We start from the raw sequence: 288,358 nt of genomic DNA, 5'->3' as shown, positions 1-288,358 counted from the left end.
TGCTTTCGTTTTTCAGTAGCTTCGCTACGCATAGCGCTGCACTGCTTTTGCTGACTCGCGAAACTCGCACAAACTTCAAGTAGCAGAAAATTACACTTCGATGTGATGTCACGGGGTTGCCCAAACAGTCTACGCCACTTGACCAATAAGCAGCTGCAGCAGCAAACGCGTCGCTCTGTCTTGCCTTGGTGCCGCCGTCTGTTGGGCGCCGTTTTACTCACCGACGGCACCAAAGGGTGGCGATAGCATATGCAACGTCACCACTCCCCCGGTTGGGTGGTGGTAGATTTGAATTTCAAAAAAAAGTATTCAGACACTCCAGTTACAATTTTGTCGTAAACTAAGTCTTTTCTTGGCCCGAAACAAGCGTTGCGAGGTTTCTGGAATGGTATTTAAACAGTGCACATTGACTTACTACTTGCCTTTAATGTCCCTTTAACATGCACCTAAATAAGTACATGAGCATTTTTGCATTTTGCTGGCCTATATTTGGCACAAGCTCACACAATGAGTATAACCTGTATATTTGGAAGCTAAAGTGGCCAAGACATTTCCTTTGGTTAAAAACAGTGTGACCTTTTCTTTTTCTTAGCCTCTGTTAACTCTTCTGAAAAGTCATGCTATCTTATAACACTGCACATAGCTACGTTTATTAAAATGTCAAGCACAGTGAAACTTCCCTAACATGTACAATTAACAAGCGATTTTCTGGACGCTCAATTTTTTGGACAAGCCCGATAATTTGAATGGCTTTGCGGCACCAACACAGACTCATAGAGTCAATGTATTTCACGTAATAGTTCTGCAGCAACCCGCAAAGTGGAGAGAAGTAATTAATAAAGGGAAAATGAGACATCCACCCAAACGTAGCTGAGTGCTACAAAGGAAATCCATACAGGTTCCTCGAAAGAAAAGCTTCGCAGTTTAAGAAAAATTCATCCTGGTCTGGTACTCGAACCCGGGACCACCGCCTTTCCGAGGCAGTCGCTCTACCAAACATAGCACTTAGCTACATTTGGGTGGATGTCTCATTTTTCTTTTATTAATTACTTCTCTCCACCCTGCAGGTTTCCATAGAACTCTTACATCAAACTTTTGCCTTTGCATCTGATTTGTTGATAAATTCAACTTTGCCTGCCATCTGCTAGCCACCTGGTTAGCTCAGATACTAGAGCAGCTGCCCCGGAAATGCGGTGGTCCCAGGTTTGAGCCCCGCACTAGGACGAATTTTTCTTGAAGTGCAAAGCTTTTTTTTCGAGGAACCCATATGGGTTTCCTTCATAGCACTTAGCTATGTTTGGGTAGATCCACCTTGCGTGCAAGAGGACCATGGTTCAAACCTCGGTGCTGCGAAATTTTCCACCAGATTAAAAAAAAAACCCTGTTGATAAAATTCCATAAACAGGCCTGGAGTGCAGCCTGCCCCCGGTGACCAGAACTGGTAAACACACTCCCTCACCAGAGCAGGATTGGCCACCCTGGTGCAGTACTTGCCCACAACCTCCTATATGATTACAAAAATCAAACCCCGGCCCTGAATCCCCAGCAGCATTACTGACCACGGTGGCATCCGATCAGAAGCAACCGACCACGGCGGCGGTCAGACCTGTGACATAGAAGAGGGTGCTAAGAATCTCTGAATCCGGACAGGCCGCCATTGGAAATTGCCCTGCAGTGGGCGTAGCCAGGCTGATGATAATGATGATGATGTATAAGAACGTCTGAAATTTCGGAGACAAGAATTCTTTACCGTCCAACTTTCCATGCTTTTGGCCATGATTGCAGGTCCAAAACGGCATTCATCAAAGCCCCCACTGCCGCCACCTTGATTGCCTCGCCGCCTCGAACCGGCGCTCTTGCACGCAGATCCGCTGCCAGCCGTAGCCATCACAGCAGCAACACTAGGCCTAGCTGCTTCAACGTTCGCTATTAAGCTTCTTGCCATTGGGTGCCGTGTTTTTCATCAAAAGAATCCACCATCATCAGCAATGGCATCAACTCCGCCTTTGTAATTTTCGCCATTGGCTTTGAATTTCTGAAGGCACGACGCGTTGCATAATGACGGTTCCTGAAAGTCAGCTTCGCCACAATATATCAGTGTTACGCGGTGAAACATACAGTATTGCGGTGAAGCATACCAAAAGTGGGAAGGACAATTGTCACTGGACACGGTATGTATTCCTTAATTATACACACGTGTACCCGCAGTCTCCTGTCACAGTATGAGCACCAATATGCCTAATAAGTGTACTGGGAGGCAGTCAGAGCTTTTTCGCATGTGCCTGTGGCGATATGAGCCCTTAGCGGCAGTAAAAGGCATGCATTGTGGGGTTCTCACCCGTGCTCTTGGGACAAGGAACGACAACACAGTAGTGCAAACAATTACAAGGGCATTTATTGCACCTTTCATAGACTAATGCCTTGCTATCTGAGTTGCTATCCACAAGACATGCTGACTGGCGCGCGACAAATCGCGGAAGTGCGACTCACCGTCCCCGGATAACAAGTGAATATGTTCGCCCCATGCTGGACACCAACGCCTGGTCGTTCGCGCGTACGGTCACGCAAACGGTGGCGCGTTCGAACGATCGTGTTCGTCCATTCCAGAGTAGGCCTCGCGAGATGGTCTCGCAGAAGCATGAATCGGCGCATGCGCAGAACGTTCGCGCAGCTTGCCGATCCCGAGCCAAAGAGGAAGAGCCTTCTCCTTTTCGTGCCCAAGTAACCCCGCCGTTAGGTGGCGTTAGCAGAGCAACACTCGCGCCATCTCTACTGCTACCATGCAAGCGTACCGACCACCACAGTAAAGCCACGCGGCGAAGCCGGATTACAGGAGACAGGAACTATGGAGAAAACATATCAGGAGGCACGATGCATGTTCCGACATGGCCGAAGTTCGGTGGGGAAGCACCTCCTTGAGACCTGTGCTCGGCACCCAGAGGAGGTGCCTCGCCACCGAACTTGGAACATCTGATAAAGGTTGATCCTTCCCCACCAACCTTTACCAGATGCAGGCCACAGCACATCCATAACAAAGTGAAGATGTTTATGGCAACAGGGTTGGCGACGATAGCTCAGTGGACATTGATCACTATGTTTTTTACTGCAGCTAGCACCACGCCTTTGTGCATTTTCTATGCGTAAAGGCATCACTACACCTGTAGCAAAGCTACAATCATTGGTAGATCGATCTCTGCACTTTCTGAAGTGGAAGGTTTTAGCGTCATAGCGTGACATTGGCCACACCGCAAGTCAAGATGGTGCAGTTAGCTTCTATACATGATGAAAAGTGATCATAGTATACACTAACCTACAGGCCAGGGTGTCTACCAAGTCGACATTTCCCAATTCCCTGAGTTTTCCAGGTTTCCCCTGAGTGCCATTGCATAATTCCCTGAGTGACGCAAAACTATGTTTTATGTCAAGACGGGCTGACACCATGTCGCCCGGTGCTGTCACTCTGTAGCAAGCATATGAAAAAGAATTTTAACCGCATCATAAACTACCACCCCCCCCCTCGAGAATGCCAGCACTCTAGTGCTCACAGTGCTAAGCACGGAGCACTTTTTTTTTCACATTCAAAAACAACTTGAAATGCAGAAAAATGTTGATGAGCTTTACATTAAAGGGCATAAATTTCATAACACTGCAAAGAACATTCTTTTAGAAATGTTCGTGGAACACCCGTTATCAACAGAATGCTCCAATTTCAAACAGCATTTTCTAAATCAAGATAACCATCCATGAATTCTTATACAATAAGCAGGATGTCTACCAAGTTGACATTTCCAAATTCCCTGAGCTTTCCAGGTTTTTCCCAAGTGTCTTTACAAAATTCCTTGGGTGACGCACAACTATGTTTTATGTCAAGACGGGCTGAAACCCTGTCACTCGATGTTGTCACTCTCTAGTAAGCATATGAAAAAAAAAATAAAGAAGGATGACTTAGTCCAGTTTGAACACTAAGAAGTAGTGTTTATGTTATTCAAAAAGAGAATAGAAGGGAGGGGTTAGTAAAATGCACAGCAAATAAGATATCTTAGAAAAAAATTGCAAAAGGAGTCGGACATTCTCAAATACGAATAAAAAGGAGATGCATACAGAAGCAAATATTCTCGAATGTGAGCTATTTCTATCAACTGACAGCAAACTCAGTGGTACGAGGCCCGAACTTTGTCACAATTGAGATTTTCTCTTAACAGCTCGTAAGTCAACCTCAACTGTCCTGACATACTGTCAGCCCACACACGATGCCTCAGTGTTTTGTTTCACTGCTTCAAAGAGTTGATTTCGGTTTGGATGAGGGACACCTGCATCTCGGCATCAGACAATACTCTGTTTTTTGAGCTCAAGCTTTTTCAATACGGCGGCAGCACGCTTCCTTTTTCGTTCATTCCTCAATGCGACGGTCATTTCTGTTCTCGTCCTCCTTCCGCCCCTCGTTCGCTCCACGGACCATTAGAAGCATCTTCTTGGTCAGTTGCATAGTCCACGTCCGATTTTTCAAACTCCCTAGGGGCCGCGAAAACGTCCGAAAAATCAGCCAGTTGGAAAAACTAGATGCATGTCATTTCTGCTCTTAAAGGCTCAAACCGCCAAAGGCACATTCGAAAACGCTCAGAAGGCCTGTCGGTACACGTATTAGGCACATCGGTGCTCGTACTGCGACAGGAAATAACAGGCACACGTGTGTATAGTTAAGGAATACATACTGTGTCCTGAGGCAATAGCCTGTTCCCACGCTTGTTATGCTTCACTGCAATATTTTTGCGTATGCTTCACTAAATAACAATTCTGTAAAGAGGTGAAGCTGACTTTCCGAAACAGGCATTATGCAACGCACCATGCTTTCCAAGCTTCTAAGCTAATCGCGAGGCCCACAAAGGCAGAGTCGGTGCCGTTGCTGACAGCAGCGAATTCTTTCAATGAAAAACACTGCACCCAATGGCAAGAAGCTTAACAGCGCATGTCGACGCAGCTAGGTCTAGCATTGCCGCAGTGGTGGCTACGGTTGCCAGCGGATCTGCGTGCGAGAGCGCTGGTTCGAGGCGGCGAGGTAATCAAAACGACAGGGGTGGTGTCTTTGATTAATGCCGTTTTGGACCTGCAGTCACGGCAAGAAGTTCGGACGGCGAAGGGTTCTTGTGCCCGAAATTTCAGACGTTCCGATACATTTACTCTATGGGGTACATGGTGGTGCCGCGAAGCTGTCCAAATTTTTGGGCATCTGGAAAGTCAGTCGTTGACTGTTCACTGGCAACTCCTCCGCCGACGACAGGGTGTCAAAGACAATTCATTACGATTCCTGTCTGTTACTCAAGCCAGTGTTACCGCAACTTTTGACACTTTAAATAAAATTACAACTAATTTTCCCTGATAGAGGCATAAATTCTCTGAGTTTTCTCTGATTTTTTCCAGACTAGTCAAAATCCCTGAGAATTCCCGGTTTTCCCGGTTGGTAGACACCCTGCAGGCATACAACTAGCCACTACAGCTCCTAACTTGTGGCACTTCACTTGCAAAATGGGTGAGCCCGTCACAGCACACTGCCTGCTGTGGATGTGTCTTAGCCAATGCACACTGTGAAGCATATGTCTTGCAGGGCTACAGAGCTCAGTTGTTATAAAAAATTACTGGATTTTTCGAATAGGGACTCCTGCCCATCAGAAAGCCACATATGACAGCTTGCTGTAGTACTCCTTGAAGAGCAAAACAAGACGTAATTTAAGTATCACCAATGGAAGCCCCATAGGGCTTGCCTTTTATTTACCGATTTTCTTCTTTTTTCATACTTTATCTTTGCTCTGCCAAAGACAAGCGTCAATGTTTTGGTGCTGGCTACGGAGCCAACTTGTGAGCAAATGTCCATGGAGGTCACACACACTGCCACAGGAAACCTGTATGTCACATGAGACAGCTTCGTCCTAGTACAGCAACACTTTTAACTCTTTTGCTACAGTGCCAATCCAATATCAATCAATCTGATCGATACATTCCAATTCGAATTTTTGAGCACCTGCATGGTTTGAAGCATGCAGCGCCACCTATGCGGTAGTTTCAGAAACACAAAACCAGGATCAGTTTTGGGTTGCTCTTTCTGCGCAGCTTCGATTTATCAGTTCAGCGCAAAGCTCAGAGTCGATAAGTGCTCACATTTAATGTGGCGTCATCATCGCACGCTAACATTCCTAAAAGGCGTCACACTTCTCACATGTCGGGCACATCTAGAGTGGATTTTTCGGAAGGAAGCAGCAGTAATGAGCTTGAAGATATCGCAAATTTATCGCATTTCAGCAACGATGATGAGGACACATCCAATCAAGCCAGCACGTCCAACAGGTAAGCTTCGGGAGTATGCACTGCACACATTTTTGGCTTTTGTAGGTGGCTATGAAGGAAGGAGTGTGTACTCACAGTTATAATTACATGGACCCGCTGTCTTGCCAGCAGCTGTAAAATGCCTGCAGTTTTTTCCAAGGCAAGAGGGAACCGGGGGCTGACCTCAATGTGGCACTGTACAGTAGCGCAAAACGCTTTGAGCAGGATTTGGATTTCTTCCAGCTCTTCTTTACTGCAGAGCTCATCAACATGATTTGTGAGAATACCAACAAATATGCTTGGGTCCACATCTTGGGAGAAGCAAACATACGCTGAAAAGGATGGCTCATGGAAAAATAGCAGTCTCCATGAAATGATGCAGTGCGCAGTTATTCTCATCGACATGGGCAATGTGCATTTGCCTCACCTGCCTCTCTAATGGAATACATTAGAGCTATTTTCTGGGCTCGTTTCATCTAAGAGTATGCCCAGAAGCAGGTTCTTTGCATTCCTGGCTTTTGTGAGCGTCATGGGCCATGAGAAGACTGCCCCACCAGTGATGGCAAGCTGCTCAGAATTGCATTTCTACTTCAACACATCAACCACGTGCATTTGCAGCTTTTCCAGCCATACCGTCAGTGGTTTATTGATGAAAGAATGATAAATTCCACAGGCTGACCTGTAATTTGTCAATATTTGCATGATAAGGTGGTCAAATGGGTTTATAAGCTCTAGGCCCTTACAGACTCGAGTACCGGCAACACTGTTCAATTCAATGTTTACACCTAACAACATGAAAGGCCAAGTTCAAATGGACTTATTTTTGATGTTGTGACCTGTCTTTGTGAAGCATATTTGGATCAAGGATACATCATATTTCTAGACAACCTTTACATGTCTGACTCTCTCTCACATCTTCTTGAGCGAAAAACCCTTTCGTGTGAAACAACACGAAAAGATTGTTGTGGGTTCCCTTCCTAATTCAAATACTTCAATAGAGGGAAAAAAGCAAGATGAGGAGACATTCGCTGGCTGCTATGCCAAGATGTTATTACATGCAATGGAAAGACAGGCGAGTGGTCAATATGATGGGCACTACCCCTACTGCTGATAGTTATGTGCCTGCAACGTGCAAAGAGAAGGGAGGAAACTAATGGGCAGAGGTCCCCATGAGTAGGCCACTTTTGATTGAAAAGTATAAATCAGGCATGCTTAGCATGGACACGTCTGACCAGCTGATTGTGTCATACAACGTACTGATGAAGTGTGTTAGATGGCGGAAGACTTTGTTCTTCGACTGCACTGATATTGCAGTTGTCAAACATTTTATTTTTTTTCTAGGCACACAAGGAACAGCACCCTGAGATAGAGGAGCTGTCAAAAAAGTCCATCTGTGGCAAGCTGGCCTTCAAAACTGTCAGCCAGATGCTTGGAATGGGCGACACCCTCCTCTCCTCCCGCTCAGGAGACAGAGGACAAGTCTTAAGTGCAAACTCTGCTATGAGAGACAGGATGTGGAGCAGAAGATGGAAGTCACTTACGAACTTTGTGGTGTATACTAGTGTTTCATTTCAACAAAGGACCGCTTCAGGGAATGACATGCCAAGCTCTGAGGCTAACTTTTTTTTGTTGAGGAAGAAACTGTATTTTACAAAGCTTCCTACAATGTGTAGTACCTTCTTGTAGCACAATAGGCTACAAAACGCATATTCTGACATGTTTTACTGTCATTACTTATTTTTTAAGTATCACTCATACCCATGCCACACGGGTACAAAAAATGGCATTCAGTAGTTAAGGCCTTAAGTTTCTGAATGACATTTTTTTCGGCAAAGCTGCCACATGTCCAAATTTAATGAAGTCGATGACAGCGTCTTCTGAAGTGAGCAATGTTAGGGTATGAATTAAAAAATAAATATGCATTTACAAGTTTGAATTGTCGTAATAAACAGTGAAATAAAGGACTAAGCGTACTATGGCACGGTAGCTTGAGTTTCTTGCTGTATTTTAGAATCAACCATAGCAACTGTGGCCAATGTATGTCAAATCCAAAGCCCAGAAACAAAATGGCGCCAGCCGCAGCGAGACTGTCGCAACGCCAACCTGAAGAAGTTAGTCTTATCACGCAGAGTCCGTAAACACAAAGACTGCATGTGAACGGCCTGCACGCGATGAAAGGCTAACATGCAACAAATGCAACCCATCCCCACGCAACTGTCGTCTGCTTCACAGGTTGCCAACCTTTTGCGCAGCTTTGCTAGCTGCAACAATCCTTGTGTTCTCACAGATTGTTTACTATCAATCAGAAGGTTTCTTCTTGTAGAAGTGCTAATTGCACTTCAAAGTTATGTATAAATGTTTTCTTACAGGTTTAAACGTTTCAAATACTTTACTTACACTGAGAAAGGCGAACTCTTGACGCCATGGCTTGCGAAGCTGAAAAATGCGCAGTGCATTTTTCAGTCGAATGAGTTCTGGTGAACGCATTAAATAATAAATGGCATTAAGGCGAATGCCATTTGATTTGCTCGTGTGGCACCATGCAAATGGCATTAAATAATAAAGCATTAGAAAGTTAATGCCATTTTCTGTGCCCAGGTAGCACGGGTATCAGTTTTCGATAATGAAGTTGTGCTTGCTACACAAAGTCCAACGCTCTAAAATTCTTTTGTTGCAACATGTAATAAATATGTGCATGGTACTTAAGCTATTCAAAAGACAATTTTCTTAGCTACATTTTCATATCCTGCAACACAACGAGGGCCTTTATATTCGCCCCCCAAATAATTTTCTTGCACCCTGTAAAAACAGCCACTTTTTCCCATGGTAATGAAAGTTCATCCTTTGGACCCCCATGTTTTCTCTTCTGAAGTGCAAGCAATTCAATTTCTGACAAAGTAACAAATTACCAGGCTTTAAATTCAAATGCTATTTAGTGGTTATTTGTCTCAGAACATTTTACAATTAAGTCTGAAAATGTAAAAACAATAAAGACATGCTAATTAAGGATTTTATATAGGATAACTAGTGTTCCTCAGGCGACATGGCCTCTTGCGTGCTGTTGTCATTTACTGAGGACACTTCGTAATCAACACTGAAGCTCTCTGAAGAACTACTTGACATTCTGCAATGTTCTACGTTTTTGAATTTCTTGCATCATTAAAAAAACACGCAGGCTTTCGGCACTGGTTCGCCATGTCAGAAAACGGCAGACAGAGAGGAGAGATAATTTATTTGAAAGAAGGCAGAGAGGTCGAACTGAGCTAACGCTCTCTAGCCTGCTCAACACTCAAGTAACTCCAACAGCCCATAAGCTTTGTCATGCCATCTGATGTACAAAAATTCACACAGAATCTCCTCTGGGAGTTGTCTAAGTATGCATAAGCATTGTGCCACTTGCTCGTTTCCACACAGCACAGTGTCATTATCAATATTATGAAACGTGACCCGATCAGCATAAATGATAGCGCTGCAACGACACATGCGGTGGCCGGTGGCACAACTGAATTGATGACGTAAGCAGACTACTGCAGGTGACAGCGCCAAGTGTGCTGATGACGTTCCCACCATTATAAGCTGTTATCACTATCTAGCAGCTTATTCATCCACATCAAACCATTATCAACTGTGATCAACCATACTCTGGTGGTAGCTGCGCATGGGGCGGCCACACGGGGCAGTATTCTCACCACTTAGTTCGCGTTGAAGTGAGAGGCAGCACAAAGGTGAATTCACTCGCTGCTGAGGGCCCTATCTAGAAAGTGACGTGTCATGTGACAGATGGATGGGTTTCCTCGTTGGGTAAGCATAGAAATGCTACGCATTTAAAAAGAAAACATTGGCGGCCAGACAAAATGTATACTTGGGCATGGCACTTGAAGCAGCCAGATTAATACGCACCCTTCAGGAAGAAGGTGTCGTGGGCATCTCTTGCTGGATGCTGCTGTGGCTGGAAGAGGGCATCAAAGTTCCAGAAGGCATTCTCCACATAGCGTGCTGTCGACATCTCTGTAAAACCCATCTCCAAGAAGACCTGACGCACCTCGGAGCGCACCTGCACAATACACATGGGCTGCATTTTAAGCTCCCACAACAGCTCTGCTAGAAGAAGCTGTTTGCAGTGTGGCTGCGTGGCAAAACAACTTGCACCATCTCTGCATGCTAGACTAATGCAATATTGCACCTCTGCTGAATTTCTGCAACTCTTATTTTGCTGTAGCACAAGCTGAACAACAAGGACAACATAAAGGCACATTTGACACACACAGCACTGTGTGTGTCAAATGTTCGTTTCTGTTGTCCTTGTCGTTCCAGCTTGCACTACAAATAAATAAGATATGCCGTACCAACAAACCCCTATAGCTATCCTTCTGCAACTCCTTCACCGACCACAGTAACTTGGTAGTTATGGGATCCTACTGCAGAACACAAGGCCTTGAGTTCTCAGTCACTGTAGCTGCATACAAATGACCAAGGAATGCAAAAGCATCTGTGTACTTATTTTGATGCACATTAACCACTTATGTGCTTTGGACAAGCCCAGCTTGTCAACGGCATGCTAGTAAGCTCCATGGCAATATTTCAACTTTCAAAATAATTTTGACAGAGAGCATCACTTGGGTTTTTTTTTCTACTGTATAGGTGGCAGCATTTTTTCATCACTCAAAGGATGCATTTATTCAGTCATTTTTTAGGCAGCAGTTGTGGCAACTAGAGCCTGTGCTGATTGCTTCCTATTTGCTCTGCAGTTGTCTGGATGCACCTGCCCTCAAGGCACATGTGCGATGCAGCAACTGTCAAGTCCGACAGCCATAGCAGTGGGTACGACTGTGACGTCAGCATCCGGAAGAGGGTGCTTGCTAGCTTGACGTCACCAACGAGGATTGAAAAGGCCGCTGCCCTGAGACCTGCATCATTTTTGAGGCACCAGTTGCGGCAACTACAACCTGTGCTGATTGCTTCCTACTTGCTCTGCAGTTATCTGGATGCAGCTGCTGTCCTAAAGGCATGTATGCGGGACAGCAACTGTCAAGTCCAACAGCCATAGCAGTGGCTACAACTGTGACGTCAGCATCCGGAAGAGGGCGCTTGCTAGCTTGACGTCACCAACGAGGATTGAAAAGGACGCTGCCCTGAGACCTGCATCATTTTTGAGGCACCGGTTGCGGCAACTAGAGCCTGTGCTGATTGCTTCCTACTTGTTCTGCAGGTTGGCGTCTTTGTTTTCTACACGCGACTGTACATTCCTTCTTACCACAACTGATGCCTCATAGTATGTGTTCCTCTTTTTTGTGTGTATTTGCTATCTTTGCTGACCATGCTGTCCAATGCAGAGCTGGTGAAAAAAATTGAATTTCTAGGGTCATTGCTTCGCTGTAGTCTTGACACTCTCGCTAATGATTTAACAGTTAAATTAAGGAGATGATAGCTTGGGAAGCCCTCAGGGAACATACGTCCATAGGCGAGAGTGTGCGACTTCTGTGCAACAGTTTTGACTCTATCAAAGTGAAAAAGGATGAATTGACACTATCTAACAAGGAACTGGTTCCACTGTTTATGCAAAACGAAGCACTAACCATAAGAGCTGCAGAACTTGAGCAGCATTCGTGGCTAAACAATGTTGAAATTAAGGGCATACCAGTCAGTCAGGGAGAGGACTGTGCGGCCAATGTCAAGCGGATGGGTGAAGCAATTCGATGTCCTGACACACCCAGCGACTTTAATGCAATTTGTCATGTCTGAACTAAATCAGATGAAAAGAACATTGTCGTGAGGTTTTGTTGCCGGGACAAGAAAAACTACTTTGTCCGTAAAGCATATAAGGCCCATCTGAACACTTCTGATGTTGCCTTCTCTGGTAGCTGTGATAGGGAAATTTTTGTGAATGATCACCTGTCTCCCGAGAACAAAAGATTGTTTGCCGAGGCCCTTACACCGAAAAAGCACACAAATGGCAATTTCTGTGGACAGACAATTGAAAAATCGAGATCTGCAAATCTAGTGATTGCAGGGTATATCCTACTGTCAAAGAAAGTGATCTAAGCATCTTTACTTAGCCACTTCGTTCTTCGTTCATTTTTGTTCTGAACACTTTTTAACTTCTATCCTTTTATCATGGCCCTGCTATCTCCTGAAGAGGTGAAGCACATGCTAGCTGAAACTAACTGTTCCCTTGCTCATTTTAACGCACGAAGGCTACACAAAAATTCAGACGATCGTTTGCGTCTCTGAAACCTGGTTCTGCACATATAGCAAGAACCTTTTCGGCCTGCCATCATACGAAGCTCAGTTACTGTCACTATTCGTCAGGTAGTTATGGTGGCTCAGCAATTGTTTCAGATCTACCCTACACCCGCTGACAAGATCTTTCTTCAGACATCATACATTGTTAATCTGCATGAATTGAATTAGATCATTCTTTTTTAATGACAATAACAACATTGTTCTGGGCTGAATTTACCGCTCTCCTCCCTTGAATGTTACGGATTTCATTTTAGGCTTTGACACCATTTTGCATAAGATATCATCTGAAAGCAAGTGTGTTCTCTTAGTTGGGGACATGAACATTAACTTGCTTAATATTCAAAATACCATGTACAGTCGAACCCGGCTATATCGAACTCACAAAAAAACGCCTATCAGTTCGATATAGAGCATAATTCGATATAAGCCTGCTAAATAATTGGATGTCATAAAGGCACATACCATTTATAAAATCACTTTATTGGTGAAACTAGCTTAGTTTCGCGCGAAGAAGTTCTGCATTTTCTTCTGCTTGGGCAATTTCGCTGCCTGCGACGCACGCACTTTTCCACATTGTCTAAAGCGTCGGAGCAGCTGAGGCCGCAACCTTCCGCATTCGCGCAGAAGCACAGACTAGTGCAAACGCACCAATCACTTCGGAGGATGTGGGCCAAGGACCGTCGTTGCTTTCCTCATTGTGCCCATTTTCACTTGTGCTCAGTAGGATCTCGGCAATGTAGTATTCGTTTTCGGGCTCTCCTGTGGTCGCGACACCATCATTTGCGCTCATAAACTCATCCACCGTTGATTCGTCAACAGCTTCCGGAAATTCGGACAGCTCGCTCCGAACTTCGGCAACATCGGCAACGGCTTCGTCGCATTCATCAGAATTTAGTCATTGCCAAGCACGCGAAAGTCAGCACGGCTGAAGCAATTTCAGATGAACCACTTGCACACGGCCGTGCGTAAGCGTCGGGCGCCACAGGCACCAGGTCGCGAGTTTGGCCGCTTTAGCCGTAATCTCCCCCTTCAAGATCGTTCTGAGAGTGCTCCTCGGAATCTTGTACGCTGCGGGGACATCCGACCTCCCACCGCGTTCGATCCTGTTTATGATTTCCAGCTTCACGATGAAAGGCGAATTCTGCCGCTTCATCACGGCAACACTGCGGTAGAAGGCCTACGAGGCGCACACACAATGAACCAGAAAAGCAGCAAGACAACTCGCACTTCCGCCATCTTGCACGACGAGGGCACAAGAGCCTCTGATTGGCTGTCTGAGCAAGCGCTGCGGGCGGGCCAGGATCATTTTTTGCAGGGGGGTGTCGATGGCTCGTCCGAGGAAGGGCGGTCACGGTAGGGAGAGCGGTTGGATGGAGCAGTGCCGGCGGGTTTTCCCACCACCGCGAGGGAAAGCCAACTTCCAGGGGCACTTTCTGCCGCTTGACGTTCAATATATCGGGAGTCACTGCTTTTTTTGTTCGATGTAAGTGTATTTTTTGCTATATATACTCATTGTAACTATACCGTGTCCAGAAATTGTTCGATATATAGAATAATTCGATGTAAACGGGTTCGATATAGTCGGGTTCGACTGTACACTGTCGTGGTTTCAGTGGCTAGGGTATTGAATATCTAATCTCCCACTAGATATCCTCTTCCTGGTGGTGCTTCATTGCTTGATCATGCGCTTTGTAATTTCTTGCCTTCTCCCTATGCCGGAGTAATTGATGTGAACATTGCTGATCATTATCCCATATTTCTAGTATTCAACATGGTGAAGCCTGTGCTCTTGAGACAAGGGAACGACAACACAATAGTGCAAACAATCACAAGGGCATTTATTGCTCCTTTCATACACTAATGCCTGCTAGCCAAATTGCTATATACAGAACATGCCGACGGGCACATGACAAATCTAGAAAGTGCAACTCACCGCGATCGGATAGCGAGTGAATATGTTCACCCCATGCTGGACACCAACACTTGGTCATTTGAGTGTCGAACGGTGGCGCGTTCTAACAATCATGTTCGTGCATTCCGGTGTCCCGCTTCTAGGCCTCGTGAGACGGTCTCGCAGAAGCATTGATCGGCACATCCGCAGAATGTACGCACCACTTGCGGACCCCGTGCCTAAGAGGAACCATCCTCTCTCTTTTGTGCCCAAGTAACCCCACCGTTAAGTGGCGTTAGAAGTGCAATACTAGCGCCATCTATCGTACTAGGCTGCAGCCACACCGACCGCCGCCGTAAAGCCATGTGGCAAAGCTGGATTACAGGAGCCATGCGAGGACAACATTAGGGGACGCGTGAGAGTGGCGCATCCCCACAAGCCCTTTATTTATTTATTTAAACATACTGCAGGCCCTTTTTGGGCCCATGCAGGAGTGTTTATAAGGATTATCGTGTTTAAAACAAAAATACAGAAAATAAAGTCAGTTTTCTCACATTAAAAATAAGCAGATGACTAAACAAAAAAGCCCACGTTCTGAATGAAATTAACAAACGAATCTACGGACATACACGCTACCGCACCTTCTGGCAATTTATTCCACAAGGAAATGGTACTTAGAAACAGGGAGTACTTGCGGATATCTACACGGGTGACTGGTTGTTGAAATATTTTACTGTGGTTAGTTCTTGATGAATATTTGAAGGCAAGATGTAAGTATCATGAATTTCTGATTTTGAAATGACTGTGAAACAGTAAGTACAAAAACTTTAACCTTGATATGGTTCGGTGTTGTGACAGCGTTTGTAAATTAGCTCAGCTGATTAGGTTAGTAGCATTAGTTTTATGTGAATAATCTGGGAAAACAAACCTTACAGCTAATTGAGTGTGGCAATCATGTATGTAAAATTTAGAGGATGATTCTTATTGGTGAATGTGATGCTTTGCGTCTTGCTTGTATTTAACTGCATTCCCCAAGTCATACACCAAGCATAAATTGAAACTAGGGAGTTATTAAGGAGAATTTGGTGTTGAAGTTTTTTTTACTTTCTTGTACATGACACAATCGTCTGCAAAGAGACATATTTCCATAGATGAAGGGACACAGTAATGAATATCATTTATGTAAATGAGAAACAAAAGAGGTGCAAGAACTGAACTTTGGGGGTCCAGGTTTTGTGAAACGTATTCACCTATTTTAACACATTGTTTCCTGTCCTTTAGATAGCAGGAAATCCGTGACACTATGTTAGAATCAATGCCAAATGCTAATAATTTTGTTATAAGGCCATGTGAGAAACAACATCAAATGCCTTAGAAAGGGCTAAAAATATTGCATCTATCTGATTGCCCTCATTAATTGTGTTAACAATGTCATGAGTAATTTCAGCAAGCTGCGTGACAGTCGAAAGTCCTGTTTTGAAACAGTGTTATTTTTCATAAAGGAGGTTATTATTTCTAAGTGTGAGATGATGGCTTTAAAGATAATGTGTTCCATCACTTTGCAGCTTATGCAAGTTAACGATATTGGTTGATAGTTCTTTAGTTCAGTTTTAGAACCAGATTTATGTATTGGAATTATTTTTGCACAGCGCCAGTCATCCGGAATTACTAGTGCTTGTAAGGACCTTGTGTAGATTATATACAGGTATCTAGACACCCAGTCAGCGTATCGGGTTAAAGATGTATTTGAGATAGAATCTGGACAAAGTAATGGACACTTAATCATGTTACTTCCCTATTTGACCAGTGTAGCGAAGAGAGACGCTAGTGGGTTCAGCGCTACTGGCTCTAAACGCTAGTGGGTCGAGCGCTCCTGCTCAGCAACGGCTCTCGTGCTTGGAAGCTGTGACTGTCCTGCCCGTCGATGCTGTGCTGCTCCGAGCTCTGCCAAATAAACACCTCTAGAATTGGTGGAGTGTGCGGGGTACCCTCAGACGATCATCGTGAAACTACGGTCCCGTACCCTACCATCTACCATGCCCCAAGACGCCTCCTAGCAAACGCCTCCTCTTGCACCCACTGCGTGTCCCGCGGTGCCTCGTCATCGCGACCCTCCTATCTACACTGGAGCAGACGCCACTGACGTGGACGAATGGCTCACGGCGTACGACAGGGTAGGCGACCATAACAAGTGGGACGAAGTGGCCAAACTGAGCCATGTTCTCTTCTACCTCGCTGGTGTGGCCAGCCTGTGGTATAACAACCATCAAGCGGAGTTCCAGACATGGTCGGAATTTAAGACTTCCCTCGCCGATGTATTTGGCCGCTTTGCTGTTCGCAAGCTGCGTGCCGAGCAACGTTTGCGAGAACGAGCTCAACAGCCAGGCGAAACGTTCCCCAGTTATATCAAAGATGTCCTGGACCTATGCAGGAAAGTCGATTCGACCATGGCGGAGTCTGATCGAATCCGAAACATCCTGAAGGGCATAGAAGACAATGCCTTTAACATGTTGCTGGCCAAAACTCCACGCTCTGTGGCTGAAATTGTCACACTGTGCCAGAGCTATGAAGAACTCCGCAGGCAGCGGTCACTGACCCGTCGATCTCTACCACGTGACAAACACCTAGCTGGTTTGGCTACCATGTCCAACCATGGTTGGCAGCATTGCTCGCAGAAATGAAGGCGTTCATCCGCGAGGAAGTTGCCCGGCAACTCTCGTTGATGGATTTTGCACAGCCGCAGTCGGTACACGCGCCTACGCCAAGTTTTGCGCCTCCGCTTCGCCGCGTCATAGCGCAAGAACTGCACGAGGTTTTGCCTGAGCACCACCAGTGTGTTCCTGCGGCTGCGCCTCACAGCTACGCCGAAGACATGGCCAGGCCCCAACAGATCCCGACGGCTGTGCCACTCAGCTGCGCGGAAGTCGTCACCCAGCCTCAACAACTCCCTCAACGGGGACCTCTCACGTACGCCGAAGTCCTCGCTATGCCCCGACAACAGCCTGCTATGCAATCACTTCACCAGCCGCCACGTCCAATGCACCTTTTCACATGGATGGGACCTGCCGCAACAACTCGGTGGCGTACAGCGGACAATAGAACGATATGTTTTGCGTGCGGCTATGCAGGCCACGTCGCACGCCACTGTAGTCGCGTGCAGTCGCCTAGCGCTACACCACCAAACGGGCAGATGTCTGAATGACAGATTACATGAGCATAGATATAAGATGGAAAACCAGCTCTCCGGTCATATAAGTGCGCATTGTAAGGCTCACAAGTGCATCCCAGATTTCGATAGAACCAGTGTTTTGTACAGAGCTGATCATCAACTGACAAGGGAGATATTGGAAGCGCTTGAGATCAAAAAGCGTGGTGTTGATTGTATCAGTGAAGCCTCAGTTTCTCTTTCGACAAAGGAACTGGCGTATCTTGAGAGCGACACTTAAAAGTTATTCTGTATCTTGGCTTCCTTGTGCGATGCAGATGACTGCCCTGTTTATTCTTGTTGGTTTGATCCTTGACAGCAGCTATATATTACTATGTCAAGAAATAAAACATCAGTTGTTAGTGCGCCTACGTGCTGTCTGGTGTCCCTTTTTCGTGTGTTGTTTTATTCGGCGCCGTCTTTATCATGCTTAACCAACTAGCCCACCAACACATGCTCAGTTCCTGAATATGTTGTGGCATATGCAAGCCGTATGCTTACTAAAGCCGAGACCAATTGCACTGTCACAGAAAAAGAATGCCTGGCGATCATCTGGGCGCTTACCAAGTTCCGGCGCTATTTGTATGGTCTCCAAGTTGATGTCGTCATGGACCACCATGCACTATGTTGGCTGTCATTGAAGGATCCCCCAGGCCGTCTCGCCCACTGGGCGCTTCGCTTACAGGATTACGATATCTGCGTACTGTACCGCAACGGACGCCAGCACGCTGATGCTGACGCCCTCTCACGTTCTCCCTTGCCAGACGACAATGCCTGCTGCGCAATATCCCAGCTTGACGTTTCTCCCGTCGACATTGGAACCATCACTTCTGAGCAGCACAAGGACCCCTGGATTGCCTCCATCATAGACTGCCTTGCTGATCCGTCATCGCACCAACCACTCGTGCATTGCACCGTCAAGCTCGCCATTTCACCATTCGCGATGACCTGCTTCACCGACGCAATTACACCTATGACGGCCGCCAGCGGTTATTAGTTGTACCTCGAAGCCTGCGTTCTGAAATCTGCGCATCGTTCCACTCTGATCCACAGTAGGCTCACTCGGGGACTTTTCAAAACCTACCAGCGCCTCCGACGGCGCTACTACTGGCGAGGAATGTACAACTACATTCAAAAGCTCATTCACTCATGCCCCGACTGCCAGCGCTGAAAATCTTCACACCACCTCTCGCCAGCTGGTCTGCAGCCTCTACCCTGCCCTACCCGGCCGTTCAGGCACGTTGGCATCGATTTGCATGGGCCACTTCCCTTGACGTCGGCTGGTAACCGCTGGGCCATTGTGGCAGTAGATCACCTTACACGATACGCTGAAACCGCCGCTCTCCCAGCAGCTACAGCGCGCGATGTTGCATCATTCCTGCTTCGCAGATTCATCCTACGGCAAGAACTGCTCAGTGATCATGGACGCGTCTTCCTGTCGGAAGTAGTTGAAGCGATTCTCAAGGAGTGCCACGTTGTTCATCGTACGACTATGGCGTACCACCCTCAAACGAATGGCCTCACAGAACGCTTCAACCGTACGCTCGGCGACCTGCTTTCAATGTACGTTGCCTCCGACCACATGAACTGGGATGCCATTCGGCCATTCGTCACCTACGCTTACCTAATACCGCTACGCAGAGCACCATTGGATTTTCGCACTATTTCTTGCTGTATGGTCGACACCCTTCGCATACCATCGACACCATTCTTTCGTACCGGCCGGATGCATCCGAGTGCGTGCCTATTTCTGCCACGGTCAGACATGCAGAAGAGTGCCGCGACCTCGCACGGGCCTTTACTTCCGATGATCAAGAGCACGAGAGGAGCACTCGCGGTGACGCCACTGCCACGGTCACCTTCGATCCGGGAGCGCTCGTGTGGCTCTCAGTCCCTCTAACTGCCCCTGGCCTCTCATCAATAATGGTCCTTAAGTATGAAGGCCCTTATCGTGTTCTCGAACACTCATCTCCTGTGAACTATGTCATAAAACCAGTTGAGCCATCTTCAGACATGCGCCGCCGTGGATGAGACATTGTCCATGTCGACCGTTTAAAGCGTTACTCAGGGTGTCTACCAAGTTGACATTTCCAAATTCCCTGAGTTTTCCAGGTTTTCCCTGAGTGCCTTCGCAAAATTCCCTGAGTGATGCAGAACTATGTTTTATGTCAAGACGGGCTGAAACCAGTATTGCCTGATGCTGTCACTCTCTAGTAAGCATATAAAAAAATTTAAAAAAAGAATGACTTAATCTAATTTGAATACTAAGGAGTAGTGTTTACGTTAGTCAAACATAGAATAAAGGCAGGGGTTAGTAAAATGCACAGCAAATAAAATGTTTTAAAAAATGCAAATCGAGTCGGACATTCTCAAGTACGAATAAAAAGGAGATAGATATAGAAGCAAATATTTTCAAATATGAGCTATTTCTATCAACTGATAGCAAGCTCGTTGGTATGAAGCCCGAACTTTGTCAGAAGTGAGATTCTCTCTGAATCGCTAGTGTGTCGACCTCAACTGTCCTGACATACTCTCAACCCGCGCACAACACCTCAGTGTTTTGTTTCATTGTTTTAAAGAATATGTTTTGGTTTGGATTAGGGACACCTGCATCTCGGCATCAGCCAACACAGTTTTTTGAGCTTAAGCTCCTTCAAAACGGCGGCAGCATGCTTCCTTTCCCATTCATTCCTCAATACGTAGGTACTTTATGTTCTTGTCTTCCTTCCGCCACTCGTTCGTCCCACGGACCATTTGAAGCATCTTCTTCGTCAGTTGCACAGTTCACGTTCGATTTTTTTAACTCCCTAGGGTCCACGAAAACATCCGAAAAATTGGCCAGTTGGAAAAAATAAATGGTTTTCACTTACTGCCCTTAAGGGCTCAAACCGCCACAGGCACATTCGAAAACGCTCTGAAGGCCTGTCGGTACACGTATTAGGCATATCGGTGCTTGTACTGTGACAGGAAATACCGGGTGCATGCGTGTATAATTAAGGAATACATACTGTGTCCCGTGGCAATAGCCCCTTTCCACGATTGTTATGCTTCACTGCAATACTTCTGCGTATCCTTCACCACGTAACATTTCTGTAGGAAGGCGAAGCTGACTTTCGAGAACCGGCATTATGCAATGCACCGTGCTTTCCAAGCCTATAAGCCAATCGCGAGGACCAAAACGGCGGAATCCGTACAATTGCTGATAGTAGCGAATTCTTTCAATAAAAAGCACGACACCCAACGGCAAGAAGTTTCATAGCAAACGCCGAAGCAGCTAGGCCTAGCGTTGCCGTAGTGGTGGCTACGGCTGCCAGCGGATCTGCGTGCGAGAGCGCCGGTTCGAGGCGGCGAGGTAATCAAAATGGCAGTGGTGGTGGCTTTGATTAATGCCGTTTCGCACCTGCGGTCACAGCAAAACGTCCAGAAAATCGGATGGCAAAGAGTTCTTGCGTCCAAAATTTTAGACGTTTTGATGCATTGACTCTAAGGGGTGCGTGGTGGTGCCGCGTAGCCGTCCAAATTATCGGGAATCCGGAAAGTCGGTCGTTGACAGCACACTGTCAACTCCTCCAGCCGACGACAGGACGTCAAAGACGATTCATTACGATTCCTGTCTGTTACTCACGCGTGCATTACCGTGACTTTGGACCCTTCAATAAAATTACAGCTAGTTTTCCCTGATAGAGGCACAAATTCCCCGAGTTTTCCATGAGTTTTTCCCAGACTACTCAAAATCCCTGAGAATTCCCGGTTTTCCCGGTTGGTAGACACCCTGGTTACTACGACCCGCTCATCGTGACGAGTTGTTAGGTCACCGGACGGCCCCCTTCTCGCTCCCGGGAGTGATTGTAGCGAAGAGAGACGCTAGTGGGTTCAGCACTACTGGCTCTAAACGCTAGTGGGTCGAGCACTCCTGCTCGGCAATGGCTCTCGTGCTTGGAAGCTGTGACTATACCCTGCCCGTCGACGTTGCTCTGCTACGAGCTCTGCAATATAAACACCTTTAGACCAGGAATAATTCTTTAATTCCATAACTACAGCTGATTGGTCTAGTGTTACATCGTTATGTGATGCAGATCAGGCCTTCAACAAGTTTTCTTCACTTTTTTTAAAGCCATGGACCAGTGCACAACAATAAAATGTAAAAAGAGATACAAATATCCCCAGAATCTGTGGTTACCGCGAGGACTACTAAAAAGTATGATGAAGAAAGATAACCTGTACAGAAAAGCTTAAAAGTAATCATTTATTGCTGCTTTAGCTTCACGCTATAAGAAATATTCTACCACTCTTTCATGTCTGCTAAAAAATGGTAAGAAAAAATATTACAAAAATTAATTATCTAATGACTAAAGACACTTCTAAGAAACAATGGCTGCTCTTGAATGGTTTGTTAAATCGATCGCCACAAAGTTCATCTTTGCAGAAAGTTATATATAATGGCATTACACGTGATAGTCCTGACAATGTTACTGATGCCTTTAGTGACTACTTTTTCAAAATTTTCAGACAAAGACATAGCAGTTCACATTGTGACCTAAATTGTTTTAACCATTCCTTTATCTTCTTCCTGTGATCTCTGTTGATGTGCATACAGAAATCAAAAATCTGAAAGAGGCCAGCCCCGGCACAGGTAAAATTTCATTATGGTGCTTAAAGTTTGTAGTCAATGTCAATTGTGAACCACTTTCTGTAACTATAAATCTCGCACTTAAGGATAGCATTTTCCCGAATTCTCTAAAACTAGCTAAGGTTCTTCCAATACATAAAAAGAATGATAGACTATCAGTTTCCAACTACTGTCCCATCTGTATTCTTTCTTCCCTTAGTAAAGTTATCATCAAAATTTCGTCAATACAAATACCCGCAAAAATTTAATTTACTGAAACCATGCCAATTTGGTTTGTAAGTGGGAAATTCCACTAACCTTGCTCTGCTTTCCCTAAATGACTATATCAAACACTCTACTGATCCAGGATGCGTAGTTTCTTTCTTGGACTTCACAAAAGCATTTGACACCATTAATCATCTCATCTCGTCTCCCAAACTCAAAGCATACAGTATTTCAGGTCCAGCCCGCAAGTTCTTAAAAAGTTACCTGCTGAACAGAAAGCACACAGCATACATTTCAGGCTCATTCTCTGCTACTAATACAATTAACCAAGGAGTGCCTCGAGGCTCATTATTTGGTCCATTAAATTTTTTTACTTTATATAAATGATCTTCCTGACAGCATACACATAGCTCACTATGTTATATATGCCAACGATATGACTATTTCCTTTACTAATACGTGTACTGACACTGTTAGAACCAAATTAAATGCTGTTCTTTGTAGCATGTCCAAGTGGTGCCACGAAAATTATTTGCTTATTAATACAAACAAATCTAAATTATGGTTTTTAAATCACTTCAATGTAACTTAACCTCATTACCGGACATCACAATTGACTCGCATTTCATTAGCGTGAGTGATAGTGTATCATTCTTTGGCGTTCACCTCGATACTAACCTTAAGTTCGTTAACCATACTGCTCGCATTAGAAAGATGGCAGCATTTGGCATTCATGCATTGCTTAAAGCACGCTCTTACTTTTCTCATCATACCTTCTTTGTCTTCACTTCGCTTTCATTCATACTGATATTAGTTATGGCAAAATACTTATCTATCATCTCTCATTCCTTCAGAATTTACAAAATCAAGATATTCCGATTATTTTTCACTGTCCTCGCGACGGCAGCACCTCTGCTCTTCTTCACTGCAACAACATCTTGACCATTAATAACTTGTATTAATAACTTGTAACTGTAATAACTTGGCGGCGGCGGCGGCGGCGGCGGCAGCAGCAGCAGCAGCCTGGTTACGCCCACTGCAGGGCAAAGGCCTCTCCCATACTTCTCCAACTACCCCGGTCATGTACTAATTGTGGCCATGTGGTCCCTGCAAACTTCTTAATCTCATCCGCCCACCTAACTTTCTGCCGCCCCCTGCTACGCTTCCCTTCCTTTGGAATCCAGTCCGTAACCCTTAATGACCATCGGTTATCTTCCCTCCTCATTACATGTCCTGCCCATGCCCATTTCTTTTGCTTGATTTCAACAAAGATGTCACTAACTTGCGTTTGTTCCCTCACCGAATCTGCTCTTTTCTTATCCCTTAACGTTACACCCATCATTCTTCTTTCCATAGCTCGTTGCGTCGTCCTCAATTTAAGTAGAACCCTTTTCATAAGCCTCCAGGTTTCTACCCCGTACATGAGTACTGGTAAGACACAACTATTATACACTTTTCTCTTGAGGGATAATGGCAACCTGCTGTTCATGATCTGAGAATGTCTGCCAAATGCACCCCAGCCCATTCTTAATTTTCTGATTATTTCAGCCTCATGATCCGGATGTCACTACCTGTCCTAATTAGATTTACTCCCTTACCACTTCCAGTGCCTCGCTACCTATCGTAAACTGCTGTTCTCTTCCAAGACTGTTAAACCTTACTTTAGTTTATTGCAGCTTAATTTTCAGACCCACCCTTCTGCTTTGCCTCTCCAGGTCAGTGAGCATGCATTGCAATTGGTCTCCTGAGTTACTAAGCAATAATAATATAATATTTGGGGTTTTACGTGCCAAAACCACTTTCTGATTATGAGGCACGCCGTAGTGGAGGACTCCGGAAATTTTGACCACCTGGGGTTCTTTAACGTGCACCTAAATCTAAGCACACGGGTGTTTTCGCATTTCGCCCCCATCGAAATGCAGCCGCCGTGGCCGGGATTCGATCCCGCGACCTCGTGCTCAGCAGCCCAACACCATAGCCACTGAGCAACCACGGCGGGTGAGTTACTAAGCAAGGCAATATCATCAGTGAATCTCAAGTTGCTAAGGTATTCTCCATCAACTTTTATCCCTAATTCTTCCCACTCCAGGTCTCTGAATACCTCCTGTAAACACGCTGTGAATAGCATTAGAGAGATCGTATCTCCTTGCCTGACACCTTTCTGTATAGGGATTTTGTTGCTTTCTTTAGGGAAGACTACGGCGGCTGTGGAGCCGCTTAGATATCTTTCAGTATTTTTACATACGGCTCGTCTATGCCCTGATTCCGTAATGCCTCCATGACTGCTGAAGTTTCGACTGAATCAAATGCTTTCTTGTAACCAATGAAAGCTATATATAAGGGTTGGTTATATTCTGCACATTTCTCTATCACCTGATTGATAGTGTGAATATGGCCTATTGTTGAGTATCCTTTACGGAATCCTGCCTGGTCCTTTCGTTGACAGAAGTCTAAGGTGTTCCTGATTCTATTTGCGATTACCTTAGTAAATACTTTGTAGGCAACGGACAGTAAGCTGATCGGTCCATAATTTTTCAAGCCTTTCGCGTCTCCTTTCTTATGGATTAGTATTATGTTAGCGTTCTTCCAAGATTACGGTACGCTCGAATTCATGAGGCATTGCGTATACAGGGTGGCCTGTTGTTCTAAAACAGTCTGCCCACCATCCTTCAACAAATCTGCTGTTACCTGATCCTCCCCAGCTGCCTTCCCCCTTTGCATAGCTCCCAAGGCTTTCTTTACTTCTTCCGACGTTACCTGTGGGATTTCCAATTCCTCTAGACTATTCTCTCTTCCTTTATCGTCATGGGTGCCACTGCTACTGTGTAAATCTCTATAGAACTCCTCAGCCACTTGAACTATCTCATCCATATTAGTAATGATATTGCCGGCTTTGTTTCTTAACGCACACAGGTGATTCCTACCTATTCCTACTTTCTTTTTCACTGCTTTTAGGCTTGCTCCATTCCTGAGAGCATGTTCAATTCTATCCATATTATACTTCCTTATGTCAGCTGTCTTACGCTTGCTGATTAACTTGGAAAGTTCTGCCAGATCTATTCTAGCTATAGGGTTAGAGGCTTTCATACACTGGCGTTTCTTGATCAAATTTTTCGTCTCCTGTGATAGCTTACTGGCATCCTGTCTAATGGAGTTACCACCGACTTCTATTGCACACTCCTTAATTATGCCTATAAGATAGTCGTTCATATCTTCAACACTAAGGTCCTCTTCCTAAGTTAAAGCCAAGTACCTGTTCTGTAGCTTCATTCAGAATTCCTCAATTTTCCCTCTTACCGCTAACTAATTGATCGGCTTCTTATGTACCAGTTTCATTAATTTCATTATAGAACTCATTAAAAGATTATTTATTAAATTTTTCATGTTCATGCTTGTTTATTTGTACTAGATATGTGTCTTTATATACAGTATTTATTTTTCAATGTTCTCATTTTTTGCTTTCATGTGTTTTTATGTTTTCTATTCCATTATGCCTACTGTTATATCTTGTAATATCCTTGTATTATTCATAAGAGTTATAATATCCTTGTATTATTCATAAAAGATGTGAAGCTAGGATTTCGTGCTAATGTCGTCAGTGCAGCTTCACCTCCAGAAGCTGCACTGTCTAGTTTTCCGGTCGGGGGTGCAGTGAGTAGGCCAGAGAAGGAGCACGGCGAGACGGGGGCGAACAAGATTGACGACGGGAGGGAGAAGGCGAGCGGGAGTAGCGGGGTCATGTCGAAGGTGTCGCAGGGTCAGATGATGGAGCGGGCATAGAAGGGGCGAAGGAAAAGGATGCGCTAGAGGGGCAAGGGTGGTAATTAGGAGAATAGCGTGTCGGAGAAGTCCAGCGGCTGTGGCAGTGGAGCAAGTGGAGCTCCGTCAAGGTAAAAAAGAAAGTCCACAAGCATAATAGTCAGATTCCACCTGTGACTGGTGCTGACACGTTCGTATAAGCGGAGCCAGTCTTCAACATCAGGACTGCCGACTCTGTTGAAAACACCAGGATTCCGAAGGGGGGAAACGGCGACGTAGGTCGGGGCTGCAGGTGGAGACGGTTGTGTAGATGAAGTGCCGCCGGCAGGAGCCGAAGTTGCACTGCCGCCGTTACGACCGCTGCGAAGCTCCATGACAGGTACGGGGAACGTCCACCTCCACCAAATTAATGTTACGTTAAGCTGAAGCCCAATGCTATATACACTTTATTAACAGGGACGCTAACGGAAGGCCAAAATGGCGACGCTATATCAAGTGGGCCCACGTCGTCTTCCTCCTCCTCAGTGCAGCCACACTGTGGCGGCTGTTCTGTAGCAATATAATAAGGTTCCCAATGATTTTTCACAATGAAGAACATGTTTATTGACATTGAATAATGCATTTTTGAAAAGCTTAGACTTTCGTCTATTTTTCGACATAATCGTCGTTGTGATCAATGCATTTTTGCATGCGGTGTACCATCGTCTTTATGCCTGAATTGTAGAAATTGTAGGTTTTGGCTTTGTATGCTGTGCTGCACAATTGATCGGGAACTAAATTTAAAGAGGCTCTCCTTAGTTCCAACCTCCATTTTATTCAAATAAATTTCAAGTCCCCTTGGAGTTCGAAGTAATGAGATTCCACTGTACATAAATTTAAAAGCTTAAAGGGGTCCCGAGCCACTTCTTGGGCTCTGTGAAAAAACACAGTCCATGGATAGCACACGCTGCTGTGAACGTCTCAGCCAAATTTTGCAGCTGTGTGCAGCACATGGAGCTCACAGGCAGAGTGCAAAGTCACCTTTTTCTCAAACACTCTCTTTTCAAACGAGGTCTTCACCTCACTCGTTTCGATGCTGCCGGTGGCTTGCATGTGTCGTCATATGCAAGATTCCCATAGGCGGCTGCTATTGGCTGATAGCTGATATCAATCAAGAAGGGTGTTTTGATCAATGCGCTTCTTCCTACAGTTGCTGTCTATGTTTATTGACACAGTTTATTTAACAGGCTGAATTAAGCCTAAAATCTGCTTTTTGAATGTCAAAAGAATTATGTACTTCCAGAAGAAGCAGATTATTGTCTGCTCACACTTGGCCACAGCCACCCACATAGGAATTACACTTTGGCCACACTGCCTATGTGTGTCATAGCTGCTGAGTCTCGCTAATTTTGATTAGTTTTGAACACTCAACTAGCCTTGAACCACGCAAAACTTAAGGTAAGATCACACGTACACTTGCACACGTGCACTTACTCCTGGCTTCTCCTGGCTAGATGCCTTGATGGACATCATTTCCAATTGAGCCATTGACATCACTTCAACATACTCAAGTTCGATATGGCTAATATGCATCGGTCAAGCTGGTGCAGGACAAAGCCAGTTCGCACCATGTGGCATGGCCAAACTGTAGCACATGAGTGCAGGCGTGCATTCTGGCCTTGTTGTGTACATAGCAAATGCCGCACATATGCACTACAGTTGCATGTAACTGCATCTGCTACATAGCATAAATACTGCGGCCGCTGCGGGGCAACGTGACAAGCCTGCTCACTGAGCTCACTGCAGCCTGCTCAGGATACCGCGTTCAGCATTTAACACATCATAGGTACCAAAATCGGAAATAGTAACCTCTACGTAAACATCCAAAATCAAATTTGAACTGCGTGCGACAGTGATGTTCAGTATGCGGAGCGTAGTGGGCACCAAGCCCACTCCACCGTAGCCTTTGTAGTGCAAGGCATTGAAGAAGGAGTGGGAGCACCACAAAGGGGATCGAGGGCATCGTTTGATTGCCAATGACTCCGCTTCTGCTCAACCCACTGAAGTACTTTTTGCTGCAAAGTATTTCTGAAATAGTATATTTTAAATTCAAATGTACTGCTCGACTTCCAGAAAAAGTGCTTCAGGGTCACTTTAATGGATCCATTCTCTCGAAGTTTGTGTGTCGTTTGCAATGTGTGTCCTGTTTTTCAATTCGATCATGCTGTCTGTTAAGCATCGACATGTTTAGAATGTGCTGCAGTTTTGCCTCTAAGTGTGTTGACTAACTTTATCCTAAGTTTGTCAAGAAGCATTACAGGGATCCTTCTGCAAACTAGGGTGAATCAAAGAAAAATAAAGAAAAGCTTTTTCTGCTGAAATCAGTATGGTGACAGGTCATGTGTTTCTGCAGAATACTGCAGTAAGGCAGGACCACCTGAAGATGCCAACCTGAAGCAGTGGGTGCAGGTGTCCACCGTCAGTTGGCTGCCCCAGGGCGGCAAAGTTGTACGCCTTGAAGGGTCGTTGCCGCCACTCACCACTGGCCAGCAGCTCAGCTGTCAGGTCTGTCTCTGGCTTGCTCAGTTGGGTGGTGAAGTGCTCGCCCCGCTGCAGCTGGTAGCTCTTGACCACCCTGCATACAGCACAGCCCACCCCAACAATCCCTGCTATGCTTATATTCAGTGCCCTCTACAGGCTCGTCAAATGTGGGTCTGTGCTACTTCTATTGTGGAAACATGGCATCACAAAGCACCTAATCGGTGGGTATTAGCCCCCCCCTTCCATTCACTGATCTGTAGTAAAGGCCAAGTGCATGGCCAAAAGTGCACTTGTTATCAGTAGGTAAACTGGCAGTAGCCCTCGTCTGCCTTCCACAGCTGCAGCAGATACTCTCAAACAAAGCCATCTGCTGCTGGAAAAGGGGTGCCCATAGACCATGCAAAAAGATGCCATGCGCAGTGCCTATAAGGGCGCCACTAAAAGCCGCATAGTGGCAGCCGTCGGAACTGCAGGCGGGCCTCATGCCGGAGATTCCTGCATTCACTGCAAGCATGGCTGAAGTACATGTGTGCGATTTGCCGTTTGTGTGCGTCCCAGATAGTTACTTCTGTCGTGATAGTGTGCGCAAGGGAATCGCACTGTACGATAATGGACATGTGTCCGAAGTCACGTCTGTCTGGGACAGCATTGTCGCCACGCGTCAAGCGTTTTCCGCAGACGAGCATCAACAAGCTTGCCTACGATGTGGAGCTCATCGTAAGCAAGCTGATTTCATTATGACGCCCAAGCTGCTAATGGCTTTATTTGTTGACTCGTGAACCAACATTCTTTATGCACACACTTATTTCGTTTACATGCCGTGTATATTTATAGTAGGTTGAGGGAGTGCCGTCGCGCCTGCGGATGGTTCATACAGGTGCAGCCACGTGAAAAGCCAATGATAGTAAAGCTTGCAAACCAGCATGATGAGCTTAAGAAAAATAGCACATGTAGCAATAATTCAGCAATAATTAAGGGTGGATCATTTCATGCTTGCGTCTTACGACTGTTTACACAGCATGGATTTCACCGTGCTCATTATACAAGCAGGGCGCTTCAATGATTTCATGGGAGCAGGCGAGTGAGATATCAGAAGAGGCCACAGCTGAAAAATTTACCTCCCTGGTTAGCCAAGAGCATACTGCGTTTATATTATGTTACGTTTATTATCATCGTCATTTTTACTAGTATCACCGTCACACCAAAACGCAGAATAAAAGTGCATGTTGTATCGCCTGTTGTAGTGCCCCTGAGTCTGAATAGCAAATGCAGTGCCGTTTTGTAATTATTTTCGTATTCCTTGGCAGCTTGCTAGAACACTGGCTCTAGTCTCCAAATTAATTGCATGGCAAATTTACAAAATGTAAAATTTGCAAAAATGTTTATTCATTGTGATGGAGGCTAACGAACCAAAGTTGACGACACAAGCTTGCTAAAATGCAACTTAACAAGTCCCATTTTATGGGCTTTTTTCCACAGGTCCCCAATTTCTTGCTAGAAGATGGAAAATATACTTGCAAAGTAGGATAGGGTGGATGCTGCAAACACATTGCTATTGTGGTGCGTATGTCAACACAAAAGTACGCATTTCACGGACAAATGACCTGAGGAAGTAGGCCAAGCAATCTGTAAAAAGACTCAGGATTTATCAAAAGAGAGCGTGCCTGGAGAGCTTCTACGGTAAGCAAGTAGAAGAGGTGGTTGCACAGTCACCTGCAGCCCCTCCTGTCCAAGATGCGAACGCAGCAGCCACTCTAAAATGTTTAAAAAACAGCTCTAAAAACGTACACCCAACAACAGAATAGAGGATGGGAAACACACGGAGCTGACTTACAACTGCATTTTCTTGGAAAAAACTTGATGGCTTTTTAAAGCCATACATCAAGCGTGCACGCATGCTCGATGCGAAATTTAGCGCTGTTTTTTAAACCTTATGGAAAACCACCAACTTGCCCAATCGGCCATTCTTCTTCGTAGCCACTCTGCGTGATGGCCTTTTGGGAGAAGACTGCTCACTTCTCACTGCAACTGGCAAATAGCTTTCCCCCCAAGTTTTAGCAGAAGTAAAAGATAAAGCAGCCCTGCACACAGCACCAGTTGTAGAAGGAAACATACTCACCTCAGCACTTCACTGATGAATTGACCCTTGGACGAACACAGACCTTGAAATGGAGTTTTACATGTCAAAGAGTGGGGCCACTCTAGACGAGATACTTCATATTGAAGCAAAGACAAGGGGGGCAGGAAGGAATTTGAATTAATGGAGAAGCATGCGGACCATTCACATATCTGCCGGCAGCCGGCCGCACACTGTACCAAAATCCAGATGGGATCCCGCCACGGTGGCCGAAAGGTTTTTGAAGGTCAATAAATTCTAGTCCCCTGCCACAGCCTATCAAAACTGAAGCAGTGAAGTCACTCGAAAAGGAGATGTGCACTGAAGTCCGTACTTGTGAGCTGGTAGTGATGCTCGAGCAGCCATGGTTGTGCTGTACACCTGATGGCATTGTATGTCAGGAATCAGAGTTGGCACTACTTGAAGTCAAATGCCCTTACACATGCAAGGGCAAAAATACTGTTGAGCTCAGTGAAGGCACCAATAACATATTTTACTTAATACTTAAGGACTCCAGTCTGGAAGTAAAGAGGACTCACATGTACTATACACAAATCCAAATTTCCCTGTATGTTCTTGGCAAAGAAGAAGTCTTTATGTTTACTCTAAGAAACAACCAGTTCTCGTTGAAGTTCCTGTGAATGAGTACTTTGTTGCCACATCTGTTGTTCCCCGGCTGGAAGCATTTTACTTCAGGCATTTCCTCGCAGAAATACCAAAAGCCTCACACTAAAGTGAGCAATAAGAAGTAAGAAGCATTCAGTTTTATTTCTCAGGGTCAAATAAACAATTCAGAAATAAACATGTTTAAAAGAACATGTTCGTGCAAGCACAGTCTCTCACTTGCAACAGAAATGTTACAAAGCACAACTAAAAAAATGATATTCTTTAATGCTGAATGATTTTTAAGCAGCTACAGAGGTGATGAAATCAAAGTGCATTTAGCCTCAGGGATGGTCCTTTGCTTTGATATAACTGGCTTCTGTAGATATGCAAACACCCCACTCATGTCTATTATTTTTCCTACATGAGGAACTAAGTCTGAGGACAGTTCTTCAGAAAAAATCTTATAAATTTTCGTCCAGTGGATGGACCTTTCCACATGTGTTCTGGTACTTGCTACTTTATATGTAGTGTTGACTTCTTGAGTAAACAGCTTGCTATTCACTGCAAAAGGCGTGACCAACTAATATGTTAGGCAATTCTTCTCCATGACAACAGCAGATCCCACACTGCAGCTGTCACATGTGCAAAATTAAGGTTTAGCACCACTCGAACACCCTACCTATAGTGCTGACTTGTTGTCCTGGGACTTTTACCTCTTTTCGACACTCAAGGAAGTTCTGGGAGGCCAACGATTAGATGACGATGCAGTGGAGGACTAAGTGTTCCACTGGCTGCCGACACAGCCCACTTCTTTTTACCATAACGGCATTAAAAAAAGTAAAGGTCTAGAGGGAAAGATTCATTTCTAGTTCAGAAGATTATGTAAAAAAGATAATGCATACCTGGTTTATTTCTTACTGCAAATTAAAAAAAAAAGTTAAAATAAAATATATTGTCAAGGTGTTTATTGACAAGGTACGCAAGGAGCGAGAGGTCGAACTTGGTGCAGCAGTCAGAACCACCACTGTGTGTAAAGTGCTCGCAATGTGCCTGACGGACCATCACTTTTTCTTTGTTGTATATATAGCATGCTTGAGATGCGCCTGGCTAACTGGCAGCACTTCATTACATATGTCCGCCGAAGAAAAAGACACCATCCTGCTGATCTAAGCATATGGTAACATAGAGGGCTCGTAGAAGGGCTTGAACCAATCTACGTGAACAGTTTCACAGCAGTGGTGGTGTTGGTCAGAATACAGCGACACAGGCTCTACGACATAGTTCACAGGAGAAGTTTGTGCGAACACACGGTAAAGGCCATGATATCTTGGGAGCAACTTAGAGAAAAGACCGGGGAGCTAAAGGTAGGACCCACAGACAAACCAAAGAATTGGAAGGGAAGCTTGCGGGCTCAGAGCCACCACAACGATGCTTCTGGTGTGTTTGGTCAGCAGTGGTAAGGCAACGGGCGAATTCTCTGCATTCTTCAGCATGCTGTGCAGCTTGAGATACAGGAACACATACCAATGAACCAGGCTGGTAGGGTGGAATCGCATAGATGGTGCAGGAAGGATCACGGCTGTACAGTAAGAAAAACGGAGAAAAGCCAGTGGTGGCTTGAGTGGCAGTATTATAGGCGAATGTGACGAACGGAAGCACAGCGTCCCAGTTGGAATGGTCGGACGCGATGTACATGGCGAGCATGTCACCGAAAGTACGGTTGAAACGCTCCGTCAACCCGTTCGTTTGTGAATGGTAAGCGCTAGTGGTCCTGTGGATGATGTGACACTCCTTCAGAAGCGACTTCATGACTTCAGATAGAAACGCACAGCCTCGATCACTAAGAAGTTTCCGAAGGGCTCCGAGAAAGAATAACAAAATTCCACCATATGAATGATGCAACGTCTTGGGCAGTTGCAGACGGGAGTGCAGCAGTATAAGGAAGCGGACCGTAAAGGTGCAGCAGTCAAATTAGGCACCGACTTTTGACAATGACAGTTGAGGCAGCAGTGGATGTACTTGCAAAATAAATTTGTACATGCCAGGCCAGTAATACCGAAGCCGAAGGCAGGTGTAGGTCTTTAACACACCACCGTGTGCACATTGGGGATCAGTGTGAAACGATGTGATTATATCAGCACGAAGATGGCGCAGTATTACTACTAGGAGCCACTGCTGACCTTCAGGGATATAGTTGCAACTGTAGAGGGGTTGGTCTTAAATAACAAAGTGATGCGCCAGCCGCTGCAGAGTCCTAGATGCTGGAACAGTTGCAGAATCAACGAGAAATTCCAAAGTGAAGAAATCCATGAGTCTTTGCTCTGCTCAGAGTTAATGTCATCGAATGCAAGTTCTGACAGGGCAAAGTTGAGTGGGCAAAAACTGTGTACGTCAGATGAAATTGGCGAGAGGGAGAGAGCGTCGGAATTGGTGTGCTTGTGTCCAGAGTGGTGCACAACCAGGATGTCATAATCTTGCAAATGAAGCGCCTAGCGTGCAACACAACCAGAGGGGTCTATCAATGAAGAGAGCCAGCACAGCATGTGGCGGTCCATCACTACACCAAATGGGCAGCCACATATATAAGGTCGAAGTTCCATAAGGGCCCAGAGTATGGCTAAACACTCTTTTTTGTAACAGAGTAGTTTAGCTCCGACTATGTGAGCGTATGGCTAGCGTAAGCAATGACGTTGTTACCAAATGCCATGTTTGCGCTTGGTAACAACCACCCTAAGGCCGACTCCAACTGGAACAGTGGGGTCAAAATGTCACAGAATAGGAGCAGAGGTGAGCAGACATCATAGGGTCGTGAACGCGTCATTCTATGCTTTCGACCAGGCGGATAGGGTGTTGTCTGTAGCCAGCAGTTGAGTCAAAGGAGCAATGATCACAGCAAAGTTTTTCACAATGCGGCGAAAATAGGAGCAGAGGCCAACGAAACTGCGTATGTCTTAAGATGATAAGTGGCCTAAGATGGTATGCTTGCGAGTAGCAAAGATGCATTTTTTTATGTTAAGCTGGAGACCAGCCTTAGTAACACGGCTTAATACCTCTCTTAGTCGTTGGAAGTTGGGAAATCAGGTGAGAAGACGACGACATCATCTACGTAGCACAAACATGTGTGCCACTTGATACTGTCCATCATACGCTCGAAAGCAGCGGGCATAACATAGACTGAATGGGATAGCATTAAATTCGTATAATCCGTCTGGTGTGACGAAGGCGGTCTTTGAGCGGTCAGCTTCTTCCATGGGGTGTTGCCAATATCTGAACCTCAAGTTAAAAAATAAGAAGAACTCAGCCCCTTGCAAACAGTCAAGAGCATTGTCTATGCGTGGTAGGGGATATACAGTTATTCCTCATTATAATGAAGTCAGCGGGACAGCGAAAAAATTTGTTGTAAGCGGTAATTCAATATAAGCGACCACTCGAGAAAGCTAAAGCAGGCAAACTTTAATTGCGCAACAGTATGTATTTAATTGCACTACAGTAGTAATGTATTCAGTGAAGCAAAACTTCATTCAGGTGCAAAAAAGGCAGTGACCTTTGGCTGTTTCAAGTTCTTACCAGGTGTGAGCAACCACTGCTTTTATTTGACCAAGCATTGCAAGAGGCCGTGGTCACCACGCATGTATTTGTAGTGCCCCTTGCCTCAGGCCTGAGCCGCATGCCACAATTCGGCCCATGTGCAGCACCCATCAAGGAAGAGGAAGTTAGCTCATGGTAAAGAAAACACAGCTCCGACCGGCCGGCATGGATCCTGCCGGCTCTACTGCTCTTCCTGCCGGTGATGACGCCCAGGAGGTCGCCTGACCTGGTGGTGCTACGGTGGCTGCGTTCCAACACATCAAGCTGCCCCCATTTCGGCCCGACAGCCCCAGCATCTGGCTCCTGAAATTCAACCTTATTTTGCAGCAGGCGTAGGTACTAGCGCATCTGCACCACAGTTGGCACTTTACATGGCTCTTCGTCCTCATCAGGGTCATCAAGTGTCAACTATCTCCGCATCTGTCGCTGGGGTGACTATAGGAACAGCAGCGTCAGCCAACGCAAATGTCTCGAAGTCACCTTCTACCTCTTGGCCAGTAATTTTATGAACAGTGTCGTACATATCGCTGCAAGTACAGTCATCGTCACTGCCTTTTTCCAATTTCTTTTATCAGCAGAACTTTCTGCTTGAAAGTCATACACTTTCGCACGGAGACTGCCAGAGCCATTTATCCCTGTAGACTACAAAAGCACACGCAAAGCACTCCGAATAACACACAATCACATGGCCTGCAGCACAGATCCAAATGCATGCACCATCGACGCCAAAGTGACTGAACACGGCGGGCAACGCAGACGGCAGAAGCTTCAAAATGTCATCAGGGCATCTCGCCTTTCTCGTCAGTGCATGCTGGTGATGGCAATGGTTGCAATGGCGGGCTTGGCCTCGGCTTACCATGTAGCAGAAGAAAGGCGATCGGAGCTGTGGAGACCAAGAAGCAGGAACTGCGGAAGGGCACCCGTTGGTAGAAGATTGTGCACAGGGGGGCGGGCTGGAAGAGGGCAGCTTTGGAGGAGCAGAAACGTCGAAACTGGCAGTGAGGACGTGAGGAGTTGACATGAAGGTGAGTGAGAGGAGTGACTGGCATCCAAACGGCTTGGTGACTGGAGAGCGAATGAGGAAGGGGAGGCAGTAGCCGCTTTTATAGGGGGGTGCGAAGGTCATGGAAGACTACGAAAGGATCGCACTGGAAAGCAGTGCAAATGTTGTGGCTCGAGTCTGAGGTTGCGTTTGGTGTGCTCAAAAAATTATTAGCCGCTCATTGTGGGTACACAACGCGATCATGCAAACTGAATGCTTTTAAAGTAGGAGCTCTGCCTGATCACTGGGCAATTTTTTCCCGAGATGTGCAGCCGTGAAGTTTGCAAAACGAGAGCTTTTCAGCGCCCGTTGTCGATGACACTGTGCTAGTTCTACGGTTCAAGTGTCGGTGTTTGCGCACCATCGCATCCGTGCCATTGACAAATGTCTAGCAACAAAATTCAATGATCCTACTACGCATTTAGACTGTTTGTCTACAGTCAGATGGTGCGAATGGAGCACAAAGCTTGAGAACATCGCCATTTTCGGCAAGTTGTCAGTCGACGTGCCCCGTCAAAGTGCAACGAAGCTAGGGGTGGTGTTTTATTGCGATGCAGGCCGATTATGGCAAGCAGTGAGCAAATTTCTAGACTGACTTACCCAAAGTCGTCTTCCCGATTTTTTAACGTAGCTCCTTGCATCGAACATGGCACGTATAATCGCTTATAGTTATAATTGCTTATGTAGTTACAATCGCTTACAGCTTTTAATCGCTTAAGCACTTAGAATTACATGACACATTTCAGCGCCAGAAGTACTCTTTAGAGCAGTAAGACTTTGCTCATCGAGCGAGCCTCATGGAATGCTATGGCGCAAGTCTGCCCGCTGTTTTTTGGCCACTTTTTGGCATCCAAGAGATCGTGGTTTTCTGGCATCCCAAAGTGTCAGGAAAACTTTATTTTTGTGTGGATTCTATCATGGGGGATACCAGCAATGCGACTGCAATAGAGATAAACGGTTTGGGCGCGCTGCACCATGGAATTTGACAGCTTTCGTTCGCTCCGCAGTGAACAGCTGGGAGCACTCGGCACTCACTTGGTACCCGTTACTAGACAGTCATCAGTCATGGGTTTGGTACTTTTGTGGCCTGTTCTGTGCCTGCATGAGACTAATTCGTCAGCGGTATTATTATGACACTGCATGCGTAAAAGGATCGCTGTTACTCGGCGGCAGCAATGCCTCCGCTCGTCACTTCGCTCTAAGCAGGTAAAGCTTTTCGTGCACTTCGAGTAATGCAGCTTAAAATGCATGCATTTGGGTGGGGACCGGAAGAAATTTTGAATAAAGCAATATTTCAAGTAAAGCGATTTCGTTATGAGAGATACTGTACGTCTTCACGCGAAATTTTGTTACGATGTCTGTAATCAGTGCAGAAGCAAACAGAACCATGTTTTTTCTCTACAAGGATGATTGGCAATGCCCATGGGCATTGCGACAGCTAAATCACGCCACGCCGAAACATATAGCTCACTTGTTCATTGATGACACGGCATTCGGAAGCTGAGACACAGTAAGGTCTCTGCCGCAGTTGGTCTTGCAAACCGGTGTCAATGCTGTGCAACACAGTGGTGGTGTGACCAAGAGAATGTTGATAGCAGTCAAAAGAGGCGGTTAATTCGTGTAGCAGGCGGACAAGCTGAATTCGTTGTGTGGTTGTAACATCACTGGAAATTGACAGATGGAAGCACTCCAACGGCAGTCAAGTTGCACTGTTGAACGCAGCAAGGGACATCAAATCTGCGTTGTCGCAAGCATTGAAGAGCACTAAGCATCCACTGCTTGAGCGTAACCATGATGCAAAGTAATAATAATAATAATATTTGGGGTTTTACGTGCCAAAACCACTTTCTGATTATGAGGCATGCCGTAGTGGAGGACTCCGGAAATTTTGACCACCTGGGGTTCTTTAACGTGCACCTAAATCTAAGCACACGGGTGTTTTCGCATTTCGCCCCCATCGAAATGCGGCCGCCGTGGCCGGGATTCGATCCCGCGACCTCGTGCTCAGCAGCCCAACACCATAGCCACTGAGCAACCACGGCGGGTATGATGCAAAGTAATCAGGCGGAAAGACATATTGCATACACACGCGACACCACGGCCAGCACTGAGGGCGATGATAGCAAAGGGCAACAAAATGGAACAGCGACAAGCGAAGAAGCCACATGGCATGAATAACGTGGTTGCATCACGTGCTGAGGCACAGGATACGGAGATGACGGCGGCTGATTCAGGAGGGATATCAGTAACTTCTGCAACATGATTTTTTGTAGTTATCACAGGATCTTCGTCCATGAATGCATCGGAAAGAAAAGACAACTCCACCTGGGCGCGGGCACAGTCAATGATGGCATTGTTCGACAAATGAAAATCCTAGCCTAGGATGACATCGTGGGAGCAGGATGGCAGTACAATGAATTCAATGACATGAAGAGACTCCTCTATGACAACACGTGCAATGCAGGCTCCCAAAGATTCAACAGGCTGTGCGCTTACAGTACTCAAATACAGTCCAGAAAGCGATGTCGTTACTTTTCCTATCCGTTGGCAGAGTCCTGCGCTTAACACCAACACCGTGATTGCCGCACCTGTTTCGACCAGTACAAATGTTGGAAACCCTTCAATGTATACCTCAATGACGTTTCAGGGGGTTATGTATTTCAAGGCCTTTGGTAAATCAAAGGGGACGTAGTTCTTGCCTCGGGAAGTGCAAGATTTTGTTTCCCTGAGGTAGAGGGCTTGGCCGGCGTATCATTGGTGAGGTGGAGCGGCGACTTGGGGATAGGGAATGACGAGTGGTGTTAAGAACAGAGGCTGCAACTTGCGGCATAGGAGACTGGAGCCGTATAGGGGTGCAAGTGCTCATGCGTCGACAGCAATTAGAAATAGACGGCGTACGACGTCTACAAAAGTGGGCAACATGTCCCGGAATGCTACAATTGTAACATATTGGGTGGTTGTCCACTGTGCGCCAAGGACTTGGCTGGCGTGGCAGCTGTGGTGCAGGCAGTGAGAAGGGCACCAGGGGAGGTGGCGCAACAGCTTGGAGGGGTGGACGTGGAGCGAAGTGCGGCCTTGCGTCAACATCAGCGTACGTCAAGGGCACCGCGACGGTAGGCTGTTCAATAGCAGCTGGCAGGCACTCAGCGACTTGCTCCTCGATGATGGTCTGTAACCCCGGAGTCAATGGGTAGTATGGCTGCGTGTTCGTAAAGGGCACCAGGGAAAGCTGCCCACTAACTTCTCACACAAACTCCTTTATCTGGTTAGAGGCGACTCATCAACACCTAGCATCAGACCTGAGATAGAGGCAAATTCTGAGGGTGGATGTTGTGTGACTACCAGCTGCCTTCGAAGTTCGTCGTAACTCTGGCACAGCGCGATGACGAGAGACACTATGACCAACATCATTTCGGGCTACCAGCATCTGGAAGGCGTCGTCCTCAATTCCCTTGAGGATATGCCTGATCTTGTCAGCTTCTGGCACCATTGCATCAACTCTGTTGCACAGATTAACGACATCATTGATGTAGCTGGTGAAATTCTCACCTGGTTACTGGGCACATCTGCGCAGGCACTGTTCAGCCTGAAGTTCACGGACAGCAGGAGGACCAAAGACTTCCGTGAAGTTGATCTTGAGCAGCGACCATGTCCGGATGTCGAATTCGTGGTTACGATACCACAGATGTGCAATGTTCCTCAAGTAGAAAATTACAATGTTGAACTTTGTTGTATCGTCCCAGTGGTTGTGTGTGCTGACTCTTTCATACGTGGCAAGCCAGTCCTCAACGTAGTGATCTCCGGTACCCGCGAAAATCTTAGGATCCTGCTGACACTATATGCCAGGACAAATGATAGCTGGCGCCGTGGCTGCAACTTGTAGGGCTGGATCAGGCATGGTTCGAGAAGGCTGGGCATGAGCCGAGATGGTTGAAGGGTTTGGCTTCGAAGTTTCAGCATTGATGGAGTCATACCCCACACCTCTACCAATTATCAAGGTGTTTATTGACAAGGTACACAAGGAACGAGGTCGAACTCAGCACAGCAGTCAGAACCCTACAAGCAGTCAAAATCGGCCCTTTGCATAATGCACTGGTGATGCGCCTGACTGACCGGCACTTCTTCTTTGTTGTGCATAACATGCTCGAGATGCACCTTGCTAACCGGCAGTTCTTCGTTACAATACACTTGACCCACCCTCGTGATTATGCTCCACATAAAGAGGTCAAAATAGTAGAATAACTACCTGTTCTATCACACCAAGCAAATAAGGTCTCAAAACTTAAAAGCATTGGCCATGGGCAGTAGTACAGTAGCATTGCTTGACCATGTCTCGAGGTTCAGGCTGTACTGCATGTAAACAAGCGACGTGACATGCGCAATGGCACATACACTAGGCACATCTCATTTTACACACTCAAGATTTGGTGTTGCGAGTGCATTGCAGCAGACACAGCACCAATGAAATCCAAAGAGCAAGTGACATGTGAGAGGCAGTGATAGAGGCAGTGATAGAGGCAGTGACGTGACGTGTGTAATAATGCATGCACTAGGTACAACTTTAGTCAACCATAACCGTGGAGCCACCGTGGCGTCGGGGAAGCGTGCTCGTCTTACACCCCAGAGTCCCGGGTTCGAATCACACCCAGATCGCAGTGTACCAAAATGTCTTTTCAATTCTATTCATTGAATTTGTTTACAAAAACCTGCCTGATAAACCTGACATCAATAGAAGCATTTTTGACGTGTTTTCTTACTCGCTGCACTGGTGGCCATTTTTGGTACCATCTTTCAGTCACACCGACGACGAAAACAATGGATTTTTGCGTAATGGGGGACATAATGCATTAGCATTAAGAGCAATATTCCCTAGCACATCTCCATGGTTGCAAACCGTTCATTACGAAACAAGCTTTAGAGCATGTTCCATGTGGGAACATTCACATCAACCAGACAGAATGCTGTGTGAATGAAGCTCTACAAGCTAGGAAGAAGGACGACAAGTACGTATGCACATTTGGTATACCGTATGTCGAAGTGTCAAGGTGAGGCATGGTTTCACGAGACCAGGTTCTTGGGCAGGTATGCAAGTAACATGGCTGGGTTAGCTGTGGAAGCTTTCTTCATTAGCAAGCATTACAATATCTGTATAAGCCAGGTATGTTAGAACCGAGCTTGACTTTTTGAAGGATTGTGTTTGAGACACACGAGAGTTCTTGCTGAGATGCCCTTGCACTTTCATATGAAGACGTGACGTGACACATGCGATAGAACGAGCTTATAAATCGGTGGTATGTTTATAAATATAAACAGCTAGTATTAGTGCTCGTCGTCATCTGTTGCTTGTGTCTCTGTCTAAATTATTCTTGCTTAGTTTCCCAGTCAATATTTTTGACCAACTAGCCAAACAGTCAGTTCTCTTACATTACAAAATCACCATTTGTGAAAGGACCACTAACTTCAAGTTTACTTTCAACATAGACCTTCAGATTGAGAATCACGATAGCTAAGGCTAGGTGTTGTGAATACCATCCCTTATATGCCATTAGCAGACTTGATAGTGCCATCTGGACAAGGCCCAGAGCACTATGCCTAGTGCCATTCTGGCTATTTGTACTATCTGCTGCTGTTCAAAATAATGTGGGCGAGAGCAGAAAGGTTGCCTTTTGCCATTTTGTTCTGCCTTGGGCCAGGAATGTCTCATTCCGCCTTTTTTCTTTAGAACCATGTCTTCTGATGTCAGAATCACAATGCATCAGTTTATGTTTGTCATGCGCTGGTGGTGGCTGTGTTGTCAGGATAAGAAATTTGACCTTGTCAAGCAGGCATGTGATCACACAGAGAAACCAAAAGTGAATTTGGATGTAACGGAAAGCCTGGCCCTTATAAAGATGTAAAACAACTGGAAAGGACCTTGATGGGACTGAACAATTCACGGCTACAGAGCTCAGAGGCACAGGACTTCAAAGTTATCAGTGAGCTTACAGCTGGCGCAGCAGCTTTCGGCGTTTGAGTTCTTGCCGCTGGGCATCATCCAACAGGTGGGCCTGGCCATCACGAACCTGGCAGAGGCTGGCCTGCACTACGTCTGGTGGTGGCTGAGGACAGGATGGGTGCACCATGCCTCGCTCCTTGTCCAGATGCACCCAGCCCAGGGCTAAGGCCTTGCTCAGGCCAAGCTGGCTGCCCTGCCCTAGGGATGCCCGTGGCACGCCCTCAGGCGCTAGCTGGCGCACCAGGCGACCCTCGGGGCTTCCCTGCTGGCACACGTCAGTTCCCTCTGCGGTCAGCTCCCAGTGCTCGCCACTTTGCTGCTCCACCTGCAGAACCTGGACACCAAAGTTGCAACACAGCTATGTTAGTGTTTGTAAAGTGGGCACTGCACCTGGCAGAACCTACTTGTTCATATGACACAGTAGACATGGGGGGTTTTGTGCATTCAGTGACCCATCACTGGTATATGAGCCTGAGAGAAATACTGAAGCAGTTAAGCAGATTTGAGTGTTGTAGAGCCTTCATTCCCTGTCAGCAATACTTTAATGGTCAACCCTTACTGCACCAAAAGGCATCTGTTGGCAAATCAGGAACTTTGCAAAACAACAAGTGGAAGCAAGCCTGCCATCAATCAACACCAATCAGCAATCAACACCAGGTATGCAGAAAGTGACATCTCATAGAGAATGATCAAGCAAAAATAAACCCCCGCGCCACACGCATCGACAGGGTGAGGTTTGCAACTGTCACACTGATCCAATATTATAAATTTTATAATAAGCGAAGCAACACAAGCACAAACCACCACATTATTTAATCATATCATAAGAAGCCAACAAACAATGACACCAAGGACAACATAGGGGAAATTACTTGTGCTTAATAAATGAAATAAAGAAATGATAAATTAATGGAAATTAAAGTGGATGAAAAAACAACTTGCCGCAGGTGGGATTTGATGTTTCATATATTTAATGTCTCATATGTGTGTGGTACTGCTCTTTGGCTGCTTTCCAATCTGCAGTCTTTTTGCTTCGGTCATACAATCATTTCTTTCATATTCAATACCGTTCAGGTTTTCACTATATATCTGCTTTGTTAGGTTTAAACCACATTTTCCTAATAAATGTTCAGTCATGATTACACCAATCGTTTTGTTTCTTCTTCCATGTTTCTGACACTATAGTTCATTGCAGCAATCTCTAACCAACTTCTCCTTATAAAGTGCATAAGCTGACAACTAGTCTCAGCAATCACAAAGCTAAGCTGTGGCACTGTCTTGACACCTTCACATACTAAGCTGCCTTGCCGGATGGCACATGGAAAACAGAAACGCAACAGGATGGCACTACACGGTCACATGAAAGTACACAAAGACTGACTGCAGCCCATAAGGCACTTGTGAATTTCCAGAGTAGTATTTTCTTGCCAACATAATAAACTGAATAAAATGAATGACTGTTAAAGCAGGTAGGGTGTGTGCATATTTGTGACTTGCCTTACATGCCATAGAGAGCACAGCATGTCTTCCATGCCCTAAAGCGAGACAAGCTTACATTTCCACTTGCAAAACCAGTGCCAACTGCTCCCCCAGTGGATGGATTCAAACACCAAGAGTCACATGCAATGATGCATCCATTTGCATTGGTGCATGAGCTGCTAGTGGTTGTGTTTTCACAATTGTAAACTTGACCTCATCGTTCCTCAAGCCTTGTACATAGCACTGTTGTGTCATCCTCATCCAGTTGGTTGGTTGGTTGAGGTTTAATGGCGCAAAGGCTACAGAGGCCATGCTGCACCAGTCACAAGTCCGCGACGCAGCACAACGTTAAAGCAGGTAAACCTGCCTTGCATTGTAGTTGATATTGACACGTGTACTTATCTTTATCGGGCGACCACGTTTCGCCGCTTAACAAATGTAATCGCACAGCGAGGGACGCGCCTGCATGTATCCGACGTTTCTGGAAAGTTATCGATGCTTCTACCCGGCTGTCTGTTGTCGCCGAACCTTGTGTTATCTGATTCCATCGCGTAACGCGAATGGCGTAGAACATTGTGGAAGGCACGCGGGTCCGAACGATTAGTGTGGAACATTCGACGACTGCTCTATAAAAGCCGACGCGCTTGACCCGCTGATCAGATTTCCGACGATCGCCGACCGTGTTCGCCGCTATCGTTGTGCTATAAGTGTAGCCTGTTTCGTGGGCACAGGTTCGCCCAATAAAAGCTAGTTTTGTATTCCACCGTACTGCTTCTTTCTTCACCGTCACTACCACGTGACAATATGAATAAGCAGTAGTCTCTAAAAAGTCAAACAAGCTAGTAAATAGCACTAGCGGGTCATCTGCCAGGAATAGGGCAGGGTGTGAAGGTATATGTAATTTATATAGGTTGTGTAAAAGCTTCAGTCTCTGTGTTTCAAAGCGTGGACATGTTATAAGGATATGTATTACTGTAAGAGGTTCATTACATTTTTCACAAGTGGGTGGCATTTATTTTTGGAGGAGAAAATTGTGTGTTAGATGTGCGTGTCCAATCCGAAGTCGACACAGGATCACCTCATAGAACCGTTGCTGGTGAGTGCACGACTTCCACTCGCCAATTACGGGTTTAGTAAGATGTAGCTTGTTGCTTATACAATGGTCCCATTCTTGTTGTCATTTTGACATCAAGGCCTTTCTAATTGCAGTGATGCTATCCTTATATGGAAGTGCTGTGTTTGTTATGTATTTGTGCACTGCCATTGATGCACATCTGTCCGTTGCTTCGTTACCCGGTATACCAACATGGCTTGGTACCCAGCAATACCTAATTGATCTTCCGTATTTGTTTGATGTTACCATGTTTAAAATATCGCTTATCAGGGGTTCATATGCAGATTTCATGTGAAGTGCATTCAGTGTGCTTAATGAATCAGTGTATATGATTGTGTTTTCGTGTTTTTCAGCAACAATGTTTTTAACCACAGTCCATATTGCGTAGACTTCAGCTGTGTAGACAGAGGCATGTTGTGGAAATCGAATACTTCTTTCCCAGTTTTCTGTCACGGCCCCTGCGCCCACGCATACTTTTGTTTTAGAGCCATCAGTATAATATTCCATGTAATAGATATTTGTCTTGAAGAGCGTGGAAGAGCGCATTTGGCAGCAGCAGTTGCGGCGGCATGTCCTCCTTATAAGAAAATTCTTCTTGCCAACAGGTTGATCAGTGGCCTGTGTTCCTGCTCGTCCTTGGTTCCTGCGTCGTCTGTGGCCACCGTGGTTTCATTTCCACGTGCGCTTGCACTCGCTGCGAGTGCTTTCAAGCATCGGAGCCCTGTTCTGCCTGCTGCGTCTGTGCGGACTGCACGTGACTTCAACGAGGACCATATAAGGACGCACACAACGGCACTGATTCAATTTGGCGGCAGCAGTTGCGGCGGCATGTCCTCCTTCTAAGAAAATTCTTCTTGCCAACAGGTTGGTTTATTACTTCTGTACACTATCTAAAAATTAATTCTGCTGCAACTGCTGCCCAAACTTCTTGTTTCACTGTTCGTAGTTGTAAATACTTCACTATGCCTACCACAGCGGAACTGGCGAAAAAAATTGCATCTCTTGAAGCACTGCTGAACGAGAAGTTGGATACACTGATCGATGATTTAGTGTCACGAATTAACATCAAGCTACAGAATGTGGGACTAGGTGAGCACACTTCCCTCTGTGAAAGTGTTCAGTTCATGAAGAAGGAACTAGACTCGATAAAACTAAAACAGGAAGAACTCTTAACCTCAAACAAGGCGCTCTTGTCGCATAACGAAGCACTCGAAAGAAAAGTGGCTGATTTAGAGCAATATTCGAGAATGAATAATGTGGAAATTAAGGGAATCCCTACATCGCAGGGTGAAGACTGCGGAGTCATTCTGAAGCGAATTGGCGATGCTATCGAGTACCCTCTCTTACCCACTGATATCGACATGGCTCACCGTGTGGCCTCTAAGTCAAATGAGAAGAGCATCATTGCTCGTTTCTGCTCAAGCGATAAGAAAAACGAGTTCATCAGGAAGGCAAGAAGAGCTAGGCTTCGCACTGACAACATTGGTTTCACAGGTGGCACTAGCACGCCTGTCTATGTAAATGACCACTTGACCATTGATAACACGAAGATGTTCTCGAAGGCGCTGGCACTCAAAAAAGAAAATAAGTGGAAATACTTATGGACAGAAAACTGCCAGATAAAAGCCCGCAAAACTGATGATAGCAGGGTCTATCGCATTTTCATTGAGTCCGACCTTCGAATTTTCACGTGATTCACTGTAAATATTTTTTTCCCTTTTTTCCATGGCCTTGCTCTACCCCGTTGACGTAAAATCTTGTCTTACCGCAAATAAACGATCACTCATTCACTTCAATGCTCGTAGCCTTCGTAAGAACATAGATGAAATTAATAACTTCATTGCCTCACTTCACCATGTCTTCACTTTTATCTGCATATCGGAGACTTGGCTCTCTGATTCCGACAACAACATGAGCGGTTTTCCATCTTATCAACCGGAGTATTGTCATCGTCCAACTAACAATCATGGTGGCACCGCCATTTTTGTTTCACAAGCTGTCACCTACGCTCGCAGATTTGATCTGGCAGTTAACGTGCATCATTGTGGGTCAGTGTGGATAGAAGTCGACCGGTCATTCCTTAATAACAATAAGAACTTGATCCTTGGTTGCATTTATCGCTCACCGTCATCTTCCCTTAACGATTTCTTGCTCTCTCTTGATGCAGTATTGTCCAAGCTAGCTTTTGAAAATAAGAGTGTGGTGATTGTAGGTGATATTAATATTAACTTACTTGACACTGAAGCTACCTCGTACACAACTTACACAGATTGTTTTGCTGGATTCGGTTTTGAATCACTCATTGACTGCCCAACTAGGGTAGCCTCTCGTGGGAGCAGTACGCTTTTGATCACGTGTTATCTAACATATCACCATCGCCTTGCTCCGGGGTTATTAATACTGACATAACCGATCATTTTCCTGTTTTTCTTACATTTAACAATGAAATACATGAGAACGATAATAGCTACTTTACTTCCGTATTTAGTGCAGATAGCTTTATTGAAGCAATCAGTGAAACTGATTGGTCGCCAATTAATTCTATGTCTGATCCCGAAGAAGCACTAAACAAATTCTGCACTTTATTTTTATTGGCCGTTTCGACTAACACACGCACTGTTAAATGTGGGAAAAAGTATAAATATCCGTGCAACCCAAGGATGATGGACGGTCTTCTAGAAAGTTTAAGAAAGAAGGAAAACATGTACAAGAAAACTAAACGTCAGTCCTTTAATACTAGACTAGCTAGACGCTATAGTAGGTACTGTAAATTACTGAATGTTTTACTTAAACAGGCAGAAAAAAAGTACTACGAAAATAAAGTTGATCAGAATGAGGACAACCCCAAAAAGCAATGGCAGTTATTAAACTCTTTTCTTAACAAATCGTCTGTTGATGCCTCTATAACCAAAATAAATTACAGTGGTCTCACTCTTTCTGAGCCCAACGAAATTGCTAATGCTTTTTCGGACTACTTTTCTTCTGTTTACACTAATAACAACATACATGCGCAGTTGCATAATACTTTGAGCCGTACGACACAATCATTCTTCTTGTTACCAGCTACACCAAATGAAGTATGCTCCACGATTGCTAACCTTAAGAATACAGGGCCTGGCTTATACAATATTTGTGTCAGACATTTAAAACTGGTTGCGCATTTAGTTTGCGACACGCTCTGTAATATTATCAACCTTATGTTCAAAGAAGGTGCATTCCCTTTATTTTTAAAAAATGCCAAGATTATTCCTGTTTTTAAAAAAGGCGACAAACACACAATTAATAATTACCGACCAATTGCAATTCTTTCCTGTCTTAGTAAACTCATTGAGAAATTATTTGTTAAACGTCTTAATAACTACTTAACAAAGTTTAAATTGCTAAAGAACAATCAATTTGGTTTCCGCCTAGGAAGTTCCACGAATTTAGCTGTTCTATCTCTAACTGACTACATAAAAAATGTATTGACTGGAAACTTAGTCTGATCTGTATTTTTAGACTTCAGTAAAGCTTATGACACGGTTAACCATCAAGTCCTGTTTAATAAACTTGACTCTTATGGTAGAACCGGTCCTGCGCTAACATTCTTAAAAAATTATTTACTTGACTGGCCATAGACAGTACATGCAGCAAATACTTTCTCAGTAACTAAATGTATTAACCAAGGTGTACCACAGGGATCAGTTCTGGGCCCTTTGCTTTTCCTTTTATATATTAATGACCTTCCGGATTCTCTTAACTCCACCAACTGCGTTCATTGCATTTTATACGAAGATGACACAACCATATCTTCATATGACAAATCTGTTACTACTCTTACTTCTAAGTTAAATATTGCATTAGGTAACATTATAAAATGGTGTAGCAACAATTACTTAGTTCTTAATCCTTTAAAAACTAAATTTATGTTATTCAAAAGTGCTCAAAGGGCCTTAACTTCTATTCCTGAAGTAAAGCTTGGAATTCATTCAATTCCCGTTAGCACCGACGTCACTTTTCTTGGCATACATCTTGACCCTAACCTTACATTTCGCTCTCACTTCCAACATCTCAAGCACAAGACTGCGTTTGGTATACGTGCATTAATTAAAGCTCGCCCTTTTTTTTCTCGTGAGGCTCTGCTAGCGTTGTATTATGCGTTCATTCATAGTCACATTAATTACGGCATTGTTTCATGGGGCAACACGTACGCTTGTCACTTATCATCAATTCAACATATCCAAAATCGGTCAATACACATTATCACTTCTAGCTCCATGCAATCCAATGCCTCTTTATTACTTCGCGCATATAATATCTTGCCTATTAATAATTTGTTCCAGTTTAACATACTCGTCTTACTTCACAAGTTGCTTCATAATAACCTTACATTTCCGTTCATTGCGACTGACCTTTTGCAGAATAAAAATATGACCAGATTTGCGGCTAACAACAATTTCTTGTTACCCATGGTTCATACCAATTACGGCAAAAAAACATCTTCCTTCGCAGTAATTTCTCTTTAGAATGAATTACCATCAACCATAAAATCCTGTACTTCTCTTGCAATTTTTAAATATCACCTTAAGCATCATTTCCTACGATAACTTAACTACGATCAGGCGGTGTACCTTTGACTTTTATCTCACATGTCATTTCTTGTATTTCATCCATGCTTTTTTCCGACTTTCTTTTATAACGTGCTTTTTCGTGTTTCATTGTAAGTGACGTGTCTAATGATGTATTTTATCTGTAGATGTTGTTTATAATACGCTAATTTGCTGACTATTGATATCACCATCAATGTTGTTATTATTAACCGAGGGTCCCACTACAGTTCTTTCACTTTGGGACCCTCGTCTGTATATTTGTCATGTAATTACTTCGTTTTTTTTGGAACCAATAAATCTGAATCTGAATCTGAATCTTGTATGATGTGTTCGTGCGGGGTGTAATTTTTCTTTAGAGGTACCAATGCTCAATCACATAAATGCATGAATTTGCCCCACGGGGGTAGTCGTTGTGGCCGTTTAGCAACCTGAAGGAGTTCATCAGGAATCTCGTAATCACGACAGTATTCCTCATATCATAGAAGAGGTCTAATCATGTTCGGTTTATTTGTGTAGTGTAATCGTGAGTTGCACTGTGTGACGATGTTGTAGCATATGTGTTGTGGTGAGGAATGGATTCTGAGTATGCAGGAAAAATTTAGTAGCGCTCTAGGATGCTGTAAAGGAGGCTCATTACACTCAACTTGTAAGCTCTGTACAAGCAATGTTCTGTAAGCACCACTTGCCAGTCGTAGTTCTAGGTTATGAACTGGATCAAGTCGTCAGACTTAAGACTGTCTGGCTGAATCATATATGATATTACCATAGTCTAATATGCTGCGCACCAAAGTGCGGTAGATGTGCAGCAGGCATTTACGGTCAGAGCCCCAGCGGTTCCCGGGACAGGACTTTGAGGATGTTAAATGCGTTGTTCGCTTTAATTTTAAAGCTATTTATGTGCGCGAGAAAGTTCAACTTTTTATCAAACAGAACACCCAGAAACTTGCGTTTTTGTTTTACCAGTAGTGTGGTTTCCTGTAGCTTAAAGATGGGATCTGGTTGTAAGCCTCTTTTTTTTTGTGAAAAGACAACACTAATAGTTTTTTCTGTTGAGAAGTGAAAACCATTTTCAGATGCCCATTGCACGAGTTTCTTTAAAGTAATTTGAATTTGCCATTTGCAGGTTGCCAAGTTCGATGCACGACACGCGATTTTTAGAGCATCAACATATAATGAGTGCATTACAAAGGATGGAATTACATTTCTGACTGAATTCATTTTCCCCACAAACAGTTTTGTGCTTAACACACATCCCTGTGGCGGCACACCATTTTCCTGGATGAATACGTGTGACAGCATCATTCCTAAGCAAACTTGAAATGTCGGTCAGACATGAAATCGGCAAAACGTTTGAGCATTCTACCATGGATCCCTAAATCCCCTAAGTCCCTTAGAATAACAAACCTCTATGTTGTGTGGTACGCCTTTTCTAAGTCAAAGAAAACAGTGAGACAGTATTGGTTGTGCATAAAGGCTGCACATTTCTTGTGTTCTAGCCAGACTAGGTGATCTGTTGTGGAGCAACCTTTCTTGTACCCACACTGATGGTTATCTAGCAGGTTCTCGGTTTCGAAGACGTATGTCAATCTTATGTTTATGATGGCTTCACAAGGCTTTGCAAGACAATTTGCGAGTGCTATAGGTCTGTAGCTGGTTGCTGTTGTGGGAGGTTTTCCAGTTTTCAAGAAAGGAATTATGATAGCTTTCTTCCACTCATTGGGCATTTTTCCCATTTCCCAGATTATGTACAAGAAATGAAGCAAGGTCTCAACTGCTTTAGGGGATAGGTGAGCTAGCATTGTGTAATGTACCCTGTCCAGACCGGCTGCTGTTTTTTTGCCAGTAGCGTGTGCTCTGTTGATTTCTGGAAGGGTTAAGGAGGCATTATACGATCTCTCTGAACTTCCTGTGGTCGGAAGCTTTAGTTTTTCTGCTGATTGCTTATGTTTTAAAAATGTAGCAGAATAACTTACTGAGCTTGATATACCATGGAAATGCTGCCCTATATGTCTGCTTGTTTTTCTAAATTTGTTTGCGTGTCTGGGTGTGAGAGTATGGGGATAGTGTAAGAACCGTAGTTGCCTGTAAACTTACGAAGCTGGTCCCACATTTTTTGGGGTTGTCGAGCTATTTATGGACGAGACAATTTTTCCAGGGCTGTTTTTCGGCTTGTCTGCATGTGTACCTGGCTTTTGCTTTTTTGAAAGGGAGTAGATTAGCTTGTGGCGATACCAAGATACACCACAATTTGTTTTGTAGTTTTTTTGTTTATGTACATTCCTTCGTCCACCAGGGTTCTAGGTTTTTTTAGGAAGCCAGAGGATTGTGGGATTGTCTGTTCTGCTGCAGCAAGTATAGAGGCGGTTATTTTATCATTAATTTTGTCTATGGTTAACTTATCTGACATGTTATCCAGAATGGCCTTTTCAGTAAAGAGAGGCCAGTCTGCTAGATGGAGTTTCCAATGCGGTGATCTTAATGGTATGGTAGGAAAAGGTGATGTTTATTTAATCACAGCAGGCATATGGCCACTACCATAGGGGTTGCCAATAACACTCCATTGAAAATCGCCAAAGAGCCATGGAGAGCACAGTGCCAAATCTAGGTAACTCATAGCTCCTGTGCATGGGGAGCAGTAGGTTGCCGCACCGGTGTTTAAAAGGGATATGTCATTTGTCAGGATAAAATCTTCCAAGTGTTTGACCCATGGTGTCAGTTGTTTTACTACCCCATAACGTGTTATGCGCGTTAAAATCACCCTCTATTAAAGAAGGTTCAGGTAGCTGGTTTAAAATTAACTCGATCTCTTACAGTAAAATGTGAGTGCAGTGGAATGTATATTGAACAAATGGTGATGGTTTTGTGAGCTAAAATGGTGACAGTGAAGGCTTCTATGTGAGTGTTAATGGGGACTTCTCTAGCTGCAATACCACCCTGCAGAACAATGGCTACACCACCCGAAAGCCGGTTCACCTGAGTACGGTAGTGCCGTACAACCGCGAAACCTTTTAAAATGTTTTTGCGTTTTTCACTATGGTTTGTTTTTGTAAGCACAGGGCCACAAGAGAGAAGTTAATTAACATGTCTTTGATGTCACCCAAGTTGTGTAAGAGACCTCTACAATTCCAGTGGATAATAAAAGCCATTATGAAACTGAAAGGTAAAAAATGGCATTACGAAAAAATATTAGATAGGATGTTAGGTGACAGATTTAAATAAGGCTAATACAAAGGAGCGATAACCTTTAGGTTATTGCTTTCTTATTTAGGGTAGTTATTGGGACTTTGTCCCTCTTTCCACGCTCGAGAGAGTGCTTGTCTTTCGGCGTCGATGACACCGGGGATTTTGGGTCAGCCTTCTTGGGCCTTGGGGTTCATTTGATTTTACGGTCCTGTGGAACTGGTGTATGCAGGCCCTTCGAACAGGATGGAGCAAAACTGGCTGCTTCCACCCCGGGGCAGGAGGGGTCACTGCGGCACCAGTATGTGTGGGATCGGAGGATACACGAGACCTCTGTGATGCTGCCCCCACTTTCCTCACATTGGCATAACTTCTTCATGGTAGGTACAACAGTTGCTTTCTGGCTTTAAAGAACGTGATTTTTTCTTTCACAGTTAGTGCAATTACTTCTTTTTCCTTCTTCCAGCAAGGGCAAGACCGCGAGTAAGCTGGACGGTCTCCTTTGCACTTAATGCAATGTGGGGAAGAAGTGCAGTTGTCAGATTGATGATTATTGCAGCTGCATTTAGCATTGCCTCGGCATGCATGTGAAGCATGTCCAAACCCTTAGCACTTGAAACACCGCCTTGGGTTCGGGATATATGGTCTGACGTTTACTTTTACGTACCCTGCATCCAGCGAGGTAGGCATTACGCGTGTTCCAAAGGCAGGTATGACATGTTTTGTCGGGATTTCTTGGTCATTTCTGTGGATGACAATTCTTTGTACTTTTGTCATGTTTTGTTCCTGGAAACCCTCAAGGAGTTCCTCATTGCTCAGGCTGATAAAGTGTTCCTCTGATATCACACGCTGGCTTGTATTTAGTGTTCTGTGTAGTGAAATTGTCACTGTCGCAATGCCAATACTGGTAAGTTCCGAGAGCTTTTGCGCTTGATCTTTGTCATTTAGTTCAAGGAGAAGGTCCCCGCTAGACATTTTTGAGGGTTTGTACGTCGGTCCGATTTTGCCTTTCAGACACTTGGCCACAAGGAATGGAGAGAGCTTTCTTACTGGTATGTTGTTTTCACTGTGGACTACATAGTACTTGGGAAATAATGGGGCGTTGCACTGAAAGGAGAACTGGAACGGTGCTTCGGTGCGGCATGTTTTCAGACGTCGATCATAGACAACAGAAGTTTGCGCTGTCATAAGAAAATGTGTTTGTTTGGCAATAGCGCCGGCCACCCACCACGGAGCCCAATGAGGGGATGCGGCAGAGGTTGTGTACAAGTCTGCACAATGCCAGTCGTACGCCGTCACTATAACCAAATATGGTATACCCAAGGTAGGATAGCCACACAAGGTTAACCCTTGCTGCCAAGGAGAGAGGAAGTAAATGGGAGAGAGAAGAAGACAGGAAAGGCCAGAAAGTGAGAGAGAAAGATGAAGATTTGAGGAGAGATAGACAGGAAAAGGCGACTACCAATTTCCCCCAGGTGGGCCAGTCCGAGGGTGCCGTCTACATGAAGCAGAGACCAAAGAGGTGTGTTGCCTTCGCTGGGGGGCCTTAAAAGTCTGAACCCCCATCACTGGCTCAACCCCCAGGTTCCCCCTTTCCCCAGACACGGCTAAGCCACGCACGGCTACACGCAGGAGGGTCCAACCCTCGTGTGCTCGGGTACATGGTGCCGCAACACACCAAATGCCTGCTGACGCATCCTCATCCAGTGCCACAGTACTTTCAATAAAAGCAAATGCTGAAAGCCATGCCTGAAATTCTACAGATTTCTGGGCATTCGCCAGAAGAGACAAGTGCGCAGCTGCCTGCAGGTCAAAGTTTCATAATTTCCTTCTTGCAAGCCTTGCTTTCACATGTGTCACACAATTCTGAACCCTTTCTGAATGAGAAGCTGAAAGTTGAAGTGGAAAAACTTGTCATCCACCAAACAGTAGCCGTGAATCTAGGAAGAAAACTTGTATAGTTTTCTCAGAAACAAACTCCATAGTTGAAGGAAAATTCATCCTGGTCCAACACCTTGCCAGGGAAGCCACTTTATCATGAAAGCTAACCATGAGGCTAGCCGATCACAGAGCGCGGTAGAATTATACCCGTGTCACACGGGCAACTCGGATCTCCTTCAAACTTCCTTCCCTTAAAGGACCGCAAGGGAGTTCCACCTCAAAGGAGTTAGCTCCGTGTCACACGGCCTATAAGCGAGCTTTTGAAAGCTGCCGCTGGGGGCCCATTAGGCGCTGCTCACGCCCGATTCGAGAGTCGACTGTAGCTGCTCAACTCAAATACTATATTATATGCAATAAAAACAGTTATAATTGCTGGTAAAAGTGAAATTAATAATTATGAGGGTGATTTTTTGACTCAAAATTCAAGCACGCTGGGAACAAGAGTACTGCCTTCAGTCTGCAAGAGAGATCTTCCATCTCATTTCGCTAGGAACTTCCTTAAACTTCCTTTGCTAAAGGACTGCCGTGTGACACGGCGCGCATCTCCCTCGAGATAAAGACGTCCTTGGTTGAAGGGAGTTAAAAGGACTTTAGCCGCGTCCGTGTGACAGGGGTATTAATCCACCACTCAAAGAGAAAAAACACTAAATAAGGCAAAGCAGTTCTGCTGTAGTTGCAAAGGTGGAGGAAGTAATGTGGTCTTTTCTAATTGCTTTAAGTGCGATGGGGATCACTGGCACCAGTGGAAAGGGCAAGCATCACGGGTATTTTCCATTATTTGCATCCGTTGTCTCCAAGTCAGTGAGGCAGCAGCGAGTTAGAAGAACAGCCGTAGCATTGCACATATGATTGGCAACAGGACACAGTTTGGAAGAAGTTTCTCACTTTCAGTGTGACGTGTTTGTCGCCATACATCTTAAATCATAACTGAATGGTACAACATGTTTTTGAATATTTTCATAGGACAGATCATAAGTTTTAAGAACTGAGTTTCTAATCTCTGACAGTTTACAGTCGTCAGCAATCTTTCTTCACCCTTTTCCGATGTCATCTCCAGCATACCACAAGGTAGCATTCTAGGGCCGCTACTATTTTTAATATATATTAATGATCTTCCCACTAACTTATCACCCCAAGTGAGAATTTTCGCAGATGATTGCATTATTTACTGCCCTATAACCAGCCCATATTAATACTTCCATCTTCAACACAACCTTCAGCTTATTTTGGATTTGTGTGGCACTTGGTTAATGACTCTAAATTCATTTAAATGCGAAATAATGTCTTTCACTCATCAACACTCGATGTATAAGTTCTGTTAACGTATAATTATAACCTGGTGTCTCTAGCTACTTCATACATGTACTTAGGCATTAATCTTGTATCCAAACCTTTCCTGGACCCATCACATGACCTAACAAATGTGCCAATTCTTCAATACCACTGGGGTACTTATGCCAAAGCCTACATAATTTAGCCGCTAACGTCCGCAAGCTAGCTTTTCGGATGTTTTCTTTCACCTTAAGCTCAAATTTTGCTCTCCAGTTTGGTCACCCTTATCATAACAAGCTAATTAGCTTATTAGAATCAGTTCAAAATATGGCCACTAGGTTTATCTCACATAATTATAACTACAATTCAAGCATCTTGCGAGTAAAGCTTGATATTTCACTTCCACCCTCAAGTACTTGTTGATGATGTGTGGTGTTTTATGGCGCAAGGGCCAAGTTTGGCCAAAGAGTGCCATGAAAAGTGGTAGTGTTGACGATGTATTGCGGATGACGTCCACAATGAACTCATCATGGTAGATGTGATATGGCTGTAAAAGGGCCTAGAAACTTCCGCTGTAAGTGGCGCAGAATATATAGGTGCTAAAATAATGACGGTGACTAGGATGTCATGTGGGCTATGGCAATGGGCTTTCGTTAAAACATGATGCAATAAAACATAACACTGAGGCCAGCGTTTCAAGAGAGCCCTTTTATGCAGGGTTGTTAGTCGTGTGCTAAAAGTTGCCTGGCCAAATGATTTTCAGGGAGTCCGTTTCGGCTAAAAACTCTAAAACTGTTTTCTGATTAAAAAGTGGTTCATCGCTAAGAAAAAATTTAGGGTGAAGGGGCATATTCTCACGATATGCAGCAGGGAAATACTTTTTCCTCTCTGTTTCTATTGCAGGGCACTGAATAAGAACATGGAGGACCGTGAGACTATTGCCGCACTTAACACAAGTTGGAGGATCGCCCCCAGTCAAGAGAAAAGAGTGGGTACCGTATGTGTGGCCTATCCTTAATCGGCAAAGAATTACTTTCTTGTACCTTGCTATTTTTCCATTTATCCAGTTCCTGAGTTTTGGTTTTATTATGTGAAGCTTATTCATTGCTTGCGTATCCCACTCGCCTTGCCAATGGTTCCTCAATTTACTGCGTAGAAAAGGCTTTAGGTCTGTGGCAGGGATGGGGATATTTGAATCTGCATCGCTAAAAGTTACTGACCTAGCGCTTTGGTCAGCAGCTTCGTTGCCTTTTATACCTTTGTGACCAGGCACCCAGCATATGACAATCACTTGATTGCACATATATAGGGAGCACAACAGACTGAACAGCTCACTAAAAACTGAGTTCTTATATTTTCTTGGACTAAGTAGGGCTCGGACTACACTTAGTGAATCTGTAAATACAATAGCCCTAGCGTGTTTTGTGAGCCTTATGTTTTGAATAGCCGATAGTATAGCGTAGGCTTCCGCTGTAAATATACTTGTGTGTGGATTTAGTGCCCCGGATAATGAAAATGAAGGTCCCAGAGCTGCGTAGGAAACTCCTTTAGAGGACTTGGAAGCGTCTGTATAGTATTCTGTACAGGAGTACTTCTCCTGAAGTTCACGAAAGTGGAATTGTATATGTTCTTCTGTCGCCCTCTTAGATATTTCTACGAAAGAGACGTCGCATTCAATGGTGTGCCATTCCCATGGTGGGAGCAGGCGAGTGGGTGCCATTAGGACATTCTCTGGGATTAAGACACCTGTTACTTCTGCCAGTGTTATCAAACGAAGGTTCAACGGAGCTCTAATAGTTGGGCGGTTACGAAATAACCTGGCTGTAGACACTTCAGGAATAGATGAGTGACATGGATGCTGCACGTCTGATTTAACCTTGAGAGCATAGGAAAAAGTTAAATATGTCCTTTGGAGATGTAATGACCATTCATCACACTCCACATACAGGCTTTCTACGGGACTTGTCCTAAAAGTGCCTGTAGCCAGGCATATACCCAAGTGGTGAATGGGATCTAGCATCTTTAAAGCACTAGGCGCAGCAGAGCTATGTACTATTGCTCCATAGTCGAGGCGGGACCGTATAAGGCTTTTGTAGAGGCTCAAAAGGCATCTCGTGTCACTTCCCTAAGATGTGCGGGACAAGAGCTTTAGTAAATTTATTGTCTTCAGACATCTCGGTCTCAGATACCTAAGGTGAGAGACCAATGTTAGTTTCGAGTCTAAAATTATTCCTAAAAATTTATGTTCATTCCTAACAGATAACAGCTGTCCATTAAGATGGACAACAGGGTCAGGTAATATACCTCTCTTTTTAGAGAATAGAATGCACATGCTTTTTTGGGGGTTTAACTTAAATCCATTCTCATCAGCCCACTTAGATATATTGTTTAGGCCAGGCTGTACATGTCGCTCACAGGTAGAAATATTGCATGATTTAAATCCTATCTGTACGTCATCCACATACACTGAATAAAACGTTGTTCGTGGTATGACCCTATAGAGGGAATTCATTTTTACGATGAATAGCGTGCAGGTCAGCACACCACCTTGTGGCACACCTGTTTCCTGCGTAAACTGACGAGACAGCACTTTACCAACCCTCACACGGAACGTGCGATTAGAGAGGTAGCTTTGGATCAGGTTCAACAGATTGCCTCTGACACCCATACCAGCCAGATCACGAAGAATTCCAAAACGCCAGGTTGTGTCGTATGCCTTTTCCATATCTAAAAATACTGCTAATAAAAACTGCTTGTGCATGAAGGCATCTCGGATATTCGCCTCCATGCGGACAAGGTGTTCTGCCATACATCTACCCTCCCTAAAACCACACTGCAAGGGGTCTAGTATTGTGTTGCTTTCAAGATAATGAATTAGGCGTCTATTTACCATTTTCTCAAAGAGTTTGCATAGGCAGCTTGTCAGGGCTATAGGCCAGTAGCTGCTGACCGAAGTTGCATCCTTGCCCTCTTTGAGAATAGGAATTACGACTGCTTGCTTCCAGGCAGATGGAATATAACTGGCAGAGAATATGGAATTAAAAAGTGATAGTAGGGTTTTGTGTGTTTCAGCGTGTAGGTATTCGATCATTTCATAAACTATTCGATCGCCCCCAGGAGCTGATTTATTGCAACAGTTCAGTGCAGCCTGAAATTCCACCATGTTAAATGGCCGGTTGTAAGGTTGATTTTTGTTTCCTTTCTGATTCTGAGGCTGCCGTTCCGCTTGTCGCTGATATCTTAGAAATGTATCTGAGTAATGAGATGAACTCGAGATGTACTGAAAATGTGCTCCTAGTGAATCAGCCTGGTCCTCAATAGTGTCTCCTTGTGTGTTTACCAAAGGTAGAGGATGAGTTTCGCGGCCTTTTATTCTGTTGACCCTATCCCAGGCTTTCCGTTCGTCTGTATATGAATTGATGCTACTAATGTATTTTTGCCAACTTTCCCGTTTGGCCCGGCAGCGTGTTCTTCTGCCTAGTGACTTTATTTTCTTGAAATTGATCAGATTCTCGGCAGTTGGAGATTTGCGAAGGTGACTCCACGCCTTATTTTGATTCTTACGAGCTTCTTTGCACTCAGCATTCCACCAGGGAACACGTCGTTTGAAGGGTGATCTATTTGATTCAGGGATACATAGTGACGCCGCATCAACAATAAATGCTGTCAGATATGCCACGGCGTCATCAATAGAATGTGCAGAGATGTCGTCTCAAGTCATGCGGGTGAGTTCTTTATAACATTTCCAGTCGGCTGACTCGACTTTCCAGTGGGGGACGCATGGAGAGCATTCATCAAGTTTTGTTGATTTTATGACAATTGGAAAATGGTTGCTGCCATACGGATTTTTAAGCACGTTCCACTCTAGATACGGTACGAGTGTACCAGATGCAATACTTAAATCGATCGATGAAAATGTTTTGTTTGCCACGCTATAGAATGTAGGCTCTTTATTATTTAGTAAGCATGCACCTGTAGTGAAGAGGAAGCTTTCTACTAAGCGTCCCCTGGCATCACAACGACAACCTCCCCAAAGAGTGGTGTGTGCATTAAAATCTCTGACGACAATATAAGGTTCGGGTAGTTCATTCATAAGGCTTTGGAATTCTGTTTTTAAAAGATGGTAGTTCGGGGGGATGTATAGTGAGGAAATTGTTACCAGTTTATCAAACAGTATCGCACGGACTGCAACTGCCTCTAGGTGTGTTTTAAGCGGTAATCGGTGGCAAGCAACACCCTTATCTACAATTATTGCCACACTGCCAGACGAGGCAAGGGCGTCATCGCGGTCTTTTCGGTAAATGGCATACTGTCGGAGAAAGTTAGTGTGTGAAGGATTAAGATTTGTTTCTTGGACACACAGCACCCTTGGATTGTACTTATTTAAGAGTTCCTTGATGTCGTCTAGGTTGTGAAGCAAACCCCTGACGTTCCATTGTATTATCTGTGTATCCATAATGTATGTGTCTTGTGCTGTGTGTCTAAGATTATATAAGCTCACGAGACCTTTTCAGGCCCCTTGATACGAGCTCTCTCTTTCTTCCCGGCGCGCTCGAGGGAGCTGCGCAGTTCCTTGGGCGTCTGAGATGCCGGATTTGTGCTTGTATCCATCACCTCGTCTGAGGCGGTGGATACTGCCCGCGGAGCAGGCACTTTCGCGGGAGTGGTGGGCCGATCTGCACGGGCAGTGGCCCTGGGTACAACAGGCCCGGAGGTCTGCTGGCCCTCATTTGCGGGCGATGGAACAGCGCTGGCTGTCACAGTCAGGGAAGCAGATGGCGTGACCGCCGTCACTCTCCGTGTGACTTGGGCGGCCGCCGAATGATGTGGCGCTGCCCCTCGGCGCGCCACATCGGTGTAGGAAGGACTGTTCTGATTGTTGGAAAAGAAGCGCTTACGTGCCTCTGGGAAAGTCAGATTTAGTTTCACTTTGAGTTCTATTATTTGTTTTTCTTTTTCCCATGAAGGGCAGGATCTCGAGTAAGCACGGTGGTCTCCTTCACAGTTGGCACAGTGGGTTGCTGAACTGCAAACGTCAGAAGGGTGTTCGATGGAGCTACACTTGGCACAAGTCGCACGCCCTCTGCAGGTTTGTGACCCATGCCCAAAACGCTGACACTTAAAACATCGACGCGGGTTTGGAATATATGGTCTGACACGTAGCTTGCAGTAACCGGTCTCGATTGATTCAGGAAGAATGCTGGTTCCAAAAGTTATGATAATGTGCCTAGTTGGTATTTATTTGTCATCTCGTCTTATTTTAATCCTTTGCACATTGACAATGTTCTGCTCTTGCCATCCTTCTAGTAATTCACTTTCACTAAGTTTGAGAAGGTCATCTTCTGAGATGACCCCGCGCACTGTATTCATCGTCCTGTGTGGGCCTACTGAGACGGGAATGTCCCCGAACGCTACAAGTTTCGAGAGTCTGTTGTACTGTGGCTTGTCGCGAACTTCGAGAAGATCACCGCTTCCCATCTTTGTTACTTTATACCCTGGGCCTATTGCTTCAGTGAGGGATTTGGCTACAAGAAAAGGTGATATCATTCGGACTGTCTTAGTTTCGTGTTGACTGTGAACAATGTGGTATTTGGGAAAGGACTCCTTAGGTTGCATAAAAAAGCTGAATGGATCATCGGTGCGCCCCCTCTTCAGGGAGCGATCAGGCATTGGGGGAAAAGCGTTTGCCATACAAAGTTCGGAAATTCGGCGGCGATGGTTGCCACCCACCACCGAGTCCAATAAGGGGACGCTACAAGCTCGGGAGAGTACCTGCAGACGCCAGCCATGCGTCGCCGCTATAACCTAATATAAAATACCCAAGTTTGGATAATTACACCAGGTTAACCCTTGCCGCCAAGAACACGGAAGCGAGAAGAAGTGGTAAGGAGACAGGAAAGAAGAAACAGCGAGAGAGAAAGCAAAGGATTGAAGCGGGGGACAGGAAAAGGCGACTGCCGATTTCCTCTAGGTGGGTCAGTCTGGAGGTGCCGTCTATGTAAAGCAGAGGCCGAAGAGGTGTGTTGCCTCCGCCGGGGGGGCCTTAAAGGTCCAAACACCTAGCATCGACTCAACCTCCAGGATCCCCCTTTCCCCAGACACGGCTAAGCCGCGCACGGCTACACACGGGAGGGGCCGACCCTCGTGTGCTCGGGTACGTGGTGTCGCAACACACCAAACGCCTACTCATGCAGACGCCCCTGCGGGGCCCTCAAGTACTTGTGATTTTGCACTCTTGTCATAACTTCACAAGTACAGCTTGAAGTTGCATCTTTGTGTATGTATATAGTATGCACACACACAAACACACACACACTCTAAGCTCTCCAATCCCCTGTCTACCTCTACCATGTGACCGGCTTCCCACACTTCACAAACACACTTTTTTTTCCATTTTGACACTCCTAATGATAGCGATTAAAAAAATGAGGAATGCCTTTCTTTTATTTTTCTATGTTTGCCTCTCTCGAAAAGGAAAATTGCCATCCACACAAATAGCTGCCCAAAGCTACGAAGGAAACCCATAGGGGTTTCCTTCGTAGAAAGGAAGCTACGTAGTTGAATAATTCATCTTGGCCCTTTGTAGCTTTGTGCTACATTCGGGTGGATGATAGTTTTTCCTTTCAAGGCACTTCCTTTACCTTGAAGGATTCTGCATAGCTGATTTGCAATATTTGCTTCCTTGCATACTTCTGTATATATGGCTGAAATATTTTATAAGCCAAATGCTTGCTACAAATTTATGAATATGAATTTAACAACACAGATAGAGAAAGCGTATACCTACATCACAGGCAAGTTTAATTGTCTTGACTCAAATATTTCATTTCATTTATTTACCCTAAGGGCCGAGAATTGGGCATTACATAGGGGGATAACAACAACAAGACTTCAAAGGGAGGTTATAAGCATCAAGATCGAAACACAATATAAAGAACAGAACTGTTTTCAGCATTAACAAGATGCACTGCATCTAGCAGACGCATGACATAATTTTTATACAATGCAATAACACAAGATCAAACTACAACACTTTTAGAATAATGCAACAAATACATGACAGTGACCAAATGTAGTAAGGTCCTCAAGCAGGATAACATGATTGTTTAGAAAAGATCAGCTGGTATTAATTATTTGATTAATATTTATTTATTTATTTAGCATACTTCCAAGGCCCGAGGGCATTACAGGAAGGAATGGTAAATACAAAATTTGCACAGTAAAAGAGAGAAAAGAATACAGTTATAGCAAGCAAAGACACATTAGCAAAAGGTTTTATGAATGGCAGTCTTGAAGCTGTTGATGTCGGTGATGGCGGCGATGGAAGTGGAAGGTGGTTTCATTCGTTGCTAGTCCTTCGAATGAAAGATTTTCTGTAGGTATTAGTCCAACAAGATGGCACACCAACTTTATAGTTATGATCTGAAGGTGATGACACGTAGACGGGAGTGGAAAAATTATCTTTTAAAATTTGATTATAATGATCTATTCTGTGGAACAATGAAAGGCGTGAGCATTTACGACACAAAGATAGTTCAGGTAAGGAAAGTGTTGCTTTCACTCATGATACACTGGCATGCCGAGAGCAATTTGATATAATGAAACGTGCTACGCAATTCTGGTCGGATTCAATAATTCCTAGAAGTGTAGTGTTTTTGGGGTCACAGATAGCGCATGCGTAATCTAATTTAGCGCAAACAAGAGTTTTATATAGATGTAGTTTCACTGATGAAGGTGCTTGGGAAAAATTGTGTCGTAAGTATCCCAGCATGCAGTTTGCATTGTTAGTGACATAGTTAACATGTACGTGCCAAGAAAGATCAGAACTAATGTGTATGCCGAGGTACTTGTATGAAGTCACAGGATCTATCTAGTAGGATGCCGTCAAGAAAATACGCGCTGCCAACAGTGTGGCCCCATTGAGACATTCGCATACGTTTACACTTCTTGATGTTAAGCTGCATCATCCATTTATTGAACCATGAGGAAGTCTTCTTGAAGTTCATGCTGATCAGAGGGTTGGGCAAGTTTTTTTTATAGGGAGCGCAATCGTCGGCAAATGTTTCATTGATGAAAACATGATGCAGTCAGGGAGGCCATTAATGTAACTGAGAAAGAGTAAGGGCCCCAACACTGATACTTGTGAGATGCCGAATGACACAGGCAAAAAGGTAGATGAACAGTTTTTAGCAGTCACAAATTGGGTGTGGTCAGAAAGAAAATCTTCAATACAGTGGAATACTTTGGTTTCTAAATTATGCTTGCTTAATTTAAGAAGTAAGTCATGCATCACCCTATCAAAAACTTTAGTGAAATCCAAGAATATGCAATCAGTGTCAAAGCTGATGTCGTTATTTATAAGGAGATCATTAGTGAAAGATAATAGCTGCGTTTCACAGGAAAACATTTTCCTGAAACCATGCTGGGAGTTAGCGAAGAAAGAATTTTTCTCTAGAAATTTGATTAAATGAGAATAAATAATGTGCTCAAGAAGCTTACATGGGATGCTTGTAAGCAATATGGGTGTGTAATTATCGGGAAGATGTACATTATCTGACTTATGGACAGGAACCACCTTCCCTACCTTCCAATCACCAAGAATTGTGGAGCACTCTAAAGATTGAACAAAAATGTTGGACAAGATAACAGAGGAGTACACGTCAGTCATTTTCAATATTTTTGATGTAGTTGAATCACAGCCGGACAAAGATGAAATTTTAAGATTACTAATGAGTTTACTAATGCCTACAGAATCAATGATTATGGGACCCATAGGAGGAAAGTTATGGTCGCAAAAACATGGAAAAGAAACAGGCGCAGTTTTACAGAAAAAAGAAACAAATGCATCGTTAAACACTGAGTAGTACTGTGGAGGAGGGACTAAAGTATTACCATCGCGTGCAAGTTGGATGTGACGATTCTCCGATCCACTGACAATGTTCAAGAACTTGCGCGGGTTAGTTTGCAACATTTCCGGTAAAGTAGTGTTGAAAAACAAATCCTTGGCATGCTCTATGCTCATATTGTACTGCATGTTTACTTGGAAACAGGCAACCCAATGATCGGGGTTATTGGTTCGCTTAGCACAACAAAAAAGACATTTATTTTTGTTTAAAAGCCGTTTTAGAGCAGTAGTAAACCAGGACGACCGTGGGTTAGAAATTATCTTTCGCTGTGGTAGAAATCTTTTAGCAATAATTACATAAATCGGTAAGATTTGTAAAGTAGACAAAACTGGTGCTTTGAGATGGCGACTTCCACTTTTTTTTTACAACAAAGATATAATTTTACAAACGAAGCATAAATTTGATTTTGTACAATAATAATGAGCAACATACACTTTCTTCAGGGAAAATTTTAAATATCATTGAAGCATGCCTGACCAATCGTGGAATCTCCCAGGAGCAGCAAACCTTTGTTCCATCCTCCCTGAGCTAAAGGGACTTCTAAAGGCCTCTTACAGGAACCTCTTCTGTTGCTACTCAGCAAACAGCCCTTCTGCTCAGATGGCACTGTTATTACATGGCAAAGGTTAATGTCATGTGAATGACCTTTCACCACCCTCTCAAATGTAGTGCTTCAAGAACATTCACTCGACGAAATACAGCATGGCAAAAATTTAGCTTTCAAGTAATGGACACAACCATGGGAAATTAATGCATGTCTCTCTCCTGTTCTGTCCTATCTTATAGCACGTAATTTTCTCCGCGCTACTGCACCAACTGGCCCAGTAACCAACTATTCTGAAGCTATATGCTAGCAGAACATCTTTCGGACCTAGTTGGTTGATGATTAAAGACTGATATGAGATGGGAAACAGACAAAACAAACAGCAGAAACATTAAGAAAGCTTGAACACAAGCTACCAACTGTTTTATTGAAATGTAGGCCTTACAATATAACCAGAAGAAAGGACAAAGGAAATGTCCCTTTAGGAATTATAAAGTGCTTCCTAGATAAATCCCAAGCAACATTATCTTTTGGCGTTGTTTGCATATGTGTAAGAGATTTTTGTCCCTGTATAGAATACAAGGCCTACGTTTCAAAAATACAGTTGGTAGTTTGCACTCAAGCTTTCTTCGTGTTCCTTCTCTTTGGGTTGGCTGTTTCCCGTTTTACACAATAAGTCCTTAATACGGTAGCATATTCGACAGACTTGGCTCTGCACTGTCAAGGAGTGTAGCTTTTTTTTTTTCATTTCGATAAAGATGAATACAATTAGGTCATGCATTTTTTTTTTAAGTCATGGAATTATGTGTACGTCTGATATAAGATCAGCATTAGAAAACGTTTTTATGAGTACTTGCTCCTTCCAAGTTTTAATACCAACAAGAGTGGGGGCATGTTACCCAGCTTCTATCAGTGTTCAAATGACTGGGATCATAGGTAGGAATTACGCGGCGAAACCTGGTGTTGATACACTTTACAATTAATACCCAAGTGGCTTGTTTATTGCTGATACTGCGATCACTAGTGCCCTTAACCAAGGATGTATATTTGAAGAATTCGGTTCGGGCTGACCGTTGCGAACCATTTTTACTTATAAGCATGTCACAGGTACGTCCGCGATTCACAGGCCCCGCAGGAGTCTGTTACAAAGCCGTTTCAGCATCTAAATTTCAGCAACATAGCAGCGAGATCGTCTGCGTGGCGGTGCGTGGCACTTACGTCTCCAAAGGCCTGAATGCTCTTGATGGCGCCGACCACTTTCTGATGATCCACGTCCATTACACGGGCCAGCTTCAGAGAGTCGCAAGCCCCATGCTCGGCGACGTGCTTCAGAATGCTTTCCACCAGGTCAACCATATTTGCCGCTGACGTTTATCCTTGATGCTGCAATCCGTTGACAGAGCGCGAAGTCCCGCCGCGACCGAACTCGCTACGGGTCGCTCACAACACACTAACCGCCGTGACAAAGGATGGCGAAAGCTTATGATCGTGTATTATACACGCGGGAGGCCACGCGACAGGTCCCCCTGAGCGCTGCTACTGCAACGTCACCGGCAGAAACCACGAACGAGCTGTCACAACTTTCCTCTCGCTAGCTCTCTTAGCGACTCACAGTGCAGATTCTACTACAAAAAAACCAAATTTCTTTCTCTATGGCCCAACTGTATAACACAGCAGTGGGTGGTGGGTCGAGTTCGGTCGAGTTGGTTCAAGCGAGGTGCAGGAGCAGACGCCTATATAGAGAAGGGAGACCACGAGGGAGATTCTTCTGGGGAAACATGGAGGAAACTACCATGAAACTACCATCTACCCTTCCACCATAGAGCTACGGAGCCTTCCACAGCATATGTTCCACAGTGCAACGAAAATAAAGATAGCGGTGGCGTTGTGAACTAAAGTATGAAACGGAGAGAGGGCGCGGGCAACATCGAACCAATTTGATGCCAAGTATAGAGTTTCTAAATAAATACCCTAGAGGGAAATGTGGCGCAAGTGTCTACGGGCATAGAGTTTACATTTCTACGGGGGTTCTCATGAGCGTTGCCTTTGCCACAACCATAGAGTTGCCACAACCTACAGCCAACCTACGCGGGAAGCGTGTGTCTATTTGTCGTACAAAAATCCCTCACGTGACCTGATTCTAGGTGCCTAGGCACAGCATCGTTTAGGGATTTTTGAGAAGGCGCATGCTGGCGCCGAGCGACGCTGTGGCGTGTTCGGCCTCGGCGTGATCGTTCTCTGGACCGCGCGTTGTTCGACATTGCTCATGTGATTGTACTGTACGTGCGTTGCTTGTGTGTTGGTTGTAGGTTCTGTGTTACTTGGCCGAAAGCCGTGAGTAGTGGCGGTGCGGCAGTGCGGCTTTGGTCTCGGTGAGCTCTGACAGTAGAGAATCTGCGTTGTGTGACCCGTGCTTTCTTGAGAACCTGGCGGTGGTGACATTGGAAATATCGAAGTGGCCTAGCGCCTCGGCAGCGAAGTTTTGCGAACCGCGGTGTGGCGTCGCCGTGTCTGACTTTTTGCTTAACGGACATCGAGGGATGTGCTGCTTGCTGCAAGTCATGTAAATGCAACCGCATCGACCGCCCACTGTTCAGCGCTGAATGCGTGTTTGGTGTGCTGTGCTTGAAACGAGTGGTGCAGCCGTGCAGCGGGGGTGGCGGAGGAGCAGTGACTTAGGGGCTCCATTTGCGCGTTCACAGACATGTGCTTCTGTTTTGATCTTATTAGCGGCTGTCGCGGGATTGTGGTGTGCTAGCTCCTTGCCTACTATGAAGTTTACGATGCTAACAGACAGTATGATCACGTTTTTCCGCGCTATATGTCATTTGCATGACGGCCGAGTTGAAAACGAGACATATGTCTGTGTTCTTTGCGTTTGTGTGTTGTAAATGACTTTCTATTGTGGAAGTTCTGGGAGTCTTATTACGCAAGGAGTGCGAACGTAAACACAAACACATCTGTGACTGAAATTTTGAATGACCCATAATACCCTTTACGACTGATAAGCGGACTACACATCCTGTGTAAACCAGCTACCGTATGTTGCGACGCTCTTCCGTGTGGTAGACTGATGCATGGTGCGCGTTTATTTCTGTACTGTTGTAAAAACCATTTGTTTATTCACTCAATACAAATGTACGGCTTCGCCGCAGTACATTTTAGTTACGCGGTGAAGCATACTAAAAGTGGGAGGGGGCCGCTATCAGCCAGCATAGTATGTCCACTTTGGCGACCTGAGAGGCGGCAGATGCGCGAGTGTATAATTAAAGAACTCCTATTATGTCCAGTGACAGTGGCCCCTTTTCACTTATAGTATGCTTCACCGCAAAATATTAGTGTATTGCGAGAAAGATAATCGTAAAAAGCCTAATTATGCAACGTTTCTTTCGTAGCTTGCTACACCGCAATACAGGGGTGTAAATAAGCATCGTGCAGTAAAGCATCAGGGTGTCTACCAATCGGGGAAACCGGGAATTCTCAGGGATTTTTAGTAGTCTGAAAAAACTCAGGGAATTTATGCCTCTATCAGGGAAAATTAGCTGTAATTTTATTGAGAGGGTTGAAAATCGCAGTAATGCTGGCTCGAGTAACAAACAGGAATCGTAACGAATCGTCTTTGACGCCCTGTCGTCGGCTGGAGGAGTTGCCAGTGTAGAGTTAACGGCCGACTTTCCGGATTCCCGATAATTTGGACTGCTTCGCGGCACCACCACGTACCCCATAGAGTCAAGGTATCAGAACGTATGAAATTTCGGACGCAAAAACTCTTTGCCGTCCGATTTTCCGGACGTTCTGCATGACCGCAGGTCCGAATCAGCGTTAATCAAAGCCACCACCGCTGCCATTTTGATTACCTCGCCGCCTCGAACCGGCGCTATCGCATGCAGATTCGCTGGCAGCCGTAGCCACCACTGCGGCAACCATACGCTTAGCTGCTTCGACATTCGCTATTACGCTTCTTGCCGTTCGGTGCCGTGTTTCTTCGTTTCTCCGCTGTTAGCAATAATTTTGGCTTCGAAGCTTGGAAAGCACGGCGCATTCCATAATGCTGGTTCCTGAAAGTTAGTTTCACCTCAGTACAGTTATGTGACGCGGTGAAGCTTAAGCGTGGGAAGGGGCAATTATCACGGGACACAGTATGTATTTCTTAATTTTACACGTGTGCACCCGCCCTCTCCTGTCACAGTAGGAGCACCGCTATGCCTAATAAGTGTACTGACAGGCATTCACAGCTTTTCCAGATGTGCCTGTGTCGATTTGAGCCCTTAAAGGGAAGCTGAAGAGTCTGTCGAATTCAATAAAACGCTCATATACGTATGCGGGAACCTTATGAACCATGCACGTAAAATTTTTGGGGGGTATTTTTCACTTAGGAACGAACGACATAATCGCCGGTTAAAATTGCGCTGTCGCTTCGCCCCCCGTCGAGTGCCGCGCGCTGCTGCCCACGCTGACGATGCGAGCGGAGACCGGAAACCGCGGCGTAGTGACGTCAGCACTGGTGTTCTGCTCCTTCGCAGTCTCCGCGACCGTGCCTGACCGCGCTTGTTTCTGCGTGCGTGTCATCATAATCTGCCTCGCTCGAGCCTGCATTCCTTTGTTTGTGTGTATGTAGAGTGGTAGTTGACGTGCGCAGCATCAATGGAAGTGGTGGGCTGATCATGCCGGTGTTCTGTGCAGCCTACGGTTGCACGAACACCAGCGGCCGCGATGATGTTCCATTACTTCCCGCAAGACGAAGCTTGTAGCTAAGTGGGAGGTTGCTGTGAATCGAAAGAATTTCGAGCGCTCAAGGACAACAGTGCCGTGCTCTAACCACTTCCGTGATGACAATTACTACCAGAGTTTATCAATAATGCGTGAATGAGTGAGAGTACGACTTTCTGCTAGCAGGCTTTCTAAGCGCAGCGCGAAAAGGTCGGGGCAACGAATGCACAAAAGTGAGACAGGTGCAGGCGGACGGATGGTAACTGGTCTTGGGAGATCTTATAAATACACAAACTCGTCCAAACCTAGATTTTGATTTATTGCTAGTTCCTTCATGTGAGCACATTGAACGGAAGGTACATGTTCATATCCCACCCCTGACGCAGGTTTCGTCGCAAACCGCCGTTAAGTTTTCTATTCGCACGTGTGTTGTGAAACAGCCAACATGCAGCTACCATAATGCAGTGCAAGTGTAAAGTTTTCATCTTTGAAAGCCGGCGCACGCCAGGACGCTGCGCTCCCCCTCGCGGACAGAGAGAAACCGGCAGTCTCACATAGCTGAAGGAATTCACCGCCTTTACAGCTCCGGTTACTAGTAGCGTGTGGATGGCACACTGATGAAGGCCACTACACATGCTACAAGGGCTGGAAAACTTTCCCCGCATGTAAACCATCTGTGTAGATTGCTGAGAGCTTTGAGGCAGCGCACAAATGCCGACGATCGCATCCCTCCTTACGTTCCACGAGGAGGCATGCAGGGACATAACAGTACAGTTGTTTTCCCAGAAACGAACTCACTGGATCGCTGAATACAGCTTTGCAAAAAACATACTCTCCAAAGAACATTTCTAACACAAGGAGATGCTAACACTTTGCTTTCGTTCGCGTCAAAAGTACTGCTTGCTACCAGCATCTTTTGCTTCTTGGAGAGGCCGGCTACGTATACATGTAGGGAGCAACGCCGAACTCCTCGGAGAAATGCAAGCTCTTGAAATTTACCATTACCGTCTCGCCAAACCACAGTGCCAAACCGCCTTGCGCCGTGCTTCATGTGTGGCGGCAGCGGCCGGTCCGGACGAACTCCAATGTTGACGTGACGAGGTGCCCGACCAATCACAGGTCGAAACGAGGCGCGCGAGCTGCCCGAGTCTGCTGCTGCACTTTTCGTCGAAATAAAATGTGTTTGCGCTTTCTTTTGCTCAAATTCGATGCGATATTCGAATTCTGAGGGTTGAAAACCATTACGTACAGCTCTTCACTCATTTCTTCTGGAAAACTCTTCAGCTTCCCTTTAAGAGCAGTAAAAGACATGCATTTATTTTTTCGGACTGCCTGATTTTTCGGAAGTTCTCGTGGCCCCTAGGGTGTCCAAAAAATTGCACGTTGACTGTAAACTGACCAAGAGTATGCTTCAAATGGTCCGTAGTGCGAACACGCGACAAAAGGAGCACGAGAACAGAAAGGACCGACGCATTGAGGAATGAATGGGGAATGAAGTACACGAGCGCTTCTTTGGAGGAGCCTGAGCTCAAAAAACACTCTTGGCTGACGCCGAGATGCAGGTTTCCCTCATACAAACCAAAATAAACTCTTTAAAGCAGTAAAACACTGAGGCGTCGTGCGTGGGCTGAGAGTATGTCAGGACAGTTGAGGTTGACTTACGAGCTGTTGAGATAGACTCTCAATTGTGACAAAATTCGGGCCTCATACCACTGAGCTTGCTATCAGTTGGTTTAAATAGCTCCTATTCGAAAATATTTGCTTCTGTATGCATCTCCTTTTTATCAGTATTTGAGAATGTCTGACTCAATTGCAATTTCTTTCAAAGACATTTTATTTGCTGTGCATTTTACTAACCCCTCCCTTCCATTCTTTTTTTGAATAACATAAACACTATTCCTTAGTATTCAAATTGCATTAAGTCGGTTCTTTTAAAAAAATTTTTTCATATGCTTACTAAATAGTGACAGCATCAGGCGATATGGTTCCAGCCCATCTTGACATAAAACATAGTTCTGTATCACTCGGGGAATTTCACAAAGGCACTCGGGGAAAACCTGGAAAACTCAGGGAATTTGGAAATGTCAACTTGGTACACAGCCTGAGCATACTAAGAGTGGAAAGGGCACATAGGTTTACACTGTGCTCATTATTTTCAATTGTGACATAATTTGCAAATGCATCTGTGCTTGTGGTAAGCTTCATTGACATTTCTTTGTACATTACAAATTCCTATTTCAGGGAAGCTTACTGAAGCACATTCGCCATTTTGTGACATCATTCACCTTCAATGCAGGAGCACAATGCGGATTCTTGCCTCTGCTTTTGACTGGACTGCACATGCTCTTTGAAAACTGATTCATTGTTCATAAGTGCACTGGTACTTTAAACTGGAGGGCTGAAGTTGATATGGAAGCACAATTTTTATCAAGGGGACAAGATGTTGCCGAGCTGGTTGCAGCACAGCTTTTTTTTTTTCTTCCAGGCACCTTTTCTACTTGAAGCTTCAATTGCAGTGTTTCAAGCCTCTTTGAACCAGCACATAGTGTATATAAAAATTGGACACTAATTTGAACAACACCTAAGTTCATGCCTATCTATAGTAAAAAGATGTAGCACGACCACACAAAACAAAAGAAGGGGCTGAGCTGCAGCAATATTAAGTGTTAAATGGTGCTTTATCCTTTCCCTTCAGTTCTTGTGCTTTTTATGGATCCTCTGCAGTAACCACGCGAGTGCCGAACTTGAGCTTGTTGGTTTCAAGTCTCATGGTTGTTACTAACAGAACAGTGTGCTAAATGAACAAGGGCTTGGAGGCATCCATTCACCTTGCTTGCCTCATGGTGCTGCTTCATAAGCACCGTGAGCATCCAGGCCAACTAGGAAGGGCGGTTTGTTGCAATCGCTTCTGAAATGTATTGCCACCAAACCAACAGTGTTCTCGATGACAGCTTTTGGACAGTAGAATGCTTGCACCCAGAAAAGTCGTAAGAAGGAAGCATTCAGGATGTGCAAAGTGGGCTTTTGAAGCTGGCAGCATTACTGAAGGGGCTTTGCCCATCTGCCCTCTTTATGGATACACAAAGATGATTTCCCCTTTAAGAGGGATTGTTTCAGAGGTTGTTACATGGCAACAGTGTTGGGTGTTTAGTAGCTTGTCTTTGCCCACTGTTAATAATCTGTTCCTTCTCCACTGCCCCTGTGAAGTGCCTACTTCTTGGACACAACGTGCTCTCCATGCATGCATGTATTTTTAGCTTGCAAAGACATCTATTACCCCTTGCCTCAAGCTGGTCCTTGCTGATGTCACCCAAGAAGGCATTGGGGAGTATGGCAATGTACACTTACACAACACTGTTGATACCAGTGAAACCAAATTAATGGAGCTGCTGTTCTTTTTTTGTCCACTCCATCCTGGTTAGTTACAATAAGCAATGTCCGAACAGAAGGCATATGTAGTTGGTTGTGCACAGCCTGCACACTAAGACTTGTTGGCATGTTATGACCTTAGCACAGTGTTTATATATAAAAACCTTCTGATGTGTTGATGACTTCCTTCTCTTTATCATACTTTGACTCATGGAGCCAGCAAGTGGGTCAACCAGATGTTCAACAGGCTTCCCACTAGTTTTCCCAGAGTCTCCTTTACCAGGGTGCTGCTCATATATATGTTTTCTTGACCTTGCACTGTACTTCAACCATGGCCACACCTACTGAGATCAAAAATGTGCTGTACATCATGTTGCTCGAAACTCGTGACATATGCTACAAGCAGGGTGTCTACCAAGTTGAAATTTCCAAATTCCCTGAGTTTTCCAGGTTTTCCCTGAGTGCCATTGCAAATTTCCCTGAGTGATGCAGAACTATGTTTTATGTCAAGACGGGCTGAAACCATATCGCCTGATGCTGTCACTCTCTAGCAAGCACATGAAAAATATAAAGAAGCGCCTTAATCCAATTTGAATACTAAGGAGTAGCTAGTGTTTGTGTTATTCAAAAAGAGAATAGAAGGCAGGGGTTAGTAATATGCACAGCAAATAAAGTGTCTTCGAAAAAAATTGCAAATGGAGTCGGACATTCTCAAATGCGAATAAAAAGGAGATGGATATAGAAGCAAATATTTTCGAATATGAATATGAGCTATTTTTACCAACTGATAGCAAGCTCAGTGGTATGAGGCCCGAACTCTGTCACAATTGAGATTCTCTCTCAACAGCTCGTAAGTCAACATCAACTGTCCTGACATACTCTCAGCCCGCGCACGACTCCTGAGTGTTGTGTTTCACTGCTTTAAAGAGTTTATTTTGGTTTGGATGAGGGACACTTGCATCTCGGCATTAGCTAAAACTTTATTTTTTGAGCTCAAGCTCCTTCAAAACGACGGCAGCAAGCTTCCTTTCCCGTTTATTCCTCAATGCGTAGGTCATTTCTGTTCTTGTTTTCCTTCCGCCACTCATTTGTCCCAAAGACTATTTGAAGCATCTTGATCAGTTGCACAGTCTGCGGCCGATTTTTCGAACTCCCTAGGGGCCGCGAAAACGTCCGAAAAATCGGCCAGTTGAAAAAAAAATAAATGCGTGTCATTTAGTGCCTTTACGGGCTCAAACCGCCACAGGCACGTTCGAAAACGCTCTGAAGGCCTGTCGGTACACATTAGACATATCGGTGCTTGTACTGTGACTGGAAATACCGGGTGCACGCGTGTATAATTAAGGAATACATACTGTGTTCCGTGGCAATAGCCCCTTCCCACGCTTGTTATGTTTCACTGCAATACTTTTGCGTATGCTTCACCAAGTAACATTTCTGTACAGAGGCGAAGCTGACTTTCAAGAACCGGCATTATGCAACGCACCGTGTTTTCAGAGTTTCTAAGCCAATCGCGAGGACCACAAAGGCGGAGTCCGTGCCATTGCTGACAGCAGCTAATTCTTTCAATAAAAAACTCGGCATCCAAAGGCAAGAAGCTTCATAGCGAACGTCGAAGCAGCTAGGTCTAGCGTTGCCGCAGTGGCGGCAACGGCTACCAGTGGATCTGCGTGCGAGAGTGCCGGTTCGAGGTGGAGAAGTAATCAAAATGGCAGCGGTGGTGCCTTTGATTATTGCCGTTTCGGACCTGCGGTCACGGCAAAACGTCCGGAAAATCGGAAGGCGAAGAGTTCTTGCGTCGGAAATGTCACACGTTCTGATACGTTGACCCTATGGGATACGTGGCGGTGTCGCGAAGCCGTCCAAATTATCGGGAATCCGGAAAGTCGGTCGTTGACTGTACACTGGCAACTCCTCCAGCCGACGACAGGGCGTCAAAGACGATTCATTACGATTCCTGTCTGCTACTCGAGCCAGCATTACCGCGACTTTCGACCCTTTCAATAATATTACCGCTAATTTTCTCTGATAGAGGCCCAAATTCCCTGAGTATTCCCTGACTTTTTCCAGACTACTCAATATCCCTGAGAATTCCCGGTTTTCCCGGTTGGTAGACAACCGGTACAATGCCTTGAGGAACACCCTCATCATACTGTACGGAGCTTCGCATTATAAGTGCAATGATTGTCTGCAGTGGCGTAGCAACAGGGGGGGCCGGGGGGCCGTGGGCCCCGGGTGCAAGGGGCCAGTGAGGGGGGGGGGTGTCATATACGTCTGAAGACACCCCTCTTTCCGCCGGCTACACCCGGGGAGGGGGTGACAGAAGACCTATGGGCCCTGGGTGCCAGACGACCTAGCTACGCCACTGATTGTCTGCTGGTTTTTCAGTGTTATTCCTGTCCAGTTTGCTGAAAGCTATGCCGAGTGTTTCAAATGCAAAAGACTGCTGGAGGACAAGAAGTACATAAAACAAAGGTCGCTATAACCACATATGTCACACAATATGAAAGAAGGGCACTGAGTGTACAGGCGGTTTACTTCATATCCTACAAGCTTGGTTCTCCCTCTGCAAGTGAGTCAACTCAACTTGCCCCAAAGACATGGCCTGTGACAAACTATGTGCCAGATGCTGTGTCCCCTGCAAAGCTGAAGATGTGTACAAGATCCTGACACCCTGCAGCAGCTTCTACACTGGGCAAACAGGTATAAAAACGACTGCCTTTACTAACATGCTAATAACATGAAAACAGGCAGAAATTTGGCTATTCATTGGCCCCAACTGCAGGTGCAAGCTACTCTTCCACCAGGTGTGTGTTGTTCACAAGAACTGGATCTATACAAATGCAGATAAGAACAATGATGTTTGAAAGTGGTAGAGTTGCAGTATATTCTGCACAAGCAGTGCTACCTGCACCGCTGGTACCTTATAGTCACAATTTATGGCTGCACCACCATGCAAAGGCACTATTCTTGAATTAACTTCTCTTTATTATATTTATGGTGGCCATATATTTCAAATGTCACATGTGTCATGCCACCAGCAGTGGGTAGCAACCTTTCAAGCTTGGCCACCCAGGTAGCACAAAAGAGATACGTAACGTTTTCGTAGCGTTTATCCAAGACGATAAAAACGGGTTAAAGAAGACACGAATGAGAGAACTTCGGCGGGAAAACGTCGTATATCTCTGCTAATGTCCGGCTTAATTACTTTCTTGAGACTATCTAGAACAGGTCTGCAAGACGTATTCGAAAAGCTGGTCTAGAAATAGGATTGGGAAAGACACAAGTAATCCCTTTGCCAAAACTATTCGTAACCAATTTCTAAACGTTTTTAGGACGTTATCAAAAAGCTGGTCTAGAAGCGGTCTTGAAAGGTTTACGATCATCTGAAGCTAATTTTCGCGGGTGACGGGCGCGATGAGACATCGTTGTTCAAAACACGCGTTTAGTTTCGCCTCACGCGACTGGCCTATGCCGCGCAGACGTCGTCAGCCGCACCCGTTGGCACGGCCTAGGCCAATCGCGTGAGGTGAAACTGATCGGGCGTTTCGAACAACGATCTCCAATCGCGCCCCAGGTGAGTAGAAGCGTCGGTGTTGACTGTAAGAGCCATGGCACAGTGCCAAGCACTGTTCCCCGCATGGCCGGCGCATCGTCTACCAAGTCGCACGAAAATGAGCCTGTTAGGAATAATAAATCCTTAATAGCGCCTTTAGTAAGCTACGATGCTTACAACCACAATGGGAATGACATCCTGCAAGGAACAAATGGCCACGTCTTGGCAGGTGGCCAGACCAAGCCCTTCATGCCAAGAGTGCATGAAATGAGAACATTGTGACAAAGCAAGAACACTATTAAAATATAATGCTTATGCAAGGTTCGAACAAACTGTGTGAGAAATGCAAATAGAAATAAAAGTACATCAACAATGACAAAAGTCGCAGAAAGGATTCGTAATGAACTCGAAAGTGAACATTCACTAGCACATAAACAAAATTCCAAGTACACATACAAAAATGAACAGAAAAACCTGGAGTGTACTAAAGTGTCTAATTTATCATAGTAAAGTGCGCGTGCTATTAGATGGACTAGAGTTATGCAGAAGTGACATCGGAGCGAATCGAAGAATTCCCAGGTAGCACAAAAGAGATACGTAACGTTTTCGTAGCGTTTATCCAAGACGATAAAAACGGGTTAAAGAAGACACGAATGAGAGAACTTCGGCGGGAAAACGTCGGATATCTCTGCTAATGTCCGGCTTAATTACTTTCTTGAGACGATCTAGAACAGGTCTGCAAGACGTATTCGAAAAGCTGGTCTAGAAATAGGATTGGGAAAGACACAAGTAATCCTTTTGCCAAAACTATTCGTAACCAATTTCTAAACGTTTTTAGGACGTTATCAAAAAGCTGGTCTAGAAGCGGTCTTGAAAGGTTTACGATCATCTGAAGCTAATTTTCGCGGGTGACGGGCGCGATGAGACATCGTTGTTCAAAACACGCGTTTAGTTTCGCCTCACGCGACTGGCCTATGCCGCGCAGACGTCGTCAGCCGCACCCGTTGGCACGGCCTAGGCCAATCGCGTGAGGTGAAACTGATCGGGCGTTTCGAACAACGATCTCCAATCGCGCCCCAGGTGAGTAGAAGCGTCGGTGTTGACTGTAAGAGCCATGGCACAGTGCCAAGCACTGTTCCCCGCATGGCCGGCGCATCGTCTACCAAGTCGCACGAAAATGAGCCTGTTAGGAATAATAAATCCTTAATAGCGCCTTTAGTAAGCTACGATGCTTACAACCACAATGGGAATGACATCCTGCAAGGAACAAATGGCCACGTCTTGGCAGGTGGCCAGACCAAGCCCTTCATGCCAAGAGTGCATGAAATGAGAACATTGTGACAAAGCAAGAACACTATTAAAATGTAATGCTTATGCAAGGTTCGAACAAACTGTGTGAGAAATGCAAATAGAAATAAAAGTACATCAACAATGACAAAAGTCGCAGAAAGGATTCGTAATTAACTCGAAAGTGAACATTCACTAGCACATAAACAAAATTCCAAGTACACATACAAAAATGAACAGAAAAACCTGGAGTGTACTAAAGTGTCTAATTTATCATAGTAAAGTGCGCGTGCTATTAGATGGACTAGAGTTACGCAGAAGTGACATCGGAGCGAATGGAAGAAGTAGTTGAAAAATGCAAGAGTATGAATTGGATGGTAACTGCCTCCAAGCAATGTTACCAGTCATCTAGAAGCTTGAAAAGAGCACAAAAAGAAATACCACCGCATACCATCATAAAACAATCCTGTGACAGAAATAAAAAAAATGGGAACAATGCAAAATTGGAAATATTGCCTTTAGGATATATCAAAGAAGGTAATGGCGAGAAAAATAACCATACAACAAAAAAGCAATAAAGTGAAATTAGTACAGAATACTTAAACGAGGGATTCAGTGTAACAAGTGAACACTACTGTAGTACAGCGAACGATGAGACAGTAATGCTGCATCTTGCCACTCCAGAACGTGAGAAATGAATATGCAAGCCTCATATTAGAAACTTACATAAACATGGAAATAAAATGGAATGCACTGGAAGCTGCATTTGTGTAACAAAAGAAGCAATGGTCATAATAAATAGTAAGTGTTTTATCTAAAAAGCCCTTTACAAGAGGCAAAATTGTACCTCTCTGGCAAAAATAAAGTTGCAACGAATAATTTGCAAACCAGCAAATACATTAATTAGCACACTGACATGTCACACTTTGCGCACATCTCCAGTCTCCTAAAGTAAAAAAAAAGCACTCTGAATGAGAAAAACGTTTAACACATGTAGCCCAGAGCAAATTCTTTGCCAGTTCACTCACACTTTCCCATCCAAAAACATTTGCCACAAAGTCCAGGCACAGTTCCACTGATGTTTACCAATTCACCCCCACTTTCCCGTCCAAAAATATTTGGCACACAGTCCAGGCAGAGTTTCATAGATAAACAGCTTGAGAGCACCCTACTGATTATTGTGCAGTCCCGCTGCTGGAAATAGAACTGCCGCACATGCTGGTAGTGGTTTCAATCTAGACACAATTGCTGCCCTGGACAGGTATGTTCAGATATCTGCACTGGTGCTCCATTTTGTCGAAGTAGACACATTGATGCACTACGCTGGTAATTGAAATGTTTTGAATGCACAAGTATTGGCTTCACCAGAGAGACTTGCCCACATACCACCACTGGCATATACATGCACTTGCTCTTCACTCAGTAGCATTGAACTTAAAGTGTTCCCTATGTGGGAGCCATGGGTAAAACCGGTGTCACACGACCACTCTCGATCGCGATCAAGCCCGATTCGAATCGAAATTATCGATGCGACTGGCTCACTCTCGTAGCTTGCGCAGAGGAGCCATCACGACCGAGAAATTTGATTTGTAACGGACTGGATAGCGGCTAAAAGAGCCCCGTGTGAAACCGGTACCAAATAATGCACAGACGTACGCTAGGAAAATGTGTTGCACAAGGACAAAGAACTGCGACATGCCCTGTTGTGCGAAGCGCGCGAACAGAACACATGTATATATATATATTAAAAAAAACTGCGAGAGCGCTTCGCGAACTCCATGCGCACACATGGCACCCGCACGAACTCGGCAGGCCGCCGTAAAGCGCGAAGGGCGCACAGCGTACATTCCGACACATGTCCCAAACTGCAAACAATCGTACTACCTAAAGCATACAAGTTATTTTATACCAAGGGCATACTCGACTCACGTATGCAGTATGCACAAGCGAGTTATGCAGCGTACATGCTGTATCCATTCGCCAAATAGTAAAATTGATAACAAGCACAAAGCTACAAGGGACTCAATACATTACTACCATTTGAGGCGTCAAATAAAATCGAATTTGGCCGTTTCATATATTGGACACAATATATGGACACATGTGGTACACGGTAATACCATGAAATACCCATCACGTGGGTAAAGGGGGCGAAAACACAATCGAGAACCTGAAGCGCAAACGATAAAAGCACGGTATGGTGCACGCAAAATTCTGTCAGTGCGCTGTAGCGCGAGGGAAGAAAATAGGGTGAGCACTTGACCTCACCTTTTGGGATACCGCACTAGTAGTGAATCATTAAAAAAAAGCCTGTTTGAACCAGTTCCCTTGTCTGCAACACTCTTGCTAAACGGGAGACTAAAATACCACGATGATGGCTCTATTGCGGAGATCGGCAAGGTGCGCACAGACAGAAATTTTGCCGCCTTTCTTCGCATTCTGCAAAATGCTTTCTTGTTAGGATCACGCATAGCGGCCGACCCCGACGCCAGGGACACACAGGCGCGATTTCGTCCCTCTAACTTTCGTCCTTATACTGCCCTTAACGCCTTAATTACAGCGTCAGTGAAAAGGCGCCTCACATAACATGACAATGAACTTGAAGAGGTGATTAGTGCCCTCCACTCCGCGCCCTCCAATTGAAAACACTACTGATTTCCAAATTAAACTACACAAACAGATCGCACAACCCAAACTAATCACAGAATGTCGTTTTCTTGACAGCAAAGCACTGCAACACTTACATGCCAAAGGGCAGCGGCAGCACATTCAGAACAGTCGCAAACAGACCATAGTGCCATGCGAGTGCGATAACGTAACTATGCCCGGCTTCACGAATAACGTGGCCGCCTTGATCACATAACAATTGAAAACACTACTGATTTCCAAATTAAAACCCCACAACCATATCGCACAACCCAAACTGATCACAGAATATTGTTTTCTTGACAGCAAAACACTGCAACACTTACATAGCAAAGGGCAGCGGCAGCACGTTCAGAACAGCCGCAAACACACCACAGCGCAATGCCAGTGCGGTGACGTGACGACGCCATGACGACGCGACTATGCCCCGGCTCGCCCGGCTGCCCGGCATCACGAATCACGTGGCCACCTTGGTCACATGATTTGACGACGGTATCGCCACCTTGCGCAAGGTTGGATCACGTTGATGGGTTGTTGAATATTTTAGAAGCCGCTAAAGAGGCTGACGCGCCGTGGCGTGGCGGTGGCGTTTTGAGTCGTTTGCAAAACGTATTCACCCCTCGTTTTTAAGCTGTCTGGCTTCCAACGTTATCAAAACGTATTCACCCCTCGTTTTTAAGCTATCTTGTTTGGAACGTCTTTGATGCGTCGATTTTGGTCAAAAATCCGTTTCAGACGTTGAATCCCTTAATACGACGTTTTCAAGACTTTGTGTGCTACCTGGGGGGTGACAGAGGAAAAACAGCAAAATGCTACAATCACACTCAAATGTAAAACAGCCTTGGACACAAAAAACCGACATCATATTCTTCAGAATGAAAGGGCAAGACTCCATCTAAGAACAGTCTATGGCACCACATACTTGACATGGTGTAAAAAATGTTGACATGCCCTACCCATAAAGAAAAAGCAACACACAGAAAACACGCCTTAAAATGCAATGTGCAGAGTCTGAAACCAAGAAAAAACAACCAGAAAAAGGTTTTGCTAAGTCTTTCAACGATTAAAATTGTCGAACTGTCTCATCACTTCTTAATGAACCTGAACAGCTGAAAGGGAAGGAAGGAAAAGCCACTGCTTTCTTACTTTTATTTTTTTCTCTCTACTACTATTCATGAGTATTTAAGTGCCTTAATAGCACTGCTAACATCCTACTGCAAAATACAAAATTGGGCAAGCTGTGGCATAAAGAAAATTGCAGTTTCACTCATAAAGTGAAACAATGATGCAGTAGCTGGTGAAATATGTGCAGGAAGCTTACTTCATGCAGTGTTTGTTGAAGTGAACACTTGCCAATACAAGTCGGTAATCTTCTTTAAAAAGTCAAATAAGTAAGAGTCGTATTTATTTGTGGAAGCTGTGCCTCCCAGTGTTGAAGTGGAAAGACTCGACTTTTCTTCCTCCTTTTTCCTATGTGGACTTGGCCACTGGTCTACACCAAAACAAACCTTTAGCTCCTTACTGCTGAATTCGTTTTGGTTTTCTCAAATCTATATTTGGGCTATGCATCGCTAGGTCTCGCGCTTAATCAAAAAATGAATCAATGAAATGAATCTATTTTCAAAGAGCATGTGCAGTCCAGCCAAAAGCAGGGGCAAGAATCCGTATTGTGCTCCTGCATTGAAGGTGTATAACACGTACCATAGTGGCGAATGTGCTTTAGTAAGCTTCCCTGCAATATGAATTCGTAATGTACAAAGAATTGTCAATGAAGCTTACCACGAGCACAGATGCACTTGCAAATTATGTCACAATTGAAAATAATGAGCACAGTGTAAACCTATGTGCCCTTTCCACTCTTAGTATGTTTTACTGCACAATGCTTATTTACACCCCTGTATTGCGGTTTAGCAAGCTACAAAAGAAAACATTGCATAATCAGGCTTTTTACGATTATCTTTCTCGCAATACACTAATATTTCGCGGTGAAGCCTGAGCAATGTACTGCGGTGAAGCATACTAAAAATGAAAAGGGGCCACTGTCACTGGACATAATAAGAGTTCTTTAATTATACACTCGCGCACCCGCCGCTCAGGTCGCCTAAGTGGACATACTATGCTGGCTTATAGCGGCCCCCTCCCACTTTTAGTATGCTTCACTGAATAACTAAAATGTACTGCGGCGAAGAAGCCGTACATTTGTATTGAGTGAATCAACAAATGGTTTTTACAACAGTACAGAAATAAACGCGCACCATGCATCAGTCTACCACACGGAAGAGCGTCGCAACATACGGTAGCTGGTTTACACAGGATGTGTAGTCCGCTTATCAGTCGTAAAGGGTATTATGGGTCATTCAAAATTTCAGACACAGATGTGTTTATGTTTACGTTCGCACTCCTTGCGTAATAAGACTCCCAGAACTTCCACAATAGAAAGTAATTTACAACACACAAACGCAAAGAACACACACATATGTCTCGTTTTCAACTCGGCCGTCATGCGGAAAACGCGATCATACTATGTGTCAGCATCGTAAACTTCATACTAGGCAAGGAGCTAGCACACCACAATCCCACGACAGCCGCTAATGAGACCAAGACGGGAGCACATGTCTGTGAACGCGCAAACGGAGCCTCTAAGCCACTCTGCTCCTCCGCCACCCCCGCCGCACGGCTGCACCACTCGTTTCAAGCACAGCACACCAAACACACATTCAGCGATGAACAGTGGGCGGTCGACGCAGTTGCATTTACATGACTTGCAGCGAGCAGCACATCCCTCGATGTCCGTTAAGCAAAAAGTCAGACACGGCGACGCCACACCGCGGTTCGCAAAACTTGGCTGCCGAGGCGCTAGGCCACTTCGATATTTCCATTGTCACCACCGCCGGATTCTCAAGAAAGCACGGGTCACACAACGCAGATTCTGTACTGCCAGAGCTCACCGAGGTCAAAGCCGCACTGCCTCAACGCCACTACTCACGGCTTTCCGCCAAGTAACACAGAACCTACAACCAACACACAAGCAACGCACGTACAATCACATGAGCAATGTTGAACAACGCGCGGTCCAGAGAACGATCACGCTGAGGACGAACCACGACCTACTGTATACAGTAGGTCGTGGGACGAACACGCCACGGCGTCGCTCGGCTCCAGCCATCGCACCTTCTCAAAAATCCCTAAACGATGCTGTCCTTAAAGTCCCTTGATAATTTGAAAGTAACGACACTCTTTGAACTCTGCCGCCGCCGCGCGACCTCCTCGCCTCCTCCTCGCCCCTTGTGTGTTCCCCCCCGCGGTAACCAGTTTTGCCCCCGTTTTTTCTGCACGCCGATTGGTCTCCCTGCCGTTGCCCTTGGAAACGCGCGTATCTTGGGTTTTGCTTGTGTTTTGCTTTTTCGTTCGCGCCATTTTCCTCCTGAGCACTGCTGGCTCGGCGTTTTAGCTCGGCGTAGCGAACGTTGTACGCCGTGTTTCCTGCTCTCTGTGCTAGCGCTATGCCGGGCTGTTGCGCATATGACTGCAGCAAGAAGCCTCAAGATGGCTATGCCGTTTTTATGATACCACAAGGAAAGCGTGACCGCTTGCGCAGGAAGCAGTAGCTGCGTGACATTGGCCGAAAGAACTTTATTCCGACAAAGAACAGCGTTGTTTGCGAGCTGAGGCGTCTTTCTTAGAGCTCGTAGCACAGCATCCCGTAATGCTGCATTTTTTTTGTTCTTCCGGCCTGCTCACCAGCGCTTTTGTTGCGGTTGTCCTCAGTACGCTTAATATTACCCTCGCACGTTGCTAACTGTTGTTATTCAGTCGGAAGTGCAGCATTATAGATTCTGCTTTGCGCCCTGAAAAAATTAGTGGCAAATATACCCGTATATTGCAGGTGATAAACGTTAGCTAGTCAACATTGTGTTGTTTTTTTTTAGTTTTAAGCCGAAAGCCTTTAGATCTCTAAATTTCAAGGTCGCGTTGTAAACTGGAAGTATCACGTGATCCAAGGAAGGCCAGAGGTGACCCAAATATGTCCACCCCTGTATGAGAGAATGATATCATTCTCACTAATGATTCATTAATTGGGTAATATTACACAATGAATCATTAGTGATTGGCATAAGGTGGATTAGGGAGGATTAATGTGATTAGAGTGTATTAAAGAAGATTAAGGTGGATTAGAGTGCGTTAAGAAGGATTAAGATGCATGAATAAAGATTAAGGTGGGTGGAGGAGGATTAAGGCGGATTATGGTGGATTACGGTGAAGGGTTAATGAAAGGGTATTAGGACTGATTAGGGTGGAATAGGGTGCATGAACTAGGATTAGGGAGGATTATGGTGGATAAAGGAAGATTAAGGTCCATTAATGTGGATTAAGAGGAATTAGGGTTGATAAAGGGGGATTAAGACCGATTAGGTTGGATTAGTGTAGATTAAGGTGGATTAGGGTGTATTAAGGTAGATTGGGACTATTAGGCAGGATAACGTTGGATTAAGGTGTATGAATAAGGATTAAGGTGGATGGAGTATTAAGGCGGATTATGATGGATGCGGATTGATAAAGGAGAATTAAGACCGTATATGGTAGGCTAAGGTGCATTAGGGGCGATGTACGTTGATTAGGTTGTATTAAGGTGGACTGGGAGTACTAAGCTGGATTAGGTGGATGAAGGAGCATTAAGGTGGATTAGGGTGGACTAAGGTGAATTAGGGTTCATTCAGTATTAAGACCGATTAGACTACCACAATCCTCCTAATGCACATTAATCCACCGAATCTACATTCATCTACCTTAATCCTCCTTCATTCACTTTATTCCACCATAATCCACGAGAGTCCTCCTTAATGCACCCTAATCAACCTTCATCGACCTTAATCTACTATAACCCTCTTTAATGCACTTTAATCCTCCTTAATCAACCCTACTGCTTCCTCATTCACTTTAATACACCCTAATCCACTGTATTCGTCCTTAATTCACCTTAATCCACATTCATTTACGTTAGTCCGCCCTAATCCTCCTTAATCCACCCTTATCCTCCTTCATTCACTTTAATTCACTTTAGCCCACCATAATCCTTAATGCACCTTAATCCTTCTTAATTCACTCTCATCCGCCTTCATGCACTTTAATCCACCCTAATCCACTATAATCGTCCTTAATGCACCTCAACGCACCTTCATCCACCCTAATCCACCTTCATCGACCTTAATCCAACCTTGTCCTCCTTTATGCACCTTAATCCACTTTCGTCAACTTTAATCCACCTTAACGCTCCTTAATACACCCGAATTCATCTTAATCCAATCACTAATCATCATTACTTTGCTAATAATTAATCATCTATGCGCGGCTGCACATGCTTTGGTTCGGTTCCCGCCTTTCTTCGGTCACGTGATATTTTCTGTAGCTCACAACGGGACCTTGAAACAGAGGTCTAAAGCTTTCGCTTAATAAACCACGCACAAAGGGATGTGTCACAAGCAATACTAGATCAGACGCACGAAGTAAAGCATCTGATCACGTGGCAGAAAAATTGTCTGGAGCATAGAACTCGCCCCAAAGCTCCCTTTACATCGGTATACGCCGTTCATACGGCTTTAAGAAAAAACCAACCTCCTCATAAACGTTGCCTTCAGCATTATCGATGCTGTTATTAGCATTTCTCAAAATTTTGAACCCCAGTGGGGCGCAACTGACCCAAAAGATCACGCCTCCATAGAATACTGCGGCCCGTCCGCGGGAGCCCAGGAGGAATAGCGTGCCGTGCGCAGCCGGCGGGTGAGGAGAATCGAGGAGGAAAGCGCCGTGAGGAGAAGAGTGTCGCTACTTTCAAATTATCAAGGGGTTTTACGTGAGCTACAATGGGAGCGGTTGTCCCCATAGAGTTTCCTACAAAATTACTAGAGGGAACTCTGGCGCTAGTGTCTACGTGAGCTACAATGGGAGCGGTTGTCCCAGCATGGGAATTATGGGAAGTACATGGATTTGCCTAAACTTCGTCCTTTTTGGCTTCAAACGGCTTTGTGACTTAGTAAACTCGTCATTTTCAACAGCACGTGAAAAGCTGTTTTAGCTTTATTATTACTCGAAAACATGTTTTGTTTAACTATGAGAACTTGTTATTGTGTGTACGACTACATGTTACGTAAAAAGTATCAGCGGGCCGCTAAAGTTGGAGAACAGACGACAAGGTTCGCGCTCGCGTTGAAACAGTTGGTCGTCTGTTCTTGCTTTTCTTCGCTTGGTCATGCATCGTGGGTGAGTAAAGATGTAATATGCGTGAATGGAAACATTTTATGAAGATTTTACTTTGAGAACGCGTTATTTGCGTAGCCATATCCACGTTTTAGACGAAGCCTCTTACAACACCAGCCAACACGAGCCTCGCAGACACATATACCGTCATTCCCATGACGGCACGGTGCCCCCTTAAGAAACTCCCATAGACGGTGGCGCCAGATTACCCTCTAGGTATTATAGTGAGAAACTCTATGGTTGTCCCAGCATGGGAATTATGGGAAGTACATGGATTTGCCTAAACTTCGTCCTTTTTGGCTTCAAACGGCTTTGTGACTTAGTAAGCTCGTCATTTTCAACAGTTTATTGCGTAATAAATAATTAAATAAACATCATTAAAATTGCCCGACTGCAGGATTCGAACACAGGGACTCTAGTACAGAAGCCTGATATTGAAACCATTAAGCCACGGATGCATGTATCGACAAGCGAATGAAACGCACTTATGAATTTATCGCGGGCATGCCAGTGCTTTGAGACGCTTGGTGCGTTTCGATTTGGGCACATCAAGCTCAATCATTGCAATTAATAGCAATTGTACGCGTTCCCCGGCGTCTTCTACACTTCGAAGAATATAGATTGCGCTGAAATATACGACAATAAGATTTATATAGCGTAATATACAAAGCCACAAGAACGTCTGAATCCACAAGCACGAAGATCAGACAAATCCATGTACTTCCCATCATTCCCATGGTAGGACGACTGCAGCGCCAGAGTTCCCTCTAGTAATTTTGTAGGAAACTCTATGCAACATGCTACATAAACTTTGTATGACTTTGAGATGCATAGAGTTTCATATTAGTAGGTATTTATTTAGAAACTCTATGTTGACTGTGGGACGATGCCCTCCGCGACGGACCTCCCGAGGTCCTCCGAGCAGTGATACAACGTGCTCGAAACATCGCCGGAATCATCTTAGGGACCTGGATTGAGGATATTCCTCCCACACTGCTCTCGGCATTCAAATATTATTAATAAAGATGTTTTGCTCTCTCTACGTTGAGATGGAATCGTGGTTTACTATGGTTTGTCACCAGGATACACCAAGGTATGCATACTTGTGCGATTCTGTTCCCGATTTAACGCCAAAGAATAATTATTCGTTTATTTTTGCAACAGAAAAACAACCGTGCATGTACTTATGTAAAAATACTCAAGTATTTCTGGAAATAAAAATGTTGTATTGTGAGAAACCGTTGCGCCCTTGAGCGGAATGCTACAAATGTCCCTGCTACGACGCCTGCTCGCTGCAAACGCGAGACTTTTCTCGCAGACGACAGGCACTTGCGAACTCTCTCACTCTTTCGAAAGGCTGCGCCGGCTGTCACGATTGCTGAACGTCTTCAAGTACATTTAAGCACATCTGATGCAGTGCTAGCTAGGACGCTAGTGGCCTCCTACGAGTATTTCGTCATCATATTTTGCGTGCGTCCATCAAGCTTTCTCTTGGCGACCTCAGAGTGGACGTTGGGAGCGCCAAAAATCTGCCGAAGCTGGTGTTTGAATGCCGCCCAGTCAGGCAAGGTGCTCTCGTGGTTGAGAAACCAAGTCCTGGCAACGTCAGTGAGGTAGAATGCGACGTTGCGAAGCTTGTGCATGTCATCCTACCGGTTAGACTCGCTTCAATTTTGTCCAGCCAGTCATCAACGTCGTCACTACGAAGGTCAGCCAACATGGTGGGATCGCGCTGCCGCGTGCTGACGGTCCATGAAGGAACGACCGGTGGGGCAGAGACGGTGACGCCGGAGGGTCCCGGAGGATCTTCTTGGGGCATCCTGGCCCAAGAAGATCTTCCTCGTGGGGCAAGCGGCGGCCTGAACGAAGCTCCAGGGAAACTCGAAGGCGTGGAGAACCAAGGAATCGAAAGCAGCGTCCACCACTTGCGAGACAGCTGAAGGTAGCGCGCTGTAGACGATAACGCTGGCCATGATGATGAATATATACAGGTGAAGGAGATGAAGGGGTAATATAATGCTCACAATTATTTTTTTTTCCTCTTCATAGCATGACAGTCTACTGAACCTTTTCGATTTTTTTTCGCCTAAATTCATGTACCAAACTTATAGATTTTTACCTTCTGAACGCATAAGCAAAGTCTGCCCGACTCTTGGCCAATCCCCGCGAGTGGGTAAGCGCCAAACTCATCAAGGACATCATCATCATATTGACGTACCGCTTCCGAAACGTTATGGCGTGGCCTAGCGTGGCTTTGCACTTGCCCATTTTGCGACACTAGACTACAGCCAGGAAGCAGCTACCTTTCCTACCACAAATTTGTGTTCTCAAAGTCCTAAAACACGCATTTCAATGAGCACATAAACGAGCAATGCATAATGAAGCTCTCAATAAAATTTGATCATCAATTGCCACTAGAAGTAGAACTGTATATGTCTTGTATCAGTAGCGCCCTCTTTGTCCTATTCTGAAGTTTCATAAAACACATAACGCTACAGTGCCGACCTAACACACTTAACAAACCAAGACCCAAACGCTCAAAACATGTTCTTTTAACGTTTACGATGCCGTCGCTTTCTCTTTAGGGCTTCGACACCACACCGCGACACAAGCATCGTCCCAGTCGCTGGCCTAGCGCGCTATCGCCACTCCGAGCAACATAACAAAGGCAGAGAGCTTTGCGTTGCACTGTCCCACTGCAGGTTATAGCAATTGCGCTTGGAGCGAAACCAAAACTGCCAAAAAAATACATGTAGACTAGTTCGCCAGTCAATAGAATGCCAATCCGAAGCCTATACTTCCCATCGTTCCCAAAGCAAATCAACCTTTCCTCCGTGGTACCTAGGCAAAGGGGAAAATTCAAGGCGCGAACGCCCCCAGATTTTTCCTCTTGCACCCGACAAACGACTGGCGATTCCTCAAATGACCGTCTCGTATCATTCCCATGAGGGTTGAACGATCGCAGCGCCAGATTTGCCTCTAGGTATACCATAGAGTTTCCTGTAGGAATCATCATCATCATCATCATCATCAGCCTAGTTACGCCCACTGCAGGGCAAAGGCCTCTCCCATACTTCTCCAACTACCCCGGTCATGTACTAATTGTGGCCATGTTGTCCCTGCAAACGTCTTAATGTCATCCGCCCACCTAACTTTCTGCCGCCCCCTGCTACGCATCCCTTCCCTTGGAATCCAGTCCGTAACCCTTAGTGACCATCGGTTATCTTCCCTCCTCATTACATGTCCGGCCCATGCCCATTTCTTTTTCTTGATTTCAACTAAGATGTCGTTTACCCGCGTTTGTTGCCTCACCCAATCTGCTCTTTTCTTATCCCTTAATGTCACACCAATCATTCTTCTTTCCATAGCTCGTTGCGTCGTCCTCAATTTCAGCAGAACCCTTTTCGTAAGTCTCCAGGTTTCTGCCCCATATGTGAGTACTGGTAACACACAGCTGTTATACACTTTCCTTTTGAGGGATAGTGGCATCCTGCTGTTCATGATTTGAGAATGCCTGCCAAACGCACCCCAGCCCATTCTTATTCTTCTGGTTATTTCAGCCTCATGATCCGGATCCGTGGTCACTACCTGCCCTAAGTAGATGTAGTCCCTTACCCCTTCCAGTGCTTCGCTACCTATCGTAAACTGCTGTTCTCTTCCGAGCCTGTTAAACATTACTTTAGTTTTCTGCAGATTAATTTTCAGACCCACTCTTCTGCTTTGCCTCTCCAGGTCAGTGAGCATGCATTGCAATTGGTCCCCTGAGTTACTAAGCAAGGCAATATCATCAGCGAATCGCAAGTTGCTAAGGTATTCTCCATCAACTTTTATCCCCAATTCTTCCCACTCCAGGCCTCTGAATACCTCCTGTAAACATGCTGTGAATAGCATTGGAGATATCGTATCTCCCTGTCTGACGCCTTTCTTTATAGGGATTTTGTTGCTTTCTTTGTGGAGGACTACGGTGGCTGTGGAGCCGCTATAGATATCTTCCAGTATCTTTACATATGGCTCATCTACACCCTGATTCCGTAATGCCTCCATGACTGCTGAGGTTTCGACTGAATCAAACGCTTTCTCGTAATCAATGAAAGCTATATATAACGGTTGGTTATATTCTGCACATTTCTCTATCACTTGATTGATAGTGTGAATATGGTCTATTGTTGAGTAGCCTTTACGGAATCCTGCCTGGTCCTTTGGTTGACAGAAGTCTAAGGTGTTCCTGATTCTATTTGCGATTACCTTAGTAAATACTTTGTAGGCAACGGACAGTAAGCTGATCGGTCTATAATTTTTCAAGTCTTTGGCGTCCCCTTTCTTATGGATTAGGATTATGTTAGCGTTCTTCCAAGATTCCGGTACGCTCGAGGTTATGAGGGATTGCGTATACAGGGTGGCCAGTTTCTCTAGAACAATCTGACCACCATCCTTCAACAAATCTGCTGTTACCTGATCCTCCCCAGCTGCCTTCCCCCTTTGCATAGCTCCTAAGGCTTTCTTTACTTCTTCTGGCGTTACCTGTGGGATTTCGAATTCCTCTAGGCTATTCTCTCTTCCACTATCGTCGTGGGTGCCACTGGTACTGTATAAATCTCTATAGAACTCCTCAGCCACTTGAACTATCTCATCCATATTAGTAACGATATTGCCGGCTTTGTCTCTTAACGCACACATCTGATTCTTGCCTATTCCTAGTTTCTTCTTCACTGTTTTTAGGCTTCCTCCGTTCCTGAGAGCCTGTTCAATTCTATCCATATTATAGTTCCTGATGTCCGCTGTCTTACGCTTGTTGATTAACTTAGAAAGTTAGAAAGGAAACTCTATAGGAAACACTATGGTTATACCTATGCGCTGTATGCTCTATGCTCTGGTATACCTATACCTCTATGGTATTCCTGTAGGAAACTCTATGAGGTATACTAATATGAAACTCTATGATGCCCATAGTGTTTCCTACAAAAATTCTATGATGATGCCAAGGCATAGAGTTTCTCACTATAGTGAGAAACTCTATGTGCCAAGGTAATGAGAGCGTAGAGTTTGAGTATAGTGAGAAACTCTATGGAGGAGGCACTACAAATGGATGGATGGATGGAAGGTAGGAGCGTCCCCTTCGAAACGGGGTGATGGCAGTTTCCACCATGCTCAGCTTTTTATTTTGCCTTTTATTTTTATTTACTTGCGCTGTGTGTTATTAAAATTCTCGATTTTCTTTAAATACGTATTCCTACCCTTTTACTTATGTCAGCTCTCTGCTTTTGAGCCACCAATCCTCCAATCGCCTTTTGCTAATTTCCACCGCATGTTTATTTACATGACTACTAGCTGTCGATAATTTTTGTGGGAAACTCTATGCTGCCGATCATTCTGCCGATCAAGGTAATCTAGTAGTGTGTGGTCAAATGAGAGCAATGTCATCTGTCTATGCATGCTTTAACTCCCTTACCTTGCATTCAATATGTCTATCAGTCGCAAATTGCGCTCGAAGCCCATGTGCAAGTCATGTCACAGAAAAAAAAAGATAAAAAAAAGGAGGAATTTAATATCTGCATGGTAGGATTTCGATAATCCAGTGGGCTAGTCTCGCGCCCCTTCTCGCTTAACGCGCCGCTTCTCTTCTTTTACCCGTGGAGATCGCGCACCTGCACCTGGCGGTGGCTGGCAGTTGTAAATATGGCGGCCACGTTTGAAGGGGTGCTTTTATCCAGTCTGTCCGATACCGGCGAAATAACGCAGAAGTTCCCCATCCCTTTACTTCTGACAGTGGCCGACGAGTCGGATAACCTCATTGTGAAGTTCAAGAAGCGTGAGTAAAACCGTGCACCGATCCCGTGCGCTGTTCGTCGGCTCTGTAAATCGAGCTTCTTTGTCTCCGCGCGCATTGTTTACTGAGGCGCATACATGTTGCACGTTCTATAATCTGTTTAGGCCTAAGGTCCTTTAATCGGTCCCTGCTATTGTTTCACAGATCCTTGGCTGTTCGAAAAGCTCGTTTCGGCTTAGGCGCACTGTGGCCGTACCGAAGGCCTGCGTGCGCGTTCGAAAGTGCGCGACATGTCGGGCCGCGTGGTGAGCTTTGCTGGCCAGCCGGCATCGGGCTGTTTCACTTCACCAAATGTCGCATGATGCCAAGTGTAGCGGTACCTGTCGTTGGACCTCATAATTTGCGTGACATGCAGTCGGTGACGCTGCAGACATGTCGTTCGAGCAGCCATTTCCACCGTTTCCTGCTCGAAGAGCCTGCGAGTCTTCACTTGTGTAAAGGTGTCCGTGCGGGCATGTGCGTTTCGCAGCGATGGTAAACGTTGGTCAACTTTGCTTTCGTCAGGGGTGCCCAGAGTACTTCCCACACACAAAAAAATATAAATAAATAGATACTCGTGTTTACCCTGAATAATCAGAATTGTAGGCTTTTTGTCTGTGAAAGGGCTGCTATCAAAACTACTCTAGCAACTGGAAAGACGCTCAGTGCGATCGCATCCTACCACCTCGAGCGTATTTACCGGCCGTCTACTAGAATTTTTTTCCCACAACAAACGCTAGCGGTTGTGCAGATCGTGATGGTGTCGGGTTGTTTCCTCTTTAGTCGTATTGTTAGACCAATCAATAAAGGTCAACATTTAATTGAACAGCTTACCTTCATTTCATGGCAACACATATCGCAGACACGTTTTTCTGGTCTTGCCATAGCCAATCAAGTGCTCTGATGAGTGCAAGAAGTTTATCCTGTTTATCCTGTATGTCCTTCATACTATTCACAAGTGTAGGTAGTCACTTTTTGAGTGCACACAACCAGGTTTAGGCTCCTTGGAATTCTGTAGCCGGCAGTCTTGGAAATGCTGTTCTTTCCCCATTTTGCCACACTGAAGTGAGACGCTGTTGTAGCTCTTCTGAAAACATGCAGTCTTGAGATTGGCATCTCTGACTATTCTTGTACTACTATGCACATCAGCCACGATGAGCTGCTTCATACTCTTTCAGCAGAGCTGTTACCCTGAGCCAAGTATGGAAAACGGTCGGCATCTTTTGCAGATGTTTTACTGTATTTGCACGATTCTAATGCACACTTCTTAAAATAAAAGGTGTGCCTAAATTGTAACTTCTTTTCAATGAACGATAGCTAGTCGCACTGCCATCAAACGGATCGTCTAAAGAAAGCGATGCTCGGAGATGCGATGACTCTGGTTTCGTTACATGACGTGTGCAGTAGAATCAGCACCAAGTTATTTAAAAATATTTGGATGGTAAAAACAGGCTGGGGAACAAGGAATTGACAACTACGGTGTTGATTTTAGGAATGCTGGAGGAGAGATGTTGATAGGATCTGCAGAAACAAATAAGCTTTAATAATGAATACCTTTTTCAGGAAGCGTAGCAACCGAAAGTGGGACCTGGAAAAGCCCTAATGGTGAAACAAGAAATTAAATCGATTTCATACTTTCTGCCAATCCCAGCATGGTGTAGGATGTAGAAGTGAATAGGTAAGGTAAAGTGCAGCGATCACAGAGTAGTGAGGGCTAGGATTCACATCAATTTGAAGAGAGAAAGAGCAAAATTGGTCAAGAAGAAACGGGCCAACCTAGAGGCAGTAAGGGTAAAAGCAGACAAATTCAGGCTGGTACTTGCCAACAAATATGCAGCCTTAGAACAGAGAGATGAAGATGACATAGAGGTGATGAATGAAGCCGTAACTAGACTGGTTTCAGAGGCAGCAGTTGAAGTGGCAGGCAAGGCACCAAGGCAACCAGTAGGCAAGCTCTCCCAAGTAACAAAGGACCCAATAAAGAAACGACAAAAAATGAAAGTGTCCAACTCAAGGGATTAGATAGAATATGTGGAACTGTCAAAACTGATCAACAAGGCGAAAATAACTGATATTTGAAACTATAACGGGAGAAAGACTGAAGAAGCCGTAAAAAATGGTGGCAGCCTGAAATCAGTGAGAAGGAAACTTGGCATAGGGCAAACAAAGATGTGTGCACTGAAAGATAACCAGGGTAATGTTATCAGCAATCTCGAAGGCATACTAAAGCAGCGGAAGAATTCTACACTGACCTGTACAGTACCCAAGGTGCCACGATACCTCCATTCGAAGCAGTAATGAACAGGTTGCAGAGACTCCTCCTATAACTAGTGGTGAGGTCTGAAGGGCCTTGCAAGACATGAAACGGGGAAAATTGGCAGGAGAAGATGGAGTAACAGTAGATTTAATCCAAGATGGAGGATACATAATGCTTGGAAAACTGGCCGCTCTTTATACAAAGTGTCTATCAACTGCAAAAATAAAGTTTGTACCACCACCTGTAAGGGTCCCAGAAAACGAGAAGAATGTGAACATTATACTAATCCACAAAAATGGAGACGTTAAAGAATTGAATAACTATAGGCCCATTAGCTTATTCCCAGTGTTATATAAAATATTCACCAAAATAATCTCGAGTAGAATAAGGGCAATACTGGACTTTAGTCAACCAAGGCAACAGGCTGGCTTCAGGAAGGGATACTCTACAATGGATCACATTTTTTACTTTATTACCCACAGCGCCTTAACAGGAATTACAGTGGGAGAGGGTATACACAAAAAAGATAAAAATACATACAGTGTCTGTCGCACAACTAATACAAATAACCACTAATCACAATCAGTCACAAAATACACGTCATTGGAACAAACTTACACGCGGTTATGCTAACATAGAAAAGTAAACATCATTAGATATAACAGAGGCAATGTTAGACAGCAATTGGTTCCATTCGCGGATTGTTCTAGGAAAGAAAGACAATCGAAATAAATCAGTCTTGCATGCGATTTCCCTTACCTTGAACATGTGATCAACTCGGTCTGAGACATAGTGAGGTGCAAGCAAATATTTTCTATTTTCGATCCCAACACGACTGTGGTAAAGAGCATGAAAGAATTTCAATCGCAACTTATGCCGACGATTATCTAAATGCTCCCAATGCAGTGTTTCGTTTATACTTTCCGCCCCAATAGTCCTGCGGTAATTGCCTTACACAAACTGGGCAGCCAAATTTTGAATCCTTTCCAATTTATCAACGTCTCGCTTTGCTGGAGGGTCCCAGCCTGTGCAGGCATATTCAAGAAGTGGTCTAACATTGGTTTTGTACAATAATTATTTAGTAGCTACAGGAAAAGTTATGGCATTCCGACATAAAAAGCCCAACACTTTCCCAGCTTTGGCTGCAACGGAATGAACGTCTCTGCCACCTTAGCGAAGATGTAAAATAAACACCTAGGTATTTGTAATCTGATACTTGTTTTAAAGGTATGCTGTTCAGATTATAACTGCTCATGTGTGTGTGGATACTTTTTTCTGGTAAATGTCATGTACACAGTTTTTTTTTTTTCATTCAAGTTCATATGCCACTTTACACACCACTCGTTGATTTTGTCTAGATCTTGTTGGAGAACAGCTACATCAACGCATTTTACTTCCCTTTATAGCACACAATCATCGGGGAATAAACACATCTGAGACTGGATACCCTCAATTATATATAATTTATGTATAATAGAAGTCACAGTGTCAGAAATAACCTGCGGATTTATATTATAAGCTCCAAGTTTTTTTAATTAAGGAAGCATGGGGTAGTGTCAAATGACATTAATCAGGTAATCGAGAAATCCATAGATCATAGATTACGGAAGCGTATTTGATACAGTAGAGATAGCAGCATTCATAGAGGCATTACGTATACAAGCAGTACAGATCGCTTACATAAATACCTTGGAAAATATCTACAGAGATTCCACAGCCACCTTAATTCTACACAAGTAGGAAGATGCCCATAAAGAAAGGGGTCAGACAAGGAGACACAATCTCTCCAATGCTATTCACTGTGGGTTTGGAAGAAGTATTGAAGCTATTAAACTGGGAAGGCGTAGGAGTAAGGATCGACGGCGAATGTCTCGGCAACCTTCGATTTGCCAATGACATTGTTCTATTCAGCAACACTGCAGACGAGTTAGAACAAATGTTCGAGAACCTTAACAGAGAGATTTTAAGAGTGGGGTTGAAGACTAATATGCAGAAGACAATGATGAATAGCCGGGCAAAGGAACAAGAATTCAGGATTGCCACTCAGCCTCAAGAGTCGGTGAAGGCGTACGTTTACCTAGGTCAATTAATCACAGGAAGCCCTGATCATGAGCAGGAAATTCATAGAAGAATAAGAATGGGTTGGATCGCATACGGCAGGCATTGTCAGCTCCTGACTGGAAGCTTGGCATTATCATTGAAATGGAAGGTGTACACTTGGTGCATGTTACGGGTGCTGACATATGGGGCAGAGACTTGGAGACTGACAAAGAAGCTTGCGAACAAGTTAACGACCGCGCAGTGGGCGATAGAACGAAGAATGCTAGGCATAATGTTAAGAGACAGAGAGCGGTTTGGATCAGATAGCAAACGGGTATAGCCGATATTCTAATTGACATGAGAAAAAAATGGAGCTGGGGAAGCCATCTAATGCGCAGGTTAGACAGCTGTTGGACCATTAGGGTTACAGAATAGATACCAAGAGAAGGGAAACGCAGTCGAGAATGGCAGAAGACTAGATGGGAACGATGAATTTAGGAAATTTGTGGGTGCTTGTTAAAATCGGTTGGCACAAGACGGGGCTAATTGGAGATGCTGGGAGAAGCCTTCGTCCTGCAGTGGACATAAAATAGGATGATGATGATGATACCTGCACATTACAGTCGGTTACAATCATTGGGTTTTGGCTCTTCTGTACCGACTACTTTATCAAAAAGTTATTACAGAAAGTCACAAAGGCATTAATACACTTTAACTTACCGAATAAATTGCACGATGCGGTAAGAATGTAAACAACGGGACTGATGAAAGATAAACACACTCTGCTGATAAATGCAGTTGTTGAACTGATGTGCACAACCAAAGCATTTTGTGGTAGGTGATGGTACTGATTCACGATTTGTGTACTCAAACTGTGGATAGGTTTTGAACGAAGTTCTTGGTTTCTGCAGCATTGAAATTTGTCCAGATTCTATGTAGGACATCAAAGTCATCATAATCATCAGCCTATTTTATGTACACTGCAGGACAAAAGCCTGTGACTTCCAATCACCCCTGTTCTGTGTTAACTGATTCAAACTAAAGCCTGTAAATTTCCTAATTTCATCACCCCTCCTAGTTTTCTGCCGTCCTTGACTGCACTTCCCTTCTCTTGGCACCCATTCTGTAACCCTAATGGTCCACCGGGTATCTAATCTACGCATGACATGACCTGCCCAACTCCATTTCTTTCTCTTGATGTCAGTTAGAATATTGGCTATTCCTGTTTGCTCTCTGATCCACGCCGCTCATTTCCTATTTCTTAACGTTACACTTAACGTTCTTCGTTCCATTGCTGTTTGCACGGTCCTTAACTTGCTTTTGAGCTTCTTTGTCAGTCTCCAAGTTTGTGCCCCTTATGTTAACGCCGGTAGAATGCACTGATTGTACACTTTTCTTTTTAATGATAATGGTAAGCTCCCAGTCAGGATCTGGCAATACCTGCACTATACACTGCAACCCATTTTTATTCTTCTGCAAGTTTCCTTCTCATGATCAGGGTCCCCTGTGAGTAATCAACCTAGGTAAACATGCTCCTTCACAGACTCTAGAGGCTGACTGGCGATCCTGAACTCCAGTTCCCTTGCCAGGCTATTGATCATTATCTTTGTTTTCTGCATATTAATCTTCCACCCCACTCTTACACTCTCTCTGTTAAGGTCCTCAATCATTTGTTGTAACTCGCCCCCGTGTTGTTGAACAGAACATCATCATCTGCAAACCGTAGGTTCTTGAGATATTCACTGTTGATCCTCATTCCTAAGCCTTCCCAGTTTAATAGATTCGATACTTCTTCCAAGTATGCAGTGAATAGCCTTGGAGAGATTGTGTCTCCTTGTCGGACCCCTTTCTTTATAGGTATATTTCTACTTGTGGGGAATTAAGGTAGCTGTGAAATCTCTGTAGATGTTTGCTAAGATATTTACGTAAGCCTCCCCCACTCTTTGCTTAGGTAATCATGTTTTTTCATTTGAATTCACTCTGCCGATAAATGCAGTTTTGGAATTCATCTGCACTACCAAAACTCCCTTTTTTTTTGGTAGGTGATGGGCCTAAGTCAGGATCTGTGTACAGAAACTGTGAATAGATTGATTTCAAACAGAGTTCTTAGTTTCTGCACCAGCAAAGTTTGTCAAGATTATTTGTAGGACTTTAAAATATCCATTGTCAAATAATGCATACCCGTCATCTAAAGTGTGCAGACCAGGGGTTCCGTGGAAAAAAAGAAAGAAAGGGATTTCTTGATGCCTTGGCATGCAGCCTGAAGCTGAAGACTGCAGTTCAGAATGCACATTTTAAACGTTGCTATGCGTTTGTCAGTTTCAGGCTGGTCTGAGTTGCCACGAAGTTCAGTTTTATTCCCGCCTGCAGAATCCCTGGTTTCCATACTTTTGATCAGAGTTGTACGTCCCGCCAGATACCGTGCTGAAACTTCCATCTCTAGGTTTACTAGTACGATGAATCACACTTTAGTTTCTATACAACTTCAGTTCAGGAACAGGTGCAAGTGTGTGGCAAGGGACAGGAATGAGGAATGATAAATTAAGCTGCATTTATCCTGACTTGAGTAGGGGGTCATTGTGGCTGTCATTTTTTTCATGGCCTGGAATTGAGTACACAGTGGTTCTACATGATACAGTATTGCACCGATGTGCACTTGTTATATACTTTATGTTAATATAATAGACCAACCTTTAACTTGAAGCTAGTAAACTGGGAAGGTTTAGGAGTAAGGATCGACGGCGAATACCTCAGCAACCTTCGATTTGCCGGTGACATTGTTCTATTCAGCAGCACTGCGGACGAGTTACAACAAATGATTGAGGACCTTAACAGGGAGAGTTTAAGAGTAATATGCAGAAGACAAAGATAATGATAATCGGGCAAAGGAACAAGAGTACAAGAACAAGATAGCAAGTGAGCCTCTAGAGTCTGTGAAGGAGTATGTTTACCTAGGTCAACTAATGACACGGAGCCCTGACCATGAGAAGAAAATTAACAAAAGAATAAAAATGGGTTGGATCGCATATGGCAGATATCGTGAGCTCCTGACTGGAAGCTTACCATTTTTATTTGAAAAGGAAGGTGTACAATCAGTGCATTTTACTGGTGCTGACATATGGGGCAGAGACTTGGAGACTGACAAAGAAGCTTGAGAACAAGTTGACTGCGCAAAGAGCGATGGAACGAAGAATGCTAGGCATAACTTTAAGAGACAGAGAGCAGTTTGGATCAGAGAGCAAACAGGTATAGACGATATTCTAATAGACATCAACAGAAAAAAATTATGCTGGGCAGGTCATGTAGTGTGCAGATTAGATGGCCAGTGCACCATTAGGGTGACTGAATGGGTACCAAGAGAAGGGAAGCGCAGTAGAGGATGGCAGAAGACTAGGTGGTGCGACGAAATTAGGAAATTTGCGGGTGCTAGTTGGAATCGGTTGGCGCAGGACAGGGGTAATTGGAGATCACAGGGAGAGGCCTTCGTCCTGCAGTGGACAGAAATAGGCTGATGATGATGAATATTGAAGAGCTCGCAGTTACTCTCTACTGACTATTAATCCAATTTAGGCATGTAGGAATGTTGCAAGTTCACTGGTAATGGCAAGAAAGCTTGCCCCATTGTAAGCTCTAATATACTTTGGCTGATACTTCTTTGCATTCCCTGGCACAGTTAATTACAAAGTGAATAAAACAGTGATCACTAAAACCAACTAACAAAACTATATTGTAAACCATTTCAGTAGTAGTGCATACGAGGGCGAATCAAAGGCTTTGCCCGTATTTTTTTTAGCCAAATTATGGCTGTAAATGTAAAGTCAACATATACATTCCCAGCAGCTGATTTTCTCCAATATTAATAGCATTCTTCTGCCAAATGAAGACTTCAATATTGACCGCTTTATGTAGCTTTAGTGTTGTGTGCCCTTTTAAGCTTGTAGAAACAGTGATGTGTTATGCTAGGAGAATGCCAGCAAACTAGAAAAAAAAAATCGAGAGGCAGACATAGGCAAAGTGACGGGAAGGTGGCTGGAAGAGTGATATGAGCAGTGCTGCCTAGATGTGGCCAAGTGTGGTGTTTCCTGTGCAGGCGAAAGCAATGGGCCTGAGGCTGTGCACGAGGTGGAGGTCTTCAAGGACACGGACACAGCCCGTGTGGGCAAGCGTGCCTTTGTCATCACCCACACCAAGGGAACACTGCTGGCGCTCTTCCCCAACAGCCAAGGTGGGCCTGCTGTACTAGGTTGCTTTTCATGAGGAAGCCAGCTGTGGATTACAGATGAACCTGTACCTAATAGATTTGCTTTAAAAAACAGGCTTGGAGACCCTACCATATTTCGGTTCTATGCCCACTTAAATGCCTGCTCCTTGTGAAACATTGGTTGAAGGTCTTTTTTTCGTGCGCAACGCGGAACATACCTTTGCAGCTCCGAACTCGAATTCGCTACTTGCTCTAAAGAATAGATGTAGAAAGTTGGCCGTGAAAAACAAACTTTATCTCTAGCGCCAATGACCGTGTCAAGGATTAGGCGCGCCGAAATAGTCCGAAATCTGCACTTGCTTGTGCGGCAGCTTCAGCTTCACAACCGTGGTGTGCATGGATTCCAGCTGCTGTGCGAACACTGGCGGCAATCCTTTAGCATGTATAAAATCAATTAAGGAGTCGATCGACGACAGTGCACCTTGCGTGGACATCAAGTTTGGGGTCAAGGAGCCACTGTCAATCTTTTTGTCACTGTCGCTGCTGCCGTCGCCACCGTCGCACAACTTTGCCGTCTGTCGTGACAGCACATCTTTGTCGATCGCCTCGTCGGTGACCTCATTGCAGAATGAGGCAGCACTGTCTGCAGTCAAAAACTCCTCCTTCGATGCACCACCTGTGTCACCAGTAGGAGCGAGCGGTATTGTCAGCGGCTTCCGCCGTGTTGGTCTCAGTAGGTTGGAGAAGTTTGTCCTTACGCACAAAGCCTGCCTTTTTGAAGCAATTGGTGATGATCCACTGGTAAATTGCCTCTTCAACATCGGCGCACAAAGGGTTTGTAACCCTTTTCCGTTGATCGGCATGGCCACTGATAGCTCCTGCCTTCACAATCGCGGCGCTCCCGATTTTCAAGATGGTTGATATCGTTAACTGGGCGAGCTCACACATCTTCACAAGGGCGCTCACGTTGAAGCCGCATCGAGAGTTCTGCAAAATATCCATCTTCGTGTCACGCGACACAGCTTTGCGCTTTGTTGGCGCCATCTTCGAACTGGGTTGAACCGTTGGTTGCACGCTGCTTCGGTGGCGTCGGCCTGCTATCGCAAGAGAGAGAGACGTGGGATGGGCGCCACCGCGCCGCTTTGCTTGTTGCTTTTTTTTCCTTTCTCCCTCTTTCGGAGCGACTGTGGCCGACGCGCATGAAGCAGCTAGCGCCATGTTGTGGCGCGCTGCGCCTACTCAGCTATTCTCCGGTGCGCGGGTGGGGCGGGTTGCGCTGCGTGGTAATGGCGGCAGATACGAACTTACGGAGGTAAACATCGCCTCGTCTCAACATCGTTTGTTTCAGGGAACTAAGCAACGCAAATGTTACAATTATTTGGCACAGAAAACGCCTTCCAGACGGCAAAATTTTGATCATTATATCCAATATGCGGTGAATAACCTATCGTTATAAATGTTTTTTTTCCCATAGACCTAATGCATAAAATGACACTCTCATGTCAACCCATCATTATAACTGATGTATCATTATATGTGGTATCTGTATAAGTGGACTGCACTGTACAATTATTGCTTATTTGAGTTAAACAGTTGAAAAATATATTAGGGTGTCTATCAACTGGGAATCCTCAGGGATTTTAAATAGTCTGGAAATACTTGGGGAAAACTAGGCGGGGGGGGGGGGGTGCTTCTATCAGGCAAAATTAGCTGCAATTTGATTGAAAGGGAACGAAAGTCGCGCTAATGCAGGCTCAAGTAACAGAGGAAGTGTAACCAATTGTCTTTGACGCTGTGTCATCTGCCGGAGGAGTTGTCAGTGTGCAGTCAACGACAGATTTTCCATGTGCCTGATTTATGGAACATGTCCGATAATTCGGATGGCTTTGTGGCATCACCACGTGCCTCATAGAGTCAATGCATAAGAACGTATGAAATGTCGCATGCAAGAACCCTTTGCTGTCCGATTTTCCAGACTTTTTACCATCACTGCACGTCCAAAATGGCATTCATGAGAGCCACCACCACCCATGCCTGCCTCGAACCAGTGCTACAGTGTACTAATATCGGGGCAGTGTGGTCAGGAAGTGCTCGCCACTGAGGCTGTTCATGTAGATAGCACGAGATGGCGTTGTAGGAACATGGGCTGTACAAAGCCGACAGTGCAGCACTCGTGCTGCGCGTGAATATTGTTGTGATCATTTTCTGTCGCAGTCAGATAGACTTGCAAATGCTCGGGGGATGATAAGATGCATGCCTGAAACGCACTTTATATAAGAGTTGAATTACATGTGTACTTCTAGCCATCTTAATGCCCATTATTTATTTATTTATTTCATCTCTCATCATTAAACTCCTCATTAGATGGATTTATTAACCTGACAACAAAGGCATTGCAGACACCAAAGTAGTTGTATAAAGCCTTGAAATCTGTTTCCGTTACCAGAAATTATTCGGACGCAAAAAGAAGACTGATTGTTTAATGGGTTTAATATCTGCAAGCAGCACTCATGCTGGAAGTAGCACCATAGTAAAGGGCTTTGAATTGATTTGCAGCAACTCGGATTCCAGGAGCGCACATCTTTCTTTTTTGCTGTCCGCATTTTAAAAAAATTGACCGCAGCATCTGTGACCCAACATCAAGCGCTTAGTTCCTCAGCCGCTGTTGTAGAAGAGAAGGTAAAACAGTATGTACGTAAACGGCCCAAAGACCTTCTCTGCTTGGCATTTACTTTCTTTCGCGATAAAAATTTGTCCCTCCTTCTTTCATCCTGTTTCGCAAATCCCCTGCAATGACTACATTTGCACAGTCTTTTGTGAATTTTTTTTATATACATCATAAACTGCTCCCGAACGTCGGGCTCATGTGCGAGTATGAGACACATCGACATCCTACATTTTTATGAAAGGAATAAGACAGGTAGGAAAGACGCCAAGTAAAAGGGATCTCTGAAAAGCTACACACAGTATGCCAAAACACAGAAAAACAGTGCGTGTGCATTCCAGCCCAGACACTGTAGACCTACAGTGGAATTAATATGCTTTAATGAGTTCCTTAAATTCATTTCTTAATTATATTCACAAAATTAGCTTTTTGAATGCACCAGAAAAGGTTGTGCATTTAGATAAAAAACAAAGTGCCAGCATACATGTTGCACCAGCCTGCTAAGAACAGTATAGCTAACTTTAAAGTGCAATTTATTTTTTCGTCGTGCTTCTCTTCACTGCTTAAGACCTTTAACGTTAAAGTGCAGCCTTGTTAACACGTAAAAACGCACAACTGCTGATGTGAAATCATCAGCATGTGATATACAGCCTATGGCATAGCCATATTTAAAGCTTTCACTAGAATCATGGTATCAACTATGCTGTCGCTGCAAAGCTCTTCTTTGCTGAAGAAGGTTGTAAATATATTCCCTCAAGTTTCTTTAGTGCTTCAAAAAGCAACTTGGAAGGATACAGCAATCCTCCCCTGTCCCAAATTTCGTGAATTTTGAGACTCTGCCACTGACACTAGAGTTCTGCAACAGAAGAGAGCGGCAGTCCTCACACTTTCTGCAAGTAAAAAAAAATTGCCTACGATTACGTTACTTCCTAATGCGAAATTTGAGCGCAGCAAATAAGCTGTTTCACCTTTTCGATAGATTGAGGCAAAGAAATCTAGCAACACATGTATGCGCTATCACAGAATTTTTTTTTTATTTTTCACACGTATTCCTTTAACAAAGACTCCACTAACAGTTCTTGACAGTCATGAAGGAAGCTTTGTGGTCGGAGAAATAGACTGATATATGTTCGACTTGGTACACCAATGCTTGATTCTCAAAGACGAGATGTATACAAGTGCCTCGCGAGGTTGTCACAGCCGTGGGACGCGTTACGAGCGAGAGGAACGGGATGTTCTCCCGCATAAGTGTTAGGAAATTGCTGTTTGTCTTTATGTCAAGCCGCCACCGATCTGGCTCTCTGATTGCCACCGCACAGGGCGAACGGCAGCGGCAATTTCGGCTCGGGCGGTGCACATATACAGATCCGCCGCCACCGATCTGGCTCTCTGATTGCCACCGCACAGGGGTTACATTGGAGGAGGAGCGAAGAAAGGAACTAAGTTCGAGCCGGCGCTTTGACAACCGGAGACTCGCAGGAAGAGGGGGGAGGGGGGCGGCGTGTACACCCAGCGGCAAACGATGGGGGCAGAAGCGCGCGCAGCAAGCGGACAACATGATAAAGGGAGGAGGGAAGAGATAGCAGCGACTGACTGATGCCGCTGACGCCGATAGTGAGTCAACCCCAGCTGCGGAGTTGGTTTCAGGGACAACGAATAACCGGCGCGTCGGCAACTGAAGAGCACCCTATCCGCCACACAAGAACAGGGGGGGGGGGGGTACCCTTTCCTCCTCTTTCTGCATGGCGGCGACGGTGTTCTATGCAGTCACGTTATCTTGACTCTCTAGCGGCGTCAGCGGCATCCAGCGGTATCAGTCGATCGCTGCTAGTGCTGGGGGGATGAAAGGGGGGCGGAGCTGGTTACGAGGCCGACGCCGACGCCGACGCGAAACCCAGGAACGGACGCCAGAGAGCTGCGCTCTAAAATTTCCGTGCGACATACCCTGCCATATAATGGATGAGGCGGTCATCGCTCCTTTCCTCCACATAAGCCCAGTGCTCTGCCGGAGTACTGTTTAGCCTTTGCTCTAGCAGCGTCAGATTTCCAGCTTCATCTAACTCGTCAAATGACGCAATGTCCCCTTCCTTGTCAGAATTATCAGGTGAGTGAAGTAGCAATACTGAATCTTCGCTGACCTTTGTGTTCCCTGTTTGCATTACCTTCACCAAGTTATAAAAGGACAGGCAATTCACAACAATAAAAAATTGAGACGGCATTGGGTGATCGTTGGTTCCTCACGACTACCTCAGAAGAAGCTCTCCGTCTTATATTGGCTTAGTCTAGATGTCAATAGCTATTTTAAAACCTTCTCCTTCCAAGTATTCTAACAGAGCCAAAGTGCTGCACAATGTCACACGGAGCCCATCTGCCGTCGACTGGCTCAAGAAGCCGCCAACTCCTTTTGCATGTGATTCCCAGCGAGACAGAAACTCGAGGAATTTTTTTCACAGTCTTCACATTCTCGGATCCTGGGCGAAGGACTCTGGCTAGGAACCGAGAAGTCATGATTTTGACGAGTTGGTTGATAGACTTGAAACAGTGTGAAATTCTCTTTTAAAAATGCACTTGTCTTAAAGAAAGCACTTGTAATCGCTGGTCGCTTGTCCTGAAGCATTCTAAATAGTAATTCTTGCTTACGGGAGAAATCGGAATGTTGCATGAATCTTCCCCCACGACGACTCCAGTGTATCTTTGTATCACTGTCTCATGCAAAACAGTTCCCAAACAGCTGAAATGCAAAGGTCACCCGCATTTTCTCAAAGCCATTTGGCTGCAGATGTACGAGGGTGAGACCGGGTGTTGCTTTCGGAATGATGTTCCCACTGCCTGTCTTGAATGGTTCCCTTAAAGGTTGGATGGAAACCTGAAATTATAGCTGTACGTAGTTGTAAGAGTTCAGTGTGTACTCATTAGCACAGTGCAACTCAGCGAAATTAAACTGAAGGTGATTATAAGCCATTGACATGAAATCAAATAGCACTTATTAAGGCAATAGTTTGGAAGAAACAGAATTTAAGTGGCTCTTCTTATGAAGAGAAAATACTTACCATCTCATTCGAAGTGTACAGTGGGTGGCTGAGCAATGTGTTCCTCACACACTTGATTAAGTGGGGAAAGTCCGACAGAAAAAACAGGTGACGAGCAGGATCTGGAGGGTGCTCAGACTTCCAGGTGACCTTTCCTGACTCCACACCAATCCCCAAGATCTTCCACGTGTGACGGTTCCATCAGGCACTGTCACGCATGATAAAATTAACAGGAAGTCCACTAGCTTCAGCAAGTACTGTTGCTTCTATTAATATCTTGGCTAGGAGCTCTGCTTTCGCATTCCCTCAAGTGGCAATGGAACCTATTATTTGCATCCACTTCCTAATAAAGTGTAGGAACATACCACCATTCCGTGGTCGCAGGGAATGCTCTCTCCTATGGTAAAAGAGCTCATGTCGACAAATCCCTCAATATGCCCAGATGACTTCACATTTAGGTGCTCTGCCAGTTTGAGTTCATCGACCAATAGCCTTCCATGCCTGATAAAAGTGCTCATGTGTCTTGTTTTTTGCTTCAGTTGTCTCAGTATTTTAGTGCTGAAACCGAAACCACTATTGTACAGCTTCAAGTAACGTTTCAGTGTGCTCTTGCTTGGCAGTGAGAGAATATTGTGCTTATGCAAATGTTCGTAGAGTTTGGCACTTTTCATCTTCATAAGGATACATTCTATAAAATCCAGTCTTTTGAGTGCGCATTACCCTTCGCACTTTTCGCACTTCGCACTGAGAAGCACTGTTGGACACAATCTTGCTGTTTCAAAGGCAGTGATGCAGTCTATCCCTGTAAAACTTCTTTGGGCTTCAGGAAGTTCTCCTCCTGCATTTGCATCAGCCGGTCTTTTATTAACTGAACACAGAGAGAAAGGAGTTTCCTATTTTTTTCTGCTGCTACTCGGAGTCTAGCAGTAGTGGTTCGGGTGCATTTTCTTATCAACCTTCAGCCTTGACTTTCGGGACTGAAGTACTTTTCTGGGGCACCGGCAGGAGATGCACGCTTGTCCTGCCAAGAGTAAAACAAAACTGTATTCTAGGAATCAAAATTACTTAATCTTGATAAAAACTCCACCATGCACCATAGTAAGTGAACTTGTAAATTAATGCCTGTTTGTATGCATTAAGCACAGAGCTATCCTTTCCAGCACATTTCTTGCTGTAGTATGTCCCATTACAGATGGTGACCTGCTGCTCTAGGCTTTCTGTTAAGTTGTGCTTGGGCATGTGGCTCGTTCGCAAGGCGCCAAGGCAGACACGATGCAAATTGGTTCTGAAGGGAATGTCCGCTGCTTGTTCACACCTCAGAATGGTTCCCTTTTCGACAAGGCGACTGTAGAGATACGCTGTGCAAGTGATTTGAGGCTTGTCGTGCCCTGTAAAGATAACCGACCTTTCACAGACTTCGGACTTGCACATTCCGAGCTTACAGTATACAAATAAATTGTGGCCTGGTACATTGTGAGAACTCCAGTACATGGAAGGCACATGTGAAGAGTGCGAAGGGATAACGCAGAGTTTGCCTTGAACAGCTCCGATTCAAGTGCGTTGCCTTGCAAATCCGGCCTACCAAGTGGAGTGAATTCATTTTCAGCATTATTGTGGCTATTTTGTTCAGTAGAAGGCCTCTTTGGCTCAGCACAATACACCGTGGAGTATGTATGTATGTATGTATTCGGCAGCAGCGTATGTACGGTATTCGGCAGCAGCTCTGGCTTTTCTCACGGGATGCGTACCTCTTTCCTGTGTATAATATGGACGTAATCTCGCAGGATGCAAGAAGGCTCGAAATCATGCTTGCAGTCTGAGCAGCTTTCATCAAGTACATAATCATTGCGATGCAAGTTTCATTTCCAAGCCTTTCTTCTATCTTCATCATTTGGCACAGCGAAGAGGCAAGGCTGCTTGCCTTGGGCCCACTTGTAGTTGGTGTCACACCTCGGCGCAAAGCAATGACATTGCCTGCGACAATTAGGCATTGGCTCTCACTCGCGAACACTGCATGCAACAAAACATAACACGGCCCGGGTGACCGAAATACGTAGTTTCTTCACAGCAAGGTGGATCTCAGCAAGCACGCTGCATTCGACTGCAACACACGGAGAACCTATCCATGCAGCCTGTGCGATTGCAGTGCCGCTGCATACATCCGGGACCTGTCTATCCTCCCGGCTTCAAAGCAGTGCGTGGAGCGCTTCGCTGTCTAAACACACTGCCCCTATTGCAGTACACTATACCGGCGCTCTCGCACGCAGATTTTCTGGCAGCCGTAGCCACTACCATGGGAACGCTGGGCCTACCTACTTTGACGTTCGCTACTGTTAGCAATGTACTGACTCGGGCTTTGTAATCCTTTCCAATGGCTTCGAAGCTCAAAAAGCACAACGCGTTATGCCTGTTTTGAGAGTAAGCTTGGCCTCAATACAGCAGTGTTACGCGGTGAAGCATACGTGAAGTATTGCGGTGAAGCTTAACATGGTGCGGGTGTAGTATTGCAGTGAAGCTTAAGATGGGGTGCGGGAAGGGGCAATTGTCATAAGACTCAGTATGTATTCCACACGTGCACCCACCATCTCCTGCCTGAGTATGAGAACCGATATGCCTGATAAGTGCACTTGCAGGCCTTCAGAGGTTTTTGGGATGTGCCTGTGGCGACTTGATCCCTTAAGGGCAGTAAACGACATGCATTCATTTTCTTAATCTGCCCGAATTTTCAGAGGTTTTCGTGGCCCCTAGGGAGTCCGAAAAATTGGACGTTGATTGTACTACTGAACAAATGTCCATGGGACGAACACGCACCGGAAGGAGGACAAGAACAGAAAGGACTGATGCAATGAATGAACGGGAAAGGAAGTGTGCTGCCGCTTCTTTGAAGGAGCCTGAGCTAAAAAAACAGTGTCCCTCATCCAAAGCATAATAAACTCTTCAAAGCCGGGAAAGGCAACACTGAGATGTGTGCGGTTGTGTGCGGTTGAGGTTGTTGAGAGAGAATCTCACTTGTGACAAAGTTTGGGCCTCGTATCTATGAGCTTGCTATCAGTCAATAGAAACAGCTCATATTCTAAAAAATTTGCTTCTGTATGCATCTCCTTTTTATTCATATTTGAGAATGTTCAACTCGATTTGCAATCGGTTTTACCATTTCTTTCGAAGATATTTTATTCGCTGTCCATTTTACTAACCCCTTGCTTCTTTTTTCTTTATGAATAAGATAAACACTACTACTACTTACTATTCAAACTGGGTTAAGTTGCTATACATGATTAAGTATTTTGTTCAAACATGCTTACTAGGGAGTGACAGCATGGGTCGACATGGTGTCAGCCCATCATGACAAAACAAAGTTCTGTGTCACTCGGGAAATTTTGCAAAGGCACTCGCGGACAACCTGGAAAATTCGGGGAATTTGGAAATGTCAACTTGATAGACACCCCATCTATGCATCCTTCCAATGAGATTTCCATGCCAGTTACGATCTCAAGCGTGGAGACACAAAGGTTGGCATTAGCGCAATAAATGATAATGCAAACCTCTTGTGGTGCGAGCAGCACCCATTTTGGAGGCAGGCTGTAAAACTTTGACACGGTGATGGCTCTTTCAGGGTGAGCTGCTTTGAACATCTGAAACATCTCGGGGATAGAACGTGTCGTAAACCACCTTGAGATGTATTCTCTCTTGCCGTTCGTTATGACTGAATGTCCTTCTTGTTCGGGCTCTTCCAAGAGCAACCAAGTTTGTCCTTGAAGTAGTCGAGCGTGGCTTGTACATTCGATGGGCTTAATCTTGACCTCATGTACAGATCAAACTGACCACATTCCATGCTTTTCGTGCCAATTTCAGGCCTTTCTGAGCATGTATGTGTTGACAGTTGGGATTGCCTCTTGAATGTGTTTTCAACTTCGGTGGCACGACGGTAAAGAGACGGAGGTGCTCTCGAGAGGACCTTGAGGCTACTTATGCTTGCTTCAAGCTATTTAACTAGCCAATACATTCCCGACACTTTGTTACAGACAGTTCAAGTGTACTGATGCTTCCGTATTCAAAAGTTGAATGTATCTTCATCACCACCACACTTTCAATCTCTGCCTGTTTTTTCTTTCCATAAGATTGTCTGCTGCGTTTATGAATGCAAGATGGTGGCTTCAATGGTGAAACATCAGAAGAAATGTGAATGTGCCTGTTCCAGTTGTCATTCACTTCTTCCTAAAGGAATGCCTCGTCAGCTTCATTTCAGGTGTCGTTAGATGAAGGCAGGATTTCCTTGAGGTGCTTAAAGCAGTGCTGGCAGACCTTGTAGGTTTCGCGAATATCCTTATTTTCTAGCAGTAGTTTCCACAGGGAGGCAACATGCGAAATGTTTACGCAATGAAAATTTTTTTCTTGGCAATCTTCTTCTTGTGAATGTGTATATAATCGGCACAGGATACTAGAACCGAGCTATGAGCCACATGCATTATGCATACCTACCAACCCTCCCGACTCGCCCGGGAGACTCCCGATTTTTTTTAGCTTTCCAATTGTACGATCACTGTCTTATATCTCCCTAAAAATGGTCTCTGTACGCGCAATAATGGTTTTTGCGAAACTGGCACTGTGAAATCTAAAGCCACATCGTAATCGTCAGCATCACCAGCAACGGCCGCACTAGCACCATCGGTATCATCGACTAAGCAGCCGACTACGCTGCCTAGTAAGCCGACAAAAGCCAGAGCCAATGTAGCTCTTGCATTACATGCAGGCCTTCCTCGATTGCACATCTTGTTGCTGCTGCCATGGCGCTATCAAAGCCCAAGAAAAGGTATTTGCAGAAGTTTTTACGATCTTATACTTCTGAATTTCCGTCCTTTTAAAATGACATCAAGAAAATGAGAACCTTATGCATTTTGTACAACGTGTGGATGCGATGTCAGCACACGGTGGCAAAGACGACTTGAAACTGCACGTTTCCACGGTGCACCGCTGCGCAGTAAGACAACATATTGAACTTTCTTCGGAACAACTGCGACGACAGTCTCATACGTGTGGAGTGCCTGCTTACGGGATTCCTCATCGAACACAACCTAGCCCTTAGTGTCAGCGACCACGTTGGGCCTCTTCTACGGAAAATGTTTCCGAAATGCGACGAGGCAAAGTGGTATGGATGTCGACGCAACTCTGAAATGCAACTTAGAAGAATGCGGAGGTGGCCAACCTGAGATTTATTTCGCAGGCATCGCTCTCGAGTCTTCATTTTTTTATTCGGAGTTTCCCTCAGCTGCTGCCCCGAGATTCAAATGAATCTGCTGAAGACGTGTTAGATGCTCTCGAAGCTGAGTTTGCCACACTACAGGCGTACAGTCTTCAAGAGCACATTCTGAATGAAGAAAGGTGGGACGTGCATTGTCTATGGTTGGAAAAATGAAAAACACTGATGGAAAACGTTTCACCGAGTTGCTAAGGTGATGCTCGATTTACTCGTGATACCACATAGCAAGGCAGAGTGTGAGAGGATTTCAGCATGGCGCGAAAAGCTAGGACTGAATTCCGCTCGTCAATGTGCAACAAAACCCTCCAACACCTGCTGCTAGTGAAGGGCCGTCAGTCTGGACCATGTTTTGAGCAAAGCTACTCGAACAAATTTTTGAAGTGAGCAAAGCCTGCTACTGCAAGATCCCTGCAAAAGGAGTCATTGAACACTGTCTGAAAGTTTGAACCCCCCCCTGTCCCACCAAAATTTGAAACAGTGTCGCGCATCCCACAATATTCCAACAGAGTCGCACATCCCCACAATATTCCAAACTATACATGTCATTAACTATACCCATAGTGATCAGTTGCAGCAGGAAGGCCATACCAGTTTTGAAGAAGGAATGTATAGTGGGAAAATGAACAGTACGGACACACAGGCATGTGACTAGATAACAACCAGGTGTTCATGTTGTCTGCTTAGGTACAGTTTTAAGGATGCGAACCCTTTCAGTGTCATTTACGTACCGGTACATTTCCAGATTTATGTCACACCTTGTCACTGACGTACCTGTACATAATGCACTCTATCCAGTAAGCAGCTGTGGAGTGTGCCCCTTCATGGCCCTGGTTGAACTGTGCAGAGCGCGTACATCTACAGAAGGGAGGGATGGCTCCTGGACATTGTACGCCACTACGGCAGCGATTCTTCATTCAAATATTCACGCTGTCGCGTAAGGCTACCACTCTTACATCATTCCATTATTTGTTGTACAATTGTAGAAGATACAGTGAAACCTCGTTAAACCGTAGTTGGCTGAGTTCGAAAAAAGTACATACTAAACTGTAGTACTGCGTACCCGAAATAGCTTGAGATCGCCCACTTACCTATCAAAAACGGAACTCAGAGAGAGTGCGATGAAAGTGCAAAAAGACATGTAGTATTTATTCACTTCGCACGACAAAAGTTTTATTTTCGTTTGATGCCGCAGCGGCCTAGCAGTGACGACAGCGGCCTCGAACTTACTGAAGCTGTGAGCCAGCCTTTTAGCCTGCCCCCGTCTTCTCAGCAGACACTCGCTTGGCAGATTCGTGCATGGGTGCGGTAGCGCTGCAGGAGTCGCGGGGCGCTTTTTCATTGCGGGGTGCTGTTCTTGTCGCGGCAATTGCATTCATGAGGCTGACGTAACATGCAGCTTCGGCCACTGTCGGGCCTGAATCACCCGTGCTGTTGCTTTCCGTGTTGTGCTAATCACTGTCGCTAGTCGACACTTCGGCAACAACAGAGGCAACGATGGTGAAAAGTCGAAGCTCTTAGCCGACATGGCATGTCCACGGTCGCAGCAGCGCTGTCGAGCAACTTCTTCACACTCCAAATGCCACACGCCATAGCCAACAGTAGACCTCTGCCGCGTGCAAGCGCCGACTTTGTGTCATGTTCGATAGCACAAACGATGTCTAATTTTTCTTCTATGCTGAGCACCCTGTGTCTTTTTTATCCGAGCTTCGGCATGACGCGAGCCCTTGCTTGCACGATGCTGCAACGCTCTCTGGCACTGCACCCAAATGATGTTGATGTTGATGTGGCTTCACGCGCAAACGCACAGGGTGCTTGGAAGCCGTTGTTCTGATCTCTGAGGTTTGTTGTTCTGCCTGAGTGAGATGACGCACCGTCGTGTTGTCGTCGTGAAAAGTGGAAACACTAAGTGGCAAATGATACGTACGCAATAAGCTGGTACAGTTTATGCAGATACAAAACACATTATGTTCAATGGCTGTCGAGTCGGGGACTTGACTTTACTACTTTTAATACGAAACTGCTGTTTACGCGGGTACCGTTTAATGAGGTTTTACTGTATATATATGTATATTTTTTCTTTGTCTCACATTGTCTTCACTATGGCACACCTCTTTTTCAGCGATGAGGTTGTTCCTAGGTTGCTCCTTTCATTAGTTTGCTTTCTTCAAAATGATGCTGCCTTCTGTTGTATCCCTATCATCTGTTGCTCTCCTGTTTGCTTTGTCTGGTTGAGTACGATTAAAAAACACTCCTTCTTTGAGCATGGCCGCATGATTGCTTTGAGTTGGCTGCTTGCTCAGTGCCTTCAACTGTTGATTGAAGCGGCGGTTATACTAACTCCGAATATGAGCCAGGCTGAACTCGTCAGATGATAGCTTGTCGTCTGAGGAAGAGGCAACTTCGACCGTGTTGGACTCTGACCCTGACCCAGCGGTGTTATCGCGAAAGTATGCGCATCAGAATGAAACTAGGTAGGAGACAGGAAATGGAAGATAAGAATGTGAAGACCGTGCATAGAGTGCATTTGCCATTGTCTGTGTCGTTTTTTTCCCTTCTGCATAACCAAGAATAAACTGTTGTGCTTGTCTGATAACACCCAAGAAAAGAAACCTGGCACTGAAGGGGGTTAATGAGAAAATTATAAAATTACTAGCCTTCCAGCTTTGCCAAGATTGCTTCACTGGTACTCTTCGCTCATTTATAACCACAATCTTAAAAAGGTAGCGAACACGTACGACGCTACAGTTATTTTTTCTGTTTCATGCAAGTTAGCATAAATACCGTATTTACTCACATAATGATCACACTTTCTTTGTCAGAAAAATTGATGCTAAATCAGGGGTGCGATCATTACGCGGGTTAAATTTCCTGCGAGAAGAAAAAAAAATTTTTTCTTTCGTCCCGCGTTTGCTGCGGGACACCAAAACAAAAATGGTGGCCGGCGAAGCAAGCCGAACGCGCCGAACGCGATTGTTTTTTTCTTCTCGTGAGTACATTACGTGCATTGAAACAGTTTTTTCCGTATCAGTAATGAAGAATATTGTTAATATCCACAAGTTTGCGGCAATACCATAGCCATGCCCACTTTGAGGGGACAGAAACAGATGGGCGCGCTTAGATGCCAGTGACATAGAAACACATGGCCGGCATGCTGCGGAAACTGCGGCATCTGTCTTCACTACTATCCTAATATGGCAAATTTCCGCTAAGGGTAGGCGAATATCTTAGCTGCGTTACAAGCGTCGGCGTATGAATAGGGTACACTTTAACGTATCAGTGTAAACGTGGCTACTAACGTTGGTGGCTACTGTCGTTGCCGCTCGAGATTTGTTGCGTGCCCAGGAGTGCAGATGAGAAGAATTGAAAGGCGCCTTTTTTGTTGTTGTTGACCACAACCACTATAAAGCCTACACATAATAAAGGCAAGTTTGGTTGCAGCTTTTTTTTAGTCATGGAAGTGCGGAACGTGATGAAAATAATGAAATGAGGCATTTACTTAAGAATGTTTGGTGCGTGCAGACCGCTTGGTTTGTCTTGGAAAAGTTGTTTGCATAGCATTCGACAGATGATAAGCGTGATCATTATTAGCTAGACTTGGCACATGACATATTGCTGCGGCAAGTTCGGGGTGCGATCATTACATGGGAAATAAAAAAATCGAATTTTGACGACAAACTTCAGGGGTGCGATCATTACGCGAGTGCGATCATTATGCGAGTAAATACGGTATGTGCTTTGCTAGCCAAGCAAAACAAGAATCGTATACAAAAACCGCACACTAGACACACTGATTGCACATTGTGGTATACAAGATATTGCTAAGTTGTAGATGGATGTATATATTGGTCAGACAGGGCGCTACTTCAATGTGAGAGTGCGCTAGCATGGCCGAAAAATTTCTGGTGATTTGGGCTTACATCGTACTTGCATAACACTACCTTTTTGAAGGCATGCAAAAACAAAACACAAGGAAAGCAGTCCACTATTAGGTAAGCTGCATGAGCACCACTAGTAAGTATTACTGATAAACAATTGCAGTTTCCGAATGGCCATATGTGATGTTTATTTGTTGTTTGATCATGTCTGTATATATAGGAGTGTTGATAGTTTTCTTCGTGTTCCTATATGTCCTGTCTATTTGCTCTGCACAAACTCAGTTTTCATCTGAGGGCCCATCCCAAGCCAATGGTATTTGCTATGTGGACTGTGCGCAGAGTTACTTCGGTTCCATCGGATAGTGGATGCCTTCAAGACGGGCCAGAGCAACTCCACCTTTCGGCAAAGGACTGACGAAGCCTCGGCCACCCAATATTTCCAGGTTGGCACCCTTTCTTGACAGTGCAGTGCCGTGCAAGTTGTCATGATGTGCGCGTGCCCAGTGTTGCAAATGTCAAGCAGAGCCACTTGGTTTTACAGTGTGTCTGTAGCTAGGGGACTTTGAGCATAGCACTACCCTCACAACCTTTGGCACTCTCGGCCAGAAGTGTCCCTTATGCCATAAAACCCAATCATCATCATCATCATTGTAGAAAATAGGGAACATATTCCACAGGTGCACTTCCCTACACATCTCATGCGACTTTACCAAGATGGTGGACCTCGGTCTATAAATTGAAATACAGTCAACGACCGATTTTTCGGACCCTCTAGGGAACGTAAAAGCGTCCGAAAATTCAGGCAGTCCGAAAAAATGAATGCATGCAAAAAACGCACATTTCTTCTTTTTTTTTTCGCGGATCTAGAGGTAAAGGGCGAAGTACCAGGCTTCCGAAACCCTGCCAAAGCATCAGTGAAGTGGCTATAAAAAGAGGCGTTCAAAAACTGTATGTAGCTGACTGCCGGTTTATCATGTACATGTGCATCGTCGGGCAGCCGGTGTTATTGCTGCAGTGGCTTGAAGAACTTGTTGATTGTTGTTTGGACGGCGTTCCGGTTGCATGCGATCATATTCGCCTCGATCTGAGCAAGGGTCATGTCAGCACTGTACACCGATGATAGAGTCAACAGTGCTCGCATCAACTCGGCGCTTGTAGGCGGCGCAGGCATTGGCTCCTCATTTTCAACATCTGAGTCTTCTGAATCCCCCACAACCTGACGGACTATTTCCTCGTCAGTCAGTTCTGCGCAGAAGTCGAGCTCGTTCTCAGCGTTAACAAATTGTTCAAAAGTTATTTCTGCAGGTATGGAAACACCAGCAGAGCGGAGCCGAACTCCTTGCTCACGTCAGTCTGCGATCGGCCGCTCACGACTTGCTTAATAACGGCGGCTTTCTTTTCCATCGTTAAAGGGAAGCTGGAAGGTTTTCCAGAAAAAATGAGTGAACATATGTACATAATGGTTTTCAACCCTCCGAATTCGAATATCGTATCAAAATTGAGCAAAAGAAAGCACAAATATATTTTATTTCGACAAAAAGTGCAGCAGCGGACACGTCCAGCTCGCGCGTCTCGTTTCCGCCTGTGATTGGTCGGGCGCCTCATGACGTCAACACTAGTGTTCGTCCGAACCGACCGCTGCCGCTACACATGAAGCGCGGTGCCAGGTAGTTTGGCGCTGTTTTTCTGTGACGGTAATGGAAAATTTAGAGACTGCGTTTTTCTGAGGAGTTCGGCGTTACTCCCTACATGTATGAGCCGATTGCGAAGAGCCGGCCTCTCGAAGAAGCAAAAGGTGCTGGTGCGAGCAGTGCTTTCGACGCGAACGAAAGCGAAGTCTTGGGATCTCCTCGTGTTGGAAATGCTCTTTGGTGAGTATGTTTTTTGCAAAGCGATCTAGTGATCTCGCCGATCTTTCGCCTATCTAGTGAGCTCGTTTCCGGTCAAACAACTGTAGTGTTGTGTTCCTGCATGCCTCCTCGTGGAACGTAAACGGGGATGCGATTGTCGGCATTTGTGCGCTGTCCAAAGCTGTCGGCAATCTACAAAGATGGTTTAAACGCGTGAAAAGCTTCCTGGTTCATGCAGTACGTGTAGTGACCTTCATCCGTGCGCCATCCGCACACTACTCGTAACCGAAGTCGTAAAGGCGGCGAATTCCGTCGGCTACGTGAGACGGTCGGTTTCTCGCTGTGCGCGAGAGAAGGGGAGAGCGTAGCGTCCTGGCTTGCGCCGGCGTTCCAGCACATGCAAACTCTACATTTGCACTGCGTTATGGTAGCTGCATGCAGGCTGTTTTACAACACACGTGCAAATAGAAAATTCACGGCGCTTTGCGACGAAACCTGCGTCAAGGGCGGGAGATAAAAATGCACCTTCTGTTCAGCGTACTAACACGAAGGAGCTCGCAGTAAATCAAAATCCAGGTTCGGGCAAGTTCGTGTATTCATAAGGCCTTCCAACACCAGTTATCATCAGTCAGTCCGCACTCGTGCCGTCTTTGTTTTCGTTGCTCCGATCTTTTCGCGCTGCGTTTAGAAAGCCTGCTAGTGGCAAGTAGTCCTCTCTCATTCTGTGGCCATATACAGCAACTGCGCAGGCCGAATTGCAGGGCTGGCCGTATACTACCACTCTACATACACGCAGATGCACCAACAAAGGAATGCAGGGTCGACCGAAGCAGATTACAATGGCCCGCACGCAGAAACAAGCGCGGTCAGGTACGGTCGCGGAGGCTGCGAAGGAACGGAACACTAGTGTTGACGTCACAACACCGCGGTTTCCAGTCTACGCTCGCATCGTCAGCGTCAGCAGCGGCGCGCGGCATTCGACGGGGGGCGGAGCTACAGCGCAATTTTAACCGACGATTACGTCGCTCCTAATTGAAAAAAAAACCCCCAAATTTTACCTACATGGTTTATAAGGTTCCCGCATCCGTATATGAGCGTCTTATTGAATTCGACAGACTCTTGAGCTTCGCTTTAACCGACGGTACTGCTTTCCGCGCTTCGATGCCATCGGTGAGGACGACGGAGTGGGGGCCATCGAAGGCAGGCGAAATCCTGAAGTTGCGAACAGTGGAGTTCGCTGACGAGCGTCGAAGCACCTAGGCTTAGTGTCGCAGAACACACTTGACACAACAGCACAACCACACACCACGCTAGCCAAAACATGGCCTGTGCAAACAAACGAAATGGCGCCGCTCCGGAAACTGCGCCGGAAGCGGAAGTGCGGTGATAACATAGCCAGTGTGGCCAGACCAAATCGGTGTGTGACGGCTAGATTCGGCTAGTTGTGGTTCAAAGCGGTGATATGCTTCGGCTGCAATTCGATTTCCTTTCCAAGGGTGCTGCGCGAGGAGCCAAAGGACCTTCCGTTGCGTCAAAAAGTCCGGAAAATTGGACGGCGGGGAGTTTGAGCGTCCGAAACTTCAGATGTCCTTATACATTGTTTCTATGGGGCTCGTGGCGGTGCCGCGAAGACGTCCGAAATATCAGGCATATCCGAAAATTTGGGCGTCCGAAAATTCAGTCGTTCACTGTATAATATCTCTACATAGATTGGTGGTAACTTCAATGTCTTCCATCTCTTGGCTACTGCAATGTTGCAAGCAGAAGGTTGGCCACCTTGGTGAAGACGCTTTAACACTTCTCTATCTGCGAGAAAAAAAAAAGGCAGTTCGTCGGTAGTCCAGCAAAAATTTCTTCAAGGCTATTGCAAATGCTTGATATTAGAATGTATGGTATCAATTTGTAGAAAAAGGTATGTGCTTTCTAATGGCATACAGTCGCCGACCGATTTTGCGGACTTCAAGGATTCGGACATGCTCGATTATTCGGTCTGCTTCGCGGCACCGCCATTCTCCCCATAGACCATAATCTATAACTGCCGAAAGTTCGGACACCTTGCAACCCCTCGTCCGATTTTTCGGACACTCCTTAAGCCAACTTGATCAAGAGCACCATGCACCGACTCTGACCGGTGCGTGGTTCGACTTGCTGAACGCCATTTTTGTTTTGAAGGGAGCCTCCTTGCTTCCCCACGAAGTAGCGCTACTGCAAATCGCCGCTCATCATCATCGTTTCTGGCTGGTTCGATAGAGTGGCTCTACAGCAGTTCCAGTTTCAGCTTAGTAAGCCATGTCAAGACAATCCAGCAGCTGATTTGTTTCTTTGCGCACGACGCTGCGAGTGGGCCACGTTTTTCGTTTGTGCGACTGGTGTCGGCATGGTGGTGTTTGCTTTGTGTGCTGTGTCGAGGTTCCGGTGATGCAACGCGGCATACGGAAACATCGCTTCAAATGTCTAATAGTGCTGACAGTGCCCGCGCAGACTGCGCTGGGGAATGCCGGCAAGTGGGTGCTGGGAAGCCTAAGATTTGTCTCCTTCCGATGTGCTCCCTACTGCAGGAAAATGTTCTGCCGAGACCTGCGCAGTGGTTGCATTGCGATTCCGGACACCGTCTCATTTGACAGTTTCACAGGTGCTGATACTGCTGTACTGACATGCGCAGAACTCGACAACGGTGAGATCATTCATCAGGTTTCTGCTGCACTGCTGGACGATGACTCTGAGTCGTTAGATGACACACCATGTGCTACGCTGCCGTCGCATGCGGAGCGTGTACAAGCAGTGACTGTGCTTTCAGCGGCCTTCAGTGACCGTATGACCCTCTCCGAGATTCAGGCTTATCTGATTGCGCGTAAACGGAATAGCGTGCAACGGCGCATTCACGATTTCTTCAAGCCTACTGCCGAGCCCAAATAAGGGTGTGGAAATAAAGGATTTCATTTTTTTTCTTAATCTGCTTTTTCGGACACGGACGGAAACGGAAACTTTCCTGCTGGCAGCGGCTGTACGACTGCGCGCGACTGCCGGATGGCGCCGGCAAGCATCAGCTGAGCGCTGCAGCTGCTTTCACCTATGGTTCTCCGTGTCATAAGTTTCCTCAGCGTCGTTTTGGACCTTTAGTGCAAGTATCACCAGTGTTGAGAGGTCACCAGTGTCGCTTTACGCATTAAGGTGTATACTTTCCTGTTTGAGCGCCTGTGGCTGCGAATCGGCGCATCTTACCTTCCTTGCGTATCCGAGCGGAAGCATCGGCTCGGATTCTCAAATGTCCGCTTCTCGTCGATAAAATGAATTGAGCAGACGCGTGACGACTCCGTAGGGACGAATTCCTTACGATTTACAGCGCTAATCCAGTGATGCTTCAGTACCGCGTCGGCAGGAAACCGATACAACAGGTACATGTTGCAGCTGCAGTCCTCTTGCAGAACATTGTGCGTGCTGCACTGCACTTTTCTTGCTGCATTGCGCTTCTTCTGGTTGTTCGAACAACCGTACACAGCGCAGTGCTGCCCGGACGTTCGCTTAGCCTGTGCGGATAAGCTTAAGGGGGGACGCGGCCCTTGAAAACCGAAAAATCACGATAGTCGATTTTTGAAAAACCATATTTTTGGGTTGTATGTCTTACAAACTACCTGTTCTGTAATTATCAGCACCTGATTCAACCGTAAAGTACAAAGAAAACGCTACTTTTGAGGCCACTGCGGCCCACAAAACACCCGCAAATGCCGAAATGAAGTCAATCTTCGCGCGTGCGCCATTCCCGGCCCATGCGGCCTGCCCGCGCCACCTTGGTGTCGTTTTGACCGTGGATTCTTTGTCTCCATTTTGCCGCCTTGCAAAATGGCATCTTCGGCGCGATTGAGGCGCTATTGGCGTTTTCCCGCGATGTGATGCGGAACGCTGATTGGCCGGAGCAGCGCGTTCAAATCCCACGGGCTAACGCACGCCTGCCATTGGCTGCTGCGCGGGCGGCGGCGGCTACTCCCTTTGATGCCGCGCCCGCCGCGTTCGCGTCGCTGTTGCCCTTGCTCTGTCCGCCTCAACATGAGCATGCGAGCTGCTCATCGCCTTACGCTATCTTTTAGATTATTTGCTCAGCTTTTTTTTTTTTTTTTCGCTAGTTCTTCGCTGCACGCAATGCCGGCAAAGCCCAAGACAGTGCAGATGTTCGGTGCACGGGAGCGCGATATGCGTCTTGTACGAGCATCGAACTTCCGATCTTCCGCAGCGAGTGCAGACTGCGTAGACGCTTTTCAGCGGCGGAACTGTGCTTTCAGCTGTCGCCAGACGAAAATCCGACACACTGAGTGTGCCTGGGGCCGCAAGAGCTAATTAGAAGCTCCGCAGGAGCTTTCTAATAAAAAAACACGTGTTCAACTTTAAGGATGTTTTCTCGGAATGGATTTTTTCGCTAGTAGTGGTGCTGGGGAAGGCGATATCTCAAGAACCGATCTTCAGATATTTATGCTCTTTTTTTTTATTCTGTTCCTGAATGACTGTGCCAGGGGGTAACAGGCTTCTTTTTTTGAAAGCTGGTGCAGTTAATTTATAATAAGCAATTAATTTTTGATGAATGTGGTCATTACTGGCTACATCAAATTCAAGGTTGTCTTAAAATTTTTTGGAGGGGAAATTAAAGGGCTCTTTAGCCCCCTGGGATATCTATCAAGGGATCATCACAGTGAATTTCAGCTTCCTACGATGTCCTGGCATTTCTCCAGGCTCTTCCTCAGGCATATACATGAATCACCTAGTTAGACCTCAATAACTCTGGAACTAATAAACATATCTTCATGAAACTTTGCAGTTCCTCATAGTTCGGTAGTGTGAACGTACCCTGAAAGTTTCATCTGAATATCTTAAAAAATAAGAAAGTTCGGTCTCCAGGGTAGCCTCCCCCCTTAAAGGGAAGCTGAAGAGTCTGTCGAATTCAATAAGACGCTCATATACGGATGCGGGAACCTTATGAACCATGCACGTAAAATTTTGGGGGGGATTTTTCGCTTAGGAACGAACGACGTAATCGCCGGTTAAAATTGCGCTGTCGCTCCGCCCCCCGTCGAGCGCCGCACGCTGCTGCCGACGCTGACGATGCGAGCGGAGACCGGAAACCGCGGTGTTGTGACGTCAACACTAGTGTTCCGTTCCTTCGCAGCCTCCGCGACCGTACCTGACCGCGCTTGTTTCTGCGTGCGGGCCATTGTAATCTGCTTCGGTCGACCCTGCATTCCTTTGTTGGTGCATCTGCGTGTATGTAGAGTGGTAGTATACGGCCAGCCCTGCAATTCGGCCTGCGCAGTTGCTGTATATGGCCACAGAATGAGAGAGGACTACTTGCCACTAGCAGGCTTTCTAAACGCAGCGCGAAAAGATCGGAGCAACGAAAACAAAGACGGCACGAGTGCGGACTGACTGATGATAACTGGTGTTGGAAGGCCTTATGAATACACGAACTTGCCCGAACCTGGATTTTGATTTACTGCGAGCTCCTTCGTGTTAGTACGCTGAACAGAAGGTGCATTTTTATCTCCCGCCCTTGACGCAGGTTTCGTCGCAAAGCGCCGTGAATTTTCTATTTGCACGTGTGTTGTAAAACAGCCTGCATGCAGCTACCATAACGCAGTGCAAATGTAGAGTTTGCATGTGCTGGAACGCCGGCGCAAGCCAGGACGCTACGCTCTCCCCTTCTCTCGCGCACAGCGAGAAACCGACCGTCTCACGTAGCCGACGGAATTCGCCGCCTTTACGACTTCGGTTACGAGTAGTGTGCGGATGGCGCACGGATGAAGGTCACTACACGTACTGCATGAACCAGGAAGCTTTTCACGCGTTTAAACCATCTTTGTAGATTGCCGACAGCTTTGGACAGCGCACAAATGCCGACAATCGCAACCCCGCTTACGTTCCACGAGGAGGCATGCAGGAACACAACACTACAGTTGTTTGACCCGAAACGAGCTCAATAGATCGGCGAAAGATTGGCGAGATCACTAGATCGCTTTGCAAAAAACATACTCACCAAAGAGCATTTTCCAACACGAGGAGATCCCAAGACTTCGCTTTCGTTCCCGTTGAAAGCACCGCTCGCACCAGCATTGTTTGCTTCTTCGAAAGGCCGGCTCTTCGGAATCGGCTCGTACATGTAGGGACTAACGCCGAACTCCTCAGAAAAAGGCAGTCTCTCTAAATTTTCCTCTACCGTCTCAGAAAAACAGCACCAAACTACCTGGAACCGCGCTTCATGTGTAGCGGCAGTGGTCGGTTCGGACGAACACTAGTGTTGACGTCATGAGGCGCCCGACCAATCACAGGCGGAAACGAGACGTGCGAGCTGGGCGTGTCCGCTGCTGCACTTTTCGTCGAAATAAAATATATTTGCGCTTCCTTTCGCTCAATTTCGATACGATATTCGAATTCGGAGGGTTGAAAACCATTATGTACAGATGTTCACTCATTTTTTCTGGAAAACCTTCCAGCTTCCCTTTAAGATCGCGGAAACGTTGTGCAGTCAATGCGGGAACTGCGTGCTTGACAGTCCAGCAATAGAGGGCAACTATGAGACGCCAGCTACTCCAGCTACCGGGGGCCTAATATCCGTTTCCGACTCTCTGGTTCGAGGCTTCCGGTGCAAAGGTCTATAAAACGAAACTTGCCCATGGAAAGCTGTTGACGTTCCTGGGCTATTTGATGCATTTTCACCGTCTGTACTGAAGTCTGATGAATCAAAATCATCTCTTGAACCTGTGCTGCTAAAGAATTTTGTTGACGACTCGTCGAAATCCATCAAAATTAGCCGTTTTCTAACGGCAGCTGCGTGCGACATTGACACTATATCAGAAGCTACGAGTGCTCATCCATAGAGGAAGGAAAAAGTTAGGTAAGGGCATTACTTCATGCTGCCAGCCTTGGCAAGCAAACCCTCTGTGAAGCCCATACATTTGCTCAGTGATGGTCCCACACGTGACATCTTGCGTCGAGATCACAAAGCAAGAATTGTGGTTTGCTGAGATGTTTGCTTTCCAGTAACTATGCCTGTAGTTTTTATTTGATAGTGCATTTGAGTGTCTGCCCTGCCGTGGCTCTGCCTGCGGAGCAGGAACACTAAAAAACCAACTGCTCACATAGACGTGCGATCACTTGTTGAGCCGACAGGTTTGGCTTCAATCGAATTGCGCGATGCTCCGTCCTCTTTTTTTCTTTCCTCCATGTGCTCGTTACACTTGACTAAAAGGTGCTTTAAAGATCCCCCCCTGCAACGCAAAAGTGCAACTAGAAAAATAGTTTACCTTTTATGTTCTGGATAGCACTAGCTGTTCAAAAGCGCTCCGATAGCGGCAAAATTTGAAGTTGACATCATCGATAGCGGGTTATGGCACTGGGCAGGTCATGTAATGCGTAGGTTAGATAACCGTTGCACCATTAGGGTGACAGAATGGGTACCAAAAGAAGGGAAGCGCAGTAGAGGACAGCAGAAGACTAGGTGAGAGTGCTGGTTAGAATGAGTTGGCACAGGAGAGGGCTAATTGGAGATCGCAGGGAGAGGCCCTCGTCCTGCAGTGGGCATGAAATAGGTTGTTGATGATGATGATAATAATTATAACGAAGTCGCTTTACTCGAGTTTTGCTTTATTCAAAATTTCTCTGAGTCCTGACCAGAACATATTTAAGTCAGATTACTTTAAATTTACGATCAGATTACTCGTGAGCACCCCGATAAGCTGATCCACTTAGATTGAACTGTGAAGGGGTGCATGTGCACCTATAGCAGCGCTCGGTGCCTTTTGCACCGAGTGACGCTCCCTGGCGCTAGCTGAGCCATTGTGTGCCACCTGTGCTTGCGCCTTATAAGCAGCAAGGGGGCGCATACTCACGGCTGTGCTCAGCACCTAAGCTTAGTGTATAAACTACGTGATGAAGAGCAACTGTCATGGCACTGGCACAAGCTGAAGCAAAAGACCAAGAAAACAAAAGGCATGGTGGGCAGCGCACGAATGCTCGTGCGGTTGTTTTTGCGGAAACGGCAGAAGTGAACCACGCGAGTCCGCTCCACCCAAAAGGGAGCCACAGATAAACGAGGGAGCTTTTCACCTGCCTTTGCTTGCTGGCTTGGGTGGCAAAGTAAAAGAATTTTGCTACCTTTAGTTTTATTCGGGCGACTGCATAGATGCTCAAGATCTCTACTATTCCTTACCGCATGGGCCCCTAATGTGCAGTGTTAAAGATTGCATAACAAATGAGAATGACGAGGTGTCATTCCGGAACACGTGCGGCATGGGCGTTGAATCCTTTCTTGAACTTCTTCATTTTTATTTGGCGAATACACATGTAGGGGTTCTGTGGTGAAACATATATACAGGCAAGGGGTGTGTGCATTGGGTCAAAAGTAGCTCCCATCCTAAGTAGCATTTTTTTGGGAAGCATAGACAGAGTTGGCCAAAGATTTAGGAGGTGTAGTAAATAAGGTATAGAGATGTGTCGATGACTACTTGATTTTAGGCTGTCATGTAGACAAGGGTGCTTTCAGGAATAGGGTTGTAGAAGCATTCCGTTCTCTGGGCAAAAGCTTAACATTTACTTCTGAAGTACCGGTAGATAATAAGCTACAATTTCTTGATGTCAAGTTAGAATTCCTACCGGAACAAGTGTTGGTCATCCTCACCCCGAGCTGGGAAACCGCTAATGAACTATGCCTCAAGCCATTCCAGGCTTGTGAAGAATGGCATAGTCATTTCGTGTTTCCGGCCAGCGTTGTTGAATTCATGTCACCACACTGTAAAGATTGCATTTTTTGAGCAAGTTGAGAGGTTGAGAAAGGCTGGGTACCCGCTCGCTGTGATGCTGGCGTCGTGCGCTAGACTAATGAAAAAACTTAAACAGGATAAAGGACAATGCAAAAAGAATCAAAGGCAGAAGGATGTAGCTTCCAAGATTTCAGTGATTCCGTATGTGCATGGCCTTTCACACAGTCATAAAAGTTAGCTGGTAGTTACGCAGTAAAAGTGATATTTTCAGCAAAAAACAAAATAGGTAGTCTGTGCTCTAAGGTTAAAAATAAGTTCTAAAGAAAGGATGATGCAAAGAAAGAATGTAGTGTTAAATATCCGCTCAAGAACCAATTTGTTGATTATGCGAAGAATGTTGTTTATCAGATCCCTATGACGTGTGGCCATGTGTACGTAGAGCAGACTGTGAGATGCATTAACACGAGGTTAAGGGAACACTTGTCCAGTCTGAAAGGTCACCCTAGTACGCATTTGGTAATGCATTGCCAAGAACATGATTGCTCACCTTGTCTTAGTAGCACCGACATTTTGTATAGGCATAGAAATCAAAGCGCGAGGGAAATTGTGGAAGCACACTGGATTGAAAAACAAAAAGAAAAATGCATCAGCCATCCTTCTGTTTCATTGTTGGATAAAGAAAATTCACTTCTATCATCACATCTTTAATGCATTTTATCGTAAGTGGTTGTTTCATGCACCTTGCTGTTTTTATGTTGACCGGGTGGCTTTGATCCACGTTTTTTTATCAAGTGTTATATGTACTATAGACATGCCCTCTTGACTTGACAGCGCAGATCTGTGTGTATTATATGCGCTATAGGCGTGCTTTGTTGATTAGATCGCGCAGATCTGTGGGTATTTAAGCAGGTGGTTCTTCAAAAATAAAACCAGTTGTTAGAAAGCGCTCGTCCTTGTGTTTCTTCTATTCTTTGTCCCTGTTTGTTTGCGCACAAAAAGATTTAAGATACATACATATTGGATTAGAGTTTGTTTTAGTGAAATCTCAGTAATTAGAATAAACAGATGAGTCATTACTTTGCTTATAAAAATGGTAAGTTTAGTTGCCAGTAAACACCGCTGTATATTGAAGATAATTTTTTATAAGTTTTACTGAAAGAATGTGCAGTGCTACACACTGAAATAACTTTTATAACTTTTTTTTTGAGTGGTGCTTAATGCACACCAACAAACATTCTAAACACTGCGAGTATAAATTCGTTAGTGCATAACATCTTTTCCTGCTAGGATATTTTGGAAAGAAAGAATGCGTATGACATAAATTGCCGTGATTAAAAAAAGAAAAATGTTTGAGTGACATGCCTGGAACACACGGCAGAGAATGACCCTTCTTTGTCCTTTGCCTAGTACCACTATAGCCAAGATGGCATGGGGTACCTTATAAGCAGTACGTAAAATTGGCATAATGAAGCCTCGTAAGGCAGATATGGGTGCAGATGCAGGTTATGCAATGTGCAGCCAATGCGCATTTTATGTATTGCAGAATAGGTATGGTTGATGGTGCGGTCAGCGCATGAGTAATAACGCAATGTTAAAAATAGCAGAAACAAGCACTTTATTCTAGACTGACCATACTAAGTTAAAACGGGACCGGCTGCTTAAGTTTTACAGAGAGAACTCTGTTATTGTTATCAGGTAGAAGCTGAAAAATGCATTGCAAGTGGGGCAGCTGTCTCAAATGTTTTGTTTGCTACCATCGTAGACTGAAACCTTAAATGTTTCTTGAATCCTTGCATGCCAGTTGTGATCCTTGGTATGTATGCGGTAATTGGCTCGTGCTTGTGGTTGCAGTTTTACGGCTACCTGTCGCAGCAGCAGAACATGATGCAAGATTACATTCGCACCTCCACCTACCAGAGGGCCATTCTCAACAACATGGAGGACTTTAAGGACAAGGTATGCCACCTGCTCATTCAAGATGCTCTGTTATGCAGTGAGTAATGTCATTAGGTTTGCATGTTGTCTTCTCATTTGTGTTGAATACGTGCACTGCTTTTATGAAATGTTGAGTAGCCACAAACAAGCCTGAGGTTGTGTAAAGGTTAAATTTTCGTCGTGACATTCTTTTTGTTTATCCGTAAATCTGTATTTCTAGAAAGATTATCGTGGCACATTTGACAGGCCTTTTGAGAGTGCGTAAAAGGAAAATGAAGCTGTGTTAAGAAGACAAATGACTTCAGTAGCATTATTTCACATCTGTTAACACTATAGGAGTGTGCATACATATTGTCATGACAAAGCTTAGTTAAATTATTAAGGGGGGAAACAGGGATCAGATCGCAGAAAAGCGCCAAGAAGATAGATTTTGGTAAACCACTCATTTCAGCATCTAATGCCTAATCATCACTGTACCAAACGATTTAGCTAAAAGTACACTGTAAGTGCCCTCAATATTTATTTTGTTCAGCACAGACGGCGAGAAAGAAGCTCAAAATCACGCTAAAACACAGAAGTTCGTGTAGGTTTCTCTCGTCTTTCCTGCCGCCGAGTGCCACCACTTTGGTACAGTACGAAAGCTCAAAGTTCTGCCTTTTCATCCCTGCCCTCCTTGCGCAAACATGAAAAATCGGGGACTGGTCTGACTAAGTTCGCGAGCATTGAGAAGGGTTGTCTCGCTTGCCACACACTCTGTGGCCCATACATACTCAGTGACCAAAGCTGGTGAGACTTTCAACAGTGGCGCTACTGCGGCAACAGCGGCACATACTAGCTATTGTTTAAAAACAAAATGTGTGACTTAATAATTAAATACATACCAACCATTTATGTTACAGCGCATATCCTCCCCTTCGTTCAATAAAAACTTTAAACGTCTGAACAACAAAAAGAAGAGACTCTCAAGCTGCCAAAAATTCAAAACAATGCATGTGCTTGGGCAAGATACCATGTGGCAGAGAAAACATTCAAGTGCTTTGCAGCAGAAGCTAAGCAACGATTCTTTTCTATGACAATAGCTATGATGTTGCGGAATAATCCAAAGCAATTCTGGAAAACAATTAAGCCAGGTCGCCATAAAACTGTATCATTATGCAATCATCACAATAACTCTCTTCCTGAAACTGAGGTCCCTAATGTACTCGTGACACTTTTTCTTCAGTACAGTCAACGCCCGATTTTTCGGACCCTCTAGGGTAAAAACGTCAGAAAATTCAGGCAGTCCGAAAAAATGAATGCATGCAAAAAACCGCATCTTTTTTCTTTTTTTCTCGGATCTAGAGGTAAAGGGTGAGTATTTCGCCCGCAGTATCATTTTATAACACCACTGTGATCTGAATTGCGCGCAAAGACGGGCCCTTTTTTCTGCGCGTGCTCGCAGCCATCTTGGTCTTGTTGGAAAGAGGAACCTTCCTTCTTTAATTTCCCTCCAAAAGTGACTCCGTCGGTTCACCAGTGTCGTTGAAATACGGGGAGAAAAAAAAAGTCTCTACGCACAATCCGATTTGTTGACTAGTGCACGTGACCAAAAACACGCGCTGTGGTTGGCTGCGCGAGTTTCCCGTCGTCTGCTCCACTCCGCAGGCAACGCAACGGCACGTCTCGTTCTCAGTCGTAGGCCCGTGACAAGTGCGCAACTATGTCCCATCCATTGAGAAAGTTCGCCACGGGGCACAAGTTCGGCAAAAAGAAGCGATCAGCTTATAACTTACAGAAGTGCTCTATTCCTTCGGAAAACATTGAAAATAGCTCGCCACCAACTTCAACTGATGCCGAAGCTGCGGACGATGCCGAAGTAGGTCTAGCCAGCTCACCAACAAGTGAAATTGTTACGGACAGCAGCCGCGTTCGGCGTGATACTGCAATGTTGCAATGTCCGGATTTGCTACAGAGGGAAATGAATGTCCTCCAAAAAACTTCACAAGTTCTTGCTTCAATGCCAGCAACAAAACGGAAGTTGGATTCCTTCACTCATGGCGACGACTTTGCGGCCGCACCCGTCGACGCGGAGGCAGGCTTCGCTATCGTTAGTTTCACAAGCAACGAACTGATGTTGTTTGTGAAGTGCAAGGTGTGCGGCAGTGGCGCCACAGTACACAAATGCGAACGAGAATATGGCTTTGCGATAAAGATGCTTATCACGTGCGCGTGCTGTGGTGATATCACGTTGGCGTGGAGCTCGCCCCGTGTGAACGGTAACCAGAAGAGCAACCCGTTTGTTGGGAACGTTCTTGCCGCGCGCGTAATGCATGCCGCCGGGAATCGGCAAATGGTGTTGAGGGAGGACGCGGGTTTCGCTTCGCGAAAAATGTCCAAATAGATTGATTTTTTGAGAATCGCATTTTCAGTTTCTATAACTCTTTTTCTATCTGATTCCTAAATATCATCCATATAAACCACGAAGAAGGGCTCTAAAAAATTTGTTTTATCAGCCAAGGTGGCGAAAAATCTTGCGGAAATCAAGAAAGAAGAGCGTATTTCAAGCCACAATATCTCCAGAACGACGCAACTGAACGCTGCCATCTTGGTCTCGTTGGAAAGCGCATTTCTCCGTCTTCAAATTTGCCGCTTCCGCTATCTCCTCCATACAGAAACAAGCACCTCGTGAGTCTGGAGGCCTCCACTCGCCGTAATCTCGACGTATCAAAACGGGTGCTACGCGACATCGCAGTAGCGTGGCTGATCCCTATGCTTGTGGACGGTTCAGACTCGCAACTAAGTTTTCCGAGCATTGTTGACGCGGGTTTCGCGTCCGAGATTCACGCGCGGTATCCTCGGACATGCGGCTAAACCTTTCTGTACTCGGTGTTTCGGAATTCGTGACGAAGCACATAGCGCACTCAATCCTCAGATACGCGGCTAAACATTTCGCGCCTAGGTAGTCTCCGACTCAGCGATCAAGCACATCACACGCGGACTTCTCACACCCTCGCCTAAGCATTTTGTGCATCAGCACCTCGGACTGCGCAAGTAAGCATATTGAGTGTCGACTCCTCGAGCCCGCGACTAGGCACCTCGGACCCGCAACCAAGCATATTGCGTGTTCACCCTATTATCATATTGTCATGTCAGCTTGTAACAATATGTATCGTACCTCCCCTTCAAAAGAGAACCTCATCATGAGCTCTGTTCACTAGGCCCCTTGGCCTGACACAGACACCTGGCTGCAGAAGTGATCGAGGCATCATACAAAACTACAATTCTGCAAAGCACCTAGCAGCTGCAAATCTGTCACTGGCTCTCTGATCCCAAGTTCTAGAGCCATTGTCCAGAATAGTTGACTTGGGAGGCTGCTGGCACTCAGAGCCTTCATGCAGTAACATGGTAAATTCTACCAAAAGAAAACAAAAAAGTTCTGACTGATTGTTTTGGAGATTGCTATCAAATGGGCACTCTGCGGGTACAGGCTGCCTGAATGTACACTGGAACTATATTCAGGCCCACACGGACTTCTGCACGTCACTTGGTTTGAAACTTGGGCACCATGCTCTTAGTAGAGCAGCAGCAGCAACAGCAGCAGCAGCAAAGAATGCCCTATAAAAAGAAAAAAGGGGGGGTGGGGCAAAGCGCACCAGACCAGAGGCCACATGTATACAATAACATCACAAAACCCAAATCACAAAACACCCCAAAGACTACAAATTTGGTGCCTTTGAGAGAACTGAGGAGAAGCTGAAACCTTGAGAGCCGTTCAAAACTGTTTTTCTGCCTTTCTGCTCAGTTTCTGGGGCTGATATGTTGTTACCGTTTAACATATTTTGACTCCGCTTCTTTTGTCACGTTCCTTTGGCTGCAGTGCAGGTCGTGACATTCTCGCTTTCTTATCTTGACCCTTTGTAAGTTTATGATATGGCTATTCGTCTACCCCGAAAGTGCACTTGATGCGAAGGTAACATAAAATATGGCACTCCAAAAAAATTTGTGCTGCGAAAAAAAAAAAAAGAATGCAAGAATGTCGCGACCTTCAGCACACACTTGGCTATGCAGTCAATATTTAACAAGCCTTCTATCACATTTTTTATGTTCCCCAGGCTCTCCAGTGGCTATGCAGTCAAATAAGGAAGTTGATTTTTTGAAGGCATGTCCCCCCTTAACAATGAATTTATTAGCGTAAAGCACCTTGTACAGCAAAAAAGTATGTATCGTTCCAAATTTCGACCAGGGCATAGGTGCTGAGGTATAGTTTGTGTAAATTTATTCCATCTGGCAAGTCCGCCGCTGAGATACGCAGTGTTGCTTGTGGGAAGCGCCCGTTACTGGTGGTTTTGAGTGGTCTTGAGAGTTTTGGTATTTTGGTGCGCTTTTTGAGATGCAGGTTTCACCATTTTTTCAAGTCGGTGCTCCACTTTTACGCGACAGTGTATTTGAGTGAAAATTAAGAACCTTTATATTCACATTTATTTCGGTTTTAGCTTCTTTTTAACTTAAAGGCCTTGTTGCGCATTTGTAGAAATGGCCATAGAAAAGCGAACGAAATTGTTGGTTCACATGGTGGTCTTTCAACGGCTTTTGTTTTCGATTGCCGCAAGGCGTTCATGCACCGTCTGGGCCAGCAAGCGGATGCAAGACACCGAGACGAGGCATATGGTTGGTTTCTGAGGGACCTCGCGCATCCCTTTTCGCCTATAGGCATTCCAGCAGAAAGGCGGCGGCCCTTGTTTTGGTCGGGCTACATGACCCTTTGAAGAAATGACCAAACTATTCGAACACGCTAGACCGGAGTCATAAACAAGAAGAAAAAAAAGCATAGCAACATGGGCTGTGAACGAGGAGTACCGAGTGCTGTAGAGTCCCCTGTATGTCCGGACCCATATGGGTGACAACGCCAGATAAAAAACAAGATAAATAAATAAATAAACATATAGGTAAATAAATAAATAAAATGACACGTGCAAACGATTTGTCTACTTTGCATGGAGGCTTTGTCGAGAACAACGAGAGGGAGAGTGTGGCCCAGTGATAGACACTGCACTTTGGCAGCGCGTGTCGTCTGCTAGGAAAGTGTCATCTGTTAGGAAAACAAGTTGTGAGGCTTGCGCGATGACCGTGCGTCGCATTTGGTACAAAATTGTTGTCCTGTCAACAGGCTTTGACGCTGAAATGTCATGCTCACGTACGCTCTCCTCCCAAGAGAACGCACTGCAACGCAAGACGGCACTCCGTTTCACAGAAGATGAAAAGTGCCTGCCGACCGGACTCGTGAACGACTACAAGCATATTGTAGAATGCAAGAAAACTGATGTTGCGTCGTTGACCAAAAAGAATGAGACATGGAAAGTCATGTGGATGGCATGTGTTGTCATTGGAGATGAGAAAATACGCTCGTAATCACGCTTTCCGCAAGTTGTGTTGCCTTATCGCGAAGATTGCACGTAAGTACAGGCGCCGACAAAAGTGGTATACAGTCAACGACTGAATTTTCGGACGCCCAAATTTTCGGACATGCCTGATATTTCGGACGTCTTCGTGGCACCGCCATGAGCCCCATAGAATCAATGTATAAGGACATCTGAAGTTTCAGACGCTCGAACCCCCCGCCGTCCAATTTTCCGGACTTTTTGACGCGACGGAAGGTCCTTTGACTCCTCGCGCAGCGCCCTTGCAAAAGAAATCGACTTGCAGCCAAAGCATATCACCGCTTTGAACCACAACTAGCCAAATCTAGCCGTCACACACCGATTTGGTCTGGCCACGCTGGCTACATTCATTGCCGCATATGACCGCACTTCCGCTTCCGGCGAGTTTCCGGAGCGGCGCTATTTAGTTTGTTTGTGCAGGCCACGTTTTGGCTAGCGTGGTGTGTGGTTGTGCTGTTGTGTCAAGTGTGCTCTGCGACGCTAGGCCTAGGTGCTTCAACGCTCGTCAGCGAACTCCACTGTTCGCAACTTGAGGATTTCGCTTGCCTTCTATGGCCCCCACTCCGTCTTCGTCGTCCTCGCCGAGGGCATCGAAGCGCAGAAAGCAGTACCGTACCCATGGAAATAACTTTTGAACAGTTTGTTGACGCTGAGAACGAGCTCAACTTTTGCGCAGAACTGACTCACAAGGGAAGAGTCCGTCAGATTGTGGGGGATTCAGAAGACTCCGATGTTGAAAATGAGGAGCCAGTGCCTGCGCCGCCTACAAGCGCCGAGTTGACGCGAGGCCTTTTTCATCGGTGTACAGTGCTGACATGACCCTTGCTCAGATCGAGGCGAATATGATCGCATGCAACTGGAACGCCGTCCAAACAACAATCAGCAAGTTCTTCAAGCCACTGCAGCAATAAAACTGGGTGCCCGACGATGCACATGTACATAATAAACCGGCAGTCGGCTCCATACAGAGTTTTTGAATGCCTCTTTATATAGCACCTTCATTGATGCTTTGGCAGGGTTTCGGAAGATTGGTACTTCGCCCTTTACTTCTAGATCCGAGAAAAAAAGAAAAAAGGTGCAGTTTTTTGCATGCATTCATTTTTTCGGACTGCCTGAATTTTCTGACCTTTTTATGTTCCCTAGAGTGTCCGAAAAATCGGTCGTTGACTGTACTCCATGCAGCGGGAGCCGGAGCAACGGCAAACTGCATAGCAACGCCATCTACAGGCAGCATCTGGGATCGAGACAGCCAATGGGTGCACTTTATTATCTGCAGGCATGGCGCTTGACTCGTGTCAATTTAGATGGCGTCGCGATGCAGTGTGCTGCTGCTCCGGCTCCCACTGCGTGGAGTATACCACTTTTGTCAGCGCCTGTACGTGAAACCTGCGTTATGCGCTAAAACAGTTCTCGAGCACTCTCTTGCGCCGAAGGGACTGCTACGGATACTTGAGAGCCCTTATTAAGTAAGCATATATGAGGGCGGGCTGGTGTGTTCTGCATGTTCCGTCGGTGCTGTGCGATGAGCAGAGTCATCTTTCCACCTGCGCAGCACACTGTTGACTGAGGAATGTGGACCACATCCTTGGTGACTGACTGAAACGTGCCAGCGCCGTAATACCTCAGAGCCATCAACAACTGCAGCCTGGGAGGCACAGGCTGTCCTCTGTTGTCCCCGCTTTCCCTGATAGGCAACATAGAGAGAAACTGTCGCATGGCGTTCTTCGTGAATCTGTAGCGACCGAGGACTTGTTCGTCATCGTACAGCTCCATTGGATTTTTTGGTCACGTAGGGTGGGTCGCGGAATTTTCGGCAAGAGATCCGTTCGGGAGGCTACTATGTTGGAATAACGCACGAAGTCAGTTCCAAGCTAGCCCGGGAGCAGACTTGAAACTTGAGCAGACTTCGACCAAGCCAAGTCGTTCGCAAGTCATCCGCAAGGTCAAGCACGATTTAAGAGGGTGGCGAAGCTCTCTTGAGAAAGCCAGAAGTCAAGTTCGAGCCTAGTTAGACCTCTGCATTTGGGGGTTAATCACATAGAAACGTGCTTGATAATGCAGGCCTATCGGTGCACTGGCAAATGTGCCATGCCATCTTTGCTAAGATTTAGGTCGTGTCCCCTGGCTCATTCATTTATACAGCACCTGGTCTGTCTGCAACCTTGCTGGCCCGTCTCCTCACTGGTGGTTCTCGAGCAGAGTCGAACCAGCTTGACAGAGGCAGGAAAGGCAAACGGGTGCCCCCAACACCGGCCTGCCACCTTTTTGAGGTTTTGGATCATGTGTACATAAGGAATCGCTGCACATATTACGGTTCTAGTAGTTTCTTCCTCTATAGTGGCACATTTTTACCTTTTCTGCAATTTCCAAGAGATTCAGATTCTCGGTAGAAGTAAGAATTCGACAGCATTTGAGCTAATGGAAGCTTATTGCAGCATCGACCGCTTATAGCGTAAGTCGCCAGAATCGTTGATATCCACAGTGTAAGCGCTAATGCTCTTTAACCAAACAACAGTGTTCAAAGGCTGCACGTGTGCAAAACGTGTAGACCAAGCAGCCATGCGTATCTGAGAGTCAAAGAATGCAACCGGGTGTTTTGCATCTGTTTAAACTTGCAAATATTGAAAGGTTAATGTCCAAGTACCCGCAGTCTTTGCATGGAGCAGACAAAGTAACAAAAATTTATTTGAAAAACGATGCCGACCGAAATTTCAGATGCAGTACAGTCTTGTTTGATTTCTCAAACTGATTGGCGTATGCACGGTGTCGTAAACATAGTGACCGTGGACAAAGTTGCCAACATTCGAGTGTAGCCCGGGCCTTAATTTTCATTATCAAGGTGGTTTTTCCAATTCCCATGTGCCATACAACTGCTGCAACACGTTTAATTGACTTGGCACCAAACCACAAGTTTGGTCATCAACAAGGTGCGCTTGCTACGCCTAGCCGGTGGGGGTGTCGGGCGGCATGCCGTCACGGGAAACTTACCCTTGATAGGTTTGTGCCCATAGACAATTACATAGAGATTACATGTGCGGTCATGTGCATGGTCTAAACTAACAGCAGCGTATGCCAAGCTGAGCTTGGTTTCTCGGCCAATTAGTCGTGGCTATTTCTGCGCATGCCTACCAAGTCTGTATGTGTGCACACTGGTAGGAATGGCGAAAGCTCACAGGTACACATATAGCCTAAGAACTCTAGACTAAATTTGCAGAACACTGCTTAAATTGACAGCAGTCGAAGTTTCATGCTTTATATCTGCAAATTTCCCATTGGTCGGTGCACCGCACTGCCACGCTTGTTGGTGGGATTTTCCCCCTGAAGCTGCATTGTAACCAGTATTTCGTCTCGCGTGGCTGCACTGTAAGCGGAATGCATATACATTCGATGACCGATTTTTTTTGGACATGCTCGGCAATTCAGACGCCTTTGCGGCACTGCCATGTACAGTCGCCGACCGATTTTCCGGACTCCAAAAATTCGGACATGCCCGATTATTCGGTCAGCTACGCGGCACCGCCATTCTCCCCATAGACCATAATGTATAACAACTGCCGAAAGTTCGGACACCTTGTAACCTCTCGTCTGATTTTTTTCGGACTCTCCTTGAACCAACTTGGTCAAGAGCACCGTGCACCGACTCTGACCGGTGCATGGCTCGACTTGCTAAACGCCATTTTTGTTTTGAACGGAACTTCCTTGCTGCCCCACGAAGTGGCGCTACTGGAAATCCCCGCTCATCATCATCGTTTCTGCCTGGTTCGATAGAGTGGCTCTGCAGCAGTTCCGGTTTCAGCTCAGTAAGCCATGTCAAGACAATCCAGCAGCTGACTTGTTTCTTCGCGCACGACCCTGCGAGCAGGCCGCGTTTTTTCGTTTGTGTGACTGGTGTCGCCACGGTGGTGTTTGCTTTGTGTGCTGTGTCGAGATTTCGGTGATCCAACGCGGCATACAGAAACATCGCGTCAAGTCTCTAATGGCGCCGACAGTGCCCGCGCAGACTGCGCTGCGGAATGCCGGCAAGCGGGTGCCGGGAGGCCTAAGATTTGTCGCCTTCTGATGTGCTCCCTACCGACGCGGAAAATGTTCTGCCGAGACTTGCGCAGTGGTTGCATTGCCATTCCGGATACCGTCTCGTTGACAGTTTCACAGGTAGTGACACTGCTGTACTGACATGCGCAGAACTCGACGACGGCGAGATCATTCGCCAGGTTTCTGCTGCACCGCCGGACGATGACCGAGTCGAAAGTTGACGCACCATGTGCTACGCTGCCGTCGCATGCGGATGGTGTACAAGCAGTGACTGTGCTTTCAGCCGCCTGTAGTGACCGTACGACCCTCTCCGTGATTCAGGCTTATCTGATTGCGCGTAAACGGAACAGCGTGCAACGGCGCATTCACGATTTCTTCAAGCCTACTGCCGAGCCCGAATAAGTGCGTGGAAATAAAGGATTTCATTTCATTTTTTCTTAATCTGCTTTTTCGGACACCTGTTTTATTCGGACATTTCCGCAGTCCCCGTGAGGTCCGAATAAACGGTCGGCGACTGTACCCCATAGTGTCAATGTATGTGAACGTCTGAAATTTCGGACACGGAAAAACCTTTGCCGTTCGATTTTCTGGACATTTTGCCATGACCACAGGTTCGAAACGGCATTAATTGAAGACCTCACCGCAACAATTTTTATCTCGCCGCCTCGAACCGGTTCTCTGGCACGCAGATCCGCTGGCAGCCGTAGCCGCCACTGTAGCAACACTAGGCCTAGCTACAACGCCTCCTACGAAGCTTCTTGCTGTTCGGTGCTGTGTCTTTCATTGAAACAATTCATCACTGTTGGCAATGCAGGGTTTCTACCAACAGGGAAAACCGGGAATTCTCAGAGAATTTGAATAGTCTGGAAATACTCAGGGAAACCTCAGGGAATTTGTGCTTCTATCGAGGAAAGCTAGCTGTTACTTTATTGAAAGGGAATGAAAGTCGTGTTAATGCTGGCTCCAGTAGCAGAGGAATCGCAATGAATCGTCATTGACGCCATGTCATCGGCACTATGTATTGCCGGAGTAGGTAACGACCGATTTTCGAGACGCCTGATTTTTTGGACATGCCTTTACGGCTTTGCGGCACCACCATGTACTCCATATAGTCCGTGTATATTGCCCTGACTGCAGTTCTGAAATAGCATTAATCAAAGCCACCACCGCCGCCATTTTGATTATCTCGCCCGTTGAACCGGCACTCTCGCAAGCAGATCCGCTGGCAGCCGTAGCCACCACCGCGGCAATGTCAGGCCTAGCTGCATCTACGTTCGCTATTAAGCTTCTTGCCATGCGGTGCTGTGTTTTTCCTTGAAAGAATTCGCCGCTGTCAGCAGTGGCACGGACTCCGCCTTTGTAGTCCTCGCGATTGGCTTCGAAGCTCGCAAAGCACAACGCGTTGCGTAATTCCCGTCTCCGAAAGTTGGCTTCGCCTCAGTACGGAAGCGTTAGGCGGTGAATCATAACAAGCGTGGGAAGGGGCAATTTTCATGGGGCACAGTCTATTCTTTAATTACACATGCGTGCATTCTCGTCTCCTGTCACAGTATGAGCACTGATATGCCTACTAAGTGTACTGGCAGTCCTTCAGAGCTTTTACGGACATGCCTCTGGCAATTTTAGCCCTTAAAGGGTTGCTAAAGGTTAATATTAAGTCAACGTGGACTGCTGAAATACCATCCGAGAAACCTCGAAACGCTTGTTTAATGCGAAGAAAAAACTTATTTTAAGAGAAAACGAGTTCTGAAGCATCCGCGTACTTTAGCGCAGTTCAAATCGCCTGCCCTCTGATCGAGGAGTGGTGACGTCATGGCCTCATAGTGACGTTGCGCCGTCGGTGAGTAAAACGGTGCCCGCAGATGGTGCTATGGCTTTTCTGCGCAAAACTCAAACGCGCGACCAGAAACAGCCAAGACAGAGCGGACAGCAGCGCGAAAGCGGAACTATGGCGGATAGCGGAAAGGAAAGCATGTGACGATAAACTGGTTCTTTATTTTATGACGTCAACTTTCACGCTCGTTGCAATGGACAACCCTGACAATGACACGTTGGCTCGTGGTGCTGGGCTTGACTTCAGCGATTTAAGCACTGATGAATGTGACCTGCTGCCGAGGGCTCGTGCTTCTGGCGTCGTTGCGTACTACTACGACGGCATCTGTATGTCATGGCTGCACATATTCGCACATTTGTATCTTTTCCTTCGTGAAAACCAAATGCCACACTCACCGCCTCGTGACCTGCAGTTGTTCTTGCCCTTCAGAGAATGCAGGCAAAGCCGACGGAACAGCGCTACGGGAAAGCATTGCTTTGAAAGGCACTCCACACGACTTCATTAAGTCGGCATTGAACTCGTAATCCTTTGGACGAAAGTGTAGCGAGCACACTATGCGATTTTTTGGCTGTTTTCCAACGCGCTGTGGCAGAGGTACGGCACTTAACCACTTCGAACGGAGAGGTTCACTCGTTGGCACACAGTGATAAGTAACGTTGGATTCGACGCTGCAACTCCCCTTGGTCAAGTTCCACGGACCGTTCGCACATCCCACGACATCACGTGGACCTGTGCAATTTTCGTGAGCCAGCAGAACCACGCAGCACGACATGATAACGAAACAACTGAAACTCCAAAGCGCTTGCGGCGCAGAGTCGAGCGAAAGCGATACCTTTCGGCCACCCATACTACTCAAGGGCAATGTCATAATGTAATTTTTTTTTAAGAATCAAACGGAAGTAGACAAGCAGCATTTTCTTCCGTCTTATAACCTAATGAAATTATCTTTTTAATGCCAGTAGTTGAGGACTAGTGACCTAAATTACGATGAGGAGTGCCTTCGTCATCGGGCTAGTACCGGAATGTCGCAGGGGGCCCTCAAATCTTGTCATGCATTTACCTCAATTTCTCGGTTACTAAAGCTCTCTTTGCGATTATATTGACGTCTTAGACGTTCTACAGCATTGATTTATCACTTGACTTCATAGTAACCTTTAGTGTCCCTTTAAGGGGGGAGCGTGGGTCCTAAAAGTTTCTTTTCCTATTTTTGGGTGAATCTTTAATAAACCACTGTCTGGGGTAATTTTTCGTGCTGATTTCAGATCGGTAATTAGATTTCTTAAAGCAGTAGCAGTTCAAAAAATATTGAGGTCTGAAGTCAAATTAATTTCAAACTTGTTACGGGGCTTTTTGATGATTCCATCTTGCTAAACCAAAAACTAAATGCATGACACCATTGCTAAAGAGCTACTGCAGAGGGTGATGCTGTTTTTATTCATTTGGAAGCATTTTGCAGACAAGAAAACAATCTTGCATTTATTACGAACATTTTTTTCTAATTAGCAGCGATTACTATACCTGAATGTAATTTTCATAATTGTGCAAGAGTAATAAAAGTGGCCCCCCCCCCCAGATCATTTCAATACGAATAAAATAACGCCCTTGTCATTTTTGGCCAAAAATAACCCAGAAAGAACACCTGTAAGGCGGGGCACAGTGTGCAACAACATCGAACTGAAATAAATGCATTTGAAGTTTCAAACCAACGTAGCTTTTGCTGAAGTGAATCTACAGCAACAGAAATGGCACCGTTTTGAAGCTCTATGCCTTGTAAGAATGGCCATACTAAATGTGTGACTGCACACTCAAAATAATAGCACACTGGCCACTGAACTAGCACAAGAAACGTTATTAGGTACCATGCTCTACAAAGAGCATGGTGTCTGGGTTTCATACCGAGGTGCAGAACTTTGTGTGGGCATGAATATAGTTCCAGTGTTGTACCTGCAGGCTTGCATATTGATAGCAGTCTCCATTACAATTAGTGAGGCATTTTTTTATTTGGTAGAATTGACCATGTTACTGAATGAAGGCTCTGAGTGTGAGTAGCCTTCCAAGTCATCTTCACCCGACAATGGCTGTGGATCTTAGGATCAGAGAGCCAGTGATAGATATGCAGCTGCTAGGTGCTTTCCTGAATTGTTCTTTTGTATGATGCTTCGATCACTTCAGCCAGATGTTGTGCCAGCCCAAGGGGCCTAGTGAACAGAGCTCATGATGAGGTTCTCTTTATGAAGGGGGGGGGGGGGTATGATAGGTATTGTTATGAGCTATCGTGACAATATGATCATAGAGTGAACGTGCAATATGCTTGGTCGTGGGTGCGAGGTGCCGACGCACAAAATGCCTAGCTGCAGATACAAGGAGTCGACGCTCAATGCACTTATTCGCGCAGTCCGAGGTTCCGACGCGCGAAATGGCCTAGCCGCGGGCTCGAGGAGTCGACACTCGACGCTCTTGTTTGCGCAGTCCGAGGTGCCGACGTGCGAAATTCCTAGCCGCAGGCTTGAGGAGTCGATACTCAATGCTCTTACTCGTGCACTCCGAGGATGTGCGAAATGCCTAGACGCGGGCTCGAGAAGTCGACACTCGACGCTCTTGTTCGTGCAGTCTGATGTGCCGACGTGCGAAATTCCTAGCCACGGGCTCGAGGAGTCGACACTTGATGCTCTTATTCACGCACTCCGAGGTGCCGACGCGTGAAATGCCTAGACGCGGGCTCGAGGAGTCGACACTCGATGCTTTTGTTCACGCACTCCGAGGTGCTGATGCGCGAAATTCCCAGCTGTTGGCTCGAGGAGTCGACACTCAATACTCTTATTCGCGCAGTCCGAGGTGCCGAAGTGCGAAATTCCTAGATGCGGGCTCGAGGAGTCGATGCTCAATGTACTTAGTCGCGCAGATGATGTGCAGGTGACGGCAAACCAGGGGTGACTCCAATCACGCTGCGTACACTCAACACACTCGGCAAACACTAAAGTAGTGCAAGGGAGTGGAATTCTGCATACGGATCGCCCACGTGGTACGATGTTCAACTCGGCTAGCAAAAGATTGGGCAGCTACTCAGATGCTAAGTTCATGTGAACGAAGCTCGCTTCCTTGAGTCGAACGAGTAATTTCAATTCGTGCAAGGCTAAAATAGAATGAGGGAAGCAAATTGCAGCACCTCAACGCCACGGTCCACCAGGTTGTGTCCATCCACGTGCGACAGGCAGCTCCGTAAAGCCTTAGGCCTAAAGCGTCGCTACCCTGACAGCAACCGGCATCCAAAACACCCAAAATGAGCGCAAAACAGGCAGCCGCGAGGAGACGTCAGCTCTGTTAGGTGGTCCTACTCCGCTCGGTGCACACAGCATCCGAGTTGACGGCGCCCACCGTCCCAGATGGTGTCGGAGCGCCTGGTGCCAGGCCGCAATACCAGTCAGCCCGTAGTGGCACCCGTGGCCCGCGGCCACCCGGCTCCCAGAGCCGCGACTTCATCAGAGTCAAAGAGATAGGAGAAGCTTTTTACATGAGAAATTCGGACCACCCACGAGGCTTCCGCACTCACTCGCTTCAGGCTTGCCAATGCTCCGCGGGCGCTAAGCCTCGCTCTCCCAGGGTGCTGCCCACGTGGCTCTCGTACCGACGAATGTCATTAAAAAAAAAAAAAAGCACTTGCGGAAAGGCTTAGCATGTGGACAAGTTCAAACTCACTACGGTACCATCGCCTCTCTCAAGAAAGCACGCCGCCGACTCTAGCGATCAAAATCCATGCTAGGCCTACGCTTCGGTTCAAACAAAGGTCTCGAACGAAGCAAAACTTGAGACCTTTTTTTGAACCGAAGCGTAGGCCTAGCGTGGATTTTGAGCGCTAGCATCGGCGGCATGCTTTCTTGAGAGAGGCAATGGTGGCTGTAGTGTGTTTGAACTTGTCAACATGCTAAGCCTTTCCGCAAGTGCTTTTTTTTTTTAAATGACATTCGTGGGTACGAGAGCCACGTGGACAGCTGACCAAGAGGATGCTTCAAATGATCCATGGGGTGAAAGCGTGGCAGAAGGATGAGAACAGAAAGGATCGACGCACTTAGGACGTTGGGCAGCCAGATGTGGGGTTCTCACACCCGCTCATGGGACAAAGGAACGACAGTGCAGTAGTGCAAACAATCACAAGGGCATTTATTGCACCTTTCATAGTTCAATGCCTGCTAGCCGAGTTGCTATCCACAAAACATGCCGATGGGCGCGCGACAAATCTAGAAGTCCGACTCACCGCGACCGGATAACGAGCGCATATGTTCGCCCCATGCTGGATCCCAACCCCTGATCGTTCGCGCGTACGGTCAAGCGAATGGTGACGTGTTCGAAGGCGGCCACGCGAGACGGTCTCGCTGAAGCATGGATCGATGCACGGGCGGGACGCCCGCTGCGTTCGCCAGCACTCCGCCCAAAGAGGCAGCCTGTTCTCCCCTGTGCCCCCAAGTAACCCTGCCGTGAGGCGGTGTTAGCAGCGCAACACTCGCGCCATCTCTCGCACTGCGCCCCAAGCACATTGACCGCCGCGGGCATCACGCAGGCCACGTGGCGAAGCCGCACCGCAGGATCTATGCGGGAAAACAAAATATCAGGGGACGCGTGAGAGTCATGCATCCCCACAGCTGATGAAACAAATTTTTAGAGCACTTCTACGTGGTTTATATGGATGATATTTCGGAATCAGATAGAAAAAGAGTTATAGAAGCTAAAAATCTGATTTTCAATTAATCGTTTTTATTGGCCGTTTTTCGCAATGTAAAACCCACGTACCCCCTTAAGGGCAGTTAAAGACATGCATTAATTTTTTTGCACTGGCCGATTTTTCGGATGTTTCTGTGGCCCTTAGGGGGTCCGAAAAATCGGACGTTGACTGTACAGCTGACCAAGAGGATGCTTCAAATGATCCATGGGGTGAAAGCGTGGCAGAAGGATGAGAACAGAAAGGATCGACGCACTTAGGAATTAACGGGAAAGGAAGCATGCAGCCGCCTCTTTGAGGGAGCTTGAGCTCAAAAAACAAAGTGTTGGCTGATGCCGAGATGCAGGTGTCACTCATCCAGACCAAAATAAACTCATTAAAGCAGTGACCGAGCACCTTGTTGCTCATCTACTGCTCGAAAGCCAGTACAGTCGCCGACCGTTTATTCGGACCTCACGGGGACTGTGGAAATGTCCAAATAAACAGATGTCCGAAAAAGCAGATTAAGAAAGAAAAATTAAATCCCTTATTTCCACGCACTTAATCGGGCTTGGCAGTAGGCTTGAAGAAATCGTGAACGAGTCGCTGCACGCTTTTCCGTTAACGCGCAATCAGATAAGCCTGAATCTATGAGAGGGTCGTACGGTCACTATAGGCGGCTGAAAGCACAGTCACTGCTTGTACACGCTCCGCATGCGACGGCAGCGTAGCACATGGTGCGTCATCTTCCGACTCGGAGTCATCGTCCGGCGGTGCAGCATAAACCTGACGAATGATCTCGCCGTGGTCGAGTTCTGCGCATGTCAGTATAGCAGTGTCAGCACCTGTGAAACTGTCAAATGAGACAGTGTCCGGAATCGCAATGCAACCACTGCGCAAGTCTCAGCAGAACATTTTCCGCCTCAGTAGGGGCACATCGGAAGGCGACAAATCTTGGGCCTCCCGGCACCCGCTTGCCGGCATTCCTCAGCGCAGTCTGCGCGGGCACTGTCGGCACTCATTAGACACTTGACGCGATGTTTCCGTATGCCGTGTTGGATCACCGGAACCTCAACACAGCACACAAAGCAAACACCACCATGCCGACACCAGTCGCACAAACGAAAAACGTGGCCCACTCGCAGCGTCGTGCGCAAAGAAACAAATCAGCTGCTGGATTGTCTTGACATAGCTTACTAAGGTGAAACCGGAACTGCTGTAGAGCGACTCTGTCGAACCAGGCAGCAACGATGATGATGATTGGGGATTTGCAGTAGCGCCACTTCGTGGGGCAGCAAGGAGGCTCCGTTCAATACAAAAATGGCGTTCAGCAAGTCGAACCATGCAGCGGTCAGAGTCGGTGCATGGTGCTCTCGATCGAATTGGCTCAAGGATTGTCCGAAAAATCCGACGAGAGGTCGCAAGGTGCCTGAACTTTCCGCAGGTGTTATACATTATGGTCTATGGGGAGAGTGGCGGTGCCGCGAAGCAGACCGAATAATCAAGCACGTCCGAATTTTTTGGATTCCGAAAAATTAGTCAGCGACTTTATTGGGTTTGCGTCTTGCCCACGTTCTGTTAGGTTACCTTATGTTTAGGTAAGCTTAGCGTAATACGCATTAGAGTGGTGCGGCGTTTTCTTACTGCAGCCATGTTAGGTTAGATTAATGTTAGGTTACATTAGGTTACCGTAAAAGGCATTGCCATATTCCCCCACTGACTTGTCTCCAGCCTGCTTCTTGTCTACCCTGGCATTGAAGTCGCCCATCTGTATAGTGTATTTTGTTTTGACTTTACCCATCGCCGATTCCACGTCTTCATAAAAGCTTTCGACTTCCTGGTCGTCATGACTGGATGTAGGGGCGTAGACGTGTACTACCTTCAATTTGTACCTCTTATTAAGTTTCACAACACCAGCCACCCTCTCGTTAATGCTATAGAATTCCTGTATGTTACCAGCTATATCCTTATTAATCAGGAATCCGACTCCTAGTTCTCGTCTCTCCGCTAAGCCCCGGTAGCACAGTATGTGCCCGCTTTTTAGCATTGTATATGATTCTTTTGTCTTCCTAACCTCACTGAGCCCTATTATATCCCATTTACTACCCTCTAATTCCCTCAATAACGCTGCTAGACTCGCCTCACTGGATAACGTTCTAATGTTAAACGTTGCTAGGTTCAGATTCCAATGGCGGCCTGTCCGGAGCCAGGTATTCCTAGCACCCTCGGCTGCGTCACAGATCTGACCGCCGCCGTGGTCAGTTGCTTCGCGGCTGCTGGGGACTGAGGGCTGGGGTTTGATTGTTGTATTTATATAGGAGGTTGTGACCAAGTACTGAACCAGGGTGGCCAATCCTGCTGTGGTGAGAGAGTGCGTTACCGGTTCTGGTCACCGGGATCAGGCTGCCTCCAGGCCTCCAGGCTCTAGGAATAGCAGGGGAGAGTTATTAGTAGAGTTTGCAGAACAGAATATGCGGATAATGAATACCTTATTCCGCAAGCGGGTTAGCCGAAAGTGGACGTGGAGGAGCCCGAATGCTGAGACTAGAAATGAAATCGACTTCATACTCTGCGCGAACCCTGGCATCATACAAGATGTAGACGTGCTCGGAAAGGTGCGTTGCAGTGACCATAGGATGGTAAGAACTCGAATTAGCCTAGACTTGAGGAGGGAGCGGAAGAAACTGGTGCATAAGAAGCCAATAAATGAGTTAACGGTAAGAGGGATACTAGAGGAATTCCAGATCAAGCTACAGAACAGGTATTCGGCTTTAACTCAGGAAGAGGACCTTAGTGTTGAAGCAATGAACGACAATCTTATGGGCATCATTAAGGAGTGTGCAATAGAAGTCTGTGGTAACTCCGTTAGACAGGAGACCGGTAAGCTATCACAGGAGACGAAAGATCTGATCAAGAAACGTCAATGTATGAAAGCTTCTAACCCTACAGCTAGAATAGAACTGGCAGAACTTTCGAAGTTAATCAACAAGCGTAAGACAGCTGACATAAGGAACTATATGGATAGAATTGAACATGCTCTCAGGAACGGAGGAAGCCTAAAAGCAGTTTAGAAGAAACTAGGAATAGGCAAGAATCAGATGTATGCATTAAGAGACCAAAGCCAGCAATATCATTACTAATATGGATGGGATAGTTCAAGTAGCTGAGTAGTTCCATAGAGATTTATACAGTACCAGTAACACCCACGACGATAATGTGAGAGAGAATATTCTAGAGAAACTTGAAATTCCACAAGTAACGCCGGAAGAAGTAAAGAACACCTTGGGAGCTATGCAAAGGGGGAAGGCAGCTGGGGAGGATCAGGTAACAGCAGATTTGTAGAAGGATGGGGGGAACATTGTCCTAGAAAGACTGGCCACCCTATATACAGAATGCCTCATGACCTCGAGCGTACCTGAATCTTGGAAGAACACTAACACAACCCTAATTCATAAGAAAGGGAACGCCAAAGACTTGAAAAATTATAGACCGATCAGGTTACTGTCCGTTGCCTACAAAGTATTTACTAAGGTAATCGCAAATAGTATCAGGAACACCTTAGACTTCTGTCAACCAAAGGACCGTGCAGGATTCCGTAAAGGCATTCAACAATAGACCATATTCACACTTTCAGTCAGGTGATAGAGAAATGTGCAGAATATAACCAACCCTTATATATAGCCTTCATTGATTACGAAAAAGCGTTTGATTCAGTCGAAACCTCAGCAGTCATGGAGGCATTACGGAATCAGGGTGTAGATGAGCTGTATGTAAAAATACTGGAAGATATCTATAGCGGCTCCACAGCCACCGTAGTCCTCCATAAAGAAAGCAACAAAATCCCAATAAAGAAAAGCGTCAGGAGGAAGATACGATCTCTCCCATGCTCTTCACAGCATGTTTACAGGAGGTATTCAGAGACCTGGAGTGGGAAGAATTGGGGATAGAAGTTGATGGAGAATACCTTAGCAACTTGAGATTCGCTGATGATATTGCCTTGCTTGGTAACTCAGGAGACCAATTGCTATGCATGCTCATTGACCAGGAGAGGCAAAGCAGAAGGGTGGGTCTGAAAATTAATCTGCAGAAAATAAAATAATGTTTAACAGTGTCGGAAGAGAACAGCAGTTTATGATAGGTAGCGAGGCACTGGAAGTGGTAAGGGAATACATCTACTTAGGGCAGGTAGTGACCACGGATCCGGATCATGGGACCGAAATAACCAGAAGAGTAAGAATGGGCTGGGGGGCATTTGGCAGGCATTCTCAAATCATGAACAGCAGGTTGCCGTTATCCCTCAACAGAAAAGTGTATAACAGCTGTGTCTTACCAGTACTCACGTATGGGGCAGAAACCTGGGGGCTTACGAAAAGGGTTCTGCTGAAATTGAGGACGATGCAACGAGCTATGGAAAGAAGAATGATGGGTGTAACTTTAAGGGATAAGAAAAGAGCAGATTGGGTGAGGGAACAAACGCGAGTAAATGACATCGTAGTTGAAATCATGAAAAAGAAATGGGCATGGGCCGGACATGTAATGAGGAGGGAAGGTAACTGATGGTCACTAGGGGTTACGGACTGGATTACAAGGGAAGGGAAGCATAGCAGGGGGTGGCAGAAAGTTAGGTGGACGGATGAGATTGAGAAGTTTGCAGGGACAACATGGCCACAATTAGTACACGACCGGGGTAGTTGAAGTATGGGAGAGGCCTTTGCCTTGCAGTGGGCGTAACCAGGCTGATGATGATGATGATGAAAAGGCATTAGGGTGGCGCGGCATATTCTCACAGCGGTTATACCACACGTTAGTTAGGTTAACATTAATTTGGTTACGTTAGGTTAGCGTAAGAGGCATTAGGGTAGCGTGACGCATTTTCATAGCGGTTGCAGAGGCGTCGAGCATCACTGGCAGCCTTTCAGCCACTTGCGTTCAACTACGGTTGCTAAGGCTTCTAGATTTTCAATATATGCAGTCTGACCTCTACTACGGTTTCTACTGTGCCCACGGAAGCATCTTTGATGTTATTTTCAAGGTTCATTGCCATCAGGCGCGAGAAAGCTATGATTCTTCACGACTGACTTAGCACGAGGGCTATAGGTGCGGGATAGTCTGTTCGACACAGCGGTCGCCAAATTAGGCATCAGTGCCCGCTGCTTCATCTATTTCACTCCGCCAGCAGCCAACGTTCGAGCGTAAACAAACTCAACCTTATTCCACAATGCCAAGATGCCTAGGGACAAACACATACAGCACGTGCTATGAAACCTCCGTAGTGCCTATCCAGAGTCATATATTCAAGGAGCAAAAGCCTCCAGATTTTCTTTCTTGTGCCCGCTCTTATTCGTGCCGGTGCATAAACGTCAGGCGATCCCTAAAATGACCGTCTCGTGGCTGGTTCGACATAAGCGACGCATTGCATTTGCTTCACTGACTCCTCCTCAGTGCTGCACTCTGCGCCTGCTGTGGCCACTAAGGAATGGCGGCTTGCATCCACAAAGACGCGCGACACCACGGCTGCTGGATAAAAAAACGTGCGGCATGCCGCATGCATCGAAAATAGTGTGATTCGCCACGGTGCATTGAGCCAGTGATTGTAATCTGGGATAGGCATAGAAAATGCATCCTTCGTTTTTTTTTTTTTAATCCAGCGGCCGTGCTGCTTCATACTTTTTTATTGACAGTGTTTTAAAATGCTCTGATCGATGGACGTGGAGATTGCCGTGGAAGTAACTTTTGAACTACGACACTGGTGAGGTTGATACCGCAAGTGCTGATATTGCCCCGCTCCCGACTTCAGCTGAGGCTGTTGCTGCTTTGACTTTTCTTGCTGCTACTGCGGTACTATAGAAGGCACCAGCCTATCACTTGTGGACCATTTAGACTATGTTGAGGACGCTGTGGTTAACCATGTGGCTGCCATTAAGAACCAGGCTACACTGTTGCAGCACTTTCAGCCAAAGAAATAAGTATTTTGCGTGAAGATTTGAGTATTTACTGCACCATGATTGGTTCATGGATTGATTTGCATATGCTTTCGACACATTTTTTGCGAATTTTATATAGTGAATTCTGGCTATATCGAACTTTTTTGCGATCACTGCGCTGTTCGATATATTGTGCTTCTACTGGATACAGAAGCGTGTCTTTACAAACTTTGTTCAGTTTTCTCCCATAATATTGATTCTCTTTTTTTCTTTCCTCCCTTTTCTCTTTTTATTTATATACTGGATGCACTTTAGTAAATGTTTTTTATTCAGGATTGCGATTTTCTACTGCTGCTGCTGCTTTTATTCTGTATTTCTCAGACATGATAGCTCAATGACCTCCAGTGGAGCAGATAATCCCTCCCCCCATCCGGGCCCCTTCCAATAAAACACATGGTTGGCTGACACACTGCACTGCTGCATATTCCCTCCCATACACCCTTGCTGCTAACACACCTTTGGTCATTGCCTCACCCACCTGCCTTACCCTCTCTCCCATTTATAAGAAGCCTGTCTATATATACTGTGCTTAGGAAAGCATGTCTCCTTGAAAAAGACAAATCAGCTTGTCGAAATGTTGGCTCCTGCTTCTCCCTTGTTTTCATTTTTCTCATTGTCTTGAATTTCCATCTCCCGCCTTCCCCGTGTTTTACCTAAATCTTGATTTTGGCAATTTACATATTTTATGACATACATCTCGTTCATAAAACATTAATGCCTGAGAAGTGCATTCATTCTGCTTTTTGTTTATTTATTACATAAATAATCGAGTGTTTTTTTCAGAAAAGAAGGTCTGGCTTAACCTGCAGCTAATTTCCCTAAGCAGGAAAACAGTTACGCAAAATCATGGGAATAAGCAAGGGAAAAATGACACTGGCTCTGTGAATATCATACAGGTAAAGAAACTGTGGCACATTGCATTGTTTTGTGTTGGTGTGTTTCCTTTATTCCTTCCGAAGGTAGTTTTCTGCCATTGCCACAAGTGTTTTAGTACATATTTGTGGAACTGCCACACACAACAAAGTTCATGTGCTCTACTGGTTGACCAGACTAGGCACCAAGAATGCAGAAGTTTGCTCCGAACTAAAAAGACTTTGTGTGCCCCTCCCCTTTATTTTTTCCACCTTTAGCAGCCAATGGTGTAAAGATTTGCATTTACCTTGCTGCATCTTTGATATTTGTTTTTAACAAGATGTGCCTCTAAATGTCCTGTTGAATGAGGAACCTACAGAGAGATCTGCTTGCTTCCAGGTGGTGCTCGATGTTGGTGCTGGGTCGGGCATCCTGTCCTTTTTTGCAGTGCAGGCCGGCGCCCGCAAGGTGTTTGCTGTTGAGGCCAGTTCCATGGCTAAGCACGCAGAGGTGGGTATTTGAGGCATGCTGGGCTCGATGGACAGCTGTGGTGTGATCCTGACTGACACCAGTTGCCAATGAAATGCCTGGTAGGCAGAGCCAAGTCATGGCTGCATTGAATATGAGCTGAGGGGCTAAGGCTGCCGAGGGGACATAGTTTAGCCACATGCAGACTGGCCAGCTAATTTTTCAGAGTTGCTTGATTGTAGCATTGCAGTACACCATAATACGATGTGGGATATACTACAGAACCTTGATATAAGCTACAACGGTTGTCATAAAATATTTGTGTAGTTCAAGATTTTTACCACAGGGAACAACTGTAGTTAGTTATAGAATCAGTAGAAATGTATTTTTTCATATACTTGGCTGAAAGTGTCCACACAATCATGGACTGTAAATTCAATTTGGCAGTGCATTGAAGAGTATTGAAGGGAAAGTGTATTGCATTTTACTGTGCAATCAGGACATAAAGCTCCTCAGGAGAAACACTAAAACAGTTCATGCTGATGGACTATTCTTTCAAAACACTATTTTCACTATACATTGCTGATCCAACTGCACCATTTGCAACATTTGGCTACAATTTACGTGCCGGTTCCTGACTGTGCCACTAAAGTGCCATTTGCGCCGACTGTGCAAAAGTGTGGTATTTTTACGTTTTCACGGCAATGCCATGTTTTCATAGCGTTATGCAACTACAGTCAACGACTGATTTTCCAGATGCCCGATTTTTCGGATGTGCCCGTAATTCGAACACTTTCGCGGCACCGCCATGGTACTTCATAGAGTCAATGTATAAGAACGTCTGAAATTTCGGTCGCAAGAACCCTTCGCCATCCGATTTTCCAGACTTCTTACCATGACTGCAGGTCCAAAATGGCATTGGTCAAAGCCACCAGCATTACCATTTTGATTAGCTCACCACCTCGAATAGGTGCTCTATCACGCAGATCTGCTGGCAGCTGTAGCCGAAGCCACCACTGCCGCAACGCTAGGCCTAGCTACTTTGATGTTTGCTACAAAGCTTCTTGCTGCTCGGTGCCGTTTTTCATTAAAAAATTCGCTGCTTTTAGCTGTGGCGCTGACTCTGCCTACGCAATCCTTACCAGTGAGTTTGAAGCTCGGAAACCACGACGCTTTGCATAATGCTGGTTCCCGAAACTCACTCTTGCCTCTATATAGTAGTGCTACGCGGTGAAGCATATGTGAGGGTTTGTGGTGAGGCGTACCAAAAGTGGTAAGAGACAATTGTCACGAGACACGGTATGTATTCCTTAATTGTACACACGTCCAGCCGCCATCTCCTGTTACAGTACGAGCACTGATACGCCTAATAATTGTACTGGCAGACCTTCAGAGCTACTTAGGATGTGCCTGTTCCAATTTGAGCACTCGGGAGGGGTGAAAGGTAGTTCTTCGAAAAGTCGGTTGGGTATCGGTGACGAGTTATGGTTTTATGCCGTATCGACTCCTATCTATTCACGGAGGCAACATGGCAGGGTAAGCCAACAAACTGCCTCGCAATGAAAGTGAGTGTACGGAATGGTACGAACCTTGTTCTCGACAGCAATTGCAATCTTACCGACACCCCGAACAGGCATCTCATCTCGGCACCGCTCATAGATGTGTAGTGTTTTGCGAAGCTTCTAGCATTGTTATTGGGCGTAATACACAATTTATCTTTTGAGGTAAAGCATATCGAAGTACATATGTCATTTGGAATGCACATAAGACATTTGCTATCACTTGTCTTAAGCCTGACGGCGTAAATTGTTCTAGCTCATTTGTAATGTCATGTGTGTCATGCACCCAGGCGCACGTCTTTCTTCTCGTTATGCTCTAAATTTTATTTACTTGTTTACAAAATAAGTTTGTTGCCTACCTAAATGAAAATGTTCGCAACATACCGTGCATGGTATGCCATCTGTGGGAAGGCAAGCTTAATAAGTCACTGTTAGCGTTAAGTCTTGTCTCATTGTTGAGGAGGACTTACTGAGTGTACAGTAATTACATGCTTCACCATTTGGCTATAGATTACTGCTATACTACTAAAGTGTTACGAAAAGACTAATTTTTGTGCTCTGAAACTGCTCCAAAATGCTGGTGTGGCTGCTCCTAAACTAATCCAGAATGACATTCTATCTGCTCCAAAAATTGCTGCGAATCTTAAGCTGGCTGGACTATCAAGGACTATATTTTGTGGTAATAGGTCGACTACTAAAGGTAAAATGCAGGTCCAAGTTTTATTTGCTTTATTTTGTCCAATTTGAAGCAATTTGGCTGATGCTATCAGCCAAATTGAACTTTCAAAGAGGGAGGAGGCACGAACCCGCACCATAGGCATTTTCTCGCGGCTTCGCGCACACCCTTCCGTCTCCCCGCTTTCAGCGGCAGAAAACAAGGCGATCAAGGACCTTTGCTCAAACCAAAATCTCGTCATCCTCCCGGCTGACAAGGGCAACGCCACGGTGCTACTCAACAGGACTGACTACCGTGACAAGATGTTGTCACTTCTTGCGGACGAGGCAACGTACAGTCGTCTGAAGAAGGATCCCACGCTGAAGATACAGAGGGAGCTACAGAAGCTTCTTACGGATGTGTTCCGGTTTGTAGATCCAAGGCAAAAAGGATTATACTTCTCCCTTCTGTGCACAAACGGTTCGGCGCCGGCGCTCTACGGTTTGCCAAAAATACATAAACCTAACGTCCCGATGCGACCAATTGTTGATTTTACTCGCTCTCCGCTTCATAAACTGTCCAAATACCTTCATAAGGTTCTTTCCCCACTCGTTGGTTCACCATTCTGAAGACTTCATAAACAAGATTCGTGATTTTACTCCCGACGATCAGGAAGCGCTTGTCTCGTTCGACGTCGTGTCGCTTTTTACAAGCGTTCCTATTCGACTCGCCGCGGAAACTTGCACCGCCGCTCTGGACGATGACCCTACCCTACCAGAAAGGACGCCCTTCGACGTTCCTGACTTGAAGAGGCTCCTCCTGTTCTGCCTGGAGAACACCTACTTCACTTTTGAAGGCACCTTCTACAGGCAAGTGCATGGGACACCGATGGGCGCATCCATTTCGGTTACTACTGCAAATTTAACTATGGAATGGCTTGAGCGTCGAGCACTCGCCTCTTTCAACTCGCCGCCCAGAGTCTTCCTACGTTACGTAGACGATGTGTTCTGCATAATTCAGCGAGAAAAAAAAAATTCATTCATTTTTGTCACATTTAAATAGTATTGAAGCGTCTATCCAATTCACAGTCGAGGAAGAAAAAGATGGCGAGCTTCCTTTTCTGAACGTCCTCGTGAAACGTGACAGGCGCAGTCTGGCATTTACCGTGTACAGAAAGAGCACACACACAGGCAGGTATCTGCATTTTAATTCAGTACACCCGATGAACCAGAAGAGATCGGTAGTAGCCTCTCTTGTCGGCAGAACCAAGCGTATCTGCACAACGCCACAAAGCCGGGCTGCCGACCTACAAGAGGTTCACCGTAATCTCTCCGCATGTGGCTACCCGAGGTCGTTTGTGAACTCGGTGGAACGCCATCTGTCTCAGCCCCCAAGGCCTGACTGTGTGCTCCCAAGAAAACGCGCCCCCATACCGTATGTGCCCGGTGTGAGCGAGGGCTTAGCCCGCGTTCTACGCGGCTATGACGTTCAGGTAGCTCACGTACCGTCCCAAAAATTACGCCACCGGCTGGTAAACGTGAAAGACAAGCTTCCAAAGACTAAGTTTCCTGGCATCGTCTACGGGATTCCATGTGAAGACTGCGACTGCGTATATATCGGCGAGACAGGAAATTTCGAACAGCGGTTGAAGCAGCATATCAACGATGTCAAAAAGAAAAAAGTCGCCTCAAACGCCTTGGCAGAGCATGCAGATGACTTGGGCCACAGGATTGATTGGGATAACGCCAAGATATTAGAAAAAGAGAGAAATTTGACATCAAGACACCACTTGGAATCCCTCCTAATCCAAATCACAGATAGCACCCTCAACCGGAATGACGGAACCCTCCCCCCCATCTACACGCGCTGCTTACATCATATTTTAAAGCCATATAAACATTGTATCGCACGTACTTGATTTCATTGTGAACAAGGCTCCCTTCAGGGGAGCCGAAACGTCTTTTCTTGTATTCATTCAGTGGTCGGTGTCCTTCTTTTTACCCTTCTTCAGGACATCGCAGTAGCGTGGCCGATCCTTACCCTTGTGGATGTTTCAGACTCGTGGCTAAGCATTCGGAGAATCGGCGACGCGGACTTCGCGACTGAGTTTCACGCGCGGAATCCTCGCACATGCGTCTAAGCCTTTCAGCACTCTGGTGTGTTCAGAATTCATGACCAAGCACATTGCACACGTAATCCTTGGACACGCGGCTAAGCATTCCGCGTGTCCTTTGTGTTTCGCTGCTACCCCCCTTTTTTCATGTTACTGAAGCTGCATGCCAGCTTTTCAGCCAGCCCCCTCTTCTCGGCAAACACTCGCATGGCAGATTCCTTGTTGGCGTTACGTATTCTCCGTGCATGCGTGTGGTAGTGCTGCAGAAGTCCCGAGGTGCCTTTTTCATTGCCGGGTGCTGTTGCGATTGCGATGATTGCATGCATGAGGCTGACGTAATGTGCAGCTTCTGCCACTGTCGGGATCGGCTCACCCGTGCTGTCGCTTTCTGTGTCGTCCTCCTCACTGTCGCTAGTTAACACTTCAGCAACAAAAGAGGCAACGATGACGAAAAGTTCAACCTCGTAGCGGTCGCAGCAGCGCTGCCGAGCAACTTCTTCGCATTCAAAATGCCACACACACTCGTAGTCGACAGCAGATCCCTGTTGCGTGCCAGCACCGACTTCTTCGTGTGACGTTCGATAGCACGGACGATGTCTAATTTTCCTCCTATGCTTAGCACCTGGTGTCCTTTTTATCCGAGTTTCAGCATGATGCTGGTTCTTGCTTGCACGACGCCACAACGCTCTCTGGCACGGTGCCGAAATGATGTTGATGTGGCTTCACGCGCAAAGGCACAGGGCGCTTGGAGGTCGTTATTCTGACCTCTGAGGCTTGTTGTTCTGCTGGGCCGCCCGATGGAGACGACGCACCACCGTGTTTTCGCGACGAAAAGGGGAAACGCTACATTTTAACCGATGCGTATGCAATATGCTGGTAACGGTTTATGCAGATACAAAACACATTATGTTCAATGGTCACTGAGTCGGGGATTCGACTTTACTACATTTAAAACGAAACTACTGTGCAATATTATGTGATAATTAGTGTTTTGTTCTGTTATTTTTATTTGTCATTAGCACAGCAGGAAACTACAGGTATTTCTTGACTTTTCATCTTTATTTTCATGTTTGTTGCATCGTGGCTAGATTTTTGGCTGCCAATTAAAGCTTTTGCCGCAATTGGTGACTTTACTGGCTACTTTTCGGAATTTCTTGTCTGCTTATTCTTCCGAAGACCTGGCAACCCTGCCTATAGCTTTGTGCTGCTATTCCTGTTGTGATTCTTATGTTCAATCGGCGTTGCGCAGGATAGGGCAAGCAATAAACGCGTGATGACACGCGCCGCAGTTCTCATTCATATATGGCTGACTGCCTGGAGCATAGAGGGAAGTAATGCAAGAGCTTTTCGAAGCAAATATGGTAGGTGCTTGAGCGACTTTTGTTGACAGAAAGTCTGCACGTTGAAAAAAGGCAAGCAAGTAGATTGAGATGAGAAACACAAGCCTTGAGCACGAAAAAAATCTTAGTTTTCGGTCGTATTTTGGTGGTTGCATTTTCTCGCATAACACTGCATGTTGAATGTGATACCACAGATTGCTTTGCCATTCATCTGGAATGTTATGTGAGGTGGTGCCTTCTTTTTCTGGATCGAGGTCTTCGCCTCTGTTTGGCCATATTTGTACTGTATGCTTGTATATATAGCAAGTGCGTATGCTTTGGGATGAAGCTGCCTCAGACTTACTATTTTGAAATTACCGTATTTGCTCTCATAATGATTGCACTTTGTTGTCAAAAAATAGCCGCAAATTCAGCGGTGCGATCATTATGCATGTTAAATTTCCCGTGAGAAGAAAAAAACATTTTTTTTTTTTCTTGACGCGTTTGCTGCAGAATGACGACAGGTCAACAAAACAAATAGGTGGCTGCCGCTGTGTGTAGTGCGGGACACCAAAACAAAAATGGCGGCCGGTGGAGCAAGCCGAACGCACCGAACGTGATTTTTTTTTTCTTCTCGTGAGTACATTACGTACATTGAAACAGTTTATTCCGTATCAGTAATGATATTAATGTCGGCAAGTTTGCGGCAATAACCTAGCCATGTCCACTTTGAGGGGACTGAAATAGATAGGCATGCTTAGCTGCCAGTGACATAGAAACACATGGCCGGTATGCTGCGGAAACTGTGGCATCTGTCTTCACTACTATCCTAATACGGCACGTTTCCGCTAAGGGTGGGTAAATATCTTAGCTGTGTTACAAGCGTTGGCATATGAATAAGGTACACTTTTAACGTATCAGTGTAAACGTGGCTACTATCGTTTCCGCTTGCGATTTGCTGCGTGCCCACGAGTGCAGATAAAAATCGAAAGGCGCATTTTTTGTTGTTGTTGACCACAACAATTATAAAGCCTAAACATGATAAGGGAAAGTTTGGTTGCACCTCTTTTTGTCATGGAAGTGTGGAAAGTGTTGAAAGTAATGAAATGGGGCATATACTTAAGAATGCTTGGTGCGTGAAGACCGTCTGGTTTGTCTTGAAGAGTCGTTCGTGTTGCATTCGACAGATGGTAAGCGCGGTCATTATTGGCTAGACTTGGCACATGACATATCGCTGCGACAAGTTCGGCGTGCGATCATTGCACGGGAAATGTTAAAAAAAAAACAATTTTGATGACAAAATTTAGGGGTACGATCATTACGCGCGTGCAATCATTACGCAAGTAAATACAGTAGTACAGTGCAGTCCACTTATAGCCTTACCACATATGACGATATATCGGTGATAACGATGAGCCAACTTATGAGTGTCAACTTATACGGTAGGGCTATGAGAAAAAAACCCATGTATAATGATACGTTATTCACTGCATATCGGATATGACAATCAAAATTTTGCCTTCTGGACGGCGTTTTCCATGCAGAATAATCGGGTAACTTGCATTACTAAGTTCCCGTTAAATGAACGATGCCACAATGGGGTGATACGTTTGCCTATATGCGTTCGTATCTGCCGTCATTAACCGAACAGTGTGTCCTGCCCATGCGCCAGAAGGTGCCTCCAGCATTCGTGTCGCTCACGATTGAGCTATGTGTGAAGACAGGGGGAAAAAAAAGCGTCAGCGAAGTGGCGGCTGCCCTTCGCCCCTTTCTCAGTGAATGCAGAAGTGCGCCGTGGAAAAAGTAGCTGACAGCCTGGTTGCAGAGGACAGCCAGATTGATAGAAGGCCCCGCCGACAAAACGATGTATCGCTTGAGACAAAGCTGCACATTTTGCAAGGCCCAAAGTATGAGCTCATACAGGAGCCTCGTGATCATGATGGCCACAACCAGGGGCCATGCCGATCAGGGGCCAGCCGGCGACATTACTGAGCACTGCAAGCATCTCGCTACTAATGACGAAACAGCTGGTGCTTCGATCGAGGAGTTTTCGAATGCAGATAGTGCTGCCTCATTATGGGAAGAGATGGGGGTGATCGTTGTTGCAACATACGGTGCCTTTCTGCAATGGGGCCGACAAGAGTGAGAATGGACCCGTTTTTGACATCGACCCCGATGCTCACGCAAAGTGCACTGTCGTCTATCGAGTCGCTCGTTTATTTCATTCATGTTTAATTATTGCCACTAGTGTTCGCGCAGCAGCTGGACACCCAAGTTGTGAAGCTGAAACTCCCGCGAAAGCAAGTGCGGATTTCGGACTATTTCAGCGCTGTTTAGAGGTATTATAGTGGTTGCGATATACGATGCTTATAGACAGCCACATATATACGAGCGGCGGAACGCACGTCAGCACACAACGAACGCAGAGCTGCAATCTGTCTTTATTTCGCTTATCTTGTGCACGCGGTGCTGGCGACGTGCATTCCGCCGCTGGTATATATGCCGCTGTCTATAAGCGTCGTACATTGAGACCACTATATCTTGGTGATCCGGACATGCATACGTGATGGCTACGAACACAAGTCCCATGTCGGCGGACAACGGTACTCAACAGCAACCGCAGTCAATGGTGAGCAACAAGAGCCGTTCCCTCGCCATCAACATGGAAGCAGTCTTTAACGTGCAGGTGCGTCTCCCGCCATTTTGGCCAAAGAATCCCGCAGTATGGTTTACTCAAGTGGAATAAGCACTCTTCGACTTGTGCCGCATCACTGCATAGTGCGCGAAATACATTCCTGTAGTTTTTACAGTACCATCTGAAGTTGCGGGCGAATTCAACGACGTGTTGAGCCTTCCACTCGCGACCCAACCATACGACCATTTCAAGACCATTGTTCTGATGCACAAAACGGTTTCGGAACGCAGCCGTTTGCAGCAACTTCTCAACACGGAGGAGCTGGGAGACTGACGATCATCTCAGCTGTTGCACTGAATGCGCCAGCTACTCACTGACAGCATGCAAGATTCCAAGAGTCCTCTACTTCATGAGTTATTAGAGAGTTTTAGCAGTGCTGTATTACGTTACGGTAAGTGCGGTATACGGTACGGTATTACTGTTCCGTACCAACCTACCGCGATGACTGAAAACGTTTTAGCTGCGTGTGCTGCTCCATGCGTACGGTAATGTGATAATGGTGACAGTGGCTAAACATCGGGGCCTTGCGGAGTACAATAACTATGTGCTGAGCGCGAAATACAGTCAACGACCGATTTTCCGGACGCCCAATTTTTCGGACATGCCCGATAATTCGGACGCCTTCGCAGCACCACCACGGTACCCCATGGAGTAAATGTATACCGTATTTACACGATTGTAAGTCTACCCCTTTTTTTAAATTTGAAAGTCTGAAGTTGGGTGGGTCGACTTACAATCGAAACCAAAACATGGCCCCGCCAAAAAAAGCGATACCAACTGGAGCTACAACGTAGTTACAATATTATGTTTGCTCTATGGCCGTACCCGTATCTTTTCGCTATCCCGCGTGTTTATTCCCTTTTCGGAAGGGTTTTTTTAACATTTTTGAGTCTCGCAGTGCATGCAACACTCATGGGGGAGTGTCGATAGTTGATGGAAGCGCCGCTGTTTTCATTTGCGGCGGCACCCTCAGAACGGCGGTGCATGCGGGGAGTATCGGTAGTTCATGGAAGAGCAGACACCGCTCGCGAGTTTCTCTTTCTCTGTTTAAAGGCATTGGTATTGGTTTGACGCGTTCCAGTTGACTGCCGGCTACGTGCTACTTCTATGCTTCCCCAGTCGTCTGAGTGCTCCAGGCCCACTAATCGTTCGGCACTCATTCACAGCAGCGTTCAAGAGGGCTGCCATCCTTTACGCCGAAGAAACAAATCACTGCACAACGGGCCGCAATTTCGATGTTTCTAAACAGGTGGTGCGAGAGTGGCGACTGCAGCGAAGCGAAATTTTCACCTGTGTGACGGCAAGTGAGAAATTTCCCACGTGCCGAAGTATGGAAGCTTTCTGAAGCTGTAAACTAAGCTTGCGGCGTACGTCACTGAAATGTGTGATCGGTCCCTGCCAGTGAAGTGCGACGTGATCATGAAATAAGCCCGGACCTCCGCCTTAATTTTAAGGTTCTGCTCTGCCGTGAGTACAACGAGTGGCTGGCGGCAGAAGACTGCGAAATTACGCCAACCAGACCTGTCAAAATAGCCTCCCTGATGGCTGCGTGTGGTTGGGTGCATTTGGCGTGGGCTGCTGTTCTGCAAGATGTCCTGGTGCGGTCGTTTGCCAAATTTGAAATTTCGCTGGACCACGACGCGCTGTGGGACCGCAGCAACGATGACGATGGCAGCACTAGTGAAGACGAGTAGTCCAGTGACCATGTCAGCTACTAAAAAATTTTCGTTATCGAATGCGCCCTCGGGTATGCTCTTTTTTTTTTCCGGTCAAGCGATATGGGAGGTCGACTTACATTCGAGTCGACTTACAGTCGTGTAAATACGGTAAGAAAGGTTGAAATTTCGGTCACAAAACCCCTTCGCCGTTCGATTTTTCGGACTTTCTGCCAAAACCGCAGGTCCGAAACGGCATTGATTGAAGCCACTACCGCCCCTATTTTAATTTTCTCTCCACCTTGAACAGAGGCTCTCACACCCAAGTCCGCTGGCAGCCGTAGCCACCATCGCGGCAATTTAGTTACTTCGATGTTCACTACCAATCGTTTTGCTTTTCGTTACCATGTTTTTCATTAAAGCAATTCGCTGCTGTTTGCAATGGCGCCTACTCCGTCGAATCCTCGCCGATGGCTTCGAAGCTCAGAAGGCATAACACATTGCATAACGTTGTTTCCGAAAGTCAGCTTTGCCTCAATACAGTGGTGTGACGTGGTGAAGCATATGCGAACTATTGCGGTGAAGCGTATCAAAGTGAGAAGGGTCATTTGTCACGGGATACAGTGTGTATTCCTTAGTTATACACGCATGCACCTGCCGTGTCCTGTCACAATAAGCGTACCGATACGCCTAATGGCGTATGGGTAGGCCATCAGAGCTATTTTGGGAGTGCCTGTGGCGATTTGAGCCATTGGAGGCAGTAAAAGGCATGCATTTGTTTTTTCGAACTGCCTGATTTTTCTGACGTTTTCGCGGGCCCTAGGAAGTCCGAAAAGTCGGAAGTTGACTGTATTCATTTTGGAAAATGCTAGAAAGGTTTAGCTTGTCCCCAGACACATTATTCTTTAAGGAAGTGCCAGGTTATGGCAAGCGTAGACGCCAGTCACAAGGCCGGTAGCGACCTCTTGTGACACTTTGTCCTGCAACACGTGAAACATATTTTTGTTACATAGGTGTTTTTGCCTAACCAACATATAAAAAATAGGGGTGTTTGTTGTCAGTTGCACCACTGCCGGCACACCAGTAGACAAGCAGAATGTGGTTAGTTACTGTTATAAAAACTCAACGTCCCCTCTAAGTAAACTGCATCACTAGATGGCGCCACCAACCTGAATTGCTTTTTTTTATGCCACTTTTTATTTTCAGTTTTTCTTCTAGATGATTTTCGGTTTTCTCATTTCCTTCTCATTCGACCAGAGTATACTACACGCTTGTCATAAGGGTACGTCCACAAGTTTAGTTCAGCCGATGTTTCCTCCCGGTTGGAAGGGCTGCCCTGCTACTACTTCGTCGTGTCGCAGGAGGTAAATTAATGTCACGTGCCTTGGTAGTACCATCATGAAAAATGCACACGAAACTTGAACATGCACGGCATGGACTCTGTGGCCAACATCAGCTTCTCACTGTTTTGGCTTGGTGCAGCTCGGCTCACGACACACGGTGCCAGTCGAGCCTTACCGACTCCTTACTGTCTAGTATGCCATCGGAAAGTAGTTCCGTACGATAAAGTTCGCGCATGCGCAGTCCTAGACCGGTACGGTATTACGCACTTACCGTACCGTATACCATACTTTCCGTAGCACTGCTAAAAGACCTGATTTCTGCAGCATCTCCCACAAAGCTTTCTTCCTGTCCTGGCTGCTGCAGGCGACATGCCATTGGAGAAGCAAGCCGAGCTCGGGGATCGCGTTGCAGAATACTCCCGCACTGGCCCCATGGACCGGATACTCAAGCGCTGCACTCTCGCCTCGAAAAAAAATTTTTAAAAATAGAGCAGCCCACTGCCTCCATCGCTGCGATGCGGACTTTGAGCCATGGTCGCTCTCACGGCAACTCACGTTTGCATTCTCTCATCCCACACTCGAAGCAACTGTGACATCTCCTGCTGGTGTCATGTCTGTTTTGGTGCCAGCGGTAAGAACTGTGGGGAGCCTTGTTGCTGGCAGAAAAACATGAACGCGAGTCGCTAATGATGGCGAGTGACTCGCTTGACCTCGCAGCGAAATGCAGCCGCGTGCTATACGTATCAGACGGAATAACGGGACGTCGTTTTCTGGTCGACACTGGCGCTGAGATAAGTGTTATCCCTGCCTCGCATTACAACCGACAACGCGCTGAAAGGACTGAATCGTTACAAGCTGTCAATAGTTCCACAGTCGCCACATTTGGACAGCGTTCGCTCACCATCGACTTAGGACTGCGCCGCACATTTCGATGGATATTCATCGTCGCTGGTGTGCACTTCGCTATACTTAGAGTGGGCTTTCTTAACAATTTCGGCCTGAACATGGACATCCGCTCACGGCGCCTTGTGGACTGTACGACCAGTTTGTCCGTGCAGGGAATCCTCGCACCTTTGTTGTCCCCTGTGCAAACTGCTCCGAACTTCCTGCACTTACAAGGCCCAACAACTTAGAACTACCAGTGCGACACGCAGTCACGTACCACGTCGTCACAACCGGACCTCTCGTGTTCAGCAAACCACGGCGCCTCGCGGCTGACCGCCTTGCCACAGCACGCAGGGAAATTAAACATATGCTCCAACTTGGCATCATTCTGCTGTCGTCAAGCAGCTGGTCATCTGCCCTGCACTTGGTTCCGAAGCAGGTGATTGGTGCCCCTTTGGTGACTATGGTGCACTGAACATGCACTCTCCCTGATTGGTATCCACTTCGCCATATTCACGACTGCGCCGCCACACTAGCTGGTACTACCATATTCAGCTAGATCGACTTGGTCAAAGCTTACCACCACATTCCTGTTGAGTCATCGGGCATACCAAAGACTGCCATTGCGACACCTTTTGGCCTCTTTGAGTATGTCTGCATGCCTTTCGAGTTTAGGAACCCCGGCCAAACGTTTCAGAGAGTCGTCAATGAGGTGACCCGCGGCCTACACTCGATGACTTACTTGTGACTAGCTCTTCACCTGAACAGCATGCCGATCATCTGCGATTGCTTTTTGCACGACTCCAGGAACATGGTTTGACCATAGAGTAACATGGTATACGACAAGAGCGGACACTCCCATAGGTGCCTGCGGCCGACTTTGGCTCTCAGCGCAGCTAGCGGAATCAGCGAAACGCACCAGCCTCCAAAATGGTCGTGCATGCTGCCGAATCTCGGAGGCTCCAATTTCACTTTCGTTTCTCTCTGTCTCTCTCTTTGTTTTCTTTTTTTTGTGACCCACACCTTTGCTTAAATCGCGTGATTTCATGCAGGTGCTTGTGCCGCTGTTTATATGTTGTGACGACGAGCGCACAAAGGTGTTTCACTCATGTTAGTTTCATTTAAATTCATATTTGCTGTTTCAAGCTGTAACTTAGCGCAACAATCATGCCAACTATTGAGGAAGTAGAACTTTATCGCTTATGATGTTGTACGTCTAGTAACTCGCGCCAAAAGGTGTATTGTAAATCAATGTGCTGTGTTCCTTAAATATAAATGAACTTGCTGCACAGTCAAGAACACGAAAATAGCAGACAATTTATTGCAACAAGATTGTAAGAGGCAGATACATTAAAACAAAAAGAAACAGCGAAATGCAAGTAATACGGGTGTCACACGGCGCACTTTTAAACGCGATCAAGCCCAATCCAATTTGAATGTCTCAGTCACGATTGGTTCTTTTGCGCAAGCTGCACGATGGCGCCAATATCAGCCGCGAATTTCAATCCGGATCGGACTTTTTCGCGATCGCTAGTGGTGGTGTGACACCGGTATAATGGAGAATAGTTGAAAATGAATGGCGTGATGGCAATAACTTTGCACAAGCAAAACACATAGAAGACGTGTTGCAACTATCCAGATAATGAAAAAAAAAACTGCAAATACACAACAGAAATTAATTTGCTTAAAATGGGATTGTTTTAGAAGGAAAAAAATGACTTCTTTCTTGTACTTCTGCGAAGGAAGGTGAATTAGGGCAGCAAAATTATGTGAATGGTAGCGTGCCGAAATAAAAGGGCTGCAAAAATAATTGAGCACGCACCAACATCTTCATCTTGAATGTGTAAGCCAGTGTGTATGTCATTAAAGAGCTGCAATTAAGCACTTTGTGTTGGGGGTCTTCACCTGCAGTATTGGAGCCTGCAAAGCTTTATAATGGAGATGCTGCGTTCGTTCATGCAATGGATATTTTATTTATTTATTTTTTTCTGTTTTGGTTAAGGAAGCACTGTTAAACAAGGAACTTTCTACGGTAACGACTCCATACACAATTAAAACATGAGAACATGTATTTTCAGCCCAATGCAGAACAGCTAACAACGCTCGAGCGCATATAGCCTGCTACAGAGGTTGGGAGAGTGCGCATTATTGCCATACTGCAAATATTGCACGTGTACCGCTTAGAAATAACTTTCTTTTGCAGAAGTAGAGCACCATACTTTTTCAGCAGTCGCCGCGCGTGTCATAAAGCTCTCTGTCCCGAATGGCATGTGTTCATAGGCCACATTTCTTAACGAACCATTTTATTTTATTTTATAACTTCGTCATTGTATTGAACATGCATCGCAGCTCGGACGCTACCGCATCGCTGTTTTCGCTAGCATCACCGCTCATTGCTGCACATAAAAAAGAACACAAAATGAAAGTCAGCGTTGCAAATGGGCAGCAGCTTTTCATGGCTGCAAGGCCGCCATCACTTGTTCATGCGGCTAACAGTGACATAACGAAATGCGAAGAGAATAAGTCGTTAACAACGCGCAAAAGAACTTGCTGTGGCCTTACCATGAAACGGCAACGAAGCAGATGGTGGCAGAGCCCAACAACAATGCCCAGATGCATTTTAAAGAAAGAGCCCGGCAGAATGGTCTGACAAGGCTTTGCACATGTTGGGTCGTTCCCAGTGGTCGGGCCGCCTGTCAAGCTGCTAGCCGCAGCCGCAGCCACAGCAGCATTTTTCTTGATAGGCTCTGCCACCTAGCGGAATCGGCGAAGCTGCATAGCTCGTCCGCGAAACGGCTCGAGTGTCCGCTCTTGTCGTATACTATGTTACTCTATGGTTTGACCATTAAAACAGCAAAGTGTGTTTTCGGCGTCAGCAATATCGAATTTCTTGGTGACCTCGTCACACCTGAAGGAGTCCAGTCCCTGGACAGCAAAGTTCAAGCACTGCACGATATTCCTCGTCCAACTTCGAAAGCTGTACGAGTTCCTAGGACTGCAGAGCTCCACCGTCGCTTTATACCTAATGTGACCCATTTTGTCCTACCGCTGACCGACATGCTCAAGCCAACTAAAGCACCGTCAGCCCCTCTCAAGTGGACAAGTGTAGCTGACGCAGCATTTGAGGAAGCCAAGAATGCTTTGGCCAACACAATGCATCCCTTACCCAACGCACCAATGCGGCTGATCACCGATACTTCCTCCAACGTCATTGGTGCCGTCCTTCAGCAGTTCCAGCAAGACTCGTGGTGCCTGCTAGCCTTCTTCTCCCAGAAATTAAAGCCTGCCGAAACTCGCTACAGCACGTTCGACCGTGTACTTCTCGACGTCTACCTCCGAATTCGGCATTTTTTCTATCAACTGGAATGTAGCGTATTCCACGTACTGACTGACCATAAGCTACTGGCATTCACTTTTCGTGGAAACCACAGTGCTTATACATCCCGGCAAATTCGGCATCTAAATTTCATTTCGGAGTTCACCATAGACCTAAGCTACATCAAAGGCCCCGTCAATGCTGCTGCCGACGCCCTTTCCCGCATAAGTGTCGTAACATCTGATGCTGTGGACTTTGAGGCAATTGCAGAGGCACAGCGCAGTGACAGTGAACTTCGTGACTTGCGCACAAGCTCTAATTCTTTCTCATTGTCTGATTTGCCGCTGCCCTTCTCATCTGGTATAATTGTGTGTGATGTGTCTTGTGGCCGCACGCGCCCTTTTGTGCTGTCTGAATATTGTAGGCCAAATCTTCACTAAGCTGCACGAAGCAAGCTATCCTGGCATCCGCGCCACTCAAATGCCTAATCACGTCCGGGTCACCAAGCTATAGTGGTTGCGATATGTGACGCTTATGGACAGCCGCATATTGTTACGTAGGTGACGGTGAGCTACCTGGCACGCAGGCAGACAGAAAGGGACACTGCGTCGGCGTTAGACGTAAAGAGAGTTTAATGGGCGAACTTGTGCCCTAAATCAAATGAACAGCGCGGTGACGGCAAAAGCAGCAAGCGCGTCTGGGGCGTTCGTCGGACTGAGCCAGCGCAAGTGGTGGGCCCGTATTTATACGTTTTGCGTCCATGATCGGAACGCGTCAAGCGACGCCGGTCGCGTCGCTACAAGCCGAAATAAACGCACGTTGCAATATATACAAGTGGCGGAACGCGCGTCAGCACGCAACGAACGCAGAGGTGCAATCTACCTTTATTTCGCGCAGCGCAACCCGGTGCCGGCGTTGCAATCGGGAGCGCGCTTAGGGCGCGTCGCTGCAGGTGCAGTCGCTGACTGATTTTTCGGACTCCAAAAATTCAGACATGCTCGATTATTCGGTCTGCTTCATGGCACCGCCATTCTCCCCATAGACCATAATGTATAACAACTGCCAAAGTTCGTGCACCTTGCAACTTCTCGTCTGATTTTTCGGATGCTCCTTGAGCCAACTCGATCGAAAGCACCATGCACCGACTCTGACTGGTGCATAGTTCGACTTGCTGAACGCCATTTTTGTTTTGAACGGAGCCTCCTTGCTGCCCCACGAAGTTGCGCTACTGCAAATTCCCGCTTATCATCATCATTGTTTCTGCCTGGTTCAATAGAGTGGCTACAGCAGTTCCGGTCTCAGCTTAGTAAGCCATGTCAAGACAATCCAGCAGCGGATTTGTTTCTTCCTTCGTGCGCGACACTGCAAGTAGGCCACGTTTTTCTTCTGTATGACTGGTGCTGGCGTGACGGCGTGGTGGTGTTTGCTGTGTGTGCTTGGTTGCACCTTGGTTGCATTGCGATTCCGTACGCCGTCTCATTCGACAGTTTCACAGGTGCTGACACTGCTATACTGACATGCGCAGAACTCGATGACGGCGAGATCATTTGTCAGGTTTCTGCTGCACCGCCAGACGATGACTCCGACTCTGAAGATGACGCACTATGTGCTATGCTGCCATTGAATGCGGAGTGTGTACAAGCAGTGACTGTGCTTTCAGCTGCCTATAGTGACCGTACGACCCTCTCCGAGATTCAGGCTTATCTGATTGTGCGTAAATGGAACAGCATGCAACGGCGCATTCACGATTTTGGGGAAGCCTACTTCCGAGCCTGAATAAGTGCGTGGAAATAAAGGATTTCTTTTTTTTTTTTCTTAATCTGCTTTTTTGGACACCTGTTTATTTGGACATTTCCGCAGTCCCCGTGAGTTCGGCGACTGTATATAAAAAGATCTTATTTTTGCAGGCTACTTTATACAATGTCCATTTTTTTAGCGCAATTGGCAAATTTGATTTTGGAGCTATAAAGGTATGTTCGGTAGCTTTTCTTTGTTATGGTGGTCTAGATATAGCGATGATCGGTTATAACGATCAGATATCATTATATAATAAGTGGACTCCGCTGTATTCCATATGACAGCTATTGTGCTGGTGTACTAAAAACACAGCACATAACAAAGGCAAATATGGGAACATCATTGCAGTTACAATGATGCCCTTCATGTGTCTGTTTCACGCACCTTTTTTCAGTTTTACACAAATTTTTGGGGGGGGTAATTTCATTATTTACCTTCGCACCTAGTGTGTGCGGAGAATGGCTTTGAGCACAGTACTCATAATAATAAGAGACTTAAAATTTTTATTGACCATTTTGGTGCTCTTTCTGTCATCTTCTTCCTATAGTTCTTTCTTTGTGCCACAGTATGTTAAATTAGCTATACACTGGCTCTCCTGACATACTACTCTGCCAAGCACATCGTGCCTCACTGCGTGGTTAGGAAACATTTGAGAGTGCTCGCTTGCTGCATTAACGCGATTTCTCGCGATGGTAGAAAAAGGTTCGGTCCCCATCGAGTTTGACTTTTCACAGTCCTGGAAAATCTATTTGCTAAAATTAATAAGTTCGTTATCATGCAAGGCTGTTCTACAGACAATGTTTCTCATGTACGGTCTCCCTCCACAACCAGGGAAGGCTGGGAGTGCTGTGGCTTTCTGTGAATTACTCGAACATTCCTCTCATCACAGTGCCTTCTCAGCAGTCACCTAACCATCAAGAAGTAATGTGTTGTTGCTATTCAGTAGCCTTTACCACACCCAACCTTTCCAGAGTAGACAGATACAGGGACTGCCTATGGTAAAGATGAAGCTATATCGAATGGGAACAATGTGTCATTCGACTGGTTTTTGGTCGAAAGTACTTTTGTCTCAATATACCTTTTCCACATGTGTGCAATGACTAAACCAGTAGCAAAATTTATTAACAATAACATTGCGCTCCACTCTTACAGATGTGCTGACACATCTGTAAGAGGGGAGAATTTTGCTCTTTTGGTAGAATTGACCAAATGACACAGTGGAGACTCTCGGCTGCATTCTGAGTCTTCTTGCCTTGGCAACGACTGAGTAGCTGAGGATCCGAGAGGCGTTGATACACAGGCAGCAACGCAGCTGAAATCTGCTGCCAATTTGTACTTATGTTCTGTTATGTTAGTTATGTCGGCGCAGCTTTACCTTCAGCTTCTGCAGCCTGGTGTCTGCACCACCAGGGCAGAGCTCATGATGAGGGTCTTTATCTGTTGAAGTGATATGATAGAAGGTTGCCATTATGGCCCTTTGCATATCATATACTTCAATATTGTTACGTATGGCCATGCCATAATAATTGGTGAGCTTTTTGATTAGGTCTTGGGTCAGGCCACCCTTCCCTCCAATCGGTTTACTTCTGCTTTTTGAGACAAGTGTTCGTAGGGCTGTACCCATCCTCTTTTTGATGTGATTGATACAGTTCTCTTTGTTGAATGTAATGAAGCCATAAGCCTTGTTCTTACAAAGGGCCTGGAAAGTACAGCTATCCCCATCACAAACAATAGATGTGCAGCGGAGGTCATTCCTTTCCAGTGACGTTCTGAACAAGATCAACGCTGCCTCGACCTCCATTCGGCTTGATTTTTCATCGGTGTTCTTTTGGCACACGTGATTCTCTTTCCATTTACTGTAGGCTTCATCGTTTTCTTTCGGCCCAAGCGTGCATCCATGGCATCTGTTCGAGAGCACAACGCAGTCAAGCACCAGACCAGTGTAAAATTCAATTATTGTGCCCACACCAATATGGGATGCATGACCACGTGTCATCCATGTCCCGTCGTAGACTACCGTCGCATTTTTTGTGAATGCCAGATTTTCCGCACGGCTGCCACAGCATTAGAAAAGAGACTTGCCGCAGCCATCTCACCGGGAGGCCTGAATTTTGATTTCAAATGTCTTTGGAATGTCTTATGGTGCAAGCCTCTGTGTGAAATGTTCATACCAAAAGTCAGTCGGTGCAGTTGCCCCTCTGCCGGTGGTTTTAATTGCTTGCATTGCACGCATATTCACGTCAAAAGCCTTGCCACCCTCTACGCGCGGCGATGACCCTTCATTTGCAACAATGCCGCAGGCATTGCAGGTCAGTAGCATTCGTGCAGCCAACCCATGCCTTGTTCCCAAATGAACAGTCAGTCACGGCTGAGAGCATTCTTGGCACAAGGCATTCTTGTACAAAGCATTCAATGCTGTGACCTGCACAACCAAAAACTTATCTGCCTGCTCCACATCGGCACAACTTCCACTCTCACCTGTGAGCTTCATTTTTCTCTCGGTCGCCGAAACGGAACTGAGTGGTGCTTGCATTGTCTCGGCTCGCCCACGAGTAGCTTCTATCAATATGTAGTGTGGTTCCAAGTGAGCTTGAATTGTACTGCCGAATCTCGACTGCGTTTCATCCACGCGCGAGGTGCTTGGTCGCGGGTGCGAGTCGTCGGCACCTGAAGTGCTTGGTCGCGGGTCCGAGGCATCCATACATTGAGAGAACTGCTGCTGTGTGTCCACGATGTCTGCGCCGCACTGAACATCAGCAGAATCAGCACTGGAGGCTGTTGGCAACGCTTTATTTTTGGGCATCGGAGACTTGTGCTTACGGCTGCCGAACTGATGCAAAGTTTTGTATTTCTTCTTGCGTTGTCGCCGATCCATGATCACAGCCGAGATCCAACGCGAAACAACGCCACGGAGCTTCGGAGCTACTACCGAGACTATGGAGAAGCTCGTGATATGGGCGATGGAGAACGTAGCTGCGGGAAGAGCAGACGATGTGCAGCGCCGTTGCTAGGGGCAACCGCTCCGGAGACCAATAGGGCCACGCACCGCTGTCACCTGGTGCGCGCCACCAATCAGGAACCTCCGGGAGACCTCGAAACTGTTGCTTTTTCTGCGTTTGTTTTCACTCGGAGGAGGCCGGGAAAGCGACAGATTTAAAGTTGAAGAAATGCTCTTTCTGATGCGACCAAGATGGCGGCACTCGGTTGCGCTGTTATGGAGATATCATGGCTTGAAAAACACTGTCTTTTTGCAATTTCCGCAACACTTCTCATTCTGTGGCTGATACAACAATTTTTTTAAAGCACTTATAAGCGCTTTTTATGGAAGATATTTTGGAATCGGGTAGAGAAGGGGTTATAAAAACTGAAAATGTGATTTTTGAAAAATCGGTTTTTCGGTCATTTTTCGTGATGCGTAAGCCGCATCCCCCCTTAAGACACTCGCATGATTTGCTGGCTTGTGTGAGTGTGGCTTGCTGAGTGACTGTGTCCTGCCTTTGCGGTTGTCGCAAATGCTCGGTGCTTCACATTCTTCGTGTTCGTAAGGTGATAACCAGAGTCGATGGTGGAAAGCGCTAGGTAGTGTTTGCGTGAGCATCTCAGCCCGCGTGTACGATCCATTTTGTGATGTGGTGTGGCACCTGCGTTCCTCCACCAGAGCATTCTCCGTGGGTTTAAGTGCAGTGTTGTACTTTATGGCGTAGTGTTCCTGGCAGTAAATGAATTAACTCTCCTGGACGTGTCTTGTTCATGGGAGAGAGAGCTCGACATGTACCACAACAGCCGGCCAGGCATTTTTTTTTTTTTTCGGTGCTCGAATGTGCACTTGGTCTATTGCCACACGCTGCCATATCGTAAAGCCCCTCTTTTGCGCAAATTACCGACGTCACGTGGGGAGATGCAGAGTGAGGTGACATTTTGGCACCCAACGTCGGGCAGTAGCTTTCTTTGCATTTCTGCTGTGCGTAATGAATTGAGAACCTGTGTGATCGGCTTACCGTTGTTGATGACTTGCGAATGTCGCTTTGTTCGACTGCTCAGCTGATGCTGGTATCGAGCAAGGCACAGCTCCACTCATAGAACACGAAGCACGGAGCGCAAACTTAGCAAGTGCAGACCTCTTAGATACCGTATTTATTCGAATCTAGGCCGATTGAATCTAGGGTCGGCATAGATTCGAGTATTTTAAAAAATGCACTGGGTTGTAATGTTAGCCACACCCGTAGCCACACCCGTAGCCAACTGAAGTACACGAGCTACGTCGCTATTTTGACCTGTGTCGTATTGGCGTGTGGCGTAGCCTGTAGCGTTGCTTTATCGTAATGGCGCCAAACAGGCGATGCCACTATAGTGCCTGTTTCAAACAAAAAGTTGTGCTAGCTGCAGAGGCATCTTCAAATGTTCAAGCAGGGCAGGGCTTCAGCATTGATGAGAAAAACATCCGTCGTTGGAGAAAGGCAACGGGGGATGCTTGTTGCGTGTGCCGCAACAAGGAGGTGACAGCGATAAGGAAAATAAACGCGCAATTACAGAGAGGAGCTGTTCACCGAGATTGTGCTGCATTTTGAGGTGTGCGAGCCGTGCCGCACTGTCTGCGCATGTATGAGCGCGCAGACGTGATCTTGCGTGCGTCCATAAGTGTGCTTGTGGTCTGGGCTATCTGCGATAACATAGAGGGAGCTTGGCATGTTCGTGATAAAACCCTCTTCAAAAGCGAAATGTCCAATCTAAAACGGTTTGGCAGATGATGCATGATGGTCGTTGTGCGCATGTCTGTGATTTTGCTTATATTTGCTGATTTTTGGTGAATAAAGATAGATGAAGTTGGGGCGTTTGTCCTGTGTCGTTCTCCCTCTTGTGATCGTCTTAGTTGGGGCTGTACCTTCCTGATTCAAGTATGCACTATCTAGCCCAAATGAATGTTGTCCTAAACAAATAATAAGCTCCACGGGATAAAGCCACAGTTACGTTTCTGGCCCTTTGCAACAAAATCACGCCGAACAGATGTCCTATCCTGTCGTCTCGGAATAAGACACATTTGGCACCTATAATTTTCTACTCACTGAAAATGAACCTCCAACCTGTGGTAGGTGCATGGAAAGGCTGACTGTCCTCCACATCCTACGGGAGTGGTGGGAAGCTGAATCTGATAAAAGCAAAATTTTCTCCTAGCGTACCAGCAGCACATTTCTCTTCATCCTGTAATGTTTCTCAGTCCAGAACTGTTTTTTATACTAAGACTGTTAGGCTGCTAAGCACAAGGTTGCGGGATCGAATCCCGGCCACGGCGGCCGCATTTTGATGAGGGTGAATTGCGAAAACACCCGTGTACTTAGATTTAGGTGCACATTGAAGAACCCCAGATGGTCGAAATTTCCGGAGTCCTTCACTACGGCATGCCGCATAATCAGAAAGTGCTTTTGGCACGTAAAACCCCATAATTTAATTTTTAATCTTTAGTCACAGTACGAGCACCAATACGCCTAATAAGTGTACTGGTAGGCATTCAGAGCGTTGTGTTATATGCTTGTGGCAATTTGGGCTCTTACAGGCAGTAAAAGACATGCATTCATTTTGTCGAACTGCCTGATTTTTCGGATGTTTTCGCGGCCCCTAGGGTGTACTAAAAATCGCATGTTGACTGTGCAACTGAGAGGATGGTTAAAATGGTTTGCGAAGTGAATGTGTGTCGGAATGAGAACAGAAAGGACCTACGCATTGAGGAATGAATGGGAAAGGAAGCATGCTGCTGCCGTTTTGAGGGAGCTTGATCTCAAAAAACAAAGTGTTGGCTAATGCCGATATGCAGGTGTCCCTCATCCAAACCAAATAAACTCTTTCGAGCAGCGAAACGCAACACTGAGGTGTTGTGCGTGGGCTGAGAGTATGTCTGGACAGTTGAGGGTGACTTAACAGCTGTTAAGAATTTCACTTGTGACAAAGTTCGGACATCATACGAATGAGTTTGTAATCAATCGATAGAAATAGCTCATATTCGTAAATATTTCCTTCTGTATACATCTCCTTTTAATTCGTATTTGAGAACTTTCGACTCGATCCACAATAGGCTTTACCTTTTATTTAAGGTATTTTCTTTGCTGAGTATTTCACTAGCCCCCCCTCCCCTTTCTGTTTTCTTGCTGAATGAAATAAACACTACTCGTTATTATAAATACTGGATTAAGTCGTCCTTTTTTTTTTAACATGTTTACTAGAGAGCGACAGCGTTCGGCAACATGGTGTCAGCCCGCTTTGACATAAAACAAAGTTCTGTGTTACTCGGGAAATTTTGCAAAGGCACTCGGGGGAAAACCTGGAAAACTGGAGAATTTGGAAATGCCAACTTGATAGACACCCTGAGCAGCTGCTCGATGTTTGGCTCAACAAGCCAGTTAAAGACGGAACTTGAGGGCTGCACACTGAGTAGTTCTTAAGGCGGATATGGGTTCCGGAAAAAACATAGTTTGACTCTAGACACATGAAATTGTTAGGGAATATTCAATCTTGTGTGCTGAACACAAATATGCAATTAGTTTTTTTGCTTAGTCAATCCAAAACAAGTTGCAATAACTTTTGTGTTATAAATATAGGATGCAACTTGCAAAAAGTGTACGGCACCAAAAGAGCTCAAATTAAGCAGGTACGTTCCTTAATGTTCAAATAGCTTGTTTGCATTTTAATGTTTGTAGTTTGGATGATGTTATAAAATTACAAAGTTGTAACTTTGCAAATGAGAATTTCTATTGGGGATTTCTACCAAATTTCAAAATGTTGCTGTGCACTCTTAAACAAAATTGCACCCTTTGGGTGGTATCTTGCCACGCAACAATACTAGTCATCTGTCTTGTCTGCATATCCTTTCTTCAATGCTGTGAGTCGGGTACTTCCAAGTCACGAATGGCATGCGCATTATTAGCATGACAGACCATTCTCAACAGGAAAGGAGTGGGCACGGCGTTTTCAAGAAAGGAAATGCAAGTAAGGCAGATGAAGATTATTGTTGTGTTGCAAATATGCACCTCAAAAGGTGTACCATTGTCGAAGAGTGTGTCCTAAAAGACCAAGTTTTTTTTGTACTCTCTGACTCTCTAGCATTCAAACAAAAAAATATTTGGAAAAAATGAAAAAGCATTGAAGGAGTAGCAGCAGACACATGTTGCCCACAAAATATAGACTTGCAGAAATCAAAATTTGAGAAACATGCAATAAGGAGTGTGAACATACACACTTCATGGTACAAAACTAAGTAGATTTCTGCTAAAGCAACATTGAAGGTTTGTTTTTGGCATAAAAGCAAGCTGGAAAGGAGCTCTTTCAAATGAGTCTTAGGTTACCTGGTTATGATAGACACTTTTGGAATGGTGAACGGCACAAAATGAGCCATTTCATCACTTTCATGGGCAAAACTGAGAATTTCGTAGGACAAATAGTGTTTTCTTGCTAAACAACATGTCATCTTGAGCAAAATTTTTGCCAGCACATGCACCCTGGTGATTCGGAAATAAATAAAAAAAAAACTTAGTAAAAAAAATGTTTTCATGAATGTGTGCCTAGCAATAATATGAGGCTTGCCTCACTGCTGGACTTTGCCAGATGGGCGAAAGATGGAGTCCATGATCCCATCTGCATGGTCAGCAAGGTCTTCAAGAAGTGCAAGATTTTCAATGTCATTTCTCGCACAAGTCCGATACCACCATTGTGATGATACTTTCGGCAAAACATTGTTTGTTTCATTGCAGCATCAGCCCCTTGAGAATAAATGCATATTTCCAAGTGAGAAAAAGTTACATATCTGTATGAGGCATGAAACTGGCGTGCTTTACAATTGAGGACGTCACATTTTTTTGGGGGGGCAGGGAGACTACAAAAAACAGGTGCGCGTTACAATTGAGGGTGCATTAGAATCAAGTGCAGAATACAGTGTAGTCAAAGCCAACTATATCCAACCCGTTTACATTGAATTATCCTGTGGAACTATTTCAGAACACGGTATAGTTGCTATGAGTATTATAGTAAAAGTTACACTTACGTTGAACAAAAATAGCAGTGGCTTCTGATATGTCTAACGTCAAGCGTTGTAAAAGTGCCCCCAGAAGATACCTTTTTCTCGTGGTGGCAAGGAAACCCGCCGACCATAGGCCGGTAGTGTCGGATAATACTCACTTGCACTCACCATAATTTTTCCAGGCCCCGCACTTACGTTCACGCTCACCTCCACTCACTCACAAGCGCCCACTTGTGCTCGCACTCGCCTACACTTTCGCTGGCACTCACTCGCACTTGCATCCAGTCATGCTCACTCGCGCTTGACTCCACTCACGATCACTGGCACTCGCCTCTACTCGCACTCACTGGCACTCGCCTCTACTCGCACTCACTGGCACTCGCTCACACTCGCACTCACCTCTGCTCACACTCACTCGCACTCGCGCCTTTGAAATGAGTGTGAGTGAGTGTGCCGACCTATGTCTGAGTCATTACTTCAATGTGGGACTGCTAAAGCCAAATATAAGCATTGACAATTAAAGGGACCCTGAAACGATTTTGACGGTCTTGTACAAAGTACTGAGTCGTTAGACTAGGTCCTTCTGATCATTAATTGACGCATCTAACTGCTGCATGGAAAGCGTGTAATTCATTGTAAGGTTTTAAAAATGTACGTTGCTCCCGATTGCACCACACTGCTCAGCAGAATTTTCAGCCACCCCTACCCATATGACGTAAATCGCGCAATTGACGTCAGTAGGGTGAGCTGGTGCAAGTCCGAGTTGCCTCGCTTCGTTTCTCGTGTGTTGTGTTTGCACCTTCGAGGCCTTCTCACGCAGTGTTGCTGTGATGGCTGGCACAAAGTGCACTGAATTTGCCTTTTCCTGTAGAGCTGAAAATCTTAAATAGAGTCGAGCACGGTAAAAAGTCTTTCGGCACGATCTTGAAAAACAAGGGGGAGATTAGGGCTAAAGCGGACAAACAACCTGGTGCCTGTGGCGGACAACGCGTACGCACAGCCATAACGTCGAGGCAGCCGTGTATAAGTGGTTCATCCGAAACTGCTTCAGATGTGCCTGCTTCCGTATGCTTGATGATGACTCTGAAAATGCTTATGAGTGTGACGAAGTCATTGCCAGTATTGTCGAAGTTTGGATTGAGCTGTCACATTTGGAAGCCGTTGACGGGTCAACGGTCAAGTTTGTGAGTGCAGATGGCGGTGTCGCGACCACAGGAGAGCCCATAAACGAAAACTACATTGCCAACATCATACTGAACACAAGTGAAAGCGGGCAGAATGAGGAAAGCAACGACGATCCTTTGCCCACATCCTTCGAGGTAATTGGTGCACTCGCACTAGTCTGGTGCTTTTCCGCGAATGCGGAAGGTTGCGGCTTCAGCTGCTCCATAGGTTATTGCGAATAGTATGCGTTTGGTTCAGTTCGCTTCCGATGCAGCTTTTATTGTCAAATTCTTGGCTCAAGTTGTGTGGGACACCCTGTATACCGAACTCATAGGCATTTCTTTTGCGACTTTGTGATATAACAGGGTTTGACTGTACGATGCTTTTATTATTTGTGGGAGGGGGAGATGGAGTGCTTAGGGATGGGAATATGAATAGTGTTGAGCTGCAAGTTGTATTATTAGACATGTAATGCAAACATTTAGCTTTTCATGGTGGGTGGTAATATCAGAAGTTATTTAAATGTGTGTGCCATGTTCCGCAGTGCCTGGTGTACCATAACAAGGTGTCCGACAAGGTGGTGGTGATACCGGGCAAGATAGAAGAGATCACGCTGCCCGAGCTTGTGGATGTGATCGTGTCGGAGCCCATGGGCTATATGCTGTTCAACGAACGCATGCTGGAGACCTACCTTCACGCCAAGAAGTGGCTGAAGCCCCAAGGTTGGCAGCTTTCCCCCTCCCTGCTGTTCACCTAGATTTGACAGCAGTCTCCTGTGCAGGTAAAATGTTCCCCACACGTGGGGACCTGCACATTGCTCCCTTCTCGGACACCTGCCTCTACATGGAGCAACTCAACAAGGCCAACTTCTGGTTAGTGGCTTTCTCTGGGCCTAATGGTCTGCCAGATATTGTGCAGTAAAATTTTCTTATGAAATTGCTTTATTTGAATAATCGCTTCATTCGAAGCTCTTCATAGTTCCAAATGTTATGCATTGACTGCATTATTTAAGGGGGAGTATTGCCACATCGCTTGGTACAAAGGATGCAAGTGAAAATCTGCATGGGACCACTCTAAAAATAAACTACTTGAAGCCACCCTGGGCATTTTCAGCAGGGCTGTGAGTATTGCCATGGGAGGAGGTGTTGGATGCCCATGATAGCATACAATGAGATGTCTGCATGTATGTCGGTGCTTCCATGTTTCACTTAATTTGTAATGTGGTCATCCTGACTGGGTATTAAACTGGAAATGTTCAGCTTGGCAGCCACAGAATTTGACAGTGCGCTTTACTATGCTTGTGACAGGCATTGGCCGTACTGGAATGGGAGCGGGCTCTCCTAATGAGCTGGTCATGTGTTGGTACCAGTGCTGGGCTCTTGGCCACTGAGCTCGGTGTGTGCTGTGCTAGGTTGTGCCTTGTGTGCTGCAAGTGTCAACGTAACGAGCTTGCTGTGTTTTTCAGTGAGGACACCGTGCTTCACTTGGCTGATAGGCAAGTACAGTATAACCTCGATAATTTGATATCCAATTATTTTAAAATTCGAATGATTCATGGAATTTATGCAGTCCTGTAATTTGCAGTTCAAATTAGACTGGATAAATTGGAAAGCGTGCGTGTACCATCCAGATAATTCGTAGTTTTCGGTTGTGGCTTCCAAGACCGGAATGCTGCAACACGTTTCTGGCTTTGCATGTCTCGGAACCAGTGTCGGAAATATGGTGGCCCTGCAGTACATCTTATTTTGTTGTAGCGCAAGCTGAACAAGCACAACAGAAAGGCACATCTGACACACACAGTGCTAACTTTCAACAAGAGATTTATTTACCGTTCTCGTCGCTATATATACACCCTCGAAACATCATGCAGCATGTGTAAATTTTTTTGTTTGGTAAATACGAACAAAAAAAGATTAACTGGGAACCACACGTAAGCAGTTTTTTTACTCTCATATTCGCAGACGTACACACTCAGCGCGAACAAAGATAATTGAGCTCTCTTGAGGATAATGAAATGGGAGGTTTACTGCCGCATGATGTGTTGCCGAATGTTGATATGTGTCTAGCTTCTGTCATCCAGTGCATCATCTCGCACCTGCTTCTAGTCATGACGACTGTTTCTTTAAATCTAGGTTTGCATTTGCATCTCTGGCAATGGATGGCAAGAAAGCCGTCAGCGGCCAAGTTGTTTACTTTGCTATTGTGTTCTCGTAGCCTGTCATTTATGCACCTGCCTGTTTGACCAATGCAGGATCGTCCACACCCGAGAGGAATGCGGTATACCACACCCGCGATGCAATCAATTAATTTATTTTTATGTTCTTATCGCATGCGTTTAGTGCGATTATTTCTGGCCTTGTGTTTCTACACAGGCTGATCAATTTATTAGGTGCCGAAAATACAATGTTGATGCCGCTCCTTCCAGCAATCTTCTTTAATTTATGGGAGAACCCGTGTATGGAGAGGATTACAGCAACCTTTCTTTTGTTCATGTCGGTGCTTGAACCATGCACCTGCTCCGAACTGCTGTGCTGTGCCTTCTTAAGCAGTCCTTCTGCAACTGACACAAGCACGTGGCTTTGGTAACCAGTGCAGCTTAAACGCGAGGCTTGCCATCCGATGCTATCGTGCATTAGGTGTTGGCATTGTTTCTTCAGTGCTTTGCTGAAACACATCTTCGCGATTCCCCTCCTCACAAGCTTTGTATGCCCGGAATGAAATGGCAAAAGTGGCTTACTTCCCCTAGGTTCATAACACGAGCAGTTTTTGTTATCATTGAGCACAAACTTGATGTCAAGAAATCTAATCCTCCCGTCACATGGCATTTCAAAGGTCACTTCTAGTAGGTTAACACGGTCACGAATAGCGGTAAAAACGGGAGCACATTCATTAGTAAAACAAGCGGATGTACAGTCAATAAGAACTAAAAAGTCGTCAACATATCCTCAAAAGAGCTCAATTATCTTTGTTCACGCTTAACGTGTACATGTCTATGAATATGTGAGTCAAAAAACTGCTTATGTGTGATTCCCAGTTTATTTTTTTGTTCATATTGTCAAGAGGGGTTATAGTTCGATTGCTGAAACGCTCAGATAGCAGAGTACCGCAGCGAGAGGACACAGAGCTTCGGCGACACTGGCACAAGCCTTCCAAGCACTCGTCGTCGTCGTATTTCTCTAAGCAGTGCCTAGTGCTCATTCTTCCTCAGTACAATGGCCTCCCCGAGGAAGAGGAGCCGTCTCGGCGACCTACGGGTAAGATAGCACAGGTGGGTCAAAGTACGGCTTGAGTCGCTGAACGTGCACGATTTCGCGCCCTCGGCGGCGCTTATCGGAAGGCGGCTCAAGGTGTTCTACCATATAGTTCACAGGAGACGTTTGACTGATTACACGGTGGGACCCTGGTACTTGGACACAAGCTTGGGTGAAAGTCCAGGGCTGGTAGCGGGAACCCAAAGCCAGACTAGTGAGTCGGGCATAGGGTGCCGAAGAAGAGGGAATATCCCGAAGGTGCTTCTGTCGCTGTTGATCTTCCGAAGTAAATGTGCGGGCGAGCTTCCGGCACTCTTCCGTGTGTGCAGCAGCCTCGGACAGGGTAGTAGCCTCCGTTGTGTCAGGGCGATATGGAAGGATGGTGTCCATTGTGCAGGAAGGCTCGCGTCTGTAAAGAAGAAAGAACAGGGAAAATCCTTTAGTGGTCTGTGTGGCGGTATTATAAGCATACATCACGAAGGGGAGAATTCGGTCCCTATTGGTTTGGTCAGATGCGACGTACATGGCTAACTTATCGCCAAGGGTGCGGTTAAAGCGCTCAGTCATGCCATTGGTTTGCGGGTGGTACCATATTTACACGATTGTAAGTCTACTCGAATGTAAGTCGACCCCCCCATATGGCTTGACTGAAAAAAAAAAAAAGAAAAAACCGAGGGCGCATTCGATAACGAAAATTTATTAGTAGCTGACATGGTCACTAGACTACTCGTCTTCACTAGTGCTGCCATCGTCATCGTTGCTGCGGTCCCACAGCGCGTCATGGTCCAGCGAAATTTCAAATTTGGCAAACGACCGCACCAGGACATATTGCAGAACAGCAGCCCACGCCAAATGCACCCACCCACATGCAGCCGTCAGGGAGGCTCTTTTGACAGGTCCGGTTGGCGTAATTTCGCAGTCTTCTGCCGCCAGCCACTCGTTGTACTCACGGCGGAGCAGAACCTTAAAATTAAGGCGAAGGTCCGGGCTTGTTTCATGACCACGTCGCACTTCAGTGGCAGGGACCGATCACGCATTTCAGTGACATACGCCGCAAGCTTAGCCTACAGCTCCGGAAAGCGTCCAGACTTCGGCACGTGGGAAATTTCTCACTTGCCTCCACAGGATGAAAATTTCGCTTCGCTGCAGTCGCCACTCTCGCACCACCCGTTTAGAAACATCGAAATTGCGGCCCGCTGCGCAGTGATTTGTTTCTTCGGCGTAAAGGATGGCAGCCCTCTTGAACGCTGCTGTGAACGAGTGCCGAAAGATTAGTGGGCCTGCAGCACTCATGACGACTGGGGAAGCGTAGAAGTAGCACGTAGCTGAAGTGGAGCGCGTCAAGAAGTTAGTCAAACCAATACCAATGCCTTTAAACAGAGAAAGAAAAACCCGCGAGCGGTGTCTGCTCTTCCACGAACTACCGATACTCCCCGCAAGCGCCGCCGTTCTGAGGGTGCCGCCGCAAATGGGAACAGCGGCGCTTTTATCAACTATCGACACCCCCCCATGAGTGTTGCATGCACTGTAAGACTCTCAAAAATGTTTAAAAATCCTTCCGAAAAGCGAACAAACACGCGGGATAGCGAAAAGATACGGGTAGGGCCATAGAGCAAACATAAAATTGTAACTACGTTGTAGCTCTCGTTGGTATGGCTTTTTTTTGGCGGGGCCATGTTTTGGTTTCGATTGTAAGTCGACCCCCCAACTTCAGACTTTCAAATTTTAAAAAAGGGGTAGACTTACAATCGTGTAAATACGGTATGTAGTAGAGGTACGGTGAATTACGTTGCATTCCTTGAGCAAGGCTTCTATAACATCAGACAGAAAAACGCGGCCTCTGTCGCTCAGCAACTCTCTGGGGGCTCCATGGCGAAGTATGATGTTACGCAGAAGGAACCAGGCAACATCCCGCGCAGATGCGTTGTACAGAGGCGAAGTTTCGGCGTAGCGTGTGAGATGGTCAATCGCGACTATCACCCAGCGGTTGCCATCTGAAGTACTCGGAAGGGGCCCATAAAGATCAACTCCGACCCTGTCAAAGGCTCGTCGTGGACAAGGCAATGGTTGCAGTGGAGCAGCTAAGGCATGAGGGGTATTCTTGCGGCGTTGGCAAGCGAGGCAGGAGCGGACATATTGGCGGACGAATCGGTACATCCCGTGCCAGTAATAACGAATTCGCAGGCGCGCGTATATTTTGAGTACTCCTGCATGTGCGCATTGTGGGTCGTCGTGAAACGCTGCACATATATCTGAACATAGATGCCGAGGAGGCACGAGTAACCATTTGCGCCCATCCGAGAGGTAGTTACCGTGGTATAGGAGCCCGTCACGAACAGCAAAGTGGTGTGCTTGGCGACGCAATGCACGGCCAGTAGAAGGCCCTGATGTGTCTGACAGAAAAGCCAGCATGGCAACAATCCATGGATCCTTCCGCTGCTCCGAAAGCATATCCGTGGCGGTGAGGGAGGACTCGCATATTTGTACTTTCTGATGATTGAGCTGGCCTGACACTGGGGAGCAAGACAAGGCATCCGCGTCCGAGTGTTTGTGGCCAGAGCGGTACAGCACTCTAATATCGTACTCTTAGAGGCGAAGCACCCATCGAGCGAGGCGGCCTGAGGGATCTTTCAAGGATGACAGCCAGCAGAGCGCATGGTGGTCTGCGATGACGTCGAACGGGTGGCCATAGAGGTAAGGACGAAACTTAGTTATGGCCCAAATGATAGCTAGGCATTCTTTTTCTGTAACGGAATAGTTTGCTTCCGCTTTTGTGAGTACGCGGCTAGCGAAGGCAACAACGTATTCATCGAAGCCAGTCTTTCGTTGTGCAAGAACAGCGCCAATGCCGACACCATCTTTCGAAACAACGTGGCCAAGGATGACTAGCTGCCGGGCGGCGAAGCGACACTTTTTTAAGTTGAGCTGGAGTCCAGCATCTGCAAGGCAAGTGAGCACACGTTTGAGGCGGAACAGGTGAGAAGAAACGTCTGGGGAAAAGGTGACAATGTCATCGAGATAACAAAGGCATGTCTGCCATTTGAGGCCCCGGAGGATGTTATCGATCATTCTTTCAAATGTTGCAGGCGCATTACAGAGGCCAAAGAGCATCACGGTAAATTCATATAGGCCATCAGGCATAACAAATGCTGTTTTCGGGCGGCCTGCGTCACCCACGGGGACCTGCCAATAACCGGATTGTAAGTCTAAGGACAAAAAGAATTCAGCGCCTTGAAGGCAGTCGAGTGCGTCGTCGATACGGGGAAGAGGATAGACATCTTCCCGGGTCATCTTATTTAGACGCCGATAGTCCACACAAAAACAAATAGTCCCATCTTTCTTTTTGACCAGCACTACCGGGGAAGCCCAGGGGCTGTATGATGGCTGTATAACGCCGCGTCGAAGCATGTCCCCTGCTTGCTCATCGATTATGCGGCGCTCCGTCGTGGACACACGGTATGGACGTTGGCGTAGCGGTGCGTGGCTGCCTGTGTCGATGTGATGAACGACTGTAGAGGTACGTCCTAAACATTGTTTTTGGAGGTGAAAAGAAGTTCGAAATTGGTTAAGGAGGTCAACGATCTGCGTGCGCTGACTCGGAGTGAGGTTAGGATCAATAAATGGAGCGAATGTTCGGTCACATGCAGGCGCAGGCGCAGAGGCAGGGAGAGCCATAGCGTCAACGTGAAGAGGAGTCGAGTCATCAGGCACAACGTACACAGAGCTCGTGTCGAATTCGTCAGCAAAGCCGAGGCACTCGCCACGATGTAAGCTTGATGGACACGAAAACGGCTTCGAAACGTATAGTGCGCTGGAGCCGTGGCGAAAGGGAAGGAGGGCAAAGGGAAGCAAGAAGGGATAACGGCGTGCAACAAGTTGAGATGGCGTGAAAAGAACTGTGGAATCGCAGAAAGCAGCACAGGAAACGGGTACAAGGGCGGCAGAGAAAGGAGGGATATTAGCGTCGGTGGTGACAAACACCCGAGCAGAAGGTGGAGGCAAATCTTCAGAAGGACTGCCACAAAATGGAGTCAGCGCAAGTTCCGCACGGGCACAATCAATAACAGCGTGATGAAATGAGAGGAAGTCCCATCCTAGAATGATGGCATGAGAGCAGCGGGAAAGAACTACAAACTCAATGTGGTGTATACTGTCTTGTATGGCGACACGGACGTTACATGTTCCTAAGGGCTTAAGGGGGGGCATGGGTTGTGGAGATTATTTGCTGCATCTATTTACTATTGCAATCGATGCTTTGCCTTTCATGCAAAACTGAAACTTATTATTGTTAACAGAATTTTTAAATGTCGCCTGTGACATGTAGTGTAATTCTACTGCTTGAGCTAGATGACTCTCAGAGGCAGACATTATTTGCACAAGAAATGAAAGGGCATATTTGACTAATTAATAAAATCTCACTAGTTAGCTTTCAAATTAATTACTTTAATCCACATTTTGCAATTTGTGAGTTGTTGCCAGTGACTTTAAAGTCATATCCACTTGAAACGAATTCTGTAGATTGCACCTGTTTCGAGATATGGGTTCCCAAAATTTGCGATGCAGTGTGTTGGTGTTCCGGTAACTTTTGGCAAGTTTGACTGCACTTATTTCAAAATTGGTGCTGTAGATTGAAAATTAACTTGAAGTGGATGTGCCTTGCGAGTTCACTGGCTTCAGTTTATTACAATATGCACGTTTAAGTAATTGGTTTAAAATTTAATGAGTAATATATTGTTAGTTATTAAATTATGCTTATTGATTTCCTGTTTAAGTAATGTGTACCTCTTGAGTATTCCAGCTCAGTAAGTAGATTAGTGTTAAATTTCAGGCAATATGTTAATGTTTAAAGAAATCAGTAGGTATGTTCGCCTTCATGAGCAGCAAAAAAAGACACCGTACACTTGTACATTCCATGACACTGCTTTGAGCATTAAGGGGGGACATGGGTTGTGGAGATTTCCTGCATCTTATGGCCAAATCTGATGAATATATACAAGCTTACTTAGTTTTTCGTACTGATTTCAAGAATGCAATAATTTTTCTTGTAGGTTCATTAGTTCAGGAGATTGACAGTGCTGCCACTCTATTGTTTCCGGAGACAATGAAAAAAAAAAAAACTGCTCGGCAGAAAGCTAATATTGTTGCATAGTTAGATACTATAATGTGCAATAACTGCAATGCTGCAAAAAGTTTTCAAATGAAATTTTAATTAGCCATTCTGCAGGTGATCAAAATTCTTTCCTTGACCTAAGGCTACCACACCAAAAGAAAATTCATAAAATGGAAATATACATACGCACAAATTTGAAATTCTGCTCTCAGCACTTTGTAATATGTAGATTAGGCTTTCTGCTAAAGAAAGAATTAGTGCTCTAGCTGTTCTAGATCATGAGATATCACTTCGACAGTCTAGTGAAGTGACCCAAAAACATGTTTTGAGAAAAGTGAGAAAAACGTGTAAAACCCTACTTTATTTACAAATTTACAGCTGGAACAGCTCAGTAGGCACCAGGCATGTAGTCCTGCTGACTCCCAGCCCCTGTGTACCGCTTTTTGAGGGACTGGCGCAAATTTTCTCATGCTTTGCACAGTGGCGTAGCTAGGTCGTCTGGCACCCGGGGCCCATAGGTCTTCTGTCACCCCACTCCCCGGGTGTAGCCGGCGGAAAGAGAGGTGTCTTCAGACGTATATGACACCCCCCCCCCTCTCTGGCCCCTTGCACCCGGGGCCCACGGCCCCACGGCCCCCCCTGTTGCTACGCCACTGGCTTTGCACTTCTTGGCTGATGCTGCCATTCGACGCCTATCTTTCTTGGCCATGAGGGTGCGACTTTGCTCGCTCAGATTTAGGCATAGTTCTTTCATTATGGCCTTTGAGGCCCTTGGCCTTGCACACAACGATGTTCCCAGTATGACCCACGTTCAGTTCGGCGTAAAGTTCGCGAACAGACCGCACGCATTCGCTCGTCAGATTACGTGCCGCGCGATCGGCCGCTGGCGTCAACTTCGTCTTCACGTAGCTCTGGCACGTTTTCGTGTGAAAAGCCCGACGGCCGATGCCCATCAACGAGACAAACGTCATTGAACACTGTCTGTCGGTTCCCCGTTGCCTGCATGGCACGCGTAGCCAACATGTTCACAGCAAAGGGTTTCATTCGTTCGGCACTGTGAACGCGCAGCGAGCTCCACACCTACGCAATCTCTCCACAGTTTGCGCACATAAAACGCAATTTCACAGCGAATCAGTATTCCCGCTCGTCTCGGACGGCTTCAAAGGCACCACTGCAGATGTTGCAGTTCGCAAATGTTAATAAAGTGTTCACGGCACTCAAATCCACAATCATAAACGTAGTCCAATCAGGCGGGCGAAGTGCATCGTCAGTACCATCACCCACAAACTCGCGTTTCCTCTCCGTCGCTGGAGCGGAAGACAACTCCGATAGCTTTGCTTTGGCTTTCGCTTCCTCCTCCTCCCGCTTGGAGGGTTGCTGGTAGATCGCATCTTGCCGTACGCGAGCGCTGGTCGAAGGGTCCACGGCAGGCGGACTTGTCACAGTATCCGCAGCAGCCGATGCGGTCGTTAGGCCTTCCATTGCTGCATAGACGATTTCGGCGTCGGTCGCTGAGGTTGTGGCATCCTGAGCGTTTTGCAGTGTTGAGCAGCGTGTTTTGAAGTTTTCGATGAGCTTCTCTCGCACTTTTCGCGCACCAAACTTGTGCCGCGTTCTAAATTTGCGCTCCGTTTCAGACATCGCGTTGACACTGGGGCAAGATGGCGCACCTCAGTGCGCGGCTCCAAGCGCGGAGCAGACGATGGCCATGCAGTTCCGCCAATCGGGAGACAAGCTCAAGTCACGTGCACCGAATGACGAATAGAAGGGCGTTCTAGTACCTTTATTTGCCGCGCATTTTCTAAGTGGCCAGTGGCTGAATGGGGCCCGTTCTGGCGGGAATTTGAAGGGAAAAGTCGCCTCTTTCAAATGAGACCAAGATGTCGGCGCTAGCACACGTGGAAGAGCAGGCGCGCGTTTCGGAAAATATGCCATTTCAGCGCAAGTTCTGCCTGAAATTCAGCTAGTACATGTCGTATAAGGCGTCACTGCGGCTAAAATACTGATGTTATCGGTATGAAATTTACAATATAGATGCAATAATAGCTGTACATTTCAAAAATGCAATAAAAAATCTAGTTTTTTTCGCGATTTTTGGTCGCCACAACCCGTGTCCCCCCTTAATTGGCTCACTGCTTGCTGTACGTAGCGAAATGACAGAAAACGGCGTCGCGACTTTTCGGAGCGTACGGCGAAGCTGGTCGGAAATCATGGATACTGCGGCACCCGTGTCGACAAGCGCGTTAACGGCTACACCTTCCGCAAAAATTTCAATGATGTTCGTAGGCAATAAATGAGGGCTTGAGCAGTTCGAAGAGATCGCAGTTCTTGCCTCCGGAACTGCGCCTTTTAGTTTTCCTCCACAGCTGGAGGGCGGCGGACGATGGGGGAGAGGGAACGTCGACGGGGAAAGGGAGACTGACGTGTGTTGAAGCTTCGGGGAACAGGAGATGAAGGAGCGAAGTGCGAAACTGGTGGCGAATAGCGGGACTGGGAGTCAGGAGCATTCCCTTGACATCTCGCAGTATCAGGAGGATACCAACCCCGCTGGCAGCAGAACCGTGCCACATGGCCAGCAAAGCCACACGCGAAGCAGATCGGCCGGTTGTCTTGGGTACGCCACGGATTATTAAGAGAGGGCGTAGGATGCGGTGCACTGTTTTGAGCTGGTCGTCGGGGCTGCGGAGGCGCGCAGAAGCCGCTTCTGGGCAAGTAGTTCGCAGCTGAAGAAGGCGAGGCGTAGAAGCCGCTTGTGGGGGTGTAATGCGCAACTTCAGGCGCTGGTCTTGGTCTGGCGACGACGGCAGCGTGCGTGAGCGGATCCGGCGCCTGAGGGTGGTTGATTAGCAAGAGGCAGTGCGTCGCTGACTTGTTCGTGTATGACGCGTCGGAGTTCCAGGGACAAAGAGGACTCAGACGACTGGGTATCAGGAAGCAGTGACAGTTGGCGCACGACTTCTTCGCGAACGAATTGCTTGATTTGGTCGAGGAACGAAGAGTGGGCGGGAGCAGCACTGGAAGTGCCAGTTAAAGCCGAAATCATGTCGTCGGGCGCGGCAGCTCGGCGTGTAGTAAGGCGTTGTTTGCGGAGCTCATCGTAGCTCTGGCACAGTGTAATGACATCGTCAATCGTTTGAAGATTTTTCGCCAAGAGCATTTGGAAGGCGTCATCCTCTATGCCCTTCATGACATTCTTGATCTTTTCAGGGTCGGGCATGGCGGGATTAATGCGCCGGCAAAGGTCAACTACGTCCTCAATGTAGCTTGTGAAGTTTTCACCCGTTTCCTGAGCGCGACTACGCAAGTGTTGTTCTGCGCGAAGCTTGCGCACAGCATGGCGACCGAAGACTTCTTTGAAAGAATGGGTAAATGTTGTCCAGGTGGAGAGGTTGGATTCGTGATTCCAGAACCAGAGATTAGCGACTCCAGAAAGATAGAAGATGACGTTAGTCAGTTATTTGTTATGCGCACTCAAGCGATCGTATGACGACAGCCAATCCTCCACGTCATGGTCGTTGTTGCCGCTGAAGACCTGGAGGATCTCGTTGGCCTAGAGCACTGGAGCAGACGACAGGCGATGCCAGGGGAGGACCGGGCTGTGCGGCGTCCTGAGGCATGGCAGAAACGGTAGGGAGCGTCTGGCTGCGGAGTTCCAGGTTTGGGAAGGGCCTAGCACGTCCACCAAAATGTCAAGAGGTGTTATAGTTCAATTGCTAAAACGCTCAGATAGCAGAGCACCGCAGCGAGAGGACACAGAGCTTCAGCGACACAGGCACAAGCCTTCCAAGCACTCGTCGTCGTCGTCTTTCTCTAAGCAGTCCCTACTGCTCATTCTTCTTCAGTACAATATTTACATTTTATAAAATTAACACGTGCTGTAGGACGTTTCGAGTGTCTATATAAGTGACGAGAAGGGTACATAAATCTGTTGTTGAAAGTTAGTGCTGTGTGCGTCAGATGTGCCTTTCTGTTGTCCTTGTTCAGCTTGTGCTACAACAAAATAAGATATACCGTACCAACAAGCCTCTATAGCTATCCTCATCACCTGAAGTACACACATGGATGGTCTTTGAGATCGGATCCAAGATAGCTGTTGCTGGGGGTGCAATTCGTACACCACCGATTGAGCAAGTGTGTTTCCGCAACGTGGACACTGATGAACCGTACAGCTGTGCGAAGTGCTTATGTTGTGTAGTGGTGCATGTTAATCTCGTGTTTGCGTGTGCTACAAAAAAGCAAGTCAGACTATCATTAAACATAGCGCTTTTGCTTTTCTGTTTCTGGTTTCTCCCGTATGAATATTCACTGTGTCGTCAGTGTCACATATGTTAAGTTTTCTCCACTGCTTGTGTGATGTGTGCGTATGGTTCCTCACCCAATGTAAAAGCCCGCCCATGTGTGAATTTTGGCTAGTGTACGAAAACAGTTACTGGAGTGACAGACTTGGGTGACTAGGCAAGCCGACTACTTGTACATAAACGTACGAACATTTGTACGCTAGCATGAAAGATGGAAGTCATCAACAGTGGTCCAGTAGGCGATGGCAAGGATGCTAATTGGCCCGTACGTGTACCCACTTTAGCGATAGTCACAAGTACCTAAGCATTGTCCTCAGCTTTGTCGAGTGTAACAGCAAGGATGATGATGAGCCCACTCATGCACCCGCTTTAGTGATGGTCACGAGTACCTGAACGTTGTCTGCAGCTTTGTCGAGTATAATGGTGGTGACTGTGATGTTTCACATGATTGGCAGGCTAGAGGTCATGACCCTTGCTGCAATGAACTGTGGAAAACATTTCATGGCTATGAAGTGAAGGCTGCGGAACCAAAGTGCGCCTCTTTCGCCGCTGCTGGAAATAGTCCTGCGGTTTTGTTTGTTTTGTTTGTGGAAAATACAAAACATTATTTTTTGTTTGTTACGGCGCCTTTTTTGAAACGATATGTAACATTCACCGGTCAGCTAGTCGTAATTTATTGTATTTATAATTAGCCGTTTCAAGGTTTTCGCACACCCAAGGCTGTCGCACGTTTTATGTGTTTCTCAAAGGCAAAATGGTGCCCATATCTGCTGGTGGTGTGCGCCGCTTGCTGTTCTGCCAGCCACTTACTCTGAGAGGCTGTTGACTGAGTTCAGCAAAAAAACGCTTTTGAAGCAATCGTAGCAACTGTTTATAGCACCAAGTGGAAATTGGGCAAACCTATCTCGAAATCAGAACCATCAGCATGTACAAACGAGTGAACAAGTTGACTGTTGCAACGATTCTATTGACAGCAGTGTTGGATGTGCGTCCAAGTCCCAATCGATGCCAAGGATGGCCGCTTTGTGGCTCCGATGCAGGCTGTGTTGCTTGCTTATTGGAACTTGGTGCATGCTGGATGTGGTATTGGCCTCGAGCTCCACCACTGGAAAAGCTGGCGCCACCGTCGGCGTGACGTGCTATTAGGGATCACATGGACATAGCGGCCGCGTCGGCTGCTTCGAGAGCGCCGAAGCGAGCTGAAAACGAGAGTTTAAATTCCCTCGTACGTTGCGATCCTCATTTAGTGGCGAGATTTTCCTGCTTCGAGTGTCTCCTTTACAACGCTTGAAAGCATTAGAATAGGTAGTGGCTGCCTTTGAAGGCGCGCAACATGGTAGGCTACTGCTTGGTGCCGCAGTGCCGGACGTATACGCAACGGAGCCCGCTGTCAGCCTTATTCACACGTAGCCGCAGGACAAGAAGCTCGGTGAAGCTTGGCTCGCGAAACATAAAACCGGCAAACAGTCATCGGCTACAACTCTGGTATGCAGCAAGTACAGATGCGAGGAAGATTTCCGCTACGGCGCCGGGTCTGCGATGTTCGAAAAACGCGTGCTGAGACGCTCGCCCGAGTCCGCTGCCCGACTAATGTCATGACGGTTTGGTATATGAACTTGTCGATGCTATAGATACTGGCAAGTTTACTGGAATGGAAAGGGAGCAGTAAGACGCACATTAAAAAAAGGCATGGCATATGGTCATGTTTGTACATGTTATGAATTAATGCACTGGATTACAAAAAAGAAACAGCCGGAATCGCACGCTGAGAACACCGATAAACATACAGTGCGACGCAACTCGAGAAATAATATGGAAACGTCCAAGAATTTAAAAGAAAAAAAAAAGATTGAATCGTCGCGATGGCACGTCACAGTCCCCGTAGGCGTCGAAGTCTCTACAATGAAATTATTTTGAACAGCTGATAGCACCCACGCAACAATAGTTGCTTGTATACTGTCAAATGCTCATATTCTGCAGCCCAAAGCTCATGGCACGGTGCGAAAACGCGCTCACAGCGAAAGCAAAACATTGTTCGTGGACATACATGCAGACGCGCAATCGGTCGCTGCGAACCCGTGCGATCGCTGCATTGAGACTTCATTCTGCTATGCCCCATTTGGTTATACAGACAGCCCACTCTAACAACATATTTCACATAGTTTACTCTCAGCGTTTGGCTACCTTACATGCAAGAAGCCGGTTCGAAGTACTCCATCGCGGCGACCGCGAGCAGTGGCGTTCACTGTACGTATTCGGTAAAGAGATAGCGTCTGTAAACGATTCTGTGCTTTCAGTTTGCCCAAGATTATTATTTATACAGCAAAAAAACTCATCTCGTTTCGAAAGTACTTACAGTAGTGTCCGGGAGAGCTCGCGCGTGGTGTTTTGAATGAGCGCTGACAGCAAAACCTATGAGGAGTGCGCCGCGTGATCCCTCATACTACGCCAGCGAGCCGCTTCCGATTGATGGCGACTCCGTAACTCCTCGCCGCCAATAAAGATTGATCGATTTACGCAGAGTTAGTTGTCTCTGCCTTGACTAAGGTAAAGAACAGGGTGTCTACAAACTGGGAAAGCTGGGAATTTTCAGGTATTTTGAATAGTCTGGAAATACTCTGGGAAAACGCAGGGAATTCGCGCTTCTATCAGAGAAAATTAGCCGTAATTTTATTGAAAGGGAACCGAGAGGCGCGCTATCGCTGGCTCAAGTAACAGAGAGGAATCTTAACGAATCGTCTTTGACGCCATGTCGTCCTGTGGAGAAGTTGCCAAAGTACAGCCAACGACCAATTTCCAGGATGTCCAATTTTTGGGAAATGCTTGATAATTCGGACAGCTTGGCAGCACCACTAAGTCAATGCATAAGAACTTATGAAATTTCGGAAACAAGAACCCCTCATGTTTCTGAAACTAACTGCGCAAAACAGACAAGGACGAAGGAAAAGCTCAACACTACCCTTGCGACACACGACACAGCGCCAGTGTAGTGTTCCTTTCCTTCATCCTTGTCTGTTTTGCACTGTCAATTTCCGAATTGTGAATCGCCACCAACTCGCCCAAGTTTCCCTTCTAGCAAGAACCTTTCGCCGTCTGATTTTCCAGACTTCTTCCCATGACCATGTCTTCTTCGCATGTCTGAAAAGGCATTAGTCAAAGCTACCACCACCGTCATTTTGATTATCTCGCCGCCTCAATCTGGCGCTCTCGCACGCAGATCTGCTGGCAGCCTTAGCCAACACTGCGGAAACGCTAGGCCTAGTTACTTCGATGTTTGCTACTGCTAGTAATTCGCCACTGTTAGCAATGGCGCCTACTCAGCCTTTTTAATCCTCGCCAATGGCTTCGAAGCTTGGAAAGCATGCCGCGTTGCATTATGCCAGTTTCTGAAAGTAATCTTCGCCTCATTACAAGAATGTTGTGCGGTGAAGCATAACCAAACCATTGCTGTGAAGCCTAGCAAGTGTGGGAAGGGGCAATTGTTGCAGCACCCAGTATGTATTCCTTAATTAAACACGCGTGCATTTGCCGTCTCCTGTCAGAGTATGAGCACTGATATGTCTAATAAGTATACTAGCAGCCCTGTGGCAATTGGATCCCTTAAGGACAGTATGCATTCTTATGGAAGACATGGAAGACATGCATTCTTTATTTCGGACTGCCCATTTTTTCCTACGTTTTAATGGCCCCTAGAGAGCCTGAAAAATCAGACATTGACTGTACAACTGGCCAAGAGGATGCCTCAAATCGTCCATAGGCTGAACGTGCGGTGGAAGGAGCACAAGAGGAGAAAGGACCGACGCATTGAGGAATGAACGGGAAAGGAAGTGTGCCGCCACTTTTTTGAAGGAGCTTAAGCTCAAAACACTAAATGCTGGCTGACGCCGAGATGCAAGTGTTCCTCATTCAAACGAAAATAAACTCTTTAAAGCAGTGAAACGCAACACTGAGTCGTGTGCAGGCTGAGAATATGTCAAAACAGTTGAGGTTGACTTTCCAGCTGCTGAGAATGAATATCACTTGTGGAAAAGTTCGGGCCTCGTACCATTGAGCTCGCTATAATTGGATAGAAATAGCTTGTATTTGAGACAATTTGTTTCTGTCTGCATCTCCTTTTGCTTCATATTTGAAAATGTTCGACTTGATTTGCAATAGGTCATACCATTTTTTTAAAAGATAGTTTATTCGCTGTGTGTTTTACTAACCCCTCCCTTCTGTTTTCTTTTCGAATGTAATAAACGCTGTTCTATACTGTTCAAATTGGAGTGTGATTTTTTTTTAACATGCATACTATAGAGTGAGAGCATTAGGCGACATGGTGTCAGCCTGTCTTGACATAGAGCAAAGTTCTGTGTCGCTCAGGAAATTTCACAAAGGCACTCAGGGAAGACCTGGAAAACTCAGGGAATTTAGAAATGTCAACTTGATAGACACCCTGAAGAAGTTGTGCAAAGTCGGAGAAACCAGAAGTATACCGAGCTCGGCTGGATTACAGTGCTTATGAATACAATCATGTGCAGGCTCTCCGTCCCCATAGCTTTCACTTCTAGCTAAGAAAAAGTTGTCCGCGAGTATAGATGTGGAAAATTTGCCTTCACAAAGCACAATTTCCTTTAAAAAGAAATAAAAACGTAGACGCCGAGTGGTGAAGAGGTTATCTAAATGCCATCACAATATGAGGAATTGCTCATGTATGGGAAAACCACATGGGTAAGGGTGTTGCGGTAACATTTCTGTAGATTAAGAACAAAAACGAGCAACATGCTTTTCTTAATTAACTAGTTTGTGTGTAGACAGGATGGAAGAAACTACAGAAGACAGTTCAAGAAATTAGAAAAAAAAAAAGATGAAAGATCAGAGTGTTGTGTTATGGCCCTTCTCACTTTTGGTGCTACTTCACATCACGTCCGTTTTTGTCAGACACATTATCTAAAACAATGCCCCAAATGTTACCAAATCGAAAGCAGGCAAGTATGAGTGTGAGCAAGCGGCACTAAACAAAGTAAACTGTAAATAATCTGATGTCACCATGGTTGCCGCTAGCATGCATTGATGCAGTAAAATCAAATTTCTGCAAGATATAAGAGGTGGCTGCGCAATGAAAGATATTTTAAAAGCTTTCTGGAGGTCGCGCCACTTCAATGGTGGTGATAGTCGGTGCTTTGTTCCAATAGGTGGTGTGCATCACCTATAGAGCCACTACTGAAAGCCACCTAACAGTGTATTTCAGAATCGGGAATTGGGGAAGGAGCGTGGCTGGGGCCCTCTAAGCGCTAAGGACGGCAGACTTACAGGACTTCCATTGTGCATTCATGGCTTTGGAAAAAATATTTTTGTGGTGACAATGTTCACAAAGGAAATGCTTTCCACGAGAGTAGACATGTTTCTGATGAGACTATTATTTGAGATAAGAGCACACTGCTTTCACCAGACGAGCAAGACAGTGCTTGGCTATGAGCATTGTGTTGTCTCATATATCTTACAGTTGACTCACACTGACTTAATTGCATTATTTAGTTACCGTAATGAGCTTCCTGTACCTGTGCAACGAACATGCACCCCCAAAATAGCGATAGCAGAAGGGCCAACCCAGCCAAGGATGGAAGTGCTGCGCGAATTGTGCCAGAACACTTCAATTTTTTGTGGGAGGTCCATGTTCAGTGGCAACCACACAGCAGCTATATGTTCGGTAGCATTTATCCCTAGAAGTCAAGCTAAAGCAATCCGTTTCAGCGTCGACGTATTTGGAGTGTGAGTGTATTTGGCGGCTCTTTGCAACTTGGCCACAGGAAAAGAGAAATCCTTTGTGCTATCCAATGCATTACAAATGTTTTATGTAAATCTTGCACATTTGTGTCATATGCGGACTGGCTAAAGATGATTTGAACTGGCGCTCTTTTTGTGGGTCGGGAAAGAAAGCCACGCTCTCAGCTGAATGAATAAGTCGTACTGTCTGTCGTTATACAGTGCAGGGCTCGTTTGTAAGCCCTATTGGTAAACCTGTGCCGGTAATTGTCGCGAACCATGTGTGTAACATAAAAATTTATTTTGCATGTGCAGCACATCCGGTTAACGTTACGGTAGTGTGGCACGCTCACAAACGAGCTTCTTGCTTTCGTGAAAATTCTTGACCAGAAATATTCTGTGGTAACAGTAATCAGACGCAGATTTGCACTCCCGTTACTCTATATTCTGCAAAACCATATACCATACAAAATCACTTTTTTGGTAGCAAACTGAGTATGGTAATTAGCGACTGAGTGGCGGTCGTATGGGGTTAGAGAATGCGTGAACGACAGAAATTGCACTAATCAAGTCAGAAAATTAAAAAAAAGAACATTGCAGCCCTAATAATCGAGGTTGTGCAAAATATTGGTCGGCGATGCTGATTGGAAAGCCACTGAACTTTTTTTCACGCTTTATTCTTTTCGTGAATGTAAGTTCTTTATTTCTTTCTGCCAAGTAGTGTGAAATTCTGGCAAACATGCAATAACCAACAAATTAGCTCTGCCATGTCAACTGAAAGTCACCAAGAATGAAGTAACTGAGGGGATTACGTGAGCAGCCTTCACTGTTAGTTGATCGTTTTTGTGCGTGGTTGTCATGGTTAGTGTTTGTTGTTCATTGTACACGAATGCTTCTATTTAGCTAGCTTTATAAACTTACCTGATTGACAAGATGTCAACGAAAATTTGTGGGGGATATTGAGACATGAGTAATAACTGGATTTAAAGCAACCTATGATTTGCATTATCCAATATAATTACCCAATAAAGGTAATTAACATTAGCTAATGAAACTGAACTATTAGTTTGAGTACAAAAAAAAAGGTTCTTGACTAGCATTAACAAAAGCCTATCAACAAACAAGGGATGCTGTTTGTATAAAACCATATTTAGTTGTTAATAGTGGTTTCCAGAAACGTATACAAGTTTCCTTTGCTGGGTGTACGACTTTTTTTTTTTTTTTTCATTTGCTGAAATTTCCTCCACTTTGTTAGGTTCTGCAGAACTGATTCACCATAACCTAATAGTGCTCTTAAAGTCAAATAAACATTAGCTTTCCTTTATCTGCCTGTATTTCACTCATGCTGATCCTTACCTAGCATGCTCCACTACTCACATCTTCTGCTCCCCAAAACAAACATTTCCTTCTCTGAACATGCTTCCATGTGCGAAATTGGCTGCTCCCAGAGCTGCTTCAAAACCCCCTCGGCTGCTTCCATCCCTGCCCAGCAGAAAAGTGGTCTTTTCAGGACGTTTATAATGTAAGCAACGTGACTGGGCTAGTTGGTGATCCTCAATGTGAATTTATGGTGCTTTTTACATAAGGTTGGTAGTTTTGTGAATGAAAGTGCACATAAAATGGACATTAACACTCCATTTATTTCGCTGCTTGTTATGAGTGTGGATGCCTCAGTCTCCATTTATAAAGTATATCCTCAATATATCAAACACAGATATATAAAATATTGTCCATATTGAGGAGTTGTGAAATTCCCTTGAAAATTCTATCAAAAACTACAGCAATGTACTACGTGTACATAAAATTCTTGTTCACTGCCAAATATGATATATTGAATGCTGTGACACACTGCACCCCTGGAAGTGCATTTCTGACAGGCGTGATCACGCTTGCATCGTCCAATATATTGAATGCTGAAGAATTTGAAGTGTTCCAATGTTTTGGCAGGTGCTGTGAAACAACAAAACGAATATAAAGCGCAGTACATGCCATGGAGGGAAAATGAGCAGGGTGCTCTCAATTTTGCTTGCTATGCGTACAGAACCATGGCTCATGCAAAGTGTGGCCATTCGTTATTGGCAAGAGTAGATCACTGCTGTGCTTGAAGAATGCGAATAGCCCCTCACTCCGATATGTGTTTAACAAGAAATCATGGTAGACATTCAATTTTTCACTGAGTGAGGCTTGGCACATGATGACGAACTGGAGACGTTTGGGCTGGTGTGTTTGTTCTGTTGTAGACAAGGGCTTTCTGCAAGCAGTATTTTAGAGTTCCACGAGCAGCTCAAACAAATCTAACCCCAACTCCCACTTGGGGATTTTTACATCACAGTTTGAAGTTAGCATCCACAGCATGCCACTTCCTCACTCTTGCGGAAAGATACGTTATGGCATTGGTGCGCAAAACTTATCGCTGTGTGATTTGGGGGTTCATGCTGAACATGTTTTATTTGTGCTCGCACAGTTGCATGTGAGTGGGAATGAATTCAGATGTTCAGTAAGCTGAAGGCCACTTTAGAAACTAACGTTGTATGTGTAGTATCTGCAGTCGCCATTGCTGTGGCCTGTTGGGACAGCAGTGCTATGCCTCACCTCACCGAGCCGCACGGTTGGCTGACACCTGCACATCAACTGGGGTCCATTACAAACTTGAGGAAACAATAGGCGACAACCAAGTGTACACTCGGAAAGCATTTATTATGATTGCAAGTAACACTTGAGCAGGCCAGCTAGGTGTGGTTGACATCACTGAAGGTTTTCATGGAGAGAATGCAGTCAAATCTCGATAATTCGAACTCGGAAGGGCCCGAAAATTCATTCGAAATAAAAGATATACATGTTTTTGAATTGTTTGTGCACCATAGCCCGATGCACGAACAGCACAAGTCCTAAAATATTGGCGTGCGCAAGCACACGGCGAGTGAGGACCATGAAACTGCCCATGCCGTGCAACACATTCTTCCTCATAATGGTAGAAATTGAAACTTGAAGGAGTGGGCTAAGCTGCCGCCCGGCTAGCAGGGCTGCTGGCGCTGGTGCAGAGACCGTAGAAGATTAGGGAGTTATTAGTAAGTTGAGTGGGAGGGCTAGGGTAGCGTAGTTGTTTTCCCACCAACTTGCTCGATAGCGCTAATTACCTCTGCCACTGAAGCAGCAGAGTTGCTGAGGCCAAGACTGGGCCTCCGCTGCGGCTTCTCTCTGCGTGCTCAGATGTTTTTTCCTTCCTCTCCTGACAGATCGGTGCAGTGTTTAGCTTCCTTGTCCTGATTTCTTGATGCGGCTCATGTCTTATCAAGATAAGAAAGCTGTTGCCATTGATCACAATCATGTTGATGTGGTTCCTTCTGCTGCGGCGCCGCTGCATTAAAAAAGCGAGGAAAATGAGACACTGAAAATCAGCCTTTGCGTCCTTGTATTCGGGGCTGTCATGCTGTACAGAATCAGATATGGCGTTGTGTATCCAACAACCTTTCCATTGGGACTTCTTAGTTTAGACGCGTCATTGTAAAAAAAACAACCACGAACGAGACCGACGAAGCCAACCAAAATAACTGCAAGCGTGAGCTGACGCGAGCAGATGATAGTGCGGCACAAGCTGTCTGACCTGAGCCAGGTGAGAGTACGAATAGAGAATAACTGCGAGCGAGAGCTGACGCGAGCAGATGATAGTGCAGCACAAGCTGTGTGACCTGAACCAGGCGAGAGTACGAATAGCGTGGACGGGTGGGTCCGCATGATACCAGTTTCCCGCACTTACGTTGGTCTCCTCCGCTCGCTGCGAGCCACGAAAAATTGGTCCAGGACCGATCCCAGCCGCAGTGCGCATTTTGCCGCTAGTGTGGCTGGGGCATTGCGTCGCAACGCAGAAACGACGACCTTGCCACTTGAAAGTGGGTGAAATTTCTGCAGTGGGTTTTTTTTTTTTTTAATTACGTACGGCTTATATGGTGAGGCGTTTCTCCTAAGCCTTTCATCTATGACGTGGTCAGAGCAATGCTGGTTGGAGGCGCCGCCGCGTGATTTGGCGCACTACTGAGAGCATTGTTGGAGCGTGGCATGTTTGACTTAATTGTCGCAAATGCTTGCATGTTCGAATTACTGGGCGTTTTTGGTAATTGTAATACACATAAATTTCACGGGACGTTGTCGTCAGTTCGAGTAAACCAAAAGCTTTAATTAAGGATGTTCGAATTAACAAGATTTCACTGTAATATGCTAGGCGAAGTAGGGCTTCCAACTTACCAACTGGGGATACAGGCGGCTGCGGTGGTTGCCACAGAAAAAACGCGGTTCACTATGCATGTGCAAGAAAACAGGAGCGGCGGTGGAGCCTTCCACACTCGCCGCTTGCTGGTGACCAAAGAGACTCGGGCAATGTCAGAAGGATCTAATGGGACAAACGCGGGGGCACTGATAGTGCTTGCCATTCCCGTGTGCCACCCTCGAAAGGAAAGTTTCCTCTCTCCCCAACCTGCTTGGCACCCGTGGGCCCGGCACGACGTTCGACATTCTTGTGATGGTCATGGGGCCCGAGGATTCCCACAGGCCGGAGGTGAAGGCGCGAGAACAAAGAGACCGTGAGGTGTTAAAGCAATGATCGGCACACAAAAGGATACACACAGAATTTTTAACGTGGTCGAGAAGTGAGGACGGCTGGTTCCAACAGGAATTCGGTTCCAGAAGTTATAGGGCCCCTGAAATGGTTCGGACAAATTTTGTAGACGTGTAGGGTACAGCTTAAGTAGAACATTCGCACCACAATTTAAGTGAAGCGTTACGTATTAATGGAGCTACAAGCGATTAGAAGTTACCCTCTTCCTTAGCCATGCTTTTCCTCCTCAACCCGTTCGCCGAGTGATCGGGGCTAAGCTCCGCCTTCACTGGTTCCGCGTCACGATGCGACGTCACATTGCCCACTTCCGGTTGTTTTGGCGCCCGCGCTAAACATCTCCACTAGCGGCTTGGCCGTCAACCCCAAGCGAGAGCTATCAAAGCAGTGTGCATTGCGAGCATTCTGTCTTAGTGCCGAACGTATCTGGTATTGTGGTAATTACACACTAGCAGAACGTTTCGGCAGAATGGTGAAGGCATAAACTCAAGCTGATGAAGGAACTTTGGCGTAGACGTACGTGAGCCGCCTGATCGGTCTCCACTGTCTAGCCACCCTTTGGCGCACAGCTTAACCTGCCAAAGAAAGAACTAATATTGCTCTAGGCAAGTGTAAAACATTTTAAACATTTACAAAAACAACGTGTGAACGATTACACTCCTGTGAAGAATTTACACCAGCAGCAAAGAAGAATACATTCTGTTACTGCTACTGTGTGTGGTTGAGCTCTATGCCACCAGGTTGCTGCACTGTGCAGACCATTCACATTTGCGCTTCTGTTCATCCCCTGAAACGACACGCAAGGGGACACGGCCAGGCCCTGTCCTCTTGCGCTTGCGTTTACCCTAATACCGGACTCACGAAACGCTATTGCATTAGTAATCATCCGGTGTAAAGTGACGGCCGCAATCGCGCAAATCCTGTTTAATATCGGATAGCGGCTGTCCAGTGCGCTGCAGCCAATCCGCTATTCTACTGGCTTGTAGAAAGACAGGATGTTGCAGCTTGACATATTGCCAGTCGATATGTTTTTGAGTCCACAACGCAACAAAGTCGAATCATAGTGCTCGCGAAAAGACAGACCGACACTGACTGCAGAGCTCTCGTCAAAGACTGAGCACGTTGTAACACAAGCAGACGACACTTGCTATGTGCTGGAAGTGCTTAAGTGTACTAAAAAATTGTTCTTGTGCATTCTCTTTATGTTACTTTCTTTTTATCAAAACAAATTAACATTCCAACTATTACAAATATCATTTGTTTACCATAAAGTTGGAAAAGTTATCGATCACGCGGCCTGGTCAGCCAATCGGATAGCTCGCCCCACTGACGTCATATGGGTGATTTCCGTCGTATGGGTTGGGGCGGCTTAAAATTCTGCTGAGCAGTGTGCTGCGATCGGCAGCAATGTGCATTTTTAAAACCTTATAATAAATTACACGCTTTAGGCGGAGCACTTAGATGTGTCAATTAATGATCAGAAGGACCTGCTCTAACGACTCGGTACGTTTGTAAAAAATCGTCAAAATCGTTTCAGGGTCCCTTTAAGTCTACCTGGCTCGTTGGTCATGTATGACGATTGGCCGTTTCTCTTTCATTACCGCACCTATAAAATTCCGTCAACTTGATCGGCAGTTTTTCTACGCATTTTTAAACACTTCTGTTGGACTCCTTCTAGCAATATCATGCACTATGTGAAACGACAAATGAATTTTAACTATTTGTAAGATTTGACAATTTATGGCAGACTGGGGATTCTGGAAAATGAAACTTCGACTGGAGGTGTAGTTGAAACCAGCCTACGGTGCTCCTAGAACTTATTCAATTAAAAAAGTAAAATTTGCATTTTGGTTGACTCTGCAACATAATTTTTAAATGAAAGCAGCAGTGAAGACACAGAAGCTTCTCTTGAGTTGTCAATCTTACGATCTGGCATAAAGGCTGTTTTAATGGTGTCTCGGAGAATGGTAAATGCTTATGAGTGCATGTTATTCTAATAAATATGTTCGGCTTATATCGATTGCAACTTTATTTTCCCCACTGTAGGTTGCTTTTATCCAACAGCGTATGTACAAGTTATGAGCAATCCTTCCTGACGTGTGATGTTTTCACTCATACAAGAGCACACAGTCAATTTTAGTCTGGCCTTCAACTGAAGATTGACTAGCTGTCTAATCTATTGCATTTTGATCACCGCCTGTGCAAGTGCCCATATTTATACTTTACAATATTGTACAACACTCCGCATTACTGTGAAGCTCTGTAGTGGAGCTCAACAAAGCATATGGAGGCTCCAGCGCCAGTTGAACACACACTAGACCACCTTGCTCGCCCAGAAACGCTGATCCAGTGAAGTAATCAAGTATGAGGTGGCTTCTGCATGGTCCCTGACCTGACGATTGCTTTGTGAGCCCTAAGAATGCAGTACAAGGCACATCAAGTGCCTGCTGCAATGAGTAAAATCAAATGCTCCCTGTACTATAGGAACTTACTTGTTTTCACATTTGGGAAGCTACTTGTTTCCCGCATAGCATGGGCAACACTGTGGCTAACATTGACATTAACAAATCTTCATAAAATTTTTCTTACATTTGTTTTGTACTTTAAAATCTTAAACTCTGAGCTCTTATACTAATAAGAAATAATTATTGCCTTTCACTCTTGTTTTCTGTGGAGCTTCTTTAAAGTTTCAGTTATGAATTCCCAAAAAAATGGTTGAGCAGTACTGTTAAATCTTGATACAGTAAAACCTCGTTAAACCATACCTGGTTAAACAGTAGTTTTGTTTTAAAAGTTGTAAAGTCAAATCCCCGACTCAGCGACCATTGAACATAATGTGTTTTGTATCCGCATAAACCGTTCCAGCTTATTGTGTACATATTGGTTAACACATAGTGTTTCCACTTTTCGTCGCGCAAACACGGCGGGGCATCGTGGCCATCGGGCGGCCTGGCAGAACAACAAGCCTCAGAGATCAGCACAACGGCCTCCATGCGCCCTGTGCATTTGCGCGTGAAGCCACATTAATATCAAGATCATTTTGGCGCCGTGCCAGAGAGTGTTTCGGCGTCGTGCAAGCGAGAACTCGCGTCATGCCGAAATTCGGATAAAAAAGATGCCGGGTGCCCAACATAGAAGAAAAATTAGACATTGTTTGTACTATTGAACGTGACATGAAAAGTTGTCGCTGCCACGCGACATGGCACGTGTTGACTACGGTCTGTGGCATTTGGAATGCGAAGTTGCTCAGCAGCGCTGCTCCGACCGCAAAGAGATGTCGGCTACGAGGTTCGACTTTTCGCCATTGTTGCCTCTGTTGTTGCCGAAGTGTTGGCAAAGAAGTGTCATCATAAGGGCGACACGGAAAGTGACAGCACGCTAGATTCACGCCCGACAGTGGCAGAATCTGCGTGTTACATCATCATCATTAATACAATCGTCGCAACGAGAACAGCACCTCGCAATGAAGAGGTGCCTCGCGACTTATGCAACGCTATCACGCCTGTGCACAGAGAATATGCAACGCTAACGAGGAATCTGCCATGCAAGTGTTTGGCCAAGAAGAGGGGACTGGTTGAAAAGCTGGCTCAGCTTCAGCAAGTTTGTGGCCGCTATCGTCGCTGCTAGGCCGCGGCGGCATCAAACGAAAATAACATGTTTGTCGCGCGAAGTAAATAAATACTGCATGTTTTTTCCCCTTTCTTCGCACTCTCTCCGAGTTCCGTTTTCGACAGATGAGTGGGCGATCTCATGCTATTTCTGTTAAGCAGTACTACCGTTTAGTGCGTACTTTTTGCAAGCTCCGGCCAACTACGGTTTAACGAGGTTTTACTGTATAACGAAGCACGTGGTACTGTCAAAATTCGTTCGTTATTTTGGAATATCATTGTAATGAAAAACTTGCGGTTATAAGCCAGTGTAGAAACCTAGAAATGTAAATGACATTCCTTGGCAGTAGATGCATGTGCAGACAAGCAAACTCTTGAATAAAAATGTTTCACTCACTTCAAAGCTGCTTTCCTTGAAGAAATCAGTTATTTTCTTCTCGCGTGTGCAGCACACACGACTGATTGAATTGTTGCTATTTAGCTTCACATTCTCGCATCGAAACTATAAGGGCTCTGGTGGAGCGGTTGAGTGTTTTGTTTGATTATGCGATGTCTTGCAACTGGTATTTGGCGAATCCTCAATGATTTCGAAAAGCAATCTTTGTATCTTTGTAAAAGACTTTTGAGCTGTTGCTGCTTACTCATGGTGAGACTTGGATTTATGTTGAAAACTGGTTCGGGAACTGTGGTCTTCGAGGTAGGTAAAGCAGAATCTGTGAGGACAAACTCATAGCGAGTTTCCTAGCAGAAGTTAAGTCGGCATCACTTTTTTCCCTCTGTGCAGTCAAGCGATCCCTCTTGTGATGCAACGATTTACCAGTAGGCGTTGGTTGCGCTTGGTTATGTCTTCTACGTCTGCTGGTGTTTTGGTACCGAAGAAATTATCAATGCTGGAGCGAGGCAGGATGCTCACTTGATCTTTGAGCACACTCAAGGCGCTGTGGCTGGTAAAGCTCTCCAGCACTATGACATGATTTTCGGCTAGCATTATTGACTTCGGCTTAGGTCGATAATTGCGCCATGTGGGTTCAGGCAGTCCATGCCAAAAATTACACCCCGTGAACACTGTTGGAAGATAATGAATTTGGCCATGTAGGTTCGTTCATGAACGGTAATTCTCCGGGTGTAGAGTCTAGTCAGTGTTATTAGGTGTCCTCCAGCTCTCCTGGTTAGCTCAGATGGTAGATGTGGTACGTATTCAGTGTCCCAGTTCCTCTGAGTTCAATAATTCACCCTCGCTCTGCCATCAGCTAGCCTCCTGGTTAGCTCAAATTGTAGAGTGACTAGGAAAGGTGTTGGTCCTCAGTTTGAGTCCCAGACTTGGACAAATTTTTCAACTGTGAGGCTTTCTTCCCGAGAAACCCGCATGGGTTTTCCTTGTAGCTTTGTGCTACAATTTGGGTGGATGACAGCTTTTCCCTTTCATGTACTTTCCTCCACCTTGCGGGGTTTGAGAGAACTGATTTGCCTTCTTCAGTGTCCCAGTGCCTTGAGTTCTCGACTAATTCACCCTCCCTCTACGATCGGCTAGCTTGCTGGTTAGCTCAGATGGTAGATCAACCGCCCCAGAAAGGTGTTGGTCCCGGGTTCGGGTCCCGGACCAGGACGAATTTTTCAACTGCGAGGCTTTTTTTTTTAGGAACATGTATGGGTAACCTCTTTTATAGTTTCATGCTACAATTTGGATGGATACCAATTTCTCCCTTTGATGTTCTTTCCTCCACCTTACAGGTTTCAGCAGAACTGATTTGCCATCCCAGACTTCATAAACCATTGTTAACTCATTGCATCATGTGTTTGGCACTCTTTGGCCAGATCTGGCCCTTATACCATTAAAACCCAATCATCAATCATTTGGGTTGAAGTTGGTCATGAATGCAGGTGCCCATATATATCCTTGTTTCTGTGGTGCCCATAGTGGAGACTAATTTGATGTGCCTGTGGCCCAAGTCGATTGAGTGTCATCTGCTGGCAATATGGGCATTGTGCCAGCTGTACTGAGTGTGCTGACACATCGCTATATGTTCAAGCTCTGACTCACTCAGCTACCCTTGCACTCTGTAATACGTGTTGATATTGAGAACAACTGTGTCAATGTTTCTATTTCCTTGCGGCCAATCTGCAGTTGGACTGCGTAACACCAACATGTGCTTGGTTTGGGCAAGCAGTCTTGACATGGTGTGGGATATTTGTACAGGTACCAGCAGAGTTTCCACGGTGTGGACCTGTCCAGCTTGCGAGAGGCGGCAGTCAAGGAATACTTCAGGCAGCCTGTTGTGGTAAGTTTTATCCACACACAGCTGGGGCGAGCTTCATATCAACCACAGAGTCACCAGTATGGTGTTTAGGCAAGTAGGAATTGATGCCAGGTACTACCAGCTTTAAGAGCATTTGAAATGCCAGATCCCAGAACCATATATTTATTCAACGCAGCTCAAGCTAATCGGATCTTACAGTTGCCACTGAGACTCGGTGCAACCTGCGAACCAAGCTTAACAGAATTTTGGTCACTCTTGAGTACGAGTGAAGGCTCTAAGCAAGAAATTAAATGTTTGATTCAGTCTGTGTGATTTTCATTTATTTTGTCGGCCTATCCCACACCTAGAAATACCTGGCAGCTAGCAATTGTTGCTACCCGCAACACCCTATTCTTACGAAGGTTTAACTGGATGTGCTCAGCTGTTCGCAAACAGCAAAAGCTTTACTCTTCCATTAAGCATCGAGAACATCACTTAACCAGGGTGTCTACCAACCAGGAAAACTGGGAATTCTCAAAGTTGTTTAATAGTCTGGAAATACTGAAGGAAAACTCGGGGAATTCGTGCTTCTGTCAGGGAAAATTAGCTGTAATCTTTTTGAAATGTAATGTAACTTTATTGAAAGGAACGAAAGTCACGGTAATGCTGGCTTGAGTACCAGAGAGAAATCGTAATGAATCGTAACGAATCGTCTTTGACGCCGTGTCGTCAGCTTGAGGAATTATCAGTGTACACTCAACGGCCAACGTTTTGGACGTACGATAATTCGGACGGCTTCGCGGTACCTCTACATACCCTATAGAGTCAATGTATCAGAACATCTGAAATTTCGGATGCAAGAACCCTTCGCCGTCTGATTTTCCGCACGTTTTTTTTGCTAGACCGCTGGTCCGAAATGGCATTAATGAAAGCCTCCACCGCGGCCACTTTGATTACCTCGCCGCCTCAAACTGGCACGGCCCGCAGGAGCGTCTGCGTCAGCAGGCGTTTGGTGTGTTGCGACACCACGTACCCGAGCACACGTGGGTTGGACCCTCCCGCGTGTAGCCGTGCGCGGCTTAGCTGTGTCTGGGGAAAGGGGGATCCTGGGGGTTGAGCCGATGCTGGGTGTTTGGACCTTTAAGGCCCCCCGGCGGAGGCAACACACCCCTTTGGCCTCTGCTTCACATAGACGGCACCTCCAGACTGACCCACCTGGAGGAAACCGCCAGTGGCCTTTTCCTGTCTCTACCCTCATCTTCGCCTTTCTCTTCCCCTTTTGATCTTTCCTGTCTTCTCATCTTTTCCATTCACTTCGACTTTTCCTGGCGGCAAGGGTTAACCTGGTGTGGCTGTCCTACCTTGGGTATACCGTATTGGGTTATAGTAACGGCATACTGCTGGTGCTGTGCAGACTTGTTTACATGTTCTGCCACGTCCCCTTGTTGGGCTCCGTGGTGGGTGGCAGACGCTGTTGCCGAACAACTCACTTTTTTCCATGGGATCCTCGAACCCGTTTTCACCCGATCGTGCCTTGAAAAGGGTCTGTACCAACGCAACCTCGCTATTCATTCCCATAAACAAAGAAACTTTCCCAAAATTCCACGTACTTCACTGTGAACAGTTATCTACTAAAGCTAGAGTAATCTCACCATTTCTTGTCGCCAAGTGCCTAAACGAGACCATTGGAGCTGGTTACAAAGTAACAAAGATGGCAAGTGGGGATTTGCTCCTCGAACTAAAGGACAAGGAACAATACTACAGAGTTGCACACCTCGTAGCCTTTGGTAACATCCCTGTTTCTGTCAGCGCACATCGAACTATGAACACAGTCAAAGGCGTAGTATCAGATGAAGACTTAATGACACTGAATGAAGAAGAACTCCTGGATGGATGGAAGGACCAAGGCGTAATCCATGTGCAGCGCATCAAAATCAGACAGAATGACAATGAAATCCCAACTAAGCATTTAATACTCACTTTCAGCTCAACTACTTTACCCGAGACTCTTGAAACCGGCTATGTAAAACTACATGTTCGACCTTACATTCCTAACCCGTGACGTTGCTTCAAATGTCAGAGATTTGGTCACGCATCCCAGAGCTGCCGAGGGCAGCTTATGTGCGCAAAGTGCGGCACAACCGGTCACTCTGCTGACGAATGCAATAATGATGAGATACGTTGTGCAAACTGCGACGGCAGCCACCATGCATACTCCAGAGCTTGTGCAGCCTGGAAGAAAGAAAAGGAAATAATTACTGTAAAATTTAAGGACAATATAACGTTCCGTGAAGCGCGACAACGGATCTCTTCGCTATTCACAATGAAAACATCTTTCGCTGAAGTGGTGCAACGGGGGGCGGCACCACAACTGCCTTTGGCGGTAGCCCGGACCACGCCTTGCGTGCCGAGGCTAACGCCACCTGCCCCTACGGTGGGAGCAGCCAACGCTGCCCTGCCATCTCTCAAAGTGTCCACACCAGTGGCCTCTTCAAGCTCCGGCAGCAGCCAGGGCACCGCAGAGGCCACAGGGGCCCTGTCGACCTCCGGCCCCGAAGACTCCGTCGCTTGAGACGAAGTCTACGCGACGAACACATCGCTCTCTGGAGCGGGGTGTCCAGTGCCTCGCAAGAGGCTATGGACACCAGTCCAAGCCTAACGGCGCAAGTAGCATCGAAGGAGCGGCGAGGTTCTCTCGACCGCTCAAAAAAAGCAAAACACCAATTACAGGGCCTAACAAAGGCCCTGTAAAGTAACGTCATTCTCCTCTTTCTTGAGACACACAGCACAATTTCTTTTTTTTTTAACATGCATAACATCATACAGTGGAATGTTAGAGGACTGTTAAGAAACCTAGATGATGTCCAAGAAATTCTCTCTTAAGTTTAATCCTAAAGTGCTGTGTGTGCAAGAAAACCATCTAACTTCCAAGCACACCAACTTCCTCCGACAATATATGACTTTCGGAAGAGACCGCGAGGATTCTCTCGCATCATCTGGCGGTGTAGCCATCATTGCTGACAGAAGTATAGCATGTCAGCATTTCAAGCTCCAAACGGCCCTTGAGGCAGTGGCCATTCGAGCCGTACTTTTAAATAAACTCATGACCATCTGCTCCTTGTACAGTCGACTCCCGTTAATACGAAGTTCACGGGGACAGCAAAAAACTTCGAATTAAACGAACTTCCAATTAAGCACAAAACACAAAAAACAGCACTTTATTTGTGGCGAAATCGAGTATTTTCTCTAGAAAAATAGTCGGTCATCTTGCTTTGCTTCTTTTTGCCGAATCGCGCTGCTGAAAGCAAGTTCTGCAGGCTGTAGATGTGGCGGAACGCTTCTTCCGCGTTACCTTCAGCGGCAAAGAAGCGCTCCGCAAGAGCAAGGCCCGCAGCTACATCGGCAGCCTTAGGTTGCGGCTCGCCTTCAACGTCATCGTCGCTTTCCTGGGTCGCTTCCTGGGGCGGAATAATCTCTACAATTTCGCTATCTGTCAGCGCACAGCACTTTTCGACCGCCTTGTCTACGGCGACGTAATCTTCAAAATTGACGTCCCCGAGAGCATCACCTAAATCAGTGCCGTCAAGCTCGCTTGTTGACGCTTCCTCCGCTGAAATTTCAGAGGCATCCTCCGAAGAAGCTGCCACAAAACCGCAAGCCCTGAAGCAGTTTGCGATTGTTTCTTGCTTCACACGATCCCATGCTCGCGCCAACATGTAAATGGCCCTAAGCAGGCTCACCTCGTACTTTGTGGAGCTATCCATACACAAAATCATGCGCTCGAGAAGGTGCCGCCTGTACAGGACTTTAACATTCTTGATGATGCCTTGGTCCATTGGCTGCAAAACAGCCGTTGTGTTTGCAGGCAAAAATGCGAGGCATATTGCACTCAAGGCTGGCACATTCACGTGAGCACTGCAGTGATCGACAAGGAACAACACCTTGCGGTTCGAAGCAGCAAACTTGCGGTCAAATTTGCTTATCCAGCTCTTGAAGATTTCGTCCGTCATCCACGCTTTTTTGTTCGCCTCATAGTCCACAGGCAGCGTCTTCACGCCTTTAAAACATCTCGGCTTCGCGGCTTTCCCGATCACAAGTAACCGACATCGTTCCGTGCCAGTCATGTTTGCCGCGATCAGCACCGACACTCTCTCCTTGCTGCGTTTGCCCCCAGCACAGTCGTCGTCCTTGAATGTCAGGGTCTTCTCTGGTAGAAGCCGATAGAAGAGTGCAGTCTCATCTGCATTGAAGATGTCTTCCGGTCTGTATTCGGCGAGATATTCACGCAGCTTTCCGTCCTTCCACGTGGCGCATGTTTCCTGGTTAACGGACGCCTTTTCACCACACACGCTCTTGAAAACCAGGTCATGGCGATCTTTAAAGCGCGTCAGCCATCCATCTCACGAAACGAAGTCATCGATCCCCAACATTGCTGCAAGCGTTCGGGCTTTCATCGCAACGATGTCTCCGCTGAGAGGAAGTTTGTTGCTCCTGGCCACCCTAATCCAAACCAGCAGAGCCTTCTCCAACTCTGGGTAAGCGCCGGTGCGCATTCGCTTCCGAGAAGTCTTGAACTTGTCGTTCTCAAATGCATCCATTATTGTGCGCTTGCTCTTGATGTAGTTAGAGAGCGTGTTCGGCTTGATCCCGTACTTCCGCGCTATGTCTTGTTTGGCGGCACCTCCCTTCTCAACTTCCTTCAAAACCTCGACTTTCGTTGCCAGGTCGAGCGTCCGATAAGAGTCACGGTTTGCCATGGCTATAAACTGCGCGACTAGGTACAGTCAATTCCGAATCACTCGTGGAACAACCTACCGTATTTACACGATTGTAAGTCGACTCGAATGTAAGTCGACCCCCCCATATCGCTTGACCGAAAAAAAAAAAAAAACCCCGAGGGCGCATTCGATAACGAAAATTTATTAGTAGCTGACATGGTCATTGGACTACTCGTCTTCACTAGTGCTGCCATTTTCATCGTTGCTGCGGTCCCACAGCGCGTCGTGGTCCAGCGAAATTTCAAATTTGGCAAACGACCGCACCAGGACATCTTGCAAAACAGCAGCCCACGCCAAATGCACCCAACCACACGCAGCCGTCAGGGAGGCTCTTTTGACAGGTCCGGTTGGCGTAATTTCGCAGTCTTCTGCCGCCAGCCACTCGTTGTACTCACGGCGGAGCAGAACCTTAAAATTAAGGCGGAGGTCCAGGCTTATTTCATGACCACGTTGCACTTCACTGGCAGGGACCGATCATGCATTTCAGCGACGTACGCCGCAAGCTTAGCCTACAGCTCCGGAAAGCGTCCATACTTCGGCACGTGGGAAATTTCTCACTTGCCGTCACACAGGTGAAAATTTCGCTTCGCTGCAGTCACCACTCTTGCACCACCCGTTTAGAAACATCGAAATTGCGGCCCGCTGCGCAGTGATTTGTTTCTTCGGCGTAAAGGATGGCAGCCCTCTTGAACGCTGCTGTGAACGAGTGCCGAAAGATTAGTGGGCTTCCAGCACTCATGACGACTGGGGAAGCGTAGAAGTAGCACGTAGCCGAAGTGGAGCGCGTCAAGAAGTTAGTCAAATTAATACCAATGCCTTTAAACAGAGAAAGAGAAACCCGCGAGCGGTGTCTGCTCTTCCATGAACTACCGATACTCCCTGCAAGCGCCGCCGTTCTGAGGGTGCCGCCGCAAATGGGAACAGCGGCTCTTTTATCAACTATCGACACCCCCCCATGAGTGTTGCATGCACTGTAAGACTCTCAAAAATGTTAAAAAACCCTTCCGAAAAGCGAACAAACACACGGGATAGCGAAAAGATACGGGTAGGGCCATAGAGCAAACATAAAATTGTAACTGCATTGTAGCTCTCGTTGGTATGGCTTTTTTTGGCGGGACCATGTTTTGGTTTCGATTGTAAGTCGACCCCCCAACTTCAGACTTTCAAATTTGAAAAAAGGGGTCGACTTACAATCGTGTAAATACGGTAGCCTACGAGCTCCCCAGCTTGTACAAAGGCGCTCGACCAACACACGCCTCGACCAAAGGCACTACCTCGACATACGCTGTGCACGCTGCAAGACTAATCTCGCACAATCTCGCCACTGCCAGTATGCAGCGCTGCGTGCACCTATGGCACCCGCGTGGCCTCTGCGTTCAGCTCCGGCCACGCGCGGCAGCCGCGCGTGGCCTCCGGCGGGAGCCGCTTCGCCTCCCGCCAGAGTTGATCTCGGAGGCCACGGCAGCCGTAGCAATGAATAATCGCGCCGCTCCAAGAAGGATAGCGTTGCGGGCGGCTGCGGTGGCGATGACACCAACACGGAGCACGGAACTGTTGCAACACTTGAAAAATTGCACATTCTCTAAAGAATGACGGTTACCTCGAGGATCCCGGCTGAAAATTAACTTCCAATCAAACAATATTACTGGATGAGGACTTCGAATTATTGAGCGATTTCTTCTATAGGATTACATGCAAAACTGACGGGACCAGCACTTCACTTCTAATTAACCGAAAATTCCAATTAAGCAGCTTCGAATTATGAGGAGTCGACTGTATATACCACCACATTATCACCTTCACAGACGCGACATAGAATCATTAATAGATAAGCTCCCGGAGCCCTGTCTGATTCTTGGTGATTTTAATGCACACAGTAGCTTGTGGGGCGATTCACGTTGTTATGCTCGAGGTCGCGTCATTGAACAGCTGCTTTTTACTTCTGGAGCATGTCTCTTGAGTACAAAGGAGCCCACTTATTTTAACCTGGCTAACAAGTTATTTTCTGCCATAGATCTTAACATTTTATCGCCGGCACTTTTGCCTTATTTTAAATGGAGTGTGCTTAATAACCCGTATGGCAGTGACCACTTCCCAATAATCTTAAATACGACGGAACAAGATCAACTTCTTCCGCAGGTCCCCCGGTGGAAGGTTGACTCAGCCGATTGGGAACGGTACCGAGCTCTTACTCACATGACGTGGACTGAGGTGTCCGGTATAACCATAGATGATGCTGTCACATATTTTACAGCTTTTATACTTGATGCCGCCTCTAAGTGTATTACTCAAGCGAGCTGCACTGGTTCGAAGCGGCGTGTTCCCTGGTGGAACGATGCATGTAGGCAGGTGCGGAGGAACCAGAACAAAGCATGGGTGCTGCTTCGCGATTCGCCAACAGCAGAAAACCTGGAAAACATTAAGCATGCCAAATCACAGGCGAGGAGAACGCGCCGACAAGCAAGACGAGAGAGTTGGGCAAAGTTTATATCAAGCATTAACTCTTACACAGATGAGAGAAAAGTCTGGAATAGAGTGAAGAAAGTTAACGGGCAACAAACGTATTCCTTACCTTTAGTAAACAGCCACGGAGAAAGCCTGGAAGATCAAGCCAACTCTCTTGGTGCGCATTTTGAATACATATCGAGCTCCTTGCACTACTCCGAAACCTTCCTAAAGTACAAGAGGCGAATAGAACAGCAAAAGTTACAAAGAAAATGTGATAAAAGTGTGGCGTATAACGAACCATTCTCCATAGCAGAACTGCAGGCAGCACTGAACTGTTGTAATACATCCGCCCCAGGTTCAGACCGCGTAATATATGAGATGTTGAAACAACTACCTTCCAAAACACAAAAAACCCTCCTTTACCTTTACAACGTTTTATGGTTTTCCGGCGAGATCCCCTCTGTTTGGAAGGAGGCTGTTCTAATTCCAATTCTAAAACACGGAAAGGATCCTTCCTCTGTATCAAGTTACAGACCCATAGCATTAACTAGTTGCCTCTGCAAAGTTTTCGAAAAAATGATTAACTGTCGCCTACTACACTTCCTCGAATCAAACAAATTGCTCGACCCATTCCAGTGTGGGTTTCGGGAGGGTCGATTCACCAATGATCATCTCATACGTATCGAGGCACGTATACGTGAAGCTTTTGTTCATGAACAGTTTTTCGTATCAGTATTCCTAGATATGGAGAAAGCATATGACACTACGTGGCGGTTTGTGATACTGAGAGACCTCTCATAGTTAGGTATACACTGTAATATGTTCAATGTTATCGAAAGTTGTCTAATCGCACATTCCGTGTTTGAGTGGGCAACGTTCTGTCACGGAAATTTGTACAGGAAACTGGAGTGCCGCAGGGCGGGGTGCTCAGTCGCACGCTCTTTATAGCAAAAATGAATTCTCTTCGTCTACACATACCACGTAACATCTTCTATTCAACATGTTGATGATGTGCAGATAGGTTTTCAATCAAGTTCTCTCGCAATCTGTAAGTGACAGGTCCAGCTTGGTCTTAACAATGTCTCCAAATGGGCTGATGAGAACGGGTTCAGACTGAACCCACAAAAAAGCGCATGTGTCGTTTTCTCTAGAAAAAGAGGCCTGCACCCTGATCCTGAAATTGTGTTGCATGGTGAGCATCTGCCTGTAAATAGGGAACATAAATTTTTAGGCATAATCTTAGACGCGAAATTAACCTTTACAGTGGAACCCCGTTCATACGTTTTTCACCGGACCGGGGGAAAAAAAACGTAACAGCCGGGAAAACGCAACAGTGAGGAAAGCTCCGAAAATGAATGAAAAAAAGGGCAGCTTCAACTATAGACAATTTATTTCCACAGAGTGCGCTTAGGACTTAAAAAAGCCTAGAATGATGGCTTGCCGTTTCTTTCGCTCGGTAGAAATCGCCACACGTTTCTCAATAGCCTGGAAGGCCGCATTGCTGTCAGCGTCGCTGTGAGGTGCGACGTACCTGCAGAGGAGGTCTAGAGCCGCGACGGCTTCTCCAAAGCTAGGATTTGGCCACTGCCCGGCATCATGCGGCTCGTGCTCCTCGTCGTCACCGCGCCACGGCAATGGCATCGGACGAAGGAATATCCGCGGGAAATTTTGCCCTCTTTGGCGTAATTATGCTAACCCGCTAACGACTGTTTAGTATTGCTGCGGAGCGCGCGCGTCCGAGCAGCCCGGTTGCGCGCGGCGCGGCGTGGGAAAAATGTAAACAAGAGAGGAGAGCTGTCCCGGTAGGCGGAGCAACGCCACGAGCAACGCCAACTTCCGGTTTCACTTTTGCTTCACAAAGAGTGACGTGAGGAGCCTCTCCTGAGTTTCCTTCCTCCGTGAGTCGACCCGTCCAACAACCATGCGGTGACCCTAATCACAGTGATGATAGTGAGAGCATTTTTCACGAATGGCCACTTAGTGCGGCCTCTCGAACTGGCGTGCAGCTTTTTGCAGCCAGTTCCATAGCCAAGCCCGGCCAAGCCCAGCCAAAACTCGTCAAAAGCCAAAATGGCGGTTGGAGCGCGTTGCCTACTTCAGCCCAGGTGGGTTCGGGGTGCTAAGTTGCGACGCATCATGCGGGAACGTTTTCATAGCTACGACGTAACAGCGGGGTTCCTTATACATTGAATCCTATGGAAGCTATGCCGGGACCGGATGAAAACGACGTAGCAGCCGGGAAAACGCAGCAGTGAGGAACGTAACAGCGGGGTTCTACTGTATACAGCACATAAAGTATCTTAAGAACAAATGTATGAAAACAATGAATATCTTAAAGGTGCTGTCACGCACAAGCTGGGGCAGTGATAGAAAATGTCTCATGAACTTATATAAAAGCCTCATATGCACACGACTAGACTATGGAGCCATAGTTTACCAGTCGGCTACTCTAACTGCTCTGAAGATGCTAGACCCTGTCCACCACTTAGAAATTCGCCTATCAACAGGGGCCTTTAGAACAAGCCCAGTGGAAAGCCTTTACGTTGAATCGGATGAGTGGTCACTCCATCTGCAGAGAACATATTCGTCGTTCATGTATTTTCTGAGAGTGAACGCAAACAGTGAGCACCCCGCGTATTCCACTATGAATGATTTGTTCAGTTCTCAACTTTTCCGCAACCGACCCACAGTGGCAAAGCCTTTCTCCCTGCGTGTTAGACACATAGCTGAAGAAACAAGGGTTCCACTGCTTGAATACCACCTTATGCCCCCTGTTATACGGCCCCCGCCCTGGCAGTGGCAACCTATACACTGTGATACTTCTTTCGTAGCTGTTACCAAACGGGCGCCTGTCGCGCATATCCGAATGCACTTCCTCGAATTACAGCACAAATACTCCTCTCCTGAATTTTTTACAGACGCATCAAAGTGTTATTCTGGCGTGTCTTACGCAGCGGTTGGCCTATCCTTTTCGGATTCCAGTGTTATGCATCCTAGCACAAGTATTTTCACAGCAGAGGCCTACGCGATATTGGCCGCCGTTAAACGCATTAAAGAAAATAATATCCCAAACGCTGTTATATACACAGATTCTTTGAGCGTCGTAAACGCCTTGAAAACTGTCAAAAAATATCAAAACCCTATCATTGTATCTCTTTACTCAGAATTACTAACCACCTATGCTTCCAAGCAGCATATCGTGGTATGCTGGGTGCCGGGGCACCGAGAGATAGAGAGAAACGTGTTGGCTGACCAGCTAGCCACATCCGTCCACGCGAACGCTTCCAACACTTCCACGACTGTCCCTGTAATGGACCTCAAGCCCTCGATAAGAAAAAAGCTAAGGGCTTTCTGGCAGCGCTTGTGGGACAAGCAAACAGAAAATAAACTACATGTTATCAAGCCGTATCTTGGTAACTGGCCGCCGGTATCAAAGAATCGCCATACAGAAGTGACACTTTGCAGACTCAGGATAGGTCACACATACAGCACACACGCATACCTCTTGTCTGGTGGCGATCCACCCTCGTGTGATAAATGTGGTGAGCCACTTACCATGCTTCACATCCTGATGCAATGCAGGGAATTAGACACAAATAGGAAAAAGCATTTTCCATTACCACATCGGCAGCAAATTCCACTCCATCCTCAAATGTTCATAGGTATAGAACCTCTCTTTAAATATCAATCGTTGTTCGAGTTTTTAAAAGATGTACATAGTTTTCATGTTATATCACCAGGAAATCTGTAGCATAGCCTCTTAACTGAGGTTTCTGCTGCGGTAACTGCATTAATAGAAAGCACCTGCCTCCCAGCCTTTGGGCTCAAAGGCCTTCCGGAGGCATAGGAGCTATTTCCATATTCCTGGCCCTTGCGCCACTAAACAACACACATTCATTCATTCATTCATTCATTCAAACTGGCACTCTCGTATGCAGATCCGCTGGCAGCCGTAGTCACCACTTCGGCAACGCTAGGCCTAGCTGCTTCAACATTCACTATTAAGCTTCTTGGTGTTGGGTGCAGTGTTTTTCATGGAAAGAATTCACTGCTCTCAGGAATTGCACTGACTCCGCATTTGGGGTCCTCACGATTGGCTTCAAAGCTCGGAAAGGAGGGTGCATTGCGTAATGCCAGTTCCAAAACATCAGCTTCGCCTCTGTACAGAAATGTTACTTGGTGAAGCATACGCAAAAGTATACCAGTGAAGCATAAGAAGCGTTGGAAGGGGTATTGCCACGGGACGCAGTATGTACAGTAGAACCCCGCTGTTACGTTCCTCACTGCTGCGTTTTCCCGGCTGCTACGTCACTTTCATCCGGCCCGGCATAGGTTCCATAGGATCCAATGTATATGGAACCCCGCTGTTACGTAGTAGCTGTGAAAACGTTCCCGCATGATTCGTCGCAACCCGAACCCGCCTGGGCTAAAGTAGGCAACGCGCTCCAACCGCCATTTTTGCTTTTGACGAGTTTTGACCGGGCTTGGCCGGGCTTGGCTATTGAACTGGCTTGGCTGCAAGGAGCTGCACGGCAGTTCGAGAGGCCACGACTAGGTGGCCATTCGTGAAAAATGCTCTGACTATCATCACTGTGATTACAGTCACCGCATGGTTTGTTGGGCGGGTCGACTCACGGAGGAAGGAAACTCAGGAGAGGCCCTGACGTCACTCTTCGGGAAGCTATAGCTAAAGAGAAGCCGGAAGTTGGCGTTGCTCCATCTATCGGGCCAGCTCTCCTCTCTTGTTTACATTTCTCACGAAACCACGCAGCGCTAGCAGCGCTGGGCTGCTCGGACGCGTGCGCTCTGCAGCAATACTAAACAAACGCTAGCACGTTAGCATGATTTCGTCAAGGAGGACAAAATTTCCCGCGGATATTCATTCGTCCATTGCCGTTGCCTGGCGCGGTGACGACGAGGAGCACGAGCCGCATGATGCCGGGGAGTTGCCAAATCCTAGCTTTGGAGAAGCCGTCGCGGCTATGGACCGCCTCCGCAGGTACGTCGCACCTCCCAGCGACACTGACATCAATGCGGCCTTCCAGGCTATTGAGAAACGTGTGGTGATTTCTAGCGAGCGAAAGAAACGGCAACCCACCATTCTAGACTCTTTTTAAGTCCTAAGCGCACTCTGTGGAAATAAATTGTCTATTGTTGAAGCTGCACTTTTTTCATTCATTTTCGGAGCTTTCCTCACTGTTGCGTTTTCCCGGCTGTTACGTTTTTTTTCCTCGGTCCGGTGAAAAACGTATGAACGGCGTTCCACTGTATTCCTTAATTATATACTCGTGTACCTGGTATCTCCTGTCACAGTACAAGCACCGATAAGACTAATACATGTACAGACAGCCCTTCAGAGCTTTGTCGAATGTGCCTGTGGTGGTTTGAGCCCTGAAGGGCAATAAAAGACGTGCATGTTTTTCCTACTGGCAATTTTTCGGACATTTTTGCAGCCCCTAGGGAATTCGGAAAATCGAACATTGAGTGTACAACTGACCAAGAAGATGCTTCAAATGGTTGGGGGCAAACGAGCTGACCAAGAAGATGCTTCAAATGGTCGGGCGCGAACGAGCGGTGGAAGGAGGACGAGAACAGAAAGGACCTACGCGTTGAAGAATGAACGAGAAAGGAAGTGTGTCTGCCGTTTTGAAGGAGCTTGAGCTCAAAAAACAGTGTTGGCTGATGTTGAGATGCAGGTTTCCCTCATGCAAACCAAAATAAACTCTTTAAAGCAGTGAAACACAATACTAAGGCTTCGTGCGTGGGCTGAGAGTATGTCAGGACAGTTGAGGTTGACTTACAAGCTGTTGAGAGAAAATGTCAATTGTGACAAAGTTCGGCCCTCATACCACTGAGCTTGCCATCAGTTGATAGAAATAGCTCATATTTGAAAATATTTGGTTCTCTATGCATCTCCTTCTTATTCGTATTTGAAAATGTCTGACTAAATTTTCAAATTTTTTTCGAATACATTTCATTTGCTGTGCATTTTTAACCGTTCCCTTCTATTCTCTTTTTTAATAAAACAAACCCTACTCCTTGGTATTAAACTGGATTGACATCTTGACATAAAACATAGTTCTGCATCACTCAGGGAATTTTGCAAAGGTACTCAAGGAAAGCATTGAAAACTCAGGGAATTTGGAAATGCCAACTTGGTAGACACCCTGCTATTGCTCTTGATTGTGCATGCTTCGCAGCTTTGCCTGTTCAAACGGGATCTAGTATGCAGAAAACATGTTATACGATCTCATTTTCCTAAATATATTGTATTGGGTCATTTTTGTGTTCTCGATTGTAAATTTTAGTGGATCGCATTTTCCTGATTATATTGTATGGGGTCATTTTTGTATTCTCGATTGTAAATGTTAGTGCTGGGAAATCATACAAAGTGAGATTGTATCAGTAAGGTTCAATGGTGCAGTAATTTCATTTTATTCATGGTGTGCGTGTATTGTGATGAATTCGGGGAGGGAGCTGGGCTTCAGAGGTACCACTGCACGCAGGACACATTTGATGTGCGCATCTGCCTGGCCAAGTCACTGCGGCACACTGTAGACTTTGAGCGTGCCACTGAGAGTGACCTGCACTGCATCGAGATACCCCTGCAGTTCAGCCTGATGCAGTCGGGAGAGCTGCATGGGCTGGCCTTCTGGTTTGACGTGGCCTTCGCCGGATCCGTGTGAGTGCACTACCGCCAGAAACTGCGGCGCCCATCTGCCGAGCATGAGGTTAATTAAAGAGATCATGACACCAAAATTATTGAGCTCAAATTGTGCACGTTAAACCATATGTGTCCCACAGCAAGCTAGTAAAATTTGAGTGCATTCGGCACGGTAGAAAATTTCTTTGAATTTTTAAAAATTTGGATGAAAAAGCACTCTGGCAACACAATTAGCGATATGAAATCACATCTCCAGCAACAGCTTTTCACAGCCTTTGCTTTTTAGTACAGCCAGCTCCAGAAGTTGTTGCAGCAGCCAAAAATATATCACAGTCGCCATGCATGGTTTCATTTTCGCATGTGTGTCTTGGTGATCAGCCTGTGACAGTTTTTGCAGGCATTCTTTGGTTTGTGCTGCTCGTATTGTGGAAGTGAAAGAATTGTGTCTTTACGTGCCAGAGCATACCGAACAAGGCGTCTGATCTGGTTTTGGACTGTTTTGGAGTAGCCGACATGGCGGTGGCCTTGCACTTCTGATGTTGCTCGATCCATGCCAGAATGGTGGTTGCTGTTAGTAGGAGGGACTTAGAGGTAGCTATTTGAAATTGAAATTTCAGTGTAGAAAGTGCAGTCAGTACCTAGTTATACTGCATGTGTGTGTGTGTGCGTGCGCGTGCGTGCGCGCGCGTGTGTGTGTGTGCATGCGTGTGTGTGTATGTGCATGCGTGTGTGTGTGTGTGACGATGTTGGCCCTTCTTTTTTACAAACATAAACTGAGAATAGTTTGATGGCCTTATCATAGCCCCTCATAACGCTGCATCTAGATATTAAAACAATGGTAGAGAAACTTGTAGGATTTATGGCTGTTATGGCCTGTGTAACCAAATTGCTGTAGCTCTAGTCCAAAAAAGGTGTTCCTTGACTGTTGCTGCATCACTGCCAGAACCATAATGGCACATACTAATAATCAATGTAAAGGTATTATCCAAATAAGCTCCTCGTTTTCCCTCTGCAAAAGCAAATCTTGTAGTCTCATAGTTTCATCCTTGATCAAGAAGAAAATTGCTGCTCAGTGGTGAAATATGGTAATTTCTCTGTTTTCTATTTTGTTAGAAAGATGTTGGTTCTGTGTGGTGTGGGCTGTCCCCCTTCCAGTACCAGCTCCTGACCTTTGATCAAACTGCATTAAACAATGAGGGGCTTCAATTCTTATTGGGCACTAGAGTACTGCAGTAATTGGGCTGTTCTTTTCTGGCCTTGGCCTGGCCTGAACACGAAGGTGCAAGGTGCTGTGTGCCTGTACCCGGACCAAATGATTTAAAACCTGCTGGCCCCAAAAGATTGTCCTGGCCCACTGCCTTTCATCCAGTTGGCCCTTGATCCGAAATGAAGCATGAGCCATTTTTGTGTAGATGTGCAGATATAAGCCCATACACAAAATACTTGGCCAAAAGATTGTCCTGGCCCACTGCCTTTCATCCAGTTGGCCCTTGATCCAAAATGAAGCATGAGCCATTTTTGTGTAGATGTGCAGATATAAGCCCATACACAAAATACTTGGTAGGGACAGATTTGACTGTATTAAATTTTCTATTGGAGTTGCTACTAACCTAGTAAGGATAGTAAAAAGCAGAGAGGAAAGTACAAGTGTGAAATAGAGAGAGGGGCACATGATTGGTTGATGCGGCGGTGACATGCACATGAAAGGGAAAATTATCCACCCGAATGTGAACTGAAGCTTCAAAGGAAACCCAATAAACCCGTTTGGATTTCCTTTGTAACTTTGTGCTACAATCAGGTGGATGACAATTTTCCCTTTCATGAAGCTTCCTCCACCTTCCGCAGAAATTATTTGCCATTACGTAAGAATGCCAGCAAATCGAAAGGAAGACCAGGAAAGGTCATCAGGCAAGACAGACAGGAACAGGAATGGTGGGTGCCCTTCCTGCTCCTTTGTCTGTGTCATACCTTACGATTTTTTTTGTGGTCTTCCTTTCCGTTTGCTTGTGCTCCGTTCCATAATACCATGTACCAACTTGCCCAACAAGCCACTCTTGCGATTTGCCATGTCATGCACACAGAAGCTAAAGAAAGGTGACGAGGGCAAGTGCAACAAACACCATGTGCTCTCTCAGTGCGAAACATAGCAGGATAACCGGAATGCTAATTTTGGCTTTGACAATCACCTTTGATGGCTTCTGCTTGAGTTCTTTGGCTTGCAATTTATTCCATATTTATTTATTTATTTATTTATTTATTTATTTATTTATTTCACAGTAACCCAAAAGGCCCTCTAGGGAGGGTATTGCATAGGGTAAAGGTTACATAGGTGAGGCAACGAACAGTGCATAAATGTAAATACAACAGAAAAATAAAACTGGCATAAAATTACAGTGCACCAACATAAAAACACAAGAAACCAAAATGAAAGAGAAAAAATAGTTATCAGTACAGTAACTTTACATGATTCGCACAAACTATGCACATTACGGTGACCTTGGTTATCGGCGCATAAAAAAAAAAAGTCAGTTTACAAATCAGAGAGTGAAACAATTTGTATTCGGTATGCAATGGTACTGCGCAGAGCGTCTGCAAATTTTTAGCCATTTGCTTCCGTGACAATGTGCGATGGCAGATTGTTCCACTCTATCGCTTAATTTTCCACATGCAATATTGCCTCTAAAATCGCTAATTAAAACTTTATCTATGGGCCCCGGGTGCCAGACGACCTAGCTTCGCCACTTTATGCATCCCTCATAAAGGCAGGACTACATGTAAGAGTAACAGGAGGAACTAAAGCAAAAAGAAATTCCCTTTTTGTGAAGCGCCAGACTAATTGCAATGCCAGAAATCTTGGCAGTGTATAGGAGCTTTTTAAACGATGAAGCTACTGCCAGCAGTCTGTGTACTTACAGGCACAGGTGTCACAGTCTGGCATTTCATGGCAGTACTGTGAAACCGGCAACTGGTCTGGAGCACGCAGATGGGTTGAAAGCTAAATTTTCTTTGTGCATATAGGAGCTAGTATTGTAATGGAGCTGTGCCATATTGGTATTCTCTCACATAAGGTCACTGGTCACTGTACTAGATCACTTCATTCACAGCATGTGCATCGTGGATTTTGCTGATACCATGGATAGGCACAGGTGAGGTTGCCACCTTATTGTTACACATAGGTGTTGGCCAGCCTTGAGGACAGCCACACTGAAGGCTTGAGAAGCACTTGTTGAAGTGGGAAGACCTGCTGTGATGTCTTAATGGCTATGGTGTACTGCAGCTGGGCATGAAGTTTGATTCCATGCAGTACTTGCAATGTGAACGAAAACCGTGCTGTGGTTGCACTTGAAATGTACCCTAGATGGTCAAAAATGATCTACATACAGCCCTGCACCGCAAAGTATGCTAGCTAGCAAAGCATGCAGAGCTATTTGAGCAGGATGTGATTTTCCCTATCAGGCAGACAGTGTGGCTGTCGACGGGTCCAACGCAGCCCCTGACCCACTGGTACCAGGTGCGCTGCCTGCTGGAGAGCCCACTGTTTGTGCAGCGAGGTCAACGGCTTGGGGGTCGAGTGGTGCTGCGCTCCAATCGGCGCCAGAGCTACGATGTGGACATTGAACTAGAGCTCGAGGGGGGTGTGCGAGCATCAAATAGCCTGGACCTGAAGAACCCCTTCTTCCGGTACACTGGGCAGCCCCCGCAGCCACCACCCGGTTGCCACGAGACCTCGCCCAGTGAGGCCTACTGGGCCACCCTGGATGCCAATGGTAACCTGCCTTCTTGGTTGTGCTCGACCAGGGCCTTCCAGCACAGTGGGGTGCTTGCAGGCTCTTGTTGAGAATGGCAAGCACAAAATGATATGAACTAACGTCTGCCGTTAGTTATTTGCTTAACATGACACAGTATGGCTTGATTGTTTGCAGGTTTCTACTCGTACAAGCCTAATGGTGAACCTGTCGACTATGGTGCCTATGCTTTATGCAGTAGGTACTTAACCTTAACCTAATTGCTATGGGCAACACACAGAACGTAAGGATTTGAACTTTTGCTGGCCTCTACTTGCAGTTTGTTTGCAGTGCCCTTCCAGATGATCTGTGCCACCAATACAGCGGGTTTCTTCAATGCTGTTTATAGCGGTGGTTTCCTTGATGTAGTTGTGGTAGTTCGCAGTCTCTTACAGTGCTGTCTTTTGGCCTTTTGGGGGCCGTAATCATTGCAGGATGTGCATGCTTGTCACAGCTTCACATGTGTCACGGCTTCACATCTGTCACAGCTTCATACCTGAACCTTATTTGCACAACAGAGAGGTTCAGCCAATAATTGGCCAAACTTTGTCAGCAATGCTAGCCCCCACCATACTCTGAGATACCAACAGTGTGCACATGTAGGGCAATGGTGGCTAGACACGCATGTACCGTACATATTGTTACGGAAAGGAAGAAGCATGCGTCTATTTACAGATGGCTTTTAATGGCTGGGCCAACAAGCGTAGAGCAGCGATACAAAAACTACCCTCTTCCTCGTCGTCTCTCAGACCACCATCATAGTCCTCTTCTTCACACATTACCGACTGTGACATCACCCCCGTCGGAAAAAGCACCTTATTGGTGCGGCTCATCTGTCCGAGAAAGGTAAGGTTTGAGACGGCTGACGTGGATGATGTCAGAGAGAGGTGATGGCACCGTGGCATCCAGCGGAGACACTTCATATGTGACAGGGGTCACCTGGCGAAGGATGCAGTAATGGCCATAGTATCGCGAGAGGAATTTCTCGAAAGACCAACACACCGAGTTGGATACCAGACTAGCACAAGAGCACCAGGTTCGTAATGCACGTCTTGATGGCGCTGGTCGTAACGGCACTTCTGGCGTGTCTGTGAAGCAGAAAGGCGAATGCGGGCAATCTGGCATGCTTGGGTCGCTGTGGTTATGACAGCCCGAGTGTAGTCTGTCGGTGAGTCGAGCGTGGTCGAGAGGAGTGTCTCGAAAGGCAAAGTTGGCTCACGGCCGTAGAGGAGATAGAAGGGGGAATAGCCTGCTGTGTCGTGGCGCGAGGAATTGTAGGCGAACGTGACAAATGGTAGAGCAATGTCCCAGTCGCGATGATCGGAGGAAACATACATTGCTAGCATGTCAGTTAATGTGCGGTTCAGGCGTTCGGTAAGACCGTTAGATTGAGGTTGGTAAGCGGTAGTAAGTTTGTGTTTAGTAGCACATGATTGAAGTAGCTCATCTATGACTTTGGAAAGAAAGTATCTGCCGCGATCGGTGAGAAGTTGACGAGGTGCACCGTGGTGCTAGATAACGTCGTTAAGCAAGAAATCAGCGACGTCTGTAGCGCAGCTGGTCGGTAGGGCTCTAGTAATTGTAGTTGTAGAGTCCGTAGCGACGGCAGTCCACCTATTTCCGTCATTCGATATAGGAAATGGTCTGAGAAGATCAATGCCAACGCGTAAAAAAGGGGTCGGCCTGTATATCCAAAGGCTGCAGCAGTCCGGCAGGAGGCACAGCTGGTCTTTTCCGGCGTTGACACGACTCAGACGCGGCAACATAGCGCCGAACGGAGCGGTTGAGACGGGGCCAGAAAAACCGTCGCCGAATTCGGTCATAGGTCCGCGTAACGCCAAAGTGTCCAGCGGTGGGAACGTCGTGCAGTTTCTGCAGTACAGTCTGTCGCAGATGAGACGGAATGACGGTTAGGAGCTCGGGCCCAATGGGGTGCATGTTGCGGCGATACAGGATGCCATTTTGTAGTACGAACATGTGAAGGGATGGGTCAGACGGATCAGAGAGAAGGCGTTCGATAATGGGGCGTAACGACTCATCGCGTCGTTGTTCAGCGCCAATGTCTTGCAAGGCAGAGAGCGAAAGAACGCAGATCGGTGCGACATCCACTAAGCCATCCGGTACATTGACGGGATGACGAGACAGGCAGTCGGCATGCTGATGTGGACGACCCGACTTGTAGACCACAGTTTATGTGTATTCCTGCAGCCGTAGGGCCCAGCGACCGAGGCGTCCGGTGGGATCCTTAATGAAGGAAAGCCAACAAAGGGCGTGGTGGTCGGTTGTAACTGTAAATGGCCGACCATATATATAGGGTCTGAACTTGCCCACCGCCCAAATGAGGGCGAGACACTCGCGCTCAGTAATCGAGTACAGTGGAACCCCGTTCATACGTTTTTCACCGGACCGGGGAAAAAAAACGTAACAGCCGGGAAAACGCAACAGTGAGGAAAGCTCCGAAAATGAATGAAAAAAAGTGCAGCTTCAACTATAGACAGTTTATTTCCACAGAGTGCGCTTAGGACCTAAAAAAAAGTCCAGAATTGTGGCTTGCCGTTTCTTTCGCTCGCTAGAAATCACCACACGTTTCTCAATAGCCTGGAAGGCCGCATTGCTGTCAGCGTCGCTGTGAGGTGCGACGTACCTGCGGAGGAGGTCCAGAGCCGCAACGGCTTTTCGAAAGCTACGATTTGGCAACTCCCCGGCATCATGCGGCTCGTGCATCGCAGTCTGCGCCTTCACTCGCGACCGAGATCCCAACGATCTCGGCGATGCTCTGACACACTGACGTCCCGACAACAACATCTACGGCGACGTAGTCGTCGTATGTGACCGCCATTTTGGCTTTTGGCGAGTTTTGGCCGGGCTTGGCTATGGAGCTGGCTGCAAGAAGCCGCACGCCAATTCGATGGCGGCCTCTCGAACTGGCGTGCGGCTTCTTGCAGCCAGTTCCATAGCCAAGCCCGGCCAAAACTCGTCAAAAGCCAAAATGGCGGTTGGAGCGCGTTGCCTACTTTAGCACAGGCGGGTTCAGGGGGCTAAGTTGCGACGTATCATGCGGGAACGTTTTCACAGCTACGACGTAACAGCGGGGTTCCTTATACATTGGATCCTATGGAAGCTATGCCGGGACCGGATGAAAACGACGTAGCAGCCGGGAAAACGCAGCAGTGAGGAACGTAACAGCGGGGTTCTACTGTAATTGCACTCTGCGGGAGAGAGGAGGCGATGACGCGGTTGTGCCCACATTGGCGTTGAGCTAAGACTGCGCCGATGCCGTAGCTACTAGCGTCAGTGCGGATTTCTGTCGGAGCGGAGGCGTCAAAATGGGCGAGAACAGGAGGTGTAGTGAGCACCATGATGAGCTGCGAGAAAGCAGACGCTTGTTCTGAGCCCCAACAGAAAAGAACGTCTTTCTTCAGGAGGTCAGTCAGGGGACGGGCAACATGGGCGAAATTTTCCACAAACCTGCGGAAGTACGAGCAAAGGCCAATAAAGCTGCGAACATCTTTGGCACAAGTTGGTACAGGGAAATTCTGCACAGCATGAACTTTAGCGGGGTCGGGGCGAATGCCTGACTAATCGACGAGGTGTCCGAGCATGGTTATTTGGCGGTGACCGAAGTGGCACTTGGACGAGTTGAGCTGCAAGCCAGCAGTGCGAAAAACAGAAAGAACAGATGAAAGTCTTTCAAGATGAGTCGCAAAAGTAAAGAGAATACGATGACGTCATCCAAGTAGCACAAACAGATGGACCATTTCAAACCATGCCAGAGCATGTCCATCATCTGTTCAAAGGTCGCCGCGGCACTGCACAAGCCAAAAGGCATTACACGGAACTGATATAGGCTGTCTGGTGTGACGAATGTGGTCTTTTCACGGTCCATTTCATCCACAGCAATTTGCCAATATCCAGAGCGAAGGTCTGTAGATGAAAAATAAGTGGCACCGTGGAGACAATCCAGAGCATCGTCAATGCGGGGAAGTGGATATACATCTTTCTTGATGATCGTGTTTAGATGACGATCGTCTACGCAGAATCGCCAGCTGTTATCCTTCTTTTTGACGAGAACAACAGGGGACGCCCACGGGCTGGAAGAGTGTTCAATAATCCCTTTGGCAAGCATCTTGTCAACCTCGTTCTGGATAATGTGTCGCTCAGAAGGCGACACCCTGTATGGGCGTCGGCGAACAGGTGCTGCATCGCCGGTATTTATACTATGCTTCACGACCGTAGTTTGACACAAAAGGCGATCGTTCAGGTCGAAAATGTCGGAGTATGACTCGAGGAGGCAACGGAGCTCTGCGGCTTGTTGGGTTGAGAGATCCGGTGCAATCATCTTTGTAAAGTCGTTGGTCGGGGCTGATGTAGTCGGCGGAGAATGAGCATTGGTCGAAGACGGCGCAACAGATAGAGCGGAAATGTGGCACTCGTGCGTCGGTGACAACGTGGCAAGAGACATGCCTCGAGGAACTGCTTGTGGGCACTGTCCGAAATTTGGGATGGGAAGACATGTCTGATTGTCCGCAACAGAAACGATGGTGTGTGGGAAGGAGACATTGTGAGAAAGCAGGACTGAAGTCGTGGGAGTAAGTGCTTAGTCTCCGTCAGGTACAGGTGGGCAGGCTAAGACAGGGATGCAGGTTGCTGCAAGAGATGGCAGGCGTATAAAATCCGCGGAACAAAGCTGAGTTGGAGCTTGAGCAGGAAGCGACACTGACATGAGCAGTACACATTCCAAGCACAACCGGCGTTCCACCGTCGGCAACCTGGAGCAGTCGAGTCGGAGCAGGAGTCAGTACTTTCTTCAAGCGCGTTCGAAGCTCCGCGCTCATAATGGAAATTTGGGCTCCAGTATCGATGAGTGCTGTAACAGGCAAACCATCCACGTCCAGAAGGTTCCGATTAGTAGGCAGGGTCAGCAGAGGAATTTCAGGCCGGTGTTCTGGAGCAGCGTCACCTCCAGGAGCTACCCCAGTTAGTTTCCCGTCGGAGAGCGGCGACGGTAAGCTGGGGATGGAGAGCAACGCAGCTGGGGCGAACGGGAGCGGCGACTATGGGGTGATGGCGATCGGCTGGTCGCGGTGGCTCGAGCGTTGTCAGGTGTGTCTTCAACCTCGGTAGAGAGGGATGGTTGGCGGGAATTCAGTGGGGAGCGGCGGTAGGCGGGAAAGCTTGGTCGAGAGTGGGCTGGCCAAGCGCTTCGACAGTGGCGAGAGATGTGGTCCACACGTCCACAGTAAAAGCAGATGGGTCTATCATCATTGGTGCGCCATTCGGCCGGGTTGCGATAGCCCGGATATGGACCGTATTGGCTCCGGCGAACAGGGGCAGAGGCAGCAGACGAAGCAAAGTCAGGACGGCTGGCGGAGCAGATGGACGGAAGACCTACATTGGCAAGTTCTTGGACAATAACCAACTGAATGAGGGACACAAGCGGCCTGGAATCGTCAAAGCACTGCGTCACAGACATGGCAGGAGACGCTGCGTTGATTTCTCACCGAACGATACGTACGACGTTCTCGGAGGAGGTGGGCTCACGCGGTGGACGAATGTCTTCGCACGTCGATGAAGCTGCGGTATTGGGTAGCCGCGTAAACTGTTGAACTATGCGGCGACTCTTCCCGTCTTGGCGACATTCGTTAATGATCTCATTGACCGTTATGATGTCCTTATAAACAAGCAGGTTAAACGCGTCGTCCGCGATGCCTTTTAAGACATGGCTGACCTTGTCTGCCTCTGCCATATTGTTATCTACTTGGCGGCAAAGAGCAAGGACGTCCTGGATATACGCCACGTAATATTCAGTGGACGTCTGTGCACGGGTCCCAAGGTCCTTCTTCGCAGCACGTTGGCGGCCGACAGGCTTGCCGAACAAATCTCTGAGCTTCTGCTTGCACTGGTCCCAACTCGTAATCTCTTCTTCGTGTGTTTCAAACCAGACCCGTGCCGTTTTCTTGAGGTAGAATATTATATTGGGCCAGCATAAGCGTGTTGTCCCACCTGTTGTGTGCGCTGACCCGTTCGTAATTCTGCAACCAGTCATCGACATCAACATTGTCGATCCCGGAAAACATGCCAGGGTCGCGAGGCTGGGCCAGGATGACTGTCGGTGGCGACGACGGTACCGTGGTTGAACTCTCTCCTTCGGATGACATGGTGGCCAGGTTACGTCCACTGCGGAGCTCCGTCTTGCGCAAGTGATTACCCCGCACGTCCACCAGTGATGTTACGGAAAGGAAGAAGCGTGCGTCTATTTACAGATGGCTTTTAATGGCTGGGCCAACAAGCGTAGAGCAGCGATACAAAAACTACCCGCTTCCTCGTCATCTCTCAGACCACCATCATAGTCCTCTTCTTCACACATTACCGACTGTGACAATATTTTTTGTGTGTGAGCCCCATCTCTTCATTTCTTATTATAAATATTTCTGAAAAATAGTTTTTTTGGCCGCACTCTTCTCCTTTTCCAAGAACATGCCTTATCAGCCATGGCTGCGTAGTGCTATCTCCACACCATGTCGACACTTTGTATAGCGCCTATCGGTTAGCACTAGCGTAGAGCAGCGATACAAAAACTACCCTCTTCCTCGTCATCTCTCAGACCACCATCATAGTCCTCTTCTTCACACATTACCGACTGTGACAATATTTTTTCTGTGTGGGCCCCATCTCTTCATTTCTTATTATAAATATTTCTGAAAAATAGTTTTTTTGGCTGCACTCTTCTCCTTTTCCAAGAACATGCCTCATCAGCCATGGCTGCGTAGTGCTATCTCCACACCATGTCGACACTTTGTATAGCGCCTATCGGTCTCCTCTTTTCTTGTATGCACCGTCTGAATTTTAGCTTGGCGACTTCTTTGTAATTAGATGGTAAAGGAGAAATTGTTTTTCTCTGCAACCACTGCACCAAATTTGCTGTGGTCTGTTGTATTTAAAAGTTGAAATCTAATGACTGTTGATAGCATATTTTTAATTTAGGCCTGTGATTTTTTAGATAAACATTTGAAAACCATGAATTTTTCAAAAGAAAATTATCAGGTTTACAATTCTGTAACTTGACAATGAAAAATGACATCACATTTCTGTGATTGCCCCTCATAGTACGTCTAATGCAGCCACATACATTGCTCTTGAGTACACCACTAATATGTGAGTAGGACTTCTTCAAAACCCCTGTAAGCATTGTAACAGAGTCACGTTGGATATAAATTAAGTGATACCTCGTTAATACGACCTTCGTTAATTTGGAACATCCGATCATTCGGACTCATCCTTTGTTTCTGGCATGCATATGCACTGTTTTATGCAGCCAAACTCTCGTTAGTTTGGATGTATTTGGCCACACGTACGTTAATTCGAACAACTCTTTCAACTCGGTGATTGGCTTGCAATGAGTGTTTCCTGGATGAGTCTTCACGTGCAGGCTCGTCTGCTTTGCTCCATGTGCAATCGGTTTGTATATTAACTTAGTGCAAATGGCATTGGCGTGTCTACAATGAGCAATACTGTTAAAATTCAGGCACACATTCTTACAAGACACTTGCAGGACTTACAAATTATGTTGACATTTGGTATGGCTGCTTAAAACCGAATGACGAGCTGGAACAGCTGGAACAATCACTGGCTGCTGCCAATGTGCAATTCGCAGTTCATTCCTCATGCAAAAAGTCGTGGGAGTGCACTAATCTGTGAAGGGGAATCATACTGATGTCAAGGGAGCACGTTCGATCACGGGCTACCTCGATCCAGATCCAACTAAATTAGGACCGAGCGCTGCTACACAGTCATTTTGATCGCATATTTGACTTTGATCGTCCTTATCCTACATGTGATTTTGAAGTATAATCATTAGCGATTGTGGTCAATCTCTAATGAAAGTAGAGAAGCTTGAAGGCCGTGATGTGAACGCTCATGTTTTAGAGGTTGTACATTCGTACTCTTTGCTCATGACTCCGCGTGTTTGCTTGTATGGTAGGCGCGAATAATTTCGGCACAGGTATTGTTAAGTAAATTCTCTTAGGGATTTGAATGTACCACCAATCTTTGAACTCTGCCGCCGCCGCACCACCTCCTCGCCGCCTCCTCATCCCTTGCGTGTCCCCGGTCTTGCGCCCGTTTTTCTGCACAACAATAGGTCTCGCTTCCGTTGCCTTTGGAAACGCGCGGATTTCACATTTTGCTTGGGTTTTTCTTTTTCGTTCACGCCATTTTTCTCCTCAGCTGGGCTGGCTCAGCGCTCTAGCTCGCCCTAGTGAGCGTTGTACGCTGCGTTTCCTCCTCTCTATGCTTGCACTATGCTGTGCTGTCGCACATATAACTATATGTCACAAGGAAAGCATGACGGCTTGCGCAGGAAGCAGTGACTGCATAACATTGGCCGAAAGAACTTTCTCCCAACAAAAAACAGTGTTTCTTGCGAGGTGATGCGTCTTTCTTATTGCTAGTTTCAAAGCATCCCCTTTTTAAGTTTTAAAGCAAAAGTCTTTAGATCTAGGGTGGTTGCTTGGGCTAGTTGGTAATTCATGATAAAAAATAACATACAGCGCGAAGGACAAGGAGTGCGAGAGATGACATACACAGCATTGTGTATGTCGTCCCTTGCAGTCCTTGTCCTTCGAGCTGTACATTATTTTTGATCTTTATATCTATTGCAAAGCCGCATTGGGAAAAGAACATATGAAGTGACCCAGGAGGGCCACAAGCGACTCAAAGCATGTCCAGCCGTGCATAAGCGATTGATGATTGACCAAGTTAATGATTCATTAGTGATTTAATTCAGGTGTATTAAGGGGGGGCACGGGTCTCTAGGCCCAAAATACCATTAAAAAAAACGAATTTTGGAAAATAGCATTTCTCTCATCTACATCTATTATTCTCCCTATGTGCCAAGTTTCCAATCTCGTAAGGTCATATTTCAGCCATACGAACAACTTAGAAACAGATAAAGCTCCTGATTTTTTGCGTGTGTTGACGCTAAAACGACACACATTCAATGACGCCGCGCTCGCGTACAAGAGCCTTGAGGACGGCCATCTTCGTGTCATTTCAAAGAACGCGGTTTCGGCTTCAAATATTGCGCGCTGCCACTTCGTTAGGCTTACTGGTACAATACAAAAACCGGCAGCAAAAATATATGAAACGCGCGTTCTCATTCACTGTCGCATGCACGTGACGAGATAATGCCACGTGATTGGCTGGGCGCACTCCCAAGCTGTCTGCTAGCCACAGCAGAGGCGCAGGCGAGACGCCATGTTCGATACGACTATTGTGTGAGTATGCACGACGATGCCTCCTCCGCTCCGAAAGTTTGACTCTAAGAACAAGTATTTCATTTCATTTTATTACCTTAAAGGCTCCAGTAAATGGAGCGTTACATAAGGGGTGGCAAGAATAAATATACATAGTCACAATAACAGGAAGTTTTTTACAATTTCGATGAACTTGGATGGGCACATAATGACAGCAACGTCATTAGGAAAGCCGTTCCAGTCTGCAACTGTGCGAAGAAAAAAAGAATTTAAAAACGTGACAGTGCGTGAGCTGGACGGGCAACCTGTAGCTGACGGCTGGCTCGGTGAGATATGCGTGTTGGAGGAAGGATAGGATATAAGGTGCGATGCGCATAGGGCTATGAAAGAATTTGTGAAATAAAGATAGGCTGGCAATGCGACGACGGAGCGATAAGGGGGATAATGCGGATGCAGCTTTTAAGGACGAAACGCTGATGTCAAAGGAAGATGACGAGTGGACGAAACGAGCGGCGCGATTTTGTACGGATTCAAGATCATTAATTAGGTATGCATGATGAGGATTCCAAATAGGCGATGCAAATTCTAGTTTTGACCTGACAAATGATTTGTAGGCTAACAATTTTACATGTTGAGGAGCATGATGTAGATGGCGTTTTAGAAGTCCTAACGTCCTGTTCGCGGATGACATTAGGTTAGTAACATGAGGATTCCAGGAAAGATCGCTCGAAAGTGTTACTCCTAAATACTTGTACGAATGAACTAGTTCTACCGGAACTTCAGATATTACGTAAGGAAATAGGAGAGAATTACGGCGACGGTGAATGGACAAATATTTACACTTACGCGGGTTAAGTTCCATTAGCCACTCGTTACACCAGTCCTGGACTGCATTAAGATCACTTTGAAGAGAAGATTGGTCAGCGGTGGAAGTAATAGCACAATATATCACACAGTCATCCGCGAACATACGTATGCTAGATGTTACGTTTAATGGTAAATCATTTATGTATATTAGGAAAAGTAGCAGGCCGAGCACGGATCCCTGTGGGACGCCTGATGTTACAGAGACTGAATTAGAATTCCTATTACAGTAACACCTCGTTAAACCGTACCCGCTTAAACAGTAGTTTCGTTTTAAAAGTAGTAAAGTCAAATCCCCGACTCAGCGGCCATTGAACATAATGTGTTTCGTATCCTCATAAACCGTACCAGCTTACTGCGTACGCATCGGTTAAAACGTAGTGTTTGAACTTTTCGTCGCGTAAACACGGCGCTGCGCCGTCTCCATCGGGCGGCCCGGCAGAACAACACGCCTCAGAGATCGGAACAACGGCCTCCAAGCGCCCTGTGCGTTTGCGCGTGAAGCCACATCAACATCAACATCATTTCGACGCGGTGCCAGAGAGCGTTATGGCGTCGTGCAAGCGAGGACTTGCGTCGTTCCGAAGCTTGGATAAAAAAGACGCCGGGTGCTCAGCATAGAAGAAAGATTAGACATTGTCCGTGCTATCGAACGTGACACGAAGAAGTCGGCGCTGACACGCAACAGGGATCTGCTGTTGACTACAGTGTGTGGCATTTGGAATGCAAAGAAGTTGCTCGGCAGCGCTGCTGCGACTGCGAAGATATGTCGGCTACGAGGTTCGACTTTTCGCCATCGTTGCCTCTGTGGTTGCCGAAGTGTCGACTAGCGACAGTGACGAGGACGACACGGAAAGCGATAGCACAGGTGATTCAGGCCCGACAGTGGCATAAGCTGCGCGTTGCGTCAGCCTCGTGAATGCAATCGTCGCGACGACAATAGAGGCGCGATAACGTAACGCTATTCCAAATGAAAATTATTCCAAACTCCGGCACCCGTAATGAAAAAGGCGCCCCCGGGACTTCTGCAGCACTACTGCGCACGTGCACGGTGAATACGTAACGCCAACGAGGAATCTCATGCGAGTGTTTGCCGAGAAGAGGGGGCTGGCTGAAAAGCTGGCACGCAGCTTCAGTAAGTTTGAGGCCGCGTTCGTCGGCGTGCTAGGCCCCCGCGGCATCAAACGAAAATAACACTTTTGTCGCGGGAAGGGAATAAATACTGCATGTTTTTTCCCCTTTCATCGCACTCTCTCTGAGTTCCGTTTTCGAAAGGTAAGTGGGCGATCTCATGCTATTCGGTTAAACAGTACTACCGTTTAGTACGTACCTTTCCCGAGCTCCGGCCAACTACGGTTTAACGAGGTTTCACTGTATTAATGGTGACGAATCGTGAACGATTAGTCAAGAATTCTTCTATCCACTTCAGTATATTAGGGTCAAAATTTAAGCGGGAAAGCTGTATAAGAAGGCGTTTATGGGGCACTTTATCAAAGGCTTTAGCAAAATCTAAAAATATTACGTCAGACTGAAGATTACAATCAAGGTTAGAGTGCAGATCGTGTAAGAAAGCGGCAAGCTGAGTCTCGCAGGAGTAACCACGGCGAAACCCGTGCTGGGCAGGATTGAAAAAGTTATTCGAGTCGAGAAATTCCATGATGTGAGTATAGATGACGTGTTCCATGATTTTGCAGGGAATACTAGTTAGAGAAGTGGAACGGTAATTTAGAGGCGAGTTCTTGTTACCTGATTTGTGGACTGGAACGACCTTCCCTTGTTTGCATTCTTTGGGCAGTTGGCCTGTGAGGAGTGACTGAGTGAATAACACGCACAACAGAGATGAACATGTATCTTTGGTGTTCTGCAGTACCTTAGCATTGATATTGTCAATGCCAGCAGAGGATGAAAGCTTTAAGTTTTCTATTAGGGACAAAATCCCTTCTGAAGGAAATACAAGTGAAGGCATTGTCTCCTGAATAATTGCGGGGTTGGGAGAAACAACCGGGTCGGTTTCATTAGTAAATGTGGATGAAAAAGCTGCGTTAAAAATGTTGGCGCATTCGGATTCACAGATAGTTTCACCTGATGCATCAGTGAGGGAAATTGTGCGTGTATTCTGGGGATTAATGACTTGCCAGAACCTACGAGGGTTAGTAGACAACATGTTTGGCAGGTCATAATGAAAGAAAGAGTGCTTGGCTTCTCGCACATTTTGTAGGTAAATTTTTTCAGCTACATAATACTTGTCCTAAGCGTTCTGACTAGGCCGCAACTTGGCTGAACGAAAAAGACGCTTCTTTTTGTTTACAAGGCGTTTGAGTGTGTTTGTGAACCAAGGGTTTAGGGGGTTAGTTCTTATATTTATGCTAAGCACAAGTATGGAAAGAAAAGGAAGAAGTCCATGCTCAACAACTTCAAAAACGCCCCACCGCATCGCAAGTCGTTGAGGACGAGCCACCAAAGGCGTGGAGCGATGAAACTAATGGAGCCGACCGAGTGCTAGGCCTAGGTGGTGCGACAACGAGTAGGTGCGACGAAAACGCCAGCCGCGTCCGTCGTGACACTGTTATGCTGATGGCTTCAGATTTGGAGCTAATCGACAGGAGATCCGACGAGAAACTACAAGAGCTCGCGTCAACTGCAGCAGTGAGCCATCTTGTCCGCTGGCGATGTCGCGGCCGGCCCGCTTGACGATACTGTTTTCACCGTGGTGTGCCTGGAATCGGTGAACGCACTACTGGAGCATATGAATTGTAATACATGCGGCGGTAGCGCGAAAATCAGTCGGAAGGAGCGCGAATATGGCCTTGCAGTAAGTCTGGTGCTCATATGCTCGAGATGCGGTGACAAAGCGTCAACGTGGAGCCCGCCGCGTGTGTATGGGACTCGGAAAGTGAATCCGTTTACCGTTAATATTCTGGCTGCGCACGCGATGCAAAGCACTGGGAATCGGCAAACTGCATTCAATGATATTTTCGCAACAATGAATATATCGCACCGGCGGGCTGCATACAAGAACGTGGCAGGGGCACGTCAAAACGAAGTTGACACTTGCCGTGACCCGGGCAGCTGAGACACTTGCAACAGAATATGCGAAGTCGGTCCGGCAGCTTTACAGCCAATTAACTTCGGCAACCCGGGCAACGTTGCTGCATCGTACGACTGGTCTTGGATGACTCGCAAGCACAGTTCGCGCTTCGGTGTCGGCGCCGTCATTGAACTTTTTACGGGACTTCTCCTGGACTACGTTGTGCTGAGCAACTTTTGTGCCGGTTGTCAGTGTGGACCAAAAGTTGGTGACCCTTCATATGAAGAATGTAAAGCCAGTCATGAGTGTCAGAAAAATATGGATAAGAAGGCTGGTGAAATGGGGGTGGAGGCTGGCCTCATTTTATTCAAAATATCGCTGGAAAAGTACAGCCTAAGATAACACAACTGTGCTGTCAGACGGTGACAGCTGTACTTGGCCCCTAAAGGAGGCCAAAGTATATGGCTTTATAGAAGTTGACAAAGAGGATTGTGTCAACCATGTCCATAAGAGGATGGGGACAGCCCTATGTAATGCCCTGTCAAAGCACAAGGGGCCTGGCTCAGATCCACTTGGTGGAAGAAGGTTGACTGGAGATTTTGTCAACAAATTGAGCTCTTATTATGGATGGGCTCTGAAGCCCCACACTGGTGACATTGAAGCCATGTAGAAGGCCGTGATGGCAAGCTACTATCACGTAACATCAAATGATGTCATCTCGAATCATACCTTTTGTCCAGAACGTCCCGATTCCTGGTGCCAGCAAAATGCTGCAAAGGCCAAAGGTCAACCTGTGCCGAAGCACTGCTACAATTTACCTACTCATGTAAGCAAGGCGTTAGTGCCAATCTACCAACGGCTCTCTGACAAGATGCTGCTTGAACGTTGCCAGCATGGCAAAACACAAAACAACAATGAAAGCCTGCACTCGCACCGAAGGAGCGGCACGCATCACTCTTCAGCGTTGAGGCTGCAGTGGCGGAAGCAGTGATGAAATTATATGCTGGCAACAGGAGAACCTCGGCAAGCATTTTGCAAGAACTCTCGATGAACCCTCGCGAAAAGTGTATGCAGCGCTTGGAGGAAAAACACCGGTGCCGATCAGCCGCATCGGCACCGATCGGCAGAAAATGTGCAGTGCTTATTCAAAAAGCACCACAGAGGTACTAATGCCCAAACTGACTATGCCACAGGAGCCTACTAATGTTTGGGAATGTGTATGTGCACACATTTGTGGCTCTTCACAATTAAATGGGATATTAATTTGTTTTCTTGATTTTCTCGAAATAAAAATTTTGCACACCCAGCAAGGCATTTACTGTGATGTAGCAGTAGCTATCATAGATACAATATTAATATTTTTTGTAGCATGAAGCTAGATGTTTGGAGCTTTTTAACATAGAAAGCAGTTTTTCAAGTTTCTTTGTTTCAAGTTTTTAAAATTTGTCTTTTGTGTGACTATTGCATGGCCATGTTCGAAACAATGCAGTTCAGTGCACTATAAAGTAGGAAATATTGATCCAATCATAAAAGTTCTTCCTATGTTGTGAAGCTTGTGCTTTCTGCTATTGGACCATATGTCAGTTGTCTATTTTTGTGCAGCTGTTATTTGTCTATTGTAGTAAGAACAAAAGACATTGTAAAATCCATTGTTTTCTTAATTATGTAATGAAATAATGAACCTACAGAAAAAATAACTGCATTTTTAGAATCAGGAGAAGAAACTAAATAAGCATGCCAATTTTTATCAAGTTTGGTTCACAAATAAGTAATGATAACTTTTAATCACCACGTCCCCCCTTAAGCATGATTAGGGTGAATTAAGATGCATAAACAAGGATTAAGGACGATTACGGTTAATGAAGGAATAATAAGACCCCTTAGAGTGTATAAAGGAGGATTAAGGTGCATGGAGAAGGATTAAGGAGGATTAGGGCAGATTAAGGTGGATGAAGGTGAATTACAGTAGCCTTTACAACGCATTCACATTTGCGTCTCCTAGGCGATACCTAAAGACACCTTGGATTTTTGGAATCTGCTTTTAACTGCAGTTCCACACACGCATGAATGGGCGACGATTATTATTTGGTTTTCTCGCAGATACAGGCAATGTGTAGGGGGTGTTCACATAATTGCGCACACTTGCTGTCGATATCGACATCTAGGTGGAGGCCAGGAATCTTCGCTTTAAAGGGACACTAAAGGTTCCTATGAAGTCAAGTTAAAGGGATAAAGCAATGCTCTAGGACCGTCAATATAATCGCGAACAGAGCTTTAGTAGCCGAGAAATTGATGTAAATGCTTGACACGGCTTGAGACCCCCCCAGCGACTTTCTGGTACAGTAACACCTCGTTAAACCGTACCCGCTTAAACAGTAGTTTCGTTTTAAAAGTAGTAAAGTCAAATCCTCGGCTCAGCGGCCATTGAACTTAATGTGTTTTGTATCCGCATAAACTGTACCAACTTATTGCGTACGCATCGGTTAAAACGTAGCGTTTCAACTTTTCGTCGCGCAAACACGGCGGTGCGTCGTCTCCATCGGGCGGCCCGGGGGAACAACAAGCCTGAGAGATCGGAGCAACGGCCTCCAAGCACCCTGTGCGTTTGCGCGTGAAGCCACATCAACATCTTTTCGACGCCGTGCCAGAGAGCGTTACGACGTCGTGCAAGCGAGGACTCTCGTCATTCCGAAGCTCGGATAAAAAAGACGCCGGGTGCTCAGCATAAAAGAAGACATTATCTGTGCTATCGAACGTGACACGGAGAAGTCGGCGCTGTCATGCGACAAGGATCTGCTGTTGACAACGGTGTGTGGCATTTGGAATGCGAAGAAGTTGCTTCGCAGCGCTGCTGCGACTGCGAAGACATGTCGGCTACAAGGTTCGACTTCTCGCCATCGTTGCCTCTGTTGTTGCCGAAGTGTCGCCTAGCGACAGTGATAAGGACGTCACGGAAAGCGACAGCATGGGCAATTCAGGCCCGACAGTGGCAGAAGCTGCGCGTTACGTTAGCCTCGTGAATGCAATCGTCGCGACGAGAACAGGGGCGTGATAACGTAACTCTGTTCCAAACAAAAAGTATTCAAAGCTCCCGCATTCAGCGATGAAAATGCGCCCCCGGGACTTCTGCAGCACTACTGCGCACATGCACGGAGAATACGTAACGCCAACGAGGAATCTGCCATGTGAGTGTTTCCCAAGGAGAGGAGGCTGGCTGAAAAGCTGGCACGCAGCTTCAGTAAGTTTGAGGCCGCTGTCATCGTGCTAGGCCGCCGCGGCATCAAACGAAAATAACACTTTTGTCGCGCGAAGTGAATAAATACTGCATGTTTTTTCCCCTTTCATCGCACTCTCTCCAAGTTCCGTTTTCGACAGGTAAGTGGGCGATCTCATGCTATTTCGGTTAGACTGTACTACCGTTTAGTACTGCTGAAGGGCAGCGGATTGGGCGAGTTGGTGTTCCTTGGTAACAATAAAATTCAAGCAGCACTGTTTGAATTTTATCGTTTAGTACTAGTTTTTCTGAGCTCCGGCCAACTACGGTTTAACAAGGTTTCACTGTACTAGCCCAATGACGAAGGCACTGCTCATCATAACTTATGTGACTAGTACTCAACTACTCATATTAAAAAGATAATTTCATTAGATTATAAGACGGAAGAAAATGCTACTTGTCTACTTTTTTGTATTCTAAAAGAAAACATTTTGACGTTGCCCTTCAGTAGTATGGGTGGTCGAAAAGTTTCGTTTTCGTTCAACTCTGTGCGCTCGACTCTGTGCCGCGCGCGATTTGGAGTTTCAGTAGTTTTGTTATCGCGTTGTGCTGCGCTGGTTCTGCTGGCTCGTGAAACTTGCATTTGGAACATCATCCTCATCATAATTTGTCACTAGTACTCAACTACTCGTATTAAAAAGATAATTTCATTACGTTATAAGACGGAAGAAAATGCTACTTGTCTACTTCTATTCTATTCTAAAAAAAAAAATAACATTTTGACTTGTCCCTTCAGTAGTACGGGTGGTCAAAAGGTTTCGTTTTCACTCAACTCTGTGCGCTTGACTCTGCGCTGCGCACGCTTTGGAGCTTCAATAGTTGCGTTATCGCGTTGTGCTGCGCTGGTTCTGCTGGCTCGCGCAACTTGCATTTGGAACAAGCAATGAGAATGCCACGTCCATGTGATGTTGTGGGATGCAAAAACGGTCCACAGAACTTGGCCAAGGGCAGTTGCAGCAGCGAATACAACGTTGCTTATCACTATGTGCCAACGAGTCAACCTCTCTGTTCTAAGTAATTAAGTACCGTACCTCTGCCACAGCGCAATGGCAAAGAGCCGAAAAATTGCATAGTGTGCTCGCTGCACTTTCGTTCAGAGGATTACGAGTTCAATGCCGACTTACTGAAGTCGTGTGGAGTGCCTTTCAATGCAATGCTTTCCCGTAGCGGTGTTCCGTCGTTCTTGCCTGCATTCTCCGAAGTGCAAGAGCAACTGCAGGTCGAAGACGGGGCGGTGAGTGCGGCATTGGTTTTCACGAAGCAACAGCTACAAATCCGCGAATATGTACAGCCATGACATGAGTTGCCATCGTTGTAGTACGCAACGACGCCAGAAGCCCTTTCTGAATTCTTCGGTCGTCGCCATCTTGTAACAAACACACAAACACAAAAGAAGCGCGGGTCTGCTAGAGGCGGTCACACGGGCCCTGCGATGAAAGCGGGCCTCCGATTGGTTGCCGTACTGAAAGGCGTCTCGCCATTGGTTGCTGCTGCAGCAGCGGGCAAGCTGGCAACCACAGCGGACCGCAGTTGTCTGCTTTGAAAACCACGCCGGCGTGTTTCTTCGTTTGACACTCGCAGAATTCGGATTTATAAAAGCTCCCAGGTCAGTGATGGATCGTCGCTCGTTCGAAAAGAACTTTTAAATGAATCATGCCTTCGGAAAACGGAAGCGCAAGCCTCCTACGGCGAGAAAAAGACGGCGGCTAGCGGGAGAAGCGCAGAACCCGACTGAACACACGGATAACGTGCCGCATTATCTTGCACCGTGCGATTCCAGCAGCGAAGCCGACAATCGCCCTGTGACATCGACACTGATAACCAAGCCACCGGAAGACGTGCCAACGGAGACTCTCGCACCTGTGCGTACGGCCGCGCGAGTCAGCAACCGAGATCGCATTGTTGGAGGCGACGCGGGTCGAAGGTCTCCATCGCCAACAGAGACTGTGTGCGTTTCCGATGCATCGTGCGACTGGGACTCGCAGCCTGCGAGTGAGCCCCAACCGTCGACGAGCTACATACTGTATGGTGACTCAAGGCTTACCAGACGAATCGTCGCACAATTCAGACGCGCCTCGAGCCGCGTTTTGTGCCAGCGGTGACTCCAGAAGCGGAGGCATGCAGCGTTCGCGACTCCCTTCGCGCAGTGTCCGCGACTGAGCGGAAGCAGCAATGCCAAGAACAAATTTCGGCCCCTTGTGACTGTGAGTTCATTATTATGCCTGTTTCCGCGATGAACTCTTTGATCACTAAAACTCTGTGCCCATGATGCCAACAGCGTTCTGTGGGTGTACACTGCGATACCTGGCTCAGTCTGGCAGTGAAAATGGTGGTCATGCACTACTCCAGACGGCACAAGAAAAGGATAAAGAACGCCTGAAGAAAGCATCCAAAGCCCACCAAACAATGAGGCAAAGGTGTTAGAAGATGCCTGACAGCAATGATTCAAAATATTACAGCCCTGGAGCTTTTGAATAAATTTGCAGTGCTGTTGAAACTTTGCAGCCAGTTTTCTCAATTGCATTTTTTTTGTCAATCACCTCGCTCGTGGAAAGCGTAGCACAACAATGGCTGGACAGATTTCGGCCCAGTTTGTTTTGCTGTGATCCACAAGCTGTGCTGTACTTAAAGACAGTCTTGAAATGTTTCTTTATCTTTTCATTATTTATTTCACAATTATTACATGGCTCCATGCAGTGAAGCACAGTCATGTGCATGTTATGTTGAGGAAAAAATTATTAGCGCTTTAAAAAAAAAATCTAACAGTGTCTTGATGTAGATTAGACATCTGTGCAAACATACAAAGTATTCCCTGCTCCCTATCATGTTTCGTTACTGTGCCAGGCTTTCCACAAGCAAGGAACTTATAAATTCTTATAAAACAAAAACTAATTAAGATATCCTAATGAAATTTTAGATTTGTCTCCTTATTGCAATGTGCAGTGTGTGTGCCAAATTTCAGCCCTTTCTGTCAAGAAACAAAAAAGTTAATTCTGATCCCCTCCTCCCCCCTTAACACGAGCCGAAATCATTGCATCAATGCACTTTGATCACAAAGGCTGACCAGTGAGTCACGATTGTGGTCATGATGTAGTAATGCAGAGAATATTTTAAAGGTAATAATGTGTAACACTGCAAAATATTTCTCTAGTCCACCTTCATCCTCCTTCGATCTTAATCCTCCTTAATTCACCATAATCCACCATAACCCTTGTTAATACACCTTAATTCATCTTAAGGGGGGACGCGCGTTTTACATAGCGAAAAATGGCCAAAAAATCGATTTTTCGAAAATCGCATTTTCAGTTTCTATAACTCTTTTTCTATCTGATTCCGAAATATCATCCATATAACCCACATAGAAGTGCTCTAAAAAAAATTTGTTTTATCAGCCAAGATGGCGAAAAATTTCACGAAAATCAAGAAAGAACCGCGTTTTTCAAGCCACAATATCTCTGGAACGGCGCAATCGAGTGCCGCCATCTTGGTCTCGTTGGAAAGTGCATTTCTCCGTCTTCAAACTTGCCGCTTCAGCTGTCTCCTTTATACAGAAACAAGCGCACAAAAAGCAAATGATTGAAGTTCGTGCCGGAGTCTGCGATTGGACGTGCCCGCCACGTGACTCCAGCACGATTCGCCATTGGTCCGGCGCTCGCGTCGTCTGCTCGGCTCTTTCTTTCACAGCTCTTTGCACCTCACGAGCCTGTAAGTCTCCACTTGTCGTAATCTCGACGTTCCAAAACAGGTGCTACGCGGACATTGCGGTAGCGTGGCCGATCCCTACGCTTGTGGACGTCTCAGACTCGCAGCTAAGCACTCGGAGCATCGACAACGCGCACTTCGCGACCAAGATTCACGCGCGGAATCCGCGGACATGCGGCTAAGCCTTTCAGCACTCTGGTGTGTTCAAAATTCGTGACCAAGCACATTGCGCATACAATCCTCAGACACACACCTAAGCATTTCGCGCATAGGTAATCTCCGACTCAATGATCATGCGCATCACGCACGGGCTTCTCCGACCCTCACCTTAGCATTGTGTGCACCGGCACCTCGGACTGTGCGAATAAGTGCATCGAGTGTCGACTCCTCGAGCTCGCAGCTAGGTATTTGGTGCGTCGGTACCTCGGACTGCATCAGGAAGCGCATTGAGTGGCGACTCCTCGAGCCCGCGGCTAGGAATTTAGCGCGTCAGTACCTCGGACTGTGTCGCTAGGTACTTCGCGCGTCGACGCCTTGAACTGCGTGACTAAGCACATCGCGCGTCGGCTCTTTGTATCTGCGGCTAGGCACATCAGCACCTCGGACCCGCAACCAAGCATATTGCGCATTCACTCTATTATCATATTGTCAAGATAGCTTGTAACAATATCTATCATACCTCCTCTTCACAAGAGAACCTCATCATGAGCTCTGTTCACTAGGCCCCTTGGGCTGGTACAGACACCTGACTGCAGAAGTGATCGAGGCACCATACAAAAGTACAATTCTGCGAAGCACCTAGCAGCTTCAAATCGATCACTGGCTCTCTGATCCCAAGTTCGACAGCCATTGTCCAGAATGGTTGACTTGGGAGGCTGCTGGCACTCGGAGCCTTCATTCAGTAACGTCGTAAATTCTACCAAAAGAAAAAAAAAAATATCTGACTTATTTTACTGGAGATTGCTATCAAACGGGCAGTCTGCGGGTACAGGCTGCCTGAATGTGCACTGGAACTATGTTCATGCCCACACAGAGTTCTGCACGTCACTTGGTTTGAAACTTGGGCACCATGCTCTTAGTTGAGCAGCAGCAGCAGCAGCAAAGAATGCCCTATAAGAAGAAAAAAGGGAAGGTGGGGGGAAGCGCACCAGACCAGAGGCCATATGTACAAGAAGCCCCACATCACAAAACACCCCAAGGACTACAAATGTGGTGCCTTTTAGAGAAATGAAGAGAAGGTGAAACTTTGAGAGCCGTTTTCTCAAAACTGATTTTCTGCCTTTCTGCTCACTTTCTGGAGCTGATTTCGTTGTTGCCGTTTAACATATTTTGACACCGCTTTTTTTGTCACATTCCTTTGGCCAGGTTGTGACATTCTCGCTTTCTTATCTTGACCCTTCGTAAGTTTATGATATGGCTATTAGTCTACCCTGAAAGTGTGTTGATGTGAAGGTAACATAATATATGGCACTCAAAAAAATTTGTGTTGCGAAAAAAAAAATGCAAGAATGTCACGACCTTCAGCCTGCATTTAACTATGTAGTCAATACTTAACAAGCCTTCTATCACGTTTTTTAAGTTCCCCAGGCTCTCCAGAAAGTAAGAGGGAGAAAAATTCTGCTCAATAAATTTGAATACGATGTTCTCAAGATATCGCTCTGAAACTTTTATGGAAGCATCAGGAAGACATTCTAAACATTTGTGCCAATTTTCATCAAAATCCAGGAAGAAATGAGGAAGTCGATTTTCAAAGCCATGTCCCCCCTTAACACTTTCCTGTCTGCACCTATGCCCATCGACAGTATGTTGTCGATGGTTTCAACGTCGATTTTCTCCCGTTCGGAGCGCTTATGGACAGCTAGCGCCATCCAGCGCATAAAAGGATAACTATTTTTCAAGTTTCGCTTCTGTGTTTCCTTTTTTGGCCGCGGGAGGTATTTTTAAAACTCCTTTTAATCGCGCTTGACGAGCACAGGTAGTTTCGGATATGGCGTCGTCTCGCGCAGCTGCTCCTCGGAAACGGCGAGTTTCGACCGATTCCGATGAGTCTGCATCAGAATTTTGTGATGATGGTAGCAGCGGAGACTCGGGAGATGATTTTGACTCATCCGACTTCAGCACGGACGGTGAAAGTGCGTCAAATAGCCCCGGAACGTCGACAGGTATCCGCCGGTAAGTTCCGTTTTCCACTCCGAGCCATTTTATTGCGGCCGCGATCAGGTCTAAAGACATGCGGCGTGTTCTAAAGGCAACGACTCTTATCTGCAGGGTGTCAACGTCGTTTGGACACGACCACTTGTCGGCGGCGGCACAAAGAGTGGAGTTTTGCGCGAGAAGACGGCCGGGAGTTGACCTCGGCACTGCGCTCCGTAGTTCCGCGCGGCGCTTCGCAAGAGCCGTCGACTTCTTCGCGCTGTTCTTCACGGCGGAAATAATCACAGAGATATGCAACATAACAAATAAATATGCGTGGATGCATATTTTGGAGAAGCAATCATACAGTGAGAGAGACGGCTCTTGGAAACAAGTGACTCCCGATGAGATGAAGAAGTTTATCGGACTTCTCATTTACATGGGTATTGTACAAGTGCCGCGCTTGCACTGCTACTGGAACACGCGGAAATTATTTTCTGGTCTTCTTCCACCTTCGGTAATGCCAAGAAATCGATTCAAAGCGTTGCTTGCATTCCTGAGTGTGTCCGACCCTGAGAAGACAACTGCCGCATCCCATGGCAAGCTGCATCGCGTAGCTTCGCTGCTGAAGCACATCAACGCCTCATCTGCCCAATTCTTCCAACCTGATCGGAGCCTCTGCGTTGACGAGAGGATGGTAAAGTCAAAAGGCAGATCCGGAATTAGACAGTACATGCGGGACAAAGTTATAAAATCGGGGTATAAATTGTGGGTTTTGGCGGACTCCAAATCTGGTTACACTGTTCAGTTCAGTGTATACACAGGAAAGCGTGAAGCACCAAGCGCACGTGGGCTGGCATTCGATGTTGTGACGCGACTCGCAGAGGACTACCTAGATCAAGGCTACATCATTTATTTAGACAACTTTTACACGTCGACATCCTTGTTTGTACACTTGTTGGAGCGCAAGACGCTTGCTTGTGGCACAACGCGCAAGGATCGTCGGGGCTTTCCAGCCGAGCTCAAGGACACCCAATGGGGAAAAAAAGCTAAGAGAGGAGATGTTCGCTGGCTACGGGACCAGGACGTTCTATATTTACAGTGGAAGGACAAGCGTGTTGTTCACATGACGTCGACAGCCCACACAGCCAACAAATTCGTACTTGCCAAGCGCAGAAGGAAAGTCAACAATAAGTGGGAAGAAATATCGGTGAAAAAGCCAATGCTGATTGACAAGTACAATGTGGGCATGCTCGGCGTCGATAAATCGGACCAGCTGATTGGGACATACAATGTTCTGATGAAGTGCGTGCACTGGTGGAAAACGCTGTTCTTCCACAGTATAGATATTGCTGTTGTCAACAGCTTTATTCTATTTGATGAGCACCGTCGGCAGCATCCCGAAGTGCCTGAATTGTCAAGAGGTTCGCGTTTTGATCAGTTCGCGTTCAGGCTAGAGCTGGTGGAGCAGCTCATAGGACTTGATGAGCAACAACATCCAGACCCCAAGGCTCCTCCTGCTGTTCCCGCTACATGTGCCCCTAAGGATCAACAGCACAAGCCCCAGAAGCTACAAAGATACAGGAACTGCAAATTGTGCTATCAAGAACGGAAAGTGGAACAAAAAACGAATGTTTTCTGCGAGACGTGCTCCGCAAACTTGTGCTTCACCACATCACGCAACTGCTTTGTGCGGTGGCACGATAGCCACTAGGGATGACATTTTCCTTTGTAAAAAAATGTCTTGTACAGATAGGAATTTTATATTTGCATGAATGTTGTATACAGCCTGTCCCTTCAGAATGTATATTTTGATTTTTTTTTATGTTGTCTTGGTGCAAAGCAGCATCGACGTTTTCGCGGAGTTTTCTCGTTTTTGTTACAAATTTTTTATTAGGTGATTTTTTTCAATTAATTGGTAATAAGTGTTTGTTTTCAAACAACACCATTAAAAAGCGCATTTCCTCTTCTACAAATTGATACTAAACATTTTAATATCAAACATTTGGTGTAGCAGCAAAAAAATGTTTACTAGACCACCCGAAAAGTGCTTATTTTCCCCCGGACAGGAAAGTGTTAAAGAACTCCAGGTGGTCAAAATTTCCGGAGCCCTCCACTGCGGCGTGCCTGATAATCAGAAAGTGGTGTTGGCATGTAAAACCCCATAGTCTAATCTAGCTGCTCCAAAAGACCATGTGCTGCTTCCATCACTGTTCCCATGAAATCCAAATTAAGGTTTTACTGTATATCTTATTTGTCCGCTTTGAATGTTTTGAACGGATACAGGTTACAGAACTGTAATATCTGTGCTTGGTGCACAGTTATGAATACGTAAACTTCGTGTTTCTATTTCTTTTTTTTTTAGCGCGCCACTTTTGACTATTTTGGTAAAAATTAATCGGACCCTAAATTGAAATTCTGTTCCCAACAGTCACTGGGATTTAATTTTCATTTTACTGCTATTAGTAAAAACAAATGCTTCCTGTACAATAGGAACTTACCTGTTGCCATCACTCTGGCCAGTACTAATGCCATCAAATGTTCATAACTTTTTTTTTTTGCATCATCTGACTTACAGAAGCTTGGAACTAGGAAATTCGGGTCTCCTGGGATGCTTCTTAGAACTTTGTCCTGAGAATTCACAAAATTGTCTGAACACTTATTACAGTGGGATCTCGATGATACGATCACGGCTAATACGAATTTTCGGATGATACAAATATTTGTTATCCCGGTCGAGCCCCATTACTTTGCAACGTGCTAGAGAACGGTTATGAATCTATTTTTGACCCGCGTCGGTTGATACGAAAATTACTGAAGACTCTGGAAATTCTAAAGTGTGCTTGGCGAAAGCCAGACGCTGCTGCCGTCTGCGCTCTGCTTCCCTGGCTTTGCTGTTCGGTGACAGAGCCAGTCGCTGCTGCCGTCTGCACAACAATTCATTCGCTTTGGTGTTCGGCGATATTGCCTGTTGCTGCTGCCACTTTCGTTCTGCTTCCCTGCCTTTGGTACCCGGCGATCTAATCAGTCGCTGTTGGCGTTTCCGTTCTGCCTCCCTTGCTTTCGCATCTGGTGACATGTTCAGTCGTTGCATGCGCTCCTTGTTCTTCTGTCGTTTGGTGTTGGGGAAATCCGGCGTCCGCTGCCGTTTCCCTGAACCGCTTGGCGTGGAATCACTGGGCCGCTTTGGAGCTATGCATCTCACTTACTTGACTGCAACGAGACGTCTGGTGAAAGAGCGGCGGTGCAGCCAGTGCAGCCATAGGTGTAGCTGCCACCGCCAACGCGCGCTCGTTCTACCGCTACTGTGTGACGTCACGGTTGCTATGTGCGCAGCTGCGCCCCCTACCAGCGCGCCGGTTGCTAAGGGCGGGGTGGGGGGGGGGTTACGCCACTGCGCGGAGAGGCCACAGTTGGCACGATTCCAGCGCAAGGACGGACGCGACCGTGAGTATCAGCCATTATCAGCGCGGCGGCCGCGACTGGGCGCGAAGAGTTTGAAGTTTAGCTTGAAGCGGTAGTGTTTTTGTTGCTTTTGTGCTTTTCCTGCTTTTCCACGTACCATCGGACGAAGTAGCTGCTATGCTTCGGGATGCGTTGTGTTAGACGTGGGCGATGGCAAAGGACTACCATTGGCAGCTGAAACGCTGCACGCACTTGAAGTTCTGAGGCGTGCTATGGCCGCGGATGAAATCAGCGATGACACGTGCACGCGTTTTTATGGATTTGAACAAAGGCTGCTAAGTGACCTGACAAAGAAAAAGAAGCAGACGGACATTAGACTTTTTCTTCAAGAAATAAATGCTTTTTATGTACGTGTGCCTGAGTGAGTTCACCGCTGACTCTAATTTATCTAGTTCTAATTGTTTCGATGAAACGAATTTTGGCTAATACGAATATTTTTTGTGACCCCGTGAGATTCATATCATTGAGATTTTACTGTACTGCTATACACCCATTCAAAACACCAGTTATCAGGCTATGATTTTATGTACAGTCGAAGCCGCCTTTAACAAACTCGATAATTCTGTGAAAAGTGGTCGTTGCACCAGCGGTTTGTTATAAGTGGACTCTCACTTCAAAACACCAAAAAATTTTGAAACTGTAGCTGGCGTCGTTACGATTCGTCACCGCATTGGTCTGACAATAGAATTTTGATTACCTTCATTTTTATCCCCAGCACTCTTCGACATCTAATTTCTAGTTTCCGTTAAAAACGTCATCTAAGGAACTAAATGTGGTGTTCTAGAGCCTTCAAAACGGCACCTGGCAGTTTCGATCACCTGCAATTTTCGAAACTGTGGGCGCTTTGTCTGAAAGAAATACCAAATTCAAAACATAGAATGCCTCTTAAAATGTTCTCTGCAATAATGTAAATGTAGTGTCGACAAACCGAAACCGTCGACTGTTTGCGACTTTGCATAGCAGCGGCGCACTGACTCCGTCTACGTGAGTATCAATAGCAACACTTGTGTGGACATTAGTTCAAATCGGTTCAAATCGTCCAGATAGATTACATAATGTGCACCCAGTTTAGTCGCGTTTCCTTGCTACGAAAATTTGTGTGCACCCTCCTTTTACAGTGACCAAACTTGAAGTGTTCGTTTTAACTATAGCGCTTTTAAGAATGTTTATTATATCTGGACGAAGTTTCAATATGCAGGGACGAAAATCGTAAATGTAATGAAATATGTTGGCTATTACCTATAAGTGTTATATCTCGGATCATTATACAGTCGCCGACTGATTTTCCGGACTCCAAAAATTCGGACATGCTCGATTATTTGGTCTTCTTCGCGCCACCGCCACTCTCCTCATAGTCCATAATGTTTAACTCCTGCTGAAAGTTCAGACACCTTGCGACCTCTCATCGGATTTTTCGGACAATCCTCGTGCCAATTCGATCGAGAGCACCATGCACCGACTCTGACCGCTGCATGGTTCGAATTGCTGAACGCCATTTTTTAATTGAACGGAGCCTCCTTGCTGCCCCACGAAGTGGCACTACTGCAAATCCCCAATCATCATCGTTGCTGCCTGGTTCGGTAGAGTGGCTCTACAGCAGTACCGGTTTCAGCTTAGTAAGCTATGTCAAGACAATCCAGCAGCTGATTTGTTTCTTTGCGCACGACGCTGCGAGTAGGCCACGTTTTTCGTTTGCGCGACTTGTGTCGGCATGGGGGTGTTTGCTTTGTGTGCTGTGTTGAGGTTCCGGTGATCCAACGCGGCATACGGAAACATCGCGCCAAGTGTCTAATGGGTGCCAACAGTGCCCGTGCAGGCTGCGCTGAGGAATGCCGGCAAGCGGGTGCCGGGAGGTCCAAGATTTGTCGCCTTCCGATGTGCTCCCTACTTACGCGGAAAATGTTTTGCTGAGACTTGCGCAGTGGTTGCATTGAGATACTGGACACTGTCTCATTTGACAGTTTCACAGGTGCTGACACTGCTGTACTGACATGTGCAGAACTCGATCCTTTTGCGCCTACCGAAGTTTGTCCTGATGCCAGCGGTCACGAAATTGGAGCAGTACTGGCACAACGCCAGTGCGGCACCAACCGTGTTATCGCTTACACCAGCAGGCTCCTCTCACCCTCCGAGCGCAACTATTCCATCACTGAGCGTGAATGTCTGGCCCTTGTTTGGGCGGTTGCGAAGTTCCGCCCATACTTATATGGCCGACCCTTTTCCGTTGTCACAGACCATCACACGCTTTGCTGGTTATGCTCACGAAAGATCCTACAGGAAGACTTGGTCGCCGGGCCTTATGCCTCCAAGAATATTCGTATACTGTCACCTACAAATCTGGCCGACTACACAAGGATGCTGACTGCCTGTCTCGTTACGCGGCAGACGAGCCTGATGCCGCTGACAGTAGTACCGCCAACGGCATTTTCTCTGTCTGCCTTCGCTAACATTGCGAGCAGTACCGAAACCTATCGCTGCGACCACTCATCGAGCGTCTGCGCTCTACACCTTCCGACGCATCCGTTCGCCGATATGTCCTCCAGGGTGACATTCTGTACCGAAGGAACTTCCTCCCTGACGGATCTGATCTTCTTCTCGTCGTGCCAAAACATCTCTGACAGATTGTGCTTTTTGAGATGCATGATGCACCCATTGCAGGACTTCTTGGGGTAACCCGCACGTACAACCACGTCCACCGCCACTTCTATTGGCCTGGTCTCGCTCGCGCCATCCGACGCTATGTTGCTGCCTGTGATACATGCCAGCGTCGGAAAACACCTCAGGTGCTACCTGCCGGCCTTCTCCAGCCGATCACCATCCCTGCGGAACTGTTCTTTCTTGTTGGATTAGACCTCCTCGCTCCCTTTCCCACATCATCCTCTGGGAACAAATGGGTAGCCGTCGCAACTGGTTACGCCACCCGATAGGCTATCACGCAGGCTCTCCCTACTAGTTGCGCTACTGACGTCGTGGACTTTCTCTTGCGTGACATTATCTTACTTCATGGCGCCCCACGACAGCTGCTTACTGACCGTGGTCGTAACTTCCTCTCGAAAGTTATCGCCGACATTGTGCGTTCCTGCTCCACTCAACACAAGCTGACTACCTCATACCATCCTCAAACCAATGGCCTGACCAGAGCGGCTAGACTGTACTCTTACTGATATGCTGTCCAAGTACGTTTCCAAGGACCACCACGACTTGGACATTGCCCTTCCTTACGTCACATTTGCTTATAATTCTTCCCGGCACTACACCTCCGGATTTTCTCCATTTTATTTACTCTACGGTCGTGAGCTGACCTTGCCCCTTGACACGGCTCTTCCTCTTGCTGCGATCTTAACAAGCGAGTATGCGCGCGACGCCATCGCTGTCCATGCACGCCAGCTTGCCTGTGCTCGACTGACGGACTCGCAAACCACTCAGCAGCGTCAGTACAACGCCCGCCACCGTTACGTTATGTACAATTTTTGCCTGGTGCGCTCGTGCTCCTGTGGTCGCCGTCTCGTCAGGTCGGACTTTCAGAAAAGCTCCTTTCGTGATACACAGGGCCCTATCGCGTGCTGCGCCAGGTGACGCCTGTGACATACAAAATTGCTCCTGTGAGCTAAACCTCGTCATCTGCTCTGGCATCTAGTGATGTCGTGCACATCAGTAGGCTCAAGGCCTACTACACTACTTCCGAGTCCCGCCTTTAGTCGCTCCGGGACGGCGCGTTTGCCGCCGGGGGTAGTGCTACGGAATAGTATTTCCAATGACGAAAAGGCGAGCAGTAAGAAGACGACGGCGACGATTGGAGACTAGCGCGGGCTGTTGCTTCTTGGCCAAGTGTAGCGTATTACGTTGTAAATATATTTGTATATAGCTTTTCATCTGCGTCTTACGTAAAAATTTTAATGGGATCAAATTTTGGCTGCAGTGGTTGGAATTGTATGGAGATAAAATGGAAAAGCTGCCATGTACTGTACAATAGATACGCATAAAAGAACGCCAGATGGCAAAAATTATTCATATCCCCCACTACAGCATGCCTCAGAATCAGATTATAGTTTTGACATGTTAATCCCCACTATTTAATCAATTCAATTAATAAAGCAACCTCGCTTACATGTGTCATAACGACAAGTAAACTTTTTGTAGAAAATATTGTTATAGAAACCTATGTGGGTGTTTGTCACTTCAGGCTCCTCTCGGGTAGATGACCATATTTCGCCTGTATTGTACATAGTGCAGTCGCCGACCATTTATTCGGACCTCACGGGGACTGCGGAAATGTCCGAATAAACAGGTGTCCGAAAAAGCAGATTAAGGAAAAAAAATGAAATCCTTTATTTCCACGCACTTATTCGGGCTCGGCAGTAGGCTTGAAGAAATCGTGAGTGCGCCGTTGCACGCTGTTCCGTTTACGCACAATCAGATAAGCCTGAATCTCGGAGAGGGTCGTACGGTCACTATAGGCAGCTGAAAGCACAGTGACTGCTTGTGCACGCTCCGCATGCGATGGCAGCGTAGCACATGGTGCGTCATCTTCCGACTCTGAGTCATCGTCCTGCGGTGCAGCAGAAACCTGACGAATGATCTCCCCGTCGTCTAGTTCTGCGCATGTCAGTACAGCAGTGTCAGCACCTGGGAAACTGTCAAATGAGATGGTATCTGGAATCGCAATTCAACCACTGCGCAGGTCTCGGCAGAACATTTTCCGCGTCAGTAGGGAGCACATCGGAAGGCGACTAATCTTAGGCCTCCCGGCACCCGCTTGCCGGCATTCCCCAGCGCAGTCCGCGCGGGCACTTTCGGCGCCATTAGACACTTGACGCGATGTTTCCGTACGCCGCGTTGGATCACCGAAACCTTGACACACCACACAAAGCAAACACCACCGTGCCGACACCAGTCGCACAAACGAAAAATGTGGCCTGCTCGCTACGTCGTGCGTGAAAGAAACAAATCAGCTGCTGAATTGTCTTGACACGGCTTACTAAGCTGAAACCGGAACTGCTGTACGGCCACTCTCTATCAAACCAGGTAGAAACGATGATGATGATTGGGGATTTGCAGTAGTGCCACTTCGTGGGGCAGCAAGGAGGCTCCGTTCAATTAAAAAATGGCATTCAGCAAGTCAGCAAGTTCAGCGGTCAGAGTCGGTGCATGGTGCTCTCGATCGAATTGGCACAAGGATTGTCCGAAAAATCAAATGAGAGGTCGCAAAATGTCCGAACTTTCGGCAGGAGTTATACATTATGGTCTATGGGGAGAGTGGCGGTGCCGTGAAGCAGACCGAATAATCGAGAATGTCCGAATTTTTGTAGTCGAGAAAATTGGTCGGCGACTGTATGTTGTGCCCATGACATGGCCTGCCTCTGTGGTTGTTGAGCTGACCTGGTGTACAACTTCAGGCAAAATGCAGGAAGCTAGAGTAAGCTTGTGTGTGTGTGATTTGTATGTAACCTGATGATAAAAAGTGCAGTAGTGTGACATAAAAATCTGTGCAGCTGGCGTGGGAGCGGACAGTGCGGCAGCCAGTCAGCTTGTGATGAATGGGGTGCCCATCATGAATGGCACTGGGGTGGTGGACATGCACGTGCAGCCAGCAGTGGTGGCGCAGCCTCAGCAGCAGCCACTCGGAGTGCACCTGTCAAATGTAGTCTCCCTCGGTAAGAATATTGGAGCCCCCCCCCCCCCTTTCCCCGTTGAGGCCCCGGAAATTTCATGAAGTAGCAATACTCTTTCAAGAATGCCGGCACGTCCTCAGGCACCCTTGCCGAGGCTAATGCCTCGTCACTGTTGACTTACTGACGTTGTGTAGCACCTCAAGCCGGCTTTGTTTGTTTGTTTACAGTCGCGCTCCACTGCCATTTATGCTTCAGAAACGTCGAGCAACTTGTGAGGAGCGCATGTTTGTCCTTTTGCGATTCCTTGTGCGTTGTTTGTAATTTGGACATGTCCTAAACTAAGTTTTATGGCAAGTGGGGCGTCGTTTCACGGTGTTTTCCATCGTAATGAGCTGCTGCACCTTTCAATATCAAAATAGATTCAGGGCACACGAAAAGTTATTCGTGAATGTGTTCATTGAAAATTGAGAGGGTGAACTTCAGACCGACATCCTTCACACGACTATCCAAAGTTAGTGTTCTCTCATAGTATGGTATTTGCCGAGGCTTGCGTAATTTGCTGCGGGCTAGTAGACATGACATAGATCACTGAGCATGTTGCCTATTATTTCCATGTTTTAACACAATTTTCACGCGGTGTGTAATTTGCTTTTTAAGCCCTTTGTGGTCTTTGAGATACCGTGTATACCCATGTATTGAAGACACTTTTTTTTTCCCAATACTCATCCTAAGCAAAGTTTGGAGGTGCTTTTATTATGCAGGGTAAGTCTCTTGGAGACATTTTCGAAGCGGCTAAAATTGAAAAGTGAAATGGTAATGATTTAGAATGTGCATAAGGTAACTTATCTTTGCTGTAGAAATAAATTCATATGATTTACAAACTGTAGCCTTACTCCGCATCAGAACCTCCACACGTGCCGTTCAGGTCGCTTGCCGCTTCATCTGCATTGTGGTTCCACCATAGAATAAAGAACCAACGCATCAGCTGCACGAAGTTGGCGCGGCCTAGGCCAATCGCACGCGCCAAGACAAAGCATGCTTCCAACAGTAATCTTTGATCGCACCCCAGCTCGTTCTTGCAGCCGTTTGCGGTTGTCTGCCGTTATTGCAAGCATCACGTTGAAGCCCACACCTGTTTTGACAAGCATGCTGTGTGTGTCTGTCTTTCCTTGACTATCCTGCTCATCCGCATGTCAAAGTTTATCAGTGTCTGATCAGCATTTCTGTTTTGTGCGCAGATCAACTCTTTCTTGACTTAAAGCCCATCGCTTACATCGAAACCCAAGGCAGGCACAAAATCGAGTCACAGACACCCGAATTTGAGACTACGCCCAACTATGACCACTACGCCAATCAAGTGCCGGCAATGCCTTCTTAAATTCACATCCTGCGCATGCGCTTCCTGTTACGTCAGTGTAAAGTATGTAAACTGCGTATGTTGTAGAGAGCCAGTTGTGCGGGTTCTTTTTCTCGAATCTGCAAGATGCCTTTGCGCTGGCACTAGCCAAAAGGATGCATTAAGTTAAACACATATGCAAGAGTCAAAATTGTAGTCTCTTCGAAAAACTACAGCACGGCTGTTCGATCGTGAGACTGCGCAGTAGCAAAGTTGTCGGTGCATTCATTACATGCGAAAAAAAAATTTTGAGATTTTTCATTGTTCATTCGCGTGAGCTTGGTACAAGTGTGAAGGTTTAGATGCGGCAGTGGAGCACTGCAAAAGAAACATGCAGTCGCCCCAGGCATTTGTTTAGTCATTCACTCGCTTTAGTTGTTCGCTAAGTCGTAACTTCACTAGTCGTATCTCGCAAATATTACTTCAGGACGAGCGCAACTGTCCTCAATGCATGCACATGTAAATTACTGATGGTGCAACTCGGTATGCAACGATGACTTCTTCACTTTGTGAACGGACGAGCTAGCGCATGATGCAATGTTACTCATGATCAGTCAACCTGAAAGACTAAAAGTAATTTACTCAATGTAAGCTCACTATGTTCTTATTTGAGCCTAGGTTAAGCACTGCTAATGCATTCTCACTTCGCAAATAAATGCGAAAGAAAGTGATTTCATTTTCTTGTACGCAAAGCCCCGACTTGATGCTCAGCCATGCGTTTTTCTGTCAACTGAGGCATGAGAGACAATAATAGCACGTGCGCCATTTTCGAGCTTTTGCACTTGCTTAGATTATTGGCAAGCACGCACGAAGGCTAGTATGAAAGGATTATTTAGGTTACTGAGGGGTTGCTGGAGCCTGGATGTTAGCATTCGATCGTAAGTGTCTTATATGCAACCATTCACAACAAGATTTTGCGACACACACTTGACAAATGTTGCGTACCTAATTGTAGCCACGCAGTCCATTCGGAGTTGTCATGGGATAGCGTTAGTGCTTGTTTAGGTACTTAAGAATAGTTATCAAAACAGGAAATAAAACGGCATTTACTGTATTTGAATAACCCTCAGAGCTAGAACGCTAACGCGAGCACTTAAAAGTGCACCGCCTTGCTATGCGTGCATTCACTCTGCAAAAGGGTGTCTACTATGCTGAAGCAAAATAGGTGGCACCACGGTCGAGGAGAGAGCACGAAAGATAGAAGAAAAGGGAGGAGCAAGTCGGAGGAGGAGAGTCTCACTACATTATATAGTTTCAGAAGCTTTACCCTGCCACTCCGATCTCTATATATGACACACCCTTCCACACCCACTTCCAGGGTCACTGCCAAGCCCTGGTACTGTAAACTCAACCAAGACAGTCAACTCCAGAGCTCAGGCCGTGCCCACAAGCTCAATTGGTGGAGGCATCTCACCAGCCTTGTTCAATCAGGTGAGTTTCAGTAGCCAAGGAAAGTGATCATCTCTGAGGCCTCTTTCATAGAGATGTCCAAGGATTTCACAATTAAGGCCATTGTGTGTTTTATTCATGAGTTTGGGGCAATGGTTGCAGCGCCCTACACTGCTAGCGGCACTCTGCAAACACAGTGGCCACTTTGCATGTTGGCATGCGTTTTCGGGCAGCACAGGGAGGAAGGAAAAAGCTGAGTAAGTATGACGTCGGGCAGCTAGGCTTTCTCCCTCCCTTTGCAGGCCCATCTGTGGGTTGAGTCTTCGGAAATAAGCCTTCCGCAGGGTTGCCAGAGCTTTCAGGGCATTGTACATATTGTGGTAGGTTGCAGTGATGCACATGTGATTTGTTGGTGCCACACTCTCCATTCTGCTGCCCCCCACATTCTCTTTTCTCTCTGCTGTGTTTATGATTTTTAGGTAAATTACCACTTGCCGGTCACAATGCAAGAGCCAATTTCAAATGAGTCTCCTTTGTAGTGTGACACGGTGAGAAATGGGTAGAAAGCAACTGATTTTTATGCATGGGCTGTTTACAGAACAGGGAAGCCAAGATGGTGGAAGGGAAGCACATTAAATGTTCGGCTGATATTGGAAGTGATGTGGGACCTTCCCACCAGGCAAAGTGCAGTCCTGTGCACACTAATAATGTAAGCTGAATAGTATGGTTTGAGCTGGGAAAGACATTAGACACTTTCATGGGACATCAGTGGAATACTTATGTCCCTGGCAATGATGAAGTTGGGTCTTTTAAGTCCCAGCAGAGCGCGTGGTGGTAGAAAAACTAGAAGTGGAATTTCTTGCCAAACCAAACTAAAGTGGGGCACTTATACTACGGGGTTGAAAAGTTGTACTTTCATGATACAAGGTGGCTGGCATGGGTAATGGCACATTGCTGTTCATGTTGGCATTGTGCAAGTGCTGAGCCTGTTTTGTGGTTACTAGCATTGGTACAAACTTCCATATAGGCAAAAGGGTCAAAATGTGCCAAAATTGGCTTTGTTTTAAGCAAAGCTGAACATGGTGGTGAAGGTGGTAGATTGCTCATTACCCCATGAAAAAGGGGTGTCCTTAACAATTTCCAGTCCACCCCTATTCCCATCGATAGCCTGCAATTGATAGTGGCAAAGTTGTATGTTGCCCCTTTCCGAGCGCCCTTCGACAGTTTGTACCATTTAATGGCTTATTTAGGAACGGTATAGTCAGTTTCATTTCCTGCTTTTCGTTTACCACCATCTGCAGATTTTTAAAATACCTCCTTCAAAGGGACGTGGTCGGCGCAATGAGCGCTTGTAGTTTTAAGGTGTCAACGTCGCGTGCTGCTCATGCACAGAAACTTTTCTACTCATTTCTAAGCATTTCTAAGCATTTCTACTCATTCTGATGCATCTGCGTGTGGGTTATGGTAGCAGCAGTGACGCTGAAGACAACTTCATTTTGTCAGATTTCAGAACGGACTTTTGCTTTCTTTGCTGAACTGCTTCAAAGCCTCCGTGTGCTGATATAAAGATACCCTACATTGTTATCTGCAGGGTGTTAATATCCTTCAGTTGGGATCATTTGCTGGAGGCCACACAGAGAGTCAAGTTTCACTCAAAAAGACTGCAGGGAGTTGACCTCGGCATTGTGCCAGGGCTGGTCACTAAGGCTAAGATTTTCTTTTATATCAAGAAATTCGCATTAAAATTGTTCATTCCAACCCTTTTTAAAGGGACACTAAAGCGAAACAATAAATCAGTTTAGACTAATGAAACATTGTTTGAGAACACTGCAGGCAGTCATTTAAAAAAAATAGTTTGATTATTAGATGAGAAAATGAAGGTCCAAGATCAGTATTTGAATTTCGCGCCGAAACCCCAGCGCGGGTATGACAGCGTGACGTCAGGGATTCCAAAGTATGTTTTCGCATTTGGGACGCGTTGGCTGAATAAAGGTTCCCGAAACTTGCCATGTTTAAAGGGACACTAAAGGTTACTATTAAGTCAACGTGGACTGTTGAAATACCATCACAGAAATGTCGAAACGCTTGTTTCGTGCCAAGGAGAGACTTATCTTAAGAGAAAATGCGTTCTGAAGCGTCCGCGTACCTCTAGCGCAGTTCAAATCGCCCGCCCTCCGATCGAGGAGTACTGACATCATGGTCTCATAGTGACGTTGCGCCATCGGTGAGTAGAACGGCGTCCGCAGACGGCGCTACGGCTTTTCTGCGCAAAACGCGAACGCGCGGCCAGAAACAGAGCCAAGACAGAGCCGACAGCAGGGCGAAAGCGGGAGTATGGTGGCTAGCGGAAGGGGAAACGAATTACGTCCCACATTACGTCCCACGGCACACGGAGAGTCCGTTTTCGTTAAACTATAGGCTGCGGCGAGCTCGCAGCGTGGTCTATGAGAAGGGACGAGCCTTTTCGCACTCGCAACAGGGCATAAAAATGTGCGAATCGACGCAAAACTCGGCCTAGAAACGTGCTTCGCCACAGCCAGGGCTCAATACGACCCAAGCTGGCACGACCCAGATGTCGTTTCCCGCACCGCCACCAGGCGCTGCTACTATACCTCAAACTCCAGCGCAAGACGCACATAAGCTGGTACTTCATTCTATGACGCTAACTTCGACGCTCGTCGCAATGGACCCTGACACCGACAGATTGGCTCGCGATGGTGGGCTCAACTTCAGCGATTTGAGCACCGACGAGCGCGACCTGCTGCTGAGGGCTCGCACTGCCGGCGTCGTTGCGTACTACGACGGCGGCCTCGACACCGGCTCTCCGGAGCGGGAAAGCAACGAGGGCTTCCCACGACATCACATGGACGTGGCATTCTCGCTGCTTGTTCCAAATGAAAGTTTCGCGAGCCAGCAGAACCCTCACAGCACAACGCGATAATGAAACTACTGAAACTCCAAAGCGTGCGCGGCGCAGAGTCGAGCGAAAACGAAACCTTTCGAACACCCATATTACTGAAGGGTAACGTCAAAATGTTATTTTTTCTTAGAATCGAATAGACGTAGACAAGTAGCATTTTTTTCCGTCTTATAATCGAATGAAATGATATTTTTAATACGAGTAGTTGAGTATTTATAACACAGATTATGAGGAATCCTTTCGTCATCGGGCTAGTACCGGAATGTCGCTGGGGAGGGAAATTGTGCTTCTATCAGGAATAATTAGCTGTAATTTTATTTAAAGGGCATGAAGTAACTGAGAGAAATTTAACGAATTATCTATGATGCCGTGCCATCAGCTGGAGGAGTTTCCAGGAACGCTTCGCCGTCCGATTTTCCGGACATCTTGCAGTAACAGCAGGCCCTAAATGGCATTAATCAAAGCCACCACCGTCGCCATTTTGATTACCTCGCCACCTCAAACCGGCGCTCTTGCACGCAGATGCATTGGCAGTTGTAGCCACTACAACGGCAACGCTAGGCCTAGCTGCTTCGACTTTCGCTATTAAGCATTTTGCCGTTTGGTGCCGTGTTTTTACTGAAAGAATTCATCGCTGTCAATAGTGGCACAGACGCCGCCTTTGTTGTCCTCACGATTAGCGTTGAAGCTTGGAAAGCACGGCGAGGTGCTTAATGCCAGTTCTTGAAACTTAGCTTTGCCTTAGTACAGTATTGTTACGCAGTGAAGAATATGCAAAAGTATTGTGGAGAAGCATAACAAGCTTGGGAAAAGGCAATTCTCACGGGTACAGTAGGTATTCCTTCATTATGCACGCGTGCACCTGCATCTCCTGTCACAGTACAAGCACTGCTATGCCTAATAAGAGTACTGGCATGGCTTCAGAGCTTTTTCAGGTGTGCCTGCGGCGAGTTTAGCCCTTAAGGGCAGTAAAAGGCATGCATTCATTTTTTTCGACTGCCTGATTTTTCTGACGTTTTCGCGGCCCCTAGGAATCCGAAAAATCGGCCAATGCAGCGGATCTACCAACCGTGAAAACCAGGGATTCTCGGAGATTTTGAACACTCTAGAAATTCTCAGAGAAAACTCGTTGAATTTGTGCTTCTATCAGGGAAAATTAGGGATCGCTTTATTGAAAGGGAAGGAAAGTCGTCCTAATGCTGGCTCGAGTAAAAGAGAGGAATCGCAACAAATTGTCTTTGACTCTGTGTCGTCGGCTGGAGGAATTGCGAGTTTACAGTCAATGACCCATTTTCCAGATGCCTGACTTTTGGGACACTCCCGATAATGCGGACAGCTTCACGGTGCCACATAGCATGTACCCCATATAGTCAATCTATAAGAACGTCTGAAATTTCGGACGCAAGAACCCTTTGCCGTCCGAATTTCCTAACATTTTGCCACGACCACAAGGCCGAAACAGCATTAATCAAAAGCACCACTGCAGTTTTTATTATCTCGCATGCAGTCCGCTGGCAGCCGTAGCCACCACAGCGGCAATGCGAGACTTAGTGGCTTCAACATTTTTATTAAGGTTACTATTTGTAGCCACGCTTTTCATTGAAAAGATTCGCTGCTGTCAGCAATGGCACCGAATCTGCTACTGTAATCCTCGTGATTGGCTTCAAAGGCTAGAAGCATGGCGCATTGCATAATACCGGTTCCGAAAGGCAGCTTCACCTCAGCACAGCGACATTACACGTTGAAGCATATGGGAAGTAGTAGTAGTAGTATAAAACTTTTATTTAAAAAAAGAAAAAAAAATCACACTCAGGTCCAGTGGGTGGGTCCCTCAGTCCAGGGCCCCACTGGCGATCGCGGCACGCCGGGCTTGGTCGAGAAGGGCCAGTTGGTCCTCCCGCACCGTGCTGGCTAGCCACACCTCCCACTGCCTACTGTTGGAATTTTGCCCCATAAGGGGTGATTGGATTTCTTGTGGCCGACTCTGGCACGACCATGTGATATGGTCAAGAGATGGCCGCCCTCCGCACCAAGGGCAAGTGTTGGGATACCGGGTGGGGTGTATGTGGTGTAGTAGGAGTAGGTGTGGGTATGTACGGGTTTGTAGTCGGCGCCAGTCCCGCATTTGCGCTGAGTCCAAGGATGTGTCTGGAAAGCTATACCATTGCCTTCCTCGTCTCTGTGCCTCCAAGATATCTTTTGCTGTGATCGGAGATTCTACAAGAGTGCGTTCCGTCGCTCGGATGCTATATTTTCGAGCGAGGCGGTCCGCCCTCTCGTTACCGCTCACTCCGGCGTGCGCCAGACACCACGTAATAACGTGGTGTTCCGTGAGATTTCTTCCTAGGATTTTGACGGTGAGTTTGGGCAGGGTGCCTGCCATGAAAAGGCGACATGCCGACTGCGAGTCAGTTAGTATTACCGCAGAACGTGCTCTGTTTTCAGCGTCACGTATAGCCAGAGCCACCGCAGTAGCCTCTGCTGTGGCCACCAACCCTGTTCTGACTGTTGCGGAAATAGTAGTTTGTGCGTTTGTGGCTACCACAGTGAAAGTTTTGCTATCCTGTTTGCACGCGTCCGTGTAATAAACCTCCGGATTTCTACCGAACCTGCGTTCGAGTGTCCTGGCCCGTGCAAGGCGCCGTTGTCTGTGGTATTTCTCGCTCATGTTTTTAGGGATTGGGGACACAGAGATCTGCGCTCGTATGTTCGGTGGGAGTAGTTCTGTTTGGTCGTTACAATGTGCCGGTCTGAGTGGATACCCTAATCGACGGAGAAGTGTTCGACCTTGCTCCGTGGAATTGAGCCTTTCTCGTTGTGCGATCAGTGTTGCAGCCACGAGTTCTTCAAACGTGTTGCTAATACCCATTGCATTAAAAAGGGTCGTGCTAGCGCAAATCGGTAGACCAAGCGCCGCCTTATAAGCTGTGCGTATAAGGGCGTTTATTTTAGTTTCCTCTGAGTTTGAGACTTTTTGGAAAGGAAGGCCAAAGGTTATACGGCTTATGATAAATGCCTGTACGAGCCTTATCGTCTCTTCCTCCTTGAAGCCTTTTCTGTTTCTTGCTACTCTGTTTATCATCCTAGACACGCTGTTAACCGTTTTCCGGAGGTTTGCGATCGTGTGCCCTACTGCTCCATTTTCCTGTATCCATAGTCCGAGTATCCGAGCTTTAGATACCTCCTGTATTGTTTGACCTCCCAGAGCAAGCTTTATCGGAAGTCTATCGTCCTTTCGTGTATAAGGCGCTCTTACTCGGATTAGTTCGGACTTCTCCGGGGCGCAATTCATGCCAGCTTGTGTTACATGATCCTCAACAATGCCAATTGCCTTCTGGAGGGTTTCCTGACGTTCCCCTAGAGATCCCTTTGCGGTCCAGAGAGTTGTGTCGTCCGCGTAAATCGCATGTCCTAAGTTTGGGATCCGTTGTAGTTTCACCGCTAGTCCTTTCATCCCTATATTGAAGAGTAGCGGTGAAAGAATTGAACCTTGCGGCGTTCCTCTTTTGGGGGTCTGTAGAACATCTGAGCGGGTGGATCCTAGCCCTATCGTGGCTGTGCGGTTGTCTAGAAAGGATTTTATGTATTCATAAGCGCGCTGTCCGCAGTGCATGTTCGATAGTTCCGTTTAAATGCTTTCGTGCGAGATGGTATCGAAAGCTTTTTTGATATCTAATGCTACTATGAATCTGTCTGCATTTCCTCTCTCTGTGTTTAATACTTCTTCTTTCAGTAGGAGAAACACGTCCTGTACCGACATATGCTGTCTAAAGCCGAACATAGTTTCCGGGAAAAGGTTGTTGTTTTCTATGTACCTAGTGAGTCTCATCTGTATAACCTTTTCAAAAAGCTTACCCAGACATGAGGTAAGGGATATGGGTCGGAGGTTTTTTATGTCCCTCGGTTTCCCTGGTTTCGGTATTAGAATTATCTCTGCATGCTTCCATGCCTGTGGGATTTGACCTCCTTCAGTCCATACATGTTTGTTAAAAAGATCTGTTAGCCCTGTTAAAGCATTGAGGCTAAGATTGCGAATCATGGCGTTTGTTATTTTGTCCGGTCCAGGCGCCGTATTTTTCTTGAAAGTTTGCACTGCCGCGAAAACCTCTGCCACCGATATAGAGGCATCTAGCTCCTCATTGTTCCTTCCTAAATATGTGGGAGTATCATGGTTTTGCGTGGAATTTGCTCCTATATACATGTCTTCTAGTGTGTGTGTAGGAGATGGGTGTCAGCGTCTCGAAATTCGCATTCAAGCAATCGCAGATCTCGGTTCGTCGCTGTTTTTGTACTTGCAGGATCTATCATGCTTCTCAAAATGGCCCATGTATTTTTTGTGTGTAAGGTTCCTTGTAGAGATTCACAGAATTGGTGCCAATTATTGTTTTCTAGTGTTTGTGCATAAGCATTAGCCTCCTGTGTTAGTTGAGCTATACGTATTTTGAGCTTTCTATTTAATCTTTGTCTTTTCCATCGTCTCGTCAGGCTTCTGCGTGCTTCCCATAAATGTATGAGGCGGCTGTCTACCGCTGTTATATCCGATGTTGTAGCAATCTCCCTCGTTGATCTTTCGTGTGTTTCGCGTATTTGCTCCACCCAGGTTTCAATATCTTCTGGGAAAATGAGCTTCTCTTGTTTATCTCGATATACAGTCCAGTCTGTAATGCAAGCCCTCCCTAGGGAGCGACGGATTTTGGGGGAATTGATACCTATCGAGACAATGTTATGGTCACTGCCCAAATTTTCCTCCAAATTTGTCCACCGCGTCTCCCCTGGATGGCTCGAGAAAGCTAGATCTGGGGTTGTATCCGCCGCTACACTATTGCCTAAACGTGTGTAACACCCCGGTATGGTAATGAGTTCTAACCCGTATCGATCTGTCGTCTCAACTAGTGATTTTCCCTTCACTGAGTCTTTGTTGTAACCCCAGGCGGAGTGTGGTGCATTGAAGTCACCAACCACTAGCAGCTTGTCTTTTCGCTCCATGTCTGATATTGCATAAATTAGTAGGGTATCGAAGCATGGTGCTCGCTCTCGAGGAGGACTGTATATATTTACGATTACACTCTTGGCTTTATTTCTTTTGCATGGCCACACCGTTAGTATTTGATACTGTGTGTCGTGCTGTGGCATATACGTGACGCTGAGGGCCAGGTCTTTTCTCGCAAAGCTGGCGACCCTAGGATAATCAGGATTGGAATACGTCTCGTATCCTTTTAGTTTTTGTGTAATTTGCCCAATTTCTTGTAGGCGTATAATGTCGGGTAGGACTGGCGCTGACTGTATATATTGTGCAAGGGCAGCATGTTTGTTACGTAACGTACGGCAATTCCACTGCCATACCTCAAGGTTTTCAGTGTTTCTGTGTGTCGTGTCAGCCATGAATGGTACTATCGCTATCCGTCGTCTCTATCACTTTAGGACGACGGGTAGGAGCTCCTGGGCTATCATTAATGCGTTTTCGTGTGGTTACTTTGATGCAGCTTAGGGAGTCGTCTACGTGTCTCTTAAGAGCACGCAATTCTGCGAACATTATCTGTACTTGATGTGTGATTGTTTCCAGCTGCTTGCCTATGGGCTCTTCTGATGTTGGTGTCGGTTTACTAACATGTGTTGTAGACGCTTCTTTTGTTTTGTCTGCGAGGTCGTGTATTGTTTGCTTAAGGGCAGCCATCTCTTTCTTCAATTCTGCCAGACTGGCTTTTAGTGATCTATTTTCTTCTATAAGTTTCTGATCCGCTACCGATTTGTGATTCGCATGATGTTGTGCAGTGGGAGCTGCAACTTGCGCCCAGCTTACCTTTGGTGCCGCCATTTGTGGTTGGCCAATGGTTTCCCTGGACTGAGGGTGTTGAGGTGTTGCGTTCTTCATCTTGGACTTCTCTGGTCCCCGCCCGGTTTCTTGACGGTGTACTTCCGGGAAATTTTCCTGGTCGAAGGGAATAGATCCTTCCAAGGTATATCCGTGCTCTTCTTCCTCCGACTCGAACCACCTTTGTTTACGCTTGAGGCTGCGTTCCTTTGATGGCTTCCGTTCTTGGCGTCCTGACGACGGTTCTGGTCGGCGGACCGGTTTTAGACGCTTTCTGCAGCTTCGGTCCCCCGTTAGGTGGGCTTCACCGCATGAGGCACACTTCGGGTTACATTCGTGTCCGTCTGCAGGATCTGCCGTTCCACAAATCCTACACACACACAGTTCCGGTTGTGGGCACACATCAGTTCTGTGACCCACCCTTTGACATGTTTTGCAGACTTGCACTGTATTTCGATACGGATAGCAGGCCATTTCGCCTCCCTCGTAGTACACATATCTTGGTACTATGTTTCCGAAGAATACAATGACGGCACTCTTAGTGTCCCCCAGCATTCGTGCGTGAGCGACTTCCACATTCAGCGTGCGCACTCTGATTTTCGATTTAAGGACGTCTGAGGGCGTATGTGGGGTGAGTCCGTGGATTACCCCCCGAACGGCTCCGTCCCCCAGAGCTACATACGCTTTCACCGCATGGGGTTTTCCATTTATCTTGAGTGATGTAATCTGGCGCAATGTGTTTGCGACTTCCTTTTCTGGGGTTGAAACAATTACAATGTTCGATCCAGGCTTAATACGTAGCAGAAACTGCTCACCTTGGATCTGTTCATTGCAAGCCTCTATAATAGCACGGGCCATCACGGGAGTTGTAATTGCTCGAAGCGGGAGTCCTTGATGCGGTCTCACAATGACCTTGAAATCGTCCTTTGGCAAGGGTGGTAGTTTCTTCCCGTTGCGTCTCGTGCGAAATCTTGGCTTGTCTGCGTTCTTTGGAGATTCGTTCTTCCGGTGCTCCTGCGCACGTTCTCTCCGTTGCATTTTTCTTTCCCTGACGGACACAACTGTGGTCCATCCCTCTTGGGCGTCTTGAATGCGTTTGTCGGTCGTATTCTCACCGCTGTTGATGGTGGACGGTGATGGGCTTATCCCTGCGTCGGTGGCCATCGCCTGGTGCAGTCGGATGTCCGTGCAATCCATGTGCTCTTCGGTGTTGGAATCATGGCTGGTCGAAGCTCTTCCCGCTGAACCGCTTTTCGCACAACGCGCAGGAGTTTGAGACGCCATCTGCGTCGGCGTCGCGGCAGTGGCGGAGTCGCAGCTGGCGTCGCGGCTGCCGCCGCTCGCTACTCGTCGGTAGGCCTACACTGGCTCACTTGTGGAGGTAGCAATCCTTTGGTCGTATTTCCGTGAAAAATGGTCCAAGGGCCAAAATTCTGGCCTCCCTGGCTGCCGCTTGACTTCCCGGAAACGATGAGGTGCACTTTTCGTAGGTTCGAAGAACTGGACCACACGAAAAACATGGAAATTGCGGAGCGTGATGCGAGTGCGTCCACACTCCTCGATGCCTTGGACGCGTTCTCAGCATATGGGAAGCATTGCAGCGAAGCTTAACAAGTATGGGAAGTGGTGACTGTCGTGGGACAAAGTGGGTATTCAATAACTATACACATGCACCTGCCATTTCCTGTCATAGTACGAGCACTGATATGCATAATAAGTGTACTGGCAAGCCTTTAGAGCTTTTTCAGACATGCCTGTTGCGATTTGAGCCTTTAAGGGCAGTAAAAGACATACATTCATTTTTTCGGACGTTTTCGCGGCCGCTAGGGAGTCCAATAAATTGGATGTTGACTGTACAACTAACCAAGAGAATGCTTCAAATGGTTCGTGGGGCAAGCGCGCGGCGGTACGAGGACAAGAACAGAAAGGACGGTCGCATTGAGGAATGATCGGGAAAGGAACTGAGCTGCCTCTTCTTTGAAGGAGCTTGAGCTTTTTAGCAGGCTAGGGTGCGACACTTTTTATATTAAACAGCCAAGATACTGACCTCAGTTTAGAACAAATAAGTGATAAGTGATGTTGCCACGATAAGTTACTATCTAAAGAGACTCTGAGATATTTCACACGATCCACGTATCGACTAGGCGCACATTTACAAGAATCATAATAATAATAATACCTATGTATACATAGAGGTGTCGATTGAGGTAAAACACATTACAGCTTTGCTGCTCGTCCTTCCTCACAGAGTGGAAGGGGTGATGAATTTTTTGGTGTGGTTTTACTCTTTGCCATTGGCCATTTTTGTACCATCATTCAGTCGCGCCGCCGACTACAAAGCCAGATTTTCGAGTAATGAAGGATATACAGACAATGACTGAACTTTTGGACATGCCTGATATTTCGGACGTCTTCGTGGCACCGCCACGAGCCCCATAGAATCAATGTATAAGGACATCCAAAGTTTTGGACGCTCGACCCCCCCCCCCCCCCCCCTTCCGCCGCCATCCAATTTCCCGGACTTTTTGACGCGACTCCTGTGGCTCCTCGTGCAGTGCCCTTGGGAAGGAAATCGACTTGCAGCCGAAGCACATCACCGCTTTGACCCACAACTAGTCAAATCTAGCCGTCGCACACCGATTTGGTCTGGCCACGCTGGCTATGTTCATCGCCGCACTTCCGCCTCCTGTGGAGTTTCCGGAGCGGCGCCGTTTCGTTTGTTTGCGCAGGCCACGTTTTGGCTAGCATGGTGTATGGTTGTGCTGTTGTGTCAAGTGCTGACACAACCGTGTTGACATGACCCTTGCTCAGATCGAGGCGAATATGATTGCGTGCAACCGGAACGCCGTCCAAACAACAATCAACAAGTTCTTCAAGCCACTGCAGCAATAACACTGGCTGCCCGACGATGCACATGTACATAATAAACCGGCAGTCGGCTGCATACAGAGTTTTTGAACGCCTCTTTTTATAGCCACTTCACTGATGCTTTGGCAGGGTTTCGGAAGCCTGGTACTTCGCCCTTTACCTCTAGATCCGAGAAAAAAAAGAAAAAAGGTGCGTTTTTTTGCATGCATTCAGTTTTTCGGACTGCCAGAATTTTCGAACATTTCTATGTTCCCTAGAGGGTCCGAAAAATCGGTCGTTGACTGTAATGGTTTCGAATTAATAACTGCAGCATTGTGACTCTGGCATAGCATGCGTAACTACACAAAATTAGACCGCTGAACTATCATGGGACCACTTGTCACATGTTCAGGCCTCAGTACGTGCAACGTAATCTACGTCGCTTACTTTTCCGTTTGCTGGTCATTTCGTTTTCCGGTTCTGCAACTGGTGATTCTGGCAACTCAGGATAACTGTTGACGTTGATGCGATTAGCATCGAAGATCTGCAGTGACGAACCATATTGCCACATCCGAAACGCATCGTTTATGCGTCGCTTACTGCAGCTTGGCTTTTCTCTCACGCTTGCCTCTGGACATGGTGCACCACCTTATGGCACCGCGACAAACTCTGCGTGCGGCGCGTGTTTAAGTAAGTATTTACTTAAAGTTGTCTAAATACAAATGGCACGGATTCTTTTCCGAAGAGCATGGCTTGAGCTCAAGAAGCAAAGTGTTGACTGATGCAGTGATGCAGGTGACTGTTGTTGAAACCAAAATAAACTCTTTAAAGCAGTGAAACTCAACACTGAGGCATTCTGCGCAGGCTGAGGGTATGTCAGGACAGTTAAGCTTGACTTTCCAGCTGCTGAGAAAATCTCACTTGTGACAAAGTTCGGACCTAATACCAATGAGCTTGCTATCAATTGATATAAATAGCTCATTTTTGAAAAAATTTGCTTTTGTATACATCTCTTTTTATTCGTATTTGAAAATGCTCGACTCGATTTGCATTGGGCTTTACCTTTTTTTTTTTTTCGAAGATATTTTATTAGCTGTGCTTATTGCTAACCCCTCCTTTCAGTTTTCTATTTTTAATAAAATGAACACTACTCCTTATTATTCAAATTGAATTAAGTTGTTTTTATTTTTTAACGTGCTTATTAGAGAGAGACAGCATCGGATGACATGGTGTCAGCCCATCTTGACATAAAACAAAGTTCTGTGTCACTCAGGAAATATTTCAACGGCACTCGGGGAACACCTGGAAAACTCTGGGAATTTGAAAATGTAAACTTGGTAGACGCCCTGCAATGACTGTACAACTGACCATGAGGATGCTTCAAATGGTCCGTGGAGCAAATGTGTGGTGAAGGAGGACGAGAACAGAAAGGACCTATGCATTGAAGAATGAACGGGAAAGGAAGCGCACAGCCGCTTCTTTAAAGGAGCTTGAGCTCAAAAAACAGTGTTTGATGCCAAGATGCAGGCGTTCCTAATACAAACCAAAATAAACTCCTTAAGTCAGTGAAATGCAACATTGAAACATTCTGCGTGGGCTGAGAGTATGTCGGGACAATTGAGGTTGACTTTACAGCTGCTGTGAGAGGATCTCACTTGTGACAAAGTTCGGGTCTCACACCAATGAGCTTGCTATCAGTTGATAGAAATAGCTCATCTTTAAAAATATGCTTCTTTATGCATCTCCTTTTTATTCGTATTTAGGAACGTTCAACAATGTGTTTTACTTTTTTCGAATATATTTTTTTTCGTTGTGCATTTTACTAACCCTTCCCTTCTGCTTTCTTTTTGAATAAAATAAACACTGCTCCTTACCATTCAAACTGGATTAAGTTGTCTTTTTTTTTAACATGCTTACTAGAGAGTGTTACCATGGGGCGACATGGTATCAGCCCATCTGTGTCATTCAAGCAATTTATCAAAGGCACTCAGGGAAAGCCTGGAAAACTCAGGGAATTTGAAAATCTGAACTTGTAGACACCCTGTTATTATATTTGAGAAGTTGGTTCATTAATTAAGACTAATTATCTAATTACGTGAAACGAATAAATAATTTGAGTATCTCCGAATGACGCAAAACAATGTTACCTTGATTCTGTCCAGTTACATGGCATTCGCATATTTTTAAACTCTGGCTAAAGTTAGCTTGGACACCCTGCATGCATATATATTTGCATGCTGAATGACCTCATAAGATCAAATTCTACGATCAAAGTAAATGCATGCTTACCAGCGGGAAAATAACAGCATGCGCAATGGGCCAGATGACTGATGTTCCCATGGGAGAAACAAAGATTTCGGTCTTTTATTGCTTATGCACTACAGGTAATTAGAACCAAGAAGGTGGGTCTGACACATGCGGTACAATCGGGAACGGTAGAATCGGTGCAATTGTTAGTACTGCAAGCGATCTGATCTCTCTCTCTCTCTCTCTCTCTCTCTCTCTCTCTCTCTCTCTCTCTCTCTATATATATATATATATATATATATATATATATATATATATATATATATATATATATATATAGTGAGTTGGTTTAATTAACAAGCCAGAACGTTGCACAATACACAGGCAGGTCTTTTGATCAAGTGTCGGGCACCGGGCGCGCAAGCTCTGTTCTCGAGCGAGGCGTTGCCGATACGCCTGAAGCACACGCCTGTCTTCTTCGCTACAACTTTTCTCTGAAGAAGAGGGCGCCATCCTGCACTGCATGTGCATTGCATGTCAGTGCATGTGCACAGTCTCACTTACGCTCACTTACAAGTCAGCGGGAGAGGCTCGACAAGGTAATTTACAGGAGATGTCTGTTGCACGACGCAGTAGGGACCGTGGTACTTGGCTAGGAGTTTGGAGGAAAGACCGGGGGTGGTGGAAGGTATCCAGAGCCAGACTAAAGAGTCCGGCTGATATGAGCTGGTGGTTCGGTCGTCATCTCGGCGGAACTCTTGCTGCTGTTGGTCTTCAGTCGTAAGAGAGTGAGCTAGCTGGCAGCATTCCTCGGCGTATCTGGAAACTTCAGACAGTAACGTGCACTCCAATAGGTCAGGTCGGTACGGGAGAATCGTGTCACGGTCATTTATAGGTACTGGAAGGTATGGTAAAATGAGGTCCCAGTTGGTGTGGTCGGACGCAATGTACTTGGATAGCATATCGCCCAAAGTGCGATTCAATCACTCAGTCATACGGTTAGTCTGCGGGTGATGGGCAGTAGTGGTGCAACGGGCAGGACAGCATGGAGTAAGAACCGCATTAACTACCTTGGAAAGGAAGACGCATCTTCTGTCACTGAGAAGTTCTCAGGGCGCACCATGGTGAAGTACGAAGTCTTGTAAAAGGAAGGGTGCAATGTCCTGGGCTCTGGCGGTTGGTAGGGCAGCTGTTTCTGTGTAACGCGTAAGGTGATCCACGGCAGCAACATTTCAGCGATTCCCAGTAGGTGTGTAGGATAGAGGGCCGTAGAGGTTGATGACGATGCATTCGAATGGTCAGGAGGGGCTTGGGATTCGCTGCAAAGGACCACAAAGATGGCAAGCAGGAGACTTGCAGCGTTGGCATTCTGAACATGAGTGGATGTACTTCTGCAGAAAACTGTACATCCCACGCCAATAAAAGCACAAGCGGAGCCTAGTGTACGTTTTGAAGAGGCCAGCATAATCGCATTATGGGTCTGCATGGAAAACAGAGCACACATCTGCGCAGAAGTGGCAAGGGACGACGAACAACCACTTGCAGCCATTTGAAGCGTAGTTGCTGCAATAGAGTAGTCCATCCCATACCGTAAAGGCAGAAGCAGAAGCTTGACAGCAGAGAGCATGGGAAGGGTGAGTCGCCAGGGGGTCAGATAGGCAATCCAAAAGAGCTGCAATCCATGGATTTTTACGCTTCTCCGCAGCAATATCAATTAGCACTGGCGGCGAAAGAAAGGGAAGTCGTGTCACTTGACGTGGGGGAGCGAGAGAGAGGGTCTGTGTCGGTGTGTTTGTGACCAGGCCGATAGGCAATGCACGTTGGAGTCTTGCAACTAGAAAACCCAGCGAGTGAGGCGGCCTGATGGGGCTTTCAATGTCAACAGCCAAGATAGGGCATGATAGTCGGTAACAACATTGAAGGGACGGCCGTGCAGGTATGGTAGAAATTTTCCAAAGGCCCAAATGATAGCTAAGCACTCGTTTTCAGTTATGGAGTAATTAGATTCGGTCTTATTTAGTGTCCTGCTGGTGTAGGCTACCACATATTTGCCGTATGCACTTCTGCACTGAGCGAGGACAGCACCAAGTCCTATGCGCAGTATGGGCGGCGATGTGAACAGATGGCGCAATGATGTAAACGCGTCGTCACAAGCTGGGGACCAGGTAGGAAGGGCGGTGTTGGCTCGCAAAAGTTGGGTTAACAGAGCAATGATAAAAGCAAAATTCCGGATAAAACGATGAAAGTATGAGCAGAGCTTGATGATGCTTCAAAGTTCCTTCAGGGTCGTTGGTTTCGGGAAATTGGTGACAGCACGAAGTTTAGAAGCATCGGGTAAAATATGCCGTCTTTGGAAACGTCGGAAAGCGCGAAAGCGAAAATTCGACTTTGGTGCGAGAACACTCAATGACGTCCTTGTGATCAGAAAGGAAGTGAAAAGACTATGTGAAAAGACATTTTATGCTTCAATGTTTGTTTGCTTGTTTGTACATTCACATTACAGTGCATATTAAGGGAGGACGCGGCTTTCGTATAGCGAGAAATGGCCAAAAAATAAAATTTTTGAAAATCACTATTTCAATTTCTATTACTCTTTTTCTATCTGATTCTGAAATATTATAACTGCAAACCATATATAAGTGCTCTGAAAAATTTGTTTTATCAGCCAAGGTGGCGATAAATTTCACGTAAATAAAGAAAAAACAGCATTTTTCAAGCCACAATATCTCCGGAATGGCGCGATCGAGTGCCGCCATCTTGTCATTGGAAAGCACATTTCTCCATGTTCAAATTTGCCACTTCAGCTACCTCCTCCATAAAGAAACAAGCATACAAAGAGCAAATGATCGAAGGTCATGCCGGAGTCTCCGATTGGCCGCGCCCCACCACGTGACTCCAGCGTGGTTCGCCATTGGTCCGGTGCACGCGTTGACTGGTCGGCTCTTTGCAACTTGCGAGTCAAAACGGGCACTACGCGGACATGGCAGTAGCATCATGGTTCTTTATTCTATGGTAGCGTGTCCGATCCCTACGTTTGTGGATGCCTCAGACCTGCAGCTAAGCCTCAGCGACACGTACATTGTGACCAAGATTCGCGCGGGTAATCGACACACGGCTAAGCGTTTCAGCACTTGGGTGTTTCGGAATTTGTGACCAAGCACATTGCACACGCAATGCTCGAACCCACTGCTAAGCATTTCGCACAGAGGAGTCTCTAACTTGGCGATCAAGCACATCGTACGCAAGCATCTTGGACCCTCGCCTAAGCCTTATGTGTATTGGCGCCTCCGACTGCGCGACTATGTACATAGCGTGTCGACTCCTCGGGCTCGCGTCTAGGCATTTCGCTCATCGGCACCTCGGGACTGCGCGGCTAGGTGCAGTCGCCGACTGTTTAGTCGGACCTTACGGGGACTGCAGAGATGTCCATATAAAAGGCGTCCGAAAAAACAGATCAAGAAAACAAAAATCCTTTATTTCCACACACTCATTAGGGCTCGGCAGTAGGCTTGAAGAAATTGTGAATGCGCCATTGCATGTTCTGTTTATGCGCAATCAGATAAGCCAGAATCTCGGAGAGGGTCGTACTGTCACTATAGGCGGCTGAAAGCACAGTCACTGCTTGTACACGCTCCGCATGTGACAGCAGCGTAGCACATGGGGCGTCATTTTCTGACTCGGAGTCATCGTCCGGTGGTGCAGCAGAAACCTGATGATAATCTCACCGTCGTCGAGTTCTACGCATGTCAGTACAGCAGTGTCGGCACCTGTGAAAATAAAGAGTGGGAATATAGTGAGCTTCTAAGTTTAGTAACGACAGAAATATGGAAAGAGAAACAACACGTTTGTTGAATAGAAAAAAGAAACTGAAAAGCTGGTGGAACAGGGAGATACGAGAAACAATTGCCGAACGACAGAAAGCATCCCAAAATCACAGGCAGGCAAAGAAGGTGCAGTTGCCGCAGGATGAACTAGCCAGTAAGTGGGAAATATACCAGGAGAAAAAGTGTATGGTTCAAATGCTGGTGGAAGGAAAATTAAAAGGTGAAAGTGAACGTTGGTTGCTAGAAATACAGTCGAACTCATTTACATCGAATTATCCTATATATTGAACAATTTCTGGACAAGGTATAGTTACAATGAGTATATATAGCAAAAATTCCGCTTACACCGAACAAAAATAGCAGCGACTCCCAATATATCGAACGTCAAGCGGCGTGAAAATGCCCGCAGAAGTGGGCTTTCCCTCGTGGTGGCGGGGAAATCCGGCAGCGAGGCTCCATCCAACCGTTCTCCCCTACCGTGACCGCGCTGCGTTGAGCGAGCCGTCAACACCCCCCTGCAAGAAATGATCCTGGCCCACCCGCAGCGGTTGCTCAGACAGCCAATCAGAGGCTCTTGTGCCCTCTGCAAGATGACGAAAGTGCGAGTTGTCTCGCTGCTTTTCTGGTTCATTGTGCGTGCGTCTTGTGGGCCTTCTCCCGCATTCCGCAGACGTAGCGGTCTGCGCATGCGCAGATCACTACGTCTACTTGCGTCCTTGGGGTGGCTGAAAACATTGCGGTCACGTTACTCACGTGACTCTCGCGGTGTACGAGAACTTACGAGTAGCTAGCGGGTAGATAATCTTATAAATCTTTCACCAAGTGTCGACAGACATCATTTTTATATATATTAGAGAAGTATAGCATGGTCCGGTATTCTGGTAAACGCAGGCAAACGGTGTTGGGGCTAGAGAGTAAACGGGAGCGGCCTGCATGGTGCATCCAGCTGGTGGTACAAAGCTCAAACGGACAAAAACGGCTAAAATTGCTGTAACCAAGCCTATTCTACTTCGCTGCTGGTGTAAATTTTTGGCACTGGTGTAATCGTGTAGCTGCCGAAAATTTACACCCGCAGCAAAGTAGAATAAACTTGGTTACAACAATATTAGGTGTTTTTGTCTGAACATTGCGCCACCAGGTGGCTACACCATGCAGGCCTCTCCTCTTTACGGCTTCGCCCCAAGCCCCGTCCGCCTGCGTTTACCCTGAATGCCGGACATGCTAAACCTCTCTATTAACTGCTTTTAATAAGAATAGTTTTATGTGCTTTACTTTATATGGATGATTTCATATTTTAAAAAATAATGCAGGAAAGATCAGACATTGATGGCGCTTGCGTTTGGGGCTGCTAAAGTATAACGTGTTTCTGCTTGCTTACGCAAACGTAAACGCGCCCAAGCGCTAGGGGCCCCAATGCTTTGCGTCCCATAAACTAAAACTCTCTATTATTGTTTAACCTAGGTAGGACATTAGGCAGTATAATAGCAAGAGCTTGGTGGCACAACCCACCGCCCTGTTCCAGAGGGGACGCTCATAACATCCATCCATCCTTCTGTGCTTAAACATTTACCCTATTTACTCCCATAATGATGACACTTTTCTGTAAAAGAAATTTACACAAATTGAGGAGTGTGATCATTACGCGGTTTAAATTTCCCACAAAAAGAAAAAAACGTTTTGTTATCCCGCTTTTTCTGCGAAATGACGACAGGTCAACAATTAGGCTGCTGCCACTGTATAGAGTGCGGCACACGAAAACAAAAATGGTGGCCGGCTGAGCAAGGCAAACACATTCTTTTCTTCTCGTGCATTGAAACAGTTTCTTCCGTATCAGTAATGAATAATATTGTTAATATGAGAAAGCTTGCAGCAATAACTTAGCCATGTCCACTTTGAGGGGACAGAAACAGATGGGTGCACTTAGCTGCCAGTGACATAGAAACACATGGCGGGCATGCTGCAGAAACTGCGGCCATTTGTCTTCACTACTGTTCTAATACCGCACATTTCCACTAAAGGTAGGCTGTGTTACAAGTGTCGGCATGTGAATAGGGTACAATTCTAACGTATCGGTGTAAACGTGAACCCGGTCTTTTGCGTGGAAAGCAGACATTCTACCTCTGCACTATGCCGCGTGAGTGCTATTGATCGCAGCAGCCGTTCCGGACACTCTCCATGTTCTAGTACACTCTACCCCAGCATTGATTCTGTGACTAGAGTGATGTCGCCGATGTTCTCCATGTGCTGTAGCTCCAGCTTTGTCTTGTCATGTTGCCACTCGCGATTTGTTACATGCCCACGAGTGCAGACGAGAAGAATCGAAAGACGCCTTTTGTTGTTGTTGTTGTTGACCACAACCATTATAAAGCCTGCACATAATAAAGGCAAGTTTTGGCGTAGCTTTTTTCTTTTGTCATGGTAGTGCGGAAAGTGCTAAAAGGAATGAAAGGAGGCATCTGCTTAAGAATGTTTTGTGCGTGCAGACTGCTTGGTATGTCTTGAAGAGTCATTCGCGTAGCATTCGACAGATGGTAAGCGGGATCATTATTAGCTAGACTTGGCACACGACATATCGCTGCGGCAAGTTCGGGGCCCGATCATTACACGGGAAGCAAAAAAAAAAAATCAAATTTTGATGACAGAATTCCTCCATGTTATAGTTTACTCTTTGTTGCATTACATAGCGAGGGAAGCAAGTATAAAGCAGAATGGTAACACCACGTGTCAGTCGGGTACACGTGCCAGTCTACGTGAGAGATAACTGTTAAGGCACTTAATCTCTTCCTTATGTAAAGTAATCGAAGGCTGACTCACGCACGCACTTCCACCATTATAGATATGTCATGCCTCTACCATAAGACGCGTATCTTTTCATCAACTCTGGTGTGCAGTTACAATCTCGGCAATGTAGCAAAAGATTAGAAGGCGATCCACCGGTTAACGACCTTTTATGTTCCATTAGCCTCTGATTGATACATTGTCCCGTTTGCCCTACGTAGAACTGGCCACAGCTAAGGGGAATATTATAAACCACACCCATACAACAGTCAGTAAAACTGTTGTTCTTATTGTGCTTCGCTGGACAAATATCTGTTCGTTTTTTGCCTTTTACCCGCTCCTTTTTTCTCTGTAGGGCAGCGCATATCTTACCTAGCTTATTGGGACCAGCGAAAGCAACATTAACATCATATCTACTTGCAACTTTTTTAAGCCTGTGCGGCACTGAATGAATATACGGAACAGCCACTACTCTTTTTTTTGCTATTACTGCTTTCTGTAATCACGTCCGTCCCCCTCGAAACCGATTTCTTGTGTATGATCTTGTAGTTCCACATAGTAATAAACGACAGCACACGTAGTCTTTCAAAAAGAGTACTATTGGCATTGTGCATTGTGGATAATGTAATGACACACATAGCCCACTTTTGTAAACAGAGTAATGGGGTCAGATAAGTTGCATATGTTTGGCCCCACAATTCGCTGCAATAACTAAGGTGGCAGTGAAATTGGCTAAAATACAAAGATGGTAGCAAAGTCAATTCAAAGTAGTTGTGCATCTATGAGAATGTAACAGCTGAATGACAACTTTTTCATCATCATCATCATCATCATTTATTTACCCTTAAAGGCCCTTGGCTTAGGGCATTACATAAGGGGGGGGAGCAGTCGTTACATATGCAATGGTCGGTAACAACAAAAAAGCAACACAAAGTTCAGGATTCATGTTCAACATTAACATCATTAGAAGCATCAACACTAAGATAGACACAGCGGCTCAAGAACAACTTGGAAACAAAACAAAACACGCATACACATTCAAAAACACGGCAAAATAGCTCAGCACTTGAAATGTGCTGTTAATAAGTGCCTGAATTTATTAGGTTCTATTTCAGTAACTATGGAATCGGGTAAGTCATTCCACAATGTAATGGAGCTAGGTAAAAAAGATTTATTAAATGAGTTAGTGGAGCCATGTATGCGCTGCAAACTTAAGGAGTTGAAAAGACGGCGTGAGGTGCGAAGCGGCGGGTGTAATACAGAATTTCTTAGCTGCGGGAAGGTATAGTATAATTTGTGAAATAGGCAAAGCTGTGAAATTTTACGCCGAAGTGCCAGGGGTTGAAGATAAAGGGATGCCTTGATAAGAGTTATACTGTGTCGTCTGTCATACTGCGATGTGATAAAACGGGCCGCGCGATTTTGGATGGCTTCAAGCTGATCGATTAGATAATTCTGATGGGGATTCCAGACCGCCGAGGCATATTCGAGTTTCGAACGGATGAATGTTACGTAGGCGAGTTGACGGACAGAACGGGGTGAAAAAGCGAGGGATCGTCTGATAAACCCAAGCAACTTAGAAGCATCTGTACAAAGTTTTGCAATGTGCTCAGACCATGTTAGTTCTTTGTTCACGATGATTCCAAGATACCTGTATGATTCTGTTTCAGAGAGTGGTGTAGAATTTAATGAATACGGATAGCTGAGGTTATTTCGCTTTCTTGATACATGCATGAACTTACATTTGGAAATGTTCAGTTGCATAAGCCATGTCGCACACCAGGTTTCTATGAGATTTAAGTCGCGTTGAAGCAGAGCCTGATCATCGGGAGTAGATATGCGGCGGTAAAGGACACAATCGTCTGCGAAGAGGCGGATACAAGATGATATGGCATTAGGAAGATCATTTATAAATATCAGAAAAAGGAGTGGTCCCAGCACTGATCCCTGGGGGACACCAGAGATGACTGTAGTATTTTGCGATCTGTGGTTCCCTATTACTGTATATTGTGAGCGTTCGCGGAGAAAGCAGTCAATCCATGACAAGATTAAAGGGTCAACGTGGAGGCAGGACAGTTTTGCCATTAAACGCCGATGTGGAACGCGATCAAAGGCTTTGGAGAAGTCTAGGTAAATGACGTCAGTTTGAAAAGAAGAATCTAAGTTTAAGTGAAGGTCTGTGGTGAATTCGAAAAGCTGGGACTCGCATGAATGGCCTGATCTAAAACCGTGCTGTTTTTCATAGAAGAAAGAGTTATTGTCGAGGTGTGATGCGATCTGCGAATATAAAATGTGCTCCAGCAGCTTGCATGGAATAGATGTTGATTTGCTCTTTCCAATGTAGGTTACTGCCAAATGTAATTCCGAGATATATAGTGATGTGAACGCACTGAATTGTTTGGTTGTGTAGTGATATATTAATCAAAGCGTTTTTTTATTTGTGAATAGAAAATAATGTATTTAGTCTTGTCAGCATTTAATAACAGTTGCGTGTCACGAAACCCTCTTTGAAACCGCTAGCAGTTCATTGGACACAGTGTGTCGCAAGGATTCAAGTGTACTTCCTGTAAATAATGTCATAGTCTTGTCTGCATGCATTAAAGCATTTATCAACTGCAGTGCTCGTGGGAAATTGTTTACATATAAAGAGAACAAAATGGGGCCCATCACGGACCCTTGTGACACACCATATGTGCCATTTCTTGATGCGGATTGAAACTCACCAATTTGTACTTTTTGTTTTCACGATTTAAAATAACTAGAAAATAAGTCGTGAGAGCAACCAACAATACTGTAGCACTTTAGTTTTTCTGACAGTGCCGAGTGACAAATGGTATCAAATGCCTTCTTTATATCGACAAAAATTCCGATAATCTTGATGGTTTGGGATAGAGTAAGGACAGCAGTAGATGTGGACATTCCTAGGATGAAACCATGCTGCTCAAGGCAAATGACGACCCACCATGGTTGCTTAGTGGCTATGGTGTTGGTCTGCTAAACAAGAGGTTGTGGGATCAAATCCTGGCCACGGCAGCTGTGTTTCTGCCGGGGCGAAATGCAAAAACAACCTTGTACTTAGATTTAGGTGCATGTTGAAGAACCCCAGGTGGTCCAAATTTTCAGATTCCCTTACTACTGCCTGCCTCAATCACATCATGGTTTTGGCATGTAATATCCCTTAATTTGAGGCAGAACATGTTATTTTTGCTAAGGAAGTCCTCCAGCTGTTGTGCAATTAATTTTTCGAAAATATTATTTATAGTGCTTAATATAAATATTGTGCTGTAGCTACCAGGACTGTTGTCACCGCTTTTGTGCACTGGCACAACTTTGGCCAAATTTCATATATATCTGTATAGTAATTGGCCCTTCATCATCATCAGCAGCAGCCTGGCTACGCCCACTGCAGGGCAAAGGCCTTTCCTATACTTCTCCAACTATCCCGATCATGTGCTAATTGTGGCCCTTAGCAAATGGTTAAACTCTGCATAGCACAGCTGTATTGAGGTGAAGCTGACTTAAGGAAATCGGCCACCACTGTGCAACACATATTAGATCTTCCCAGATTTTTCTTCCTAAAAAATCGGGTATATATTAAATTTCTACTTTGTTGAAGAGTTGTATTGTTATCTCTACGTTAGTATTGTACTTTGGACACATAGAAAGTGGGCGCACCTTTTTTTCTCTGGTTATGTTAGAATCGAACAAATACTGCCATACGGATCAGAAGCTGTGTGTGGTGACTTTTTTTAATCTGTGTCTAAGTTTAAATCGACCAATTGCGTGAGATCCATCAGGGTCAAATCAACGAGAATCAAGTGTGCATTGATTTCTATGGGAAGATAAACGGGATTCAGGAAAGAGTGCATTTTGTCCAGTCTTGCACTATAAGCAGTTTCAAGTGGTCTGAGCTGTAGGCAATGACTGCGTCAAGTGTAACATGGTTTCTGCACATCAGTATATTGCCCGTGCATCTTGTATGTATGAGTCCATGTCTGTGCATGTGTCGCCAACTTTTGCCCACAAATTTTCTGCAAAAGGCTTACTAGACAGGTCACAGAGCTTTTGTTTACAAGTGTCTTAACTGCCAAGTTATTTTCTTGGTTTTCAAACCATACCTTTGCTATTCCATTCAGGTAGATGACATTGGACCACTTGAGTGTTGTGTCCCAATGACTGCTCACTCATTCATACAGTACCTGCCAGTCCTCCATGTCAACATCCCAACAGACTGTTCTGGCATCTTGGGGGTGGTACAACACAACTTTTGGTGTTTTTGGTGATGATGTGAAGCACTGGCTGGTCCGTCATGGTGTTTGCACGATAGTGTGTCTGGAAAGGATACCCAGCACCTCCACTATTGTGTGGCAGGTAAAATGCAACGGAAGGCATATACAAAGGCTGTCATATAGAGGATGGGGAAGCCAGGGTGACTGGAGGGAGGCACTGTAAACGTTCATCTCGGCTCCTTCCTCCGCTTCATGGATGCATTTCCTAATATGTTTTTCTGTTTAGGATTTAAAATAGTCACATGATGCTCCCTCATAGTCTTTTTTGTTCCTCCATGGATGAAGAGCATATATCTTTTGGCACATAAAGGGTACTTGTGTGAGATTATTATTACAAAACGTAGACCTGCTCTATAACAGATTCCTAAAAAAGGTTGCTTCACATTTAAAATAAAATGGCCTATGCACCACTTGATCTGGCAATACTGCGAACACTACTTTTCTTTCTGGTATTGGCACTTCATATTAATAATAATAAAAGGTTACTTTGTGGATGTCCCTCTTGTATTCTGGCTACTGCAGTGGATGAGCTCATTAGCACAGTTCCACGCGTATTTTGCGTGAGAATTTTCTGGTTGCCACTTTTGTTCTTGATTGTGCCACTTTTGTTCTTGATTGTGCTTGTTTTTAGCGAGTTTCTATTATATTTCTGAAAGCATGGGACATCTGCCCTGTCATAGCTTGAATGAAAGCTGAACAGTTGTGTTTTTTCTCCCCCTCATGCAGCAACAAGTGCTCCTCAGCAACAGCACATCTCAGTTTCCTGTAAATAGCAGCCTCATGATTGGAGACTATGTCACACCAGGCAACATCCTGATGCCCACCGGCACCTACAAGAACTGAGCGTCGTACTCTCCGCTGGCAGTTGGTGCTCGCAACACGTGGATAGCAACTGAACTGGTTATCGTGGAACAAGGCTCAAAATTTTGCCTCACCAGCGTCTTGTCTGCGCTGCCACTGTGCTCTCCACGTGGTTTGTCTGCCATAGCTTCCATTGTCAGGTTCCTGGTGCTGCAGTGATGCCATTGCAGGGGTTACATTCAGCTCAACAGAGCACAGGGGGGCATACTGTGGACAGGTGGCTTTGAAGCTGTGATAATTGGCCCACCACAGGTGCAGTGCAGAGGCCTTTGCACACACACAGTCGGGCACAGGTGCACTGTTTTTGTAACCAGTGTATATGGATTGGCTCTGGTGCACACCTAGCAGTCTGGAAGTGGAGCATTCATACATTAAAATGTTGGAGCTTGAGTGGTTACCATCATTTGGGGGTTCAGTTCTTGAAAATGTTAGCGTGCAGCCTCATTCCTGAAACACGATATCTGCTTTAAAGTTTAATGCCACTTGACTTCCTTTAGCAAGTGCACTATCCACATTGCCACAAGCTGCGCATCTCCCGAGGATGGTGGGTTGTGTGCGCTGTCCTTTTTTGTCAACCTGCTGAGTGTTGCACCTGTGTGGGTTATCGCTGACTGTCGCAAAGTTCTGGTCCCAAAGGCTGCGCTGCTTGTTCCCTTTGGGCTCTGTTGTTCTGAGTGCTGAATGTCGTGCTACCACAGGGCCAGCTACCATGGTGGTGCTCTCCACATCACACAGATGGTTGGTCACTGCCACAGTGAATGAGTGAATGTGTGTGTATGCGTGTGTGTGTGTGCACCTGCGTGCACACACGAATACACTGTGTGTGCACAACAAGAGCCACTAGCTCTGTTCCAGTCAGCTGCAGAGTTCACCAAGCGTGCATCTGTGCTGTGGCTTTGGCAGCTGATCCAATATGCATGCTCATACTGGTGCAGCTCGCTCTCCTTGCTACGCACATAAAATGGGCATTCTGGGTAGACACTGATGGTCATATGTTTAATTGTTGAACCATCCCCAAGTTAAGTGGTGCACTTCGGCCTGCCATTCTCCCATTTATTATAGAGTCTCTTACCCAGAGAGAAACGACCATCTTTGCCGTATTATTGTCTTGAGCAGATAGCCACCTTGTAAATGTATAGAGAGTTCAGTTTAGCTTCAAGCTGGAAACATGGGTACGATGGGATAAGTAAATTTTTGCGTAGTGACTGCAGACCTCATCTTCATAACTCTCCAGCAGTACGGTTTACAGCGTGTGCCCTGGCATAAGTACTCGTAATCAATGTTGTTTATAGCAACATAACACTGTCTACATAAGTGTGGTCTACTAGTGTGTAGTTGCCCTTTGCTGTCCGTGGCACACGTCCTGCCTACGCTTGCTGCTTCACCACAATGCCATTATTCCCCTCTCCATGTAGTTACAAGAGGCTCTATCCAATTTACCAGCCTCACTGCTTATTTGGCTCCTGTTGTGTACTCGCGGTGTTCAACATTGGACGAACCTCCAACACAGTTGATGTGTGTGCGTGCATGTTCATATGCGTATATGCATGCACGCATCACAGCTGCTCTGTAATGTTGGCTAATGCTATGTTACAGCTTCTTGTTTTAAGGAGGCTGTGAGCCATGAAGTGTACATGTGTGTGCGTGTCTTTTTCTACACTTTTTTTGTGCAGCTGCCTTTTCATTATTTGTATGGTGTTTGCTGTGTTCTTTCTTGGCAGTTGACCCAGGTATGGTGGAACAGTGCTCAAATGTTTTTCCCTGTCCTCCTTTCCTCTGTGTGTATGGGTTCTGGGACACGTTCAGTGTCTTGCTTCAACCCACGGCAGCCGGGTGTGCCAGCTGCTGAGTCGAGATTAATTGCCTGCTGGTTCATTGCTCATACTGCAGTGCATTCTAGTATGCCAAAGGCAGGTGGTATCAGCTTCTCCTTGGAGATGAAAATTCAGTGGCGTTACGGACACTAGCCTGGCAGCGTGAGCCATTCAGTGCATTTCAGCTGCTAGCTGGCAGATAAATGCGTGGAATGAATTGCGTACTGGAAGAATGGCATCTATTCTTTGCCTGGTTCGAGTCCATGTGGAAAATTGCCAAAGGTGTCTGATCTGAAGATATGCCAGCCTCCAAATTTTGTAATATCATATTTGCACGAATATAACATGTTTGCGTGCATGTTTACCACCTTGGTCTTGCACCATATTTGCAACCATGCTCCAAATACAAGATGTCCCCCCTCCAGTCATTTCACGTTCAAAGATATGGTGAACTCCACCATTGGAGTGCATAATAAAGGCAATGCTCCAAGGAGACTACAGTAAGCACCTGCTCGTGGTGCTTCTTGGGGTGGCAGCACATTTTGGTCCTGCTGGAAGTGCAGCACAACGCACCTCCCATCGCACCAGTGCATGCTGCAGTGGATCGTGCACCATGCAAAGCGAAAAACATTCTGTTTTGATTGTGCACTTACGGGTAAAGTGTGTATTTTGATTTGCATGAACTTTTTTATTGTTATTTTTCCCATCAGAAGTACCCCTTGAGTTATATTCATGCAAACATGTTATTGAAGGAGGTGGCATAAAGGTCAAGTTATTTGATGCATGGTTTGCCATGCCAAGCCTAAGTAAGCAGCATTTCTTGCGTAGTAGCTGCTGGAAGCTTGTGTGCGTGTTGGGCACATTTTCTGTAAACATTTGTAAATTAGCATCCTTCTCTTTCCCTAGGAACGAATTGCTGTTGTGTCCTTTTAATTTTTCGATGTACGGTAGACAAAGGAAGAGTATCCCTTCCAGCAGTGGGGGGACTGTTTTGGTGGCCTCACGCAGAGCTGGTCACTGAAACGGATAGGATTGAACCTGTGATATGCTTCTTGTCTCTGGCCGAGACTGTGAAGTATCTTGTATAAAATCTGTGTGTGGCATTCTCGTGTGGGGCACCAAGAGCTCGTTGAAACCGAGGAAATCTTGCAATAAATCTGCTCATTCGGCTCATTGCTTATGCTGTGGCTGATTACTTGACCTTCGCCAACACACCCAAGTATGTGCTTGTTGTGCAACCAGATTTATTGTGCTTGGTGAACCTGAATGTTTTCTGCCGGGAAACGGGCTGAGTCAGCAGCCCAGCTGCTGTGGGGATGTGGACTTCACAACGAAGGCAACGACGAGCCAGTTGTGCTTCCTTTTGGTTTATCGCCCTCTGCATACAAAATAATGCATAGCTAGGTTGTAAGTGCCTTGATTTGCCACCTTAGGGATGCCGATCAACTAAATGTCCGCGTGTGCTGTGACACCAGTAGGACGCACTGTCGCTGTCTCGCAAGCATGAGGCCATAGGTTCAATTCCAAACTCTGGTGATGGCATTGTGTTGCATTCTGACGGGTGTGGAATGCAAAAATGCTCACATGCTGTGCATTGTGTGCACATTCAGGAACCGCAAATGGTCTGAATTAATTCGAAGCCCCCTCCCCCGCCCACTGAGGAGTCGCTTGGATGTGGCTTCAAGAAGTAAAATCCCTGAATTCGTTTTTCTCCCCATAGCATTGAATAACAGGAAACTCTATTCGTGCACACTTAACTGCACATTCCCCGCCCTCCTTTTTCTTATCGCAGTACCTCTTGCATATTAATATCCCTGTAGCAACTTCTAAATCCCAGGGTTCTATGTGGGTTTGCCTAGTCCTATGGGATTGGAGAAAATCACTTTCATATCTTCGATCGTTTCCTGTG

General features: G+C 46.2%; 2 protein-coding genes across 8 annotated transcripts in view; one reads left to right on the top strand and one right to left on the bottom strand.

Annotated features, from left to right (window-relative positions):
* alpha-PheRS (phenylalanine--tRNA ligase alpha subunit) overlaps positions 1-66,990 on the bottom strand; it is a 98,758-nt gene extending 31,768 nt beyond the window's left edge. Inside the window, exons 1-4 of the mRNA XM_075671381.1 lie at positions 66,361-66,990; positions 42,108-42,451; positions 28,681-28,864; positions 10,219-10,372 (exon numbers count right to left, since the gene is read on the bottom strand). Of these exons, the coding sequence (XP_075527496.1) occupies positions 10,219-10,372; positions 28,681-28,864; positions 42,108-42,451; positions 66,361-66,498 (820 nt within the window). The 5' untranslated portion in view covers positions 66,499-66,990. The remainder of the gene's footprint in view (positions 1-10,218; positions 10,373-28,680; positions 28,865-42,107; positions 42,452-66,360) is intronic.
* Positions 66,991-92,437: 25,447 nt separating this feature from the next.
* Positions 92,438-287,627, top strand: Art4 (arginine methyltransferase 4). 7 transcript variants are annotated; one of them, XM_075671379.1, is made up of 15 exons: positions 92,438-92,521; positions 101,159-101,293; positions 113,065-113,154; positions 116,435-116,538; positions 128,538-128,642; positions 151,833-151,943; positions 178,952-179,129; positions 179,189-179,279; positions 207,226-207,307; positions 220,998-221,173; positions 224,612-224,922; positions 225,079-225,138; positions 256,153-256,314; positions 258,987-259,099; positions 284,501-287,627. In XM_075671379.1, exons 3-15 carry the CDS (start codon positions 113,091-113,093, stop codon positions 284,615-284,617), a joined length of 1,674 nt encoding a protein of 557 aa, XP_075527494.1. In that variant the 5' UTR covers positions 92,438-92,521; positions 101,159-101,293; positions 113,065-113,090; the 3' UTR covers positions 284,618-287,627. The 7 variants fall into 7 exon arrangements, with proteins under 7 accessions (XP_075527494.1, XP_075527488.1, XP_075527490.1 ...); XM_075671373.1 differs by lacking the exon at positions 92,438-92,521 and adding an exon at positions 92,528-92,774; XM_075671375.1 differs by lacking the exon at positions 92,438-92,521 and adding an exon at positions 92,528-92,774 and having other exon boundaries at positions 225,079-225,142.
* The last annotated feature ends 731 nt before the right edge of the window (positions 287,628-288,358 follow it).

This window comes from Dermacentor variabilis, chromosome 10 (genome assembly GCF_050947875.1).
Source record: "Dermacentor variabilis isolate Ectoservices chromosome 10, ASM5094787v1, whole genome shotgun sequence".
NCBI lineage: Eukaryota > Metazoa > Arthropoda > Arachnida > Ixodida > Ixodidae > Dermacentor > Dermacentor variabilis.
Note: the sequence above shows the minus strand (reverse complement) of the source record. Positions and strands in the feature narration are given on the sequence as shown.

Coding starts and splice junctions, on each gene's coding strand:
- Art4 (XM_075671373.1), top strand. CDS start 92,642: ATGGCGGCCACGTTTGAAGGGGTGCTTTTATCCAGTCTGTCCGATACC. Junction 151,944..178,951: donor CCATGGCTAAGCACGCAGAG/GTGGGTATTTGA, acceptor CATGTTCCGCAG/TGCCTGGTGTACCATAACAA. Junction 225,139..256,152: donor TGGTGCCTATGCTTTATGCA/GTAGGTACTTAA, acceptor AAATCTGTGCAG/CTGGCGTGGGAGCGGACAGT.